At 41.9% G+C, this 288,358-nt stretch overlaps 1 protein-coding gene and 1 non-coding gene across 5 annotated transcripts; both read left to right on the top strand.

Annotated features, from left to right (window-relative positions):
• The first annotated feature begins 75,653 nt into the window (after positions 1 to 75,653).
• Positions 75,654 to 284,081, top strand: LOC126237022 (cytohesin-1). Of its 4 annotated transcripts, XM_049946763.1 has the most exons (11): positions 75,654 to 75,811; positions 85,088 to 85,161; positions 256,897 to 256,961; positions 262,056 to 262,322; positions 263,404 to 263,516; positions 267,032 to 267,180; positions 267,303 to 267,414; positions 268,626 to 268,853; positions 270,193 to 270,262; positions 270,526 to 270,645; positions 282,681 to 284,081. In XM_049946763.1, the coding sequence occupies exons 1-11, from the start codon at positions 75,742 to 75,744 to the stop codon at positions 282,772 to 282,774; spliced, it is 1,362 nt and encodes a 453-aa protein (XP_049802720.1). In that variant the 5' UTR covers positions 75,654 to 75,741; the 3' UTR covers positions 282,775 to 284,081. The 4 variants fall into 4 exon arrangements, with proteins under 4 accessions (XP_049802720.1, XP_049802719.1, XP_049802722.1 ...); XM_049946762.1 differs by lacking the exons at positions 75,654 to 75,811; positions 85,088 to 85,161 and adding an exon at positions 222,653 to 222,946; XM_049946765.1 differs by lacking the exons at positions 75,654 to 75,811; positions 85,088 to 85,161; positions 270,526 to 270,645 and adding an exon at positions 222,654 to 222,946 and having other exon boundaries at positions 282,612 to 284,081.
• On the top strand, positions 128,061 to 128,135 carry Trnat-agu (transfer RNA threonine (anticodon AGU)). Its single transcript has one exon. It is a non-coding gene; the product is annotated as a tRNA-Thr (tRNA).
• Positions 284,082 to 288,358: the final 4,277 nt, after the last annotated feature.

The raw sequence follows: 288,358 nt of genomic DNA, 5'->3' as shown, positions 1-288,358 counted from the left end.
TGGACTGCTACATTTATGGATGCAGTGAATATTATCGAGAGGTTTGTTACTGTTTATGTTTATGAGCAGTCAACTTCATTGTATACGAAGATAAACAGGTACTGCAAAGATGTAACAACTACCAAAGGAAATAAATTACTCCTAACCTTTCCTATCCTACCGGACACTTTGTCCAAAGATTAAAAAATAAAGTCACCTCTTGTAACAGGAATTTCTTTGACCAAGACAATTTGACACTTAACCAACTGTCATTCAGTCAAGATGGTGTACTCAGTAATGAAACAAAGCGGTAGGCTCTGCCAGAAATATCAACTCTTAGACAATGTGTCTAATAGTCTATTTTAATACGACAGTATGCCATCTTAGGCGATTTGTAACACTTGTAAGTAAGCATTACGAAAATGGATTCTTATATGGTTACTTCACTTGTTATGTATTTCACTGTTATTGTCTAATCTGCTTTCAGAAAACACTTGATAATGGCACTTTGAAGCCGAAATCGTGATTGCGTAAGTGTAAATGTAGCACTGTAAATAAACAGTAGTCTAATGGTGGTACTGACTTTAAAGAAATATATTATGAGTGTGGCCCCGCATTATGAAAAAAATATTAAATAATTTTGGTTGCTAATGGCAACAGTGGGCGGACTGGAGGTATCTAATGGTGAGCACACCATGAGGCTGCGGATCGTAGTTGAGCTGCTTTGTCAACGAGCATGTCACAACAACAGTGCTACAGTGCTAGTGGTGTTGATGCAAAGCAGAGCGGTGGGAACGATAACCAAAGTAACATTGCATTATGTCTACAACAACAATTGCCGAAACTGACATTTCGTCAGAAAGGAAGCCAAGGAACTTCGCAGAGTGAGAAAGAAGTGGCAGATGAAATATTAGTGTTTCTGCAAGATGGGTCTGTGTAATGTGTGGTGTTGAAAACGCTCGACTATGCGAACAAGTACATGAGGAGTGCAATGATGACGACACATGCTTAATAAGTGAAAGTAATATTGAAACAGGTATCGAGTTATGTAGTTCATCATCCTCGTCGGACAGGGAGTCACAAATCCTGTCTCCAGTGCAAAGTACTAAAGAACAATCCTTCGCCAAGGAGCGGGTTCTAAAGATAATTACGTACATAGAGGATCATCCGCATTATAGTAAAAAAATAGTTATGAACAGATTTCTAATATGTCCGCAGCAGTACGACCATGTAGTGCATAAGAAAAACTACGGATATTCAAGGGAGGACAAGGTCCATTTGGAAATACTGGTGTTAGGGCGTTTCGAGGATGCTCGACACAATTTGCAGCATGTGAATGATAGTAAGCTACGTTATGGATATCAAACTGCGCGCTAAACAGATTACACTGACTTCAAAGGAAGCCGTAGATGGCTGCCTAACTTCAAACAGTGCTACAAAATTGAAAGACGTAAGATAACGAAATTTCAAACAAAGCATCAACTTGACGATGTGCAGCAAACTGCGGTATCGGACAAAAAATTTGTAAATAAGATTTTAAAAAACTTTCCTCGTCTTTTAGTAAGGAATTTAGTTTTAACTCCGACCAATCTGGATTTGAAAAGGAAATGCATAGGAAAGGAACCCTCGAAATTGAGGTAGCAAGAGAGTTGTATGAAGATCATCTAACGTCAATGCCTTAACGATTTCGTATACAATTAGGCCGCCTGTTAATCTGGATGGTTAATTTGCTGGAAAGTTATTTATTGTGCTGCGAGAAGTTTGAGGCGCTCTACCACTTACGATTGTTTGTGCATGATCTTCCAAGGGCAGTAGGGAATATTTACGTCACAGCAAGCGAAAATTGGAAAATGGGCGTAGGAGAAGTACAATTATCGTATAAGCACTGATTTTGGCCAATAGCTGATCAAAACAACTTGCTTTTGCTTAGTTCCTGTTCTGTGTATAAAAATCGTACTCTTGTAGAGAAAAACTATCCCTCCTGAAAAGTGTGTGACATTGCAATTCATACCAACTGGGACCAGCCTCTTGATGTTTGTTTTTCTTCCGTGCCTATAAAACATATTACCGCACTATATGCAACTACGCCTTAAAGAACAGTCAGTTTCACTAAAAGTTCCGCGACTGTTTCGCATTCGGTTGCATGTCGTCAAATTCCATCAGTTCTCATCACCCCGTCACACCACCCTTCTTTAAGAGTGGATACCTAGCCGAAGGTCCTGCACGATTTGTAACTACCAAGGAGTTCGCCTTTTATCTTGATGGTGCGCACTTTGTGATCACTGTGGTGCGCCACTTTTCATTTTGTGTTTATGGTGCAAGTTAATGGCTTGTTTTGAACATTTCTTGAATGTCGACGATATCCCATAGAAGGTTGATATTTGCACCTCCTGATGCACATGGTGAGTCGTTACCAGCTAATATTTTTCCTGACATAATTGTTAGCATACCTCTTTCAACTGAGCCCCACTAAAGATTAAACTTGTGAGATCACACTCACGGGGTTCGATATTACTTTACAATGAAATAAAAAGTACACATTACAAAGTGTCTCTCTGGTGGGCAGACGTATGGGAGCCTCTAATCAAACTCTGCCTCTCAATAACTCTAAGACACAGAGCCACTACTTGAGTGACACTACTATGAAAACTATGCACTAGCGATATGTACGCAAATGGCTATAAAAGGTGGCCCTGTGTAGTGTCACTGAAGAGGAAACATTGTATTTCTCCACTACAAGACTCCTTCTCCCTCTCAAATATATAAAATTATTAAACGTGAGCAAGGGACCTTGTAAACTTCAGTGAAATAAATACTGAAGTATCACGATAGATTTTTTCATGAAACACATGTAAAATATGGAACGTGGGTCGACACAACAAAAAAGAATGGCTCTGAGCACCATGGGACCTAAAATCTAAGGTCATCAGTAAATCTTACGCAGTGACAGTTTTTGATAGCGCATCTCACGGTGTGTGGAAGATGTCCTTCAATAAAAGGGAAAGGTAGGTTCTATGGAATTTTTGTTCGTTGCAGAATGTCACACTTACTGAAATATTCCAGGCTGTTATACCGTGGTCGTCTCCTCTGCAGAGAACATTTCGAAGCGGGGTTGTAGCTTTTTAGAAGATCCGATGTTCACCCTGGCACTGAAGTAAATTTCGTTTCTGCATGATCCAGCGCATAGGCGCAACGTCACATGTTTTGAATACTCTAGCTATTGTATCAGTCTTCCACCATGGGGTGACAGCAATAGCGTATAGCAGCAACTGACAACGGCCAGCTGTGCTCGAGCGTCCAACGTGTGCGCGGGAGCACGCGGAAACGGATTTTTACTTCAGTTAGTAGCGAGTCATACTGAGCACCAGATTTTCGAAAAAGCTACAATCTCACTTGAAGATGTCCTCCGTTGAACGGGACGAAACGTTGGGTTTCAACGAGAAATTCATCCGACTACAGTATAATATCACGGAATATTTTAATAAGAGGGAATTTTTGGCAACACAGTTCGGTCGGAATTTCCTCATGATTAGTTTTCATACAACTCCGCCCTCTTCCCATTATAAAGGTCACCACTTCTTTTGTTGTAGGAATGAATTTGCACTCTGCGGCGGAATGTGTGCTGATTTGAAACTCACTGGCAGTTTAAACTACGGGATGCGAAACCAGAACCTCTGCTTTAGCGGGCACTCGCTCTACTGACAGTACTATCCAGGTACAGATAAAGACCCCTCTCGTAGCCCTCCTTGCTGCCTTACTCCCGCCGGTAGCTCAGACGGTACAACGACTGCCCGTGAAAGACGAGCGTCCCAGGTCGAAGTTTCATATCAGTGCACACTCCGCTACAGAGTGAAAATTCATTCTGCAAACAATGCCCTCGACTGTGTCTAAGCCATTCTTCCGCAATATCATTTCTTCCACGAGTGCTAGTCTCGCAAGGTATGCAGGAGAACTTTTGTGAAGTGTGGGACATAGTATATGAGGTTCGGCGGAAGTAAGGCCGTGCGGTCAGGTTGCGATTCTACATCTACATCTACATCCATACCCCGCAAGCCACCTGACGGTGTGTGGCGGAGGGTACCTTGAGTACCTCTATCGGTTCTCCCTTCTATTCCAGTCTCGTATTGTTCGTGGAAAGAAGGATTGTCGGTATGCTTCTGTGTGGGCTCTAATCTCTCTGATTTTATCCTCATGGTCTCTTCGCGAGATACACGTAGGAGGAAGCAATATACTGCTTGAGTCTTCGGTGAAGGTATGTTCCCGAAACTTTAACAAAAGCCCGTACCGAGCTACTGAGCGTCTCTCCTGCAGAGTCTTCCACTGGAGTTTATCTATCATCTCCGTAACGCTTTCGCGATTACTAAATGATCCTGTAACGAAGCGCGCTGCTCTCCGTTGGATCTTCTCTGTCTCTTCTATCAACCCTATCTGGTACGGATCCCACACTGCTGAGCAGTATTCAAGCAGTGGGCGAACAAGCGTACTGTAACCTACTTCCTTTGTTTTCGGATTACATTTCCTTAGGATTCTTCCAATGAATCTCAGTCTGGCATCTGCTTTACCAAGGATCAACTTTATATGATCATTCCATTTTAAATCACTCCTAATGCCTACTCCCAGATAATTTATGGAATTAACTGCTTCCAGTTGCTGACCTGCTATTTTGTAGCTAAATAATAAGGGATCTATCTTTCTATGAATTCGCAGCACATTACACTTGTCTACATTTAGATTCAACTGCCATTCCCTGCACCATGCGTCAATTCGTTGCAAATCCTCCTGCATTTCAGAACAATTTTCCATTGTTACAACCTCTCGATATACCACAGCATCATCCGCAAAAAGCCTCAGTGAACTTCCGATGTCATCCACAAGGTCATTTATGTATATTGTGAATAGCAACGGTCCTACGACACTCCCCTGCGGCACACCTGAAATCACTCTTACTTCGGAAGACTTCTCTCCATTGAGAATGACATGCTGCGTTCTGTTTCTACATCTACATTTATACTCCGCAAGCCACCCAACGGAGTGTGGCGGAGGGCACTTTACGTGCCACTGTCATTACCTCCCTTTCCTGTTCCAGTCGCGTATGGTTCGCGGGAAGAACGACTGTCTGAAAGCCTCCGTGCGCGCTCTAATCTCTCTAATTTTACATTCGTGATCTCCTCGGGAGGTATAAGTAGGGGGAAGCATTATATTCGATACCTTATCCAGAAACGCACCCTCTCGAAACCTGGCGAGCAGGCTACACCGCGATGCAGAGCGCCTCTCTTGCAGAGTCTGCCACTTGAGTTTATTAAACATCTCCGTAACGCTATCACGGTTACCAAATAACCCTGTGACGAAACGCGCCGCTCTTCTTTGGATCTTCTCTATCTCCTCCGTCAACCCGATCTGGTACGGATCCCACACTGATGAGCAATACTCAAGTATAGGTCGAACGAGTGTTTTGTAAGCCACCTCCTTTGTTGATGGACAACATTTTCTAAGCACTCTCCCAATTAATCTCAACCTGGAACCCGCCTTACCAACAATTAATTTTATATGATCATTCCACTTTAAATCGTTCCGCACGCATACTCCCAGATATTTCACAGAAGCAACTGCTACCAGTGTTTGTTCCGCTATCATATAATCATACAATAAAGGATCCTTCTTTCTATGTATTCGCAATACATTACATTTGTCTATGTTAAGGGACAGTTGCCACTCCCTGCACCAAGTGCCTATCCGCTGCAGATCTTCCTGCATTTCGCTACAATTTTCTAATGCTGCAACTTCTCTGTATACTACAGCATCATCCGCGAAAAGCTGCATGGAACTTCCGACACTATCTACTAGGTCATTTATATATATTGTGAAAAGCAATGGTCCCATAACACTCCCCTGTGGCACGCCAGAGGTTACTTTAACGTCTGTAGACGTCTCTCCATTGATAACAACATGCTGTGTTCTGTTTTCTAAAAACTCTTCAATCCAGCCACACAGCTGGTCTGATATTCCGTAGGCTCTTACTTTGTTTATCAGGCGACAGTGCGGAACTGTATCGAACGCCTTCCGGAAGTCAAGAAAAATAGCATCTACCTGGGAGCCTGTATCTAATATTTTCTGGGTCTCATGAACAAATAAAGCGAGTTGGGTCTCACACGATCGCTGTTTCCGGAATCTATGTTGATTCCTACTGAGTAGATTCTGGGTTTCCAAAAACGACATGATACTCGAGCAAAAAACATGTTCTAAAATTCTACAACAGATCGACGTCAGAGATATAGGTCTATAGTTTTGCGCATCTGCTCCACGACCCTTCTTGAAGACTCGGACTACCTGTGCTCTTTTCCAATCATTTGGAACCCTCCGTTCCTCTAGAGACTTGCGGTACACGGCTGTTAGAAGGGGGGCAAGTTCTTTCGCGTACTCTGTGTAGAGTCGAGTTGGTATCCCGTCAGGTCCAGTGGACTTTCCTCTGTTGAGTGATTCCAGTTGCTTTTCTATTCCTTGGACACTTATTTCGATGTCAGCCATTTTTTCGTTTGTGCGAGGAGTTAGAGGAGGAACTGCAGTGCGGTCTTCCTCTGTGAAACAGCTTTGGAAAAAGGTGTTTAGTATTTCAGCTTTACGCGTGTCATCCTCTGTTTCAATGCCATCATCATCCCGGAGTGTCTGGATATGCTGTTTCGAGCCACTTACTGATTTAACGTAAGACCAGAACTTCCTAGGATTTTCTGTCAAGTCGGTACATAGAATTTTACTTTCGAATTCACTGAACGCTTCACGCATAGCCCTCCTTACGCTAACTTTGACATCGTTTAGCTTCTGTTTGTCTGAGAGGTTTTGGCTGCGTTTAAACTTGGAGTGAAGCTCTCTTTGCTTTCGCAGTAGTTTCCTAACTTTGTTGTTGTACCACGGTGGGTTTGTCCCGTCCCTCACAGTTTTACTCGGCACGTACCTGTCTAAAACGCATTTTACGATTGCCTTGAACTTTTTCCACAAACACTCAACATTGTCAGTGTCGGAACAGAAATTTTCGCTTTGATCTGTTAGGTAGTCTGAAATCTGCCTTCTATTACTCTTGCTAAACAGATAAACCTTTCTCCCTTTTTTTGTATTCCTATTAACTTCCATATTCAGGGATGCTGCAACGGCCTTATGATCACTGATTCCCTGTTCTGCACGTACAGAGTCGAAAAGTTCGGGTCTGTTTGTTATCAGTAGGTCCAAGATGTTATCTCCACGAGTCGGTTCTCTGTTTAATTGCTCGAGGTAATTTTCGGATAGTGCACTCAGTATAATGTCACTCGATGCTCTGTCCCTACCACCCGTCCTAAACATCTGAGTGTCCCAGTCTATATCTGGTAAATTGAAATCTCCACCTAAGACTATAACATGCTGAGAAAATTTAAGTGAAATGTATTCCAAATTTTCTCTCAGTTGTTCTGCCACTAATGCTGCTGAGTCGGAGGTCGATAAAAGGAGCCAATTATTAACCTAGCTCGGTTGTTGAGTGTAACCTCCACCCATAATAATTCACGGGAACTATCCACTTCTACTTCACTACAGGATAAACTACTACTAACAGCGACGAACACTCCACCACCGGTTGCATGCAATCTATCCTTTCTAAATACCGTCTGTACCTTTGTAAAAATTTCGGCAGAATTTATCTCTGGCTTCAGCCAGCTTTCTGTACCTATAACGATTTCAGCTTCGGTGCTTTCTATCAGCGCTTGAAGTTCCGGTACTTTACCAACGCAGCTTCGACAGTTGACAATTACAATACCGATTGCTGCTTGGTCCCCGCATGTCCTCACTTTGCCCCGCACCCGTTGAGGCTGTTGCAAGTCGAGGAATCTGCAGCCCACATGGTCGCAGAACCGTCTCAGCCTCTGATTCAGACCCTCCACTCGGCTCTGTACCAAAGGTCCGCAGTCAGTCCTGTCGACGATGCTGCAGATGGTGAGCTCTGCTTTCATCCCGCTAGCGAGACTGGCAGTCTTCACCACATCAGATAGCCGCCGGAAGCCAGAGAGGATTTTCTCCGATCCATAGCGACACACATCATTGGTGCCGACATGAGCGACCACCTGCAGATGGGTGCACCCTGTTATCTAGGAACTCTTCAATCCAATCACACAATTGGTCTGATAGTCCATATGCTCTTACTTGTATCGAACGCCTTGCGGAAGTCAAGAAACACGGCATCTACCTGTCAACCCGTGTCTATGGCCCTCTGAGTCTCGTGGACGAATAGCGCGAGCTGGGTTTCACACGATCGTCTTTTTCGAAACCCATGCTGATTCCTACAGAGTAGATTTCTAGTCTCCAGAAAAATCATTATACTCCAACATAATAAGTGTTCCAAAATTCTACAACTTGCTTGAACATCGTGGGTGGGAGAGCAATTGCCCTCTGCGTTCGAGTCGCACTCTGGCACACAGTTTCAATCTACCTTCTTTTTCTTATTCATCTTCTTCTTCTTCCTGTCCCTCCAGCTTCGGCCTCTTTTCTCCCATTTCCTTCATCCTTCCTCGTGTTTTTTGCCCATCATACTACTTCACTCACCATGATACGGAGCCAAGGGCATGCACTCCGGCTGCCATTTCCTAGTGAGACGACTGTTCCTTGAACCCAACTTATACACTACTGGCCATTAAAATTGCTACACCACGAAGTTGACGTGCTACAGACGCGAAATTTAACCGACAGGAAGAAGATGCTGTGATATGCAAATGATCAGCTTTTCAGAGCATTCACACAAGGATGGCGCCGTTGGCGATACCTACAACGTGCTGAAGTGAGGAAAGTTTCCAACCGATTTCTCATACACAAACAGCAGTTGACCGGCGTTGCCTGGTGAAACGTTTTTGTGATGCCTCGTGTAAGAAGGACTTTGATAAAGGTCGGATTGTAGCCTATCGCCATTGCGTTTTATCGTTTCGCGACATTGCTGCTCGCGTTGGTCGAGATCCAATGACTGTTAGCAGAATATGGAATCGGTGTGTTCAGGAGGGTAATACGGAACGCCGTGTTGGATCCCAACGGCCTCATATCACTAGCAGTCGAGATGACAGGCATCTTATCCGCATGGTGCAGCCACGTCTCGATCCCTGAGTCAACAGATAGGGACGTTTGCAAGACAACAACCATCTGCACGATCATTTCGACGACGTTTGCAGCAGCATGGACTATCAGCTCGGAGACCATGGCTGCGGTTACCCTTGACGCTGCATCACAGACAGGAGCGCCTGCGATTGTGTACTCAACGACGAACCTGGCTGCACGAATGGCAAAACGTCATTATTTCGGATGAATCCAGATTCTGTTTACAGCATCATGATGGTCGCATCCGTGTTTGGCGACATCGCGGTGAACGCACATTGGAAGCGTGTATGCGTCATCGCCATACTGGCGTATCACCCGGCGTGATGGTATGGGATGCCATTGATTACACTTCTCGGTCACCTCTTGTTCGCATTGACGGCACTTTGAACAGTGGACATTACATTTCAGATGTGTTACGACCCGTGGCTCTACCCATCATTCGATCGCTGCGAAACCCTACATTTCAGCAGGATAATGTACGACCGCATGTTGCAGGTCCTGTACGGGGCTTTCTGGATACAGAAAATGTTTGACTGCTGCCCTGGCCAGCACATTCTCCAGATCTCTCACCAATTGAAAACGTGTGGTCAATGCTGGCCGAGCAACTGGCTTGTCACAATACGCCAGTCACTACTCTTGATGAACTGTGGTATCGTGTTGAAGCTGCATGGGCAGCTGTACCTGTACACACCATCCAAGCTCTGTTTGACTCAATGCCCAGGCGTATCAAGGCCGTTATTACGGCTACATGTGGTTGTTCTGGGTACTGATTTCTCAGGTTCTATCCACCCAAATTGCGTGAAAATGTAATCACATGTCAGTTCTAGTATAATATATTTGTCCAATGAATACCCGTTTATCATCTGCATTTCTTCTTGGTGTAGCAGTTTTAATAGCCAGTAGTGTAGATGTTGCAGTGGTCGACAAACGTCTCCATGCTCGTGAATCTTCAGGTTTTGGCGGCGCAAAGACTTTTCCATTAAGTTTCGGGTGTGCAGCCGCAAGAAATCTCCTTCTTCTTCTAATATTTCGGCTGCATAACGTTCAGCCATCTTCAGAGTGAGCCGCAAGACTGCCGCTCCAGTGCTCGCTTCGTCCCTTTATACTTGTGTACCGCGCGACTGCGCATGCGGCCACAGATGCAAATACGCCAGAGATGTTGGTCGGCTGCAGAGACGTGCATAATGCGCGAGTTGTATCTATGACTCCGCAGTTGATCTGTGTTGGCATATCGATATATCATTGTGAGCTGCACTGTGGCGACGTCTTTGCGAGTTTATTACAGCAAGTGCCGGATTCCATGATTTATCAAGATTGAAACCACTATCTCTGTTAATCAAATTCGTCGTCAAGCGAATTTCAATTGCCTCCTTCTCTATCGAGTCCCAAAAGGATGATGTAGTTGCCAAAATTTCGACGTTGTCATACAATATACTGTGACCATTTTCAATAGAGTGCTCTGCCACTGCCGACTTGTTAGGTTGTAAAAGTCGTGTGTACCTCCGATGTTCGCCGGCCGAAGTGGCCGTGCGGTTAAAGGCGCTGCAGTCTGGAACCGCAAGACCGCTACGGTCGCAGGTTCGAATCCTGCCTCGGGCATGGATGTTTGTGATGTCCTTAGGTTAGTTAGGTTTAACTAGTTCTAAGTTCTAGGGGACTAATGACCTCAGCAGTTGAGTCCCATAGTGCTCAGAGCCATTTGAACCTCCGATGTTCTGTACATCTTTCTTGGACAGTACGAGTTGTTTGTCCGATGTAAGAAAGGCCACATTCATATGGAATTTTGTAAACTCCAGATTTTCGGAGCAGCAAATCATCTTTGACGGAGCCCACGAGTGCAGCTGTCTTGGGTGGAGGACGAAAAATCACTTTTACTTTGTGTCTGCCGAGAATGCGTCCTATTTTTGATGAGAGGCTACCCACATATGGCAGGAAGGCCATCGATGCTTATTTTGTTGTGGAGATGACAGTTGCGCATTTCTTCCAGTAAACAAGTTTACATACACACTTAAGAGCCAAAGGAACTGGTACATCTGCCCCCGCGAGCACACAGAGGTGCCGCAACACGATGTGGCATAGACTCGACTAATATCTTAAGTAGTGTTGGAGGGAATTGACACAATAAATCCTGCAGGGCTGTCCTTAAATCCGTAAGAGTTCGAGGGGGTGGAGATCTCTTTGGAACAGCACGTTACAAGACATCCCAGGCATGTTCAATAAGGTTCACGTCTGGGGAGTCTGGTGGCCAGCGGAAGTGTTTAAACTCAGAAGAGTGTTCCTGGAGCCACTCTGTAGCAATTCAGGACGTGTGAGGTGTCGCATTGTCCTGCTGGAATTGCTCAAGTCCGTCGGAATGCACAATGGAGATGAATGGATGCAGGTGATCACACAGGATGCTTACGTACGTGTCACCTGTCACAGTCGTATCTAGACATATCAGGGGTCCCATATCACTCCGATTACACATGCCTCACACAATTACAGAGCCTCCATCAGCTTGAACAGTCCCCTGCTGAGATGCAGGGTCCATGGTTTCATAAGGTTGTCTCCATATCCGTACACGCCCATCCACTCGATTCAATTTGAATCGAGACTCGTCCGACCAGGCATCATGTTTCGCGTCATCAACAGTCCAATGTTGGTGTTGACGTTCCCAGGCGAGGCGTGAAGCTTTGTATCGCGCAGTGATCAAGGGTACACGAGTGGGCCTTCGGTTCCGAAAGCCCATATCGATGATGTTTCGTTGAATGGTTCGCACGCTGACGCTTGTTGGTGGCCCAACATGAAATATGCAGCAATTTGCGGGAAGATTGCACTTCTGTCACGTTGAAAGATTTTCTTCGTTGGTCCCGTTCTTGCAGGATCTTTTTCCGGCCGCAGTGATGTCGGGGACTTGATGTTTTGCCGGATTCCTGATATTCACAGGACACTCGTGAAATGGTCGTACGGGAAAATCCCCACTTCGTCGCTACCTCGGAGATGCTATGTCTCATCGCTCATGCACCGACTATAACACCACGTTCAAACTTACTTAAATCTTGATAACCTGCCATTGTAGCAACAGTAACCGATCAAACAACTGCGCCAGACACTTGTCTTATATAGGTGCTACCGACCGCTGGGCCGTATTTTGCCTGTTTACATATCTCTGTATTTGGTTACGCTTGCCTATACCAGTTTCTTTGGCGCTTCAGTGTATATGTCGTATCTTCTTCTACTCGTTCTATCTATAGTATATACATTAAAGTTCCCTGCCATAGTTTGTGTCTGTACATAAAGATTTTAGTATTGTTTTCGCTAATAGGCAGATTGGCAACGGCCTTGCCGCAGTGGCTACACCGGTTCGCGTCAGATCACCGAAGTTAAGTGCTGTCGGGTGTGGCCGGCACTTGGATGGGTGACCATTCGGGCTGCCATGCGGTGTTGCCATTTTTCGGGGTGCACTGGGTGCACACAGCCTCGTGATGCCAATTGAGGAGCTAATCGACCGAATAGTAGCGACTCCGGTCACAGAAAACCATCATACGACCGGGAGAGCGGTGTGCTGACCACGCGCCCCTCCTATCAGCATCCTCAACTGAGGATGACACGGCGGTCGGATGGCCCCGATGGGCCACTTGTGGCCCGAAGACGGAGTGCTTTAATAGGCAGATTGCTTCATGGGAAGGTTTGTGTATTAGTAATATTTCGTTCATATTGGTTGAACTACGATGTATTCAAATCCCCTGCCGCTGTGAAAGAAGTCGTTGCCATCTAGCAGCGCTAGGCGTAAAACCGCCTGACCCGCGTAACGCCGGTGCGAGCTACCGCTACCGAGAAGCTGCTGCGAGTTGCCGCGAACTTCCTAAACGAGTTAGTGTTTAAGGAGCTGAACGGAAATGTGGAAAAAGTGACCAACGAACAAAGGAATAAAGAATGGTTACCAGACTGAACTCACTACTTCGTTCGCTACAGGCTGACAGTGAGAATCAGTAGTGGCATCAAGTACATCGAAAGAATGTATGAGGCGACGATTAGCACTCACTGCCCATAAACACAGGATGTTATGTGATGATGGCATAAACAAATGTATGAATTTGAGACGGGGAGCCCTGGTCTGATAAGGACTGAGTGGAAACCTGTAAGCGAAATTTTACTGTTGGTCTTCAGAGGGCGACAAAAATGTAAACAGACGCAATTTTGTAACGATGCATGCATGTCCAAAGGAACTTTGCATCGTAAGCAGATTAAGGCAGGCAATGCAATATCGTATTTCTCTGACGATACCGGGCAAGCGACTTTCAAGCACAACGTCTGACCTGTACGGGAATACACATAATGGATGTACGAGTCCATGTCGTAGACGCATGGTTGACGATATATCGTCAACCATGAGTCTACGACACTTGTCTTATATAGGTGCTGGCTGTGAGTCGTGCATAGACAGCCAAATGGTTGCCGGCACTGTAGCTCAGCGTGTTCGGTCAGAGGGCTGCTCGCCCTCTGTAATAAAAAAAAAAAAAACTGAGTGAAGGAGTCAACGATCAACTTGAAGGGATGTCTTGTGACGTCCACCCAGACCAAACGCAGCGAACAATGCCGAACAAAATGGAAAAAAAGAAAACAAAAAAAAGAAGAAATGTGGTAAGGCTACCGCTTGCTATAAGAGGGAAATCCGGGTTCGAGTCCTGGTCCGGCACAAATTTTGATTGTCGTCATTTCATTCTACACCTGATAGGTGGCATTATTCCCAATTGCGAATACATTTAATCTCGTTCAAAGAGGCACCCCCGTCTTCTATGCAGGCATCGCATCATTACATAAAGCTGTACTCTACCCATTTGAATAGTGTCACAGGCAGCAAGAATTCTTCAAAGGAGATATGCTTCATCTCCTATAACTTATACATCAAACTTGAATGTAAAAGCAGACTTTGATGGAAGAATCAGCTTCAGATTCTGCGTAGTAAGACTTTCATTATAGTGAGAGTCTTGGCCGGCCGAAGTGGCCGTGCGGTTAAAGGCGCTGCAGTCTGGAACCGCGAGACCGCTACGGTCGCAGGTTCGAATCCTGCCTCGGGCATGGATGTTTGTGATGTCCTTAGGTTAGTTAGGTTTAACTAGTTCTAAGTTCTAGGGGACTAATGACCTCAGCAGTTGAGTCCCATAGTGCTCAGAGCCATTTGAACCATTTTTTTGAGAGTCTTGCTTTCGATTGTAAACAGCGACAAATAGCGAACTGCGAGCTGGCGCGCTGCTACGATTATGATTACAGTAGCTGCGTATGTTGCTCGCGCCACGTAGGACAGGCAAATTGGTCAACGTCAAGCAGGGCAGCACATCGTAGATCAGGATCGTATATACCACAACCCATGCTGACTTAATGGAAGTGTACGGTAATAAAGCACCATTATATGACAGAGCAGAAGACACGGTGGTTAGGACTGGAGTATCATAATCGAGGAATGGTTGAAAAACTGAAAATTACTCATGGATCAGTTTTCAACATCTTACACGGTTTTTGGCAAGGCTCGCCATCCGCTATGTTCCACGAGTACTCATGCCCATTCAAAAACACCGCCGAACCGAGACCCCACTGGAACTTTTGCAGCTGAGTCAGGCCAATCCGGATGGTTTCCATAGCCATCTATCTAATCATCACAGGTGAGTGCACCTGTATCAATATCATCCCGAGACGAGGGAGCAAGGCAAGCAACGGAAACATGTGGCTTCACCATCGTCGACAAAGATGAAGACGAACCACTGTCAGGCATGGTGATGCTGAGTGTCCTTTGGGACTGCCATGGTGTGGAGCTAACAGATGTGTTCGAAAGGGTCGAAGAAGGGTAAACTGTCATGGTCGTCGAATTTTAGCGAGAAGTCGCATGGCTGCGTGGAAAGGAGGGCAGACCGACATTAGAATGTGGGCCGGTGCTTCCTATGAAGTCGGACTTGTTGACAGCCTACTGAAGAAGCGGCACTGCTATAATGGCTAGGCGAGGACAACACCGTCGGTCATGAAGGCGACGAGCAGACTCTGGCATACAGCCAGAATGCTAGAGAACCTTCTGGAAATTTCTGGAAGAATTTTTAGGAAGAGTTTCTGAAGGGTCAGCTAAAACATATGTACAGGAGAAACCTAACAGAAGTCCAGTATATAATGGCCAGTTCAGGGAACCAAGACAATGATTACTAGGAAGCAGTTGGGAGCAATACAACAGCCGAGTCGTTGGGAGCAATCACTACAGAAAGGCAGTTTGATGCCGATACAGTGCGAAACCCATACATATTATAAAAATGGATGTGTGTGTGTGTGTGTGTGTGTGGTGGGTATAGAGAAAGACCTGAAAGCAAACAACGTCCACAAAGTATGTGATAGCGTAAATAACATCAGGATGGGGTATCAATCGCGTACAGCCGCTCTTTATAACATCAGTGATCAAATTATCGATACAGTGTAAGCTTCGGAACGATTTTTTGACGACTTACCGGATTATCAAAATGGTTCAAATGGCTCTGAGCACTATGAGACTTAACATCTGAGGTCATCATTCCCCTAGAGCTTAGAACTACTTAAACCTAACTAACCTAAGGACATCGCACACATCCATGCCCGAGGCAGGATTCGAACCTGCGACCGTAGCAGTCGTACGGCTCCGGACTGAAGCGCCTAGAACCGCTCTGGAGGAGTTACAGAGGAATTTTCCTTCTAATCACAGCATGCAAAGTACTGTCGCATATAATTCTGCAAAGACTCGTCCACTACACAGAGGAGATAGTAGGACTACCAAAACGCTTGTCAGAAAAATGGATCAGAATCTTTTACATTGACTTTCAAAAGGTCTCGACTTAGTGCGCAGTGAAATGGCATGGGAAACCTCTGCAAAATACGGAGTCCCTAAGAATCTCATCAGCCACGTCAAAATGTGTGTGGACAGGGCGATTAGCCGAGTGACATACTGCGGATCGTTATCGTACTGGCTTGAGAATAAAACCGGACTGAAGCAATGTGATGCTCTATCCCCACTTAGCTTGAACCTTGTCATGGAGAAAGCATTAAGAAAAACCAAACAAGCAGGAAATGGAAACATCACAGATAATCAACCAAATATACTCGCCAATGTAGATGACATAGTTTTAATAGGAAATAATAGTGGTGAAACTGAAACGCTGTTCAAGAAACTAAATTAAATTACCTCGAAAACAGGTATAAAAATTAACGAAGAAAAGACAGAATAGGTTATCATGCAAAAGTAAAACATGACTATAGAACAATGTGATGATCTTCATACAGCAAACTACGCTTTCAGTTACACCCCCTACTTCAAATACCTTTGCCTAATATAAATAATCGGAGTACAAGACATGACGATACTAAATTAGACTACGTGACGCAAACAAAGTTTACTTTTCCCTCTAAAAACTTCTCTCCTCCAAACTCTCGACCAGAAAAACCAAGCTGAAACACTTTCCAATGCTGCTATAGGGAGACAAGCATGGAGCATGAGCAAAAGAGAAGAGCACCAACTCTCAGCCTTCGAAAATCAAGTGTACAGAAAGTTTTTGGGCCAACGATTGACCAGGCAAGATACAGGTGCGTTGGAAGATCCAGTGAAGAACAAGCTAAGCTAGCCGACCAACCCTCGGAAGCGAACATTCCAAAGCGAGACGTTTACAATGGGCAGCTTATGCTGTCAGAATGGACGCTGACAGAATAGTCAGTCAGGTACATGACAGAAGATGGAACTCAAGACAAGTACATGACAAGGTGAGGTGACCTCAGACTGCAGAGAGGTGGGTGTCACTGAATGGAAGGAAGTCGCGTGGGTCAGGAATAATTTCAGGCAGATGTTGAAGCTGCACGAGGCCGCCAAGACCCAAAGATGCCAACGAAGTGACTGAGTGAATGGAAGTGTATAAGACTCATCATGTACTAGAAGTACATTGTAAAAACCAATAGGAGAAAACGAGGAGCACATAACAATGTCCTCAAAATTTCCAAATTACATGTATGGTGAAAATGTTTTGCCCCTGCTGAGATGGGAACTTGCGTGAGTCCCTGACGTCACTTTACTGTTTAGTTCAACTTAAACTATGTCGCACCAGACAAAATGCTTTCCCTGGAAGCCCTAATATTTCATCATGTTCAAAACTCATAATACTGCATCCGCCAATCAGAGGTGTAGTGAGCGCAAATGTCTCGCAACTTATCTTTAATCACTGCAGCATTAAGAATGCAATCTCCGTTGGTTCTGATGTGCGCATTATTTGGTATAAGTTTGTGGTGGGCGTCATATCAGAGGTTGTAGGGTTTCGCACGTCACACACGGTACCAAGTTCCAAGCACGTCAAAAGTGAGTAAAACTTTGCACTGGTGATTTTATTCGATACTCGCATTTCCATTGTTAGTGAACTACGATAATATTCTCAGTTTGCTAATGTCATTTTAAAATTACCTTTCGCTATTAGAAAGGCATATACAGCTGTTAAGCCATATTTAAGTAAGATGTGTTAAGAGAATATCATACGACAACCTGATATTTTATTGTAGTTCAATTTCCATGTTACTTTTTTAAATTAATTACGTAGATAGCACCTATCAAATGTTTACATTTTCGGCCCTCTTAGAGTATATTTCAGCTGAAAGAGAAGCATTAAACTGCACTAAATATCGTCATTAACAAACTCCTACTTCAAAGGCCTACAGTACAGGTACTGAAAAACACAGAGACATTACAAGAAAAAGAAACAAAAGAAGCGGCGGAATAGATGAACAAGTCCAGTTAACTGCCAGTTTGCATGCTCAGTCAAGGTCTGAAATGTTATTAAAGCATCTGCCGTCAGTTGCATGTTTAAAGTTCGTGACTGAAGGGAAAACACGAAATAATCTAAAATATACACTGTTTATCAAACAATACGATGGCTGATATCTTCTACATCATGTTCAAAATGTTCAAATGTGTGTGTGTAATCCTAACAAGGGAACCTCCCCATCGCACCCCTTTCAGATTTAGTTATAAGTTGGCACAGTGGATAGGCCTTGAAAAACTGAACACAGATCAATCGAGAAAACAGGAAGAAGTTGTGTGGAACTATGAAAAACATAAGCAAAATATACAAACTGCGTAGTCCATGCGTAAGATATGCAACATCAAGTACAGCATGAGCCTAGGAGCGCCGTGGTCCCGTGGTTAGCGTGAGCAGCTGCGGAACGAGAGGACCTTGGTTCAAATCGTCCCTCGAGCGAAAAGTTTAATTTTATATTTTCAGACAATTATCAATGTTTAGGCACTCACACATAATCAACTTCGCTCTCCAAAATTCCAGGACATGTTCAGATTTGCTTGGACATATGCGGGATCTGACGGTCTACACACGGAAAAATTTGAAAACGTTAAAAACAGATGTTTTGACAGAGCACAGGGAAAACTGTGCGACTGTGAAACTGTTGCATTCATTTGTTGCAGTTTATGTGACAAACTCTTATGTTTTCATCACTTTTTTGGGAGTGATTATCACATCCACAAGAAAACCTAAATCGGGCAAGGTAGAAGAATCTTTTTACACATTCGCCAAGTGTACAAGTTAGGTGGGTCGACAATATATTCCTGTCATGTGATGCACATGCCGTCACCAGTGTCGTATAGAATATATATCAGACTTGTTTTCCTGTGGAGGAATCGGTTGACCTATGACCTTGCGATCAAATGTTTTCGGTTCCCATTGGAGAGGCACGTTCTTTCGTCTACTAATCGCACGGTTTTGCGGTGCGGTCGCAAAACACAGACACTAAACTTATTACAATGAACAGAGACGTCAGTGAACGAACGGACAGATCATAACTTTGCGAAAATAAAGAAAGTAAACTTTTCACTTTTTTTTTTTTTTAATCTAATTTTGTTCGCTTTCGTTCGTTGCATCTGCTCGGGGCGGACGTCGTAAGACAACCGTTTAAGTTCGTTGTTGACCGATTAACTCAGTTTTTTATTACAGAGGGCAACTAACCCTCTCACCGAACAGGCTGAGCTACCGTGCCGGCATTTCACTCGAGGGAAGACTTGAACCAAGGACCTCTCGTTCCGCAACTGCTCACGCTAACCGTGGGACCACTGCGCTCCTGAGCTCAGACTGTCCTTGATGTTGCCTATCTTGCGCATGGACTACTCACTTTGTATATTTTGCTTATATTTTTCATAGTTCCACACAACTTCTTCCTGTTTTCTCGATTGACCTGTGTTCAGTTTTTCAAGGCCTATCCACTGTACCTATTTATAACTAAATCTGAAGGGGGTGCAATGGGGAGGTTCCCTTGTAAGAGACCAAACTTCTGAGGTCATCGGTCCCTAGACCTACACACTACTTAAACGAACTTATGCTAAGAACAACACACACACTCATGCCCAAGGGAGGACTCGAACCTCCGGCGGGAGGGACCTTCTGCCTCACGTGTCAGATATCTACATCATAACTTCAATCATGACACAAAAAATGTCGGTGTGCCCGCACCCAGAGAGCGATAATCCAATTATTTCAATTCCTAATATAGGGTGTTCTCGATCTATCCTCTTCAACGTTTATCTAAGTTTCAGATTTTCTGCTTGTGCTATAAGATCACATTTTAAAATAATGCAGTTGTTTTAATTCAGTCCCACACCTATAATTATACACTAATACGAACTGCTATAGCTTTAATACAAGGGTAGGTGTATAATAAGTCAACATCAGTTCTAAATAAGTCAACAAAGATGTATGATTACCGTACATTGAGTAGCAAGTAAGGCAAGTAAAAAGGAAGAAAACTTAGGATTTTCTGATGTTGTGTCTGAAATGGACACCGAGGCTTGAATTTCTCAGACAAATCGTATGGGGATAATTTATGTTAAAGGAGTATAGTTAATTCATTGATCTGGGGGTCAGGCTAATCGCTGGGTACTATAAGCCAATTAATGCGTGCTACATTGTTCATTCAACAAACAAAGAAACATTAATGTTTGCAAGTACACATTGAGCGTTTGTAAAAACGTACAAACACATGACAAAAACTTTACAAAGCAGCTGTTGTTCTCCCACAGTGTTAGCCTGGATTACACTAGAGATGTATGTTATACGGGATTGCAAGTTCTTGTCCACAAACTGACAAGGTCGAGATCTAACTAACTACATTCTGGCATATAAATGAACCCTCATCAGTACACATCCAGATCCACATGCCATACGGATATGCATAATTGATGTATCTTCTTCGATGGTTGCAGGTCCACTGTTTCGTGTGATGTCTCATGTGATATCGAGATTTGAATAACAAACCAAAATTTTATGTAATGTTCCTTTATTATCAGCATCCAGCACAAGTAAAAACCATGTCAGCTGCAGTCAATGGGACCGTCACCAGTGTTACTACCATATCATCATTCAGAAACAAACATAGAGTGTCATCTGAACTATTACACAGCTGTAGCTATCAAACCAAGCATCACCTATCAAGCCCACCACTCTGGTAGTTACGGCCTACCACAGCTGATGCAACTTCTTTTATAATGATGGCTTATGACGTCATTGTTATGGTTCCAACTGAGCCATACGTCAGAATTACAAAATGGCTTCTGAATCAAATAGCTTTTATGCAATTATTGCAAACAAGGGAAACTTCAGCACTGATCACTTCCATATTGAGCGTATACATTTGAAATGATATCACAGTGTGATCATTTTCAGCGCAAGACTAAGTCCAGTGTCCTCATATACTCATGCACAGAATATAATTTCAAACACAGATGTTCATCGTGAAGAACTTACCAACAGGTAAGATTTCAGTTACACTAAAGACTAATTTTATGGAAGATTAAGTGCATCAAAATTAAAAATCAGAGCTCCTCGGAGGCTGCCAGATCAGTTGGCATGCCAATCATGTTTCGAACATATTCACTGAATCGAGGTGACATTTGCATAGAAGGGGTAAAACAAATATCATCATAAAAATGTCAAAATAAAAATTTGTCGCCTTTTAGGTGAAACAAGTTATCAGAACCTATATCTAGGTATTTTTTGTTGTAATCACAACCAACAGCGGGAACGCCTTGGGCTGCGGATTGGAGCCGCCAGGCGGGGAAGCCGCCGGCGGTGGAGCACGCACCACCGGGTAAACACAAGGACGAGTCGGACGACAGACCAACGACAACTGACAACAACCGACCACGACCGACTATGAGTGACACAACAAGGAAGAGATAAACAACGGAGGCTTGTGGAAGCCACAACACCAAACACCAAACGTAAATCCACTCGGAACCAGAGCCAGGCAAATGTCAACAACGAGCAATGACCAGAACGCAGTACCGCCGAGATAGAAACTAAATCCAGAGCGAGTAACAGACTGACTGGACTAGGTTTTCTTTTTTTTTCTTTTTCTTTATTGTGATTTCATTCCCCTGCCCCATATGGGCAGGAGAGGGCTGTCAGCGGCACAATCCGCCGCTCTTCAGCCGAGAGACACGACAACTAAAACAAGAATAAAATGATACATACATAAGGAGATAAAAAAGGGGAACATACAACAGAGTAAGGGGAGAAAATGGAGGTAAAAAGACATGGACATGTAGACGTTCACTGGATTAGGGCAGAGCGGGTTCCTATATACGAAACCAGAGGGAGCGGCTATTGGCCGCTGTCTGCACGTGGCTTAGCAGTGGCGCCCTCGCTGCGCGAGAGCCGCTGCACGGAATAGCCGCCGCGGAGGCGGAGCCCTCTATGGGCTAACCATGTCCATTTGTTCTGCCGCGTGTTTGACTTCAGCAGTGGAAGGCACTAGATTTTTGACCTCATACTTTGAATGAGATACTTCAGTTGCTTGAAAATGCTATATAAAGAAGGTGTCAAGAAATAAGTTGAGCTGTGCTTTCGTATCAGGTTTGGGGTAACTAGTTCCTGGAAGCATGCCCCACAAAACCTATTATTCCATTGTGAATAAAAGGTGATTCTAACTTTCGATAAATGATCTCCGGCGGTAATTCAGTTGAATACCGCCCTTCGATTTGTGCTATTCCAGTACCAATCGAAGCGATAGGTGTTGCAGGTTCCAGCCAGCCAGCCAGCTAGCCAGCTAGCTAGCCAGCCAGCCAGCCAGCCAGCCAGCCCGCCAGCCAGCCCGTCAGCGTTCAGCAGTCCAGCCAGCAGCTAGCAGCTAGGAGCCAGCAGCCAGCAGCCAGCAGCGGTCCCTGCCAGCGGCGGTCCCCGCCAGCAGCCAGCAGCGGTCCCCGCCAGCAGCGGTCTACGCCAGCAGCCAGCAGCATCCCCGCCAGCAGTACGCAGCGGTCCTCGACTGCGCCGGCCCCAGCCAGCAGCCAGCTGCCAGCAGCCAGCGACCAGCAGCAGTCCCCACCACCAGCAGTCGCAGCCAGCGGCCAGGGGTGGTCCTAGCTGCCCCCACCATCCGCCGCCAGCAGCAGCAGCAGCAGCAGCAGCAGAGGCGTCCCCACCAGCCAGCCAGCCAGCCGGGTCACCCTCGCCCCCCCCCCCCAGCAGCAGCAGAGTGGGGCTTAGGCCCCAGTCTCCTTCGTCATTCTCCGTCCCTTTCTCCTCTGTGTCTCTCGTCGCCCTGCCCATCTCTTCTCTCGTTTGCTCCTTTGTTTAGTACTGTGTTTTTTTCCCCCTTATCATAATGTCAACCCCCACCACCTCTTCTACAGCCACCACCACTGCCATTATATACACCTCCCCCTCCGCTGCTGCCACCACTATCACGTGGTGTGCCGCTTCACTCCCCCCTCTGTCCATCCCCCCACTCCTCACTCTCTCATCTCCCTCCCTATTTGTCGCCCCGTCCCCGGCTCCTCCCTCCCGCGCCTCCTCTGATCCCTTCCCTCCACCCCCTCCCTCTGCTCCTCCCGTTTCTGCGGCCCCTGCCAGGGTGGTCGCACGGCGGGCTACGGCCCACGCTCCACTCTCCCCTTCACCTTCACCTTCATCGTCCTCATCATTGCCTTCGCCATCGCCCTCACCATCTCCGGCGCCGACTCCAGCCCCGGGACCTGCCACTCCCCTCCACATTCCAGTTGTTCCCATCCCCCACACCTCCTCCACCGCCGTCAAGCGCCACAGTGGCACCCCTGCCTCCTCTGCTCCCAAAAAGGCTCCTCCTCGTCCCCCTTCCCCCACCCCTGATGCCATGGATGTCTCCCCTCCCGTCCCTGCCCCCTCCTCCTCCTCCTCTACCCCCTTCTCCTACCGCTACGTCCTCTCCCGTCCTGATCCCTCCCTCCTTGAAGCCCGGAACCTCACCCTCTTCCTTCGCCAGAATTGTCCTGGTGCCCCCATCTCCCTCCTCACTCCTCGCCGTGATTCGGTACTCATCTCCTCCCCCAGCCCTACCCTCCACACAGACCTCCTTTCCCGCATCCCTGTCACCCGCTTTGGCCCTCATGCCTCCCTCACCCCTGGTCCTTCCCCACCTCCTTCCCGCCAACCCCAACCCCCGCGTCGCCCGCCGACCCTCACTGCCGTGATCACTCGGCTCAGTCCAGTGATCACGGAGGAGGAGGTGTTGGCGGAGCTTCAGGCCCATCCCCATCTGGAGGTGCGTGCGCTTCGCCGCATCCACAACGCTGCCGGCCCCACCCGCCTTATGCGGGTTTTTTCTGAGCACGCCCCCTCCATAGACCGTCTCCTGAAGGAGGGTGCCCTCCTTTTTAACCAGCGTTATAAAGTTGACCCCTCCCGTTCCCCTCCTCAATCCCTCCACTGCCAAAGGTGCTTGCGGTATAATGTGCACCCAACATCTGAGTGCCGCGAGGCCCCCACCTGCCCGCACTGTAGGCAAGCCCACTTTTTACGGCAGTGCCCCAATCTCCAGTCCCCCCCCCTCCTGTAATACCTGTAACCTCCCTCATCCTACCTACTCCCAGAAGTGTAAGGCCCGACCCCCTCTTACCACTCCTGAACTCACCGTTCCTGTCCGCCCTCTGGACGCCCCCACCCCTCCCGGCAACTCCCTTCGCCCACCCCCTACCGCTGAGGACATCATCAGATTCCTCATCATTGTCCTTCAGAATGTTCATCCTTTTCAGCGCCCGCACACCCTCCAACAGATCTCCCTCGCCGCCCGTTCCGTTTTCCAACTCAAAATGTACGCCACCTACTCCAACAACCAGGCCCATTTCACCTTCTCCCATCTTGACACCCTCGTTTAAATCCCTGTCATGGCGCAGCAGCACCGTATCCTTTTCAACAACATCCGCTCCCTTCCCGCCAACAAGAACCTCTTCCTGCACACCCTTGCCACCCACCGCGTGGATGCCTTCCTCCTCAATGAAACATTCCTGCAACCCCACCACACCATCCACACTTCGCCCTACCTCCTCCACCGCTCTGATACTCCCCTCCCGATTGCGCGTGGCGGAGTTGCCATTGGGCACCACCGCCAGATCCCCGTTCGGCGCCAACCTCTCCTTCCCAACCCCACCGAACACCTGATCCTTAGTCTCTTCTTCCCCGGCCTTACCGTTACCTGCGCCACCATCTATGTCCGCCCCAACGCCCCTATTCCCTTTGACTTTCTCTCCCACATCGACCGTACCTTTTCCTCCTACGTGATCGCCGCCAACCTCAACATCCATAGTCGTTCCGCTGCCCAGTTATGGCGGTGGCATCAGTTCCTCTCCTCCCTTCAAGGCGACCTCATTTCCATCCCCCAGCACACCCGTCCAGAATCCAACTCCACTCCCGATGTTATCCTCTCCTCCCCTAACCTCCTTGGCCACATAACGGTGGATGTCCTGGAGCCTATTGGTAGCGACCATCTCCCTGTCCTCCTCACCGTCTCAGACGGTCGTCGCCCCCGCCCTGACCCTCGTCATGACCCTCCCCCTAAGTACGTCCATGACTATTCCTGTGCCAACTGGAATGCCTACCAGGATACCCTCTCCACCCAGGTCGATAGCCAACCTTTCACCTACCACCACCCCGATGATGTCACCCATGCCGCCTCCTTTCTCCAGCAGACCTTGTCTGAGGCCGTGGATGCCCACGTCCCTACTGTCGCCATCCACCCCCACCGTCCTACCTTACCCCCACAGGCCATCCTCCTCCTCCGTGAATCCCGCCGTCTCTACCATGCTTTCCTCCGCACGCGTGACCCGGACACATTACGACGCCACCGGCAACTCCAGCGACACATTCGTAATTTGCTCGCAGCTAATAAACGCCGGGACTGGCAACAGACATGCACCCGTTTAACTGCTACCCTACCTATCAACTCGTCAAGTTCTGGTCAGCCTTCCGTCGCCTTACCGGAACTAAACCCTCCCCCTACTATCCTCTTCTCCATGATGATCACCCTTTCCCTGACACCCTTAGTAAGGCCAATCACTTTGCCTCCTACCTCTCCGATGTATTTTCCATCCCCAATGATCCCCAGTTCGATTACTCCCTCTTCCCGGATATCCGCGATCGAACTGACACCTCTGTCCCTCCCCTCGCTCCTGGTTTCCAGTACTTGGACAACATTGCACACACAGAACTCAATGCCCCTATCACTACACAGGATCTCATTGCTACACTCCGCACAAAACGCAACACCGCTCCTGGTCACGATCGTGTCACCTACCGTCACCTTCGTGAAGCTCCTGTCTCTTTCCTCTCCACCCTGGCCAGGCTCTACAATGTAGTCCCGTCCACCGGTTACTACCCCGACCTGTGGAAAACCTCCCGTATCCTCATGTTCCTTAAACCTGACAAACCGCCGTCTGCCGTCTCCTCCTACCGTCCCATCAGCCTTACCTCGGTCTTCAGCAAGGTCCTGGAATCTATCCTCACCCGATGCATCCACCAGCATCTCCGCCAGCACCGCCTCCTTCCCGTTACCCAGTGTGGCTTTCGGCCGTCCTTCTCTTCCGACGACCTTCTCCTTCACCTCACTCATCTCCTTTCCGAACAGCTTAATTCTCGTCGCTCCGCAATCTTCCTCTCCCTGGACCTCGAACGTGCTTATGACCGCGTATGGCATTCCGGTCTCCTCTTCAAGCTCCAAACCTTCGTCCTTCCCATTAACTACGTCCGTCTGATCGGCTCCTTTCTCTCCCGCCGTCCTTCCCATGTCACCATCCATAACATAGATTCCTACACCTTTTTCCCCTCCGCCGGTGTGCCCCAAGGCTCCGTCCTCTCCCCCCTTCTGTACCTTTTGTACACGGCGGACATGCCGCCGCCGTCACCCCCTATCCACCTTCTCCAGTTTGTTGCCGATGACACCGCCTTCCTTGCCCTTGCCCCCACCCTGCAGCGCTCCCAACACCTTCTCCAATCCCATCTTGACCGGTTCACCGCTTGGTGTAACCAGTGGTTGCTCAAGGTCAATCCCTCCAAAACCCAGACGATCATTGTAGGCAAAACCACCCCTTCCTTCCGCCTCCTTGATTTCTATCTCACCATCTATGGCCGTCCTATCGCCCTCACTCCCACCCTTAAGTACCTTGGCGTCACCCTCGACCGTCGCCTCTCCTGGACTCCCCACCTCCGGACAATCCAAGCTAAGGCATGCTCCCGACTCAGTCTCCTCAAGCTCCTCTCCGGCCGTACGTGGGGTCTGGACCCCTCCACCATCCTCCACACCTATAAATCCCTCATCCGCCCTATCCTTTGTTATGCCCATCCGGCTTGGATCTCCGCCCCCCCTACCTTTTATAAATCCCTCCAAATCCTTGAACGCCATGCTCTCCGCCTCGCCTATCACATCCGTCTCCCCTCCCCCACGCAGATCCTGTACGATCTCATCCCCTTCCCCCACCTCCTCCTTTTCCTTGAAAGGATATGGATCCTGTACACCTCGCGTAAACTCGATCCTCCTCACCCGCTCATCTCCCCGATCCTCTCCCACCCCCGCCTGCTGCCCCGCCTGTATTCCCACGTCCCACGTGGTCTCCATCTCTCAACCCTCCTTACCCTCTCCCAAGGTGGCTTCCGCCAGCTCCCCCTCCCTGATGATGTCCTCCACCCCTCCATCTACCCCTCCTATCAACTTTGGTCCTCCCCCCCCTCACTTCCTGTGTCCTTTACTTTAGGCAACCTCCCACCCTTCTCTTTCCCTTCTCTTTCCTTTTCCCCCGTACCCTCCCTCCACCCCTCTTCCTCCGGGCTTCCCCTCCCCCCTTCCTCCCTTCCCCCTATCTCCCCTGCCCATAGCGTCTACTCTCCCCTCTCCATCTTCCACCACCCCCCCTCCTCCTCTCTTGGCAGGTCCCTGGACTCTCACACGCTCAGTGAACATTCGCACGCCGGAGATCATCGCCATCAGTGTCTCGTGTGTGTGCCTTCGTCTGTGGTTAGTTCTCTTTCGTCGTCACACCTCCACTGTTCACGTGTGCCCGTCGCAGTCGTCCGTCTTCTGTGCTCCGTGTCAACAAGTGTTAGTGTTTTTTTTTTTTTTTTCGTCCAGCGTGAACGGGCTTCATGTTTATTGTTTTTGTATCTACATTTTTTTGCCCGCTGTTTTTATTGTATTGTTTGTGTCACCTATATGTCATATTATTGTACCCCTTAAGGCTGAAGAGCGGCGTAATATGCTGCTGACAGCCGGCCTTGTATGAGGTGCTTAAAATTACAATAAAGAAAAAAAAAATTCGATAAATGTTCCCATGTCCCACCCGGTCTCCATCTCTCCACCCTCCTTACCCTCTCCCAAGGTGGCTTCCGCCAGCTCCCCCTCCCTGATGATGTCCTCCTCCCCTCCATCTACCCCTCCTATCAACTTTGATCCTCCCCCCCCCCTCTTCCTATGTCCTTTCCTTTAGGCACCCTCCCTCCCTTCTCTCTCCTTGTCCCCCCATCCCCCTTCCTCCACCCCTCTTCCCCCGGACTTCCCCTCCCCCTTCCTCCCTTCCCACTATCTCCCCTGCCCGTGGCATCTCTGCTCTGCCCTCTCCCTCTCCCCCCCCCCCCTCCTCCTCTCTTGGCAGGTCCCCGGACTCGTACACGCTCAGTGGACTTTCGCGCGCCGGAGATCATCGCCATCAGTGTCTCGTGTGTGTGCCTTCGTTTTGTGTTTAGTGTTCTTTCGCCGTCACGCCACCACTGTTCACATGTGCCGTCGCAGTCATCCGTGTTATTTGCGCCGTGTCAACAGGTGTTAGTGTTTTTTCTCGTCCAGCGTGAACGGCATCATGTTTATTGTTTTTGTATCTACATTTTTTTGCCCGCCGTTTTTATTGTATTATCTGTGCCACCTATATGTCACATTATTGTACCACTCACGGCTGAAGAGCAGCGTAATATGCTGCTGACAACCCGCCTTGTATGAGGTGATTAAAATTACAATCAAGAAAAAAAGAAATTTCGATAAACGTTATCAATGTTGTATATAATTTCTAGCAAGAAAACAAAAGCGAAAACTTGAATTACAAATGAGAGCTGACAGGGTAAATACGAGTATATAAAAAAAAGACCGATATGAAAAACAAGTGAGTTCAAGTGGTTTTATGCTGTAGTCGAAAATGTCTGTTATATTACAGGTCGTCTGACAACCGTGTTGAAGTGTACTCAGCCCGCAGGAGTCCGCCTGAGTCCGAAAATGGTTTCTTCGCCACTCAGAAAGTAAAAATCATGGGATACCTACCCAGAGAACTCCTGAAATGAGTTTTAAGAAATATCTCCAGTTGTCCTTAAGAGGGCGATAACATCATCTCCAGTCCTGGTATTGTATGGCAAGAGTTCGGAGACAGAACTTTATACGTACGCTAGCAGTTATAAGTGCAGTTCCAGTGCAAATTCAGAAACGTGCCGAAAAGGTGAAAGTTTGTGCTTGAGGAGTACTTTCCAAGTCTATGAGGAACTACTCTACAACGGAGAAAGAGTTATTTGCAGTTGCTTGCGCCATCAAGAAGTTTCTTGCCAAACCATTCACTGATGTGAAGGACTATCATTGTCTATGCTGGCTGCGTAGCCTGAAGGAACTATTGGGACAACTGGCGAGATGGGCACTGAGGCTTCAAGAGGATGACGTCACAGTGGTATACAAAAGAGGACGCAAACACAAGGACGCTGATTGTCTTCCAAGAAATCCTTTGGCGCAGCGCTTCAGGGCGTAAGAAATCTCATTCATCGCTGCACTAAATGATATAACTACTTAACAGAGAGAGGATCCAGAATTACTGAAAACAATAGAAGCCGGAAGAAGAAGGAAACGCCTAAAGGAGAACTCCAGTTAATAAACGGAACATTGTATAAGAGAAACAATGATCTAATGGAATGCAAATGGTTGCCTGTCACTCTACTTCATTTACAGCCAGCGATCTCAACCAAAATAGAAGAACATAGTGCAACAGCAAATGATAATTTATTTCTAAATCCATATATATTGAATAAAATATATGTGAGCCTCATAATAAATGGTTTATCTGACCATGATGACAACAATAAAGCATCCCCATCAGATTTGTTTAACTAAGAAGGAAAAAGTAAAATTTCATATATTTGTAAATGGTGCTCAGTTAGACTATTCAGAGATAATTTGTAGCATGAAAAGTGATGAGAAGTATACCAGGAGACACAACAGTTGAGAAATGTAATTATTGCCTAAGAACACTCATAGAACGTTTGTCTTTACAACAGGTTGGAAATATGAGGGTCATCCAGAAAGTAAAATGAGTTTTGCATAACTAAACAAAAACAAAAGATATCAACACAGAACTTTATTTACGAAGTTATTTTTACAAAGATATTTTGAGTGTAGCCACCATAGCTGTTAAGGCACTTATTGCAATGGGGAACCAATTATTCAAATACCATGTTATACTCTTCTACTGCCAAAAATTTTAGTCAGGATGTCACTGCTTGCTTGAGGTCTGTTTTCCATTAAAAAATTCCTTTAGTTTTGGAAATAAGTGAAAATCACTTGTTGCCAGCTCAGGACCATAAAGAGTGGTCCAAAAATATACCGCTTCAGACATTGAAGTTCTCGCTGTGTTTGTGCTGATGCGATGTTGGACAATGAAATGAATCAAAAACACCTTTGCCGACATTTCTCATCTCTTGTTTTGAATGGCATGCTGAAGTCATTGAAGAGTTTCACAATAGCATCTGAACTGATTGTTTCTCCTCTTGACATGAACTACACATAGATCAAAAGAATGACACTGCACACTTAGCATTGGCAGCATTTTATGTGGGTACCGCCATTTCAAAAATTTAAAAAGTAAATAGGCATGACCACTTGGCAACAAAACTCAGATCACATTGATGCTGGGTAAGGAGATAACTGGCGTGCTTGTGATTACAGTGGTAGGGGTTGGTGCTGGGGATAGTGTGCAATCACTCTTTACTTTTATGATGACTGCCTTATTTACACTGGAAGTCAAGAAAAGTGGGCTAACATCTGAGATTGAAATATAGTGTGTTAGGACTAACTTCAATCAAGATTTAAAAATACAGTATATGAGATTGAAAAATTCTTCAGCCTGCTATCAAAAAGGCAAAAACGACGTACTATGCATAAAAATTTCAAAATTCCATAAAAAACCAATGACAGAGACTGTCAGAGAAATCACAAAAATAATTAGTTCACTAAAAAGTAGTAGCTATTCTGGCTCTGATGATGTCTCACCAAAGCACTAAAAGTTTGTGCTAACTTGGTAGGGCACCCACCCCCACCACTCTCACCGTGAGTTACCATACTTTTGTAGTCAGTTGATGAATCAAGGAATATCTTGTGACAGAATGAGTAAGCACTAGGAGCACCAATATACACAAGTGTAGATAAACAACTGATCTCCAATTACTGACCAATCTCACTCCTTCCTGTATTTTCAAAAAATTTCAAGAAAGTAACTTATAACAGAATACAGATCTATCTGTCTGAAAATAACCTGTTAACAATAGCCCAGTTCAGCTCTCATAAATGCTTCTTTACTGAGAATGCAATATGTGATCTCACAAAATAAAGTAACCAACAAAATATACCCTGTTGCCATTTTCTGTAATCTTTCCAAAGCCTTTACTGTGCAGAATATTAAAATTATACTTAGAAAACTAGAATGGTGTGTAACTCTTCAGGCTTTGCCGGCGATCTAATGACATCTTGGGTTGTCGGGTGTTCTGCCGGATATCAGCATCGTACTTGCACGATATTTCGGTCACGTAGCTCGTAACCTTCATCAGGTGCGACCTGAGACTGCTCCTCGAGTGGACCTGGTCCAGTATTGTGTAGTGTGGTATTAAAGGCCTTCCCCTTGCACAGGGGGTGTTGTATCGTAACAAGAGAAAACAGAGCATCAGAGTAGCCAATGGTAAATCAGGAAAAAGATTACATTCAGAATGAGGAAATATTAAGTATGGTGTGCCAGAAAGTTCAGTGTCTGGTTCTCTCCTAATTCTGATTCACATAAATGATTTTTGTAGGGACACTGAAGGACATCTCAAAAACTACATTGACAGGAAAAAAATTGCGACACCATGAAATAATCAATGTAGAGTAATAAAATTTTGGAAATATTCTTGTCTAGGTAACACATTTAAGTGATTAACATTGCCAAATCAAAGGTAAATGTAACTGCGAGAGAAGCCATTGCAAATGTGAAATATTGATAGATTAATAACGAGTGTAACTACCGCATGCAAACATGCTTACATGTTGTCATAAAGGTGTTGGATGTCAGTTTGTGGAATGGAGTTCCATGCCCGTTGCACTTAGTCACTCAATGTAGGGACAGTTAATGCTGATCATTGATGACACTGGAGTTGTCGTCAGATGATGCCCCATACATGTTTGAGTGGGGACAGATCTGGTGACTGAGCAGGGGAAGGCAACATGTCGAAACTCTGTAGAGCATGCTGGATTACAACAGCAGTATGTTGGCAAATGTTACCCTGTTGGGAAACATTGCCTGGAATGTTATTCTTGAATGGCAGCACAACAGATTGAATCATCAGAATGACATTCAGATTTGCAGTCATGGTGCATGGGATAACTCATGGTGCATGGGATAATCTCAAAAGTGGTCTTACTGTCATACAGAATCTCATCCCATGCCACACACAACTTAAGGTGTAGGTCCAGTGTGACTAGCCGCAGATAGGTTGGTTGCAGCCACTCACTTGATCTCCTCTTAATCAACACAATGTTGTACCCTATTAGCTTATATCTGTGTCTACACCCGTATCTATAGATGACAGTAAGCCTTGATTTAACAATAAATTAGGTCATCTTTACAACTATTCTGATATTCTTCTATACTATAAAAGGTATTTTCCTTCATCCACACTTTGGTTTTAGTTTTGAAAATATCCAGTGAAACCAATTGAGCCTGTACAGGTAAAGTGTTGAATAATTTTATGCCTATGTATTCATAGCTACACTGGGTTTTCTTAAGCCTGGTTGTGGGTATATATTTATTTGTCGAGTGTTGTGTTGACAAACAGATTTCCTTATAGTGTAGTGGTTTAAGTTTTCTTTTATGTTTAATAGGCAACAACATATGTAAAGAGATGGGACTGCAAGAATTTTTAAGTCTTTAAAATAAGGTCTACATGAGGTCTTGTTGTCAGTGATTCCATAAAGACGTCTAATTGCTTTTTTCTGCCAAGTGAAAATTTTTTTGGCTCCTGGGGAGTTACCCCATAAAAGAATGCCATATTGTAGAGGGCAGTAAAAGAAGGCATAGTATGAATGAAGTAATAAATCTTGTGTACCACATGTGTGTAGTTTGGCTAGTAGGTAGATAACTCGTGATAACTTTCAACTACATAATCTGTATGTGTGTCCCACATTTATTTCAAGTCAACGTGTATTCCTAGTAGTTTAACAGATGATAACTCAGTGTTACTGTTTGACAGACTGAAGAATATCTTGACAGTCTTTTCATGGTTCATACTTAACTTATTAGCTTTAAACCAGATATTAGATATTTTGAGACATTCTTCACTTTCCTCCTTCAATTTTTTTATATCCTTTCCGGAATTAGCTAATGTCATGTCATCAGCATAGAGGATAGATTTACAGGGTAAGTTACTCAGAAAGTCATTCACAAATAACATAAATAGTAAAGGGCCGAGCAATGAGCCCTGAGGAACACTTCGTTTTATACTTAGAGTCTGTGACTTTTGGCCATTATGCTTTACAATTTGTTTTCTATTGTTGAGGTATGAATCAATTAGTGAGAGTTCCAAGTGTTTGATTCCATAACAACACAGTTTATCTAATAATAATTTGCGGTTAACTGAGTCAAAAGCCTTACTCGTGTCAATTAAAATGGCTTCAGCAGATAATTCTCACTCGAACGAGAAATCTGCCCTTCAGTGATCTGTCGCTTGAAACAACTTAAGTCTTAAACAGCAGTGGTTTGGGGTCAATGGACTGCACACTACAGGGTATCTGGCTCAGAGTTTTCCTTGAAATAACCATTTTGTATCGTCACTGTGGAGCCAACTGCTGCTCAGATTGCTGCTGCAGACTCAATTTGATGCACAACAGCCATATGCCAGAAATGATGGTCTTCCCACTCAGTAGTGGCATATGGCAGCCCAGTCTTCTTGCAGTCATCCCTTCCTGTGGTCATTGTAGCTCACATTTGTGTTCAGTGGCTACATTCCTGCCAAGTCTGTCTGCAATACCTTAGGAGGAACACTAAGCTTCTCATAGCCCTATTACACAACCTTGTTCAAATTCAGTGAGCTGTTGAAAATGGCATCTTCTTTATCAGGCATTCTTGACTAACATCAACTCACTATGTTTAATCTCAATGGTAACTAATAATCATGACAATTACTGTACATACTTAAAACAAACCTGATTTGCATGCTCATAGTGGCGCTACTAGCAGCACTTTTAAGCTACAGGCGTGAAATCTGAACAGATGTCATTTTTCAGATGTAGAAACACATTACGAACTTTCATCTATCTTGCACAACTCTTTCTTGGTGTTATTTTTTTTCCATCAGTGTATAATGTTTGTTGATGACACAAGTATATTGACAAAAGGTCCAAACACATTCATAGCAAACAGCCAGGAGAATAATGCACAGGCTGATTCTCATAGTGTCTCCTGGGTAGCACCAGTGTTGATCACTTTTCAAGTTAAAAGTCTATATAAGTGAGCCATGGTGTTTTTTGAACATTTATATTTCACTAACACAAATTTTTATTCTTCGCATCATTTGAATAATAGGAACAGTGGCCACCTCATTTACTATAAATGTGATCAGATTAGCACCCACAATTTTCTGCCAAGGAATAAAACTGTATGGTACAATGAATTCCCAAAGGAGATTAAAGAAATTGCTAAAACAAACTTATTAGAAAAGTCAGTTAAAAAGTACTTGTTAAACCAAACATCCTATAAATTGAAGGATAACTTAGATAACACAGAATATTGGTTTGATGAAAATGTAACATAAGCAATAATAATGATAATAAAACATCTAACAGTTCACGTAACATTTTCACTCTATCTTTTTTTCCTTTTCTTATTATGTTTTGCTGCATGATACACTAAATCAAGTTCACACATGGACCTTTTACCATTCTCTTCTTCACTGTTTAAGCTTTCAAAGTAACTCAATACTTTATCTGAACTTCTAGAATTACAATTCCCTTAATTTGATGTCCATCATACTGCACATCTTGCATCAGGTTGGTCTATCCACCATGCAAAATACTAAAATGCTTCCTACACAAAGTACAAAATGCTTGGCTTACATCTGGTCCTGGCTTAACCCTCAAAAATGTATCTTCCCATTTCCTGAGATATATTTGGTTATGTTTGCCTCGAAATTTAGTTTTTTTCATTGAAGAGTCTTTAATTAATCATCTTCCCCCTCAAACATTTTTAAAGTGAAATTAATTTTGTCACAGAGGCTAGTGGATTAAGAACACATTATAAACCATGTTTGGATCAGACTGGAGACACTGGAGAAAGCCATGTAAATTAGTATCAGTTTTTGCTTCAATATGGAAGCTGAAGCATTGCCAATGTTCATGAAGTTCAACATAACAAAAGAAACTATAATAAAGTCATTTTTCAAGAAGCTTAGTTTTAAGATTATATTTCTTCCACAAAATATAGTTCATCATAGACTTAAATACAAAAAGGGAGAATTATTCACTCCAGAATAAGAAATTTTGGATGAAAAAACAGAGGGACCAATTAACAACAGAGCATCTGGAATCCCAAATGGACAGTGTGTGTAGTGTGTGCAGTGACTGGGAATGAAAAATGAATGAACAATGTAGCATTAGCCTTTTATCATTATTAAATAACTTATTTTTAGAACAGTGTTGTATAACACGGATAAACTGAATGATGTATTACTGTTTTAAATAGCTGGTCTTGTATTTCAGTGTGCTGAAGCTCCAATCTTCATCCAGAAATCCTGATTTATGTTCTCTGTGGTTTCCCTAAATTATTTTAGACAAATGCCAGGACAGCTCCCTCTATAAAGCCACCATGACTTCCTGTCCAATCTGTGTCATTCTAGACCTGTAAGTCTGTAAATGTCTGTAGAAGTGAATTACTTTATTTTTGCTCTTAAACTGTAATACCAAGACATGTCAAATACCACTATAAAAGACCTCTATGAATAAATAAAACTAGTACCACTACTACAACAGTGGTGATGTTAATTCTGCTATTGGGTTGTGGCATATAATAATTAGTTCAGATTCACAGGGTTACAATGTCATCTTGAACGTCAAACTTATCATTTTCCTGTAGTAATTTGTTAAAGAAGATTTGACTTCAATAAATCATTTAAGTAAGTCAGTCACATAAGTCATTAAGTCAAATAATAGCTCATTCATTTGAAAATGATATTCCTAGTTTTGCTAATTATTGCAGAGTTAAGTTCAAATGTTCATTAATTTAGGTCACAAAGATCACTTGAAAATAACTAAAAATTAAAGTTCTTGAGTTTTATGGTGACCGATGCAGGTATTTCCACGCACAGAAGAAACATAATGGTGAAGTGAGTCAACAACAAGAGCGTGTCTGACATACATGTAACTCGTAAGCTTTCAAACCCCTTCCAATTTTGGGTGACATCTGACTACTTATAGATAAACATAAGTACAGACTGTCATTCTGAAAACTATATAATGCTTTGAAAATTGGCTAGATTGGATTTTAATGTTTGTGATGAACTATATGAACTTCTGTGATTTTGACTCATAAACAATGATTCAGGTCAGAAAACTGGAAAAGTATATGATCACTATTTTCCTTACTCAATGTGGTTCCCTTTTTTCATATGAATGAGTGCCATATTATGACTTAGAGTGACTTACATGAAATTATTAATTACTCAGTTAATCAATCAATGCTCTATGTCATTTTGTACAGATAAATTACAGTAACAAAAAGTATGCAGTCAAAGTTCATAATCTAACACCAGACAAAATAAGCAGTGAAAAATGGGGCTGCTTATGAAATTCAAGAATTCAAGTTTTATTATTGAGGAATACTACCAGTTTTGGTTAATTTGAAATACAATACTGGAGAGTAGAAATGCTTAATTTTCGAATGGTGGGGGCCACTATATGGAATTATGCTGATTAGCTTATATGTTTTTGCATGTATTGAACCGTAGTACTGACATCAGTTAATTACATTTTCCAATTATGGATGACCTAATGAAAATTAGTTTCACCAATGGAATCATATAATCAAAATAATAATCTGAACAATGGAATTTAGTGAATCCCAGTCTGATTAAGAATTTGAGATTTTCATGTTTTCAAAATAAGATAAAAATTAGCAAAAAAATGGTTTTTATAAGAGAAGAAAAAACATAACAGATGGGAAGAATCTACCTGCTATGTTATAGGACCTACAACTGGATTGCAGCCAACATCTTGATCCATAATCATGAAAAATCTCATATTATGCAACTCCAGACTAATAAAAATGACTTAAGGTTCAAGAAGTAGAGGTTCCATGTGTGAAGTTCCTCGCCATTGTGATGGATGATAAACTGAGGTGGCACCAGTATGTGGATTAGCTGACCAAAAACCTCAGTTCCTTACATGATGAAATAGCTAAAAAAAAAAAAAATTCATCCCGTATATATATCCCCTTAGGAGTGGAATTTTGAACAATCCCTTCTTAAATGATGACTTCAGTATAAGGCCCGCTGTCTTGAAATTATAAGTTTCTGTCCTTCCCATTATAGTTCGAATTTCCAAAAACAGTTAAATGCATATTTTTTATTTCTAACCAAGAAACAAAATTCAAATTTTCGTATATTTAGCTCCAAAAATCCTTACATAGTGAAATATTTTCATAAAACATTTCGTCTCCTATTTCACCCCCTTAAGGGGTCGAATTTCCAAAAATACTGAAACACTTTTTTTTTTTTTTTATTTCCAAGCAAGGAGTCAAATACCAATTTTCAGAGATGAAACTTTACGAATAATTTAGTAGTTCTTTAAGAATGACTTTTTTTTTAAAAAAAAAATTCACCCCCTTTCTCACCTTCCAAGATGTCAAATTTCGAAAAATGTTGAAACACACATTTCTTTATTTCTGACAGAGAAACCAAATAACAGTTTTTGTAGGTCTAGCTTCATTACTGTATTAATAGTGAGATTTCTCAAAAAAGCTTTTCATCCCCTTAGGGGTAGAATTTCAAAGAACCACCTCTTGAACAATGGCTATAGTATGGCTCAGCACTCTCTACAAATTTCAAGTTCTTTTTTAGCAGTCTGCACTGGGCAATGATGAGTCAGTGAGATAGTCAATCAGTTGAGACATTGCCTTTTACATACAGAGATAGATCCTGATTTTATCAGCACACAGGCAGCTAATAGACATCTGTGTAGAGTTAAAATGCTTTGTTCGAAGTATCAGATAACAGCAGCTGCATGCTATAGCAGGAGGAGCCATGGCTTTTCTCAAATTAGCTGTTTTCCTCCTTTTGTACATATATACACTAAATTAATCTAGATGTAATTACCATAATTATCAGAAAGAGTAGACTAAAACTAATCATAATTTGTTGGTAGTGTATTTTACAGATGCAAGCAGCAGTGGTTGCTTTTACCTATTAATGCTTAACTTGACTCATTGTACATCCCTAAAGGCTTTCTTTCTGGATGTTCATAAAAAATGATGTGTTAATGGATTAATCAGTGCCATGCCACAGAACTAGTGCTAACTTCTTGTACATCAAACGGGTAGCTTCTGTACTCGAATTTCTCTTTTTGTTCTTGTTTCATGCACTAATCTAAATAAGCATTCCTATCTCATTATTGGCTGATGAATTTTTGACAGTACCCCTGTAATTTCAATATGTTGATGTTCTTTTCAGCACTTAGAACCACACTAAAACTGAACTGCAGCATTGCTTGGAACATTACAATTCATTTTCACATATGGCATGCACATGGTCATCATCTGATTTTTGTATCATATTCTTTGATGTTGAAAACTTCTATCAAAGCCCATTCCATACTCTTACAACACCTCCAACAACAAACAAAAGTATGTGACTCTTGAAATTTGCTGCTTTTTTTCTGTATGAAACACCAAAGTGAAAAATGTATCTGTTTGGACACTTATTTCCTAGACAAATCCACAGACTTCACTTCTCAAAATTACTTCACCAACTGCACTCAAAATAATTCTCCGTGGTGTAAAATCTTTGCTTACAGACGTCCTGGAATGCTTTAAAAGCCATTCTTTTATCTGTGCTATCCTTCTCATTCTGAGCAATGAATTCGACACTATATCGCATAAATTTGAAAAATATAGAATCAAGGATAATGAGTTGTCATTAATCAAATCATATCTCGTAGACAGGAAAAAAATTGTCACTGTAAATAAGTGTAGATCAAATGCCCTACCTCTTACTATAAGTGTGCCACATGGTTCTATCTTGGGTCTTTTCTTTTTCTTACATACATGAATGATCTACATAGTTCTTTGCCCTGTAAGACAGTAAAATATGCTGGTGATACAACCCTCATAATGACTGACCCTTAGATAGATGAAATGAAAATGAAAATGCTGACAATGGTTGATATGTCTACACAGTGGCTATAGAAAATGAACTAACACTAAATAACAACAAAATTGAAACAATGTACTTCTATCTCCATAAATTAAGTGAAATGATAAATAAGTGTGAAATGGTCAGACCAATTGTGCAGCAAGCTATCATGGGTGATTTACTTAGTGCGCAAATTAAAACCTTGTTTCAGTAAGGAACAGCTACAGTATTTGTATTAAGCTTTCTTACACTCTCACCTAACTTATGGAAATGACCTATGGAGCAACTCTTCAGTGTGAAAACAGAGTTTATTTGGTTAAAAAAGCAGTGAGAACAACTACAGGCATTCCAAACTGATCTCTCTCTCTCTCTCTCTCTCTCTCTCTCTCTCTCACACACACACACACACACACACAAAAATCACAAATCTGCAGTCTCAGACCTATCGCGACTCAGCATCTCCGCTGTATGGTGAGTAACAACTTTCCTTCTCTAATATTGTTACATTCCATCCTGGATTTTCCATTGTTTGGAACAGAAATAATATAGACTAAGATATAATAGTCCCAGAATAGTCTCAAATATACTGGCAAAAAGCTGTTTAATAAACTACACCTGGCACTGAGAGACCTACCATACAATTCCTTTGAGAGATATATACATAAAATACTAATCGATAGCAATGTTAATGAAGTATATTAATTCTGTAATAGTGTGGCATAATAAACCAAAAAAATTAATTTTTTGTGTAAAATATAACTCTAATCAGGGCCACTTTGAGAAAATTTTTCCTTACAAGTGACATCATTTGACACCCTCTGCTCCCCCCCCCCCTCCCCCCTTTCACCCTCCACCCCCTTCTTTTCCCTTGCACTCTTTCACCCATGTCACTTCTCGCTACTAATTGTGACATGGACTGTATACAATTTTTAATTTGGGTACTCAGAGGTGGCTCCCTCCACTTGAAGTCCTAAGTGGCTGCTACTATTGTGATATGTATGATGTAGAAATCTCACAGTTATGTCACTTCTGGCACCACATTCAGCTTGACACACAAAGCTGCAGCTTGTGTCACTTGGGTCTTAAACTGGCCCTGCCTGTAATGTCCAATTTTTTACGTAAAATATTATGAAAACAAAAGTTGCCACTCACCATATAGTGGAGATGCTGAGTTGCAGATAGTCACAACAAAAAGACTCTCACAAATTGTATGACTCACTGAAGTAGTGCCTGTGACTTGGAGTCTTTGCTATATGATGAATGGCTACTTAACTGTTCGTAATATTGTTACATTCCACCCTGGGTTTTCCATTGTTTGATTTTAATGTAAAATTTTATTAATGTACACAAGTACATAATTATCACAACACATATCATGTACATAATCAGTAATTGATGTATAAATATGAAAAAATTTCCTATACTAATATACAGCTTTCTCTGTAATTAAAAACAAGTCATTAAATTAATTTTGCACACTGATGTTAATTGCTGGTTTGCTGCCTCTCTTCAGGTACCACAGGCTTGTCTGGTCTCTCCACAGATACCCCTCCATTGTGATAGCACCTCCAGTACAGCTATCTGTATCACTGAGGCAAACAAGGCACCCAACCTTGGCATGGTTCATGGTTTGTGTGGAAAAGTATAGCTATCTATCTTTATTCTTGTTTCCCCTCTCTTACCGCTCACAACTGTAACCATTCACTATGTGGATAGCATTACCTATAAGCTGCTGAATACGTACTTCATTAGTACCCATCTAGTGAGGCTTGATGGTTCAGCATCACTGCAAATCCAAAGGACTGTTGTTCAACCACTTGTTTGTACTACAAATTTTTCTGTCATTTCTTGCTTCTTCAGGCCTGGTAATGAATTTGAATGTGTGACAAATGCTAAGTGTCACTGCGGTTCAGAGTCCATATTAGATTGTGTATTTACCCATAACTACCTTGGCAAGTCAGTTCAGTGCTTGGACAAAGGCAATGGACTAAGCCAATAGAACCTGGTTTCAGAAAGCACTGTGCAGTTCAAAGCAAATGTCAAGTTGAAGACAGCATTACCTTCATGCCCATCTAAAAGCAAACTTGCAATTTTCTTCCTTGTCATACAACTCACCCATAACTACTCGCCTTTGAGGAACACATTAAAACAATGCCTTGGTACAAATGGGGAACCCAAGATATGCCACTCTTTTTGTACAAGTTGATAAATGAGAGCTTTCCTGGATTTCAGGGATTATCAGGTCATTGTATGACTCATTGAAGTAGTGCCTCAGTTAAAACACTGCACATGTTGTCAGGGTTAAGTGGGTGAGTAACAAATTATTTACAGACAATCACCAAAATATGATGGTGATGGCCACTGACTTATCTCAAACGAGTGTACCTCTTGCCACACCAACAAATCAATTCATGTCCTGAAATGCAGCAAATTCAACTTCTCCCTACAAAGCACCAAATAGATTTTCATTACCCATCCAGCCCATATTGTTCTCACTCAGATGCTATTCTCACCTTCAGTTAATTTTCTTATCTTTATTTACTGAATCAAATGGAGGGTTACTTAAGATTATGCAAGCCACATAGCAGCTGTTGTTCAACCACCATTCAGTTTTTCATGTCAATGTGACAAGTACCAGTACTGAGTTAAGAATGAGAGTGGCTATGTAGTCAGAAACATCGAGATCATAAAACGTCTTGTTGGCAAACTGGCTCTGCAGTTCAGTAGCTCTAACATTGGTGATAGTTGCATCACATGAGCAATTTGGATCCTTCCTCCAAATACCAGTACCTCAGAAAGTCACAGACGAGAAATTGTTCTGCAGCATGTTCTCAGTTACTGCCAGCCACCTGCCTGTAGCTTGTGTGAATCACTCCTCTTTTTGTTTGCTTCATATTCATTTACTTCCCTTTCCCCCTATTTAGACTTTTTGTGTCTTCCCATTTTATGTTCTGCAATTTCTTCTCCTTCTTCTCTCTCTCTCTCTCTCTCTCTCTCTCTCTCTCTCTCTCTCTTTTTCTCTTTCTTTTTCTTTTTAGTTTCATTGACCATATCTTTGGAAAAATATAAAGTCAGAAGTCACCACTGTACAAAGGTTTACTTCATTATTCAAGCCATATCTGCTCTAAGGCAGTGATCTTCATATCACTGCATTCACGTATGCACTGCACATTTACACCATGTTGTCTGCTGATGGGTTGCATGAGGAATAACTATTTTGCCCTAAGGGAACATTTTTACATTGAATCTATGAATGTAGTTATAATACAGATACAAAAAATCTACTCACCAAGTGGCAGCATGAGAAAAGACATATAAAAGATATGGAAATGTACATTCTTTTGGAGCTAGTGGCTCCTTCTTCTGAGATAGGATTGAAGTGAAAGGAAGGATTAAAGGGAAAGGAAGAGGGATTAAGGAAAAGGACTGACAAGATTTGGGAAAATGGAAGGGTTACAGAAAAGTCATCCAGAACACCAGATAAGGAAAGATTCTTTCTTTCTCATTCCATCCAGTAAGTCTCTGCTGACCCAGGATTCTGGGCAACCTTTCTGTAACCATCCCCATTTACTAAACATTGCCAGACATTTTCCTTCATCCCTCTTTTTTTCCTTTCAACCATTCCTTTCCCTTCAACACTTCTACCAGAGGAAGGAGCCACTGGCTTTGAAAGCTTGTGCATTTCCATATCTTTTATATATGCTTCCCTGAAGCTGCATGTTGAGCAGATTTTTTTCATCTATCCATATTATATTGTCAAACATTGATTATTTCCTTTGATATATGAATTTAGTTAGAAAGGTAAATGCATGCTCCACTTAAAGAAAATAATTAAAAAGAGAATGGTAGCAGGGAGGAGAAGTTAATGATGAACACCAACTTACCTGACCTCATAGTGTTGCATGATATTTAATGTGAAGAATTGTCTTATGATAAACTAGCTTATAATGACTCATCAAACAATGGGAAATCCAGGATGGAATGTAACAATATTATGAAAAGGAAAGTTGCTACTCACCATATAGCATAGATGTTGAGTCACAGATAGAGACAACAAAATGGCTGTCACAAACAAAGCTTTTGGCCAGTGAGGCCTTCATCAAAAATAGATGACAGACATACACAAACACGCATGCATGCAAATGCAGCTCACACACACAATTTTCAACATAACTTCAACACAAAAGTTCATAACATTTTTATAATGATTCGTTTCACATAAGATGGTGTTATTACTTGATGAAACTACAAGTGTCCAGTAATAACTGTGGGTTTTTTTATTGCTCTGGGAAATGGTTGAGCAGAACCACATTTGAAACATTAGTTCACTTTAGTACAAGAATGATGAAAAGACCTACTTAAATTTGTACAATCCATAGCCACAGGAATGTGCCGAATATTTACAAGTGTCTTTGAATGTTAAAGCATCATTTGATGCTCACATTTACAAAAAGCTTCTCTTGACATACAAAGTTCACAAGGTTCATAATGACAGTACATTCAACAACATGAGTCACTATTGTGTCCTAACTAGCTGATGTCTGCTTGATTGGAGGTCATGCACTGGGCTGACTGATTCCATGCTTGGCTGTATAATGACCTCGGTGCAGTAGTGCTGCGAAGCTGAGAAAGGGGGGGGGGGGGGGGGTTGCTTCCACCAGCACTTCCTATTTGTCAGTGCATATTGCAGTGAAATATCACTAACTTCTGTGGTGTCAATGCGAGTTGCTGATTCTGGTATGGTACTGTGATCTTTGAATAATACCAGACAAAGTTTGTGTGTTTCCCACCTGCTATCAATAATTTTTGCAAGTAAATGAAACATTTGTTCTTTCTATCTGCCCAACAACTACTCATCTGACCGCATTTTATTGCATAATATTTGATGTGAAGAATTGTTTGACAATCAAACAGTATATAATGATTCACTTCACATGCAAAGTTCATGTGTTTCCTACCTGCTATCAATAATTTTTCCAAGTAAATCAGACATGTGATCTTTCAAATTAAACAAACAGGCTTTTGAAGATGAAATAATGATTTTTCACATAGTGTGGCAGCAGACAACATGGTGTTAACAATGTGAATGCAGCCATATTAAGATGGATGCACATACTTGAAACTGGTCATAGGTTCAATAAAAAACTATGCTTTTATAAAAAAAAAGTGACAGCAGACTTTTAATTTTCCTTCTGTTTTCTCAGTTGCTCCTCATTTTAGTCTCGTCTGTGTGCATATTTTTCATCTGTTCTTTATACCTGATTTCTCAAAAGCCATGTTTGCTGATTTGAGCTGCTCCAGTTCCATCTCTAACTAACATTTCACTGCTGATTTTCCTCTTGTCCCCATCAAGCTGTGTCTTCCTTGATCAATGTTCTTATAATTTTTTTCTACTTACTATTGAAAGAACCTCATCTCCTAAGATCCTTTCAATCTTGTATCATATAACGCAATTATTGTTTGCCAAAGTGTGTCTCAATGGTTAGATAAGTAAGCGCCAAACTAATAAGCCAATAGTTCTGTGTTCAGTGCTCAGTCAGCCTAGTGTTTTTGTACCAGATATTATTTCTGACTGAGAGAAGTCTTTTCTGACCAAGAGAAGTCTGTTAATATAAAATCTAGGCCTTAAACTGTTGGAAAACTGGAACAGAAGAGAATCAAAGCATTTGAGATGTGGTGCTTCAGAAGAATGTTGAAAATTATGTGAACTAATAGTGTAAGGAATGATGAGGTTCTTCACAGAATCAGTGAGGAAAGGAATATATAGAAAACACTGACAAGAAGAAGGGACAGGAAGAAAGGACATCTGTTAAGACATCAAGGAATAGCTTACATGGTACTAGAAGTAGCTACTGAAGACAAATGTTCAAGCCTACTTTCAAGACATGTTCCAGAAAAGAAATTCTTAGGCTACATATGAAGACTATGCATTGCATTATACTCAATCCATCTTGTAGGTAAAGTCAGACTGAGGAATGAAACCTTGAAACTGTATAATAACATAGCACCCACCCTGTAAGACGAAGTGGTCTTCAAAATCTGATATAGCCTGAGGTTGAAGCATGCAAAAACTTGAAGGATATAAGCAATTTTCTGATCTGTTAAGTGTGTAAAATGCACAACCTGTCCTTCGTTTGCAAGTGACAAGGTGAATTTCATCAGATCATAATACACTTCCTGATCAAAAGTATCTAGACAGCTCTATGTAATGTGGAATTGACCACTAGATATTATGAGAGGCTACTATTATAAAATGAATTGGGGAGTATTGTGTTAGCAGTAGAAAAGCAGTACAGCAGAGAGGGTCAGTCAGAAGAGCTCAGAGACTTTGAACGTGAACTAGTCATCAGATGTCACCTGAGTAACAAATTTGCCACGGACATTTCAACCCTTCTAAGGCTGCCCTAGTCTACTGTATGTGATGTGACTGTGAAAAGGAAACATGTAGGAATAACCTAAGCTAAACCATGACCAGGCTGACTACATGATAGACAAGGAATGTTGAGCAGTGCAGCTGGTGTTTGTAAACAATCACAAGAAATAAATGGAAGGAATTACTCATCAGTTTCTAAGAGCCAGCAGCAGTCCAGCAAGCACAACAACTGCATGTACTGAGTTAAAAAGGATGGGCTACAGTAGTCAAGCAGCTCCTCATAAGCCACTCAGTTATGTAGTCAATGTTGAGCAACTTCTCTGGATAGTGGACATCCAGACACTTCACAAAAAGCGTCCCCAACAGAGTTCAAGCCATCATAAAGATGAAAGGTGTACACACCCCATATTAATGTCCACTAATATGCGTCCATATACTTTTGATCAGATGGTGGAATTAATACTTTGACACAGCTTATGATTCCTTGTTTGATTACAGATATGTTCAATAGTGACCATTGTTATCACTATTTGAATGCTGGTGAGTAATTCATGTATTGCTTTTTAGTATAAATCTGAAGCAGAAAGTAGGGAAACTTCAATACCATATGGAAAACATATCAGAAAGATAGATTAGAATTCTGTGGAAGCTATACAGGGAGGCAGGGACCAGAGAGAGCACAGGTCTTGACTCCCACTGAGAGTGAAACTGAGCCATTACAACACATTTAATTTGTTGGGAAGCCTGATGCATTCTTTGTCAAGGGGGAAGCAAATTCAAAGCATTCGCAAGAGATAAGAAAGTCACCTTCTGTGCACAGTGTATATGACTAAGGCCTCATTCAATATGTTGATGACGCTGTTCTTGCAACCACTGAGGGAACAGTGGACAGCCAGCTGCAGACTGTGACCTACATTGAAACAAATTATGTCTGTCATCTGGGACCCGAGGTCATACACCTAATTGAGTCATCCCAAAAAATGGCAGAGCACGCTGAGAAGAGTGGCCTTGCTCATGAAATTTGAATGAAACTTATAATCCGCAGCATTGAGCATTGTTCCCAAAACTAATCATGTTTGCCTGGTTATAAGTCAAATAGAAGGCTTCAATCAGAGACTTCAAATGTTCTATGAAAAGATAAGCTATGATTTCCTAGATTTATGCCATAAGGTTGAGAACTGTAGGCTTCCCCTACATGGCTCAGGAGTGCACTGTACATCAGGGGGACTACCTATGTAACTAACTGTATGAGGTGCACAAATGGTGTTTTTTTTTATACATGTAGATGTGCAGATTAGGCAACTCACCATGCAGTCCAGAAAAATGTAACAGTAAGAACACCAATGCACTAAAATAAGATCCAGATTAAGAAATGTCCCCCATGGATGAGACTATTAAAATCCTAATTATGACCTGCCAAAGCAGTTGCAACAAAGTGCCACAGTTTGAAGTGCTCCTAAAAAGCAGTTGAGCTCAGTTAATATGAGGTACAATAAGCTGGCTAAAACCTGAAACTGACGACAGTGAGTTTTATGGGTTGAATCTAAGTGCACATGGAAAGGATAGACTATTGGTAAATTGAGGTGGTGAATTTGATGCAACCAGAACTTTCGTGCACTGACTACAAAATGAAGTTGCATGCCAAATTATCTGGGCAACTCTGGATCAATGGTTGATGAAAGCTTACAACTGGGTGCTTCTATCAGCCACCAGACTCATTCTCAGATTAAACCAGAAACTTCAGGGAGAACTTCAGCTCACATGTTCTCCAATCAGGCTGTATCATTGGAAGAGAAATTAATCATCCAACAATCAATTGAAATAATTACTGTTTTGCAAGTGGTGGGTGTAACAAGCCATACTGCAAACCAAAATCAAATTTGTTCTCTGAAACCCACTTAGAATAGATAGTTTGGAAGACAACTCCTGATGGAAATACATAAGATCTACTGGCAATGAAAAAACCTGACATCTTGGAGGATGTTCACATCCAGTATCAGTGACCATAAGGCAACTGTAGAACAATGTTTGCCAAAACACAAAGGGTAACTAAAATAAATACAAAGATCCACATTTTCAGTAATCTATAGAAACAGGAAGTAGTGTCATATCTCAAAGAGGAACTTGAAACAGTTAGCTTATGTGATTAGACATTTATGGATCCAGTAGCATGCAGAAACAGAAAGCAGGACCTTTAAGAACCACAAGAAAACCAGAAAACACTGAGAAAAAAAGGCTGGCAATGTTGAATTTCCCAAGTGATCTGCAAGCAAACATACAGCTGTGCTCACACAGTGAGACAAATTCTTCATGAAGACTTGAAATTTCATCCATATAAACTAGCACTACTGATTTTGTTTCATGAAAAAAATCCATGTGAAACTTTGATAAAGAAAAACCTGCCTCATGACACTCTTATGTTCTTCAACAATGAGCCACATTTTCATTTGTATGGATGTGTGAATAAACAAAACTTGCAATGATGGAGTACATGAATCCCCAAGAACTTTATAAGCAACCCGTGCATACAGACCATGTGACTGTTATCCAACATTGGCCCACAATTTTTCAAAGAGAATAATAGGGCACTTCTGAGTGTTATATCCAGTTGATTGAAGATTTTTTCTTTCTGAACTTAAAGAAATGGATGTGGGGTACGTCTGGTTCCAACAACACAGTGCCATGGCTCACACATCACGAACGTCAATGATTCTCTTGCATGAACACTTCTCTAACCATCTCATGTATTTGAGGAGTGATCTTCAGCAGCCAGCAAGCTTGCCAGATTCATTTGGCAAGAACTGGCCAGAGATGGTGGTCATGTGTGCCCTAGGTGTACTCAGATGTGAGAATGTGTACGTGTTTTGTTTTCTGAAGAGGGCTTAGCTGAAAGCTCAATGTGTAAGAATATTTTCATTGTGCCTGTCTGCAACTCAACTCGTAATATTCCAAATGGGATGCTCAAGTAGGCTTAAATGCAGGTAAACAGGTCTTGTTGGTAGGATGCTGGGAAAATGCAGTGAGTCTACCAAGGTGATTCCTTACAATACACTCATGTGATCCCGTCTTACAATGCTGCATAAATGTATGCAATCTTATCAGATAGGACTAATTGGGGATATAGAATGTGTAGAAACAAGTCCTGTATGTATGGACACAAGGTTCATTTTACTCATGGCAGAGTGACACAGAAATTCTGAGAAACCAAAAATGGCAGATGCTTGAAGAAAGACACTGACTGTCCCGCAAAAGCTTATTTACACTCAGAACCAACATTAAGTGTGTAATCTAGGAATATACAGGGTGATCACAATTAAAGTTAAACTTTCAAACCGCTGTAGAAATAACACCACTAGTCTGAATGATGTCAAATTGCAACAGAACATTATCAGAGAAGGGAGAAAACGTATTGCAGAAGAAAAATAAATATTTACAAAATGTAGCAATAGATGGCACTGTAGTGGTTATCTACAAGTAACAAATGAATCATACAACAATGCCAAAGGTGTATGTTTGACGTTAAACAAACTGTACTACTCAGTGCACATGAGTGTACATGTGTGATACTGTTACCTAAGCCCATCCACCACAGCTAGATCATATCACATTGGATGGGAAAAATCGGTTTTAATTGTCCTGAGGCCAGAAACAGCATAAAAAGTATCACTCACATTGGTTTTTAATTGTTCTGAGGCCAAAAATCCCATAAAAAGCACCACTCACATCGGTTTTCAACTGTCATGAGGCCAAAAACTGCATAAAAAGCAACAATCACATCAGTTTTTAATTGTCTAAGGCCAAAAACCGCATAAAAAGCATCAGTCAAAATCAAATCGGATTAATAATTTCCATATGACTGGCACAAAATGTGGTTAATATGCTGTCCACAGTTCTCTGCAACAAGTTGAAATCGAGAAACATCATGTTCCACAATGGATTGGAGTGTTTCCGGGGTCACGTTCAGAATGTGTTGTGCAACATGTGCCTTCAATGCAGCTAAGTTTGCAACCGGAACCCTGGACACAACATCTTTCAGATGGCCCCACAGCTAGAAGTCACAAGGATTAAGTTCAAGTGATTGGGACGGCCAGGTTGTAGGGAAATGATAATTCTAGCATTTCCGAAATGGTGCTTCAGCAGCTGCTTAACTGGATTTGCAATGTACGGAGGTATGCCATCTTGCATAAAAATGATCCCATCCACACTGATGGAGAGCTGGAATGGTGTGGTTTCACAAAAGACACTCATAGCCCTTACCAGTGACGGTACAGGTAACAGGACCGGAAGCACCCGTCCCTTCGAAAAAATATGGCCCTATGATAAATGATGCCATAAACCCACACCACACAGTGACCTTTTCAGGATGAAGTGGTACTCGTTGATTTGTGTGTGGATTTTCCATTGTTCTGTCTATTGACATATCCTGTCAGATCTTCCACAAACTCTTCCATGGCCAATCATTGCCCACTTCCATGCAAGCAAGAAATACTAAAGCAAAGGTCTCTCTTGCTGGCAAGTAGCAGGAAGCAACTCGTGCACATGCATAATTTTGAATTGATAGCAAAGAAGGATGTTTCATAGGATTTTAGACACTGTGCTCATGGGTGTGTAATGTTCGGGCAATTCTCCATGCACTACACATTTGCACACCACCACTCGTCTCCTCCTGCATTGCTGTGGCCACTGCTTTCACTAATGTTGAATCAATTTGTTTCCTCCCTCTACCAGGCTGCACACCAAAAGAACCCGTCTTTTCGAATTTCTGAATCATTTTCTCCAGACTCACGGCAGTCATCAGACCAATGCCTTTTTTTCAAATCATTCAGTGTCTGGAACTTGTGTAGAGCAACGTGTGCACAGTCATCATTCTTGTAATACAACTTTACAAGCATAATGCGATCCTAAATTGAGACAGTCATTGCGAACGTCACAGACATGAAAAGAGGAAAAGCCGTGTACCCGGCATGTTTATACCAACTTCAATGGGTCGTGCGCATGACAGAAGTTTTCATTTACATATTTTCACAGTATTTTTTTTCTTTTGCCATACATTTTCCCCCTTCTCCGATAATATTCCGTTACAATTCGATGTCCTTCTGATGAGTGGTGTTATTTCCACAGTGTTTTGAAAGTGTAACTTTTGAGGATGATTACCGGGTTGGTTGCACCAATAATCACACCCATTTAGCAATAGTTCATTTATTAACCTTAACACATACAAGGATCACAAAGAACTGAACTGAACATGGTGGAACAGCCAAAGATAATGCTTAGAGTCCAAAGATGAATGCATGTTGATGTTAGTCTCGATTTCATTGGTGCCACATAGCTCCCCCCCCTCCCCCCCCAGACGGAGTACTCATGAGAGGCAAGGGGGGGGGGGTGACTATGGCATCAGCAGGGGTGGTCCGCAGGAGCCAGAATACGGTCAGCTCGACAGCGTCGTCGGGGAGCTGTGTGGGTAGATGTCGTGACGGAAAATTCGGCCACCGAACCTGGAAGTCATTGAAGCGAGCTGAGTGTCGTAATGGGCATGCTGGTCGTGCAGCGACAGGTAGGCTGGCGGTTTGCGGATGGAATGGAGAGACGACAACGATGTCTCCGGTGGGTGTGGCAAACACACAAAGCATATCCAGGTCGACATCAGGCGAGAGGGGAACACATTTCACCAGCTGGCATGGAATGGCAGAGGTTGTGTCATGAGCACTGGATGAAGAGAAACACACGACAAACAGTGTATAATCGCGCAGTATTATTGAGATGTCGTGGATTATGTACGGGGGAACAGGCACAAACACCTCGAGCGAGGGCACGTTCAAGATGGGGGGGCGTGAGAAACCTCGACAGAGTGAGCCAGGAGACGGTGGAGAGGTAGCAGGGACCGGCGAAGGGCCCAGTGGCAAGGGCGTGATTGTAGGTAAGCTCGACACGGGGAGCATGTGGTCACTTGACGGAGTGCGTGAGACCGGAGTAGAGGGCGAGGTCAGAGGAGAGCTCAACGAATGGAGCTGGAAATCACTCGATCGAATGTGTAAGTCCGATGTGGAGGAGTGGTTGGAGCATGATGAGCAACGACAGTGAGTGGCATGATTGTGGTGCTCAGAGCCACTCTGCAGATCCGACAGGATCCGAGGTGGCGAAGTGTACCAGGAGTCAACGCAACAAGATGGCCGCTGCCCGAAGCAGTGGCACTGAGGTCGGGTGAGATCGGTAGAGCACGTGAGCCGTTAGTGAGTCCATTTTCCGAGGGCGCGGCCTGTGGCAGCACGGGCGCGAGTGAAACGCTTGGCGCGAGTGCACTGTTTGTGTTGTCAGTGGTGGTCGCACAGCAGCACACAGGAGCTGAAGTTGCATAGTTTGAGGTGCTGTCCACGAGGGGTAGGGTAGGAGCCGTCAGTTCAGGAATACGTGATGTTCATCACGCATGCGCACTTGTGTCCAGCCGAGTGTCAAACACTGCCATGTTAGGAGGGTGTGGTCCTGCGGAACTGTCAGTACACGTTATGGCAGTCTTGATAGCACAGTTGCGAGGGGTAGTGGGAGGTAAATACACAGGGGCTCGATTGCTGGAATTGCAAGCAGGTTCGGCACACTTACTGACCTTGCTTTGTCCTTGCTGTAGTGTCTGTAATTCCTTTGCTGCATCGGAGAGCTGGAGCTGTGTTTCGTTGAGCCGGAGGGAAAGCTCGAAGTTTTCCTTGCGTAGGCGAGAGACGTGTTCAAGCTCGACAAGGCACTTGTGCTTGGTTTCTTGTAACATTGTCGACAGAGACCAGAGACGAGCATGTTCGGACCAATGTGTCACGGGGGAGGGGGAAGGGGGGGTTGCTCGATGGAGCACAGGGGAAGTGAGTCTTGGACGGATGATGAAACACGGTGTTTCACACTAGGTCCGGTGAAAGTTTGTGGTGTCAAAGAAGTCAATGCCTAGTATAGGTTCGTGAATTTTGCACACTAAAAAGGTACACTCGAATTTGCAGTTTGCGGAGAGTGAGACGACGTGGGAAGTTGAACCCGAGCATTGTAGTTTAGTTGAATTCACGGCTTGCACTGAAGTATGATGAAGGCGAATGTTCGACGACACTAAGGATGTAGGCAGCAGCGAAACATCGGCGCCTGTGTCCACTAGGAAAAGGTATCCCAACAATATGTCTTTAATGTAAAGTCGTCCACAATTATCCGGTCGTTCCCAGACAGAATGGAGCACTGGGGGGTGCCTGTCATGTTGTGCGCAGGAGGTGGCACCTGGACCTACCTGCGATTGGCGTTTGGGAATTAGCAGGGTGGTCTGCAGTTCCATGCCGCCTCACCAAACAGTGTGTGGATGTAATAGTACTTGTAGTGCGGTTGCATTTCCTTTGGATGGTTCATTACCAGTGGTGGTGGCCGAGGTTTGGTGGCCGCAGCAGGTTCCATCGCAGGAGGGGCGTGACCGTGGGTGGAGCCGGTGACGTCCCAGTTGCTTGTTTACTGCTTCCCGGAGCGAGCGGAACAGTCGGCACAGTATGGTCTCGGCTACGTCCGGACACAGGGCGATGAGCCTGAACCTGAGACTTGTCAGGTAGGCGGTGGCTGGCGAAATAGAGCAGTGATGCATCGTGTAGCTTGTCAGCAATTGTCATTCTTTGCTCGACAGGTTCAGGAGACCTTTGAGCCAGAGCAAAGCGGATGTGAGGAGATAGTTTATCTGACCAGATGGCGAGGAGAGCTGTGTCAGAGAGTATATCGCCACTGACCAGGGCACATAGCCGTCTCCAGAGCTGGGAAGATTTGTCATCACCTAGTTGCTCGACGTGGAGCACTTGCCATATAGCTGCCTCAGTTGAGCGTGCAAGCCGACGTAGAACTGTCTTTTTGGCTAGAGTGTGCCGGGCAGATGAGTCCGGGGCGTCGACCAGGTCAGCAACCAAGTCATCCTGGTTGTGCAGGTGGGTGATGAGGCACAGAAACCTGGTTCACTCGTCGAGTTTGTAATGGTTGAACACTTCGTCCACAATTTTGAACCAGATTGTTGCTCTGTCGGGATTAAATGGCGGCAGCGTCGGTAAGCATTGTAGAATGTTCGGAAGAACAGGTTGAGTTGAGTTCGTTGGGACACTGCCTGAATCGAGCTGTTGTTGCTGTAGTATTCCAGGAGAGTGTGCCTCCAGGGGATGTGGCAACGACGGCTGTTCAGGTGGCAGTGTGAAGGTGACACATTGTGGTTGAGCACTGTCTGTCGCAACACGGATGAGACACTGTAATGTGTCAATTGCAGTTGCGGAAGCTCAACATGTTGCGGCTGTGTTCGGATTGACGTGATGCGGAAGACCGACGTGGATGAGGCATCAAGATGTGAAGAGAATGGTAGCGGGAGCTCGACTGTAGTGACTGGTGAGAAAAAGTTCAAAGTTTGAGAATGCATGTTAGCCACAGAAAGCTCAACGTATGATCAGAGCCGGGGCCACCTGTGTTGCAGAGAGGCTGCGGAGGTGCGGGCTGTCCAGAAGCACAGTGTGGGAAATGATGTCGAACGTGGGATGGAATGTGTGAATGTTCACTGTTCATAGTCACTCCACTCAAAACAGTGTGCGGATAAGGTGAATGTCATTGCACAAAACACTGAGGCGTAGCAGTGGGATGGAAGTGGAGGTCAGGCACAGATAACAAGTTATTGTTCCTGTTGCAGGTCGAGGTATCGAAGTAGGAAGGCATGTGCTGATGCTGAACTGAGGCAGGTGTGGACGTGGTCTGATGCTGAGGAGGTAGACCAGTGAGCGAAGCAGTTCCGGCCATGTGGCAGGTATCCGTGTGGTACTGCATGGATTGCGGCATGGAAAATCGTTGTCCTGGTGGTAGTAGGTTGTCCAACGAACCATTTGCAGAAATCGGCATTGGTCCCGAACTGCACAGAGATCTGTAAGAGGTAACTGCACAGTTGATGAGGGAGGGCACATGTGGCGGGAACAAAGGCATTTGATAGCCGGAGTCATGCGTGCTCTTAACCTCACTTATTGTTGCAGGCTCGAAAACGCCCGGCGAAATCGGCGGAATCATTGAGTGAGAGGCATCGTGTTGCAGTCCTGGTGGGTGTACATCGCCCGCAACATGATGCATGTCAATCACAAAATCCAGCGTTAGGTGCTGGGCTGAAGTCATTGTTCGAATGCTGTGTCGATGTAATACACATGAAAATAATCAACACGGAGGTCGCGGACACAGTAAAACGGCAAAAATGGAAGATGTTACAACTCGGGGTCACCAGTGAGGAGGATTACTGGGTTGGTTGCACCAATAATCACACCCATTTAGCAATAGTTCATTTATTAACCTTAACACATACAAGGATCACAAAGAACTGAACTGAACATGGCGGAACAGCCAAAGATAATGCTCAGAGTCCAAAGATGAATGCATGTCGATATTGGTGTCGATTTCATTGGAGCCACACTTTAATTATAATCACCCTGTACTACAGTAACCTATGCATCACTCCTACAGGGACCAGAAAGACAAGATTAGACCAATTCACCAGGGTTAAAGAGTCATTCTTTTCACACTCCATACTGGAATGTAACTGTCTCGACAAGGGTTGAGTGCAATATCTCATCTATAAGTTTAATGAAGCAATCAATTACTTGTGTATTTTGTAATCTTATGGCTTGACTCATTGGGAGTTTGGCATCTTAATACACAACTGAATAGTGAGATAATATATTGGTGTATTATAAGAGGTTAATTTGTTCATTTTAGATTATAAAATACACTCCTGGAAATTGAAATAAGAACACCGTGAATTCATTGTCCCAGGAAGGGGAAACTTTATTGACACATTCCTGGGGTCAGATACATCACATGATCACACTGACAGAACCACAGGCACATAGACACAGGCAACAGAGCATGCACAATGTCGGCACTAGTACAGTGTATATCCACCTTTCGCAGCAATGCAGGCTGCTATTCTCCCATGGAGACGATCGTAGAGATGCTGGATGTAGTCCTGTGGAACAGCTTGCCATGCCATTTCCACCTGGCGCCTCAGTTGGACCAGCGTTCGTGCTGGACATGCAGACCGCGTGAGACGACGCTTCATCCAGTCCCAAACATGCTCAATGGGGGACAGATCCGGAGATCTTGCTGGCCAGGGTAGTTGACTTACACCTTCTAGAGCACGTTGGGTGGCACGGGATACATGCGGACGTGCATTGTCCTGTTGGAACAGAAAGTTCCCTTGCCGGTCTAGGAATGGTAGAACGATGGGTTCGATGACAGTTTGGATGTACCGTGCACTATTCAGTGTCCCCTCGACGATCACCAGTGGTGTACGGCCAGTGTAGGAGATCGCTCCCCACACCATGATGCCGGGTGTTGGCCCTGTGTGCCTCGGTCGTATGCAGTCCTGATTGTGGCGCTCACCTGCACGGCGCCAAACACGCATACGACCATCATTGGCACCAAGGCAGAAACGACTCTCATTGCTGAAGACGACACGTCTCCATTCGTCCCTCCATTCACGCCTGTCGCGACACCACTGGAGGCGGGCTGCACGATGTTGGGGCGTGAGCGGAAGACGGCCTAACGGTGTGCGGGACCGTAGCCCAGCTTCATGGAGACGGTTGCGAATGGTCCTCGCCGATACCCCAGGAGCAACAGTGTCCCTAATTTGCTGGGAAGTGGCGGTGCGGTCCCCTACGGCACTGCGTAGGATCCTACGGTCTTGGCGTGCATCCGTGCGTCGCTGCGGTCCGGTCCCAGGTCGACGGGCATGTGCACCTTCCGCTGACCACTGGCGACAACATCGATGTACTGTGGAGACCTCACGCCCCATGTGTTGAGCAATTCGGCGGTACGTCCACCCGGCCTCCCGCATGCCCACTATACGCCCTCGCTCAAAGTCCGTCAACTGCACATACGGTTCACGTCCACGCTGTCGCGGCATGCTACCAGTGTTAAAGACTGCGATGGAGCTCCATATGCCACGGCAAACTGGCTGACACTGACGGCGGCGGTGCACAAATGCTGCGCAGCTAGCGCCATTCGACGGCCAACACCGCGGTTCCTGGTGTGTCCGCTGTGCCGTGCGTGTGATCATTGCTTGTACAGCCCTCTCGCAGTGTCCGGAGCAAGTATGGTGGGTCTGACACACTGGTGTCAATGTGTTCTTTTTTCCATTTCCAGGAGTGTATATTTTTTCAGTTAATAATGACACAGCAGTAGTGTGTACTTCATTGTCTAACATGATTAAATCAAATAGTTTTACGTTTTGATAATGATGTATAGGAAAAAATCAAATTATATTCAATTAGAGATTGATTAACAATGATTGTGTAAGCAAAGAAAAACACTGATAGCCAAAACTGCTAATGTAATCAGTAATGTAGGCTACATATTTATCAAGCAGAGAAATTGTAATTTGTAATACAGAAACGCAAAATTTATAAAATATCAAGATTTGTTTGAGCTGGCAGAGAAATAGAAAAATATTAAAACATAAAAAACTTTGTAAAACAACTTAAAGGATGAACAAGTAATTGTAACTAAACTAATCAACAACATACTATTGCTTTATAAACCAGAGAGAGAGAGAGAGAGAGAGAGAGAGAGAGAGAGAGAGAGAGAGAGAGAGAGTATTTGAGTTTGTTTCTGTCACAATCTGTCTGTCTGACTTGCACCTAAAGAGAACAAAAAGTCAAAAGTTTCAATGATATGGTATCTAGCAGTTAGCAGCAATCAACCAGGATAAGATAATCTTGCACAAAGTAGAGTATTTATGTGCATTCGAAGTGTATTTTTTTAACACATCTGACTCCATCACTGGCATGTGGTGATGAGATATGTTTTTTAAGCTGTATTTACCTGATAAATACAGTTTTAAAAATTGTTATAATGTTCGTGATATTAACAGTAATATTCTTTTTTGAGTGGTGTGGCTGGATGTAGTGAAGTGCTCTCCTTGAAATAGTGACCTGTTTATTACAAGAATCAAACCAAATACAACTTCTGATAATAATGTCTGCACAACTGGCGAACAGCAATGACTTGTGGAGCAGGAAAGGTTAATGATGACACAGTACTATGAGGCCAGGAGATTGTAGTCAATCGCTTGATGAGCAAACATAGTCCTACAATGCTGAGAGCTTATAGGGAGTCTACTGGTAATGACACAGTTCTATAAGGCTGGGGGCGTATAGGCAGTCAATTGATGAGCACAAGATGCCGTAACAACATGGTCTCATGAATCAGTTAACCTGTAGGCAGTCACAATGAATACTGTGAAGCAGTGCCCTCAAAGCAACTGACATAAGTGCAGCGTCAGACATGGCTCAAGATGAGAGTGGCACCTTGGCGGACAATGGAGCAGCAGTGGCAGGTGGGATCCTTAGCAGAGATTCACAGTAGAGACTTGAGGCAGCTACTGAGTGCATAACTGGCTCTCCAAGTGTGAAGGTCTGATGTAAGCACACGCATCTGAAAGGATACATGCATGGTATGATGTGAGCATGTGCCTGAAACTGCAGTGTTGTGAGATGCCACTTGCATGCCACAAATGGTGAAGGTGGAACTCCCAGATGCTATGGCAGCTGCTGGTGGATTGACTGTACACAGTACCCTTACCCCTTCCATTTACAAAACTCCTAGGTGAGGCAGGGGCTGTACCTGCCCTCCAAAACATACGTATAAGTGTGGTGACCAATATGTACAAGGGGTAGACCAACAACCAACATAAACCACTTTCTCCCCCCCCCCCCCCTGCTCCCCCTTAAAAAAGAGACAAACATTGCATTATAGGTTCCAAAAGCTCAGCTCCAGGCATATGAATTTAGTGAACTAAATTACTAAACAACCAAAGAATGTGACACTAATACAAAAAACACGCCACATCATCATAGGAGAATGACGAGTGGCCTCCACATGCAATGGCAGAGGTGGCTGATCGTCAGCAGATCTTGCTCTGAAACACCCATGATGGTGTTACCCAGGGCCTGGAAGAACACACAATGGGTTTAGTTGGAACAGTGGGCAACCTCAGTGATGTCAGCAGGGATGACTGGCGTGGCCACAGGAATGGCAGCAGCAGTGAGAAGACCGGCTGTAACAAGAGTGGTGAGGAACACACTGACAAGACAGCTGGCACTGGTGTTGACAGGGCAGAAGATGGAGGTAGGGCTGAATGAAACAGGGTTAGTAGTGATAAAACTGATGAATGGACTGACGTCATTGATGACATGCTTGACAACAACAGCAGGGATAGCCAGGATGTAGCCAGCGATGGCAGGACATACGAGACAGCAGTCAGCATCATAACAAGAATGATGATGACGCAAGGGGTGATTGGGACAGGGCCAGTGACATATGGAGTGATGACAGGACTGTCAGCATTGCAGATGGATTTGGTGCCAGCACAGACAGGAGTGACACTGACGATGAGAGAGTTAGTGTCTGATAACGTCACAAGCAAGGGCTGGGCTAAGAACAGTCGGACTGCTGCCATAGAACTCTGTGGACACAAAAGTGGAGGCCACACCATATGTCAACACTGCAAACAACCTGAATGAAGGTGGCCCAGCTTACCACATAAAAATTTCTAGGCACCCAGTCTGACACTTTTCATGAACGAGTTCATTCAAAAACTGTGGCAAAGACTGTCCGATACTTACCAAGTACTTGGCATGTACACTGCTCAGCTGGCAGTGACTATCACAACAAAAAATATACATCTAACCATTCCTCTAAGAAGTCATAGTCTATGTCCTCTGGATGAGAGCCTGGGAAAAGCTGACAACACAACAAAAAATTTGTGCATGCACTCTGGCAAGAACATGAGCACCTGGTGTGCCATATGCCATAAAGTGGAATTCCAACTGTTGATGGTACAACTCCCAGTCCTCTTTCTGACCAACGAACACACAAAAAGTCAGCACAGATTTGGAATTGGTGCACCAAGATGCAGCTGTAGAAGCATAAACCTGAGTGAGCTGAGTTACACCCTGCAGCTGTTTCTGAATTTGCTGCTCTTGTAACTAAATCACTTGAGACAAAGACAGCTCCACTGATGGGGCAGACATGATAATTGAAAAAGTCACTCAAATATTATGCAAAAATACACCACCAGCAAACTGAAAACTGAAACTTTAATTACTGAATTGTCACAAAAGTCTGAAAATATGCCAACTAACCACCAAAAACAATAAACACTAAGACATACTTGAGGAATACAAAAACACAAAGCATTTTACATCATTGTCAATGTAATATGGTGGACAAGACGAGTAGAAAACAACCAGAGACCTGTAAACATGAAAGCACTATAACATGTGTGAGCAACATACTCTTGCCCAATGTAATATCCTTTACTGATTGGTGTGGTTGGATATAGAGAAATGTACTCCTTGAAGTAATAACTATTTATCGCAAGAACCAAAATGAATACAACTTCTGAGAATAATATTTACATAACTTGAGAAGAGCAATGACTTGAGGAGCAGGGAAGCAATGACTTGAGGAGCAGGGAAGATTAATGACAACATAGTGCTACAAGGCCGGGAGCTCATAGGTAGTCACCTGATGAGCAAATATTGTCCTAAGAAGCTAAGACCTTGTAGGGAGTCTACTGGAAATGACATAGTATGAGACTGGGGGCTTGTAGGCAGTGAACTGGTGAACAGAAAGGTAGCATAACAACACAGTCCCACTGGGCAATGAGCTCATACACAGTCACAATGATATACAGGGTGGTCCATCTGACGTTTTGAATGAGATTATCTCGAAAACTATACATCAGGTAAAAATAGTGGGTAAGACAAGTTCGTAAGCTCAAAGGGGGACATCAAATGATACAACACGTGACCTCCAGCCCGCGCCCCCTTGGGTGGGGCGGGGAGCAACTTTTAAATCTTAAATGGAAACACCCGTTTTTTGTTGCAGATTCGGATTCTCCATTAAAAAGTAATCATGTTTTGTCTGAAACATTATTTTAAACCATTGACAGATGGCGCTGAAATCGAGAAAAAAGTAAAAGTGTGGAAGAACTCTGATTTATTTTGAATTATCCGAGAAAGACACATCAAGTCGATAAAAAATGTGCACCAATTATTTCATTACATGAAATTAAGCTATTTTTTTTAATAAAATGTATCCTACCCACCACAGTTTTTGATGGAGGGAGGCAAAATGGTATTAAAATCTCATCATTGAGTTCATTCAGTAATTCCTGAGTGATATCTACATGATGTTGTTTTTGGCTGAAATTCAACAATTTCGGAACAAACTTTGCTGCTACATGTTTCATGCCCACAACATCAAAAAAAATTGCTTCGCATGAACGAAAGGATATGCTAACATCATCAGCAACCTTTCTGGTGGTGATTTGACAATTTTCAAGAACCGCTTTCTTTTCTTCTTCCACATTGTCATCAGTAATTAATGTACTAGGGCGACCAGGGAGGGTGCCATCTTCAACTTTTACTCAACTCTCTTTGAAATGTTTATACGACTCATAAACTCTTGTCTTATTCATACTAGATGTGCCAAAAGCCACAGTCAACATTTTGAATTATTCCATTTTTCAAGCAAAATTTAATGTGAATTCTTTTTTGAAAGCAAAAATTCATGGAGCACTCAAAAACAAGTGTAACATTTTCGACTGTCAACAATTAACTAAACATAAACACACATCAGGAATATGTGTATTAACAAGATTTAACTTTTTTTTCTTTTTTCTTTTTTTTTATCGTATTTATAAAGCCCACGAAAGTAAAAAAATTCCCGTTACTTTTTGATCACATCTGATAGATATTCATTAGCCCATAGACACCTACTAAACTGAATAAGGCACTGTTAATGGTTATATACATATAATATGAAGTAATATCACACACAAATAAGAATGTGTGCAAAGCTCTAACCATTTTAATGTGAACACCGTTCAATATTCCATACAAGTCCAGAGTACAAACAAGGTCAAGCCCAAGGTACAATTTACAGTTCATCCCGAGACTGGAGTCCAATTTATTGTGAAGAAGTGCAAGAGTGAAATGAGAGAATGTGCTCTCCACTCATGGGTTTTATGAAGTCAGATTGTTGACTGGTGTGTCAAGGTGGGCTGATCATCAGCAGTGCATGCAGACCCCGATGCGATGCTGTCTTCTGATATTTGATTGTTCTGCTGCCTGGCAGCTGGCATCACGTTCCCTGGCACCAGTGTGAGTGGACTGAATAGCAAGGGCTTGCATCATTGCCCCACAAAATGTTGTGGCAGCCACAGTGGCAGTGCCAGTATCAGTACAAGAGAAGTGGTAACATAGTGGTTACTGCATAATATATTGTCCCTCTTTAAATGTAAGCTGTCCCATTTCATAACAGGAGAGGATGAGGAGTTTCATATGGCAGAAGTAAGTGATCCAGTAAAGTGGTGAGAATTTGACAAACTGCTGAATGATTTGAGCTCTTGCAAGTCAACAAGAAGTACTCAAATTGTCTGTTATCATTGTGGGTCAGGTGGTGAAATAAAGAATACTATAGCAGTTCCATTTTTTACTACTTTAGCACAGAAGGAGTAAACTTATGCAGCAATTAAGATACTGGACTCACAGTTGTGATAAGCAGAGTTCAGAGCCTTGTCCAGTCATCTTATCTGTGTTTGCAAGGTTTCATTCACACATTTCACGTGTATACTTGAAAGGTTCTCTCTCTCTCTCTCTCTCTCTCTCTCTCTCTCTCTCTCTCTCTCTCTCTCTCACACACACACACACACACACACACACACACACACACGTTTCCTGAATTTTAGTTTTATAATAAAATATGTGATAAATACAGCAAAGTGCATTAGATATAGCATGAATGTAGACGTCAAGATATGCTGCAGATCAATCTGTTATTCAATGTATAATTTGTATTTTACATTGCAGTGGAATCCTTATTTTACATTTTTGTTTGGTCCAGACTTGAGAAATTCAAAACTGAAGAAAATGAAGAATCGAGGAAAACCTTAAAACCCCCAAAATACAAGCAAACCCATTTGCAAATGGAATACATGATTAAAAATCATAATCCTCTCCAGTGCACTGTTTAAAATTTGTATAAGTGAAGGAAATATAAATGTACAACACAATGGTTATAAGCTAATTTGTGGCAATGAATTTCATCAGTTCTTGAAAAATCACAGATGTGTAACAGCAACTGAAAACTCATCAAAAAATTGAAATTGCTATCTGTGTACAAGGAAATTGAGCTATTTTCTGACATGCTATGACCGCAAGTTGTAAACCAAAACACGTGTTTTTGAGAGATCTTTCGTTTGTGCTCACATAGAAAAAAAGCAAAAATTGGTGAGCATGGTGAATTAAACCAGAAACTGTGAAGTATGGTGAAAGGCATCAGAGGTGTGTGTTTTCCTTCACTCAGTGAGAGAATCATAGATGTGCAAAAATGAGTTTACTTCCCCAATTGACATTACAAGCTTATTAGAAGTCAGCTCAGCAAATTTCTGTACACTGAGTAAAATGTAAATTAAAAGAAAGCTCAGGCTCTGCAGTTTCCTTTGCGCCTTCTACCACTGCTGCCGATCTTTATGATCTACAGTGGGTGGTGCAAGTATACACATGAGTAGAGTATGTAGTTGCAATTGTATTGTGTCATATTTGAACACAAAAGTCTTTAAAATCTGTTATTGCAGAACCCTTGTTCTGTTTCTGTGTGACATCACTACCATAGCACATGGTCTGCATGAATAATATATTTTCAGCACTTCCCAAAATGTTTTCACCCCTACCTGCACTCTTGTCATCGAAGGGCCACTCCCCTCTTCACATCCAGCAGTCGAGCTCATTGTATGTGTGTTAGTGTGCTGTGAAGGCTACACTTGCTGTTGGGTGACACAACAATCACCAGCCAATAAGAGCACACTAGCCAGAAGTGACCAACATTTTTTGATTCTGACTGAACATATTCATCAAGACTCAGTGTTTGAGTTTGAAGGTTGATGATCAATATTTTTGCTGAATACAGTACATCGAAAATACATGTGAAAAGATGAGACTAAGTTGTAAGTGGCACAAAAAAGGTGGTGGCTGGGCCCTTTTGTCAGAGACAGAGACGGAAGAGGAAGGGGGGAGCCCTTATGTGTAATGGGATAGGCACAGAAGATGTACAGTTGATAGAACAGATTAAAATCGGAGCAGATTTCATCATCTGTGAGAGGGTGTTAGTTGAAGTTGTGTTGGGATAGGATATGGAGTTGGTGTAGATGGTGGGATATGTTTGTAAACACACAGTAGCATACCAGGTTTGGTGATAACAAGGAATACAATGGGTTTACTGGAATCTGGTTTGTGGATAGCATACAATATGCTGAAGTGTTCAATGTGTGTGAGTCAGTGCTTTGTAGGCATGGAATACAATGGGTGGTTGCAATCCATGTGTTCAGCCAGTTAATAGTTTCTGGTATTAGTAACTAGGCAGAATGGCTGTAAATGGTAAGGTTGCAGTTCATTCTTTCTATAATTACAGGGTTTGTCTGGAAAGTAATACACTGGTTTTTTTTTTCTTTTTTTTTTCAGACAGTTTCAACTACTTAAAATTCTTTGAAGTATGACCTTCTGCATCAATATATTTTTGTCAGCACAATTTCCATGCATTATAAGCTTTTCTGGAACTCCTCAATTGGGATCCTCTTCAGGGAAGCCATCAAATGTAGCTTGCATGTTCGCCACAGACAAGAGATATTTCCCTCTAAGATCCCTTTCCAGCCAAAAAAAAAAAAAAAAAAAAAAAAAATTATACGGGGGGGGGGGGGGGGGGCCAGATGGGACTGTAGGACAGCTGTTGCACCATTGTCACACATTATGGACCAGGTAGGCAGTGACAACAAAGGCAGTGTGAGCTGGCACATAGTCGTGCAGTTTCCATGATGTGCAGCACTCTTTTCATACATGGGTGACTCTGTGATTCAGTCTCTGAAGCATTGCCTTGTAAAACTGAGCAAGTCCAATATTTATGACATCAAGCAAACACTCATTTGATGGTATGAATTCAGTAACTGGTGCACATGAGTCACACGGTGATGCTTTTGTGATATTGTCAGGCGTCTCAGCAGGCCTTGTTGGCAACCTGCTCCCAACGTTCTCTAAACATCTTGAGCCACCTGTCTGACTGTAATTTGGAAAGGCTATCATCCCTGAAGACTTCCTTAAGCATTCCAAAAGTTTGCAGCAAAGTTTTGTTCAGCTTCACACAAAACTTTATTGCACAGTGTTGCTCTAAAGATTCCCCCAGTGTAAATTCAACATGACCACTGCATAGATCTTCACAGAACAAGCCATTCTAGCCCTCCAAGAGTGAGGAGGCAATTGAGCAACCTACTGCTGAAAAGCTAAGATTCCCATCATACCCAACTGGTCTGATCGCTCTGCGACATAAGGCAGCATCAAAAAACATTGTGACACATTACTTTCTGGACACATCCTGTATTGCATGGATTTTGGAATTGTTGATCTTGAGCAGTCATTGGTTGCATCAGCACCTCAAATGGTTGAGGTAGAGTTGGGGGTATCATTGGGATTTCTATAGTGCAGGGTAGATGGCAAGGAAGGCAGTGTCTTCAGCATTCTGAACAAGGTGGATTGATGGAGGTAGTTTCGTCATATTGGCAGTTTAGAGGAGGTAAAGTAGAGGAGGGAGGACAGAGCCTTGGGGCACACCTGGAATAGGATGAAAGATATGGGAACTGAATTGTTAATAGTGACAAAGGATGAGTGATTAGGTAGGATGGATGCAATAAGGTGGACATAGTTAAGTGGATGTGTACAACTCTGGAGTCTGAAAAAGAGACTGGAATGATATACATGGTCATAGGCTTTCTCCATGTTGAGTAAAACAAAAATATTGGATTTTTGGCTGTCTGGCTGGTGGGACAGAAGGTGACTGAGGAACAGGAGTTGATCATCAGAAGAGAAGTTGGGACAGAAGACATGCTGGTTAATAGGAAAAAGTTTGTGTTCGTTCAGGTCTTGATGGATGCATTAGGAGAGAATGGATTCAAGCTCGTGGTCTTGCAGTAGCGTTCTTGCTTCCCACACACACAGTCCCGGGTTCGATTCCCGGCCGGGTCCAGGATTTTTCCTGCCTCGAGATGACTGGGTGTTGTTGTGTCATCTTCATCATCATCATTCATCCCCATTACGGTTGGAGGATGGCAATGGCAAACCACCTCCACTAGGACCTTGCCTAGTACGGTGGGGCAAGTCTCCCTCATCTTCCCCTACACTCCTCGGAGTATGAGACTTCATCATCATCATCATCATCATCATCATCATCATCATCATCATCGGATTCAAAGACCTTATTCAACACTGAGGTGAGACTGATGGAGCAGTAAGAGGAAGTGTCAGTAGAGGGTTTGTGCGACTTGAGGAAAAGTAGGATTTTGGAGTTGTTCTACACTTCGAGACAGTAACCTGTAGAGAGGATCATCTTATAAAGGGTTACAAGAGCGACAAGAAAGGAGAGGGGACATTCTTTTAGGTATCGATAGATGAAGTGGTTCTCCTAACTGTTGTGTTTTCTGTGAAGTATTTGTTTTGCTGTGATTGGTGTATTTAATTCAATTTGTGGTATGAGGCTGGATGTCAGGGGTGGAACAGTGGAATTTGTTTGTTCATAGATTGTAGGAAAGATGGGTTGTAGGAAAGATGGAGTATTCAAAATGAGGGTCTTCAAGAACTGTGAGGATGTCAGAAAGATAGGATACAAAGTGATCAGCTTTGCTTCGGTTGTCAGTAGAGGATGATTGTTGTGTAGGAATGAATAGATGGGGATGGAATTACTGTCAGTGAATCAATGAAATGCTTTCCAGTACTTGGAAGAGTTAATTGTAGTATAGCACTGAACCTGGTGCATTTCTGGCAACATTCCCAGTGTGTTTTAGCATTTAGTAATTTCCTAGTTATATTTGTGTTTGCCAGAGGCATGTGAGCTTATCCTGGTAATAAGTCCATAGGAAGGAGCAGTATAAATAGCTAAATGACATGATTCTTGAAGGAGGAGTAGAGCTTGGGAAAGGGGTCGGGGGGGTAGGGGGGGGTCGGGCAAAGAGGATATACAGCCTTGGTAGAGACGTGGGTGGATATAGTGTCTGACAAGGTATGGAGTAGAAAATACATGGCATGAGGGACATCAAGTTGCTGGGAGGTGAGTGACTGGCTTCCATTCTAAGTATGTATAGATTCTCTGCAAGCATTCCAGTTGGTCCGTGAATAGTCTTGGATAACTTTTGGATGGATATTGGGTTGCAGTGCTTGGGAATAAAGTAGTATGTAGGCAGTGCTGAGTAGAACAGGTAGGTGAACATTTAAGTTTGAATAAAGGACTGCTGCTGTGAGGTGTCCAAGGAGGTTGGGAGATACTAAGATGACATCTGGAGAGGTGTTAATATCAGGAGATGTGCTGCGGGATAGGTACAATGTCACTGCGGAGGGAGTCTGTAAACTGACACCGCTGCTGGAATTCTGCAGGGGACTTGCTGCAGATGTCAAAATAAGCAGCAATAATGTAGATGGGTAGTTGTGAAGTTATGGTCTACATGGATGAGGAAGTCATACAGGATAGGTTCATTAGGTCATATGTGTAAAGTAACACAAATAAGGGTTAAGGTGTTTGGTGGGAGTGTTGTATAAGGTATGTGGCTGAAAAGGTGACCATTGCAACTCCATCACTGGCCAAGGGAAAGGGATTATCCATGTGGTGTAGGATATAGGAAGAGGTTCAAATGGTGTAATAGGATTGGACAAAGGTCTCATTAAAAATGAAGGCAAGTACATTGTGTTGGGAAAGGGCATGCATAAATAAGGGTTTATTTGTAGGGAGGAAACAGATGTTTTGGAACAGGACATTATAATGCTGTTTTGCCATATAAGGGTCTATGAATGGTTTGTGTAGGTGAGTGTGAAAGAGGGATTAGACTAGGATGTCAAGGCAGGTGATCCTGGTTGTGGGAACAGGTGGCTTGGATGTTTAGATGGAATATGGGGTAGGTGGTGAGGGAGTGTTTTTGGAGGGTCTGTAGTCATTGAAATGGATGGATGTTTTGAAGTACCACCTTTATGAATTTCATATCATCTTCAGCAGTGGGAATTTGATGGAACTGGTGGGATGAATAGGATTATCAATGGGACAAATTGGGATAGTTATTTCATGTTTGGTATGCTGAGGCTTGGCTTTGCATTTGATGAAACAGACGGGGTGAGAGTCATTGTAGGTGCTGCAGGTAGGAGTGGAAGCAAGGGTGGTGTATTGTTTAATAAGACAAGAGGCTTTACAGTGTGGAAAAGAGGGATTTATTGCTGTAATCAGCTGTGAAGAGACCATTGGAATGGACACATTTTTGACAGAAGTAGGACTCAGGGTGATATTAGAAAGGATCTACTTTAGGTGGCAATGGAATATCAGAGCTCCCTCTTTGAGGGGATGATCTATTGTGGAGGCAGATTCTGTAGAAACATGGACAAGGTAAGTGTGGCCAAGGTCATTGTTAACGTGGAGGACTTACTGGATTTCTACATGATTTGCATACTTTATTAAGAAGTTATTTAGCACCTCAGGTGAGACTGGAGTCACTTGCATGGTTCTGTGACTCTCTGAAATAGACTTTACTACCTTCCAGGCAACTTTGCATTTGTTGGGAGACTTTTTGATGAAGATAGCATTGACTCTCCTCTTTGCTACTTGCATTTTCACCATATATACAGAGTGAATCACCTAAAAATTACACTGAAAACATTGTGTAAATGGAAAGTGCTATAGATGTGAAGTTATCACAGAATGGATTGATAGTCTGGGGCCCATATTATTATCCAATCAACAGATTTTTATAATACTTAGAAAGTGTATTTTTTGTGCAGACATACACATTTTTAAATCGAACAACATCTACTGACATTAACAGACTAAAAGTAGGATAAATTCAGTGATGTTTGTTGCAGGATTCTAGAGTGGGCCATTTATGAGTTATCGTATTTTGAAAAATTCCCTCACTAAAGCTTCTTCAGTAGCTCTGGTTGCACACACTAATGAACGGCACAAGTACATACACTAGTTATGTGGATTCTGACTAGCAAGGAGACAACTGACTGTAACAGGTTGCATTCAAAATTACCACTGGTAGCAGCAATACATGCTTCCAGTATGGTATGGAATAACTGCTGCACATGTGCTAGCATTTCAGTGGAGATGCCCGAGCAGGCAGCAGTAATACGCCATTGCATATTATTGGATGTAATTGGCATGTCCTTGTAGACAGCATATTTCAGCTTTCCCCACAGAAAAAAGTCTAAAGGTGTCAACTCTTAGAAATGGGCCAGACAAGATACAGGTCCTCTGCACCCAGTCCAATGATTTGGAAACAATTCACGAAGACATGCTGTAGTACTTTGTGCACTATGGGCTGGACAGCAATCATGTTGGTATCATAGGTTCCTCCTAGTCTGCAAAGGAACATCTTTTAGCATCCATGGAAGATGGTCTGTTAGGAGGCTGTGATACTTGTGCATGTTCAGTGTTCCATCTATGAAAAAAGGGCCTCCACCTGACAAAACCAGCAGAGATTGTCAACAGACAAATAGTGCACGATTTCATGGTTTACCTGGCCAGGATTGGTAAATGCGCATTTCATTACTAAATAAGATATGTGATGCATGTGGAAATTTTGGTCTTATGTCAAATCGGTAGTGGGTCAAAACAAAATGTCCAGACACTCTGTAACCAAAATTGTACTGAAACAGAGGATGACAGACTAAAGGCCAAAATACTAAATGTCTTTTTCCAAAGCTGTTTCACAGAGGAAGACTGCACTGTAGTTCCTTCTCTAGACTGTCGCACAGATGACAAAATAGTAGATATCAAAGTAGATGACAGAGGAATAGAAAAACAATTAAAATCGCTCAAAAGAGGAAAGGCCGCTGGACCTGATGGGATACAAGTTCGATTTTACACAGAGTACGCGAAGGAACTTGCCCCCCTTCTTACAGCGGTGTACCGTAGGTCTCTAGAAGAGTGTAGCATTCCAAAGGATTGGAAAAGGGCACAGGTCATCCCCGTTTCCAAGAAGGGACATTGAACAGATGTGCAGAACTATAGACCTATATCTCCAACGTCAATCAGTTGTAGAATTTTGGAACACATTATGTTCGAGTATAATGACTTTTCTGGAGACTAGAAATCTAATCTGTAGGAATCAGCATGGGTTTCGAAAAAGACGATCGAGTGGAACCCAGCTCGTACTATTCATCCAAGAGACTCAGAGGGCCATAGACACGGGTTCCCAGGTAGATGCAGTGTTTCTTGACTTCTGCAAGGTGTTTGATACAGTTCTCCACAGTCGTTTAATGAAAAAAGTAAGAGCATATAGACTATCAGACCAATTGTGTGATTGGATAGAAGAGTTCCTAGATAACAGAATGCAGCATGTCATTCTCAATGGAGAGAAGTCTTCCGCAGTGAGAGTGATTTCAGGTGTGCCGTAGGGGAGTGTTGTAGGACAGTTGCTATTCACAGTATACATAAATGACCTTGCGGATAACATCGGAAGTTCACTGAGGCTTTTTGCGGATGATGCTGTAGTATATTGAGAAATGGAAAATTGTACTGAAATGCAGGAGGATCTGCAATGAATTGATGCATGGTGCATGGTGCATGGTGGCAATTGAATCTCAATGTATACAAGTGTAATGTGCTGCGAATACATAGAAAGAAAGATCCTTTATCATTTAGCTACAATATAGCAGGTCAGCAACTGGAAGCAGTTAATTCCATAAATTATCTGGGAGTAGGCATTAGGAGTGATTTAAAATGGAATGACCATATAAAATTAATCGTCAGTAAAGCAGATGCCAGACTGAGATTCATTGGAAGAATCCTAAGGAAATTCAATCTGAAAACAAAGGAAGTAGGTTACAGTACACCTGTTCACCCACTGCTTGAATACTGCTCACCGGTGTGGGATCCGTACCAAATAGTGTTGATAGAAGAGATAGAGAAGATCCAATGGAGAGCAGCACGCTTCATTACAGGATCATTTAGTAATATTGAAAGTGTTATGGAGATGATAGATAAACTCCAGTGGAAGACTCTGCAAGAGAGATGCTCAGTAGCTTGGTACGGGCTTTTGTTGAACTTTCAAGAACATACCTTCACCGAGGAGTCAAGCAGTATATTGCTCCCTCCTATGTATATCTCGCGAAGAGACCATGAGGATAAAATCAGAGAGATTAGAGCTCACACACAGGCATACCGACAATCTTTCTTTCCACGAACAATATGAGACTGGAACAGAAGGGAGAACCAATAGAGGTACTCAAAGTACCCTCCGCCACACACCATCAGGTGGCTTGCAGAGTATGGATTTAGATGTAGATCCTGTCATAACACCCATGTACAGAAGTTAACATGATTCTAATAATTGTTTATATGCAGCTCTTGATGGAAAGAAATATGGTAGGGATGGAATCTATGTCAAAGGAGAATGCATAGGACACTTGCCTGACTCATACCGCTTCCTCGTGTGATTGCAAGGGAGCTAACATGCGGATCAACTGTAACAGCAGCAAGACCACTAATTTCCCCATCTTCTGTTGCCACTTGTTTCTTTTTGTTACATGTCGAGGTTTTACCATAATTGGTTGAACCTGCTGATAAATAATTGTTGAGATGGTTGACTTCTGTTGAGATATATTGCCACATACACTGTTACATGAATGAACTGCATTCTTCCTACACTCTCCCTACAGCTTGAGCATGATGACAGCTATTTCTGCATTAGTAAATCCCAACTTACCGCTTGTATGTCACACACCAACAAAGCACTCAAGGAGCACCCAAGTTCACTGTAAGTAAACATAACAGGGTGGACAGCAATCTGTGGCTGTTTGTCGATAATGCTGTGGTGTATGGTAAGGCGTCAAAGTTGAGTGACTGTAGGAGGATACAAGATGACTGAGACAAAATTTCTAGTTGGTGTGATGAAAGGCAGCTAGCTCTAAATGTAGGAAAATGTAAGGTAACGTGAATTAGTAGGAAAAACAAACCAATAATGTTCAGATACAATGTTAGCAGTGTACTGCTCAACACAGTTATGTCATTTCAACATCTGGGCATAACGCTACAAAGCGATATGAAATAGAAAGAGAATGTGAGAACTATGGTAGGGATGGTGAATGGTCAACTTCAGTTTATTGGTTGAATTTCAGGAAAATGTGGTTCATCTGTAATGAAGACCCCATATATGACACTAGTGTGACTTATTCTTGAGTGTATGAGATCTGTGCTAGGTTCGGATTAAAGACAGACACCAAAGCAATTCAGAGGTGGGCTGCTAGGTTTGTTACTCGTATATTCAAACAACATTCAGATGGGCAGAGATGCTTTTGGAACTAAGATTGGAATCCCTGAAGGGTAAACAACTTTCTTTTCAAGAAACACTATGGAAAAAATTTAGAGAACTGGCTTTTGCAGCTGGTTGTGGAACTGTTTTACTGTAGCTAACATACATTGCTTGTAAGGACTACAAAGATAAAATATGAGAATTCAGGGCTCATACAGAGCCATATAGACAGTCGTTATTTCCTCTCTCTATTTGTGAGAGGAACAGGAAAGGAAATGACTAGTAGTGGTTCTGGGTACCCTGCACCATGCACCGTAATGTGACTTGCTGAGTATCTATGTAGATGTAGACTGACATTTGGGATTTTTACTTTGTTTTTGCTAATGAGAAAAGTGATTCTATTGTATACCTGTTTCTTCACTTCTCCCTTTAAGAAGAAACTTTGTAAAGTAAATTTATTTTGATTTAATCTTTCCATTTCAAATTAACAGCCATTTGAGCTGTGGCTGGCTCATGCTCTGTGTTGGATTAAACCTTGGTTGCTATTCTGTGTCTAGTCTCCCACAGTTATCACGATTATGCTGTTATCCTCTCTTTTTGTGGATGGCAGCAATGGTGCGTATCAATATCTGCACCTTGGACTATCTTTGGCTTGGCGCTTATAGTTTCCAGTTGGGCTGTGTGCGGACAGTTGGTCGGTTGGCGTTGAGTAGTGAGGAAATCTCCGCAGCGCATGATTTGGCCGGGCCCACTGGCGGCCTCTATGTGGTGTCGGAGTGTTTGGTGCTATTCCCATTGCTATGGGGTTCGTGGCTCACCAATCCTGGACATGAAAGTTGAGTTTTGACTTAATCTACCAGCAAGTCATGACTGTTCACATTGTGTCATTTGGAGTATGTTGTCGGCTGTTGGGATATTCCTGCCAGCAGCAACATGTGTTTTCAAGTTGGCAAATTTTAGCCACCCCCCAGTGGAGTTTAACTGTACTTGGTTATTTGAATTGAAGTGCACCAGTGGAATCTTCTGCCTTGTGGCCATTAACATTCCGGTTACCTGTCCTGGCCGTTGATGTAAATTCATGCAGCGAGTTTTCCTTATTGTATTGTCACTGTCCAGCATGGTGTGTAGTTTGACAGCTCAATGTATAATTGGTTGTGGGTGCCAATACCTTCTACGTTGTTCCATTGAACTCCCTGTTGTATGCTGGTCGGGTGAAGCAGAGGTTACCCTGTCAGTGGGTCTGCTGACTGTTTGTAGGTTGGGTTGTCGTCGCATCGACAATGGTTGGGCCGACTGCCTGTCTCACCTAAGCAAGCGTTAGTGTTTGAATTCCAGGCCGACCCCCGGAACTTCTGAGCGTCCTTGAGTGTACTGCCTTTTCTTGTTTGTTCTTGTTGTTTGTATTTGTATGGCTTCTAGCTGATTTTTAGATTAAGGTTGTTTTGTCCTTAAGGCATCAGATGGTCTGGGCCTTCAGCCTAATTAAGAAACTGTTTTAAGATAAGGCTTTCCCTTTTAAATTCCTGATTTTGGTTGAGCTTTAAGTTATTGGCTTTCAGCTGCTTTTAAATTAAAGTGGTCTTGCCCTTAAGGCATGAGATTATATGCCGCATTCAGCAGCTAATTAAGTTCCAAAACTAAAGCAGTGTTTAAAAAAAAAATAAAAAAAAAATCTTGGCTCTTGTAATGTTTGATCAAATAAAAGGTTGTATGTTCGAGTGTAACTGACAGCCACTTATTTTGGCCCCTTTCCACAACTTAAACTACCTGTCCTGTCCTGCGGGTTTAGCAGGGCGTCTCATCATTCTTCTTTTGTTTGCATTTCTTAATTCATTGATTGTCTGTGTCGTATAGTGATTCATCGCTTTAGCTTTTTAGTTTAGCTGTTGTGCACATCTTTTTGTTATAAAGTGGGTTGTTATATTCATTTTATGGCTAAGCTTCAGTGCAGTTGCTAATGTTTTGTGCACATGTACAGTATATTGCTTAGGATTTTTTTCATTCCTTTGAGTTCTCTTCACAGTTATTACTGATGCTTGTTGTGTTATATATTATGTTCACTTGTCGCTAATGTATGTGCTTGAATGGTTGTAATTAAAGACCAGCTACTCACAAACATCCAGTGTGGACTTAATTATTGTATGACTGTGAAACTTGGTAGATATTCTAATGCATTATCCTGGAAAATCAATTAGCTCCGATTTTGCTCGCCAGGTGCAAATCTGATGCCATGATTGCAAGAAAGACTTATAGAAATGTTTCCTTATGTGTGGGTTAGGAACGACCCATGGGCAGAGAAGCTCTAAGAATTCAGAAAGGCATGGTATTGATTTTATTATTAACTGCAGCTTACACTATTTGTTCAATATGAGTTTGAGAGATGCTGCATCCGTAAAACAACGTGATCAACAGTTGTTCAAAGCACTTCTGGTGGCTTGTGAGCAATGGGTTCCCGTATACTAGCGTTTAGATCAGGTATAGATTGAACATGACTCTGCTAAACACGTTCTTTTAGAAATCACCGGACCTAAAAGTCACCCATGGGTTCAGACCTGATGATCTTGCAGGCCATGCATTTGGAAAACTTCTGGAGAGTACATGTGCTTGGAAGGTTGCATTATGAAGACCTTTCATTGGTGAGCGACATTAGGTGTTGCCCCATCTTGTGTGAAAACAATAGTTTCCATACAGTTGCGCCAAAGCAGGAATGCTGTACAATGTGCTGTCAACGTGCAGACCTCACGATACACCTGAGAGGTTCTCTCGGTGTAGTCTCTTCAAAGAAGAAATGTCTGAGCATAAAGGTGCTTGTGAATCCACTTCATGCAGATATACCTGATTAAAGCTGTATCTTGTGCATGATCAGAAGTAGCTAAAAAAAATGACGAAAACTGTATCCTGTGCATGATCAGAGGTAGCTAAATAAATCTGAATATTAGTGGTGTGGGCGGCAGCCGAAGCGGCGGGGAGGACGACGGTACCGTGCAGAGGCGGAGTTGCGAGAGATTAGCAAGCGGCAGGCGACAAAGTGTCGCCACGGTGGCAGGGGTGACAGCAGAGATGTCCGGGACGATGGGGCGGTGATGACAGCGACGGAAGACGACGGCGGTGACAACGTGAGAAGGCGGTTGCAGGAACACGGGGACTAAACAATGTGACGAAGGCAAGAAACTGCGAGGAACGCAGTAAATTACGACAAGCAAGGTCGCAACTATCACAATGATACTACAGGGTGCCTCTGCCAGTCCAGCTGACATGAGCAACGAATGGGTGGAAGACAACAGGGAACAGCTGTCAATCTAGAACTAGACAGTTACTCTAGCCATTGTATTTGATGATGTGAAAGTGTGCGATTCCAACCACGGAATACCATTTTTTGGAGTTAACATGCATATATTTACTGTAGCTCTACTAGTGTGGGAGTATGAGATTTCGACCACGGATGACATTCTCGTCGTTAAAACAGAGATATTAAACTTTCTGGCAGATTAAAACTGTATGTTGGCCCGAGACTCGAACTCGGCACCTGTGCCTTTTGCGAGCAAGTTCGAGTCTCCGTTCAGCACACAGTTTTAATCTGCCAGAAAGTTTGATGTCAGTTTACACTCCGGTGCAGAGTGAAAATTTCATTCTAGAGACATACAAAAATTTATTGTTGTTCTACTAGCGTAGGAGAGTGGGATTTGAACCCGCGGATCATCATTTCGCTAGTTAACACACAAATATTTACTGTGGCTCTTCTTGCTTTTATGCCACACACACACTACGTCACTGACTGACTGCACTGCATGTGTTTGAAAATCCTGCCATGCGGCATGCAGCTTATTAGTTGCAGAGAACGCCACACGGCGCGCTAAAGACGCCCACAGATAGTACTATGTATTTGGTGTAAGCAATTTTTTTACAATTCCCGTTGCAACATCTTTGGTGTGGAAGAAAGCTAATGGTTACGTAAAATTATTTCAGTTTTTTATGCGTTTGTTTTTCTGATGTGGAAGGAATTTGATTCCTTAAAAATGAGTACTTCGTCGCATGTTCCCGATACGTTTAATTTAACAGGTGAGCTGTAATGAGAAGTCTAGTGACATAATGTTCACGCTAATGGCATAAAAGCTATTGATCAACCCCTTTAAACCTTGTTGTTCTATTTTAAACACTTTGTTGTCAAATCTAGCACCCTTTATAAACTTAAAACGCCAATACATTGTTGTGTATTACGTCTACACCAAATATTGAAATTTGTCCGTGACATACAGCTGATACTTGTCACGCACTCTGCAACTCGTTCTTGGAAGTCATCTGTCAAAATTGCGGAGCGTGTAGTCTGTTCAAAAATTGTTCTAAGCATTTGTTTTTGGATACGAACTGAACATTTGATGATCGTATTGTGACCCCCAAGTTCGTTATTAATGTACAATAAAGAACGTGCTGAATTTATTAGCTGTCATAATTTGAGACAAATGCAATGTTTGCATTAAACTCTTGAATAATATTTCATATATCCTTTGCAGTTCATCTGTAAGCGAATCGTAAAATATATATATAGAGTTTTGAAACTTCTGATTGTATTATTGTCTTTGTGATTGAGATAATACAAATACTTTACATTTTTTGGTCATGAGCTATTATTATATAGAACTTTCGATCCTAAATAGTAACTCATCACACTGTATTTTACTGTAATAGAGAACTGTGATGATTTTTCGTACATCTAATCCACAACTTGCTCATCCACATGTTTGTGCAGTTGTTTCAAAAGTAGTAGGTATCCATGAAAAAGACATATTGGTATGCACCATTTTAAGTATTACGCCAGTGTACTAGATGACATAAAACTAAAAGTATGGGTGTTATTTTGATGACATCCTTATCAAATTTGTCTTTAATGCCTGGTGTCTTTTGACGCATGAAACTAATCACACCGGTTAATAAAACAAAAACAAGATCCCATATGTCAGCAAGTTATCTGAATCAAAAATTGTCCATTGTGCTACATGTAGAGGCATGTTATAAGATTGGGTCAAAGTGACAGAGAATCGGGCCCTGTATTTTTTGACAGAGTGCTGTTTGTTTTCTTATAAAAAAGACTGACAGTCTTGTATTTAAAACTATGTAGCTCTTTTCCATTTATAATTATATTAAAACCGAAAAACACATATGAATTGAAGTAGAAACCTGTAACTTACATATATGTTTAAATAAGATAGGCTATTAGATATTATTGTCACTGCTTGAAAATTAATTTATTGATGTTGAGGTGAAGGACATGGAACTATTCAATGTTCTTTCTCCAACAAGATGTGTATTGCTTCTGAGTAGAAAAGAGTGAGTATTAATGCATAGAAATCTAGACTAAATGTGTCATCCAACAAGAAAGAAGACACAGATACATGTATTACATTAACATGTTAACTGCTGGCAGTCACAGTATTACCTGGCACATTGTGACCACAGCTGGACATGCAGAGCCTCAAACTAATGCTGTGTGCCTGGCCTGGCCGTGAAACTTCATCAATAAGTGTGCAGCAGTCAGTGTGTTACACATCTCCATCATAATTAAGTCACTGCTATTCAAAAATGGCCAGTCTCTCTGTATTTTTTCCTTTTGTAAAATGAGTTGCTAAACCGGATATGTGTAAGAGATATATAGCTATAGATGATGAATAACAGAACCATGTCCAATTAAACTGAACTTCAGGCAATTCCACTAAATATTATATTGTATGTTCATTTAATATATTTTTTAAATATAACTATTTTTGTCTGTAGGCTGATCCATGGCCGTTTACTACAACTGATAATTCAGGACCATTAGAAAACTGTAACCACTCACTGTTTATAATTTTTAACTTCTGAAATCTTTTACAAAGCTGTTGCTTCACCTTCATGTGATACGTCATACATCACAATTCATTTTTATAGTCCGTCAGCTTCAGTCTTTTGCTACTAAAACCTATATGGCAACAGTTACTGTCACTGTGATCTTAGAAAAGGTTTAAGTTAAAGGTACTCTTTTGTTAACTATCTGAATGGCTTAGCAACAGGAAAGAGGAACAGATATAATGTCTCTACTGTTGAGACACCTTATGCTACTGACATCTTTATCAAATTGTCTTTTAAGCTTTGTTTTGCCAGTCTACACCCAAAAATACTTTTAAAAGTATAAACAGGTCCTCGACAAAATCCTATCAAAATCAAACCAGACCTCAAACTATAGGTATATTGCAAACTCAGGTAGTATGAGTGTGGCCTTTTCTGAATTTGATGCTGGTACCATAGGAACCAAAGCAAAATGGACGCACCTGAATACCTGCAGCTAACTGAAACAAATTTCAGATGGAGATCAGATGTTTGAGTGATTTAACCAGCATTTTTCAAAGATCGTTGATAATCTGTTTGGAGGAATCATGCAAAACTGTTGTTCCCAATGTCACACAGATTATTTTTTCTGACCTCAGTAACTGGGAAAAAAAAGTATTGACATTGCAAGAACCACAAAATCTTATTCGTGTGGAGTTGATGATGTTCCAGATTATTTATTGAAAAAGAATAGTTCTGTGTCAATGTTAGTCCCTATGAAATGTGTAAAATGTTGCAACATTTATAAAGAAACAACATTTTTCACATAAATAATGTTTTCGGTGGCATACTGTATTCGAAAACATATTGACAGAACATAATTATGTTGCGACATTGCTACAGTATAGGAATTTACCTGGCTTTAAATGTTCAGCTGATGCCAACGTATCTATCCAGTTTATCAAAGACCGTGTAATCCCCCCCCCCCCCCCCCCCCCTCCCAGGAGAGGATTTTGTATCTGAACAGTTGTTGCAGCATATATTTCAGGTGGTGTAACTGCTAGTACAACCAATAGAGATGCTTAAAAATAAATCACAGCATTTCTAGCTTTTGGAACTTTTTCATGGAAGAAAGAGGTTTTGACTGGAGACAAATGATCAGTTTTGTGTTTGTTTGTGTGTGGGAGGGGGGAATTAGGTCACTCAAACCTCACACTAGGAGTAATCCACTTGGGTTTTGCTGAACCCGTCCAGGGCATTATATATATCAGAATGAGAAGAAAAATCAACTGGATTAGTAATGATCAGACTGGATTGGGGGGGGGGGGGCAAAAGAAAAATGAAACTGAAAGAAGCTTCTCCTGTTGTGATGAACCAGATAATCATGTGAAACATTTCAAAACAGAAAATCAATCCTTTGTTTCCGTAAAAATGTTGTAGAATGCAGTGACCACTGGATTTTAACGTAATACTAGAACTGCATTTGAATATATTCAAGTTGGAGTTCTCTTGCCATATCAGAAGGAAAATTTATTCCTATCTTCACGGAAGGAAGATATATGAATGTGTCAAAAGAAAAGCACTTTTTTAAAAAGATTGATAAACTTTTTTGTCGTACATCTTGTTTCATCCGTAATTGTTTGATTATGCAAGGTTCTAAATAGTTTAATTTTTGCTGTTGGTTGTTACCCCAGATCACATATATATCATTCAATGAGTTACAATTAATGATGTTGAATAGTTAATGTTTTTCTGTATGTTATTACATTTTGTTGTTTGTACCAAAGAAGTTCTGTGTTTCTTTGGCCTTCTTGTGTATTACCTGATAGTTGACTCTCTTTGTCCACAAAATTTTAAGTGTTTGGTTAATTCCAAAGCTGACATGTTTTTAATATTGTTAAGTTTCATTATTTAAATGCTAACATTTTAGGTTAGGCTTTGCCATGACTGTTATTCATATCAAATGACACAACAAGTCTACCGATACCAGTCACTGTTTATTTATCTCCATGACACGTTTTGAAGGTATAAACCTCCATCATCTGGTGAATAAATACATGTTAGTATGAAGTGTGTGTTGTGTTATGATTTTGAGTTAACTTGTGGCACTGTCTCCATATTAAATGTAAACTTATGATGGGGAAAGGAACCTGTGACCACTGGGGACAGAGCCACAAGTTAGCCCAAAATCGTAATGCAATACACACATCATACTAATACATGTAAATTCACGTGATGATGGAGGTTTAAAACTTCGCAATTTGTCTTGGCGACAAATAAACAGAGACTGGTAACAGTAACTTGAAGTTTCATACTATCTAGCATTTTTCAACTGAAAATCTATTACTTAAAAAAAAATGAAATAAAAAGATGAAAACATTTAAATATCTTTGCATGCCTTTTTCTTTGTCTTTGTCTGTTTTTCAGCATCCTCCCACAACAGACAATTTAGCTCATCATTAGTCTTCTAGATATTCTTATTAGCTTTTTAATTAGATACCATTGTGAAAAATACTAGAGGTAGAGCGTATCTGTCTTGCATATCCCTCTTTAATGCCAAAAAATGTTGATTTGCCATTTGCTCTCCATATACATTTACAATTTCTAGTGAATTTTAATTTTGTTAGCAATTTTTTACTATTCAGGCAGTTTAGGATATACCTTCAACTTAATCCAAATTCTTTCAAAACTCAAAAAGGGTTCTCAACATTTCTTCATATGCACTGTTACTGGTAATGAAAGATCTGTAGGCCTCTCTGTATCCACTTTGTCATTGTGCAGTTGTGATTCAGTTATAAATCAGCATCACAGAGAACAGTTAATATGGGAATAGAACAGAAATCATAAAAGACGAGGAAACTGGATAATATTGGTGGTTATAATCAAAAGTGCAGCTACTCACAGAGATCCAGTGTGGGGTATAATTATCAAATGGCAGTGAAACTTGGTAGATATTCTAATGCGTTAATGCAGAACCCATTTACACTGGAAAAACAATTAATTCCAGTTTTGGCCACCTGTCCGCAGCTCATGGTCGTGCGGTAGTGTTCTCGCTTCCCGCGCCCGGGTTCCCGGGTTCGATTCCCGGCGGGGTCAGGGATTTTCTCTGCCTCGTGATGACTGGGTGTTGTGTGATGTCCTTAGGTTAGTTAGGTTTAAGTAGTTCTAAGTTCTAGGGGACTGATGACCATAGATGTTAAGTCCCATAGTGCTCAGAGCCATTTTGGCCACCATGTGCTAGTGTGGCACTGTGCATGCAAGAAAGGTGTATAGAAATGTTTCCATATATAATATCTTTGGAACAAGATGCAGACAGAGGAGGTCAAATGATGATTTTATTATTAAGTGCCACTTACACAATTTATTTAATATGAGCACTGGAGACGGTGATAAGCTGCTACATCCATAAACTGACATGAACAACAGTTGCTTGCAGCAATTACAGTAGAATCTGAATAACATGTTCCTGTATATTGGCCTTCAGATCAGGTAGAGGCTGAACATGACCCTGCTAAATGTATTCTTTTATGTATGCCAAGAGCCAAAAGTCAGTTGGATTCAAATCTGGTGATTTTGCTGCCATGCATATCTGGAGATAACATGCCTGTGGAAGGTTGCATTAAGCAGATTGTTCATGAATGACTGACATTTAATGTTGCCCCATCTAGTATGTAAAAAGTGGTTTCCACACAGTTGCACTCTTCTAAAGGAAGAATTGCCTGCTATGCAGGGAAGACACCATAATGTGCAGACATCAGGGTACACCTTACAGGTCCTCTGGGTATGTTCTTTTCAAAGAACAACAGATTGGGAATAAAGGTGCTTGTGAATCGACACCATACAGTCAAATACGGTGAGTGTAGTGGCTCTTTGTGCACAACACACGGTTTAACAGTACCCCAAATTCGACAGTTCTGTATATTCGCTGCATCCTGTAGTGCAAAATGTGCCTTGTCATTCCATGGAATATTGCCCAGCCACATGTCATCAACTTTGATCCAAGCCAGAAACTGAAGACCAAATTCAGAACCTTGCTGTGGATTATGAGGTTTCAGTTGCTGCACTGTCTGGATCTTGTACAGATACCAATGTAAAATAAGCTGCAAAACTTTCTGTATTGTTGACTATGGGATGGACAATCCTCATGACACTGCACAAACACTAGCACTACCCAGGGCATCTGCTGTATGGTCACTTATAGCAACAGCAACCGTGTCAATCACTTCCACCAGGATAAGATGCCTTTCTCTTTCAGGTTCCACACCAAGCCCACCCATGTGTTTGAATTTCATTATCATCTTCTTTAAACCATTTAATGAACCCTCCTCATTTGCTTTAAATGGTGATACTCTCTCAGTACAGAACTAATTGCTGCCGTTCACATAAAACAGTTTCGCTAACTGCACATGGTCACTCTCCTCGATAGCCGTACTGTCACATTATGGCTTGTCAAATGACAGTGTGGGTGTCATGCCATCATATAATCAGTGTACACGTGGTGGTCACAATTGGAACTAATATTTTCTCCACCATATTTTGGTTCCACAGTAACGCATTAGTATGTATGTCAATTTTTTATGCCATGTGATAATTACAGCCCATATAGGACCTCCATGAGTAGCTTCGCTTTGATTACAACCATTCAGTACTACATAGAGATCAGCTTCATGCAAAAAATATGAATAAATAAGGGAATGAAAATCTGGATGTAGTATAATGACCAGAAATTGCTTATTGACAGGACAGATTGACAAACGTTTTGTGCTACGTGTAGCATAAGGTAAATGATGATGGATAAAAAGTCCTTGATTCACTTGTCATGTCAGATTCATATAAAATCCTGTGTTTTCGATTATTACGTACATCATCATCATCATCATTGTCGTCATCAGTGGCTATATCTGACTGTTGTGATACTGATTAGGCTTCCACTTTTATAGCCAGAGGGCAGCATCTGATTGGTTGGATTACATTGTGATGATATCATGGAAACTGCTCACATATCAAGGTGGCCGTAATAATGTTTGCAGGCTCTGTCTAGTGTCGTTTGTAGTGCCACACTTGCATTGATCGGTAAAGTGTTCCTCTGTACTCCTTGTTTACCAAGTGCATGCACCCTTGCCTTTTTAGGTGCATAACTGGTGTGTGTACTAAAGTTGGTTGCTCTTAAAAGTGTAATTTCAACTGCTTCCTTGATAAGAATGTCCCAGTATAAGAGTGGGTAAGAATTTTCCTGTGTTCAAACAAAATCTTCTGTTTATTTAACAGCTGTGCTTGACCACTGCTGATTTTTTGAGATTCCTGTATTTAAGGTTACACAAATGCTTAACACCATAATTGGCAACAGTTTGTATAAACTGGTCAGCATAACTTTTGCCACACTTGCAAGGGATGTTACAAACCCCTGGTACTCTCAGGCTGAGATTATTATTAATTGGTTGCAACATTTCTTTAATTTTCATGGGTAGTCGGAAGTCTGGCCTGATTCCTTGCATATTTAGGACTCTACGTATTGTACTAGCTGCTGCATTGCAGAATGAAAGCAATGCTGCAAGTTGGTCCACCTGGCTTGGTTGAACAGTGTCACATCCTTGTTTCCTTGACAGCATTGACCTGATATCACAGACAGAATACCTGTTCAGAAGGAACATGATCATCAGATGCTTAACCTAAGAGCCGAGGTGCTACTTGTCCAAAATAGTTTTGGCTCTAGAGTGCTCAGCATAGCTTGTTCTTAGCTGGATGGTGAAAGCTACACCCATTGAATTAGAACACTGTGTATGTCGGTTTTCTACACACAGAGTGCCTAAGTTGTCCATTTGATTTCCATTCAACCAATACTTCTAAGAAAGGAAACTTCCTTCTCCACCCCTATTGTCAGTCTTATGTATGGATGTGTATCATTCATGTGCTCGATGAACTGCTGCATTGTCTCACTCCCATGCAGCTAGAATAAAAATGTATCGTCAGCATATCTGAAGAAGTGGGATGTCTGTAATGGGGCGCTGTTCAGCACTTATTCATCAAAATCCTCCATGAAAAGATTAGCTCTGGCTGGTCGCGGTGGTGAACCTATGGCTGTTCCATCAGTCATGTCATAATAATGTCCACCGTATAAAAAGTGACTGATTGACAAGAAGTGTCAAAATGATTTTAACATTTCATTGAAGCGACAAGTGACCAATAGCTAACAGTGTCTGTTCTGCAGGACCATTGTACAAAGGGAGACCACGTTGAAACTGATCTTCACGTGACTTACGTATATGCTTATCTCCTTTATCACATTAATAAACATTTGTGAGTTCTTGGTATGATGTCCACAGTGGTCAACTGTAGTTGCCAATAATTTAGTTAAATATGTTGCCAACCTATATGTAGGAGAGCTGAGTGGCCTAGGTGCTCTTGATTTAAATCTTCATGGATATGTCATAGAGGCCAGTGTTCTTTAGTAGCTCCCCTGGCTTACTGCTAAGTGCCAAAGTCGAATCCCATTTGAGGATCCAGTATGCGCAGTCTTCCAATACCAGATCCACTTTCATACAATAATCTGTAGCATTGAGGATAAGCGTAAGCTTTCCCCTTCTCGCCCGATAAGACAGTCAACTCTTCATCCTTCCCCACTGATTTCAGTCCATGTTTTTCCACCCTGCTAATATTGGACTTACATAGCTTGAGTGTCACTAAAATCTGGTTTGTAGCAAGCCATACCCCATCTGCCACTTCTTGTGGAATATGTCATATTGCTTGTTCTACTGCACTTATAATCTTGGCCACATTTGTGGAGCTGGAGCAAAGTTAAAAGATAATGGCGGTGAGGAACTTGAGAAATCCACAGGATGTCTTTGGTGGCAGAGCTGAAGAATTCAGAGGCAACATGATGTCAAGAATGGGGCAACATGATGTCAAGAATGGAGAGAGGGTAGGCTTGAGATAGGAAAAGTTGGAGGACACAAGATGCATAATGACATGAAAGAATCTGGTAATCAGAAAAACTGTTTGACATTTCTGTTGACCTCATTCAGTATTAATCTGTGTAATTTATTTCTCACTATTTGTGACCTCCATTTGTGGAATAGTATGCCCCTTTATAAAATGTTTCTGTTGCTTTTGGGATTGTAATGCGTTTTGATATGAAGTAATCTATTGTAACATGAGATACTATCTTCCTGTTGGAGTTACTTTTTATTTATTGAGTTTCTGTGTATCACATTGCTCGTATATGTGATTTTATGATTTTTGTGTAAAATATTTCTTTCTTTAGATTATGGTAGCTGAAATGGAGAAATATTATACTATTCATACATGTGATAAGACTAACAGGTATTTCTTTTTTAAATTTGTATTGAAACAATTGACTGTCTCATTTAGTGAGAATTGAAACGAGCTACCTAAATAGCAATCAGCTTGGATAGCTGCGGTCACTGATATGAAACATGGAGACAAATGATTATTTTCTCCAACATTGCTTTCAAACAAATAGTAATGTTTCACCAAGTGAAAAAAGTTAATCTTAGTATTGTTTTCATATTTTTGTAGAACTCACACCTGAACAGCAGAAGATGCTCATTGACATCAGAAGACGCAAGACTGAATTGCTGCTAGAAATACAAGTAAGTGTTTACATTAATTCAGAGACTATTTTATGTTTCTAATTCATAATTTCATATCTTCTGAAAAGTAACTGAATAAACTCAGGTCAGGATAAAATAATTCTGGGAAAGACTTAAATATGAAACATCCAAAATTCCTTGAGAAAATGTTAAAATTTTGGTTGGAAACTTTAATGCATGGATATACAAAAACATTGTTGAAGAGTATCCAGCTGATACGAAAACAATCAGAAATCGAAAGAGATTAACTGCCTTTTGCAAGCAGTGCAATCTAAAAGTTATGCCTACTCGTTTCAGAGCCGTCCCAAGGAAGAAAAATAGTTGGGACATGACCTACTGCCTAGACCATGTTACAATAACAACAACAAAATAGAAGGAAGATCTCAAATACTAAAGTGTGAAAAATCTATCAAACAAAACAAGAACATCTACCAAGATTATTTTTCAAAGCTGAAGATTAACAACTGAGTGGAAATGGAGGAATTGTTAACAAAAGCGACTGAAAAGGAAGTATGAAACGGAAGCACAACTATGTGATGATGCCCTTGATAACAGGCTAAGGACTTGCAAGAGACTTTGACGAAACTGAGGAAAACTGGAATGAATTCAGCAAACAAAAGAAAATTACTGCAAAGTTTATTAAAGAGGAAAAAAGAAAGTATGATGGAACTGGTGTAGAAAATCTGAAGAAAGGCTTAAAACAATATAATTCTAGGGGATTTTACAGAAGCTTCAAAAGAGCTACAGTGGGATCACAAACTCGAGTATCTGTTCCAAAAGGCAGGATTGTAACAAGGAGAATTGCCGAATGACTAAACTTCGAGACAGTCAAATGTAAATCCACAGTCAAACCCACCAAGGATCACGGAAATAAAAAATTGTCAAAGAACTGAAAACAGTAAGTGCCTGGGGAGGGTGTAATAACAGCTGACATGTTTAAATTTTGAGGGATCAGACAGCAGAAAACTTACATCGCGTAATTTCTGACATCTGGGGAAAAAAATACATGTTGACTGGAAATATATGCTTATACACCCACTCCACAATAAGGGAGACTGCACTGACTCAAACAACTACCAAGGAATTTGGTTAATACCAGTTTCTTACAAAGAACTTTCCAAAGCCTTATTAAACATAATAGAAGAAGTGGATCATCAAATAGGTGACTACCAAGGAGGTTTCAGAAGAGGAAGGTCTTGTATGGAATAGATTTTCTGTCTGAAAAGCATCTCCAGAGTAAGAGCAATAAGAAGTAGAAATACTATAGTTGTGTTCATTGACTTTAAAAAAAGCATGTGACTCAGCTGACCAGCAGATTTTCTTGAGTGTTTTGGAACTATTCAGAACAGATGTAAAAACTAGGGCAATTATATATCAAATGCTAATGGAAACCATCACCAAAGGGAAATTTCAGAGCCCATTGGATTTAGACAGGAGTTGGTCAAGGAGATGGACTATTACCCAACTTGTTTATCACTGTGCTGGCAAAGCTAATGAGAACATGGAAGCAAGTCATAAAAGAAGGAGTAGAAGAATCTGTTTGGGTTCAAAGATGTATGGTGTGGAGGTGGAGTGTTTAGTTTTCACAGATGATGCGATAAGGAAAATGGTTCAAATGGCTCTGAGCACTATGCGACTTAACTTCTGAGGTCATCAGTCGCCTAGAACTTAGAACTAATTAAACCTAATTAACCTAAGGACATCACACACATCCATGCCCGAGGCAGGACTCAAACCTGCGACCGTAGCGGCCGCTCGGCTCCAGACTGTAGCGCCTAGAACCGCACGGCCACTCTGGCCGGCGATGCGATAAGGAAGCAGCTATAATAATGCTCAAAAAAGCTATACAAGATAGCATAAGAAACAGGTCTCATGATCTCTATTAAAAATAAAATACGGGGTATACAAACATGAAGGTGATACTCATCTGAATACTGAGTTTAGAACAATCCAGAGAGCAAATAAATTCAAGTATCTTGTTAAATGAATCCCAACTGAATGGGCGTAATAAAGAATCAAACAAAGGATGAGCTAGAAAGATAGAACTAGCATTTAGTACAGAATAAATATAACAAAATAACAGTCTTGTACAGTTCAAAGGCAGTACGCCTCGATTAATAAACCAGTAGTACTTTACAGTTAGTTCACTGTGCCTGAAACTGAATAAGAGAGGAGATACAGAAGAACTAGAGAAAAAGGAAAGAACAATTTTAAGGAAGATCTTAAGACTGCAAAAAAGAAACGATGATACATGGAAGAAGAGGAAGAATGAAGATATGTATAAACAGGTGAAGGAGGTTGAAGACAATATACACAAGAGAAGGCTGAAGTTTTATGGGCAACTCTCTAAAGAATGAGCGAACGCAGATTGACAAAGAAAATCTTCATCTACATTACATATCAAATGAGTTGAGGATGTAAGAAAGGACACGGAAGAAGTTGGGATCAGTCATTAGTCAGAGAGATATTTAGGGTAAAGGGGTATTTCAAATGAAGGTTGACAATTTCAGTGTACAACAACGAAGATCATCCAGAAAGAGGAAAGAAAAAGGAGCCTCGGCGAAAGAATGAAGAGATTTGGGAGGAGAAGAAAAGAGTAACCAGCAAACCATTTGCTTCGCTGGTCAATCGTAGCCCGAAGTTGAAAACGAGATTAACAGTTATCTGTCCATTAGTATTTTCATGTGACTCCATTTCATAAATACTTATGCCTCATTGATTCTGACAACTTAGATTGAATTAATAGACTGTAGACAGTTGTATTCATGTGGCATATGGTCATACCCTATCATTGAATAGCTCACATTCTCGAAGTAAATGTGTTATTGATTTTTCTCGTTTGTGTTTGGAAACGAAAAGCCCGTATGCAGTGCGTTTGTTATTTTGCATCCCAGTCTTACGCGTAACGGCAATGCCCTCTAAATAATGGGAACATTCCTCGCAAAAGCCGTTAAAACGTGGTAATGAGCTGTCCCGGTAGAGAGGCGGCGTTCCGCGCGTGACTAACAACTGTGCCACTCTGCCGTGTCGGGGTTATTCCCGACTTGTGACGTCACAAGGACGCGCATAGGCAAGGACGCGAGAACGGCTGCGTTGCTACCCGCCGCATCTGCCGCGGGGTTGCAGCTGCCATGTTGTTGTCGGTTAGCGCGAGTGTCATCCGCGCAATCTGAGGCGCAAACCGTTATTTCGCAACTGTGTTTGAGGAAGTGTGTTAAATGCCATTCACGATTGAAAAGTGCCCAAAACCACATAAATTATTTTAGAAAATTTATTGGTACCAAAAAACGTAAATAATTCACAAAAGTTAAAATAAATTTGCAACTTTTTACCGCAGATTTTTCCGTTTTGTTCGCAAAATTGTGTGTGTCTTCCTAAGACGTCTTGGTGCGTTCAGAAAAATAGTACTGTTCATAACGCTGGTGATTAATTCTGACAGAATTTTTTAATCTCATAGACTTAGTGTCTGGCGACGTTTCTGGCAATTGAACGTGTATACAAGAAAAGTCGGTCAGGCAACATAAAGTGTTACATATAGATGTGCTATCTGAGGCGCTCATTATTCAGGTAGGGATTCCGTTCTTTGTTAAAAATGTTTTTCTAGAACAGTATGTTGATTTTCGTCGCAAGACGGATGACAGTTTTGAGTGCTGTCATTAGTAAACAACATGAATCGAAGTAAGATAGTGCCAAGGTTCTAAGGGTAGATAGTTCCTGTTACTTTAACGGTGAGTGACGAAATAGTTTTCAGATTTCATGACGAAGAACTCTGGCTGCACTAGCTGCTTGTGGGAATCCATTCCACGATCTGACTTTTTTTTCCAAATTGGTAATGAATTAATACGTCTGTTTGGCAGGGAAGGATGCGAGTTTGCTTAGCAAATGTTGTTGTTGTTTTTTTTTTTTTTTTTTTTTTTTTTTTTTTTTTTTTTAAATCGAATCCAATGACAGAATCGCAACAGTCGCTTCATCACGGCTTTTGTAATATAACGGAAAGGTCTCAAACATTGTTGTAATATTCGCTGTATTTAGAAATTACTTACCGTAGGACTGCTTTCTGTGAACTCAAGAATAACTTGTGCGTCATCCACATGTTGTTCCATTCATTGCACGCTACGGTCTACGAGCCAGATGGGCGTAGCAGAGTGGTAGCAACTCGGCATAAAAGTGACACGTATTGGTGCTTCTTGACTTGCAGAGTGATTTTAGTTTCTCTGGCTTTCTGTCAAAAGTTTGACGCGTGCTGTTATATTGAATTAGGTAACGTTCTATAAGGGTAAAGATCTCTTTTTGAAACATTGTTTCATCTGAAAATAGGCACTTTTTCAGACAGTCATGTCAGCATCTATGGAGGTCAGATGGAACACGCGAATCCCTATCGCAGAGTCGATCGTTTGGGTGCAGTGCTTGGACCATGTGCACTTCGTACGGGAAAAGATGCAACCACTTATATAACACTTTCTGGACAGCTGGTCTTGGATCCTGCAATTCGCTTGATGCACTGCGAATTGACTTCTGGGGCTGCTTTTAAATTCAGCGTGCACTTTGTCAATAGATGCGTGAGAAACAAGAGAACGTTCACTTCATCGAAGGTCTTTGACAGTGTCTGTTTTGTAATCACCTCATTATGCTCGTTTTGCCGATGCTGCGCTCGTATACTGGTAGTGAAATGTCTATCGTACTGTTATCACGAATCTGAATTTTGTGTACCGTATGACACCTCGCACCTTCTCCTGGTCTGTCGCCACTTGGAGGCACTTCAAGTCAAATCTGCAACAAAGGATAATGGAAGAAAAATTTTGAGAAATGCTGTAAGTTTTACAGTAGACTAATATTCACTTTTTGTAATAGTTTCAGTGTTATGAGTTTTTGAAATGATAGCATGACTTCGTGAACACCCTGTACGTCCTGCATTCGTACTCTCGATTAAGGAAGTATCGACCCATCGTACATTTTTGGCTCTATTTTTATCCAGCTCCTACTTGGTATCAACTGTACGAGGATGTTGTATCTTATCAGACAAGCCAAATAGACGATAATGAGAGGATTCAAATAAGAGCGGCGGATTTCTCTATGCGGTCGCTTATCCAACTTCAATGACAGATTCTGTAAGAGATGCGTTTGAAACACAGAGACGTTCGCCGTGAAAGTTCTGAAAGCGTACGGCAAGAAAAGTCAGGCAACACATTTCTTCCTCTTATATAATATACATCTCTCCGGAAGATCAACATGTAAAAATCAGAGAAACTCAAGCCGAATTTCACCATCAAATCTCTCATCCCGTGCACTATTCGCAAATGGAAAAAAAGGAGAACTGTTAATGTTCGTGAAATCCCCCCTGTCACGCACCTTGCGAAGTATGGACGTAGATTTTTGTTTATAGATGCTGTTTCTGCTCAGTTCGGCCTGCTTCTTACAGCCCAGTTCTTTTTTGTCAGTATTCCCAGTATTATTTTTTGTTTATTTCTTTTAGTTCTTGGATGCAGTTTGTACACCGTGCAAGACGAGATATCTCTTCACCAGATTTATGCCGCCTGTATGAAAAATGTTTAGTAAAATTTAAACTTTAGACCTCTCTTTCAGATGGCCGGAAAAAGTCAATGCAAAGCAATTTATTTTTGTAACGCTCTGATAAAATTGTGCCCCAGAGGATGATCCCGTCGTAAGCTGGGTATTATTCTGTCTGTTTATTGAACAAATTCCTCGCCGTCATATTCTCTGTAATTCCCGGAATTTAAGAAAAGAGGACTGTGCTGTAAAAGTTTATTGTCTCTTTTATGACTGCAATCATTACGGCCAGAATGGAAAGTTGCATTCGGAATGTGCGTTACTGTCGACGCCTTAAAATAGGGAACGAACTAGAGCAATCATGTATACACGGTGCCAGATACAATCTGAAAAGCGTGTAAGGATGTTAACAGGGTAGGTTGTGTTGAGAAACAGTTGTTAAGAAAAAACTTTGATTTGTTGGGCCGTTTCCGAATTAATAAGCATTGAAGTTAACCAATCAAGCCGTTACGCGCTCAGATTCAAGCGGACCGCCAGACACTATTACTGTCAGTTGTTCTCGTAGCGTAGATGATAGCGCACGAGACTGGCCAGCTTGTGGCTTGGATTCGATCCTTATTACTGTCCCATGTCCAATTTTTGTATCTTGTCTTAATCGGTTCTAGGAAACCAAAAGAACACGTTCGGCGACACCGTCCTTGGCGGGCAACGGCGTGATAGGCTAACTTGAATGCTAATTAACATGGAAATGGCGCAACGTATCGAATTTTTTTTCTGAACAATTATTTGTCAGCACAATCTACCCTGCAACATCCTTACATGCTTTTGGAACTGTTTTTGACCACCTTGTACAAGCACATGGAACAGAAATACATATGTCTCGCTATTTAACGCACTATATCAAATGGCTCAAATGGCTCTGAGCACTATGGGACTCAACTGCTGAGGTTATTAGTCCCCTAGAACTTAGAACTAGTTAAACCTAACTAACCTAAGGACATCACAAACATCCATGCCCGAGGCAGGATTCGAACCTGCGACCGTAGCGGTCTTGCGGTTCCAGACTGCAGTGCCTTTAACCGCACGGCCACTTCGGCCGGCACGCACTATATCTTGACGTGTTTGGCTATTACGTCAGGTGGATACAGACATGCCTGTGTTGAACCGTTGGACGTTAACAGTGCTTCGTTTAGAAGGTCGTCTTCGTTTTGCTGGCCTGCGAAACAAAGATTTTGAAAATATGCGTGTGAAGTAAGTTTAACCACAGAGGAACTTGCGTCGTTGCAAATGTCAGTGCTGACAAACTGTGCAGAATCGTAACGGACTATGCGAAATAGCCATTGACGCAGTTTCAACTAATTACCAGCGGACAGAGCGGCGACTGCTCGTTTGCCGTCAGCGATGAGTCAATGTTTTTCCCAACTGTGTATGCGGCTTTGGTGTCAGACCTGTGCTCTTGGAGAGCAACTTGCATCATACTTAAGAACGCAAAATTATAACAAACGCGAGAAATGTTTAGCGATGAGAAGCAGAAGGAAACCCGTGTCCGAATCTGTCATCAACCAACGCAACGAAGTATCGCATTCGTAGGAGACGAGGGCTGTCTATGCAGCGATTGAGTCCATATTTCCACCGGCAATCGGTCGCGATCACGGAATAACAAACAACAGTGCGAAACGTTTCGCCTACGGTCCGTCAGTGTACAAAGTCACGTTTGCTACCGAAGGGTGGCCTAGTGGCAAGCGTTGGCGTCTTTAACTTCGATGCTCTATAGCGTCGTTGGATGACGTTTCCAGACACGGTTCCTATCCTCAGTTTGTTTCTCGAGACACCCTCTTCTGCGACACCCTGTGTAAATGGATTCACAAAAAATATTTACGATAAAATGCACATGCATTACAATACCGCAATGAAACCAGAGTGTCTCTACATAAGCAAATGTCTAGCACTAAATTATAAATTATTTAACGAGAAATACTAATAATATTATGAGAAGGAAAGCTGCTGCTCGCCATATAGCGGAGATGCTGAGTCGCAAATAGGCACAACAAAAAGACTCTGCCGCGCGGGATTAGCCGAGCGGTTTAGGCGCTGCAGTCATGGACTGTGCGGCTGATCCCGGCGGAGGTTCGAGTCCTCCCTCGGGCATGGGTGTGTGTGTTTATCCTTAGGATAATTTAGGTTAAGTAGTGTGTAAGCTTAGGGACTGATGACCTTAGCAGTTAAGTCCCATAAGATTTCACACACATTTGAACAAAAAGACTCTCACAATTGTAGCTTACGGCCGTTTTAGTTGCCTGAGACTGCAGTCGTGTGTGTGAGTTGCATTTCCATGAGTGTGCTGTTTTATTAAAAGAACAACAATAGTGCTGCATCTCTTCGCGAGCATCGACGCATTAGAGGAATACAGAGAGGTCTTTCCGCACCAGGGTTGAAGAACATGATTCGGAAGTTAAAATTAACTGGATATTTAGGAACTGCTCCAGGGAGAGACCGGCGGCCAGTTGCGCCATAAATTGTTGGAGAAGTTACTGTTACCATGGCTGAGGATGCTGGACGCAATGTGCGATCTTCAAGGAGTGCACGAGCGATGTTACGATAGCTGAACACCTCATGGTCCACCTTTGAAAAGTGCCGTCAACAGTTGCGAACTGGTATCACTAGTGCGGTTCCAGGCCGTCTTGGATGTAGATGGTCGTCACATTGAGCAACATTTGTAACCTAGAACGAAAACATGGAACTCAATTTACAAATGTTGCCCTCTCATGTAGAAATGAAAATGTGTTTCTTTCGGTCGTTTTTTCTTCATTTCTCTTCCGCATGCCCTTACAAATGTTTCCCAAAGTTTAATTGTCCTACGATCGTTCGTTTTTCATGAGGATAGTCAAGTAGCGAAAGGTCAATTATAACCAACTTGTATTCCTTAACGAATTGAGTAGCTCGCTCTGTACAAAATTCTGCCGCCTCAGAGTTCTTTTAACTCAACAAGAACAGAACTTTGGTACCTCAGTCACTATTACATACAGAAAACTTCGAGAAATTTGCTGACAGTTATTCGACAGTTGAGTTATCGTGATTGGTGAAACTCCGGTTTTCAAATTCATTTTAAGTTTTTTTTTTCATATTTGTCAGTTTTCTGAACCAGTTCGTTGGTGATTATAGACACGTGGCGTCAGAAGTCAGCTCATTCCACTTAACCAACAGAATAGCAAACGCAACAAAAAATTACGACATTGTCGACACCCCAGATATTTGGGTTTGAATCGCGACAGATCCCTGACGTTTAGGAGACAACTAGAAATTTTTACTTACATCAACATAATTGTATGTACTTTTAAAATATAATTCTGGAAGCCTTACGTTAAATAAGACGCACAACCACGTCTGTCATGGTCATGAACATCTGTCTTACAAAAGACGCTGTTGATGCACAACCTCTTTTCTCATCATATTCCGTCCATATGTAGTACAAATTTCGCAATGAGAGTTGCCAACTTGAGATTTTTTTGACACTAAGAAAAGAGAATTCAGATTTTTTGCGATTTTCAGTTTGACACTAAGTCGTCAGACTTCGCGCTAGAATAGCAACAAAATACGTAATACATAAGTATGGACTATGTTCAGTGATCTTACAACACCAGATGCCTGAGCAGTTCATCGGATGACCAGTGGCTGACCACACTTTTTAACCTGGGTTCAACTTACATGAACAGTGCATAGCTGTCTATTCGCAGAACGACTAACAACTTCCATAATATTATTAATCAGTCACAGAAGGCTCATTCGTTAATTCTTTTTCATTTGTATAGCAGATAGTACTAATCGAAATTTTGGAGAAGGAAAAGTACTGGCCTTGAGGGACAAGTCCGCTCCAATCCTGTTCGCAGAAGTCTTCAAAACCTTCGGGCAAACAACAGCATTTTTGTTTCAGCACCCTGTCACTTGTCTTTAAGATGCTACAATACCGAAGCGAACTAGCAGACGTGTCAAGTTGAAATTCATGGTATATATTAAGGAATACGGTCCCTTGGCGATGTAAAAAAAATGAATTTTCAAGTCAGTGGCAATCAAAACATACGGCCATTTATGTCACATATTTTGGTCCTCGCAAACTCACTCACGAAAACCTACGGGGTACTTCCTGTTGACCTAAGCAGCAGGGTTTCACAGAACCAAAGGAAAAAATCCGAAAATTGTTGATTTGTAATTATATCACACGAAAAAAATTGTCGTGTGTTATCAGCCAACTGTGTCCGTCCATGTGTTACGACCCCTTTTTCTCACGAACGGGTAGACGTATCAAGTTGAAATATTTGCCACGTACCAAGGTCTATGGTCCCTTGGCGGAATAACAAACGTTAGCTTCTTAATGGAGTCAAAAGATACGGCCATTTAGTCACATATTTTGACACTCGCAAACTTAACTCATAGAAACTTCTAAGGCACTATCCGTTGCTGTGGAGTCATGAAATTTGGCGAGAAGAAAGATTTTACACTACAAAAGTGTCAAAAAATTGTTGACTTGTAATTATATCACACGAAGTAATATTTATTATTTTCATTCGTTATCTGACTTCAAACTTGAAATTAAAACATTCTCGAAAGTCTTGGAATCCCTGGGACCGATATCGCGTCAGTATCGATGTCGATAAGAGGTAAAATTCGTGGAGATCCTCGATTTCCGGAGTGGATGAACTGTCTGTACACATAATTAAGTTTGTACGAAACCCTAAGTGCGCGAGTCGTACTAGCACGTGGCCAGTTTTTCTCTCCCCCTTCGCCCCTCTGTGCTTATGCCCTTGGCGAACACCCCTTTGGTACGACCCTGTTTCCATCTAGAAGCCCAGGAGTGAGTGTGTAACAGTTTCATATGTTGCACAGGCTGTGTTTGGATAGAGAAGGTCGGCAGGTGCCTCTCGCTGTTGCGTGAGCTCCGCCGTAAGCATGCGAAACTGAAGAAGCAGTGTTGCCTCGCCTACTGTGTTTCCTTCCTTCTACATTCGCCCTATCTGCGACTCGTCAGCAGTCGTATTGCACTGTTGCTGTCATAAATGTTGAAAGTGCCCGTTCCCAGACCATGGAATATCACGTTTCACGACATATTGAAAACAAAAGAAGATAAGAATATGTCTCTCGGTTGTAGCGTAGTAAGTGAGACGTTTCGGTTTCCACATTAAACTGTCAGCTTCTAAAACTTGCTGGACGAATTGGTTCGCCATTCGTTGGAGGACAGTGTCTCACGACATCACATACATTCTTACGTAATGAAATAATGTTGTGATTAATATAGTTGATGATTTTTTCAGAGGAGGGATACAGCAAAATATAATGTTAAATACAAATTAGAAGGAGTGTCGCGAGGAATGAGAGGCAGTGGGACTCACTCAGCGATTAATAAATTAATAATCTACCTTTTCTTAGTGTATGATCTTCTTGCAAATGTCAAAATATTTACACGCTGTGATGTATTTATTTTTGCGAGTAAAAATGTTAATTAAAACTTAACGTTGTAATCATTCTTCGCTCTTTCCAATTCCGGCGTCATAAATAGGGGTTTCCATGCAACAAAACTCAGTCTTCGAATGACTTTCGGTAATTACCTTGAAGATCATGGTTATTGGTAATAACTGCCCCTTATGCCCCTCCCAGTTAGTATCAAACAGTGTAATTCTTTGTACCCCTTCTCTATTCCGAGTTAATCCGTACTAGAACTAAAAACATATTTGCTTACTTGATCTTCATTGAACTTTGCCATGACCTTAACTAAGTATCATTGTATACGTAAAATTTGGCGCTCTTTTCAACTCTTAAATCAGGTATTGGGTTTCTTATCTAAAGAAATCACTCCCAAATTCCCTTGAAAATCACATTCAAGGTCACGGCCGTTAGTAGCAAAGCGTGACCCACTTTGCCACTTTCAACTTTTATCAAAAAATTTGTGCTGTATCGTATTTCCAACGAGAGTTGTTCCCCAGTGTGGATTAAAATGGCTCACCCTGTGTATATATGATGTAGGATTTCTCGCAGCATCGCCAACAGTGCCATTAGCGACGGTGTAAAATCTCGTATTACTCGAGCACCAGACGAAGTGGCGCAGAGGTTAAGACAACGGGCTCGCTCCCGGCAGGAGCGGGGTTCAAAACCAGCCCACTGTCCTGATTTAAGACATTCGTCGTATCCCTGAATCACGATGGTTCCTTCAATTGGCCATTGTAGATCCTTTCATCCCTACTTGTACCGCTCTGTTAGGGCTCTGTTCCAGTAACATTCCCGTCGACGGTAAGTTAACCCCTATCATTCTCTTATCCTTGCTCTCTAGCGAGAAATAGACCTTGGGGGGTGGAAACTGTCACTCCCTGTAGAGGCTGTCAGCCAAATTGGATGTAAAATTGCGATTTTTCGTTTTGTCGCTTTCGAAATTCGTGTTGTTGCATGGTGCAAGCATATTATTATAATTTTGTATTTTCAAAATTATTTTAAATATCATTTAAATGTTACGGCTCTTCAGGGGAGAAGCCCAGATATCTCTATCTGCTTCTGTGTATTCGTGGCGCAGTATAGTGTTGGAGGATTCCCTCTTCAGTCGGTAAACGAGATGATGAGCTTCATAGCGTGATTGAGATTGAGTGCTATCCACGAGAAACAATTGAAATATTGGTATTGTGTCGGTTGTCTTGGAAAATGAGTTTTTTTGCGGGGGCATCCTTGATAACAGTCGAGGGAAACAAAGAAACTGGAGGATGGACATGAAATAACAGGCCACAAAATACCTCCTGACAGAGAGAGAGCCTACAAGTATGTTAGCAGCTAACACTTCAGAACATCGAAGGAAATTGAGATACAACGAAGACATATTAGGGGCATACTTTTTTCCATAAAATGTTGACCAATGAGGAACAACATTATGAGCTCAGTATTTTAGATGCAGAAACACAGATCAATTTCAACTGATTTATTTAATACTGGAAAGTAGTACACACACGACAGTCTTTCTGCTTAGGTAGTAAAAGCAAACTTCGTTACAGGAGTGTAGACTAACTCATAACTGCGAAAGGGCTTACATTGCTGGACACGAGTCTTTTAACAATTTAATATTACTGGATACGCTTGAGGAACTGATAAACAGTTTGTCATACGAAATGTTTTGGCACGTTCTTGATGGAGATTTTTTTGTAGCCTGCCAATAGTTTGTATAAGTAATTGTTTCCCGCACAATAGAACGTACAGCAACAAATCTTTTTTAGTGGGACTGGCGCCAGTTGCTTCGCTCGTCTGCGGCTAATCTGATAAAACGATTTTGTTTACGTTTCTGTGGTAACGTAGAGCAGTTAGTTGCGCGTCGCAGTTGAAAATTGACTTAAGCGCAGCTAACCGTCAGAGATCTTTCGCCATTCGGAACATAATTCCAGTAAACGTATGAAAAGCGAAAAAGGCTATCTTAAACTAAACGGTTGTTCGTACAGCTCAGTAATGAAGCTGGCGTCGTCCTATTGGAGATTGGTTGCCATTGTCCTCCTTGACATATACACCAGCTTCATGAGTCAGTTTTCTGGGACCTACAGTTTGAAATGGAATTCAAACTGTTTTGCTTATAAATAGCTGGAAGTGAGGTTAGCGTTTGCGTGTTAGATAAAAAGACCAAGGTAAGTAGCATGTTGAACAGTATTACATTGGTTTCCTGTCTTGGTATTTATTTGACTTGGTTATTAATAAATACGACGGTCATTCAGTAATTAAAGAGACAAATTGGTCTGGAGAAAAAAGCGTTATTTTTACGAAACAATACTTTTTCTACTGTTCAACATAATCCCCTTGAACATTTATGCACTTGTTCCACCGGGCTACTAGCTTTTTTATTCCTGCTGCAAAGAACTCTTGACTTGATGTTTGAACCACTTTCCCACGATTTTTTTCACGTTGTCCTGGAACCTCTTCCCACGTAATGTCTCCTTCAGTGCACGAAACAAATGGAAATCACTAGGTGCTAGATCAGGATTGTAAGGGGATATGAGGTAGTATTTCCCGTCCCATTTTGTCGATGATTTCACGGGTTAGTTAAGCAATATGAAGACTTGCGTTATCTTGCTGGAGAATCACACCTCTCCTCTGAGATCCACGATGTCTCTCTCTCATAGCCTTGTTTAAAGGGAAATCCGAGTAGTATTGGCTGTTCATTGTACGCTGCTCTTCGAGATAATCGCAAAAAACTGGACCTTCAGCATCCCAAAACACCGTCGATATGACTTTTTCTGCTGATGCTTGGGTTTTGAATTTTTTCTGATGATTCTGGCTCATGATAGTGAGCCCAAGTTTCATCACAAGCTAACATTTTGGTGAGGAAGTGTTCATCTTTTCTTTAATAACGTTCCTTTAGCTCTGTGCACACTCTTAACCTTGTTTCCTTGTGTAGCCGTGTCAACCCATTTGGGGCCCATCTTGCACATGTTTTGCGGTATTTCAGATTGTCACATATAATGTTAAGAACTGTAACAGTACTAACTTGAACCTTATCAACTATCATTTCCACAGTCACACGGCGGTCGGCACAAATAATGTCATCAGTTCAAATTTCCAGTGAGGTAGTTGAAACTGCAACTGGTCCGCCAAAACGGTGTTCATCAGTCACTGAGTCGCGACCATTTTTGAAATGCTCTACCCACTTGTAAAAATTTGCACGATTCATACAGCCTTAACCATAAAATTTAGACCTTCCACAGTATATATTGACTGGTATCTCGCCTTCGGCAAGTAAAAAACGGATAACAGAACGTTGTTCAACTAATGTGGACGTTTCAAGCGGACTCGCCATCTTGAAATGTATTTTTGAAGTTATATACAAAACAATGTTGATACATCAACTGATCAGGGCTCATCTCAGTGATACCAACTGAAAGCCATAAAAGTACCAAACTTGCCCTGCTAACAGTTTTTCCCCCAGACAAATTTGTCTCTTTTTTATTATTGAATGATCCTCGTATTAATAATTCGACGGCGGGTCGCCACAATCGAGGATTGAAGTAATTCAGTGGCGAAAGTTGGAAATTTGTGCCGGATTGGGGCTCGAATCCGGATTTCCGGCTTTACGCGAGCTGTCACCTTTAGTGCTTCGGCTATCCGAGCACGCTCCCCATCCGACCGAAATTCTCAACTCACCGCTCACTGCGAGGTAGTGTTCCTGCCCGTTAACGTCATTTGCTCGCAGCGTTTCCTGTATTCCCGCAAGTGGTTTCGCCATTGAGTTATTTCAGTGTCCTGTTGGGTACCTCCCACGAAATATTATTATTTACGGTCGCTGTATCAACAATATTTCCTGTTGGACACATCCGACAGAACTGATACGACCCATATATAATAATACATATTAGTACAAATCCTCATTAAACAGTATGAACTAACGTCAAACGCAGTTTCAAAAGAGAAAAATACTCGAGCGTGTCCTTCGTGCCGTTGTTTATATTCTTTTTCCTGACGCGCAAGCAGACCGCCGTATCTCGCTTTACGACCTTCGTGGCCGAGGCGCTATAGATTTTTTACTGAGAAATTCCTTTCGATAATGATATTGTATCTGAGTGTCTGCCGAAACGAGTGGCGCAGTTTGTCAAACACGGAGGAGACGACTATGACTGTCGGCTCTAGAAAGTGATTAGCTATCAGTATGGAATGTTGTTGGTGGTTCCGGTTTCAACTTCTCGACGTATAGCACCGCCAGAATGTCTCCGAATGTATACAGCGGAAAACGTGAAATAGCCGAAGAAAAACAGGGCTGTCATTAGGAATCCTGTTGTCGCCCATGTACTATATCCGGCAGCTACCAAAATACATTCGTTTCTGCTTAACTGTAAGAAATGTACCGACAATTTAAGTAAAGGAAGTGGTTTTGCTGAAACTGCTAGCAATGTCGTACAGCACCATGTATGAAACGCTAGTTTCGAGGAGAAGGGATGCCATTCTTAAGAGCCCGCATCTCGTGGTCGTGCGGTAGCGTTCTCGCTTTCCACGTCCGGGTTCCCGGGTTCGATTCCCGGCGGGGTCAGGGATTTTCTCTGCCTCGTGATGGCTGGGTGTTGTGTGCTGTCCTTAGGTTAGTTAGGTTTAAGTAGTTCTAAGTTCTAGGGGACTTATGACCACAGCAGTTGAGTCCCATAGTGCTCAGAGCCATTTTTGAACCATTCTTAAGAATTGTCGCAAATCTAGGATTATTATAACTCTAGCGTTATGGTTTTCTGTTAACTCTCACTGAAACCAACCACGTAAGTGCAGTACCTCGATAGTTGGTTTAGCGTGGCGACACTAGCGATACGCAGATTGTGTTAACGAGAAATGTGGCATCAGTGGTGGGTGCAGATCAGCTGAGCACACATCTCGCGTGCTGTGATAATTCGTGTTTTTCGGCGGCAGAAGCCGTCCCTATCTTTCCGCACCCATTCCTTCCATTGCGACGCACTCTACTTCACAGAGAAACAAGTATTAGCAAAGTCTTGAATGCACAGTTGAGAGAACTCATGTTAACGTGTACAGGTTAAACTCTTCTTATAGGTTAAACTCTTCTCTTCTCCTTCTTTTTCTTCTTAATAAAAAGAAGAAGGAAAAAATAGCCATGCTAATCACAAAGCTAACAGGCTTTCTCGCATGTAAGAAGACGCAAAAAAAGGAAAAGCAGTAGTTATTGTCTACGGTGCGTCTATTAATAGCTTCTCGTTCACAACATCTGACGTGAATGATGATTTAATTTTTGGGAGTATAGCACAATCCTTTTAGGCGCGTTTAAAATATAACAGAGATCTTCTGTTTCTGAATATATGATGATCAAACAACTGGCTCCATTAAAAAATGGCTCTGAGCACTATGGGACTTGACTTCTAAGGTCATCAGTCCCCTAGAACTTAGAACTACTTAAACCTAACTAACCTAAGGACATCACACACATCCATGCCCGAGGCAGGATTCGAACTGCGACTGTAGCAGACGCTCGGTTCCAGACTGTAAGCGCCTAGAACCGCTCGGCCACCTCGGCCGGCACTGGCTCCATTACATTAGCCTTTAACATGATAATTTCGCCGTATCTAAAGGTCTACATACACTACAGAACGATTCAAGCGGAAATGAAGCGCGAGTTTAAAGAACACGTGAAAGGCAAATTGTTTGCGCAGTAATTGTAGGCTGTACAGAACGGACGCTGTTTCCACCAGTAACGTACCAGAATTTATAGGACGGTAATAGATAGGTATATTCAATATCAGGTTAATCAGAATCCAGTATACTTCCCCCCCCCCCTTCCAAAATTAGAAAGCTATGCAGCTTGTTAGTGTGTCATAATTATCACGAAACGTTTCGATGCGATTTCAGAATATGACGCTGTCTGCTTATGGCGAGTTCATTCGCTTTTATCTGTGTTTCTTGTCTACATGCCCCTGTGTATGGCCTTTTTTCTACCATCTGCGCGATGCCTTATTTTCTGCACATTTGTCATAGTAAGGTAAGAGTCTTTAGACCCATCTTAGAGGAGTAACTTTATATTTCGAAATTAGACATGTATGTTTTCCTTTTTGAAACAGCAGGTGAAAACTCAATTTAAACTCAGTGTATTATCATAAAAATGGTAATAGTTAATTCCTAACGATGCTATGCCATGGAAATAATAACGCTGTGTATGCAGTGAAATTAGGGCAAATGGATGTGTATAATGTGTTTTTTTTTTCACAGTGTAAACCCATGGAACACGTGTAGGGCGCAAGATGGAAAATGGTTTCAATAAGAACCCGTATCCGTAGGCGAACTATTTCTGTGCCACAGGAACAAGTATTACAACTGTGTGGTTCATTTTCTATTGTCTAATTGGTGAAAATAGTAATTCAGTGTTATTCTTAAGCATTTGTGATTAGCTAGCTAATGTGGTAACAGTGTTCAGTGCTAAGTTACGCGCGATATGTACAGCATCCCCATCCCACAGTACTCACTCGTTGTGTCTTCTTCCATTGAGGTTAAAAGGGTAGATCAGAAGCAAGAAACCAAAATGAAATGAATGTATGTAAAAGAAGGAAATCGACCTTTGACAAGTTGCATTTAGTTTGAAAATAGTATGCTGATAAATAATGAGCATGTGGAGTAGAATTACTGACGCTCAGTTACTCATTAAAGACTTGCTGGAAAGCGTACAATTCTTATTGAAAACATTCAGCCGATATATATGAAAATATTTTGGCTGCTATGTTGTCGGATTTCACTTCTAAACCCTCCCCTCTCTCCCCCCGCCCCGTGATAGTCATGATCGAGTGAGTTTCTTCAGAGCATTAGAACAAGATACGTATGCTGTAATATACAGCATGATAAGTCCTACCAAGTATTTACCGAAATTGATTTTTCTTGTTGTGTTCTGTGTAAAGATACTCACCAGTGTTACACGTCCTTGTAGTAAACCTGTGTCTGATGGGGAGTACATTGTAACACCGAAAAATGTTTCGGTTTGCTTTTAGAGATCGTGATATCAGTTAGTCGATGTTACGTGACAGATTACTCGGTATGAGGCCCTAGGAGCTTACAGAAACGAACGTGTTGCTGGGAACTATTTTAGTACGCATGGATCAAATATCTAGTGAACACTGTAGGCGCAGTAATTCTATGCTTGGAAGTAGATATGTCGGAACGTGTGGTTTGGAGAAACGATGAAGTAAGCATCGTGTGTGGAAATATGCCGGGTTCTGCGTGTCCAGGAGCAGTTTTGTGTTGGCAGAGTGAACATGTCCCTAGAGCTGGCACTGGATGCTATGCTCTGGCTCGCGATACAGAAGACGAACGCTTTAGGGAACAGAGCACTTCTACAAATATATATTTCGGTGTGGAAATATGCCGGGTTCTGCGTGTCCAGGAGCAGTTTTGTGTTGGCAGAGTGAACATGTCCCTAGAGCTGGCACTGGATGCTATGCTCTGGCTCGCGATACAGAAGAGGAACGCTTTAGGGAACAGAGCACTTCTACAAATATATATTTCGGTTAATCTGCGTATCTATAGTGAGTCTGTCTGTCTGCGTCTTCCTCATATTTTTGTGAGTAACTCCTTAATTAATTATGATCTAACGCACACATTCTCTGAAAGGATGAGGTAGCAAACAATCACCTGAACTTTTCAATGAAAACTAGTTTCAGTTTTGCGTAAGTTTTGCTGTAGGCTGCACCAGTAACATGTCTTCCATCCATTTCCATTCAGAGGTGCACCCCATATACGAGAGTTAGCGCTCGTCAAAGAGAGGTAAGATAAAGCTTTGTAATGCTCGACTTTCTTGTAGTATCTTCTATTGCATTTTATCGAGAATTACAGCAGCGATTTCACGTTCAATAAATAAACAGATCAAGAATTATGGACCTCGTCTTTTAACATTCTTATGTGTTCCATCAATGGCGTTCAAATGAAACCTTCTCAATAATTAATTAAAAACCATAATCTAAGCTTATTGTGTTGTATATGAGCTGTCGCTCCTAAGAAATGAAGAGGTCAGCGGAAGAAAGTGGTCACCAACAAGAGCGTGTTTTGAAATTTTGCATCTTATAATTTTGATTAGTTTTTATAGTACAGCGGTGCATGCGAAACTACTTGTTACCAGGTTATGGTGTATTCGAAAATACAAAAGATTACGTAATCAGACTAATGCTTAAAAACTGAGGGTTAACACAATTCTTCCGCCGACCCCTTCAGTTGTAAGCATACCCTCGACACTTGCATCGACCACAAGTGTCACGTGCCCGTTACTTTGTACATCTCACTGAACAGTATGAGCTGTTTACACACCAACATTTGTAGTCTGCAACTCTTCCCGGTGTGTGCCGGAACGTACTTAATCACTATTATGATCGGTTCTTCATATTTCAATTACAAATCGTGTGCGAGGAATCCGACTGTCTGTCTAACTCTGTATCAGGTCTAAGTTCTCTGAATTTATGCATGTACATTAATACTCTACAGTCCGCTTTCCAGTATGCAGAGGAGGATATTTGAGGAACTACTATTATTTACCCTTTCTCATTTTCCATTTGCGAATGGTGCGCGAGTTGGCTATCGGTAAGCGTCCATATGCACTAAAGTTTCTCTACTCATCGTGGCCATTTCGCGAGATATATGTGAGAGGACGTAGTATGGTGGTTCACATTTCTTGGAACGGGCGCACACGAAAATTTAACAGTAAACCTCTTCGTGATGCATAAAGCCTCTCTTGAAGCGCCTGCCACTGGTGTTCGATGAACACCCCAGTGACAGTCTTGCGCGTTCCGATCGAATCCGTGACGAAACTTCTCTATTAATCCTGCTTGATAAGGATCCCAGGCTGGCAAGTAAGAATTGACGGAACGAGAATTTTTTCAACCTTTACCGTGGATTAATGTTTGGATCAGACCGCCGGACACGTATTGTTGTTGTGGTCTTCAGTCCTGAGACTGGTTTGATGCAGCTCTCCATGCTACTCTATCCTGTGCAAGCTTCTTCATCTCCCAGTACCTACTCAACCTACATCCTTCTGAATCTGCTTAGTGTATTCATCTCTTGGTCTCCCTCTACGATTTTTACCCTCCACGCTGCCCTCCAATGCTAAATTTGTGATCCCTTGATGCCTCAAAACATGTCCTACCAACCGATCCCTTCTTCTAGTCAAGTTGTGCCACAAACTTCTCTTCTCCCCAATCCTATTCAATACCTCCTCATTAGTTACGTGATCTACCCACCTTATCTTCAGCATTCTTCTGTAGCACCACATTTCGAAAGCTTCTATTCTCTTCTTGTCCAACGTATTAGTGGATATTAATAGGGATGCTTTCCGCCTTTCGCCTGTATAACGATTTGCACTCTGCTGGGGACACTTACAATGAGGTCAGAATGAAATTTCGTGGCAGATAAGAAGTGTGTGCTGGACCGAGACTCGATCTCGGGATATTTGCCTTTCGTGGGCAAGTGCTCTATCAACTGGGCTACCCGCCCTCACAGCTTTACTTCCGCCAGTAACTAATCTCCTATCTTGCGCACACTCCGCTACAGATTGAAAAATTCATTCAGATATCTGAATGTCTGTGGAGTGCTTCCTCAAGAGCCGAAAGCAGAGAACGTAGTAAGGAGCAAAGTCGACCATATAACTTAGCACAGTGGTATTCCACTCGGTTCAGGACGGGACTCTGGGCAGGCCAGTCCACTTCAGGAATTTTATTGTCCACAAACCATAGGCTCACAGAAGCTGCTTTATGTCAGGGTACATTGTCATATTGATACAATCCATCATCGTCGCCGAACTGTTCAACTGTATGCAATGAACGATGCCGTAAGATGTGTTCGTGTCCTTACTCATTTAGCGTTTGCTTAAGTGCAATAAGAGGACCACACCTTAACCACGAAAAACACCTCAATACCGTAACATTATATCGTCCGTACTTCACTGTTGGCACTGTATATGTCGGCAGATAACATTCTCCAGGCATTCGCGAAAGCCAAACCCTTCCGTGGGACTCCCACAGGGTATAGCGAGAATCATCACTTCAAATTGCTCGTATATATTCATCCACTGTTCAGCCGGGTCGCTCTTTACACCACGATATGCGCCGCCCAGCACCGAATACAGAAACATGTGGCTTATCGAGGAGCTGTTCGATCATTGTACACCATTCCTTTTAACTCCCTAAGCACAGTCATTGTGATAGTTGGACCGCTGATACCATTTTGGAATTCACGAGTGGTTCCTTCCGCTGATTGCTTTCGATTTTTTACAATCCTCCTCCTCAATGCTCGACGGTCCACGTCCGTGAGTGCGCGAGGTCTCCCTGGTCCTGCTATAGCTGCGGTTGTTTCTTCGTGTTTCCGCTTCACAGTCATATCAATTTATTATACACAGACTGATGGCATATAACCATCATCAGAATGTGATCGTCGTACTTTCCGTGCTTGGTTAGAAAATCTGGAGAGAAATTCCGCCTTACGAGAGGCACCATGTGATTGTTTTTGTTTTATGCAAAACTAAATAAAGCACTCCGTCTTCAGGCCACGAGTGGCCTACCGGGACCATCCGACCGCCGTGTCATCCTTAGAGGAGGATGCGGATAGGAGGGGCATGGGGTCAGCACACCGCTCTCCCGGTAGTTATGATGATATTCTTGACCGAAGCCGCTACTGTTAGATCGAGTAGCTCAATTATCATCACGAGGCTGAGTGCACCCCGAAAAAATGGCAACAGCGCATGGCGGCTGGATGGTCACCCATCCAAGTGCCGGCCACCCCCAACAGCTCTTAACTTCGGTGATCTCACGGGAACCGGTGTATCCACTGCGGCAAGGCCGTTGCCTCAAAACTAAATACATCAGATGATATCTTTCATAAGAATTCTCTTCATTTTCATTAAATAATACCATAACTTGACAACGATGAGATAGGGACGTTGTCTTAGTCTTCTGATTCAGCTGCAAGATCGTAAGAAAAAAAAAAAAATACCTGAATCAGTATAGCGAGACAGCAGCTTACCGATTACGATTCTGGACTTCTTCGTTTCGTCGCTAGATCATAGCATTCTGTTTTGCTGAATCTCATCTGTTGATCTAAGTACCTTTTTTCTTAATAGTAAACGGTGGAAATCTGACATTTAATTCACAGCAGCTGTTTACAAAAATCTTTTCGCCTTCAACTTAGCCATCTTTTGTAATAATCAGACGCAATATGATTTCGCACTGCAGAAGTACTACATTAAAAAGTTAATATCTATTACATCCATAAATGATTCACGTATTCTCTTCTCAGATTGTACTTTCTGTTACTTGTAGTTGCCAATCTTGTCTTGAAAAACAAAGCGAATGTATGACAGAAGTGTTTTATACACTATGCAAATAGTTCGTTACTGCGATGATTTCAGAAACAGCTCAGTTTTGTAGTAACAGTTAACAATTTTGCATATTAGTAGCTCCGTCAAGTTTCATTAAAACATATTAGGCTCTTATAGTGTTACGTCAATGTGTCTAATATGCCAGCTTATTTATTTGCTTCAGGTGCCATACATCAAAATATTTTTACTCGCATCTGCATGAAACAGTGATGATAAAAGAAATTATAGCACGATGGCCTGCCATCACAGCTATGCGGAGTAGCCGTGCGGTCTTGGGCGCCTTGCCACGGTTCGCGCCGCTTCCCCCCCCCCCCCCTCCTCCCCCTGACCCCGTCGGATGTCTGAGTCCTCCCTCGCGCATGGGTGTGTGCGTTATCCTTAGCGTAAATTAGTTGAAGTAGTGCGTAAGTCTAGTGACGTCAGCAGTTGGTCCCATGGGAACTTACCACAAATTTCCAAATTTACTGCCATCACACTGTCAACAATCATTTGTACGAAAAGTCTATAAAACATTTCTGCTGGCAGAGGCGTTAAGTTTCAAATCAGTAACGGTCCTGTTTAACTGAAGTACCGGGTGATCAAAAAGTCTGTATAAATTTGAAAACTTAATAAACCACGGAATAATGTAGATAGAGAGGTAAGAATTGGCACACATGCTTGGAATGACGTGGGGTTTTATTAGAACCACCCCATATTGCTAGACACGTGAAAGATCTCTTGCGCACGTCGTTTGGTGATGATCGTGTGCTCAGCCGCCACTTTCGTCATGCTTGGCCTCCCTGGTCCCCAGACCTGAGTCCGTGCGATTATTGGTTTTGGGGTTACCTGAAGTCGCAAGTGTATCGTGATCGACCGACATCTCTAGGGATGCTGAAAGACAACATCCGACGCCAATGCCTCATCATAACTCCGGACGCGATTTACAGTGCTGTTCACAACATTATTCCTCGACTACAGCTATTGTTGAGGAATGATGGTGGACATATTGAGCGTTTCCTGTAAAGTACATCACCTTTGCTTTGTCTTACGTTGTTATCCTAATTATTACTATTCTGATCAGATGAAGTGCCATCTGTCGGACATTTTTTGAACTTATGTATTTTTTGGTTCTAACAAAACCCCATGTCATTCCAAGCATGTGTGCCAATTTGTACCTCTCTATCTACATTATTCCGTGATTTATTCAGTTTTCAAATTTATACTGACTTTTTGATCACCCTGTAAATAGCGTACATACACTTTTCATCGACTGCTATCTTCCTTTCAACAAGAAACTACTTGTTCTTGCACAGTCTGACAGTGCCAATTCCTGAGCAAACAGAAAGAGCAGATAATCAGTTGTTAGCACCCCACTTAGAAAACGAATGGATATAACTTAGTTCCAGTGTGATGAAGGTAGAGGAATTATGGGCAAAGTTTAAACGGATTGTAAAACGTGCCCTGGAGAAGTTTGTGTTGAGCAAGTGGATTAAGAACCGAAAAGATTCACCGAGGTTTAATAACAAAATTCGGAAAATGTTGCGGAATCAGAGACTGTCGCACTCTTGCTTCAAAAAAGAACGCGCAAATGATGACAGGCAAAAATTGTAGAAATTGCTGCGTCTTTAAAAAGATAGAGCAACTACCACCGTCACATCTTAGAAAAAGATCTTGCAAGAACCAGAGCAAATTTAGCTCCTATGTGAAATCGCTAAGCGCGTCGTAGGATTCTATCCAGTCACTCGTTATGTGGCAAGGGAAGGTAGCATTTAAGAAATCATTCTCGCTGGAGGATCGTAATAAACATACCGTCGTATAGACTCCCGTATGGAGGACAATGTGATATGCATCCCTGGTGTAGAGAAGCAGCTGAAGGAAATGAAAATAAATAAGCCGTCAGGTCCGGATGGAATCCCAATTCGGTCCTACGGAACCTACGGTACCCTTCTGCATTGACCACTAATTTAACTTGCATATGTCGCCCAGCGCTATGATCCAAGCGACTGAAAAGCTCAGTTGACTCGCATGTGTATAAGTACTCTAGAGGAACGGTCCCGCAAAATTACAGACCGATATCCTTAACATCCGTTTGCTGCAGAATTATTATATATATATTCTCAGTTCGAATACAAGAAACTTCATAGAGACGGAAAGTTTCTATCCACAAATTATTATGGATTTAGAAAGCATAACGGTAACGAAACTCAGGTCGCCCTTTTCTGACATGAGACCCCGCTAACCATGGATGAAGGGCAATAGACAGGCCAAAATTCCTAGATTTTTGGAAAGCGTTTGACACGGTACCCCACTGCAGACTCTTAACGGAGGTCCCAGTATAAGGATTAGGTTCTCTGATATGCGAGTGGCTAGAAGAGTTCGTAAGTAATAGAACCCAGTACGGCAGGTCTGCCACAGGGAAGTGTGGTAGGAGCGCTCTTATTCTCTGTATACGTAAATTATCTGCTGGGCAGGGTGGGCAGCAACCTGCGGCTGCTTGCTGATGGTACTCTAGTGTACGGGAAGTGTCGTCATTGAGTGCATGTTGGACGATACAAGATTATTTTGACAAATTTTCTAATTGGTGTGATGGATGGTAGCTTGCAGATGCGTTAATGCAGATGCGTAGAAAAACAATCCCTTAATGTTGGAACACAGCATTAGTAGTGTACAGCTTTATCACGTCGTTTAATTATCTGGGCGTAACGTTGCAAAGCGACATGAAATGGAACGACCACGTAAGTACGGTATTGGGGAAGGCGAGTGGTCGACTTCGGAGTACTGGGAGAATTTTAGGAAAGTGCAGTTCACCTCTAAAGGAGGCCGCGTGTAGGGCACTAATGCAACCCATTATTGAATACTGCTCGATATCCCCACCTTGTCGGGCTGCTAAATTCGTTACCGGTAGATTCGATCAACACGTGTTACGGAGTGCTTCATGAAATTGGAATCCCTTGAAGGGAAGAAGACATTCTTTTTCCAGAGCACTGTTGAGAATATCTAGAGGGCCGACATTTGAAGCCGACTGCAGAACGATTCTACTGCCACCAAACGTACATTTCGCGTAGAGACCACGAAGATAGGATACGAGAAATCAGGACTCGTACGGAGGCGTATAGCTAGTCGTTTTTTCCCCGCGCTACTTGTATTGAGTTCCGTAAATCACTGCCACTCAAAGGGTCATCTAGCGGCATCTTGCAAACTGGGCTAGTCAGTTAGTCAAGTATAATCTTCCCCCTCTCGGGAAATGTAATTTTGGGTCCGGCTAACGGTGACTGCAGTTAGCAGGTGTACGTCTCGACGAAACAAGAGCCGAGGCTCTCGGGCACCTTGTGCGCCTTGTAAGTTTTTACGGAATGAAGTATTTTTATATTACATGTTGTGTTCCGTCCAGTCATTGTGTAGTAGAATAGGGGAGGGGAGGGGGGGGGGAGGCAGTGAGTTCTCTCGCACTCTGCGCCCAAAACTTATATGTGCCATTGCAGGACCAGATGCCTGCCAGCGAACTGCGTACAGTTTACGAGTGGAACAGGAAATAAAGTGACTAGTAGTGGTGCAATGTACCATACAGTGGCTTGAGGAGTATCTATGTAGCTGTAGATGAACGTAGGATAATTCTGCAAGTATTTTTATGTCCCCGCCCCTCTACTAAAATATGTAGTTTAGTTCAGTGACGACCTTGTCATCACGGGCGAATCTGTTCGGTTTCCCGGGAATAGTTTAGCGGTACATCTGGCTGTGAGGAGCTCGACGCTACCACAGGCAGCGACGGATACACGTGTAGCTGTGCCGGACAGGGTAATTGGCTGTCGCAATGCCTGCAGCACGCCTGGTTAGGACGCCGTGAGTAGCGCAGCGCATACGCCGTCAGTCCACCCGCTTCCCTCTGATGTCTCTGCTCTGTTCTGGCCTCTGTTACTCACAGGGCCAGCAGCGCGGTAGCTATTTACACAGTCTGCCAGCGGGATTTCTGTACTGCGTGACGCCCTGTCAGAAAATAAACATCTGCATCGCGCCTTGGCGGCGCCGGATTTATCGTTGAGATGTATCACCACGGAACGGCCTTCCGCTCCTGAGGATCTCACCACTCACAGAGCTCCTCATCAGTTCCCGCGTGCATTAGTCTACGTCTACTCCGTGCAGCCTTTTCTTGTTCTGTACTTGTGTTGCTGTGGCTCGCCAAAGAGGCAGCCTAAAGGTTCACAAAGATCTGCTCAACCTGTGTTGACACTTCGGCAGCTTTACACATACTCTCTGGGAACACTTAGGTATTAATTTTGTCCATCTGTCCTTTGTGTTAACACCGCATAGAACGACTGAAACGGCTGTAAGCAATGCCTCAGCGCTTTTGGCGGTCGATGTATCATGAAAGCGCTAGGATAATTCCAGGTCTCTTCTTTTGTTTGCGTGGTCTTCAGTCCGAAGACTGGTACGATGTAGTTCTCCACTCTAGTATCTGCTGTGCAGGCCCCTTCATTTCTGCGTAACTACCGAAACTTACATCCATTGAAACCTTCTGTATGGCCGGCTGGAGTGGCCGTGCGGTTCTAGGCGCTACAGTGTGGAACCGAGCGACCGCTACGGTTCGAATCCTGCCTCGGGCATGGATGTGTGTGATGCCCTTAGGTTAGTTAGGTTTAATTAGTTCTAAGTTCTAGCGGACTGATGACCTCAGATGTTAAGTCCCATAGTGCTCAGAGCCATTTGAACCATTTGAGTGTGCGCGTGTTCCCGCTTCCCGCGATGCAGTTTGTGTATGTGTGTGTTTTGTAATAACACATAGTAAACAGTGAAATGTATTAGAAAATGTTTTTTCTTAAATTAGCTGTTTTAATACCATGTGTTCAGCAGTATCTCATAAAAAATAACGACAACGTAATGTAATGCATGAACTTTACAAGTGACAAACTTTGCCTGTAGCCGTCCTGCCACGGGACGATGCAGCTACCGTTGACACTGTCGCAGGCGGGACATCCAACCTGACGGGAGTGAGTGCCGTCGGCACGCGGGACGAGCTGTTTAACACGATTTGCACTCTCAGCGCTCTCGTGCGGCCGTAATCGACTTTATTTGGCTCGCGTTGCGTGATACTGTTCAGCGATCTGAGATACGTATTTGTAGAAGTTATTCGTTAACTCATCTGCATTTTCATCCCATTTTCGGTTTCAAACTGAATATAGTTAAGGTACAGTGTCTAATGACGGTTAATGCATAATATCCATATTCTAGATGTTGCATTGACTACCAACACTCTCAGGTAACGTACATCATCACGTAGATTTAAAGCTCGAGATTAGTTTCGTTATTTCATTTGAACGGAAGAGAGGAGATTTTTTTCGAAGCTGTTCACCATCACTGGAAACGTGCTGACAAGATACAAACATGATGCAGTCCATAGATACAGAGATAGATGTATACAGGGTGTTATAAAAAGGTACGGCCAAACTTTCAGGAAACATTCCTCACACACAAAGAAAGAAAATATGTTGTGTGGACATGTGACGGGAAATGCTTACTTTCCATGTTAGAGCTCATTTTATTACTTCTCTTCAAATCACATTAATCATGGAATGGAAACAGCAACAGAACGTACCAGCGTGACTTCAAATACTTTGTTACAGGTAACGTTCAAAATGTCCTCCGCGAGCGTGGATACATGCATCCACCCTCCGTGGCATGGAATCCCTGATGCGCTGATGCAGCCCTGGAGAATGGCGTATTGTATCACAGCCGTCCACAATACGAGCACGAAGTGTCTCTACATTTGGTACTGGGGTTGCGTAGACAAGAGCTTTCAAATGCCCCCATAAATGAAAGTCAAGAGGGTTGAGGTCAGGAGAGCGTGGAGGCCATGGAATTGGTCCGCCTCTACCAATCCATCCATCGGTCACCGAATCTGTTGTTGAGAAGCGTACGAACACTTCGACTGAAATGTGCAGGAGCTCCATCGTGCATGAACCACATGTTGTGTCGTACTTGTAAAGGCACATGTTCTAGCAGCACAGGTAGAGTATCCAATATGAAATCATGATAACGTGCTCCATTGAGCGTAGGTGGAAGAACATGGGTCCCAATCAAGACATCACCAACAATGCCTGCCCAAACGTCCACAGAAAATCTGTGTTGATGACGTGATTGCACAATTGCGAGCGGATTCTCGTCAGCCCACACATGTTGATTGTGAAAATTTACGATTTGATCACGTTGGAATGAAGCCTCATCCGTAAAGAGAACATTTGCACTGAAATGGGGATTGACACATTGTTGGATGAACCATTCGCAGAAGTGTACCCGTGGAGGCCAATCAGCTGCTGATAGTGCCTGCACACGCTGTACATGGTACGGAAACAACTGGTTCTCCCGTAGCACTCTCCATACAGTGACGTGGTCAACGTTACCTTGTAGAGCAGCAACTTCTCTGACGCTGACATTAGGGTTATCGCCAACTGCACGAAGAATTGCCTCGTCCATTGCAGGTGTCCTCGTCGTTCTAGGTCTTCCCCAGTCGCGAGTCATAGGCTGGAATGTTCCGTGCTCCCTAAAACGCCGATCAATTGCTTCGAACGTCTTCCTGTCGGGACACCTTCGTTCTGGAAATCTGTCTCGATACAAGCGTACCGCGCCACGGCTATTGCCCCGTGCTAATCCATACATCAAATGGGCATCTGCCAACTCCGCATTTGTAAACATTGCACTGACTGCACAACCACGTTCGTGATGAACACTAACCTGTTGATGCTACGTACTGATGTGCTTGATGCTAGTACTGTAGAGCAACGAGTCGCTTGTCAACACAAGCACCGAAGTCAACATTACCTTCCTTCAATTGGGCCAACTGGCGGTGAATCGAGGAAGTACAGTACATACTGACGAAACTAATATGAGCTCTAACATGGAAATTAAGCGTTTCCGGACACACGTCCACATAACATCTTTTCTTTATTTGTGTGTGAGGAATGTTTCCTGAAAGTTTGGCCGTACCTTTTTGTAACACCCTGTATATTTTACAGAAAGTTTCATAATGGCAAAAACTTAACATTTCGGAACTTGTGTTTACTTTACGGCCTATTTAGACTGGCAGTTACGTTAAGATTTCTGGCTTCTAGGGAAACATTTCAGCCTATGCAACAAGAATAGCAGCAAATGCGTTATTTATAATGAACAACATGGACAATTGTAGATAATACTTCTTTTAATAAGAAAGGCCTAAAATCTTTTAGAAAACAAAAGGTGAAAAACATATACGTGGAAGGTGGTGGACGGGAACCTTCAGCCTTACACTTCTCAGCCTATAACTCGCGACACTGTCGAGAGCGCTGCAGTGTCGACGTTAAGTACCGGGCCTCCTAATGTGACATTCACTGCCTAAACGCCGTATCTCCAAATTTCATTATATGATATTTTATATGCAAGTTACAACTCTGAAAATATCAAATGCAGGAAGCCGTTACCTACCGATATATAGTTTCCTGTTGTTTTATTATAACAAATCGTAGCTAAAACGACTCATTTTCGAGATACCCTCAATTTGCTGATGCTTTGAAACAGATTACATTCGTACCATGTACTCTATGAGAAACAAAACCCACCAAATACGTGTTTAACGCCATACAATATGGCCTCTCCTAAGTTCTGCTTGTGACGTAAAATGACGTCGCATCTCATTGGCCACGCTCCTCTCAACGATGCAAAAATTTAACAAGCTTGATTCTTTCTTCACGCTCCACAGTGTAATGTAACGTGGAAATCCATGCTGTAACGTCACCAGGTTCTCGTCCACTTGCGTTTTCACGTCCCGTGAGAGGAGGGCTTGAACGTCAACGTAACATGCAGAACACAGTTCACCGAGCCAGAATGAATCTTAGTTCTTTGCAGTAGTCGGCTGCGAGGAACAGCCTCGGACCTTAAGCAACTGTTTTTTTTATGGATAAGTTCAATTAGTGTATTCATGGGCTACTTGTCGTTGTCAGACATTAACAATTTAGTGCGTAGTAAGAGTAACAAGTTCTGCATCAGTATCATTATTCTTCTTCACGTTTGTCTCCGTACATTTTTTTCTATTAATGACGGAAGAATGAACGTCAGTTCCATGTCTCATAAGGCAGCTTTTACTTCGAAGGGAAATGACATATTATGGAATATTCACATCAACAAAATGTTTTGTTTCGTAGAATACTACAAATTCAGCGAAGTACAGTACATTGTAAGAGAATGCCAGAACGTTGTTACCTTAAAGCGAGGCTAGATTCCTGTCTATAGTGCTTCGTTTCTGTCCGCTTCAGGATGGCGAGTCACCATGACATAAAAATTTCTTACACCGCGAACAAGCGAAGTCTGATCTTGGCGATGAAGGCAACATTGTGGCATGTTGTGTTTTGGAAGCAAACGATTACAGCTGCCCTTGTATCCAGGGATTACAAGTACGTTTGTAGTGCAAAAAATTTGCTTCGTTATACTATAATGTTTGCACCTTTTTCTTGCCGCGCGTCGTAGCCGTGTGATAGATTAATGCGCCTCGATAAAATTTATGCAGCGAAGTGAGTAAGTGATTAGTCGCACTGCTAAACTTTCTAATTTTGTCTAGGCGATGTTTTCTGAAAAAAAAAACTGTGCCTGAATGGTGCCATGTAGTGAATCAAACAGCTTGTTGGACTTCGCTTTGCGTCCCATTGAACTTGGAACTAGCATTGATAGGAACTGTCTCGACTCTTTAACGACATTTGATTTATAGCTTCTGAAAAGCAATCGTTCCACTGTATTTTGTATCATGCAGAGCCTGATGAGAAAGGGTTAGCGCTTATCAGCATGCAGCCTGTCCATTTACATTTATCTGTATCGTCGTTTACACTCTTGACAACGGCTTTGACTTCGTGTGCCTGGATAACCTACGATGTTTGATAATAAATTCAGCAAATAAGAGGAATTTTCTTACGTTTGCTGCGTAGTTGCCGTTAATATGATTTACAGGGGAGAGGTTTTTTGCACTCTTTTCGTGCTGAATCACTTATAATTTTCTGTTTCATTCAAAAGAACGAAGGGCAATCTCATACCTTAACTGATGGCATGTGGAAAAGGAGGAACCTATTGTATAATATTTCTTGGTTTATAGAAAATTATTGTTCCTAGCAGTTACTTACCACGACCCCGAACATTTGATGATGGGATATACTGTATCTGTTACATGCGTAGCTAATATTACAAACGCTGCGCCATAATAATGCTTCTCCGCAAAACATCCTCAATTTTGCTTAGGAGTATCGTTGACGATACAGAAAGGTATTAGATCCTTAACGATTTAGTTTTTACGTAATTCCAACATTGTGTTGGTATCAAGATCAGCAGCTCAATACATTTGTAATTTATTAATTAAGGGTTCCACCAGAATTCTACGTAATATTTTTAATAGTGAATAGTTTGGAACATTTTCGTTCATTCTCAAACCATTACCTACATTAGATGTGCAGTGTTGGTAACAGAATATAAAATATAAAATTTTCAAACATTTTGTCCACAGATTAGTGCAATATTATTCTGTTTTCACATGCTTTGTCTCTCTTAAGATCATAATGTTCAAACTGAATACATAGATACTGAATTGACAAAGGTCTCGCGCGTTGTCATATTATTTTATACATTACTGATTGTCATCAAAAATGGTTCAAATGGCTCTGAGCACTATGGGACTTAACATCTATGGTCATCAGTCCCCTAGGACTTAGAACTACTTAAACCTAACTAACTAATGACATCACACAACACCCAGTCATCACGAGGCGATGTGTCATCAGTTACAAGCTTTACTGAAGTATGAATCGTTTTGAAACAGAGCAAAAAGTTATTGTATTTCAATTCATACTGTTCGTGCGTCAGATTGTCTGCCCACTCTATCTTCCGTTAGTGTGTTTGCCATTCTTCAAGTATTTGCAAGAGAGAACAGGACTTCCTGTAGTGAGATATGTCACTTCAGCAGCACTGCGTGGCGCAGCAATTACAAAAGCATCGTTGCATTTGTGCTTCGTTTTGTAATTGACGTCTAGAATGTTGTTTCATTGCTAGTCCTGTGGCACCTCCTTCTCACAACTTCTGCGCCTTTTTTCCGTGTTTGTGCCAAGGCAAGTGACAATTTACGAGACTGATTTTATCCGCAGCGTAATCTGTGTAGAGATCACACTGTTATCAAACGCAGCGAGACCAGTCATCGAGACGACCATTTTGATGCATCTTTGGCCGTATTTCCAAGACAAAGCCCGAGGGCACTGAAACGGATGAGGCCCGAACAAGAAGCTAGAACGCTATTTCAGCGTAATTTTATAGTTTATGAAAGTAAAAATGTAATTGTATTAGCAGTTCCGATGCAAAATTAATATAATGACCATTGATAGAAACCAATGTGCAGGGTTGCAAATGTATTTTATTCTGCAAGTACTATCAAATTTTTGTCTTGTTCTTAATGCTTCATTCAGGTAAAAGAATTTTTTTAAAAAGAAACAGTTTTATATCATTTCATACGTATTTGGACCTATGTCTCGCATGGTGTGATCCTCGTATTTTAATTTCATCCATCATAAGCGAAGTTTTTCGTAAAGGCATTTTAACCCTTGAACGTGATATTTACCCTAGACGCAGAGAGATGGGGTACACAGATCCCGTCCCATGGAGGAGAGTGGCGCTGTCAGCAAGGATATGCGGCAACCAACATGTCACTAACATTGCCAGAACCCGTATAATAATGCAGACATCATAGAAACAGGAAAACACAAGGAAGAACAAGCGAAGTTTTTTTCGAAAACTGAACCACTTTTTATACTGCAGTAGTGAAACATAAATCTCGGAATTTCTGCGTGATGAAGGAGAGACAGTACCTGTAAGCAGGTACACAAAAGATACTATTTTGTAGGATTAACTTCTGAAACGGTAAAAATATTTCCCGATTGCAGTAAGGCCTTAAAAAGACGACTGCAGGATAAGAGAAGCAATTGTGCATAAAATGGAAGCGACAACTCAACTAAACACTCGGACGTACAATGTGAATCAGTCACGCCCAGAAAACCTGAGAAATCACCCAATACCTGTGTAAACTGTCACTGCACTGGAAAATGAAACTGTTGTTGTTGTGGTCTTCAGTCCTGAGACTGGTTTGATGCAGCTCTCCATGCTACTCTATCCTGTGCAAGCTTCTTCATCTCCCAGTACCTACTGCAACCTACATCCTTCTGAATCTGCTTAGTGTATTCATCTCTTGGTCTCCCCCTACGATTTTTACCCTCCACGCTGCCCTCCAATACTAAATTGGTGATCCCTTGATGCCTCAGAACATGTCCTACCAACCGATCCCTTCTTCTGGTCAAGTTGTGCCACAAACTCCTCTTCTCCCCAATCCTATTCAGTACCTCCTCATTAGTTATGTGATCTACCCATCTAATCTTCAGCATTCTTCTGTAGCACCACATTTCGAAAGCTTCTATTCTCTTCTTGTCCAAACTATTTACCGTCCATGTTTCACTTCCATACATGGCTACACTCCATACAAATACTTTCAGAAATGACTTCCTGACACTTAAATCTATACTCGATGTTAACAAATTTCTCTTCTTCAGAAACGCTTTCCTTGCCATTGCCAGTCTACATTTTATATCCTTTCTACTTCGACCATCATCAGTTATTTTGCTCCCCAAATAGCAAAACTCCTTTACTACTTTAAGTGTCTCATTTCCTAATCTAATACCCTCAACATCACTCGACTTAATTCGACTACATTCCATTATCCTCGTTTTGCTTTTGTTCATGTTCATCTTATATCCTCCCTTCAAGACACCATCCATTCCGTTCAACTGCTCTTCCAAGTCCTTTGCTGTCTCTGACAGAATTACAATGTCATCGGCGAACCTCAAAGTTTTTATTTCTTCTCCATGGATTTTAATACCTACTCCGAATTTTTCTTTTGTTTCCTTTACTGCTTGCTCAATATACAGATTGAATAACATCGGGGAGAGGCTACAACCCTGTCTTACTCCCTTCCCAACCACTGCTTCCCTTTCATGTCCCTCGACTCTTATAACTGCCATCTCGTTTCTGTACAAATTGTAAGTAGCCTTTCGCTCCCTGTATTTTACCCCTGCCACCTTCAGAATTTGAAAGAGAGTATTCCAGTCAACATTGTCAAAAGCTTTCTCTAAGTCTACAAATGCTAGAAACGTAGGTTTGCCTTTCCTTAATCTTTCTTCTAAGATAAGTCGTAAGGTCAGTATTGCCTCACGTGTTCCAGTATTTCTACGGAATCCAAACTGATCTTCCCCGAGATCGGCTTCTACTAGTTTTTCCATTCGTCTGTAAAGAATTCGTGTTAGTATTTTGCAGCTGTGGCTTATTAAACTGATTGTTCGGTAATTCTCACATCTGTCAACACCTGCTTTCTTTGGGATTGGAATTATTATATTCTTCTTGAAGTCTGAGGGTATTTCGCCTGTTTCATACATCTTGCTCACCAGATGGTAGAGTTTTGTCAGGGCTGGCTCTCCCAAGGCCGTCAGTAGTTCCAATGGAATGTTGTCTACTCCGGGGGCCTTGTTTCGACTCAGGTCTTTCAGTGCTCTGTCACACTATTCACGCAGTATCGTATCTCCCATTTCATCTTCATCTACATCCTCTTCCATTTCCATAATATTGTCCTCAAGTACATCGCCCTTGTATAGACCCTCTATATACTCCTTCCACCTTTCTGCTTTCCCTTCTTTGCTTAGAACTGGGTTGCCATCTGAGCTCTTGATGTTCATACAAGTGGTTCTCTTATCTCCAAAGGTCTCTTTAATTTTCCTGTAGGCAGTATCTATCTTACCCCTAGTGAGATAAGCCTCTACATCCTTACATTTGTCCTCTAGCCATCCCTGCTTAGCCATTTTGCACTTCCTGTCGATCTCATTTTTGAGACGTTTGTATTCCTTTTTGCCTGCTTCATTTACTGCATTTTTATATTTTCTCCTTTCATCAATTAAATTCAATATTTCTTCTGTTACCCAAGGATTTCTACTAGCCCTCGTCTTTTTACCTACTTGATCCTTTGCTGCCTTCACTACTTCATCCCTCAAAGCTACCCATTCTTCTTCTACTGTATTTCTTTCCCCCATTCCTGTCAATTGTTCCCTTATGCTCTCCCTGAAATTCTCTACAACCTCTGGTTCTTTCAGTTTATCCAGGTCCCATCTCCTTAAATTCCCACCTTTTTGCAGTTTCTTCAGTTTTAATCTACAGGTCATAACCAATAGATTGTGGTCAGAGTCCACATCTGCCCCTGGAAATGTCTTACAATTTAAAACCTGGTTCCTAAATCTCTGTCTTACCATTATATAATCTATCTGATACCTTTTAGTATCTCCAGGGTTCTTCCATGTATACAACCTTCTATCATGATTCTTAAACCAAGTGTTAGCTATGATTAAGTTGTGCTCTGTGCAAAATTCTACCAGGCGGCTTCCTCTTTCATTTCTTAGCCCCAATCCATATTCACCTACTACGTTTCCTTCTCTCCCTTTTCCTACACTCGAATTCCAGTCACCCATGACTATTAAATTTTCGTCTCCCTTCACTATCTGAATAATTTCTTTTATTTCATCATACATTTCTTCAATTTCTTCGTCGTCTGCAGAGCTAGTTGGCATATAAACTTGTACTACTGTAGTAGGTGTGGGCTTCGTATCTATCTTGGCCACAATAATGCGTTCACTAAGCTGTTTGTAGTAGCTTACCCGCGTTCCTATTTTCCTATTCATTATTAAACCTACTCCTGCATTACCCCTATTTGACTTTGTGTTTATAACCCTGTAGTCACCTGACCAGAAGTCTTGTTCCTCCTGCCACCGAACTTCACTAATTCCCACTATATCTAACTTTAACCTATCCATTTCCCTTTCCAAATTTTCTAACCTACCTGCCCGATTAAGGGACCTGACATTCCACGCTCCGATCCGTAGAAGGCCAGTTTTCTTTCTCCTGATAACGACATCCTCTTGAGTAGTCCCCGCCCGGAGATCCGAATGGGGGACTATTTTACCTCCGGAATATTTTACCCAAGAGGACCCCATCATCATTTAATCATACAGTAAAGCTGCATGCCCTCGGGAAAAATTACGGCCGTAGTTTCCCCTTGCTTTCAGCCGTTCGCAGTACCAGTACAGCAAGGCCGTTTTGGTTTTTGTTACAAGGCCAGATCAGTCAATCATCCAGACTGTTGCCCTTGCAACTACTGAAAAGGCTGCTGCCCCTCTTCAGGAACCACACGTTTGTCTGGCCTCTCAACAGAAACCCCTCCGTTGTGGTTGTACCTACGGTACGGCTATATGTATCAATGAGGCACGCAAGCCTCCCCACCAACGGCAAGGTCCATGGTTCATGGGAAACTAAATTACTCAAGCATGTCGTACTGACGACGAGAAAAAAGTAATTGGTGCTGTGTCTTATTATTTAAATCACCATTCTGGTATGCTATAACACATCTTGTTATTGCATACAGCAGTTTAGTCGTGCGCTCTCGGAGTCACACAACAATGATCTACGTTTGACGTTGATAGTACGCGGTGCATGACGTAAACTGCGCGGGGGACCTGATACGGTGAGCACACAGAGCGTTAAACGTGACGTAGACACCTCCAATATTTCGTAAAAGGTTCAAGATAGCGGAACAAGTTTTTCGGTTTCGAGAGGTGTCCAAAGGGGCGGTACCAATTCGTTGACTGAGATACTGAAGAAAGGAGGGATTAAATCGAATTGTATTAACGATATTCGATACATTTTGGAATGCTCGTTACTGATGACAGTGAATCTTTCAGCCAGATATGTCGAGAAGGTGGTAAATATATTGCCTGAAAAGAGAGAGAGAGAGAGAGAGAGGGAGAAGCCCCCAAACGGAGAAGAGGAAAAGTAATGAAACTTCACTGAATGGGAGGGTGCCTTATATTTTTGAAGTGATTAGAAAACTGAGTCATATTTACAAAGAACTGGACAGTACAAGTCCATGTGTTGTAAGTGGTCCGAGGTATCCTAGATACCGACACTGGGACGGAGCTGCTTCCACACGTGTTCTATCGGAGACAGATCAGGGGACCTTGCTAGCACAAGAACACCACATCACGCAGAAAGTTCAAAGAGACACGTCATCCTGTTGAAAAACGGCGCCACGATACTGTCACATGAGAGGTAACACATGAGGAAGGTTGTGTCATCAGAGTTCCTTCAATGACTTTCAGCTGTGACCTGAAATCAGACCCGATAGCACCCCAAACTGTGACGCCAGAAGTAACACCGCTGTGCCTCTCCGAAACATTGGAAGAATGGGACCACTCCCCAGGTCGCCGTGATTCGTCGCTGAACACAGTGCGACCCGACTCATCAGCAGTTTATGCTTCCCGGTCACGGCACTTCTCCAAACACAGCTGTTAGTAATGTGACGTTAAAGACAGTCTACGCATGGAACGCTAATTCCCTAGTCCAGACCAGTGGCGTGGGATGATATAGACTGTTGCAGCGAATCGTTCACTTGCCCTCGGATGACTTGATTTGAAGAGCCTGCATTTTGCTAGGCGCACAGTACGGTGATTCAGATATGGTTCCCGGAATCTTGACGATGAGTATGCCTGTCCTCACCTTCTCATGCATTCCAACATCGGGCCACTACTACGTCCGAGTGCCCCACAAATGTGGATATTGCACGATTCGACCAGTGGACCGAATGGAAACCCACAATGAGATCCCTTTGAAACTCTCCCAGTTGCCGATAACGCTGTCTCATACGAGTACGCAACATCTCTATGTCAAATGACTCTGAGCACTATGCGACTTAACTTCTGAGGTCATCAGTCGCCTAGAACTTAGAACTAATTAAACCTAACTAACCTAAGGACATCACACACATCCATGCCCGAGACAGGATTCGAACCTGCGACCGTAGCGGTCGCTCGGCTCCAGACTGTAGCGCCTAGAACCGCACGGCCACTCCGGCCGGCTATTTCTGTGTCCTTCGTAGTAACCCTCAACATCTGACGCTGTTCACGCCCCTCTCCCCCCTACGATACCTGTAACAATATTGCTGCATCTGGCGTTTATTCTATCTGTGACAGGTAATTTCAACTATAAATCATTTACGTACCCGCCGATGATGATGATGATGTGTGTGTGTTTACGAACTTACAGTACATTGAATCCTACCATGTCTTCGAGTGCTTCACACTTTGTCCGGCAGTGCTTGATGATCAAGGCCGCTGACTCCCCGTTATGCCGTGTCTTCGTGGTGACAGAGGTGGAACTCCGATGTCGTGATAGTCTGGGCTGTCGCATTAAAAGACATTTCCCGCACTGCTCTTCGAAAAGTATCACAGAAAAGTATAATTTAGCCGCCGACATTGCGGTCGTTGAGGAGGTGTACTAGCTCAGTTAGGCAACTACGGTGAAGAAAGTGCCTTACAGCGTTGTCAAATGAAACATTCGCTGAAGTGATTGAAGGAAAAACCTAAATCATACCTACAGTGCGAGGAATTTAACCTCTCGTCTTCAGCATACAAGTCTATTGGCGTGACCATTGCGCTACATCACGCGAATATCCTCTGTGCAGAAGCTCGCAGTCAGTTTTAACATGCACCCATACTGATCCCTTTCGACATACTCCCCGCATTACACTACGTCGCATCCCATTGATCCCACGGTTATCTGGAATGTAGATAGAGCAAGTGTAGAGTAGTACTTCAACCGAGTAAAAGGAGTTGCTTGTAACACCACCACACTATCTACACGACAATTAACGTGCTCTTGTAAATTGTTGATTACATGTGCATCTGTGTATCTTACTCCTTTGTGTGCTAATATCAGTCACTCAGTGTCTTTGTAGTAGTTGTTTTTGGTCCTCATGATATATTCATTTTTTCTCTAGTTTTTTGACAAGATAAATATTGATAATGACAAAAGATGTTAATGAATATTTATATTTTTAAGTATTTGTCAAAAATACCAAGTTTTTAAATAGATTTTTGCAGGATATTGTGAAATTTGCACTGGGTGTAATACTTACATCACTCTTTCGTAGTCAGTAAATACTGTCCCTGTCAGCTGAGTTTCCCCAGAAAATGATATCGTATCTTACCAATGAATGGATACAGAATAAACTATTTTATTCCGCCGTAAATCGCCTACAGCAGTAATCATTCGTGCAGCAAAAATAGCTAAACTAAGGCACTTCATTAATTCCGGACAGTGGGTTTTCCATTTAAGGTTGTAACCTCCCTATAGTCCCAAAAACTTAACACTTTCTACTTCTTGTATTTCATCTTTCGAGAAACCTATTTGTAAAGGATTTGGAGTTCTGGCAGAAGTACTGAACTGTATGTGCTAAGTATTAAAGTTCAATGGTTATGCATTGTCCTGGAATCACTGTTCGAATATTCATTAGCTGTCTTTTCAACAAGGCAACTAGTACTGCTTTTTATTCCTGTACTTGTACCGTCTGCAAAAATGATAGAATTGACCTTCCACAGGTGGACAGAATCTTTCAGGAAGACAATGCCCCTCGTCGCAGGTCTGGAAATGCCCTGTAGTGATTAAGAATCCAACTGAAATGTCCTCCTTGGGACCAGCTTCATAGTTTTGTTCTGTTACTCGGGAATATGCCTTGCATCTTCCTACCGTGCTACGCTCTGCAAACATCTTGGTACCACGACGCCTATTATAATCTATCGGTAATTTATCGAGATACTTCCGACTAATGAAACTGCTCTCAATAGAATTTGATTGTTACACTAACGCGATCCGACTGCGTTGAATTTATGTATGCGCAAGAAAAGTGTGTCTGGATTTACTGCGAGACTTGGCCGGTGCGGTGGAGGTTACCTCGGGCGCAAGATGCAAAAACTCCAAAACGCCACCGGATGTCCTCATATGTCGCCGGCACGACACGCATCGTATTTGAATAGCGCGGGAAGGGCAAGGAGTAAGGGCGTCAGCGGACGCGAGACTCGATTCCTCGATTGCCGTAGGACGTGCTGGCCATTCGTATCTGTCAGATGGCTGCCCGCGATTGCGAGCCTTTACACAGTTTCTCGCTTTAATGCGTCTCCAAGGGCGGAATCGGGAAAGGCGAGAGCGGGGCCTGCATCCGTCATCGCGACGTGGGTGACGGCGCGGGCAGGCGTCGCCGCGAAAGCACTAAGCGGCTCGCCGAGGTCGCCCCGCCGGTGCCAGCAAGTGGTCCAGATTGCTCCACTGCGCACCGCCTCGTCCCTGGCCTTGGCAGCACTGCCTGCACTCTAAATCTTCGCTGTACAGGAAGTGGCTCTGTTTTAAGCAAGGCCGCCATCGTGCCCGGGAGTCTCGTCCTTACCGTTCTAGGAACTGGGACGAATGAGTGATGATGGAGCACAGTATTGGCAGCCAAGGCGTGGAAAAGTTCATGATGCAGCAGAGGATATCGGATCATGACAGAAGCGCAGGGAGCCCTTGTACGTTGGTCTTCGTCAATTGATCTTTGCTCTGCTGTCACTGCATGAAGACCAGCGAGACCACCTGTGAAAAGACTGAATAACCACCTCTTACAGTGTGGACTGCTGGGAGACGCACAAGAAGAGTTTCAGTGAGTTTCTGAAAGATACGGACAGGATGGGGAGCCAGGCCGACTCCAGTGACGGGGCCAAGGTCTCTCGCTTGAGGATTAGTGGTGCGAACAGCCCGATGGAGGTGATCCCACAGATTCTCGACTGTGCTTAAATCCGAGGAGTGTGGTGGCCACAGGAGTGCAGTGAACTCATCCTGGTGCACGTCGAACCATGCAGGTACATTGTGAGCTGTGTGACCCATTGCATTGTCCTACTGATAGATTCCATCGTGTCAAGGGAAAACAAGATGCTGTAGGGGTGGACACGGTCCCCAAGGATAGATGCGTACTTGTGCGGATACGTTGTCCGTTTCGGAATGACTAGATCACTCAGGGAATGCACTCCTGCCTGGACCGTTCAGACACTGGTTGCAGGATGTTTACTATCAGACGTTTCAGGCCGTTCATGGCAATGGCCATGTGGCCGATGGAGCATAACACGTGATTCATCTGGAAAGCACCGAGCGAGGTGGCACAGTGAGCACACTGGACTCGCATTCGGGAGGACGACAGTTCAATCGCGCGTCCGGCCATCCTGATTTAGGTTTTCCGCGATTTCCCTAAATCTTTTCAGGCAAATTCCGGGATGGTTCCTTTGAAAGGGCACGGCCGACTTCCTTCCCGAATCGGATGAGACTGATGACCTCGCAGTTTGGTCTCCTCCCCCAAATCAACCCAACCCAACCCAACTCATCTGGAAAGCCACCCGTCAGTGGACGGACGTCCAGTTGTCGTAATGGCCCGCGTCGTTGAGGAGACCCTGTTTCTAGCCTCTTGGTTCATGTGGGCGGTCAGTTTCTCATCACTTGCACGTCTATTTACCCGTAGATATCACCGCCGCCATCATTCAACCCGTCATCTACCCGTGGTGCACCACAGTGGCCTCGGTGGGAATTTTGAACAGCACCATTTTGCCATGCTCGGTATACTTTACCCTCGGCGGCATGCGAACAGTTTACAAACTTCGCCGTTTCGGAGGAAATGCTTCCAACCTTGGTCCTAAAGCCAATAATCATGCGCATTTGAACGTCAGGGAAATTTCTCCGTTTCCGCATTACGACAACGAGTGCACTGTTAAACATGTCAGCCCCCCCCCCCCCCCCCCCGACGTGCTTTATATACCCTCCACTGCTAGTGCTGCTACTTGCCGCCTGTGAGTGGTCATTGACACTGACGTCGAACATAGGCCGTGATCACACTAATGTCATTGGACCGTGTATTTTGTGTGGCTGAAGAGTTTCTTTCAACAATAATTTAGTTTTTAATTAGTTTTGCAGCACAAGCCTTTTGTCGTCTGCAGTTTGTATTACACATTTAACTGGTGAATTACACGGATCAATACTCTTCTGTCTTGTGTTTGAGACTCGCATACTAGCCCAGCTACTTCGTTGCGAATAGTTTGCCAGATTAGTGGCGCACCTGACAGGAAACGCCTGAATCACTAATAAGGAATGCATACAGCGAACGTGCTACCGATTTTTCGCAACCTTCACACGACTGTAGTTCATATTTAGAGGTAATAACCGCTGCTGTAGTAGAAACCGAGATTCAAAGTTCTACGAGCCTGTTGAATACCACATTACAGCGCCAGTCGTCGAGGAGCGGCGTTTGTGCACAGGTTAAGGCGGCATACGAGAGGTTTGTCATAATTCTTTTCCCTAATTTTCCACCAAGCAGTCACACGATGTCTTTTCACTCGCCTTGAAGACTCAATTTTTGGACATGTCCGAAAGAACAGATACCACATGTACAATTAAGACGAGGATGGCCAATGATCAATTCAGTACAGATGCACCCCACGCTCGAATTCTTACGGCAGTAGGCGAAATGCCGGAAGTAACTAGGAAAAAAACAAGGGGCGCTACATCAGTAGTGTCTGGATGAATTGAGAATTTGGATCTGACGGGAAGCGTGCTAGGGTGGTCCCTGCTGTTGGCGATGAGCACTGTGTCCGGTTGGCGCAGTGGTCAGCGCATCTGCCTAGTAAGCAGGAGACCCTGGTTCGAATCCCAGTCCGGCACAAATTTTCAACTTTCTCAATTGATTTAAAGCAATGTGTACTGGCAGTGTCATTAATTCCTGTGTGTGTTGATTCATAGTGACTGCAGGATGAAAATGGTGTCTGTCGATGCGGTCATGTTCGAAAGAACAGACACCGCATACATTTATTCCGAAACAGTTGCACAAATCAGGCATTAAACATAAAACTAAAAACCGCATTAAAACAAGTTTGTGAAAACTGGAAACAAGACAGTGTCAGGTCAGTGCTGGTGCGTTACATGCTTGTGCTTCTCCCACTGCTAGGTCACTAATTGAGCATGACGGTCCTAAGGGACATTCTGGGAGATGAACTGTAGTTTGATATTAGCCAATGTCGCTCACATTGTTACTGTCGGTTGGAATGAATCCGCATTTTATTGATACTCTTTACTTCTCGCTGCGCCCGATCTGTGACCCGATTGATCGACTTCCATGTCTTCCGTCAGTCCTCCGCGCCACATGGTTGCTTTTCTTGGAATAGGATTAGTTTCTGGTTATAATTCAAGGAGTAACCCATTCTTTGCTCATTTACTAGTTTGGGTGTGGTGGTGGTTTCCGAGGCGGTACAATGAACTCGCTTTCTAGATCGAAGCCACTGCCTAGCTGTTGCTGACGTGCATGTGTGATGTGTTATCAGAAATTATGTGCTCTTTATATCCTTACACAAGTACTTCAACAATCAGATGTATCATGTGTGTAATAAAATGCCGCACAGTCCATGACTGCAGCGCCTTATCCGTACTCTGATAGTAAATTTGTTTTAACTTGTTTAAGCTTAGGGACTGATGACGTTAGCAGTTAAGTCCCATAGGATTTCACTCATACACACACACACACACACACACACACACACACACACACACACACACGAGTACGGATAAAAAAACACTCGACGTGATACTCATATTTATTGGTACCAGCAGTTTAAAAACTTTGTCGGTTACTCTCCTCTAGTGGTGTTGACAACACTTTATGCTTGTAAGATCTGTTTTAAAATTCGCTAAAAATGAGTACCTAGTGATCTTTACTAATCGGTATGAAATAATTATGATTTTGCTCATATCCGTCTCACCAAACACAGTTGGGAAAAAAGCACATCATTGCAGGAAAGCCGTATGTGAGCGATTAATTTATAAAATGAACAGGAAGGACAGTAATGTCCAAACGCGTGGCAAACTATATGTAGCAGCTACCTTTTTTTCGTACTTCAACGTACCAAGAAAGCGAGGGCGATGCAAACTTAACAGCAGCATGGACAGGATGAAGTGTATCATTCACAGACGGTCATACAAAATCAAGTTTAATTTCACTTATATCATTCTGTGGTTTGTTTGATTTACACACTGTCATACAGGCCATTGCAAGATTTAAGTGCATTTATGTTAATAATTTTGTTCAGAAACGACAATTCGCCATCTAACTGGAGCATTGAGCTGAATAAACGTATTGGAAATGAGTGTTTACCACACAAAACAATGTAATGATAGCATGTGGGCTGCTGAAGGTGACACTGTGTTACCAAAACACGTCGTGCCTACCTAATGCCGGCCGTTGTAGCCGAGTGGTTCCAGGCGCTTCAGTCCGGAACCGCGCTGCTGCTACGGTCGCAGGTTCGAATCCTGCCTCGGTCAAGGAGGTGTGTGATATCCTTAGGTTAGTTAGGTTTAATTAGTTCTAAATCTAGGGCACTGGTGACCTCATATGTTAAGTCCCATAGTGATTAGAGCCATTTGAACCATTTGGGCCTACCTAGTATTGGAAACCCAAAAGTGGATGAAGCAAAAGTGTGAAGTTCTGCAAATTTCGTGGGACCAACACTTGCCGGAACCATTTCCGATTTAATACAGGTGGTTGAAGTGATATAAGTAATTATTGCACATGTGCTGTAGCGAACTATGGACGATAAATACCTTCTGTAAGTATTGTAAAATACTGACAAGACTGTTTTTGTGCTAAGACTCGCAGCATTAACATTGTTTACGTCTCACAGAATGTAAATTTTTACTTTATCTTTGTTTTTAATTTTATTTGATTAGGTTTCAAGCAGAGCCCATTACATCAGACACATTTATTTCACATAATGGTGCAAACGAGACGTTGGTCTAACTTCATAACAAAATATAAAACGTAAGTGAGCAAATAAATAATGAACAAAGTTAGTCTGAGTGCAACATTACAATAAAAGCAACGAAATTTTAACATAAAATCCAATTGTATATATACAAAAGGAAACGTCGTCAAATTTTAAAGTTCACTTTTACAAAGAGGGATGAAACTGCAGATACATCTGGACGTGGACCATGTAATTTCTACGGCGCAAAGAAATACTTTTTCTTAAACGAGGTTTCAGCACTATATCTCAGAAATGTTCCTGAAAGAAAACCGTTTTAAACATATGTGTTCTGAAGTTTTCTAGTTTTTTAACGTAATGAATGCTTTCAGTTGAACTGAAAGTGCCGATTCGTCGCGGAGAAATTTTGCAGGTGAAATACACTCCTGGAAATTGAAATAAGAACACCGTGAATTCATTGTCCCAGGAAGGGGAAACTTTATTGACACTTTCCTGGGGTCAGATATATCACATGATCACACTGACAGAACCACAGGCACATAGACACAGGCAACAGAGCATGCACAATGTCGGCACTAGTACAGTGTATATCCACCTTTCGCAGCAATGCAGGCTGCTATTCTCCCATGGAGACGATCGTAGAGATGCTGGATGTAGTCCTGTGGAACGGCTTGCCATGCCATTTCCACCTGGCGCCTCAGTTGGACCAGCGTTCGTGCTGGACGTGCAGACCGCGTGAGACGACGCTTCATCCAGTCCCAAACATGCTCAATGGGGGACAGATCCGGAGATCTTGCTGGCCAGGGTAGTTGACTTACACCTTCTAGAGCACGTTGGGTGGCACGGGATACATGCGGACGTGCATTGTCCTGTTGGAACAGCAAGTTCCCTTGCCGGTCTAGGAATGGTAGAACGATGGGTTCGATGACGGTTTGGATGTACCGTGCACTATTCAGTGTCCCCTCGACGATCACCAGTGGTGTACGGCCAGTGTAGGAGATCGCTCCCCACACCATGATGCCGGGTGTTGGCCCTGTGTGCCTCGGTCGTATGCAGTCCTGATTGTGGCGCTCACCTGCACGGCGCCAAACACGCATACGACCATCATTGGCACCAAGGCAGAAGCGACTCTCATCGCTGAAGACGACACGTCTCCATTCGTCCCTCCATTCACGCCTGTCGCGACACCACTGGAGGCGGGCTGCACGATGTTGGGGCGTGAGCGGAAGACGGCCTAACGGTGTGCGGGACCGTAGCCCAGCTTCATGGAGACGGTTGCGAATGGTCCTCGCCGGTACCCCAGGAGCAACAGTGTCCCTAATTTGCTGGGAAGTGGCGGTGCGGTCCCCTACGGCACTGCGTAGGATCCTACGGTCTTGGCGTGCATCCGTGCGTCACTGCGGTCCGGTCCCAGGTCGACGGGCACGTGCACCTTCCGCCGACCACTGGCGACAACATCGATGTACTGTGGAGACCTCACGCCCCACGTGTTGAGCAATTCGGCAGTACGTCCACCCGGCCTCCCGCATGCCCACTATACGCCCTCGCTCAAAGTCCGTCAACTGCACATACGGTTCACGTCCACGCTGTCGCGGCATGCTACCAGTGTTAAAGACTGCGATGGAGCTCCGTATGCTACGGCAAACTGGCTGACACTGACGGCGGCGGTGCACAAATGCTGCGCAGCTAGCGCCATTCGACGGCCAACACCGCGGTTCCTGGTGTGTCCGCTGTGCCGTGCGTGTGATCATTGCTTGTACAGCCCTCTCGCAGTGTCCGGAGCAAGTATGGTGGGTCTGACACACCGGTGTCAATGTGTTCTTTTTTCCATTTCCAGGAGTGTATTATACACCGCATGCCGCATCATAGCTTTTCAAGACAGCTTATGTTCCACACGGTGAGCGTAACACAAATGCTCTCTCATTCCTTTCTTCCAGTTTCGAGAAATCGTTGGTATTTACAAATCATCCGCAAAGAGTAAATAGGCATTACCGCAGATGTGTGCTAGCATAGAAAGGCTATTTTGGAGTGAGTGCACTTCTATGGACGTCGCTGCTGTGTAGTGTGACAGGCGCATTGGAGCGCACGAATGACGAGCCACACTGCCATGACGTCACCACCACGCTAGACTACGCGCGCTCGATGACGCCACTTCGTGGAAACCGAGGCCATGATGGATAAATTGCTGCCTCCACCCCGCTCTACGGCTTCATGTTTGTGCTCGCAGCCGCTGTATTAATTCTAGCTGCACACGTCAAGTTGCGTTTAAGGACATACACGTAAATAAACTCATCTTTAAATGTCAGCACTTCGGGAGCTGACCTTTATACACCGTGAAGCAGCGTTGACTATTTGTCGCTGATAAAACTGTCTCCTCATTAATTCTGAAAGAAGAAATGAGTGATTTAAACTTCATCTATTAATTTCGTGTCCAGCTGTGTTAAGGTTTTTTCCGTGATTCAGAATTTATTTGTGATTAAGAATTTATTTGTTGCCGTAAATAAACAGAGTTGAAATTGTATATTTAACGGATATCAGAAAAACATACAAGTAAGTTTGTAAGTGAACAGTACTGGCAGCATATTCGCACTTAGTACTCACGTAGCTATAAAATTTCTCGCAAATCAGTACTAATTCCTGTATTCTTCAACTTGGGTTACCACAACGTAATGCCCTTGACATCGGCGACATTTTCCCATAAGCTACCAAAACAAGATAGTCGTTGTACCAAAACAAGATAATCGTTGGTCATATTTTGACACTGCATCAATACGGTTCAGTCCAGATCGCAAAGAATTTTTTAATTACTTGCGAGGTGTAAACAAAATCTAAAATTAGCAATGTAATGCAATTTTCATCCGTTACCTTACTTTTATTGTGGGATTTTGTTGTTGGCCTGATCGATTATGCCAGTCATGCAATGAGTTATTCCTTGATTTGTGAAAATTTCTACTTTCCTAGACAGTCCAACTTTTATATGGACGATGTTATTTGCTAATACCGTTACACCAAATTCGTGTATGTCGTAGACATTGCGTATATAATAAAACAAATATTTTTCGAAGTTATTTCTTTAATTAGGAAAAATGTAATCTTAGACAGAAGATTTTACACTCTGTATCGTTAATCTTCTCGGCTGAGAAATAACCAGCTGAGACCCTAACCATGCCGCAAGTCAAATGGTTTCCGCATGCATCGTCACTGTTCGAAGCAAGCCCTTCACTTTGCCCATCTACGCAAGACTTATAGAGAAAGTAGTGCCTACCATTTTTCTCTTCGTAAAGGGGAAGTCTTGGACGAGGATGTCCCGTCAGGCTGAGTCTCAGACCATGGAAACAAATGTTAAATCAGACGAAGAGAATAAAATTCTACTCCAGCACATGCCATTATGTGCTTTGTACCTAAAAAAAAAGCCGGCCGCGGTGGTCTAGCGGTTCTGGCGCTGCAGTCCGGAACCGCGGGACTGCTACGGTCGCAGGTTCGAATCCTGCCTCGGGCATGGGTGTGTGTGATGTCCTTAGGTTAGTTAGGTTTAAGTAGTTCTAAGTTCTAGGGGACTGATGACCTAAGATGTTGAGTCCCATAGTGCTCAGAGCCATTTGAACCATTTGAACCTAAAAAAAAAATTTCGATTTCTGTAACTTTGACTAAATTTCGTTGATCGCTATAGTGGTAAATATTGTTGACGTTTGTTCTGTTTCAGTCAACTCCGTCACGTGAAGTCATTCGGATTTTTTTGTTGATACAGGTTACACTCTGTGGCTAACAGAGCGTTCTTAATCGTAAATAGGGCATCATTTTGTAAAGAGAAAATGATAATCCGTTAGTTTCTTGTAAATTCCAAAAACTATTTAGAATCACTGACAAGTGCACTTGTAATTAATCCTTCCAGATACGACTTTCAGTCATTTTAAATGTACTTTACCGGGACCGAACGCTGTAACGGAGTAGTCGTTCCGATTTTGTACTTCGAACAATGCATTTACAAATTTCATTATGTACTTCCACATTTCTACAAGTCGTTGTTATGGGAGAAATAAACTTATGAAGAATGATCGTATTAAACTTATATTTTTCGTATTCATTTGATAAGGCAGAGATTTTCAACTTTTAAATGCTTTTCAAGAATTATGTTTATTTCGCTTCTTTCAGAATATAGACTGGATTATGTGATATTTTCTTATCCAGGCATGCACTTGAACTTTGCGAAACTTCCCTCGAGACATTTTTGCACAAGGCAACAATATTTTTGAGGCTGATACATTAGGAATGGGGACTGGAACACGCTCATAGCTTCTGAACAGTCTAATTAGGTAATAAAATTTCTCAAGTGTTTTGCTTTGCGCATTGTCGCCCCAGATTCGATATCAGTTTCATATTCGTTTCCAAAGAAACATCACAAGCTAACAGTGTTAGCTTTGTGCTCTGTCAGATTTACAGGATGTTCAAATTGGTAATATAGTACCCGCTGAAAGGAACAAGAAATATTTTTCCGCACTTTTACTGTCCAGTCACAAACGACAGTACACACGATACTGCGGTACATTTGTTATTGTTACTTGATGACGGTATTCGAAGTAGAATTACAGCTACTCTTTATCTTCAAAAGATTCATTTCATTCAGACAATTTTTAGTTTGGCCGGCATTTTTTTTTTTTTTTTTTTTTTTTTTTTTTTTTTAACACTGAGTTGACGAAAGTCATGGAATACCTCCTAATATCTTGTCGAACCTCCTTTTTCCCGGAGTTGTACAATAGCTACCGTGGCTTTGACTCAACAGCCGTTGGAAGTCGCTGCAGAAATATTGAACCATGCTAACTCTATAGCTATCCACAATTGCGAAAGTGTAACCAGTGCAGGATGTTGAACACGAACTGACGTCGCGATTTTGTCCTATAAAAGTTCGATTGGATTCATGTCGGGCGATTTGGTTGGCCGAATCAAAAAAATGGTTCAAATGACTCTGAGCACTATGGGACTCAACATCTGTGGTCATCAGTGCCCTAGAACTTAGAACTACTTAAACCTAACGAACCTAAGGACATCACACACATCCATGCCAGAGGCAGGATTCGAACCTGCGACCGTAGCGGTCACGCGGTTCCAAACTGACGCGCCTAGAACCGCACGGCCACAACGGCCGGCTTGGCCGAATCATTCGCTGGTATTGTCCAGAATGTTCTTCAAACCAATCGCGAGCAACTGTGGTCTTGTGACATTACATCGTTGCTTTGGGAACATGAAGTCCATGAATGGATGCAAATGGTTCAAATGGCTCTGAGCACTATGGGACTTAGCTTCTGAGGTCATCAGTCCCCTAGAACTTAGAACTACTTAAACCTAACTAACCTAAGGCCATCACACACACCCATGCCCGAGGCAGGATTCGAACGTGCGACCGTAGCGGTCACGCGGTTCCAGACAGAAGCGCCTAGAACCGCACGGCCACACCGGCCGGCCGATGCAAATGATCTCCATGTGACCGAACATAACCATTTACAGTCAATGATCAGTTCGTTTGGGCCAGAAGGCCCACTCCATTCCATGTAAACACAGCCCCCACCACCATACAACCACTATCAGCTTTTACAGTGCCTCGTTGACAACTTGAGTCCATGGTTTCGTGGGGTCTGGGCTACAGTAGAACAGTACCATCAGCTCTTGCCAACTGAAATCGGTACTCATCTAACCAGTCCACGGTTTCCCAGTCGTCTAGTTAGTGCCCAACCGATTTGATAACAAGCCCAGGAGAGGCGCTGTGGGAGATGTGCTGTTGGCAAAGGCACACGGGTGGGTCGTCTGCTGCTCTAGCCCGTTAATGCCATCATTCCACGCAGTGTTGCTTGTCTGTTAGCATTGACAACTCTACGCAAACGCCGCTGCTGTTTGTCGTAAATTGAAGGCTGTCGGCCACTGCGTTCCCCATGGTGAGAGGTAATGCCTGGAATTTAGTATTCTTGGCGCACTCTTGGCACTGTGGACTCGGAGTACTGAATTCCGTAACTATTTCTGGAAAGGAATGTCCCATGCGTTTAGCTCCAACTACCATTCCACGTTCAAAGTCTGTTAATTCCCGAAGTGCGGCCCTAAACACGTCGGAAACCTGTTCGCTTGATTCACTCGAGTACAAATGACAGCTCCGCCTACGCACTGCCCTCTTATACCTTCTGTACGCGATACTACCACCATTTGTGTATGTGCATATCGCTATCCCATGACTTTTGTCAACTCATTGTACTGTAAACACAGAGACGGAAAACTTAAGTCTGTGAACAGAACAGTCACACCTTTGTTTGAGAGTGGAGAGCGTGATCTATAAATTGAGGACTAGCTAACCATTGACCCAGACGATTTGGAAAACAGCGTATAAGTGCCGTTCATTTATATCGTCGTGGCCAAAGTTGGCCTTCTCTGAAACAACAAATTCCAGCCAAGTCCGGTTTGAATAACCGATTTGCAGAAAACATCTGAGGATGTTGGGCAGTCGCAGCGATCCACATAAACGTGCTGACCACGAAATACTAAAAAGTATTATTTTTGTAGCTTGTCCTAGAAAAAATCCTGGTTTTCAGTATTGGTTTTGCGAACTCTACCTTCTCAAAAATTTTGCATTTGATTTGGCAAAATCATTTTTAACTCCCAAAAGGTGCTGTTGTTTTCTATATACAGTGTTACGTCAAATACAGCATTTATTGGACAGTTCGTCAGAATTAATTTTCGAATTGTGTGAGTTTAGCTTTAAACGACATCGGCATTACACATACCATTACGATTGTCCAGCAGACAGTAACGTCGAGAATAGCGGCTGGGTATCGTAAAATCATTGTCATATTTTTCACCCTTCTACAACCCAAGATTTCCTCCTGGTAGCTTTATTGTTTTCTACTCGCATAGGTATTGTGCTGTGTCCTGTACGCTTTAACGTAGCTTCCCCCATTGCGCTTGCCTCACACGTTTAGGCATGACTAACCACTGTTGATGCCATCTGCTTTACGTAACGCGACAGGTTTTGTGATTCAACAAGTAGAAGGTAGCACAATACGCACTTCTCTACTCTTCCATTGCCTTTAACCTAATGTTCACATGTGTTAGATTGTCAATACTGCTTAACCGGCCGGTGTGGCCGAGCGGTTCTAGGCGCTACAGTCTGGAACCGCGCGACCGCTACGGTCGCAGGTTCGAATCCTGCCTCGGGCATGGATGTGTGTGATGTCCTTAGGTTAGTTAGGTTTAAGTAGTTCTAAGTTCTAGGGGACTTACGACCACAGCAGTTGAGTCCCATAGTGCTCAGAGCCATTTGAACCATTTGTTTTTGTGGAAGTATCAGCGATATCATCAAACCTGTCTTGCCATATTACCATTCCGTTGTACTTCTTGTTGCTCCAGAACCCAAAGACGTTGCGCTTATATTAAAGAAGACGACAGCTTGAAGTGTAGCAATGTGTTCCACGATTAGGTCGCTGTTCACAACAGCTTCATTACTTTCGTGACACTTTAAAATTTCCCTTCACGAAAGTCTTTGAAAGATTTAAACTATCAAAATGTTCGTTTCTTTCATCATCAGTGGCTGTTACTCCCAAAAAATTTTTGAGGATGAGGAACGACTGTAGAGCAAGGTATTCTGAATCTCACAAAGAGTGCTACATAAGTTAGTTGTTTCATTTGTTGCGATAAAGCCTTGTTACTGTAGTGACAACTTATTTTGCAGAAATCTATTTTACATTTTGCCAATATGGGGTTTTTGTTTTCACTATGTGATTTGTGCCTACTTGTTCTTTTACAAGCTTGCAGTGATATTCGACAATGTTACATCTTAGTTGGCCTGTGATTTTTCATATTCCTCAAACAACTGTGAAAGACCTCTCTCTCAACAGCCCAAGTGACACGATAATAAAACGGCAGGCTTGTTATCTTGAGAACCGTGTGGCGTTGCCCTTCTAGTTGAGATCGCCTTTGTATACCATGACTGGCTTCAGGTGAGAGCTTAGACGGGCTTCTTTATACTTGTAATGTTGAATTGTTTCCGAAAACAATTAAAAATGGTGTAGCTACATTTAAACCAAGTAACTGATTTCATTAATATTATAATGAAAATTGCTGTTTCTGCTGACGAGCTGAGGGAATTTGTGTAATGAGCAAACCTTCAGCGTTGAGCTTTTTCTAATACAATAAAGCTTTTCTAAATACCTTTATGTCTGCTAAAAACTCTGATCTGTCGTTGATTCACATATCTTCATTTGGTCGCAAAAGTTTAGTACAAAATGCCGGCAAGGGGTCCATCGTCGATAGTAAGTTTTTTTTTTGGGGGGGGGGGCTATGAAGTATGACCGTTTCTTACCTTTCTGGTCCATGGCGTTATCGTTCTGAGACTTGTATTGGACGAGTGATTTTGTAATAAAAAGCTCGGTTAGTTCTTCGACCGCGTTTGATACTGAGGAATAATATTATTAGAAATTCTTACATATCGATAGCTGCCACAAGAGTGACACCTGTGTGTCATTTTTTTGTACTCACCATATATGCTATTTACTTATCACAGGGAACTTAGATATTTTTTATTAATCTTCTTATTTTTTATTACTCTTCCAAATGTTAAATGTAGTTGACAGCGTACATTGGTTATTCACATGTATGCACCGGACAAAAAGCGATGACTCATGTATAACCCATGGATAGGCTCGAACAAACGAAATCCACGGTATCTTCATGCCATGAAGAGAGACAGAGAGAGAGAATTGATTTTGATGCAACGAAGTGACAAGTGGAAATTGTTGGAGTGTCGTCTGAGAACCGTTCTGCTGTTTACTGCAGGGCATGTATTATGCTGTTGCGATGCTCAGATCCTGCGCTACTTGCGGCTCCCGCTCCCCTTAGGCTGTTGTAATACTGAAAAATTAAGTCTCTGCAGCGTCCCAGCTTTGTACAAAGCTTGAACTAAGAGACAAAAATCGATATGGTTTATTTGTAGTAAGTACCACACGGTGTCTTACGTGTGACTTGCATGCCAAAGATGCTACACCGCGACATTTGTGTCACTTCAGGCGTAGATTAATGGAAAGTGTTACAGTCAAAGGATGTGCTACCCGGCGCCTGACGAAGTATGGTTATAGGGGGGGATTTGCGCCGAAAGAGCTCGGCCAAAGCCCTACGATGACAGGCGACATATGAGAGCCATCTGTTGCGCAACCTGTTGCTGTGGCATGCGGTGTTGTGAGGAGAGCCGCTGGCCTTATGGCATTGAAGCCCACCAAGCACCTGCGGCGCGCTCAGCACGTGGCAGCCACATGCTACCTCGGCCACACAGATTCCCTCCTCGTCCACGTGGATCCATTACCTTTCGTAGCTGCCAATTTTGCTGTTCGAGAGAAACAACTCCTTTCTGTATATGTGAGTGTGTGTTTTGTTTCCTTTTCTGCCTCGTACCTGTAGGTATAGCAGTGCTGAAATTTGGACAGAAGGAATCAACGTAAAACATCACATTTTTGTCCGATTCGCATCACTGTATGCAGCAATATTATTTCCAGCCACCTCACCCCTCCTTGGCACTTGGTTCAAATGGCTCTGAGCACTATGGGACTCAACTGCTGCGGTCATAAGTCCCCTAGAACTTAGAACTACTTAAACCTAACTAACCTAAGGACAGCACACAACACCCAGCCATCACGAGGCAGAGAAAATCCCTGACCCCGCCGGGAATCGAACCCTGGAACCCGGCGTGGGAAGCGAGAACGCTACCGCACGACCACGAGATGCGGGCTCCTTGGCACTTGTCAGGCGCAGATTTCTCGTCATGGTGTCGTTACAAAATCGATTTTTATCGACCGTAGAGTGGAAAAACTAATCCAGTGTACATGATTAAACCTTCAAACAATCCAGATGCTCGTAAAAGAGCGCCAAGTATCTCGGTGAAATCCTCTCAAGAAATTTCGAGATCAGTTATCCATTACCGTTAAATCCCCGGTTCTTTAAAGAATCCAACTCTCATGTATAAAGCAGCTTCAAACGATAAACATTTGATTTTAAGCCTGTGACCGAGATAAAGTTTAGGGAAGGTTTGAAATTATGCTTAAAACTTTTTGGAAGCCGCTAAGTACTCTCATTCTCAAATACCGAATTTGCCTGCTGTCAGTTACCGATCCTCTGTAATACTTGTCTTATTGACATAAGATTACATCTCTCAATAACTAAGTTAGGACAGCATTTTGAATTTTTTAAATTCTGTCAATAATTACGTGAAATATTGAAAATAACAGTTTTGTGCACCCTGGATGCCATTAGGTAGGCACCTACAAGTGGTACCGGATAGGATTTTATCAGTGTAGATGTTGAACATAAAGGTAGATTTTGACCTATGCAGATAATATGGTTAGTTAGATCTGCACTCAGTTAACGCACAATATATTATAGATATATCTACTGCTACACACTTTATTCTGGTTTTGGGGAATATAAGCAGGTTCAAGTGGATGTTGATTTTAGTAGTTACGCAGATTGGATAGTCTGACATGGAGAGCTACACAAAACCAGTCTTCGGACCGAAGACCACAAGTGACACTCGTCTTTATTTGTATAAGGTGGAAACTCAATAAACGTTTGTAATTTCTTCATTCCAGTTATCACATTTTGGAAATTGCAATGAGTTTTACTAACCACACACACTTTTGATAATAAATGAACGTGTTTTCTGAATTGTATATGTTCATGTGACGAACAATATACAATATTTCGTCTTTCCAAATTGACTTTAACATTAAAGACGGCACGTAGAAGATACGTAGCGAGACCTACTAAGAGTATTAATGAAGACGAAACATGCTTAAAAATTTTATGAATTGCAAAAAAGGAGGAGGTTTGTGAAGAAAAATAGAAGAAAACGTTTTTAATTTTATTGGTTTCTTCGGTATGAACAAAAACTCTCTCATCGGTATGAACAAAAAATATTCCTAAAACATAAATTAATCAATTGCTTCTGGAGATTAATTTAGGTCACATGCTGTATCAGCCCAAAATAGGTAAAGTGCGGTATAGCTATATGACGTACACTAAAATAGTTTTTATCATGAAAAACAATCTTTTCAAAGTGAACAGGAAGCAAAATTAGTAGTTTCCCGGATGTGTCAACATGTACACTCAGTATTAGTGCAAAGCCGTTGTGGTTTTGTTCATTTCTGTGGAAGGTTGCCCAGTTTTCAGCTAAGAAACTAGCAGTATTTGTTACGTGACGCATTTAATCTGAATACTGCTAGGAATACTGCTAGTTTCTGGGTACGCAGCGGCCTTCGGTATTATCTTTGAGGAAGAAAACTGCACGAGGTCAAACGCGCACCGTTTTTGCTGTCTGGGAAGTGTCTGCAGAAAACTTGTGTTTACACAGTGCGACTAGTTGCTTGAGGCAATAAAAACGGATACTTGTTCCCTCACTCAAGTCACAATTAAGAAATCTTGGCAATATCCGTAAATACAATACACATATTTTTCTGTGATACTAATTAATTATTGCATTGACACGAGAACAGCTGTTGCTGCCCGCTCCGAAAAAGTTCTGAGTTTGAAGTAACATTTGGAAATTTGTATTGAGATTATATCATTTACCAAATGGCATTACTTAATTCTTGGCGATAAAAGATTTTTTTAAGAAACGACTTCTTAAGACAAACATGCTGTATATTACCTACCAAAAGATGAATTTTAAGTCATTAATGGAGATTACTAATAAAACAAGTAGTATGGAGGAATTCGTACCATACAATCGAAATTAAACCATGATAATGTTGAACTTAGGAACCATGGTACTTATTTGTAGTGATACCAGCATAAGGTTTAAATTTTTAGCAGTAATCTCAGATAAAAATGTAATGAGGGAATCTTATGTTTCTTCATTTGCTAACTTTGTTGTTATATGGAAAACTGAAGTTTCTGACTCAGATGACCTATCTTTACCTGAATATTCTTAAATTACTTGAGATAAGATATTTGTAAGCAGTTTCAGAATTGCAAATAATCACCCTCTAGTGACCTCGCAGTCAAGGAAACTTTAGACGTCAAGCAACACAAGTTGCTACAAGCAGAAGCGACTTTGTATTCGATGAACCGCGTTATCAGAGATACGACTTTTGTCGTCATGACACTGAGACGCAACATATATGGTCGAAACAGCGTATCGATATCACGAGAACCAAACATGTCCCATGTCGAGGTCAAAGGAGAGTGGCGTGTTGCGTCTGTTGACGCGTTCGCGTGTTATTACCCAAAAGTTTGAACATCCGGCATTGGCGATACATCTAGTGCAGAAAAATTCTTGACAGTCTGTTATTCCAAGATTAGTAGCAACCACATTATTCCCATGTAGTACCGTCGTAAGAGACTGTTGTGTGTTACTGTTGGCTCCCCAGCCATTTAGGTTTTGTAACTTGAGCTTTTATTAACTGGCAAAATATAGTTCGATACGATCCAAGGGTAATACGGACATAATTATTGTTGGAAACTGAAATACATTAATGGAGAAAGTTGAAAACTTGTACCGTATCGGGAGCCCGAGTTTTTCCGTTTCTCGTGAACGGTCGCCTTGACCATCTCGGCCATTCGCGCACGGTCCCTGACGAACCCATGTTTTCAACTTATCCACACACTACTGACGTAGTGCCCTGCCCATTTCGCTCTTTACTCGCAGCGATTCATTGATTCCCTTAAGAGTTCGAGCGTTTTGTACATCTGGATTGAAGGAATCATTGTGCTGTCTCGCCCGAGTTATATATATGATGCCGGTTCTTTCGGATATGTCAGAAAGAACAGCCACTACTTTTGATCCTGCAGCCACATATGAACATTATACGAAAAAAAATGAAGACATTAGCTGCTGTCGGGCATAGAAATACATCAGTGGGGAACATGAAGATGCACAACACGCTCGAACTCACGAGAATCAGCGAAACTCTGCAAGTAAAGAGGGTACTGGGCAGGGTCGCTAAATCTGTAGTGTGTGGATAAGTTGGAAATTTGAATCGGTTAGGGACCGCATCCGGATGTCCGAAATAGTCAGGGCGATCGTTTGGGGAAAACGGAAAAATTCGCGTTCGACTCCCGCCCGGCTCAAAAATGGCTCTGAGTGCTATGGGACTTAATATCTGAGGTCATCAGCCCACTAGAACTTAGAACTACTTAAACCTAACTAACCTAAGGACATCACACACATCCATGCCCGAGGCAGGTTTCGAACCTGCGACCGTAGCGGTCGCGCGGTTCCAGTCTGAAGCGTCTAGAACCGCTCGGCCACTCAGGCCGGCCGCCCGGCTCAAGTTTTCAACGTCTCACATTAATGTATTTCATTGCCTAATAGCATCTAATGTCTATATTTTCTTTGGATGATAATCATATATGGCTTCGGGATAAAAAACGGTGTCTATTCCTTCCGAAAGAACAGCCACCACATAAATACTTCAATTAATTTGACAATGCCCACTTCCTGTAAAGAAGCTTCATCGTAGTACCAACAGGCTGAGTAAACGGCGTTTTGAGGAGTGTAGCAAGTGATTCCAGTATATAGATTCGACGATACGTTTACATAACCAACAAACATTTCTTAGATATGCGCTGTTCGAAGATAAGAGGAATCCGTTATCAATACATTGTCAGGTGCTGCATGTTAAAGGTAATCCGTAGGATCAAACGGAATTTTTATAGTAACAGCCTCCGCTTCGGGTCTGCCTTTTCGGCGCTGGTGTTTCGTAGTTTTGCCCCAGACTAGCTAGGAAGTTTTTGGGTGTGCGTAGTCCTCATGTGCCGGATCCCTGGCAACGTCAGGCAAACCCAAGTCTACCATGGAGGAGTCCGCACATCAACCTTCGCGGGCAATTTCATAGTAATAGTCTCGGCTTCGTGCACGACAAAACAGTACACGCTAATTTCAGCAAGACTTTTGAAGACTTGTGACCGAGATGGAGCATTGGTCGCAGTCGGGAGGACGGTGGTTCAAGTCTCCATCCGCCTATCCATATTTTGATTTCCATGATTTCCTTAAAACGCTTAAGGAAAATGCTATTATGGTTCTTTTGAAATGGACACGGACGATTTCCTTCTCAATCTTTCGCCAGTCCTCTTTTGAAATGGACACGGACGATTTCCTTCTCAATCTTTCACCAGTCCACACTTAGGCTCCGTCCCTAAATGATCCCGTCTACAGGGCGTTTAACCGTAATCTTTCTTCCCTCGTTTTTGCACCGAGCGGGATGGCGCAGTGGTTCAAACCCGTCGTTCTCATGGGTCCATATAACCATAATGGGAATACAGCTCAGAAATCTGAATAGAGTCCATAATATTCATAACATAATTTTAAAAACTTCAAACAAGTACTTTAGCACTTTTTTATTCGCTAATGGGAAAAAATGATGATAACCAATACACGGGAAGGAAGTTACAATACTCACTTAATCTGAAATTTTACAAAAGTGTTATTTTCATGTAGATACAATGCCACGTCACATGTTACACATCTAATGCGTGATTTCTCCAGTATATACAGTTTGTATCTTTCTTTGTTACTGTTATGCACAGGCCATTGTCCAGTTTGATTGCACCTAACATCATTGATAGTTGCGGGATGAACAGCACGTTTCCTTGGATGTTGCACAGTCCCTTCTTCAGTTGATGGGCGAATCTCTTGTGCCAATAATTTAGACATCTGCAAAGGAAAATAAAATTGGTTTATTCACACAGTAATGTTTTCTTATGCTACCTCACTTGTAGACCAACCTCTAGATGCTAAAGTTCCACTGGGTCCATGTGATCTCATTTATTTATAACCTTTTAATACGGAAAGTAATATAATAAATAGAAATATTATAAAGCATTTCATACACACTAATTACATTTTCTTAAATAAAATAAATAAATATTACCTGAAAAAATAATTCAACTTCATTTGCATAACTGCTGATATAAAAACTCCATGCATTTACTTGATTACAAGATGGAATAAATGTCCTGTATGCTCATGATTCTGTTGGAGCTGCAATCTAGTGATGTAGTTTACACACTAAAACGCAATGGCGCTGTGTGAAACCAATGGGCTTTCGAATGTTACTGAAATATCTAAAAACTGTAATGGATCCATATGGACCCATTGGGCTGGAAAGGGTTAAGTGAAATGTGTCCTTTCAAACCAAACAGCAGCCAATGTCTTCATTTTTTCGTATAATTTTCATATGTGGCTGCAGGATAAAAAATAGTGGCTGTTCTTTCTGAGATAGCCGAAAGAACAGACACCACATATATATAACTCGGGCGAGACAGCACAATGATTCCTTCAATGCAACAGATCTACTGTAAAAGTAGCCATCGCCTAGTGTTACGGTTTCGAAATTTAAGATATGCATGAACACCTTACAAAAGATTGTTCCATTATACACATTTCGCATTTGCATATATTGGGTGTTAGATCTGTAAGTGTGGATGTTTTTACTGTTGGCTGAGGATAGCGCGCTGAACAATATAACATCATCGTTTACTCCAGTTGCAGACTAATAATTATAACTGTTAGGAGTAGTATGTTTTTAAGTTGGTTAGTACCTCAAAATACACGTGACAAGAGCAAGCGATTAATGTTTACTTTCTCCTTGGCAGCAGGTCAGATGATGCAGTGTGGACGCATAGGTGCAAAACGATTAATGTACACTGACAGACATAGTCCTCTTCGCGGTGCGGTTACGACCGATCATCATCAAGTAGTACATTATGTGACGTGTTTGCAGGAAGACAGACACAGAGAAAGAACTATTAACACACTGAAGCTTGTACATATTAAGATACCAATGATCACAATATCTACACTTGTATCACTAACTCCCTGTATATTAGTGAACAATAAAAGAACTACATGAGTTTACATTCAAAAGGATACTTAGAATTTTTTGAAGCATTTCGTGGAATCCTTAGAACCAACTATTCTACAAGAAATTGATTGTGTAGTGATTATAATTCAATAAATGTGGTGTGGTAAACGGTGCCGTCATCTTTGGGAAATTACTAACTTCGAATCCATAGTAAAGGCCAGAAGAAACGGGATTATGACGACCAGATTAGGTGGAATCTTCAAATCAACTTAACTGGCTAAGCAGGTATTGAAATTCATAAGAGGTCCTACCACACTTTGCCGTTGATATTAGAGAACAGTTAGACAATGTTTTTCCCAATTATTGGGTTGGGAGGAATGGGCCAGTACCGTGGCCACCCGTTGTCCCTACGCCACTACTCTAGATTTCCTTTTTTGAGAGAAAATGAAGCGTTTCGTGCACGAGACTCCGATAAACGCTGAGTAAGAGCTAGTTACCCCTTTGGCTAAAGCAGAGCCATTACTGGTAAAACATCTGGTTGTTTTGAGCTTGTTAGACAGTCATTACCACGCATATGCCAGATGTGGATTAATATAATTGGACGACATTTTCAGCAACAAAATTTTCTTCACACGGTAGCAGTTAGAACACCGTCTCTGAACACTAATATGAAAGCCTTCACCGACCCCTAGCGGGGAAATAGTGTTTCTATAGCGTCTTTGTTACATACGAAAGTGTTCTTGTTGTTGTTGTTGTTGTTGTTGTTGTTGTGGTCTTCAGTCCTGACACTGGTTTGATGCAGCTCTCCATGCTACTCTATCCTGTGCAAGCTTCTTCATCTCCCAGTACCTACTGCAGCCTACATCCTTCTGAATCTGCTTAGTGTATTCATCTCTTGGTCTCCCTCTACGATTTTTACCCTCCACGCTGCCCTCCAATACTAAATTGGTGATCCCTTGATGCCTCTGAACATGTCCTACCAACCGATCCCTTCTTCTGGTCAAGTTGTGCCACAAACTTCTCTTCTCCCCAATCCTATTCAATACTTCCTCATTAGTTATGTGATCTACCTATCTAATCTTCAGCATTCTTCTGTAGCACCACATTTCGAAAGCTTCTATTCTCTTCTTGTCCAAACTATTTATCGTCCATGTTTCACTTCCATACATGGCTACACTCCATACAAATACTTTCAGAAACGACTTCCTGACACTTAAGTCTATACTCGATGTTAACAAATTTCTCTTCTTCAGAAACGCTTTCCTTGCCATTGCCAGTCTACATTTTATATCCTCTCTACTTCGACCTTCATCAGTTATTTTGCTCCCCAAATAGCAAAACTCCTTTACTACTTTAAGTGTCTCATTTCCTAATCTAATTCCCTCAGCATCACCCGACTTAAATCTACTACATTCCATTATCCTCGTTTTGCTTTTGTTGATGTTGCATCTTATATCCTCCTTTCAAGACGCTATCCATTCCATTCAACTGCTCTTCCAAGTCCTTTGCTGTCTCTGACAGAATTACAATTCCATCGGCGAACCTCAAAGTTTTTATTTCTTCTCCATGGATTTTAATACCTACTCCGAATTTTTCTTTTGTTTCCTTTACTGCTTGCTCAATATACAGATTGAATAACATCGGGGAGAGGCTACAACCCTGTCTTACTCCCTTCCCAACAACTGCTTCCCTTTCATGTCCCTCGACTCTTATAACTGCCATCTGGTTTCTGTACAAATTGTAAATAGCCTTTCGCTCCATGTATTTTACCCCTGTCACCTTTAGAATTTGAAAGAGAGTATTCCAGTCAACATTGTCAAAAGCTTTCTCTAAGTCTACAAATGCTAGAAACGTAGGTTTGCCTTTCCTTAATCTTTCTTTAAGATAAGTCGTAAGGTCAGTATTGCCTCACGTGTTCCAGTATTTCTACGGAATCCAAACTGATCTTCCCCGAGATCGGCTTGTACTAGTTTTTCCATTCGTCTGTAAAGAATTCGTGTTAGTATTTTGCAGCTGTGGCTTATTAAACTGATTGTTCGGTAATTTTCACATCTGTCAACACCCGCTTTCTTTGGGATTGGAATTATTATATTCTTCTTGAAGTCTGAGGGTATTTTGCCTGTTTCATACATCTTGCTCACCAAATGGTAGAGTATTGTCAGGACTGGCTCTCCCAAGGCCGTCAGTAGTTCCAATGGAATGTTGTCTACTCCTGGGGCCTTGTTTCGACTCAGGTCTTTCAGTGCTCTGTCAAACTCTTCACGCAGTATCGTATCTCCCATTTCATCTTCATCTACATCCTCTTCCATTTCCATAATATTGTCCTCAAGTACATCGCCCTTGTATAGACCCTCTATATACTCCTTCCACCTTTCTGCTTTCCCTTCTTTGCTTAGAACTGGGGTGTTCTTCTTATGCCCTCTTAAAGCACTAAAATTTTATAGATAAATGTAGTTTTTTTACACCCTGTATTTCTTAACTACGAACGCCATGTTAAGTTTTTTTTTCCTACTGGGTAATAAGAGATCTGTTTAAGGAGGTCTCACTGCACTTAACATAAGTGAATTTGGCATGCCGCAGGAAGTAAAATTAATAGTGGTCTGACCTACATTTGATCCCGTTCCTCCCACGATTGATGCGTCCAACAGCAATTATTGTGGCAGTTCCATGTTCCCTGAACAGTTGAATACACAGTGGTAACATAATTACTGTTCTTCCTTCCTGCAGAGAAGAAGTGTTTGGGAGAAAGTCGGTAAGAGGGCTTGAAATGGCTTTGATATTTTGAGTCTATTCGTGAGGCGTACTTGGGTGGCTATGCTGAAGAGAGAAGACGAATGCCGCAACACTATTGCCGCTTCGGCGCACAGCAGGAGTTAGTCTCAGATGATAAACGCAGCCTGAATTCTGCCATCTGAAAGCCGAAATCAGTCACTTTCCTTTGCAGTGACGACGCGTAATGTGAGACCAACGCACGGTTGTGTGCTGTGCTAGAATAAGCGTTTTTTTACTGACTTCAGACAACAGAGTCCGTCATGTTGTTACAGTGATTACTTGTGTTACATCTACATCTACGTGACTACTCTGCAGTTCACAATTATGTGCCTGCCTGACAGAGGGCTTGAGATGCCATTTACTATGTCAACAGAGTACTTGCTCTTTAACTTATAGCCGGCCGAAGTGGCCGTGCGGTTAAAGGCGCTGCAGTCTGGAACCGCAAGACCGCTACGGTCGCAGGTTCGAATCCTGCCTCGGGCATGGATGTTTGTGATGTCCTTAGGTTAGTTAGGTTTAACTAGTTCTAAGTTCTAGGGGACTAATGACCTCAGCAGTTGAGTCCCATAGTGCTCAGAGCCATTTGAACCATCTTTAACTTATAAAGTAATAGTCCTTTCCGTTCAGTTTAGTATTTTTTGGACGAGATTTAAGAACTTGGCTTCAGGAAACAGATTGAAAGTTACAAGGAACTGAGAGAAAAGCGTTTGCATAGACACTTTAAATGACACACTATTTCAGAAACAACAGACGCGACGGTTACTCAATACAGGAAAGGTAAACCTGAGTCGAAGCCTTATAACCAGTGAATTTACTATTCTTCTACACATCTTCAAATAATAGCTCCACATACTTAACCGTTTGTTAATTGCCCCGTAAGAAGCAGTACGATAAGAGAAAAATCTCATGTGACGCATATGTAGTTCGGCTGGCGGAATGGACGAAGATTTGATACTGTTTAAGGGAAGTTAGTCATGTGAAATGCAATCTCCTCCAGCGTCCTCACACGAAACTCTTACGAACTTTCCGGCATGTATTCAGTACGTCGAAAAAAATACGATTACATTGACATTCAAAATAAGGTCTGATGCGTTTCTTATGAGGACCCTTGAGGGTTGATTACTGTGTCTGCTCCATGTAGCAGTTTTCCCGAGGGACATTGGTTGGTGACACGAACACCTCGCAGGATGAATTTCTGGTTTGAGACCAGCAGCAATTAACTCCGTAGTATGAGTTATACGGGTAGCAGTTGTGCAGCCACGAGGATGCAGGGAGGTAGTATTGATAACGGTGGCCGCAGCTGGCCCCACAGAAGCCAGCGTTCCACGTTAACTGCTTCAGCGCGCCATCCACCTGCCTGCTCGGCGACCTTCACCTCGGGCTTTTCTTCAGGCGGCGGTCTCAGCCGTCGCAGCTGCGCCCGTCAGCGTCCAGGAGGCAGCGACGAGGTTGCGACAAAGGGTCTTGCCGAATGACTCACTCGGCGATAATAGCCGTACTCGTTATCAGGCGTATTCTGAGCAACTACTGCGTGACTTGGTGAAGAAAGCAGCATAAGTAACTCCCAAGTGTTGACTCATGTGCGTTTAGTTACTGTTGCGATTCCTTTCACCTCTAGCAGTGCTTTGTTTAAAATCAGGTTTTAATTTCGGAGGAAGACGATGCCACAAAATGTCCTCCCCCCCCCCCCCTCCCTCTCAAAAGGGTTCAGCTGGACTCGTACGCGGGGAAGCGGGATTCAGATCGCTTTAAAGCATCATAAAAGAGGCCCCATGTCTTATAAACACCACACAGACCATTCTCTTGTTTATTGTAAATACAGAATACAGAGCAGTAAATTACTATTATTATGAAAAACAACGTACTGGACATTCAATAGGTCAGTGTTCACAGGAGGTGCTGACAACGTTCACCATCACCTCCGATGCACAACTCAATACGGCTCAACATGTTTCTAGAAACTTTTGCTAATTCATTTGGTGTTATTTTTCGTAATCGCATTGCAAATGTTTGTTTTCAACTCTTCAGTTGTATGCGGGTTGTTCCTGTAAACTTTATCCTTTAAATTATCCCACAACAAAAAATGGTAGGAAGACAGACAGGGCGATCTGGGCGGCCATAAACCTGTGAAAACTGTACGTTCTTCTCCGAAAGCTTCATGGACAGTGAAAACCGTGAAGTATGCCCCGTAGCCCCATCTTGTTGGAAAAACGAGTACAGTCGTATATCCTCCGTTAGCTACGCTATGAATGGTTGCAACTATTCCGTTACATACACTTGAGAGTTCACGATTTTGGTAAAGAACATAGGGCCTACAGTCCGTTGGCCTGAAACTGCACACAAAACGCGTACTCTTCTGCTGCCCAATAGCGTGTTTTTTGAGAGTTCATGTAACCGCTAAGGTGAAACCATGCTTTTTCTCAGTTGACGTAAGGATTTGGGTCCAGATGCTTGCATCACACTTACTTTGTGTGCTCGCACATATAACAGGTTCAGTATGTTCTGTCATGATGTTCGTTTCATGTTTAGTCGGGAGGACAGAAGCCTATTTAAACGATATACACCCAAAAAAGTTTAAACGATAAACACTTTTTGTTTGATCGAAAAAGGCATTATGCAAACCTGTATTCACAAGACGCTTCAAGCTGATTTCTGACAATGCAGTGCTGATCACGAAATCGCCTCTCGAATTCAGGTGACATCACGTGATCCCACTCCAGTGCACCGAGCGAGGTGGCACTGGACTCACATTCGGGAGAACGACGGTTCAATCCCGCGTCCGGCCATCCTGATTTAGGTTTTCCGTGATTTCCCTAAATCTCTCCAGGCAAATGCCGGGATGGTTCCTTTCAAAGGGCACGGCCGACTTCCTTCCCCGCCCTTCCCTAATCCGATGAGACCGATGACCTCGCTGTCTGGTCTCCTTCCCCCAAAACAACCAACCCACTCCAGTGCGCCCTAGCCTCAAGAAGTAACAACACTGAGGTAGCTTCAAATATCACGTGCAGTTTAACGCGGGGCCTCTTTTTATCTCGGTCACCCCTTAGCTCAACATCTACAATACACCCGACGTCTGGGAGCTATACGTTTGAATTAAGGTTAGAGATAATCGTGCTCACTTAGTGCTGTTTTGTGAGGGTATTTTAAGCTTCTATGTTTGAATCCCGACGCTGTGTTTTCAGTCTATCCCAGGCATGTTCGATAGGGTTCATTTCTGGAGAACATCCTGGCCACTCTAGTCGATCGATGTCGTTATCCTGAAGGAAGTCATTCATAAGATGTGCACGATGGGGGCGCGAATTGTCGTCCATGAAGACGAATGCCACACCAATATGCTGCCGATATGGTTGCACTATCGGTCGGAGGATGGCATTCACGTATCGTACAGCCATTACGTCGCCTTCCTGACACAAAGTAACGATGCGGACGCGATCGAACCGCGGTATTGACCATCTAGGCATGGTTGAACTATAGACAACACGAGTCGTGTACCTCCTTCCTGGTGGAATGACGAACTGATCGGCTGTCAGACCCCTCCGTGTAATAGGCGCTGCTCATACATGGTTGTTTACGTCTTTGGGCGGGTTTAGTGACATCTCTGAACAGTCAAAGGGACTATGTCTGTGATACAATATCCTCAGTCAACGTCTGTCTTCAGGAGTTCTGGGAACCGGGGTGTGGTTCTAGGCGCTTTAGTCCGGAACCACGCGACTGCTACGGTCGCAGGTTCGAATCCTGCCTCGGACATGGATATGTGTTATGCCCTTAGGTTAGTTAGGTTTAAGTAGCTCCAAGTTCCATAGTCCCATAGTGCTCAAAGCCAATTTTGGAACCGGGGTGATGCAAAACCTTTTTTTTATGTGTGCAGTATGCTTATCTGTAAGAGTGGGTTACCTTTCTCTTTCATTTAGTGAAAAACATTATAAGTAAGATTACACTCAACGTTCGGTCAGTTTGAGTGTATACACAGCCATAGTAGGTACTGGCCCAAAAAAATTATTTCAGTTTTATGGTGGAGAGACTTATGATTCGTCAGCAGCGATTTTTCATACTTATGTGAATGGAGTTAATAAGAGAGAAGTGGTGGGTATTTTGTCTTGAATAATGGTGATTATGTTGTTAAGAAAATGGTTCAGTTACTAAGGTGCAAGGAGGGGGGCTCCGCAGTAGATCAATGCTACAGGCGCTGCGTAAACTTAAACCGCCCCTGGTTAAATCCATGACTGTAAGCTACTATACAACTTTTTCAAACTCAAACCATTACAGTTATAGCCAGTTTCGACGTTTAACTCGCCATAGGATGGACCTTTACAGAGGACATACCCGCCTCGAAGAATACGGTTGGTGACTGGCTATCTGATGATGGTCTCAGTTACATAACATCTACACAAAGTCTGACGGAGTAGTGATGTGTAAACCTTATTTGATGTTGGTGGCTCGCTTGATACTGTTCAAGAGGATTAGCCCATGTGCCTGTATGGGATATGGTCAACTACGGAAATAACGACCGCACATGCCACACGCATGCATCACACTCAGCTGAACTAAACTGTTGAGGCACCGACACGTAAGCCGCCGAAGCAGCGCCGAGTCGAAAGGGCTCGCTCCAGGCCTTGCACCACACTGCAGGACATTTCGTTTCGTCGAAGTGGATTCTGTAAACATAACAGAAGAATTACAGGGAAGTAATGTATAAGATTTAAGATGTTTGACAGTGGTGCCAAACAGCATAAGGTCAAAAAGAGCAGGCTAAAGGTTGGTTGTCTTACATTTACGTGAAACTACACTTTTGTCGTTAAATTGTTCCATAGTACGCACCTAACCCATTTCCTGCGTGCAGCTTCGGTCTTAATAACGAAAGTGTGCGTTGGGAGGGTAGATACGGGCCATTGTCTAGGGATTTGCGTGTGCCGGCAGCGGTGTTCCTCGCGATACGGCTACGGACTTTGTCAGAGCAGTTCTCGCACTTGCTGGTGCACAGCACAAAGTCAAAAATGGCTCTGAGCACTATGGGACTCAACTGCTGAGGTCATTAGTCCCCTAGAACTTAGAACTAGTTAAACCTAACTAACCTAAGGACACCACAAACATCCATGCCCGAGGCAGGATTCGAACCTGCGACCGCAGCGGTCTCGCGGTTCCAGACTGCAGCGCCTTTAACCGCGCGGCCACTTCGGCCGGCAGCACAAAGTCATCTCTTAATAGCATACGACGAATGCCCCTATCTACCACTCTGTTTCATTACTTACATGTGCAGCCACTTATTCTGCGGAAATAATATCACGCTGACTTTCATCATGTTCGGGCGTATTGTTTGTTCATTCACACATCTCTGCCAGAGAAAAAGTCGTGGAATAGTGAATGGCAACTCAGGTATGATACTGGCGTGTAGGGAAAGAGAAAGTAAATGGAAAATATCTGCTTGATATTTTTTATTGAATTAGTTGGTGAGTGAAATGATGAACTGTAGCATGCGTGAAGTAAAACACTTTCAATGAAAGTTAGAGATTTCTGCAAATTTCCAGTTTACAACAAGAACTGCGTGGGTTTTATTTTGCGGAGTAATTGTTCTCAAAAACAAGAACCATATTTTCTGTCATTACGATATTGCAGTGCCTGTGTTGTTAAGAAGAACGAAGCAATGTTCCTTCGGACATTCATGCATGTTCGAAAGGCCAGGCGCTCCGGCTTACTACAGCCGTTATGAAGTACACGAAATGTATTCGCAATTGCGAATACGAACAACCACCAGCTGAATGCATGTACGAAGGAACACTGCATCGTTCTTATTAACAACACAGGCACTGCAATATCGTATTTATCCGCCGATACCAGACAGTGACTCTAAAAAGCCCTCTCCTGTGCGGTAATTGTATAATATGTGTACAACGACAGGGTGTGACCAGGAACGATAACATTTCGAAGTTTGGGTCTGGCCGTGAGTCGTGCACGCATAGCCAGAGCGGTTAAAAGGAAAGAAGGAAGGAAGATAGGGTTTAACGTCTCGTCGACATTGAGATTATTAGAGACTGAACACAAGCTTGGATCGTGTCAAGGATGGGGAAAGAAATCGGCCGTGCCCATTCAAAGGAACCAGCCCGGCATTTGCCTTGAGCTATTTCGGTAAATCGCAGAAAACCTAAATCTGGATGGCCAGACGTGGATTTGAACCGTCGTCCTCTCGTCCAGTGTGCTAGCCACTGCGCCACCTACCTCAGTCCAGAGCGGTTAAGGTGACCGCTCGCCTAATGATACAATTCCGGCCTCGAGTCTCAGACCGAAACAAATTTTCATTGTCGTCATTCCTTTATACAGCTGACGGTTATTTATATTCGCAACTGCGAATACATTTCATGTATTCTGTCATTACTTTTCAAATAGGGAGCAACAGCTCAGTGTCGAATTATTGTGATTTACGTATTATTCTTTCCCTAAATGTTTAGCTAAGCGACTTGGAAAAAGTTCTTTTATTTGATTCGTAGAACATCTTGTGAGTCGAAGTAATTACTAATTAATTTCTATTAAATGTCACCAAACACGTATCTCTCCTCTCTTAACACATTTACTGTGTGCTTGAAGATAGAAGAGGGAAGGAGGACATGCTACAAGTGGAAGGATGTCGACAGATTCGTCTTCAGAGATGGATGTTCATTTTCTTGTTGATCTTTACTCGTTTGGTTTTCAGGACGAATTTTCACTCGGACTTCATCAGAAAAATGCGAGAATGTGTAAAAAACAAGAATGTGTCGTCTCTAGTTATTCTAACTGTGCAGATGTGTTGACTACTGGTGGCAAAAGCTGAAGACATGAATAAGGAAATAAAATAAGACGTTTCATTAACATTAGCCTAGCGGTCTAAGGCGCTGCAGTCACGGACTGTGAGGCTGGTCCCGGCAGAGGTTCGAGTCCTCCCTCGGGCATGGGTGTGTGTGTTTGTCCTTACCATAATTTAGGTTAAGTAGTGTGTAAGCTTAGGGACTTATGACCTTAGCAGTTAAGTCCCATAAGATTTCACACACATTTGAACATTTTGTTTCATTAACGGAGTTCTAGGCTAATGTCTTGGAGCGTTGCAACAAGCGACAGTTGGATTCTAATACGCTTTGCTCACGAATTGTTCGGCTAAGCAGTCGGTCTTCGTTTATTGCGGGTGTCGTAGATAAAATTGTGGTATGACGTAAGTCCTTTCACCGCTGTCATCATATTTTTTGTGAGCGACATCCCGGAAGCTTCTCGTTGGTTTCCTGTCTGAAAAAGAGAGATAAGTAGTGGCGCGTCATCTTCTGGGCCTACAGTTCTGTAATATTTTTGAAGTTCTGCGTAGAAACACATGTACATTTATTGAAAAGCATTTATCTACGGCCACACAGACACTTGCGACCAGTGAAAACGTTGGAAAAACCCTTTGTCATTCTGTTCATAAAGAACAGTGATCGGATAAATCTGCACGACGGGTTCCAATTATTATAACCGTATTGGGTGCGTATACCATACAGGGAATAAAAGTGCGTTTCTCATATTTTTGTGGAACTCAGTACTGCATATTTATCCTATCATTTTTTCATTTACTTCAGCAGTTTTTCCATTCTGCGCAGGAGACAGTGTAAACACACCTATGTGACGTTCGTGTACGCAGACCGTTGTGCTGTTTGTTTTTTTGTGTACAGTCCATCCGCGGAGAACAATGCTTTCGCAGCCGTTGTCATTTCAGCAGGTGTAAACACGGCGAGGTTATTGGCAGGACTTCCGCAGTTATTTATATCGCAGGTGCACCGCTATTCAGCATTGTCGTTGTGTGTCCTGTTCCGAGATTGTCTACACACACACACACACACACACACACACACACACACACACACACACGACGCTTGTTACTTCAATGTACACACAGGACGAGAAGATGGATAATGTTTTAATACGCGCATTCTCAATCGTAAAACAGTGATTGTTATGTCTGCTTTTAATTTTTAAACGTGTCTTGTCGTACTTCAGTAAACGAATTACCTAAAAGCGTAAAATCTGTCCAAATCGTATTCTTCCCCCTCCCATTCTAACAAAAAATGTTTAGAAACGTTTTTTCTAGATTATTTTTCTGTGACTTTTTTGACGACGTTGTTTGGCGAAACCATCAATAATAGCGCTAGTAGGACGAAATCGACAGATGTAAAATAATGTCGGGAGTACCCCAAGGCAGTGTAAAGCACAGTCACTGTTTACAGTTTGTGTTAAAGAATGTAGTTGGATAACTTCAGAAACTCCATGAAACAGTCCGCAGACTGTACTGTTGTCTACAGGAAGACTGAAACGCCAAAAAAACTGCAGAGAAACGAAGGAAAACTTGCAGAGGATCGATGATTCGTGCAGAGATTGGCAGTTGACCCTGAATGTAAACTTATATTTCTCGATTACGCTATTGGCGATAAATGACTGGGAACAGTAACAATCGCAAAATACATAGAAGTAACCATCCGGAGCGACCTAACGTGAAACGGCCACATGAAACTAATGCTAGGAAAGGCGTATGCCATGCTGAGATTCATTGGAAGAGTCCTGAGGAAATACAATTCACCCACGAGCTTACAAAATGCTTATATGAACTATTTTGGAGTGTTACTCAGCAGTCTGGGACCACTACCAGATTATATTAATAGGAAATATAGAGAAGGGCGAAACGTTTTGTCGCAGAATCGTTTAATAAGTGTGACAGCGGGACGGGGGTGTTCAACAAACTCCGGTGACAGACGCTACGAGAGAGGTAATGTGTGTCACGGACAGGTCTACTGTTGAAATTTCGAAAATGTACGTTCGAAGATGAGTTACATCCTTCCACATATTTCTCACAAAATGGCAACAGCGATAAAATCATAGAAATTAGAGCTCGTACGGATGTGTATAGCCAGTGTTTTTCCTGCGCACCAGTCGAAAAATGAATAGGGAAGACGGAAATAGTGGGTTTACCAGAAATACCCTTCGCCACACATCGTGAAGTTGCTTGCAGATTATTGATGTAGATGTAGACTTTTTCGGAACATATCATATGTGACACATATTGATCAGAAATGATAATTTTTGTGGTTTTTATATGAGGTGGTTATCATAAGAAAAGGAGAGTGGCGAACACCAGAGAAACTGCTCCCACTTCAGGTTTGTTGGCTTTGAAAGCTCATGCGTCCAAGGTGATCTCCGTCCACAGACTTCAGTGGGTGCTAAGTAGTAGGCTCTAAGGTCAGATTATTGCTTTTAGCCAGCTGCTCTAAACAGAGAAGCTTTTTATCTGCTGAAGAACGGCATCTTTGAACCCGTGGTGGCTATTTGACTGGTTGTGATCTCTGTCACAGAAGAAGTATGTTTATTAATCTTCACTTTCTTCGTTACTTGTTCAGATACTTAGCCACCACTTAACACACTAGCAAATGATGGTTCTACGATATCACAATAAACCCCACCCAGCATTTGAGCCCACGAAGTTGGTACTGGTCGTGAGTTTCGTACTTCTTGCTTGCCCTGTGCCCCTGGTGCGGAAGGGTGTGTCACTCAAAGGGAACCGGATGACTGTAGTTCAGTGGCTTTAGGCGTGGGGTCGGAACACTTGTACCGAGTGACACTTTTGCAGAGAGGCATTTCTGCGGAGCCCGAGATCAAGCTTAAGTTGGAATGTGATACTTTGGTTGTGAGTAGTAGAAGCCAACCAATGTGAAAGCAAGAAACTACCTGAAGTACCTTGGGTTCCGTATAAATGTCGAGACATTCCATTTCTGCGCGGGTGCAGCTCCGTACAACTGTCACAAGCTCTTTATGCATAATCTCAGAGAGACTTAACGACCGACGTGAAGTGCAGAGCAACGTGTAGTACGTACGAATGAGCGCGAACACTGTGCATCTGTAACTATTTTCGTCGAGCGAGATGGTCAGCGGTTAAGAATCTGGACTTTATTCAGCAAGACGCGTTTCAAATTGTCATTTAGCCATTCTAATATGGCTTTATTACTAATGACGTACATTATTTGCTTTTATGCATATTGTATAAGGACGATGCTATTTTTGAAGCTTTATTCAAGTGTCTTACAGTTAGGCGATAAGCTTACTTCGACCAGCGCCGTTTTCAAGTGATCTACAGGTATATAGCGCTGTTAGTATACACAGTTTTTACGTTAGGTATCTAATTGGTTTTGTAACAGTGTGTCGAGTACAGGACTTACTTCCATATCTCATTGCTCACGTTGTAGCTTCTATGCGTATTTTATTTTTAGCACCGATTTTATTTTGGTTTATAAGAAAAACCTCGCAGTTCCATTTTGCTAAACTTTACAGGAGAAGCAAAAACTTTTTCTTAAAAAATATATAAAGTGATACAGATAAAGTTGCTACATGTGTAGCTATATAATAGAGGCCTAGTTATTGACAGATTAGAGTTACCACGTCAACGATGAGTAAATGGAAGTTTCTATCCGACACACTGGTAGGAAACCAGATATATAACGGAAAAATTGGGTATGCTAATAATGCCATATAACCGCAGATCGCTTGAAAATGGCACGTGCCGAAATAAGCTTATCGCCTAACTGTACAACTCTTGAATAAAGCTTCAAGAAATGACAGCGTCCTGGTATAATACACATAAAGTATCTAACAAGATATCTACTACGCTGCAGGCCCTGAGGAATACAAAATACACTATTTCAGATAAATGTCTGGATAGCCGCGGCTGGTGCTGAGTCCGGAAAGGCCAGGATATCGTCTTCAAAAAGGCCGATATCCTTACATACCGTTGCCAAAAAAAATGGTTTAAATGGCTCTGAGCACTATGGGACTTAACTTCTAAGGTCATCAGTCCCCTAGAACTTAGAACTACTTAAACCTAACTAACCTTCGTGATGACTGGGTGTTGTGTGCTGTCCTTAGGTTAGTTAGGTTTAAGTAGTTTTAAGTTCTAGGGGACTGATAACCATATATGTTGAGTCCCATAGTGCTCAGAGCCATTTGAACCATTTTAACTAACCTAAGGACATCACACACATCCATGCCCGAGGCAGGATTCGAACCTGCGACCGTAGCGGTCGCGCGCTTCCAGGCTGTAGCACCTAGAACCGCTCGGCCACCTCGGCCGGCTTACCGTTGTCCAATCCGATCTTGTGCTACGTCACTAATGACCTCGACCTTGAAGAGACGTTTATGAAAAATGGCTCGAAGAAAGTGAAACTTAAGATATGTAGAACAGCATATTAGAAAGAGATTATTAAGATCTCGGCGACTATTCAGGCTCAGAGCACGACATGATATTGGATGATCGTTTGTAAATGAAATGTGGGCTTATAACTTAATATGACAGAAACGAAGTAGGCATCAAAGGAATGTGTCGCAAAGCTAACGGACCAGATCTGTAAAAGTAAAGTCGAAGTCATATACGGACAAGGCGCTATTTGGAATGCAAAAGGAATTTTCTCTATTGATTACATTTCAAAGTCTTAAAAAGTAAACGGCTGAAATTTTGTGGAGGAACTGGATGAAAAACTACTTGAGAACATGTCTGTATTGCAAAAGAAAAAATATTATTAACACGTCAGTGCATTTGCCTGCAAATGTGCTTTGGCAATTGAAAACCGACTTTTTGAAGGCTGAGTACGGACTGCTAAGAACATTCTCTCTGTTAATCAGATTTGGTAGTTTCTGGGGTCATGTCACCGTAAGCAAATAAATTTGTAGCGTTCAGTGGAGAGATTACGTAGAGCTTCCAGGGTCGCAATTCGGTGGTGGAACTTGCCTAACGGGAATAAAATGGTTGGACGAAATGTATTGGCGAAATAGGGCACCACAAAAATTTTTCGGGTCAGCTGCATGGAAAAGTGCGTTTTATCTTAAAAATAAAGTCGTTCACTGCAAAACTGATGCAGTTTCTCTACACCCTCGTAGTAGGAATTTAGATGCCGTTGTTCGGCGGTGAGGGGGGCGGGATTGGTTGGTTTGCAGTGAAATCAGCCCGTTTCGGATGTCTCGATGTATGTTCAGCCTTGTATGCATGTGCTCATTGATCCTGGCTTTTGAACGATACAGTAGTTGTTCAGCCGCGGCTGGTGCTGAGTCCGGAAAAGGCTGGGCAACGGCAGGTGTGCGACCGGAAGCAGGCCGGGTGATCAACCTCTGAGCACGCGACGTGCACCCGAAATCTGCTAGCGGCAGACGAGACGGTGACCTGCTCGTCAGTCCGCAGGGGGAAAGCGGACCGCTGCCCGCTGGCCTCAAACTTACCAGCCAGTCTCTCGCAAGCCGACAAGTCCATCTCCGCTTAGACTCATGATGGATTGTTTGTCTCCCGAAACTGAAAATGATGCATCAAAACAACGGCATTGTTTTGACGAGAAAATGTGTATTTTGTAACTCGCCTTGTAGGTTTTACCACAGCATTGAGTACTCGTCTTAACAGTGTGTCCTCTTTATGCAAGTACGTTGTCGACAAATTTAGTGAGGCCCAATTTGGGACGCTAGCACTACTGTTCCATTTCTGCAACGGGAACCCCCGCTGTTCCGTCCTTGTTAACAGCGACTTGTTATCTGCATCTGTACGCCGCAAGCCATCTTACGGTATGTGGTGGAGGGTAGTTTGTGCACCACTATCATTTTCCCTCTTTGCTGTTCCAATCGCAAATGCTGGGCAGATGGAACGATTTCTAGTAACCCTGCGTGTGGGGTCGAATCTCTCTAATCTTGCCTTTATTGGCTTTTCGTCAAATATACGACGGAGGAATCAGTATATTGGTTGACTTCTCTAGCAATGTACGCTTTTTGAATTTTAACAGGGAACCACATCGCAATGCACAACGCCTCTCTTTTAGCATTTGGCATTGGAGTTGTGTGAGCATGTCTGTGACAAATGCGCGCTCACTAAATGAACGTGTGACGAAACCTGTTGATCGTCTTGGTATCCTATATATTTCTCGCCTTTAAATCTGTTCGAGTAAGGAGAATAACCTGCCTAAATTTACTATTATGCTATCACTCGTAGACGTCTATGAGGTAGATATAGTCCGCTAATAATTTTTGTCTAAGCACCCCCTTAGGTGGAGGTGGGGATGCTTGGCTAACTTTCAGCTTCGGCAGATCCAGCGTGTCAAACGTGAGAGGATGACGCTCTTCCAGCATTCACATTATTTTCAAGAACAATCGAATACGTGCTGGTTCCGTCGTAAAACAGAGCTAGATGTTGCCAGTCACTCTGCATATAATCATGAGCAGCGATAGAAATAGTGTGTCAATCAACCGTCAATCCTCTCGGTATTAAATGCGTAAAAAGTGTTTGAGTGCTTGGTCCGAGCGATCACGGATTTTACGCACGATGAGGCCCCTTTTACGCTACCAATGTTTGAATTTGTGAATTGTAGAGTTGTGCTAATCTATCTGTTCCGATTAAGATGTAAATAACTGAACGTTATTCAAGGTTTTTGAATAACTAAATATTTTAGCAGTGACTTTATAACTGATGAGTAACGTAATTAGTCATGATGGCAAAAACTCTACAGGAAGGAACCTGCTGATTGTTTAATGACTGGTGCATCATTCGAAACTCGAACCGAGTGAGGTTGCGCAGTGGTACAACAAAGGACTTGTAGTCGAAAGGACGACGGTTCAGGACTCTGTCCAGCTATCCAGATTTAAGTTTTCGGTGATTTCGCCGAAGGGGTGGTACATTCAAAGGACACGGCTGATTTGCTTACACATCCTCCCCCAGTCCAAGCTGGTTCTCCGTATCTAATGATCTCGTTGTCGACGAGACGAAGGTTACCTTCCTTCCTTTCTTAGAAACTCATTATTCGCCGGAAGGCACTGTTCAAATGGTTCAAATGGCTCTGAGCACTATGGGACTTAACTTCTAAGGTCATCAGTCCCCGAGAACTTAGAACTACTTAAAACTAACCAACCTAAGGACATCACACACATCCATGCCCGAGGCAGGATTCGAACCTGCGACCGTAGCGCTCGCGCGGTTCCAGACTGTAGCGCCTAGAACTGCTCGGCCATCCCAGCCGGCGAAGGCACTGTGCTTTGCATCGTAGAACTCACAGTTACTGGCGTGCAAAGCCATCTGAGTTGATGATCAGTAAGTAAATGCGCTTGTAAAGGGAAAAAAGAGAAGTCGAGACGCCCCTTACCGATTGTTTGATAAACATCTGACAAAAATGGCTCTAAGCACTATGGGACTTAACATCTGAGGTCCTCAGTTCCCTAGACTTAGAACTACTTAAACTTAACCAACCTAAGGACATCACACACATCCATGCCGGAGGCAGGAATCGAACCTGCGACCGTAGCAGCAGCAGCGCGGTTCCGGACTGAAGCGCCTAGAACCGCTCGGTCACATCGGCCGGCTGACAAACATCGGAATTCCACTTTGTCAACTGAGTAGTACCAGACTAATTTTATACAAAACTAAACATAAATGAAAAATTATGACCTCTGCAAACAGATTGCAAGAAGAACATTTAATCCAAATTGTCCGATTACCCCGGTGGGCTGTATAGTATTTGAACTTCCATTCTTGTGACGCAACTGTGGCGCAGTTGTAGCTGTGATAGCGGGTCATGAATCGTGCTAGGCGAGCGCAGTTGGTAAGTGCATTCCCCGCGAAAGGCAAGGTTCTGGGTTCGAATCCTGCTCCAGCACGCAGTCGTAGTCTGAAAGGGAGTTTTAAAACAGCGCGCATTCCGCTGCAGAATGATAGCCACCTTAAAAACTTTCGTACTTCACAAACATTTTGCATGCGAATTTAATTATTGTCTACTATTATCAGAGAGCATAAATGCTCACATGCCGAAAAAGTAGAACAGTTATGCAAACTTGGGTAATAATACTTTGGCATCTGGCGCTATAGAATCACAGAACGCATTGCGTACTCCTATGTAGTAACGTTTGCGATAAACCTTCTGTGTAAAATTAAGTATTGTTTTCGATCACGTAGCCTTTGTCAAACAAGACTTTCACATATTTAATCAAATTTATTTCATGTCATATATAGTAGGTCTTTTAATTTTCTTCGTGAGCCGTGGTAACTGAAAAAGCTCAACACATTACTGGGAGGTTGACTGTTAAGAACACATTTATATTGCATGCACCTTCAAACATAATGTTTTATGAAATATTACTCCTCAGGAGAACACAATGATTTGTCTTCGACGGGGGTTTGTAATAGAAACTCGTGTAGCGCTCGATGTGAACTAGAAAATCGTAGCACGACTGATGATGCAAAGAGTGTATAAAACGAACAGGCAGAGGGGAGCCCTCCGGGTACGTGTCGAATATGTTGTTTATAGTGAAACATCAAAAATAAAACTTCAACGATTGATATAAAAAACAGTTGATGAATTGTACGCGCAATGATGTTAAAAATATGGCGTAATCGCAAGATCCTGCTCATAGTTGTGTTTCAGATATCCTGTTTTATCGATTTACAGTATTGCTCGAATGGGGACCGAACCGTGCCAAAGATATTCAAATTCTGTGGTTTGTGACACATCGGGAAGCACTCATCTTGCATAGCTATTTGGTTGCCTAAAGTAATATATTTATTTGGTAAAATTACAGCTTAAGTATTCTGTCAGTATAACTGTAGCCTTGTCAAAAACCACGCGAATTGCTCCTGCGGGGCCAGCCGCTGTGGCCGAGCGAGTTCTAGTCGCTTCAGTCCGGAACCGCGCTGCTGCTACGGTCGCAGGTTCGAATCCTGCCTCCAGCATGGATGTGTGTGATGTCCTTAGGTTAGTTAGGTTTAGGTAGTTCTAAGTCTAGGAGACTGATGACCTGAGATGTTAAGCTCCATAGTGCTTAGAGCCATTTGAACCATTTGAAGCTCCTGCGGGTATCCTGTTTAACCAATTTACAGTATTGTAAATACTATACTTCTGAACGGGAACTTCGATTGGTAAATCTCTTGTATGTCATCTCAGGTTTGAGAATGTTGTTGTGGAACTCCAGATGACGCGGCAGAAGAAGGTATATGTTGACATAGAACCATGCTCTTACCTCGAACTCCTATTATCCTGGATAAAATAAAGAAAACGTACGTGGTACGGGACGTAACGTGCGAAGAACCAGCGTTATTGTAAGCCGAAGTAATGACATGTAATCGGGAGACTTCTGTAGGTGTACTACGTCGTGGGGGTCGTTCAGATAGGAAGTAAGAGCGTCGCTGCCGCAGATGCCGTATCATTTCCCGTGCTGGGAAGGCCGCGAGTGCTTCCCTGTTCATTGGGGTCACCGGCCGGCGGGCCCGTATGGGAACGCCTTCGGCCTTCACCTGGCGCGGCCGCGACGTCACTTGGCACGTAACGAGTGTCCCTCGCAGCTCGACGTTGAGAAACTGTCTCTCGCCCTTCAGTAGTAGTGGTGTTCGTATGAGCGGACCTCGGAGCATATTCAAGTGGCATTGGCAGAGACTTACGGACGTGACTAAGGACACCAGGACCTGCGTGTCATGTCCTAATGCAGCCCACGGCGCCCTTGCTACAATTATCTGCGTCCGTTCCGGTATCTGTTTACTCAGAGCGAAGTAGTCAGAGGTGCAATGTATGCTGTTTGGTGTTTAGAAACTCTAGATTATTTGCGTAAAGCGTTTTGAATGGCAGAAATCAATGGTTCACACTCTGTCACCTCCAATACATTCAATTTCCTCTACATAGAGACGACAGTCCGTTTTCCCGCAACAGTGAAACGTTGCGTGTCTGACTTTAATCCCAATATATACAGTGTGTCCGAAAACCTCCGTGTCGTTAGGTCCAAACAGTGTATTGGTTATCGTCTTCTGGAGTAGTTACACGTAAAGCAATGTATCCAGCGGATCAGTATATGCATCATCGAGCCTTACACGAGATTTGTAAGTCTCCATGTCCTTTGCATCTTGTGGAGCATCTCAGGAGTTACGTTTCGAAAGGCTTCTTCGACACTTTTACGCAATTATTCATTTGTCGACTAGAACTATCATTTCCCATAATGAGATGTCTGGCATGACGAATTCCGGGCTTCTTGGTGCCTATCTCAGCAGGTCTTGAGATGTTGCTGAACGAGGCGGAAACCAGCGATCTCTAAATGCCATTAAAGACCTCAGGCACCTGAACAAAGAAGTGTGCTGGAGCGCCGTCCTGCTGTAACCACATTATGATCCATGATCCCCTTTTCTTCAATCTGCAGTATTAACAACATTTGTAACAACTCCAGGTAAGAATTTTCATTCACATAACGCGAAAAAAATATGGTCCGAATGGGTACCGTAATGACATCCCGGCTCATAACATGAAGCGGGTTCCTTTCCAGCTCTTGCACATAATGGGATTTTCCCTAGAGCAAAATACCACATTACTCCTGTGTGAATTGCGATGTATCTCACATACACCAGAAAATAACAGTGTTACGCGAGACACGGCGTGTGAAAATTGTATGGACAAAGTACGACAGGCTGCAACTTGCTGCTCCATGTCATCAGATAGTTCATTCGCCGACACTGGCGTAATCTTTTCATTTTCAATACTTTTTTTAACGTGGCCGTGCATTGTTGACCACTGTACTTGCAATTCAGCTGTTGTTTTACAAGTAGATGTCGTTGGAGACTACTGAATTGATTGAGCGACGTCGCCACACGTTTCTTAAGGGTTGCGGGTACTTGTCGGTCATCTTGTAGATGGGAAGCTCCTATTGAAGGCATGTACTTACCATGTGTCGAAATTGAACTCAGCCACCTTTACGGCAAAAAAATTGTCCATTGTCAGCGCCAGTGATAAAGTCAACGTAGAAAGAATGCAAACACATGTGCATTCCAATTGTAAGTCGCGTATCTCGTGTAGGCCAGATTTAAGTAAGATGATGGTTCATATGCTGACATCACAGGTAATCAGAACTCCACTGTATTTATTGTTGACAGTATGTACTTGTTTAAAAGGAAATGCTGCAATCATTCACTGATTACAATACAGATAAACTAACGGTATGTAGAGAGCGCGTCCTCCTTATCGTTCAGCAAAATGAGATGCTCTGTGAGCATGTATTTTTCAAAGGTTTCTGCAATAATATTTAGTGATTAGGGATAACTGTGTAATTTTCAAGTACAAGTTGATGACTTCTTTCTTAAACAAGTCCTTTTACATGTGCTACTAAAATAAATTGAATTTGGGAAATATTGTTCATGTAATGAGCACTCTAGTCTGTTAATTGATCCAGCTATCCTGATTTGGAATTTACACAGTTTTCCCAAATCAATCCAGTCTTTTAAAAGTAGACGTGATCTTAACCTTGTGCATTCCTGCCTGCTACTAGTAATCTGAAATTAACATTTTAAAGGTACAGTTTACATCGTACTGACTTATTATTATTATTATTATTATTTAATATGGTCAAATATTTCCTGTTAATACGGAACTGTTACAAAGGTTCTGTAAAATAAATAAAAATACCTTCCGCTATAGGCACGCGGCTTCTTACAGAAACTGTCCCAGTAATTAGACTGTTCAAGAATAGTATCTGGACTTCAGTGGATCAGGAGAGTGCGTCTGTAGTAAAGACTAACTTAGAGCTATTCGAGGATCAAATTCTGTAAACACAGTATCTCAGGGACTTGAAAATATCTGTTGAAAGCAATTTCATGCCTTTTGCCGGTGTACATGAAGGTTACAAGGTTAAAGTTTCACACCGTAGCGGCACGTGTGCTGAACTATACCATCCTGCGTATCTGTTAGACATTCGAAACCGCATCCTTCGTATCCGACTCTTTAGAAGGAACGAAGTTTTACCGTCGTGTCGACAACGAAATCATTGGAAACATTCATTTCCATAATTTCCACAGGCTTTCCTGCACAAAACTTTTATTCGCCATATTTTTCGTCCAGAAAGTGAGAATATAGCAAAACAGTGTTTGTGGTGTTTGGGAAAGTAGTAGAGATGTTCATTCGGAGTGACAGCTTGAAGTTTCTCATTGACACGAAGTGCAAACACTGGCGTGCGGTTTATTCGGTCAAGAAGCTTGCTGTGAAGGAGTCTCATTCCAGAGCGTAGAATAGCTAGAGTACACGAGGATAAGAAAATGATTCTGTTGTTTATTCAGCAATGTCATCGGAAGAAGATATGGTTGCGACCTTGTATTTTTTGATGAAGGTATATTTTCCGGCCCCTGATTTTACAGTTTTATTTCGAGGTCTTGTTTACTAATTCGAGTATGCGTTTCATCTGGCAAGAAACATTCCTGAAACGATATGTGGTGAAAGAATCAGAAGAAAAGAAAAACTTTAATTATCTTATTCTAGGTTTCTTCATTCGTAATGTACCTGCGTCTCTGTACTTCCCCTTATTTTTTCTTTCGCCTCAGATTTCAATCCGAATAAGCTGCCGGGCAGCGAAGAGATTGTAGAGAAAGCAAATTGTTTACGTATCTCGTAATTTCAATAGTCAAGATCGTAATAATAAGGTCAAAGGGACTTTATATTTCACTAGATACGAGACAAGTGTCTCAGCCGATGCTGTTTAAACGCATTGATCTTTGATGATGGTATTTGTGGATATATTTAGATGTGGCGACTGACTCCGTTTACTCATATACGTGCACGGCAGCGTGCGAGATCTCACTTTGGTCTGTAAACAAAGTCCTATGGGAGATGGTTTGCTATTGGCTTCGTGCGGATGACAGTGCTTTGTGCGGATGACAGTGCTTTGTGCTTCTGCTGTATGGTGCGGCTATAGTTAATTTTGGGAGTGAGATAGAGGGTAGAGTGAAATCAGGTGTTGGCAGAGCGCCTTCTGTGGATCGCAGGAAGGTGAGTGGCGCGCTTAATGCGCTCACGCGCAGTTCTGATCACGATGAACATTGTGAACTGTCCTTTCACTCGGTCAGAACAAACTATGGGTATATTAGGAAATGTACACTCGATACTGGTGTACTGTTCGCTGACGGCCTGTTTTACGTCTCCAGGATTATAGCCAAGCATCTCTGGGTTGAACTCCATTGTACTAGCGCCCGGTAGCTACCTCACGTACAGGTGTGAGATGTTTATGTGCTCCCTGTTTATAAAATGTTGTCGTTGTTATTTCAGATTAATTGCTGAAGAAGTCGCCGTTGGAGCTAGAATAGTTTACGGGCAATATGTGAAAAATTTCCTTTAAAATGTAATGCGTCGTGCATTACTCAAAAGTAACTGTAAATATAGAACGACGAACACCTCTCTGCGTAAATAAACTGCATACACCAATTGTAGTAACGGAGGTAACATCCTGTTGCTTTAGTAACTCAAATTAAAAAGTCTCAGCTACCAGAAAGAGTACTTCTCTGATATTCGCTTGTGAGACAGTGATACAAATGGCAACCTTGAGCAGCATTCCATTAAAGATTCCAGTACCCGGACGCTGTATGATTAGTGATTTCATCTCGATTCTCGGAATGGGTGCAGCAAGAATGCGGTTGCGATAGTCAGCGTGCAGAGGCGTCGACAACCGGTGGCCGTTGTGTCTCGGTGGCAGTGAGGGATACAGAAATCGGGGTTTACGAGGCCGTGGCATTTGTCACGAACGAAACTCGCCTTCATCCTCCCACGCCGGAGCCGCGACTCCCTGACCTCAGCCATGTTTGTCCGGTGGAAGCACTTTCACGAGAAGCCTTCCAGCGGCCCGGCGCAATTTAATCGGGTCACCGGGTCGGTCTGTCTCCCGGGAAGCTCAGTTCTAGCATCCCCTTACATTCGTTTCCATCTCCTGAAATAGTACAGTCATACGTGTCGTTAAGTTTTTATGTCACTTTATTCCTGTTATTAACGTGGAGGTTTATCAAGAAGATACGAAAAATCTTAATCCGGAACTAAACGAACGTACAGACTTCAGCACAAATGCAATATGTACTCAGCAGATAATAACATACGGTATTGTGATATAAAATACATGGCAGTCTTTACGTCTCTGAGAACTGATAACCACGCTTTCCAATTAGTTACGGAGGGGCCAGCGCTCAGTGAGTAGCTCCAACGACAGTGCAGATTAGGAGTTTAGTGCACGCAAAAGTGTCACCAAAGGTGAAAAAGTATTAAAGATGGGGAAAAATATATATGGGATAAGTTCAAATCTCTGCAACTAGCATGCAAGTAACGTAAAACTCTCTGAAATGATACTTTTTTTAATAACAAGAGATAATGTTTTGTCGTACACTGGAGATACGAAATGTATCGCCATGAGAGATAAACAGTTTGAAAGACACACCCAATGCAATTTGATTGTGCTTGTGTTCATAGTGTTGTATTACTGGACAGTGCATTTTGATTGTGCAAAAACACACAGGCAACACCTACAAGAAGCAGTGTATATGGAGAGACCTCTGATGTACACAGCGCTATCATTCCACGTAACACTGGTAAGTTTCTTTTTTGGCTGTTACGTAAACAGTATCGTGTCGTTCACTCGTGCAAGCACCAAGAAGGATTTGATCGTGGGAACAGTAGTTGCTTTTCAATAGATTTTGTACAAGCGATGGAATCCGGCTGGCTTTTGTATGATAACATAATGAATGCAATTCTGTTTCATATCAGAGACTAAAAACATCTTAGTAAAGAACGCCCTTCAGCTAGAACTCCGTGTGAGCATTATGGCCAGAATAGGAGCATTTTGCAAAGCATGCATTCCCGTCCGTGGTGATCACAGACTATTAAGAACCACGTCTCGTCGCTTGCAACGTCCAGTGGACCGCCGCAAATCGCTGTGACCTCGGTGTAATTATTGTCTTTGGGCGAAAGTGTGTATTCTGTTCGACTGATTTCATATTTCTTTCAGTTAGTTTCTGTATTGAACTGTAGCAGTTGTTTCTGTGTATGATCCAAGTTTCATCGAGCTCTGTTTCTTAGCTGCGACACATCATGCGAAAGTTCACACAACTTATGTTATCTGTAACCATTCCTAAGTTACCGAGTTTGGCGACGCGGTGGTTAATAAACTGGATTCCTACTCGAGAGGAGCGGTATGGAAAGCTACGTTCGACCACCATTATTTGGATATTCGTGATTTTCGTAGGTCATACCACACGAATTCCAGTTAATTCCTTCAGAAAGGAGGCCGATTCCTTGCTCCATCCTTTGCTTCGTTTGAACGCTTGCTCCGTCTCTAATGATGTCGACGGAATTCTGAATCATAATAGTTCTTTCATCTTACCAAACAGTATGTTTCTTTTATTACTCAAAAGATAAGCATCGCCAAGACTGGTTGCTTTTTTTGCGACATCTGTTACTCGTTGAGTTATCACAGACGCTTCAGGTTAGCCTTTTGTGTTTACTTGATCTGCAATCAAATGAACAGCAGACGGTTGAAAGTGGAAGTGTATGAGAGATGAAAGCTGAAATAATTTATTAAGTATAAATGTCTTACATGCACATATTACTACAAGCAAAATAATTAATACAGAAACCAAAATTGTTCTTATTACTCTGACAAGCATTCATAGGAATTTAGAGATGTAACTCAGATTAATTTCTTTCACCGACAAAAAATGAATAGAATAAATGCACGTGATACTAGCGAACGTAGGGCCTAATGCCATGAAATGATGATAAATGAAATCAGTTCAGAATTTATGCGTCAGCAAGGGAATGAGAATAAGGAAAAGAATGAATGGTTTCGAATCCTCGTATCTTGTATGTCGCGAGCAATCAGTTTCCTTCGATTTCATTCCTGTAGATTCTATTCATGTCATTTCAGTGTATTTAATCCAGATTATGCATATATCTTTCGCGGAATAAGCCGCTGCCCTCCAACAAATCCGTTCGTCAAGTTTTGCTGTTTCCACACACACACACACACACACACACACACACACACACACACACACACACACCAAAGGCTAAGCCCTGGCTGTAGAGTTCAGAAACAATACAAGACTGTGACACTGATGATTTGAGTCGGTATTGGAGGCGTGTTCGAATGTCCTAATAGGTTAGTTACGTGTTCCACTGATCATTTTATAAATTTAACGTTAAGGACATATTTTTCAGTCCTAGTCTTGCAACGATATTTACAACTTTTTATAGTAACTAACAGTTTTTAAATAAAAAATCTTCTATGGAATGGAAGGAGTCGTCTATAAGAAATGGTTTTACGTTAAACAGATGCTTCACTACCTGTCAGACATTTTGCATTATTGGGCAAGTGATCAGAAGTTTTTGTTCTTGCATATTGACTTCCTTTCTGTGTCATGTTTAATAGTGAGTAACAAATGTCATTTTTTTGATGTGAATATCGCTTGTCTCTTCAAATTACGAAGTATTTGTATATCGTGAAGTTGCAGTTAAAATGCTCAACTCCTTGAAGAGGTATCTACTAGATGACTGCGGGTAAACACCACATATTATTCTTACTACTCGCTTTTGGGCAATTGTGCTTTCGTTGTAAATGATGAGTTACCCGAGGATATTAATCCGTAAGACATTACTGAGTTGAAATATGCAAAATATGTTGGTAGGTTGATTCGTTGGCTTCGAAGACGAGTAATTACGAAGAGAAGTAGTAGCACAACTTGTTTGAGCAGCTTTGTTATATGTTTCTTCAGATTCAACTGTTCATCAACATGTGTAATTTGGAACATTCTACCCTGTTTACGGGCAGCTGGTCATCTACCTAATCAATTGTTGTTATGACTGTTTGTTGTACAGCGCTGAATATAATGTGTGTTCTCAAAATTAAGGGAGAATGAAGTTTCAGAGAACCACATAATATTTTTTTTTAAACATAATTAACAATTTCCTCTGTTGCTTTCTCACTGATTCCATTTATTATTACACACCTACCACTTGCAAGAAATACTCTTTCTGCTTGTTTAATGTTGAGTGGAAGGTCATTCATATGTACAGTGTAAGGAATAGGTGTGGACGCAAAATTGAACCCAGTAGGATTCCGCGATTTCTTTCTAGGCATTAAAGTTTTCTCTCGTTCCAACATTGTTCGAATGATTCAGTACACTTTCAGTATGATTCATGTAAGTTCTTTGTAACCATCAATTCCATAAAAGTTAAAGATTTTCTAGAAGGGAATAACATACGCTACGCAATCAAATAGATATCCTGGTTCGAATGCTGCCCTGACATAATATTTTCATTTGTCGCAGCATGCCCATGTTCTTGACTCCTGTGCTTACTTAGTACATGTTCTTTTTCCAGATGCCGGCATAGAAAGGGATTTTTCAATATGATCGTACCGCTATTGCAACAGGAGATTGGTTTGATGCTAGTTTATCACGTGTAAGTTTCTTCCTCTGCGGATGTATATGTAGACGTTCCTGTAGCCGACTGCTGCGTGGCGCATATAATCAGTTGTCAAATTTATATTACGGCCCACGGTAAAGGCTGTGAAATTTGCTACAGCTTTCTCACATCGCGTAATGAAATCTGCCCAGCGCTTCCCGTGTAGGTTTCTACACAGCGGGAGTCTCACCATCCCACGCTTTCTACACCTACACACCGCATCCTTTTAGGAAACGCGTTTGCTTTCAGTATACCCATACTCCTCATTTCTTAAGATTTTTAAATTCCATTTTTATATGATCACTACAGTGCGGTTTTTTTTTTATCACCGATCCTACTATATGACAGGAGATTTTCGGAAAGAGAAACAAATTATCACTCATTTCAGTGAATCTCAATGACAAGCATTAAAAATTGAAAGTGGTACACTTAACGTGAGTTTAGTGCCGTCCTTACAGCAGCTTACGTCGTAAGGGAAACAAGTAGTGATTCACGAAGTCGGGGACGTGAATCCTTTGAACGTCTTGTCTATTTCTGTTTTGCTTTCGGTCGAAGTCATCTTGTCCACAGTTAAACATTGCAAGACACAAAGCAGTGACGTGACGCAGCGGTAAAATTTAAGATCCTGGTTTAGCAGACCTCGCATTTATTTTCCGCATCTCCAAGTTTAAGGATTCTCCGTTTCTTTGCTTGAGTATACTTCGCATCAGCTCATGAAGGACATTTGTAGCGTCACTGAAATAAAAAGCAAGTTCGTTCAATATCAGGTCACAAGACAGCAGTATGCTTTGTTCGATCAAAATCAGCTAGCTCACTCTTTAATGTGCTGCTTTCCTTTTGTGAACAGTCGGATTAGTTCGGTTGGACATCGGATGGTATACGAAAAGAAATCTGTAGAGAATTTCATGGGACAGCGGCCGAAACGCTGGGCATTGTCCGTGTTACGCCTAAAGCATCGATAACTGCTGTATTCTTACCTCATTCGAATTTCTCTGCTGCTTCAGTATCGTGTAATTTAACGGCATTAAAATTTCATCGCTGTTCTGCGCGTGTGTGAGATACGAAGAAACAACGGGAGTGCAGAGAAATAAATGAAGAAAGGAAAGAAGAACATCTGCTGCAGCAAATCGAACTAATGCTACCAGTGATGTTTGGCCTACTGCTTCAGGCGTATTGCTCTCCTAGAAAAGCGTAGAGTTTCGCGCTTGCTCATATGGCATCAGACACGAGGCCGTGCAACCAGGGTGTTTGTTGTTTAGAAATGCAGCCCTCGCTCTGGAGGCTGGCATCTGGCCCACGCAGAGGCCGGACACATTTGGCGATGGTCGAGTGCAAGTTTCGCCACTGCGCCGGCTTTCGCTCAGCCACGTACTCTGCGCAGGGCGTCAGGGACAGTTGTCAGAAACGGCGTACGTGTCTGGAAAACTCAAGCAGTGATGCATTCGAAAGTTGTGAATATTCCATGTTTCCAATACTAAAGAATACCTCGTCATTTGAGTTGTTGAAAGAACAGTCGCCATTCCAAACAGGGATTGTTATCTTACGAAACTAATATATTCGAAATGAACAAAAATATCGAATTTCCAAGTCATATAGAACCTAGGAGTTCTGAAGGATAATAAATTAATAAATACAGGCTGAATGAATACAACAAATACAATAAAATCAAGTAATAAGGACATGTGTGCAGAGGTACAAGGTAAGGTACTGAGAAATGTGAATACAGCAAACATGTTAGAAACAGGATAAACGCAAGTATTGTGTTGGTGAATAAGTTCGTAGCGGTTTCACATAAGTTCAATAAACACTACAGATACACACAACAGAAACTTTAGTCATCAGTAATGTATTCTCATTCACTGTTTACAACAGTCTGCCAACGTTGGGGTAACTTTTCGATTCCACGACTGTAGAAAACACGTCGAGCCATTTTCGAAGCGCATTTTCATCCGCCAAGGAAGTTCCTCTTGAAGTCTTCGATAGAGCGCTGAAAAGACGAAAATCCGAGGGCGCAAAATCTGCTGGATAAGGTGGATGCGGAATGACTACCCATCCTAGCTACCGTATAGTGTTGTTTGTCAGTCTAGCAGAATGCGGACGGGCGTTATCGTGGACCACCATCACGTTACGTAGGCTGTCTGGTCGTTGTTCTGGGACTGCGTCTGTAAGACGTCTCAGTTGTTGACAATAAACGGGAGCAGTTCTGGGTACACCTCGGGGAAGCAATTCGTAGTGTACCACACCATCGCTGTTCCACCAGTGCATGGCATTATGTTTTGTGAATGCGCGCAGTTCTTTGTACTGCGAGTTACCGCTTTGTTTGCACTCTTCCAATCCTTTCTTTTCCTAAAGTCAGCATCAAGGCACCAGTTTTATTCACCAGTAACGATACAGGATAGGAACGGTCGGCGTTGTTCACGAGCCCACTGGTAACGAGCAAGCAGAGATGTGCATATGACGACCTGCTGAATTTTGTGATTTTAAGTTACATTTTGCGGTACCCATACAACCGATTTTTGAACCTTCCACATTGCTTGCAAATGTCGCACTGTAGTAGTGGAATGATCACAGTTCATCACTTTTGCCAATTCTTGAGTACACTAACGTGGGTAAATGAGTTTATACGGTCTTCATCAAATCCCGGTGGTCTTCCTGAACGTGGAGAGTCACTAATGTCGAAACGGTCGTCTTCAAAAAGAGAAAACCATTTCCTTGCCGTGCTCTGTCCAATGGTATTATCCCCATATATGGTGATGCCACTCCTCTGTTGTACTCAAACAGTAGAATATGTAGGAAATATTGCAATTTCTCCACTTGGCAGACAATTTTCTAGCGTCCATAGTTCCACTCACTATCTCCAAATGGCAATATGAAAACTCAAGTAGCAACAGTGCGCTACAAATAAAATATGACAATCGATAAATAAGCCCGTAGCAACCGGAATACTAACGTACAAAACAAAAACGCTACGGACTTATGCATCAACCTAATAAATGGCTCGTGGAAGCTACGGATCGAGGTGGCAAAATGGTACAACACTGGACTCATATTCAGGAGGGTTTCAGTTCAAATTCGCCTCCGGCCATCCACATTTAGGTTTCCAGACATTTCCATAAATCCCTTGAGGCTAATGCCGGGACGATTCTTTCGAAAGGGTGTGGCGGATATCCTCCTTCATCTTTACGCATTCCAAACTTTAGCTTCGTAGCAAATGACCTTGTCGTCTACGGGATGTCAAGCCCAAATCTCTCTTTTTCCTTCGGTTGAAGCTGAAGCACGATACTCAGGCAGCGAAGATACGGGTTTGCCAAAATAAAACTGTTTTCGTCATTTCGTGACAACGTGACATTTGTGCATCAAGTGGCAGAAGGTGAACGACTGTAGCGTATTTTCAACAAGATGGAACTTCAGCACCCACCGAAACATGCGACCTTAGAACGAGGTACAGCTAAATCTATACTCTGCGAAACACTGTGGAGTGTATGGCATAGGACACGTCCCAATGTACTGTTTATATGACAGTCGATGAATAAACCCGTAGGAACCGGGATAATAACATGCAAAACAAAAACGCTTTTTCCCGTTTCACTCACGTATGGAGCACACGAAGAGTAATTGCTTGAACGGCTCTGTGCGCGCTGTAGTTCATCTGATCTTCTGTTCCCACCCCTATCTGAGTGGTACATAGGGGGTACAGCATATTCCTACTCTCATCCCTAAAAGTTGGTTTTAGAAACTTCCTTAACAGGATTTCATGAGAGAAGTTTTCGTGTATCATCAAGCAGCTGCCAGTTTAGTTCTTTCAGCGTCTTCGTATTACACTCCCATGGGTCAAACAAACCTATGGCCATTCGTGCTGTCCTCCTTTGTTTCCGTTCAATGTCCCCATTTATCGTATTTGTATGGCTTCCATACACTCGAGCAATATTCTAGGATAGTTCGCACGACTGTTTTATGTGCAATGTCCTTTGTAGAATGACTGCATTTTCCTAGTATTCTACCGTATAATCTGTCTCCCTGTAATTTTTATGTGTGCGGTGTGTTGAAATGTGGACTGTACTCAACAACTATAGCCCGCCCCCCCCCCCCCCCCCCCACACACACACACACTGGAGAAGCTGCAGCGGAACTGCTATGCACGGCTTACAGTTTCATAAATCGCACTCAGTGATGTCCATTCCGAGAGCAGAATTCCGCTCATTAAATACTGTAACTAATTTTAAATCAGACATGATAATTTATTTTGTGTGACGTTTATAAATATGTCGCAGGGCAATTTTATTTTTCCCTCCTTGTAGTTACTGCTGGAAACGTGTGGCATTTACCAAATCCCAACATGACGGTAAAGACCTGAACACTAAAAGCTAACTTACAGAGAGCGAACTTTGAGGAGTGGTGTGATGCGGAACACATGATATGGTCGATGTATACGGCAATGGAAGCATTTCTTCCCATTAATGGTGGTTCAGTAAAATGTGACAGATCGGACTAGCTCGGACTCCGTACCATTCACATTTTTCCAATACAGACTCCTGCGGCTTGGTAATATTCAAAACTGTCTACTGTGGAGACCGTGTAAGACAATATGTATTTTTTGCTCATGTTTATCCAATCAAACATCAATTATTTCAATCCCAAAAATCCTGCCTTTATCGTAAGAAATATTCTGCTGGGAAAAATGCTTCTTAAATAAACTTGGTCTCTCAAAATAGTGTAATTATTTTATGTTCTACATTCCATTTGTCGTGACCGTAGGTCACACAAATGAACACATTGCTTTACCAGGCTTCACAGTCGGAAGAATACTATCGGGAATGTACTTTTCCTCTTTGGCTTTGCGTCCTGCTTCACCAAATCATGGACAGACTTGTTAACTATCATTGGTGTTTACAATGCTCGATGAGTCCAGATTTGTGCTCGTTGCACTACCGAGGACTTTACAAGAGGCTCTTCAGTAGCAGCTCTCCATTAATACGTTGTTGTTCAGCTCCGATCCCGCCGTTTTTCTTCCATTATTAGATTTAACTGACAGGGTCCCCCCGTGACCTCTGTATGTTTTCATGACACTATAGTCCAATTTAAAGTAGTTAGCATTTGACAGCTAGCGGACTGGGATGCATCCGCCAGCTGTACTCCGAATGGGAGGCTGACATTGTCGTCTCCATCTGAGTTGCCACTTTGTTGCTCAAACTATGGTGCGTGCCCAAAACTGTGCCTGGCAGTTCTCAAGTAGGAAAGTATGTTAGACGTGAAAATTTTGTACTTACTAAGAAAAAAAGGTACTCCGGCTTTAAAATTAAAAAGAACAAAATGGGTCAAATGGCTCTGAGCACTATGGGACTTAACTGCTGTGGTCATCAGTCCACTAGAACTTAGAACTACTTAAACCTAACTATCCTAAGAACATCACAAACATCCATGCCCGAGGCAGGATTCGAACCTGCGACCGCAGCAGCCGCGCGGTTCCAAACTGAAGCGCCTAGAACCGCTTGGCCACCGCGGCCGGCTTTAGAAGAACAGATTTTTGACATGCCTAGAGACGCCGTAGCGACCCGTACCATAGGCGAATGACAGAATTATTTCATGAGCGTTGTAGGAGATAGAGAAGATGAATTTGATATTTGGTACTAAACTGATGAATATTGACAAAATTGCAAAAAATCGCCGTTTTCCGAAGGTTATACTTAACAAACGCAATGCAGTGCTGAACTTTGGAAAGACCCGTTACCATGCTAGGTGCTTTGGTAATCAGCGGAAAAAAAAACCATTGAGTTCAATAGATTTCGAGATTAGCTTCATAAGCATGCTGTTGGTTTTTTCTCGCACGATCTCCTGCGAACCGTAGATGAAAGGGAACATGGAGATTCCATAATCCTAGTTTTCCAGAAAACGTTTGACGTAGTGCCATACTGCAGACTTTTGACGAAGGTCCGAGAATACGGAATTGGTTTCAGATATGTGAGTGGCTCAAAGACTTTTCAACTAATGGAAACCCGTATGTTGTCCTGGACGGCCAGTATTTATCAGACGCAAAAGTATTGTTAGGAGTGACCGGCTATTCTTCTGCTCTCTATAAATAATCTGACGGATAGCGTGAGCAACAATATAAGAACAGTTCGCTGATGACGCTGTAGTGTACGGGAAAGTGACATCGTCGAATGATTGGAGGAGGATAAAGGATGACGTGGACAGAATTTATATGTGGTGTGATGAATGGTGGTGATGATGATGAGGTCCCATACTCCGAGGAGCGTAGGGGACGATGCGGGAAACCCGCACCGCTGACTAGGCAAGGTCCTAGCGGAGGTGGTTTGCCATTGCCTTCCTCCGACCGTAATGTGGATGAATGATGATGACGAAGACGACACAACAACACCTAGTCATCTCGAGGCAGGGAAAATCCATGACCCCGCCGGGAATCGAACCCGGGACCCCGTGCGCGGGAAGCGAGAACGCTACCACAAGACCACGAGCTGCGGACAATGATGAATGGTAGCTTGCTCCAAAGACTAGAAAAATGTAATCCAATGCAGATGAATAGAAAAAGCAATCCTGTCATATTCGAATACAGTTGTACTGGTGCTTTAATTGACACAATCTTGTCGATTATGCAGTATGTCGCCAATGCCAGTTCTAGGCGTAACACAGAAAAGTGATATGAAATGGAACGAGCACGAAGGGTGGCTGAAGGGAATGTGAATGGTCGATTTCGGTTTATTGGGAGCTTTCTAGGAAAGTGTAGTTTGTCTATAAAGATGACCACGAACAGAACACATGTACGATCCTGTCGTCAGTAGTTCGCGAGTGTTTGGGATCTCCACCAGATACGATTAATGGAAGACATAAATGCAATACAGAAACGGGCTGCCAGATTTGTTACCAGTAGGTTTGTTCAACATGTGCGTATACGACGATGCTCCCTCCATAACTCGACTGGGAATCAGTGGAGGGGAAGAATACGTTCTTTACACGAAACACTATTCAGAAAGCTTAGAGAACCGGTATTTGTGACAGACTACATAATGATTCTACTGCCTCCAATGTACATCTCCGAGACAAGATACGGGAAATCATGCCTCGGACGGAAGCACATAGATAGTCGTTTTTCCCCTCGCTCCATTTACGAGTGGCGCAGGAAAGGATCGGAATGACTAGTATTGGTACAAAATACCCTCGACCATGCGCCCTGTGGTGGCTTGCGGAGTAGACAGCGTAGATATCTATACGATTCGGGGATTTCACACATGTTACGTGATCATTGTAAGAGATAGAGAATTACAGTAACTTTCTGCCCCGAGGAACTGGCTGCAAGCAGAACTTGTCACGTCAGCGTCACAACTTCTTCCCTTTTAAGTAAGCTGCGTTAGAATCTTTGTGACAGTTGTTACGGATGCCCCAAATACACCACTCATTTGACTGGGCTGGAACTCAGACGTGTCCTTACAGCCATCTCAGTAGTGTAATGTCAGTTATGACGATGTGAACGTAGGAACAACATAAAACCCAGTCCCGGGGCTGATAAAATCTCCGACCCGGCCGGGAATCGAACTCGTGCCGCTTTCGTTAGGCAATCCCCCGCGAGGACCGCGCAGCAACGGAAGCGGACGGGTTGGACTTCCGTTGTCAGACATTGGCGTAGTCTGTATAGAACCGTCCACTGCTACTACGACCAAAGACATCCCAGCGGCTCAGAACACGCCCAGAAATGTTAATAGTACGGAAGAAAAGAATGGCAAAAAAATACGTCATGTTAATAAAGGTAATAAATTCCTTGAATGACTCTGCGGTTGGTATGAAATTTTGCCAGTAATGCCGTCTAGTCCACTTATGTATTTTACTTAATACGACGTTTAGGCTAATGCTGTCGTCTGATTCAAAACTTAGAACTCGTCAAAGATAGGTTAGGGCCATTGCCATAAAACCAGTATATAAGCGAGAGAGAGAGAGAGAGAGAGAGAGAGAGAGAGAGAGAGAGAGAGAGAGAGGTAGAGAGAGTGTCTTTAGTTGCTACTTCCCACACTAGATAACAATCAGTAGGCGCATGGATGCTTACAGCAGAGACGTCCATGCGTGGAAGAGCCCTTTATCCAGCAGTGAATGCCAGATTGTGATATTACCTTAAATTTATTCGCATTTGCGAAAGTGAACAACCATCAGCTGTATAATGGAGTGACGATAATGAAAATTTGTGCGGGACCGGGACTTGAGCCCGGATTTCCCGTTTATCGCGAGCGGTCGCCTTACCATTAGGCTATCCGAGCGCGATTCACGGCCAGACCCAAACTTCCGTATGTCGTCAACCATTTATCTGCAACCTGTAGTCGTACATCCATTATGTGTGTTCCCATATAGGCCACACATTTTATATGAAGTCGCTTCGCGGTGTCGGCTGATACATACTATATTGCAGTACCTGTGTTATTCCAAATTAAGATGTAATGATCCTTCGGACATGAATGCATGTCCAAAGGAACACTGCATCGTAATTCGTAATAATAGAGGCAGTGCAATGTCGTATAAATTGTGGTGTTGGTGATAATATTGTTGTTGTTGTTGTTGTTGTTGTTGTTGATGATGATGATGATGATGATTGTATCCGTTGCTAGTTTGGTCCTGGGGCGAACCTTGCACATAGCAGACGTGAGTCACAAAAGCTCGGCGGAAGTCCGGTAGTTTACGTCGTTTCGTTAGAAGTTCTTTCCGAGAAGCAAATCAAAGGAAGCGTCGTCAGCTGCGGCGAAGGCGACGGCAGCGGCAGCGCCCAGCATTGGCGACGGGCAGGCCTGCCTTTACTCCGGAAGTTGCTGCTCCCGTTGTAGCTTTCGCCGCTTTGAAAGCGGCGTTCCCAGCACCAAGCTTTCATATGGCACTGTAGCGGGGAGAACAGCTTCACAACCGCGTCTCGTCTCAGGAATCATGGTTTTCACTGAGTTAGTAGCCTTCACGTCGTACCCGCAAGAAACAGACTCGATTGGTGTCATACATGCACACCCAAAATTCCTTAAATGGTGGTTTAGTACTCTGAGAGGAGAGACTGGTCTTCAGGGCAAAGAGGACGGTCTAATATAGGTCACTGCGCAAAGTAATGTTTAGTATGACAATAATTGTTGTGTTTGGCGACATTTGTGTCGCGCTACCACAGGCTTCACTCAAGTGAGGCTGCAAGTTACCGAAGTTAGTCTTAGGTTACGTCACTCTCTCTCTCTCTCTCTCTCTCTCTCTCTCTCTCCCTCACACACACACACACACACACACACACACACACACACACACACACAACGGAGCTATTGCCACATTTCGAATATGAGCATTAATCTCTGTCCTTCCGACCGGCTTCAGTGATCATTGCTACATTAAGATGAAACCTTAGTCACGACAGATTTTCGCTCATACTTATTCGCTGTTTTTATTAGGGTTATTAGTTCGGGTGAAAAACAGTATTTCATTTATTTTGCTGCATTAATTTCAGGTACACACTAATAACTACAAAGTATTCCCCAGCGAAGCGTCCTGGGACCTCTGCTGTTCCTGATCTATATAAATGGCCTGGGTGACAATCTTAGCAGTTCTCTTAGGTTGTTCGCAGATGATTCTGTAATTTACCATCTAGTAAGGTCATCCGAAGACCAGTATCAGTTGCAAAGCGATTTAGAAAAGATTGCTGTATGGTGTGGCAGGTGGCAGTTGGCGCTAAATAACGAAAAGTGTGAGGTGATCCACATGAGTTCCAAAAGAAATCCGTTGGAATTCGATTACTCGATAAATTGTACAATTCTCAAGGCTGTCAATTCAACTAAGTACCTGGGTGTAAAAATTACGAACAACTTCAGTTGGAAAGACCACATAGATAATATTGTGGGGAAGGCGAGCCAAAGGTTGCGTTTCATTGCCAGGACACTTAGAAGATGCAACAAGTCTACTAAAGAGACAGCTTACACTACACTCGTTCGTCCTCTGTTAGAATATTGCTGCGCGGTGTGGGATTCTTACCAGGTGGGATTGACGGACATCGAAAGGGTGCAAAAAAGGGCAGCTCGTTTTGTATTATCACGTAATATGGGAGAGAGTGTGGCAGATATGATACGCGAATTGGGATGGAAGTCATTACAGCAAGGACGTTTTTCGTCGCGGCGAGATCTATTTACGAAATTTCAGTCACCAACTTCTTCTTCCGAATGCGAAAATATTTTGTTGAGCCCAACCTACATAGGTAGGAATGATCATCAAAATAAAATAAGAGAAATCAGAGCTCGAACAGAAAGGTTTAGGTGTTCGTTTTTCCCGCGCCCTGTTCGGGAGTGGAATGGTAGAGAGATAGTATGATTGTGGTTCGATGAACCCTCTGCCAAGCACTTAAATGTGAATTGCAGAGTGATCATGTAGATGTAGATGTATGTGTATGTGGTGTCTGTTCTTTCGGACACGCCCGAAAAAAAGAGCCACCACTGTGATCCAGCAGTCATTATAAATTCAGACACAAAGAAATTACAGACATTGGGTGCGAGTTGATTGAAATCAATGGGAAAAGTTGAAAATTTGTACTGGACCAGCATTCAAACCTGGGTCTCCTGCGTACTAGGCAGATGCTCTGACGACTAAGCCATCCGAACACAGTGGCCATTGCGTCTGCACGGACTATCTTAGCACACCTCCCGTCAGACACGTTTCTCAACTTATCTACACACTACTAATGTAGTGCCCTTTCCTTACACGCGACATTTCGCCGATTCCCGTAAGAGTGCGAGCCTGGTGTGAATCTGCACTGTCTTTATAAAGGGAAATTGTTAGCATTATCTGTGTTGGTAATTGTGATAACTGTTTCTCGTACTTTTAGTCATCCATGTGGGGTCCTGCCCATTCGTCTCGTATCGGGGACCTAAAGGATGCTGCGTTCTCGAAATGCAAATAGCATCAATAATTTTATTTCAATAAAGCAAATTGACAATACTTGTATTTACAAGTGTCGCAAGCGATGGGCGACATGCAAACAGTAATGTTCTTCGCTACAGACAGTGTCCAAATAAGCAATGGTTGTGGATCACTAATAACTGTTCTGCGAGTGACGGTCTACAACTGTTCGAATACTGAGCCGGTACTGAGCGACCGATGCTGGCAGGAGCGGCGCTTATATTCTCCTCTTGTAGAGCCCGCTCCTGTCGTGGTGCGGGCATAATCAGCGCACCATTGACTGACGTCGTTTCACCGCCTTCTCTTCTCTTGCGTTCTTCATCTTCATTTCGGACCTTGTGGTTACGCCAGAACAATCCAGAATTGAGTAATTTCATTCTCTTACTGACAGCCATTATTTTTCTCTGTTAGCATTTGTGATGGATTCCGACCCAAACGCTAATGTCTCTCCGCTATCCGGCGATGGCGTAACGCATACAATAGTTACGGCATTGCAGTGCTTACATTGTTCTGAATTACGATGCAATATTCCTTTGGACATGCGTACCTGCATGCATTTGCAAAGGAACAGGTACCGTGGCGACTACAGCCGTTATGAAATACATGAAATGTTTCGCAGTTGCCGATATGGACAACAGTCAGCTGTATAATGGAATGACGACGATAAAAAATTTGTGCTGGACGGGAACTCAAAACTGTATTTCCCGCTTATGCGAGCGGTGCCTTGCCATTAGGCTATGCGAGCACGACTCACGTCCAGATCGTAGCTCCCATATGTCGTAAACCATGTGCCAACAACCTATACTAGTACATCCGTTACGTATATTCCCGTACAGGGGAGGCGTCGGCGGATAAATTGCGATATTACAGTGCCTTTGTTGTTCAGAAGTACGATGCTATGTCGTGCGTGTATCGTATTTATTCGGCGACGGCGGGCAACGGACTTCCAGTTAAAAATGTCTTCCCCGTACGGAAACATACATAATGGATGTACGAGTATACATTGTTTAATACATGGTTGACGACTCGCGGAAGTTTGGGTCTGCCTGCTCGGATAGCCTAATGGTAAGACGACCGCTCGCGATAACCAGGAAATCCGGTTTCGAGTTTCGGTCTGATGATTGTCCATATTCGCAACTGCGAATACAGTTCATACATATAATAGCCCTGCTGACTTAAGTACATGTATTTGTAATTAGCCTGAGAGAAAGCTTTCTCTCCATGGTGTTCTTATAATAAGACGCTATTGTTAAGGAGGGTTATTATTAAGGACGGTTGAGTTATCCACTAGTCTGTTTCCAGAATTTGGCGGAAATGGATGAAATAAAATAGGTACCCTACTGTCTAGGAAGCTGAGTAGAAGTCCTCGTTTTTATTGGAAGGGGAAGTGGAGTCGTCTCTTACAACGATGTTGCGCGGTGGCCTTGAAAGTTGCTTGGGAGGTCGGTCGCTCCCACGTGAGCGGAGTCCGAACATAAACCTGCGGTGATCTCATCAGTGCTTTGAGAGTTGAAGTCAACGGCGGGAAGATCTGCGTCGACCCACGACCTCCGTTTACCTGTTGCCTCTTTCAGTCGCATAAGGAACAGAACTCAGTTAACAAATAATCAGAGCAGCAGAATGATCTAGGAACTCATGTACTTCCTCAGAGAAATTGCTTTGGTAAATTTATATTCATTCTGCGCGCCGCTGATATACATCGAAAAAACTTTACATTCTGGTAACTATTTCGCAAGAAAGTGCTTCGTTAAAGCTGTAATTCATATTGATGACTTTTACTGAGGGGAAGTGCCGATATGTATCTGACGATCTGAAGTACTTTTATCAAGAAAAAGCTAATTGCGACAAACAGCTGCTGCAGCACTTAAGATACTGTACTCGTATTCGGGGTGGCCTATGCACAATCAGATTTTGCCCACAACTACTTCACTATAGTTTACTTTTCCACAATTGTTCAGTGGAACAAATGCTTCATTTATGAATAACCCCTTTATAGTTTTGAAACTATAGAAATGTTCGATTTTCGGAAATTTTACTTTCACATCTCCCCACAATACCCCCCTTCAAAGTATGAGGGGCGATCAAAAAAGATTCCGTTCGAAGGCTGTACAGTCCAGAACCGGAATGCCAATCAGGCAAAATCGCCGTGAGCATCTGAGGCAATCATTCCACTGATGCAGGTGGTTGACGATATCTGTTTGGAAAAACACCATATCCTGCTGCATGAAGAAGTCCGTAACTGCCTGCTGCACATCCTCGTCCGACAGGAATCGTCGACCGTTCAAGGCCTTTTCTAAGGGACCGAAGGCGTGATAATCGCATGGGGAGAGAACAGAATTATAGGGCGGGTGCTCGGGAGTCTCCCTGAGGGGTTGGCGGAACTTCTGCGTTACGACATTTGCGATATGAGGACGTGAGAGTTATCATGCAGCAGCAGCACTCCTTGTCGCAGTTTTCCCGGACGTGGTTTTCAACAGACATGCTGCTCCATACACGTTCTTCATTCTCCGATGGATGTCAACCGCTGTCTGTCCTTAAGCAGCCATGAACCGAATAACAGCACTTGGGTCATCCTCTGTGGACGCGTTTCATAATAACGTCGCCATAGTTGGCGTTTTCCCATTTACCGCACGCACGTCGGAAAGACAAGAATGCCTCACTAATCCCTTGCCTAAATGTCGGTGCTTATTTACCCTCAGCGGAATCGCGCTACGTTGCATCTACGCTGTAGCAACGCCCTCAAACTGAAACTTCTTGATCGTCCCATATAGACGGTCCAGTCACATTAATGTGACCACCGCCTGTGGTCGACGTCAACGTGCAATAACCTCTCACAGAAGGCAGGAGGCTGCCCTAGCAATGGAGAGTATATAAACCGTGCTGGGGGCGCGGAAAACATTGCGCTCGTCGGAAACGGAGTGATTTATGTGACGTCCAAAAGAGCTAGTCATTGGCTTTCGTGTCAACGGTGGGAGCATTTCCGAAACGGTCAAGCTTGTGTAAACTGTTCGCGTGCGGGCTTCAGTACAGTGTATCGTACATGGCAAAATCTACATCTACATCTACATGATTACTCTGCAATTCACTTTTAAGTGCTTGGCTGAGGGTTCATCGAACCACAATCATACTATCTCCCTACCATTCCACTCCCGAACAGGGCGCGGGAAAAACGAACACCTAAACCTTTCTGTTCGAGCTCTGATTTCTCTTATTTTATTTTGATGATCATTCCTACCTATGTAGGTTGGGCTCAACAAAATATTTTCGCATTCGGAAGAGAAAGTTGGTGACTGAAATTTCGTAAATAGATCTCGCCGCGACGAAAAACGTTTTTGCTTAAATGACTTCCATCCCAACTCGCTTGTCATATCTGCCACACTCTCTCCCCTATTACGTGATAATACACAACGAGCTGCCCTTTTTTGGCACCCTTTCGATGTCCTCCGTCAACCCCACCTGGTAAGGATCCCACACCGCGCAGCAATATTCTAACAGAGGACGAACGAGTGTAGTGTAAGCTGTCTCTTTAGTAGACTTGCATCTTCTAAGTGTCCTGCCTATGAAACGCAACCTTTGGCTCGCCTTCCCCACAATATTATCTACGTGGTCTTTCCAACTGAAGTTGTTCGTAATTTTTACACCCAGGTACTTAGTTGAATTGACAGCCTTGAGAATTGTACAATTTATCGAGTAATCGAATTCCAACGGATTTCTTTTGGAACTCATGTGGATCACCTCACACTTTTCGTTATTTAGCGCCAACTGCCACCTGCCACACCATACAGCAATCTTTTCTAAATCGCTTTGCAACTGATACTGGTCTTCGGATGACCTTACTAGACGGTAAATTACAGCATCATCTGCGAACAACCTAAGAGAACTGCTCAGATTGTCACCCAGGTCATTTATATAGATCAGGAACAGCAGATGTCCCAGGACGCTTCCCTGGGGAACACCTGATATCACTTCAGTTTTACTCGATGATTTGCCGCCTATTACTACGAACTGCGACCTTCCTGACAGGAAATCACGAATCCAGTCGCACAACTGAGACGATACCCCACAGGCCCGCAGCTTGATTAGAAGTCGCTTGTGAGGAACGGTGTCAGAAGCTTTCCAGAAATCTAGAAATACGGAGTCAACTTGAGATCCCCTGTCGACAGCGCTATTCAAAACCGGTGCCGAGCAACTGTTGAAAAAATGGCCGCCCAGAGGAACCAGGGGCTACCAATAGTGTCCCCTCGACAACGATTCAGCGAACATTGCCGCGTATGGGCCTCCGCAGCAGGCGCCTGGTGCATGCACCCATGCTGACTGCTGTTCTTCTCCGATGAAGGCTGAATTTTGCACGCTATGACCGCAACTGGACGTTCACTGAGTAGCGACAGATGACAGCCTTTTGAGATGAATCACGTTTTATGCCTGTTGGCGTGTACAGTGTGACACGCCTGAAAGCAAACACGCTGCCTGTTTTATGGTCTGGGGAATGTTTTCATGGCATTCCCAGGGTGATGTTATCCTGGAAGGCACATTGGAACAACACAAGTATGCATCTGTCCTTGGGGGTAATGCCCATCCCTACATGGAGTTTGTATTTCCTTGGCATGATGGCATCTATCAGCAGGACAATACAATGTGTCACAGAGCTTGCAAAGTACGTGCGTGGTTTGAAGAGCTCCAGGGTGAGTTTACTGTGCTCACGTGTCCATCGCATTCTTCGGATTAAAACTCATGTCGAGAATGTGCGGAACCACTTCGATCGGGCTCTTCGCGCCACGGATCTTCTTGTACCGAGGAAACTGGCGCAGCTGGCCACGTCACGAGACATGGCTTTTCATCCCCATCGGTACCTTCTGAAACCTTATTGACTCTATTCCTTTACGTCTAGCAGCGGTTCGCTCTGCAAAAGGTGCTTATTCAGGCTTTAGAGTTGTTTACTGTAATGTGACTGGACAGTGTGCATGCAGCAGCACACAAGAAACTCTTTTCTTCGGCACCAGTTGTTACTGGGCCTGTGGTCGAACTTATACAGGGTGTTACAAAAAGGTACGGCCAAACTTTCAGGAAACATTCCTCACACACAAATAAAGAAAAGATGTTATGTGGACATGTGTCCGAAAACGCTTAATTTCCATGTTAGAGCTCATTTTAGTTTCATCCACCTACGCTCAATGGAGCACGTTATCATGATTTCATAAGGGGTACTCTACCTGTGCTGCTAGAGCATGTGCCTTTACAAGTACGACACAACATGTGGTTCATGCGCGATGGAGCACCTGCACATTTCAGTCCAAGTGTTCGTACGCTTCTCAACAACAGATTCGGTGACAGATGGATTAGTAGAGGCGGACCAATTGCATGGCCTCCACGCTCTCCTGACCTCAACCCTCTTGACTTTTATTTAATGGGGCATTTGAAAGCTCTTGTCTACGCAACCCCGGTACCAAATGTAGAGACTCTTCGTGCTCGTATTGTGGACGGCTGTGATACAATACGCCATTCTCCAGGGTGCATCAGCGCATCAGGGGTTCCATGCGACGGAGGGTGGATGCATTTATCCTCGCTAACGGAGGACATTTTGAACATTTCCTGTAACAAAGTGTTTGAAGTCACGCTGGTACGTTCTGTTGCTGTGTGTTTCCATTCCATGATTAATGTGATTTGAAGAGAAGTAATAAAATGAGCTCTGACATGGAAAGTAAGCGTTTCCGGACACATGTCCACATAACATATTTTCTTTCTTTGTGTGTGAGGAACGTTTCCTGAAAGTTTGGCCGTACTTTTTTGTAACACCATGTATATCTAAGAAAGTTTTTCCTTTAACTCGTTGAAATGAGGAAGAATTTAGCGACGAAAGGAGAAATGATACCTAAAACCCAGACATAAATGTGCAAGTAGCAAAAAACTGTAAACATTCCTATCTTGGAAATTGTCCCGTTCCAATTACATAGTTGAACAAATAAACATCGGACACAAAGGAATTACAGACATTGATTTCGAGTGAGCATTGATTTAAATCAGTGGGCAGTGTTGAATATTTGTGCTAGACGGGCATTCGAACCCATGTCTTCAATTACTGGGAAAATGGGCTGAACACTGCGCCATCCTGACACAGTGGTCATTGCTGCTGCACGGACTACCCAGCACTCCTCCTACCAGACCCAAATTCTCAACCTATTCACACACGACTAATGCAGTGCTCCTCACCCATTATTCTCATTACCCGCGGCTTTCCGGTGATTCGCATAAAGAATTCGAGCCTGGTGTGCATCCGCACTGAAGAGATCACTGGCCGTCCTCGCCTTAATTACATATGTGTTGTGTCTGTTCTAGGTCATAAATTGAAACCAGTTCATCGAGGTTTTTATAACAAAATGGAAAAGCATACGGTCAGCGTCTAATTCCCTATTTGAAGCCTAGTGGCTTTCTCTCTGGTGTCAAAATGGTTGAAAGTTAACTATTTTCCTTTTGGTCATTGTTTTCAACTTAATAGCACTTTAACAGCCATTTTCTGTATGTATGGTGTTGACGTAAGTTCTCTCTCTCTCTCTCTCTCTCTCTCTCTCTCTCTCTCTCTCTCTGTGTGTGTGTGTGTGTGTGTGTGTGTGTGTGTGTGTGTGTGTGAGAGAGAGAGAGATTTTTTGTTTTTCGCGTACATCTATGTTCTTGGAAGAGAAATGGGATTTATGATCAACTGTTGGGATTGCTGTCTATTACATGATCACTCATTGTTAAACAGTGAGTAGTTAGTCATATTCACTTGGTAATTTGGTAGCATCTTACTTTCAGCCTTTGTTTTGTATATGTGGTAACTTTCTTGCAAGGTTAGAAGGTGCTTTCATTTAATTCTATTTTCTTGTCTTTCTCTCTTGCAGTATGTTTGTGATTATTTTCTCGTAAACACTCTTGAAACTTGAGTGGTTTGTCCCATATTTCCATGCTGTGACATGTTCTTTGTACTGAGTGTCAAATGATGTGTTGGTTTGTCCCGTGTTACATTGATTGTAGTTGGTATATTCCTGCTTTCTGGTAGACATCTGTGCCTCTTGTTATTTTTGGAATTTACATTAGATCGAACTGCCCGTCTTGATTTCTATGTTTACCCCTCGTCTTCTGAAAATGTTTGTTATTTTATGTGTGTGTTTGTGCTTATAGGTCATCGTGTACCACCTTGAATCTTCTTTCTTGTTTTCATGTGTACTTCGTATCATTGTTATTCTGTTGCCGTGTGTGTGTTTCTATGTGTGGTGTTGTGTTGTGCTGTTGCTTTTGGCTGAGTATGTGTCTTGTTTATTCACTGTATTTGTTGTTTAATTTTTTGTGACTAGAGTACTATTGTTCCACTGTTGCTGTTTGTATGATAATGCCTAGTTCTTCCTGGTAGTTTTCTGTGCTGAGTGGTACTGTGTTGTGTGTCCGGAGCATGTATCGGAGTGCCCGATTACTTCTGTGAGTGTGGGGTGATTTGAAGTCCGACGTTTGATAGAGTCCATTGTTGTAAGTTTATAGTAAATTTCAAAGCTATGCTAATTGTTTTCTTTTTTATGGATCCATCTAAGAATCTTATTTGGTTGTCATCATCTTTTTCATTGTGAACCTTTTTTATGTTGTGTTCGTATCTGCCTGCAACTGATCAATTTTTGCTGGAGGTTCGTCAGTTAAACAAGGGATATCATCTGTGTATCTGATCCAACAAAGTATGTTGTAATTCTTTGTGGTACGATAATGTTTGTAAAATCAGATTTTCTACACGGTTTACGAAAATGTTGGCTAGGGCACATGACACTGGGGATCCCATTGGTAGCCCGTCTTCTTGTAAATGATGCTCATTACTAAACTGAAAGTAGTTCTGTTCAGTTATCAGTTTCAGCATTTTGTGTATTCCTGTGACGTGTTCATCTGGTAGTTAGCTGTTGTCCTTCAGGTTTTGTCCTATGATTTTTATTGTTTCTGCTATAGGTATTTTATAGTACATATTTTCTATGTCAAAAGGGAGAATGGTAGTTGTGTCTAGAATTTTTATATCTTTTATGATTTGTATTAACTGTGAAGTGTTCCTTATAGTTCTGTCTTCTTCTGTTTCATAAGTTTCAGCTAGTAATTTCAATGTGTCTTGCAAGTTTATAAGTGGAAGATTTTTTTAAGTTTACAATCGGACGTAAAGGGATGTTTTTATAGATCTTTTGTTGGCATCAGAGGGTGGGTGCACTGGGGTTACTCTGTATTAATTTTACTTTTTCCCTTTCAACTAGTGTGTAAGCTATGTTACTGAAGATATTTTTTTACCTTAGCATGAAATCTGTTTGTTGGATCAGATTTCAGTTTTGTAATATTATTTTGTGAAATGGACGCTTGTGTTTAGTCAGTGTATTGTTGTTTGTCCATAAGGATAACTGTATTTCCTCTGTCTGCTTTGGAAATAATGATGTTTTCTTTTTGGAGTTGTGGTTTCTGTGTTTTTATTGTTTTTGTCGTTGCGTTATTTCATGTCCGTTATAATTTTATGTATTTTTTAATCAGTTCTCTTGTTAGCCCAGTGTTGACATTGTTATTTTGGCATTTCTCCTCCCATTTCAGAATAGCTTATGACTGCGTTACGAGGTTTTCTGTGTACTCTTCATCTACTTTTGTGATCACATTATATTTCAGTCTTTTTTCTAATAGCTCTTTTTCTTCATTGTTTGATTGTGTGGTTGTGAAAGTCATCAGTCTTGGATAAAATTGCTGTACGTGCTTAGGTTGTTTATGGTTCACGTTTGTGTTTTGTGTTTGTTGTTTCATGTGTAAGATTCAACCTTGTTGACCGGACGAGAGAAAACAACAGTATTGGTAACGTTATTTGCAAGCTGTATATGAGTTTTATATAACTTTCGACATAAAGTCAGTCTCTCTCTTCTTCTTCTTCTTCTTCTTCTTCTTTTTAGCGCAGAGATCTGATTCCGTATTTTAGCCATACTTTTTGTGGCGCTTGCTTGGGTTTTTGAGCTCTAGGCGAACCGTTTTTTAACTTACCATTGATGTACTTAAGTGCAAGGGTATTGAATTGACAAAAATTATCCAACTTTATATGTTCCATGGTTTTACGAATATTGAGATGTAGTCTAATGAATCTGTGGCAGAGGGCAACTGGAAATTCCTAGCATGGCTTATATAACAATTTTCTTGTGCTGGCTATTTTCGCAGCAGCTGTTTATAAAGTAGTTCAAAAGAAAAACGCCTTCTGTATGCTGCACATAATTTTTTTTATTTGTCTTACATACCCAGACGCGTTTCGCAATCTTCGATGGGTCTCCTGAGATATTAGACGATTTTTTCGTTTTCACATACAGGTTATCGATTGTACATGTAGATTATAGATTTAAAGCAGTTAGTTATAAAAACCTCATTGAACTGTTTTAAATCTATGACCTAAGAGTGGAAACGATAACCTGTGTGTGCAAACGAAAAAATCGTGTAATATTTGAGGACGCCCATTGAAGATGCCTTGTAACTAAAGCGAAACGCGTGTGGGTGCGGAAGATAAATGAAAAAAACTTAATGTGCAGCATGCAAAAGACATTTTTCTGTTGAACTGCTGTAATTTAAAGAAATGTCAGATTTGAAACTACGGTTGAGGTCTTTCAGTGCTTCTAGTTTTCGCACATTTTACAGATATGCAACTGCAGTTTAGAATGGTCACTAGTGTGATGTGACTTTCTTGGAAATGAAGTGAAATACAAAAACCCCTCATTCCGAGTAGTTTCAGGGTGGCTCTGAGCTCGACGCCAGATAATAGTTGGATGTAGTTACTCTGAGACGTATTGAGTATTTCTGGAGCATACTGTTGCTAATTTCAGAAGTTACGTCCTTGTTCGTAATACTGTGTTCACATTATTATAGTGTCAATGACAAGTTAGAACTCAACCTTCCCAGCACTTGCTGTTTTAGCCAGTGAGAGCCCTGCTCGGATCGGTACATTCTTGTGCTGCACTGCAAGCGTACGAGAGATAATGTATCACCTTTTAGACGTAACTAGATTAACCAAGACGTTGGAATGTACTGATTGTTCTCGCAGTCCATATCGCTTTTACTGCACATTGGTTATTTGATTGTATGGCACAAGGCGCGCACACAACTTATTGAGTAAAATTTTAAAAGGCTGCAGCTGTCTGTTATTCTGATAGTGTGGGTGGCAATCAAACGGAATATAAACGCCCTGGGAAGTCGAACCAACGTGCAACTTTGCATTTTTCAGATGTATGAATAATTGCCAGAGATGAAAGAAGAAGCAAGTGACAAAAATCCCGGAACTGACTAGCGTCTTTGGATTGTAATATGGCACTTACCCACTGAATCTCCGAGGCAAAACACACAAAAAATAAAAGGCGGCTGAAGAACAAATCCGAAATTTGTTGTTTGTATAAAAGCAAGATGTATAGAACATTCTTGACCCTCAATAAATAATTCAGTAACTTGAAACAGACATTTGACTTTGCAACAAGAATAAATTTACAATAATCACTGCCAGTTTTGAGGAAATAACGCAAACAGCGGAGAGTAGTGGCAGTAGCACAGGCACTGAATTCATATTCGATAGGATCGGGTTCAGAAATTCCCTTCAAACGTAGTAATTTAGTTTTCCCTAAAAACTCCGATTTTAAAGATCTGGTCGTGCGCGGACGAAGAGACTTCAGCATGACTTTTCTCGTAATGCAGATCCCAGATTTTTAGAAATATTTCCGTATCATCTTTTATACGTACTCTTCGTGAAGTGTAGCGGTAGCGGAGTGTCCGCTTCAATGAAGAAAGGCCATTGAGCATTCTTTAGACTGCCGTACTTCGTCTCTTCACTTTTTGTTTTAAATCTTCAGCAAATGTCAGTCTGATACAGCCACGCTTATTCACCAGCTACGACGTGGATTATAGATTTTGGCTTAAATAAACTAAAAGCTTGTAGCATCTCTTGTCAGAACTGTAAATGCAGTGTCTATATGTTGTTAGACTAGATGGTGTGGACTACGCGGTGAAAGCGTTTCCTGACAGAAGGGCTCTTGTATAAGAGCTCACACGGATGTCGGGCTATTACGAATAGTGCACTGAATGTACCAGTTGGTGCAATAGAACTTCCGTCAGGGAACTACGAACAGAAAACGCGGTTTTATTTGTTAGTGCCTGTTTGTTTGCGCCCTAACTCATTTTCACTGAATAAGAATTTTCAGCATCTCGTGTCCGCTGAAAAAAAAAAGGGGGAGAGAGACAGACAGTTGTAACGGAAGGAGAGTAACAGCCAAATACAATCGTTCAGGGCAGTGGTTCATACTCGGATCGCAGAAAAAGAGGAAATGCTGCTTTTTCAACTTCATGGCTGACCATTTGAGTAGGCCGCATTGCATGACAGAGGCGTCTTTTAATAATTTCCCATTGTGTATACTTGAGAAGGTAGCCTGGAGTTTTCAATAACGCTGTTTTTGAAAGTCTGACTGTGAATCACAACTTAGTCATTCAACCTTATTCAGAGTAAACGTCGCAACAAGAACTGAGTGCGCTGGTGTTTGACAGATGGCAGGGGACATGAAGTAACAAGAGGAATGTTGAAAGTGCTGTAATTTGTTGATTCGAACTAGATGAATGGGAACAGTGCAAATACTAAACATTTGTGTATTATTAGAATAGAAAGCGCACTTTTTGTTTAAGTATACATAGATAAAAAGTGTATTTTTTGTGTAATTCTTTGCAGCGTTTTACGAAGAACCCCCAGCCAAGATAGTTGAAATTCATGTATCATAATGTTGGACCGGGAATACAAGAAATCATTTCAGACTTTTTTATTGTTTTGCTGCCCATAAAATGGCATTTTACAGAGCTGATCATTGACTATGTATTGCTCTTCCTTTGAGAGAGTAAAAATTAATAAAATCCATGAAATCATAGTAGTAAGATACGTGCGAAGGTGTATTTAAAAGTCAGATCGTGTAGACTACTGACGCAACCATGGGCGGCCACATAAATGTATCGAGTGGGGAGGGGGCAAAACACTCTAAAATTAGCGTTTTTAACATAAATGATCTGATCAGTTTCGAGACGTATCATGCCACAAGAACTTAAATTTTATAGGGGACACACAACCTGTTTATATCGGAGAGAACGGAAGGTTACCCATTCGCTTCTAGAAGTGTGTGTGAATTCTGTAACGAATAAAAACTCTGTACTCCAGATTCCGTGGGGGGGGAGGGGGGGATGCCCCCTTGCCCCGCCTCCCCTCCCACCTTGCGGATGCCAACGAACGCTAGTAAATTAAAAATGTAGGTGTAAAACAAACTTGAGATCTAAACTGACTGGCAAAAAAAAAAAAACGGATTTTCTTTAATTAAAGGTGCTTAATGTCTGTAGGAGTGTCAATGAATTAAAATACTTAACAGTGACTGTGGTAGTTCAATGACTTATGCGACAATTGTAACTGCTAGTTATCGTGACACTGTACAAATGGACAGTGCACCAGTGTACTGATATAATCCAAAGCTTTGAATTTTTATCAAAAGGAGATTTTATTTGAAAATTCGTGGCAGTATTACGTGAAGCTAAATACTTTGACAGTAGATGAAACCGTTATCAAGGGCAAGTAACCTATCATGTGATAACACTAATGGCTAAATATGTTGTTTTGATAACAGAAGTCATCAATTTCTTCTGATAACAGAAAAAAATATTATCAAGAAAATTTTCCCTCGATGTATGGCAAATTGCGATTACTGGCCACGAGTCAACTTCGCTCATTGGCAGACATTATTAACGTGGAAGGCTTATTATGACAAAACACACTGACACACTGTCATTCTGGCATTATGATAGTGTTATCTAGCAACTCAGGAAATCAAAGAAGTATGCTACGCGGAATGTATAGGTTACAGATGAACACCACATCGACGTCGAAGTCATTAGACACGAAGAACGAGCTCCGGTTGTCTTTGAAGGAGAAGAAAACTGAGGTGCCCTTATTGAGAAATCATTTCAGCGTTCCGCCTGAAGTCCTTCAGTGAGACCATTGGCTTCATCAATCATGCTAGCAGCTTCTCCTGAATATGAGTTGTAACACAAGAGGTGCACCAAAATCATCAGTATCACAGTGAAGACAGATTCGAATACCTTTCAGATTTGTTACAAAGTATATTATTGTGGTAAATGTATCTCTGAAGTCAGGAACTCTAAAAATCAGGACCTTGCAGCGGAGCACTTGCCTCGCGTCTTTAAAATACACTCCTGGAAATGGAAAAAAGAACACATTGACACCGGTGTGTCAGACCCACCATACTTGCTCCGGACACTGCGAGAGGGCTGTACAAGCAATGATCACACGCACGGCACAGCGGACACACCAGGAACCGCGGTGTTGGCCGTCGAATGGCGCTAGCTGCGCAGCATTTGTGCACCGCCGCCGTCAGTGTCAGCCAGTTTGCCGTGGCATACGGAGCTCCATCGCAGTCTTTGGTAGCATGCCGCGACAGCGTGGACGTGAACCGTATGTGCAGTTGACGGACTTTGAGCGAGGGCGTATAGTGGGCATGCGGGAGGCCGGGTGGACGTACCGCCGAATTGCTCAACACGTGGGGCGTGAGGTCTCCACAGTACATCGATGTTGTCGCCAGTGGTCGGCGGAAGGTGCACGTGCCCGTCGACCTGGGACCGGACCGCAGCGACGCACGGATGCACGCCAAGACCGTAGGATCCTACGCAGTGCCGTAGGGGACCGCACCGCCACTTCCCAGCAAATTAGGGACACTGTTGCTCCTGGGGTATCGGCGAGGACCATTCGCAACCGTCTCCATGAAGCTGGGCTACGGTCCCGCACACCGTTAGCCCGTCTTCCGCTCACGCCCCAACATCGTGCAGCCCGCCTCCAGTGGTGTCGCGACAGGCGTGAATGGAGGGACGAATGGAGACGTGTCGTCTTCAGCGATGAGAGTCGCCTTTGCCTTGGTGCCAATGATGGTCGTATGCGTGTTTGGCGCCGTACAAGTGAGCGCCACAATCAGGACTGCATACGACCGAGGCACACAGGGCCAACACCCGGCATCATGGTGTGGGGAGCGATCTCCTACACTGGCCGTACACCACTGGTGATCGTCGAGGGGACACTGAATAGTGCACGGTACATCCAAACCGTCATCGAACCCATCGTTCTACCATTCCTAGACCGGCAAGGGAACTTGCTGTTCCAACAGGACAATGCACGTCCGCATGTATCCCGTGCCACCCAACGTGCTATCGAAGGTGTAAGTCAACTACCCTGGCCAGCAAGATCTCCGGATCTGTCCCCCATTGAGCATGTTTGGGACTGGATGAAGCGTCGTCTCACGCGGTCTGCACGTCCAGCACGAACGCTGGTCCAACTGAGGCGCCAGGTGGAAATGGCATGGCAAGCCGTTCCACAGGACTACATCCAGCATCTCTACGATCGTCTCCATGGGAGAATAGCAGCCTGCATTGCAGCGAAAGGTGGATATACACTGTACTAGTGCCGACATTGTGCATGCTCTGTTGCCTGTGTCTATGTGCCTGTGGTTCTGTCAGTGTGATCATGTGATGTATCTGACCCCAGGAATGTGTCAATAAAGTTTCCCCTTCCTGGGACAATGAATTCACGGTGTTCTTATTTCAATTTCCAGGAGTGTACTTCACAATACAACTGTTAACGAAATTAGAGAAGGGGTTAGTGCAAATATGCTGAGACGGACTGCTCTAAACGGTACCATCTTGAAGTTATTTACTGAATGAGGAACATTTGTATGTACAAAAAAATATCACATTATTTCGGACTGACTGTAAAAAGCCGTTGAACCATTTGCATATATTTGTTTGTCTTACTTTACCAGACATGTTATTGTCCATGACAGATACGTTTGGATAAATTACTTTTTCGGCGTGATGCGCCGCGTTGTTCCGTTACTGAATTTTTTATTTTCTAGTTTGAACGAGAATTTAGTTTACAGTATAAAAATCCCTTATGTGGATAGCATTGTCAGAGGTTTTCGGTGGTTCAGCCTTCTTCTCCTTGTAAAAGTCTCGCACTTATAATTTTCGTGGTAGTAAAGTTATATATTGCGATGTGGCCCACTTGTTTGTTACCTGCACGGTTTGAAACACAAGAGATACGAGACATGCTACCTCGTGATGTACAAACAGCTCACACGATAAGAGTGTGTGAGGAAAACACCTTGTATCCGAGGCGTCTAGCACGTACGTACCTGTCAGTGGGTTAAAAATCTTATCGGCCTCTGCATCCAGGCTAAGAGCTCAAGTGTTCGGACGTTGATGGTGATAGCGAGATAGCTACTGAGCCAACACCTGACGAGCGCAAACTGATGCTTTCCATCGAAACTGACTCATGTTTCGCTTCCTGCGGGCGGGCCTTTCTTGCCACCCATAAAATTTTTATCCGTATATTGAGTGTGCAGTGACCTAGCTTTATATTAACATACATTTGAGTTATATGGCCCCTGAATTTGTTAGTCTTTCCCAAGACTACTTTAGAAATTGACATTCATCATGGTTTGTCTTTTCTTCCATGATAGAGCACATGTTGACCTCACGAAGATGAACGGGAGGTACTGTTATCCATCACAGATTTTAGGATTATGATATTCCCTTAAATGTATTGTACTGTGAAAGTATACAGTAGAATCACCTAGGTGTTTTTTATTATTTATTTATTTTACGATGTCAGTAATTGGCAAACACCACCTTGAAAGCAAAGAAATTTCATCCGCCGCTTAAGCGTGTTGTGGGCGTACAAAGGCTGGCAATTTGACAATGGGAAAGACACTGTGGAACAGACGTATTTTGTGAAGATGTTTCTCTGATAACGTCATCGTTGCGACTTAGCAATCTCTGCAACGTAGGCAGATTTTTCGGGCATTAAAAGTTTATAAATACGAGCAAATCGATAGAATAAATATATGAAATAAGTCGGAAGTACAATATCTATCTGAAATATTTCGTTCATCAAGCGATAGGTAATAATGAGTGTACAGCAGCATTATGAACGCGTAAGTCCTGGGAAAGTGACGTCAGTGTTTATGGACGGGGCACGACCATGTACGTCACGTAGACATACCGTACCCTTCTTTATCTGGCACCATAACCTTTTTCTCCCATGGGGCATGTTCATTTACATGCTTGTTCAAAGGATTTCATTTGAGGTTTTGTACATTGTCATCTACGTTTGTCTTCAAGGGGTGTTAATATCGTTTGGCACATCTTTCTATCAGCACGATTACTGGTGCTCGGCACCATCTCAAATGGCTCAAATGGCTCTGATCACTATGGGACTCAACTGCTGTGGTCATAAGTCCCCTAGAACTTAGAACTACTTAAACCTAACTAACCTAAGGACAGCACACAACACCCAGCCATCACGAGGCAGAGAAAATCCCTGACCCCGCCGGGAATCGAACCCGGGAACCCGGGCGTGGGAAGCGAGAACGCTACCGCACGACCACGAGATGCGGGCTCGGCACCATCTGTACGATTAATTTCGTAACCTAATTTCTTCAGTTTAAACATTTGGTTCATATGCCCACTGTAAATGGGTGATGGAAATATGTTTGCGTCTTGTCTGAATGTGTGTATGTTCTCGCAATTTTGAGAAAAAGTCTTCAACTAGTACGAATCCATTTATTGTAATGTTTCCAATTACATTTCGTTGTACACCTTTCATGAAGTTCTCGTACAGGCTAAATAAACTCACAGTCTAATAGTTAAATATTAATTCAGCCGCAGATCATTTTACAATTGTATTAAACTTCAACTTAATACAACAATAAAATTAAATTAAAAGTACTCACTAAAATACGAGTGCAAATTAATGAATTCGTACAGACTACAGACAAGTATATGAACGTTTACAGTTCTACTTTCTTGTGTGTTTGTACTGTATAGTAAAATGATAATTTATGTAAGTACATACTTGTAAGCAATTATCTGATAATGCCAAAATATGTGTTTCACTATTTATTAGCTCCCATCAGTAATCATTGCACACATTACCAACTCATCATGGTTTCCCACTTCTTTTCTAATGGAGCACATGTTGAGCTCACGAAAATGAACGGAAGGTACTATTATCCATCACAGATTTTGGGATCATGATTTTCCGGTAAATCTATTGTATTGTGAAAATGCATTGTAGACTTACCTATGCGTTTTATTATTTGTCCATACTACCTGTTTTTTTACCAATCCCTACCCAATCCCAACATTTTGGCATCCAGATAATGCTAAAGTACTATGCTTTAACTGTTTCTTAAATGTGTTGGTTTTTTATCTCATTCATTTCCTTGGGGAATTTATCGTACAGTTTGATTTTCTGGAAGAAAATTCAACTCGTTACGGATTCAACAGATATGCAGACATTCTTGAGAATGTTTTCAAATATTTTAAGCGAGTTTCCTCGCAATAGATATGGTTTTCCTCGTAATTCTTCCAGCTACTCACCGTGTAAGGTTTAATTTCCGTACTAATACATGTGCGATGCCCTTCTAGCTTTTATAGCTTCCTACCGACATCCTAAATATCTGACAGTTGAGACTGTTTCCAGTGATTTGTCACCGACGCTTTATTAAACAGTATGTAACTTTTTTCACATGTTTATGCTTATTGCGTTATATTTGCTTAAAGTATGTAACAGCTGAGGGACTCCGCTTCATCGTAGATTAATATTAAGCGTAAACAGTCTCATAGACTCAATAACCTAATTTTCTAAGTTTTTTACCCACTTCATGGGATTAAGCGTTTTATTCCACATTTTTGCCGGAAAACTATCCGCTTGTTATTGAGTACAACTTACGTGTATTAGTAAATCCTTATTCCAGAAGTATATCTGATCTTGTATTATTTTATATACTTATTAGAACAATAAATGGATATCAGTACATGTACGGAACGCTTTAATTAATGCATCAACTGAGAAACACTGTCTTCGGTGTTCTGAATGCAACTAGCTCCCCTGCTGTAGTCGCTAATGAAATTTATCTGTTGTTCCTACCCGCCATTTTGTAATAATACATCCAAACTGAGACGTGATAGCAAGAAAAATGGTTTATAATGTTGGCGTAGATCTGACCTTCACATTGTGTTATCGGCTCGCATTATTGCTATTACTGAAGGTTTCACGTGCTGGACCTCATGCTTCATTGAGTGATAAAAATCTAACCTTAAATCGCTCCTTTCTTGCAAAATATAACTGGATTTTATAAATCGAAACGTCGAAGCACGCCCATTTAAAGAACGCCCAAGAGCAGTAATATCTCTATCGCGCCATGCGGCGAGTGCGGTAATCTACCCGTTCTCTTAAGGAAAGGACGTACGCTTTTAAAAACACCAGCGCATTTTCAATGTGCCTAGACGTTGCTGGGATGTGGAATGTGATTGCCTTTCCCCAGTAACGAGCTCATACTATAGCGTAAGGATGGTATATTCGGAACATCCGCTCGATTGACGCCTGCTATACTTCGTGCAACGCATTGTAAAGCCAGTCCTTCTGTTGACTTGGAAGCATCTGGTGGTGCTCTTATTTGTTGCGGGTGCGTACATGTGATAGTCGTCAGTGCCAAAGTTGTAGTTTCGTTAATTTGCTTTTCTTCGAAAAAAGTCCCTGCGTGGAATACACCACGGTTCTCGGCAGCTGACATTAGGTACTCCGGCAGTACCGCAGAGTTGCGTGCATTTAAGCACCTACAGGTCTCCCTAAGGGTACGAGCAGCGTTAGCCGACGAAAAGAACGTTTCTGAAATAGCAAACAGCGAACTTGCCAGTCAGTTGTACGTAACTCTGGCCTTGGACAAGGGAAAACTTTTGTGATTGATATATATTATGTAATGAGCTTTGTGGTTATGATGAAAGCCACTGAGAACGTAACTCAACTCTCAGTCGGACTGCTTTAGAAAACAACCGAATGCGAGATAAGAAAAAAAAAAAAAGATTACGCTAAAATTTCAGTAAGATGAAAACGGTTTAGGAGTGCTCAAGCAATTGATTGTGAGGGAAAGCGTTCTCAGAGTGAAGACTAGTACAAAATTATCTAACTGCACCAGAGAGAAAGCTTTCCCTCACAGTCAGTTGTATGCTGTGAATCTTTTGATTCTTATGTTTGCAGTTTAAGAGTTACAAGCGTTATTTTATTGTACAGTTATATGTAGCGTCAAACAATCAGAGCGCAGATACAGGGGATGGAGAAAAATATGGGACACCACAAACACAACACGTTAGCGTACGTAATACGGTGTAAGAAAACCGTTCGCACTCAGAATAGCTTCCAGTCGTCTCAGAATCGATAAATAACAAGTCCCGCATGGTTTTCAAGGAAATCTTATACTATGCTTCCTGCAAAAATAGTGTCACGTTGAGGTAACGATGCTGCAGGTAGATACCGATCACGCACCCTTCTCTTCAAATTCGTGTTAATTTGTCCGTTTTCAAGGACCACAAGCAAATAAAGTTATAGTATGTCGAACACAGACAGCAGACCAGCTGCTTTTTATTTTGATCATGAGCTATGAATTGTCAAGTTTTAATATCGCAAAATTATTGTGGTCCTTCCTTTTTTAGTCTTTTAAACCAAATATAGGATTGTACTTCATTGATACCGCACTTCGCAAAATACTGCCAGAGTAGAGATGGTGCCATTCTGTAACACAACTGATGTCCGACGACGACAGCGAGAAAATACCGTCTCGACCAAATGGAGAAAGTCTTGCACATTGGATGTACACGCGTATCCTCTAATAGGCTACGCCACATTTTAGCAGGTATATTAATGTCTCAGCAGCCTTGTACCAATTCGTATGACATATGTTTGTTGCTCGTCTCTGTCGGCATTTTTATTAAATTACCACTGATCGCTTTTCTTATTTTCTTGTATAACGCAATATTTCAAAGCAGTGAGAATTTTACGAATAAAAATTTATCCTTTTTTAAAAAACGGTTTCTTAAAAGTAAAAAAAATTCAGCACTTCTGCTGTGGCTATTGACATTTCGGTTTTTTTTACCTGGTTGTCAGTAAAAAGAAAAAAAAACACCTACTGTAACCGAGGCCAAACAAATGCCGAACTAACTCGGTTTCAACCGGTCGGTTTTTTCCGATCCCTAATACTTTCCGATTCTTCATCTCCTTCAGCGCCTTTTCTTCGATACGGCGCCTCTTGAAACGCCAAAGACTTCAGTCAACTTTATTAGGAAGCACCCACCATAGGAGCACCAACAGTCTGTCCGCATTCGAATTCACTAAGCTGCGACATAGGGCACTCACAACGACAAAGAACACTAATATGAGGACACCTGCCACTTGCAACGTATTGAGAACATTGTACAGATGCTCTTCGTAGTGAATACAACAGCAAACCCTGCAGGCATGGGTAGCGTGCGCATATACAGGGTGATTCAAAAAGAATACCACAACTTTAAAAATGTTTATTTAATGAAAGAAACATAATATAACCTTCTGTTATACATCATTACAAAGAGTATTTAAAAAGGTTTTTTCACTCAAAAACAAGTTCAGAGATGTTCAATATGGCCCCCTCCAGACACTCGAGCAATATCAACCCGATACTCCAACTCGTTCCACACTCTCTGTAGCATATCAAGCGTAACAGTTTGGATAGCTGCTGTTATTTCTCGTTTCAAATCATCAATGGTGGCTGGGAGAGGTGGCCGAAACACCATATCCTTAACATACCCCCATAAGAAAAAATCGCAGGGGGTAAGATCAGGGCTTCTTGGAGGCCAGTGATGAAGTGCTCTGTCACGGGCTGCCTGGCGGCCGATCCATCGCCTCGGGTAGTTGACGTTTAGGTAGTTACGGACAGATAAGTGCCAATGTGGTGGCGCTCCATCCTGCTGAAATATGAATTGTTGTGCTTCTTGTTCGAGCTGAGGGAACAGCCAATTCTCTAACATCTCCAGATACTGTAGTCCAGTTACAGTAGTTACAGTCGCCATCTTAGCATCAACTGACGCTGACGCCTAGTCAACAGCGCCTCAAGCGAACAAATGTACTACTAAATGAAACTTTATAGCTCCCTTAATTCGCCGACAGATAGTGCTTAGCTCTGCCTTTTGTCGTTGCAGAGTTTTAAATTCCTAAAGTTGTGGTATTCTTTTTGAATCACCCTGTATGTTCAAACAAGCATTTCTCACAGTGTTTTTGCATATTTTTATCCAGTCCCTGCATGTTTTAATTGTGAACACCCTTCCGTACCTGTTCAGATGATTGGTTACTGTGGAACGTGTTCAAGTAGTGTAATTATGTAATAGTTTGATTTGTAATTTAGTTTCCTACTATTTCAGTATCCCTGTTTTTCTTTCGTTTCAAAAAAGATCGTTTGATAATGACTTGGTAATAAATGGAAACTGGTAATGATACTATTTGAGTGCCTGAGTCTGAAATGTGTAGTAAAACGTTTTACAAGACGGTAACTGTGATTCCCTAAGACATTACGGCTAGTCTGTGTAAACAGAAAGATTTTTGAAGGTGATTTGTAGGAATTCGAAAAAGTCTGATGTATTCGTGAGTTAGAGCTCACTGCTGTCAAAACATCATCTTAGGGACTCGATTGCGGTGAAGGGCAAAGATAGTCGTTTTCCAGCGCCATTGCGGGTGTTAGGACATTTATTGAGCAGCAGCGCTAAGCTGGAAAAGCGCGCAGCGGCGTGCTGGCAGTGCAGTGAACCTGCCCCGCCAGTGGGCGGCGCGCTCTGTTTCCACGCGTCACGCCCGCATGCGTGCGGACCTGCGCACGCAACCAGGGCGCCGTTGGGACACAGCGCGACGCCGCGCTGTGGACCTTCCCCGGTCCTGTTAGTGGCGACGGGCGTGGCTTCCCGTACTTGGATTTCACAAGCAACTCAGTTCCTCAGAGTAAGACTTGAAAGTTGGTTGAAGCGTGCAAATACGAGGGGGCGCCATGAAGTCGTAATTATCACCTCGAAATAAGTAAGTGCTTGCAGGTACGTGTGTCTGCAGTCTTAGAATACATTGAAATCCCAACGCCACAGTACCGTAGGACGCTGTTAGAGGAGTCAAAACAAAATGGCGCATGGCGCACCCCACTGATAAAGCAGATTATTGCGCAGTAAATCGTTTTTTTTTTTTTTTTTTAAAGGGAACAATCCGCCACAGTGCCTACTGAGTTAAAGGAAATGAACGCCATCTACGCACCTTTACTGACACTGGTTAGAAACTACTAGTGTGGTCAAAGAAGTCATTGGCCAAGAACAAAGTAGTATACCATCTCTCTGTCTGAAAAACCGCGGATCTCAAGAGCAGTAAGTCCAATTAAAATTACTTGATATTTGACATTTCACGCGCTGGAGCTGGTTTCCTCCAGTCACGGCCGGACCGTAGGCCATTGCCAAACTGCCGCAACAATTGGTCAGTTCACTTCCAGTTCCTTGTCTGGCATTCTTTCTTGATGTGTTTGGATTCCGAATTCTGGGTCTGGCACTTTTATTCCGTATTTCATCACACATGATAATCAGATAATCACATCGAACACACAGACACACACAAACAAACAAACTATGCTGACGAGATACACACTTTTCATACATGGCACTAACCAGACATTACCGGATCCTTCCACACAATGTGCGATTCAGCACCATTTATATATTCGTTACAACCTCAGAGATTGCCTTACATTAGATGAGCTAAGCACGACATTATGTGAAGCCGAACTTTTGAAGGCTGTCAATTAATTGTTGTGACTGGAACACCACAGTCAGAATGGCCTAGCGTAGTGGTTAGCGTAAAATCCTCGCGTGTAGAACCTCGAAGGTTCGAATATCGTCAAATGCAGCGATTTTTTATTTTTTTATTTTTCTAAGTCTAATCAAAAGACTTTGAGTATCATTTTTGTTCGATTACTTGGTTTAAATGTAATTTTTTATTTCTAATACTTCGCCATATAATTTTCATCGCCGCATTGACTTTTATAATTGCTCTAATTTTTCTTCCTGTCGTTTTTTCCCTTTGTTTGGAGTCTGATTATTTCGCCAGTAATCTGCAACCAAGTGCCAACCAGGATTGCCTATCGGTTGGTAACGCAGCATCCCGTGTACCCAGTGTGAGGATAGTTTCAGGTAACAAGTGACATCTAGAAATTAACAGTTTGCTCTTACCACTAAAACTGAAACTTTGCAGCGAAAGATGGCTGTGCAGACAAATATATTATGAAATTTTTCAGTCTTGCGTTTGCTCGTAGAGATTATCGTTAAACACCGTGAACAGGGAGATCGTGATTTTAGTTCTGCCGCAGATTGTTAATCGCCATTTTCTCAGATACACTGCACGTCACGAGGTTGTGGTTGGTTAGGACGTGAGTTAAATTCAGGGCCACAAAACCCGTCGTCTGCCGCAGTTCAGTCAATGGTCACATAAAATCAGTTGGCGACAGAGCATCTCCTATTTCCGTCGTATCACGCGACGGCCGCTTCTAACATTGCTCCGCGTCATACATTAACAGCGTTTGTGAAGTGACCCGCCGTGTTTGTCGCCTATAACCGAGCCATAGCCGGCAGAGGATGTGACAACACTGTAGTGGCAAGTGACGGACGTCAACTATCAAGTAATTTTAATCGGACTGTAATGCTGAAGACAGGCGCATAACACTCAAGATGATACTGGAAGAAGTGAACATCAATCAAGGATCAATTTTCAACATCTTGCGAGACATTTTGAACGTGACTATTGTCGCAACCTGCTTTATTGGCTCTGAGCACTATGCGACTTAACTTCTGAGGTCACCAGTCGCCTAGAGCTTAGAACTAATTAAGCCTAACTAACCTAAGGACATCACACACATCCATGCCCGAGGCAGGATTCGAACCTGCGACCGTAGCGGTCACTCGGTTCCAGACTGTAGCGCCTAGAACCGCACGGCCACTCCGGCCGGCCCTGCTTTATTGCGCGACTGCTCACAGCAGTTTAAAAAGCTCTCCTAAGTGAAGCAGCAGCGGAAATATTGCAGCTGTATCAAGCCAAATCAGATTACTTCTTGAGTCGTCTTATCACCATGGACGCGAGATTGATGTATCGATAATACACCCCCCCCCCCCCAGACAAAGGAGCAAAGCAAGTAGTGGAAACATTCATGGATTCACCACCGCCGAAATAGTCGGAGACCCAACCGTCATAGGGGAGGGTAATAGGGCAACACTGAGCGTTTCTTGGAACTTCCATGGTGTGATGGTAACAGGTTGTGTTCGTAAGCGGCAAACCCAGGAGTATGCTGCCGAAATATGATGCGGTTACTGGAGACTGTTGAAACGGAGCGTCGCGGCACACTGTCCGAGGTGATGGTTTTGCTCAACATGAGCCCCCACCTCTTTCTACATAGGACACGCTCACACGTCTTTTAAATTTTACTTCACCCCGTATTTTTCTTACATGGCAGCCAGCGACTTCTTCCTCTTACCTCGAAAAACGACGAGATAATTTTCCAGGTGAAACGTTTCATAAACAACCGAAACTTAAACTGCTGCACCCGAACTCTCCGCCAAATCATCCTTCATTGTAAAAAACGTGTCGCATTAAAGGATGGATATTTAGAAAAGGTCGTAGATCAGCACCAGTTTCCACGGCCACGGACATCGTGCTAAAGATTTCATTATGCACTACAATGAACACAATCTGTACAACCGTTTTGAAGAAAGCGGAAGAGCTTCGTGCAACATCCAATTATTTGTCACGTCACTGTACCAAGAGAAACGGTATCATTTAATGCATAAGAGTCGAGGGAACTGAACCCTCAGTCGTTTATACGCCATCTATTGCTGGAAGTCTGGAACTCAGAATGGTCTGCCCTGATTGCCCCAAGCAAACTGACGACAATTAAGGAGACCACAACCACATGGCAGCCTTCCCTGTGTGCTTCTCGTAGGGAATCCACCGTCCTCTGTCGACTCCACATTGACCCACTTGGCTGATCCATGGCCACATTCTCTGATGTGAGGATTCCCCTCACTGCTGTTGTGTAGCCCTCCTGACGGTGGACCCACTGACTCATAGACTGCCTTAATTTGGTTGCTTTGAGTCGACATCTTAATCTTCCGGACACGCTCCCTCTGGTGCTAGCATACAACGCCACAGCGGCTAACTTGGTGTTACGTTTTGCCCACGAAGGTGGTGTCTATTCATCCATGTAAGGTAGGGCTTTTTGGCCTCATTGACCACCTGATGGATTGGTGGCGCACCCCTCTCCTGCTCCCATCCCCTCCCCCCCTTCCTCTGAGGTTCCTTGGCGGCCCTTGCTCAGTGGCCGAGCCTGGCCTGTACCCTTTCCACCTTTTTATTGTCTTTATTCTTTTTCATTTCTCGGTTGTAATGCCTTGTCTGGACTTATCTTTTAACCACTTGTCTGTGCTGTCTTTTTTCTGGGCTTTTATCTCTTGTTTATTGCGTTAGTTACACTCAGGATTTCCAGGATTTGCCTTTCGCCTCCTTGCTCTGACGACCACTCCTCGTTTTTTACTTAACGGATGAAGGGACCGCCGGCCGGAGTGGCCGAGCAGTTCTAGGCGCTACAGTCTGGAACTGCGCGACCGCTACAGTCGCAAAAAGTTCGAGGGGACTGATGGCCTCAGAAGTTGAGTCCCATAGTGCTCAGAACCATTTGAACCACTTGATGAAGTGACTGATGACCTTGCAGTGTAGTCCCTTTCACTCCAAACCACCAACCATCATTTCATGCATAAAATGGTTTTTAAGGGTCGAGTTAATAAGCACACCGGATCAAAAGTTAGTCACATCCAGAGCCAACGAGATATTCGGGCACTGCAACGAATTGGTGACGTCACACTAGTCGGCTTGTCCGCCACACTTCACGAATGCTCAGCCCCACGGAAAATCAATTTTTAACTGAAAAGGTACCCACTAATGGTCTTAAATTTGTCGTGTGCTGTCGAGAACTTGCATAAATTTGATCACTCAGTCAAGAACTTTTAACTCGTCTGAAATAGTTACTCACTCCTCGCCGGAAACGGCTGTTGGCACTCGTAAGACCTGCAGTGTCACGTGGCATACACGCCACGGCGTGTCTTTCTTGTGAGCATCGCTCACACCTAGGACACATCACGATAATACCGTGTGACACCGAGTCTATCCCATGCAACTGGCTCTCTTAGTCCGGGAAGAGAGTCCATAAATTTCTTCAGATATGCCATATTAGCCAGTCACTGATGATTACACCACGTAGAGGTACCAGACTGTGGAGGTATCGTTTGCTACGCTTCTTCCACTGTTCCAATCCCAGACATTTTCTGTGGAATTAAGATCAACTGATTTAGCGGGCTAGTCGAGGTGCAACATCATGCCTGAGTGTTTGTCAGACCATCCCTGTGAACATGGCTGTTATTCATCTTGGGAGACAAGATTGTTCACCGCATACTCAAAACGAATTTATAGAAGAAAGGGCAACACTTGATCACCGGGAAAGTTGCAATAAGGATCTTGACTCATGCTCACGACAAAACGAATGCGCGGGCCCAAATCATGGTATAAAAACACACCAAAACATCACAGAAGCACCTCCGCCCTAAACAATGGCCTCCACGATCTGCGTGTTAAACGCCTCGTTGCGCCGTCGATTCCGTCGACGCCGTGCTTCACTCGAAAAAGAGGTTAAATCGCAACTCTTCGGCGAACAATTTACACTTCCAGTCAACTAATGTTCAATTTATGAGTCGTTTAGCCCTTTGAAGACTTGCATCTTCATGTGCAGTGTGAGCAAGGCCTTTTGTGAAGTACCCAATGTCAATTGCATGTCGTTCCGTTCAGTGTGTTCGCTCGGGAACTGGTTGAGATAGACCTGTATTCATTCAGAGAAGTAATTCCTATAGTTTATTGTTACCAGTCACTGATTTGTTTATATCCACAACACGTTTTGAAGAATTTAAACCATCATCATGTGGATTTACATGTGTTAGTATGATATATATATGTGCTGTGTTACGATTTGTGGGTAACGTGTGGTAATGTCTCCAGGGGTCATAGGCTCCTTTCTCTATCGTAACACATCACATGTAAACTGTCATATTTTGTAAAAAATTCACAAAGTATGACAGTTTAAATGTGATGTGTTACGATAGGGAAAGGAGCCTGTGACCACTGGAGACAGTACCACGAGTTACCCCCAAATCGTAATACAACACACACGTATGTCAAATGAACAATGGCTCTGAGCACTATGGGACTTTACATCTATGGTCATCAGTCCCCTAGAACTTAGAACTACTTAAACCTAACTAACCTAAGGACATCACACAACACCCAGTCATCACGAGGCAGAGAAAATCCCTGACCCCGCCGGGAATCGAACCCGGGCATGGGAAGCGAGAACGCTATCGCACGACCACGAGCTGCGGACACACGTATGTCACACTAACACATGTAAATCCTGATGATGGAGATTTAAACCTTCTGAACGTGTTGTGGATATAAATAAATCAGGGACGCTAACAGTAAACTTGCTGTTTCATTCGATATCAGTGACAGTCACGGTAAAACCTAACCTAAGATGTTCGCATTTACAGTTAACATTCTCATCGTGTTTGAAGCCAGTTTTCACTGACAAGGCGTGACACTCGTCTCTGGTACCCATCGGTTAGTCTCATTTTATGAACATGTTACGCTGTGTTCATGGCTCCAAGTGGTAAATCATTCCTTATAGACACGCTGAACAATCCGCATTGATAACCAACAAATCCGACAACTTTGTTCACGGCCTGGTGGTGGGCACGTCCAAATACGAGAACCCCTTTCTGCCATTCCGTCGCGTCACAATATCGCTGCACAGTGATCAGTGCGATCTTTAAACCTTTTGAGTTTTGACGTATGTGTCCCACGATAGGTTACCAGAGAACCAGTGGGTAATTGTTTCCTGTCATTGTTATGTAACAGTGTCCGATGGGTAATTGTTTGCAGAATTCTTATAATTACAGATTGCACCTATAGGTAGAACATGTAAACAAATCATCCGCTCCGTAGTGTCCCATCGAATTAGTTTGCGCCTGCAGGTAGGCAACCGAACGAACAGATTTGCTAAGCGACCTGCTGTCGCACCTACCAGGAGTTCGTGTCAATGAATTGCCCGAGCGCACTTATGTTTGCCACGTCACAAACGTTTGCCATATTGAGCAACTGTAATGTGAAGTAAAAGGTTGGAGAGAGGCCCTAGCCAGTGAGGTGTCTCTTTTCTGCACGTCTTTTTAGTTTTTGCGCAATCGTCTTCTGAAACCCCAAGGTATCTAGGTATAACACTATGGGTCTCGCGCTACTCCACAGTGGAAAACGAGACGGCGGGAAATATTTCATATTGTTACTTCAGACTCCGGAATTAACTGAAATAGCCATACATTAATAACTTTCGCCCGACAAAATAATTGTTAATGAAAGGGTTAAGGAGCTGACTAATATTTTGTCCCGTGTTCTAATTATTACCCGTTCCATCTGCAGACGTCTGTAAGAGCACATAGTTGCGCATACGAGGTTTGGAAGTAGCAATACGGAGACAAAATGGAGAAAGGTTCATGGCCTAGGATTGAGAGACAGGGTTTTAGGTCAGAAATTTACATTTCGACGTAGATTGCTATATTCGATGTTTTCTCCAAAACATATCACGCTGTTCAGATACGACTATTTCAGCAGGGCCGCTGTAGTTCTCGTCTCCGCCCCAACTGTGCTATGAATTTGTTTATGGAATACGACATTATAACGTGTGGAGACGCACTTGAAAGTGGTATTTGTTAAAACAGTATGACATCCTTACACTGTCACTTTTATATGTTGGTGTATAAAAGTATAAATGAGATTGTGTGTGAAAATAAAAGTATGTTTTAAGAAATTTACGCAGTGTGACGTAACTGTAGCTGAGCTGTCGACAGTATTTGGAACTGTTTACGTACTAATAAATGGCAAGAAAAGCACTATGACAATGTGATTGCGACCTTATAATACAGGTCAGTTGTGTTTGTTGTCATAATTTTATTATGTTTTTACGTCTTTTGACGGTGACTATATATTGGCTACAAGCTTTATGCTTTAAACCAGTTTAACAATGACAGACATATCTGATGATGATCGTTTGGATTGAACAATGACAGACATATCTGATGATGATCGTTTGGATTGAAAACGGTTTTTAAAAGAAATTTCGATCAAAGACTGTTTTGTATTCTACAAGAATCAATATCGCAATCCATTTTGCAAGGACCAACCATACAAACTCACTTTCATTTAACTTAATGTGATAGAACCACTTTATTGAGGTAACATTACGTGATATACGTTGCTCTACTTTAAAAAAAAAAATGGCCAGCTCTACTTTGCTTAATTACAAATGCAAAGGTCTGTGGAAGAAACTGTGCTATGAGATAAGCAGTTTGTTTGGTAGTTTGTTGGGAAACGTTACTGGAGACGTGACTTTCTATAGCTATCCATCACTAGGATAGAGTGTTACATGGAGTTACACAAGCTGCTTCGGTTTTGATAACAATATTGCTTAATGTAATGGTTGGTCTGAAAACTGTTATGTCAAATGGAGTGAATATTTGCCTTTAAAGAAAACTGAAACGTATCTAAGCTTATTATGCTGTATTGATGATGAACAACCATATCGAACTACATTACTAAAACATGTATATAGCACCGCTGCAAAAGTTTTTACCTTGATCTACTACACATGCCTTCGGTTAACTGGCAAGGTGTGTGAATGTTTCACTTAATTCCAGCGTTCTTGAACAAGCTTTGAGTACTTCTTGAGTGTATGGCATGCCTTATAAAGCGGATTAATGCAGAACTGGAATAAAAAGACACGGAAAATATTCATGTGGCTAATTCATAGATAAGTCAAAACTTATAAGGTAAGTGTGTTTCTGAAAAGAGGCCACAAGTTATTCCACGGGTGACTTTTTATAGTATTAAGCGGAATTTCTTTTAGGAGCTTGAAAATTGATTGTGTGTGTCAGAGGGCCAGTAAGGAAGAGGCTGGCAGAGATGTCCAAATAACTGTGCTCATATAAATACTAATTTTTCGATGTGAAGTACGAACGGCGCGGAGAAATTTAATACGCTTGACATCTTTTGGTATCCGCTTGAAGATTTTTTTTTTTTTAAATCATGAATCAAAAATGGCTCTGAGCCCTATGGGACTTAACATCTGAGGTCATCAGTCCCCTAGACTTCGAACTGCTTAAACCTAACTAACCTAAGGACATCACACACATCCATGCCCAAACCTGTGACCGTAACAAATCATGAATCAGTGTGAATATGTATCTTATCACGTGCTCTATCGCATCATATAACATCTTTGGCTATTCTGAAGTCTCTTTGGATATTGCGATCGCACTTTAACCGTTGAATTGCAACCGTTTTCAATAGCCTTGCTATTTCTTTGCGGATTTTCGCTGCTTTACACGAAATTAAAGTATAAGACCTTGACCGACGATGTAGAACAGTAGATACGACATTGGAACAAAGGAAACGTTTCGTATTCCGGCCCAGCCACTTGGATTTCCAGTGGTTTGTGAAATGTGTTCCAATCGGGTGTCACAACCAAGGACTTACACAAGCCCTTGAAGATCTCGTTGTTGACCAGAAGTTTAACGAAAATAAAAGAAAAACAAAGAAGAGATGCCTATTTGCTACTTCACTCCGAACATAAAATAGCGTAGTACTTGGACGTGAGTGCTTCATGTCCCCGTATATCGTTACGATTTAGGTTTTGTGTAGATTCCGTACATCACCTTATGCGAATGCCCGGGTGATTCCTTAAATAAGGTCGCATCAGTTTTCCTTCCCTGCCCTTGTCCCACTGAGCTAGTACTCAGTCTCTAATAACTTCGTTGTTAACGGGACGTTAAACTACCTAACGCACACTGCAACAGTTTTGCAATGCATGTCGCAAATCGAAATTTATTAACATCATACTATCCGTTGCACCCGTGCTCCTCTGCGTTCAGCCACGCTCAAAGTCTCCGTGCTTTATTCGTGGACGCGCCTGTCTGAGGAATCTAAATGGAAAGTAGATTATTACTTCGCTCGTATCCTTAATAGACGCTGTCCAACAGTTTATTAAACGCGGCTATAGATTATAAGAAGCATCCCGATGACATGTTTAAGTAGTGTCTTCTCACTTTGTGTTAACATTGCAAACGCATAGTCAGAACATTAATTACAACTTCAGTATTGTTTTTCAGCTGTAAGTAGGTACTACGTCGACAAGTAATGGAAAAGTTAATAGCGCGCTCGTGTTGACTAAATTACTCATCTTTGGATATTACGATTTTAAACGATTTGATTTTTTTATTTCGGAGCGCGCATAATTCTGTACTGGTTTCTGTTGTACGGTATTGAGCTATGAAAGTACAGTAGAGAGTCGTTAACAGACGCAGAAGTAACTTCAGGAGTGCTCGGACCCTTGCTCTTCGTGTTCTATATTAACGACATCCAGACAACGTTAATAATAATCTCAAACTTTTTGCAGATGACCCAGTTATCTAATGATGAAATACTGACTGGAAGAAGCTGATCAACTATTCATTCCGATCTCAACCAAAGGGACACAAAGATTGGCAACTTGCTTTAAAACTGTTCAGAAATTTAAAACTCTGCCTCTCACAGAACGAAAAAAATCTTAGTAACCTATTACTACGATATTAATGAGCTCAATTTGAATCAGTCAACTCATACAACAGGCTCAGTCGTCGCTAATAAACGTGATAAACTACAGGTCATTGGCACGATTCTTGGAAATGCAATTACTGTATAAAGCATACTGCTTACGAAAAACTCGGGCTATCCATCTCAGAATATTGCGTAAGTGTGGAGGATCCATACCAAATAGGCACTACATTGAGATGACAAAACTCATGGGTTAGCCATATGCAGCATACACATATGGCGGTAGTATCATGTACACAAGGTATAAAAGGGTAGGAGCCGTCATTTGTATTAAGGTGATTCATGTGAAAATGTTTCCGATGTGATTATGGCCGTACGGCGGGTATTAACAGACTTTGAACGCGGAGTGGTAGTTGGAGGTAGACGCATTAGACATTTCATTGCGGGGGTCGTTAGTGAATTCAGTATCCCGAGATCCACAGTGTCAAGAGTGTGCCGAGAATACAAATTTCAGGCATTAACTCTCGCCACGGACAACGCAGTGGGCGCCTTCCCTTAACGCCCGAGAGCAGCGGCGTTTACTTAGAGTTGTCAGTGCTAACAGACAAGCAACACAGCGTTAAATAATCGCAGAAATCAATGTGGTACGTCCGGCGAACGTATCAGTTAGGACAGTGCGGCGAAATGTGGCGTTAATGGGCTATGGCAGCAAACAACCGACGCGAGTGCTTTTGCTAACAGCACGATATCGCCTGCAGCGCGTCTCCTGGATTCGAGATCATATCGATTGGACTCTAGACGACTGGAAAACCGTGGCCTGGTCAGATGAGTCCCGATTTCAGTCGGTAAGAGCTGATGGTAGGGTTAGAGTGTGGCGCAAACCCCAGGAAGCCATCGACTCAAGCTGTTAACAAGGAACTGTGCAAGCTCGTGACGGCTCCATAATGGTGTAGGCTGTGTTTACGTGGAATGGACTGGGTCCTCTGGTCCAGATGAACGGATCACTGACTGGAAATGGTTATGTTCGGCAACGTGGAGACCATTTCCAGCCACTCATGGACTTTATGCTCCCAAACTACGACGGAATTTTTGTGGATGATAATGTGCCATGTCACCGGGCCACAGTTGTTCTCGACTGGTTTGAGAATTTCTGAATAATGCGGGCGAATTATCTGGCCATCCATATCGCTCGACATGAAGAATCCCATCGAACATTTACGGGACATTGATCAGATCGTGTACAAAACCCTACACTAGCACCACTTCCGCGATTATGGACGGCTGTGGAGGCAGAATTGCTCAATATTTATGCAGGGAACTTCCAACGACTTGTTGAATCCATACAACGTCAAGGTGCTGCAGTATCTGGGAAGAAGGAGGTCCAGCACGATATAGGAGGTATCCCATGACTTGCAGGGGATATTGAACGTATGCAAAGAAGGGCAGCACGAATGGTCACAGGATTGTTCGACTCACAGAAAGCGTTACGGAAATGCTGGAAAACCTGAACTTGCAGACGATTGAAGATAGACGAGAACTATTCTGTGAAAGCCTGCTAAGAAAGTTTCTAGAAGCAACTTTTAGTGATGAATGCAGCAAAATACTGTAAGCCCGTACAAACCGCTCCCGTAGGGTCTGAGAAGACAATAACAGACTAATTACGGTGGGCATAGAGGCATTTTGTAATCATTCCTCCTTCGGGAATAATCATTAATAAGTGGTACAATGGAAAATACCACATGCGACGCATTTCATAGTGGTTTGCTGAGTATAGTTGTAGATATAGACAATCCACTTGCGTGCGTTTCAGATCTCCCAGACAGTACATCATACGAGGGGCGTTTGAAAAGTCCGTGCAAAAATAAAAACTACTTACGTGTTTGGGGTAAATCTTTTTTATTTTTCGACATAGTCTCCTTTTAGACTTGTACACTTCGTCCAACGCTGTTCTGATTTGCTGATCTCTTCCGAATAATAAGAATTGTCCATGTCTGCAAAATAGCTATTAGTTGCTGCAATCACGTCCTCGTTTGGATAAAATCTTTATCCGCCAGCCATTTTTTCAAATTGGGGAACAAATAGTAGTCTGAGGGTGCCAAGCCTGGAGAATGGGGGGGGGGGGGGATGTGAAACGAGTTGGAAAGCTATTTTCATTAATTTTGCGACCACAACTGCTGAGGTGTGTACTGGTGCATTGTCATGATGGAGAAGGACTTTTTTGCGGTCCAATCGCGGGCGTTTTTCTTGCAACTCGGTTTTCAAACGGTCCAATAACGATGAATAATAAGCACCTGTAATAGTTTTACCCTTTTCCAGATAGTCGATGAGGATTATCGCTTGTGAATCCCAAAAGACAGTCGCCATAACCTTTCCGGCCGAAGGAATGGTCTTCGCCTTTTTGAATGCCAAACGCGAAGAAATAGACCAATATGGCTGAAACTTGGTGTGCGTTCTTTCCAAAGATGCTACTAACTAAACATGACCTCGATACGCGCCGGTGGTGCCATCTCTTGGATTTTGCACGGACTTTTCAAACGCCTCTCGTACTTGGGCACCGTTTTTCTGATATTTTTGTCTACCACTCCAGAGCTGCCACTTACAAAATTACCAATCGCTGGAAAAAGTCATCCCCCCCTTCCCCACATGAATAGACATTTCCTAATATTTCATAGTTTTTGGCTAATATCATGTCGGACATAACTACCGACGTAACTGTCGCAGCACTTATGATACTGATCTGGAATTAGGGGGAAACTGGGGTTCAGACCTGTCAACCGTACTGATTTTGGTTTGCTGTGAGCCCCCTAAATCACTTCAAGCAAATACTAAATTTTTCTCAGTAAGTCTTCCGCCGTTTCGTACGTTCGTTTAATGACTACGACGTGGACAAAACGTTAAATCCTAACCGTGCTCCCTTCCTCGTTCCAACTATCTCCCAGGATCTACGACGAAATCAGAACGTACATTTTGCATACGAAGAGCATGCATGTTGTTGGTGTTACCTGTAACAGCATCTTGATCAATGTCTCGATGTACTTCTTGTGTGTCAACTCCAGAAAATAGCTGGTGGGAGCCTTCGAATTTACATGATTTTCACGTTACATCTAGGGATAACTAATCAGAGAGGTATGGGAGATAGGTAATTCTTCAACTTTACCATGTCATCATTTATTTGCTATTTGTAATGATATTATTCAGTTGAACGAATATAAAGGATTGATTTATTTACGTGGCGTTAATATTAAATTTATGTATCAGTGAGCATTAGAATAATTGCCGGAATGTTTTGATCAATTAGTTGTGATGTAACTGGAGTGCTGGGAATGTCAACCAGTAAAACGCTATACTTAATGAGCACAGCTATGTTGCAGTTACAGCACAGATTATCATCCAGGATTGGTTGGAGTCGGATTCTTTCGAGACCACGGAGAGGACAGTGCAGCATGGCGCCAGAGTCCGCTTCCTGTGCACGGTGTCATTAAGTTCGATGGCGTCAGCTCTGGAATGGCAGCATTGTTCCCGTTGCCTCAGTCGCCGCTGACAGCTAGTGCAGGCGGGCGGTCCTCCTGAGCCTTGTCGAGTTCTCCCTCATCCGCTTACAAAAGGGTTAACTGCCGGCGGCTCTCTCTCGGGCTTCATTGTAATGTCGCATACACCGAAGAAACTTGTATCTGACCTACCGTACGTTTGACTCTCGGCTCATTGACAACAAGAAAAAGAAATGAAACCAGATGACCAGTGGTACTAGTGGTCCACCCAGTGAGGGTGCTGTAGTCACGTTTACAGTAATTAAGTGTGCCAAACATATGTTATGTGACTCTCTGTCGTACCACGGAGCGAAGTATCCCAATCGTTAGCACACTGGACTCGCATCCGGAAGGACGACGGTTCAAATCCGTGTCAGGCCATGTTGATCTGGATTTCCCGTGATTTCCCTAAAATCACTCCAAGTAAAAGCCGCGATGATTTCTTTCAAAGAACGCGGCCGATTTCTTTCCCCATCCTTTCTTAATCGGAGCTTGTGCTCCGTCTCTAATGACTCCGTTTGCGAAGGGACATTAAATACTAACCCTTCTTCCTTTTTCTTCTGTGTCGACACGATTTTATCGGACGCACCTCTTTGCGAGAGGAACTATTCCATCTCTGAGAGCCTTTGTGCCATGCTAATGCTTTTCTGGTCTATCTACCAGGCAGACCATATTCGATTCCTTATACTACTGTCTCAGAGATCGCCAGCTCTCAGTAAAATATTTCGCCATCAGCATGCTTGTATTGAATTTAAATACCTAGGTGCGTTTAAAACTGTTACAGTCGTCATGTCGCCAAATATAGTAGCAATTATTTGTGATATAAGATGGATGCTTTTCGTAACGAAGTACTTTGGGAATTTCTGCTTAAGGTTTGCGTGATGTAGTATATTTAAAGAAATAAAATACGGAACTACTGCTAGCGCTCCGAGTGGAACCATTCTCCCTCCTTCGTCATCAGCCATAACGGAACACGGTATATATTAATATTCCCCCTTTTCAGTATTAAATAAGCGCGGTAGTGTAGCGAACGATTTAGGTACTCAATTGCGTGAATGCTTCATCAATATAGCAGAACCTGAAGACGTTTTGACGTAAATACTTATCTGCACAGATAGTCAACGGAAGCGTGAAATATCTCAGTTGAACTGCCCTTCTTGATTTAGTCCTATTGTTTGTTGTTGTTGTGGTCTTCAGTCCTGAGACTGGTTTGATGCAGCTCTCCATGCTACTCTATCCTGTGCAAGCTTCTTCATCTCCCAGTACCTACTGCAACCTACATCCTTCTGAATCTGCTTAGTGTATTCATCTCTTGGTCTCCCTCTACGATTTTTACCCTCCACGCTGCCCTCCAATGCTAAATTTGTGATCCCTTGATGCCTCAAAACATGTCCTACCAACCGATCCCTTCTTCTAGTCAAGTTGTGCCACAAACTTCTCTTCTCCCCAATCCTATTCAATACCTCCTCATTAGTTACGTGATCTACCCACCTTATCTTCAGCATTCTTCTGTAGCACCACATTTCGAAAGCTTCTATTCTCTTCTTGTCCAAACTGGTTATCGTCCATGTTTCACTTCCATACATGGCTACACTCCATACAAATACTTTCAGAAACGACTTTCTGACACTTAAATCTATACTCGATGTTAACAAATTTCTCTTCTTCAGAAACGATTTCCTTGCCATTGCCAGTCTACATTTTATATCCTCTCTACTTCGACCATCATCAGTTATTTTACTCCCTAAATAGCAAAACTCCTTTACTACTTTAAGTGTCTCATTTCCTAATCTAATCCCCTCAGCATCACCCGATTTAATTTGACTACATTCCATTATCCTCGTTTTGCTTTTGTTGATGTTCATCTTAGATCCTCCTTTCAAGACACTGTCCATTCCGTTCAACTGCTCTTAGTCCTATTATTATTACGTTATCTGGAATTCTAATCTACAAATCTAAGGCCAGGAGATAACGTTAATACTTAGAACATTCAGGAGGTAGTTAAAGCGCATATGGGTAACATTTTTCTGTTCTCTAAACGTGCTTGTCGCTTCAGCAGAACTTAACGGTGTACAATCTCTGTTGCAAAATATTTGTTCTTTATGCTGTGTGTAATAAATTAGATAAACTAACGACTAACCGTCTCTCTACATATGGAAGCGTTAAGAAAATACCTCTTTCTTCTTTAAATCTCCACAGTTAACTAGTACTACTTATTAAAACATGAAACACTATTTTTGGATTCAGACCTATTGCCTGATATAGTAATCATTTGGTTCCATATGTAAGTATGTTTTTTTTTGTCAGCAATCTTTTGCAGAACAGTTTACTTTTTCTTCAGTTTCGACATTTTGTTGACAGGGAACCAGCAACTTTATTAAATTTCTTAAAGCATTTGTTAAAGATTCTATCGACAATTGCCGTACTTATATTTGGCGACTAGTTTCAAACCCTACTAGACTATTTTCAAGCCAGACCTACTGAGGCTGCACTGACAGTGCACAGTTGCAGAAGGAAGGTTCCTTTAAACGTTGACCTGAAAGTATTATAAGTTATTGTACGTAGGGCATGTTCCAAATTCACGTCCTGTATTACTCAGGTAGGTGTCGAAGTAGAGCATCGGAGTAAATTGACATTACCTCTTATTTTTTGTGTCTCTAATTTTCGTCGTTATCGATTATTAGCTGTCACTTGCAAATCCATATCAGCCAGTGCCAAAAAATGAGTTCTAGTACAGTAATGGACGACAGTTCGTGATTCCCATTGACCGTCTCCCTGCAGTAGCAAAGAATCGAAGACATTCGTCGTCCAACAGACTGATTAGATTACACAGTATGTTCGGAGGCATTGTTTTAAATCAGACAAAAACTGTACATTCTCACGGCCTCTGAAGCAAAATATCGAGTGATTTGCAGATGTAAATGAAGTTCAAACAACGAAATAATTTAATGTTCTTAGTATAAACAAGGCTTACAACCAAGAATCGTTCCTAAATCAACGTGAATTTGACTTGTCGAATCCTGTACTAACTCATTAAAGGAAAAGTCCTTCGCACAGACGGCAAGTATCTTGATGTGCGATGCTTTCTTGATACCGTAGAACCCAAACATGTTCTGTCAGTTCAGTTTTCTTTCACCATTGTCTCCCAAATGACGTTATCGTCGGGAAATGGAGGCAGATGTATAAAGACAATAGCGACACTCACTGATTTCATATGCTGTGTAATAATCGTCTTAAAAATGCGTTATGCCTTTGCCAAACTTATGATGCATACATTATCTCTGCGTGACATGTAGCCGTTAAAGCATTCTTGTGCGTTACTTGTGTGCCTGCTTACGAGTAAAGGTGATTTCACTGATGAGCAAGTAGAACGTGATTTCGATACCAATGCGAGGAGACAGCAGTAGCTTCGTGAACACTCCGCAAGAGGCAGGCGCTGCGCGCGACGAGGTGCGCCGTGTGGCCGCTAGGGGCGCTGATTTTGCTGTGCCACAGGGCCTGTTGGATAGCAGGGGAAGTACGCGTGAAGCCGGCGGAGCGCTCGGCCGGCTGTGTACAGAGTGTGGTGGTGCTGTTGTGTTTTGGTGGCTGATGATTAAGTGACTTGGAATCATGGTGCTGACTACCGGATCGAGTAGAGCTCAGCCCCCGGGGCCAGTGTCGGCGGGTTGGTTCGCGTCACTCCGGAGGAATCGTAAACAGCACAGGACCGCTTCGGTCTCATCGTCGTCTTCTGCTACCTCAGCGCATGGGAGGCTGCTTGCTCGGTCAGCGTGGGACCTATCAGCGTCGTGCTTGGTAAATACAGTGACTGTATTTATTGCGAGGTAGTTAGCAGTTAAGAACGGGCGACATTCCAGTCCTTCAAGTGTGACACTTGTTGAACGTGATAGTAACCCAGTCGTGCATAACAACGCCTGTCAGACATTGTGCGTCAACAAGTGGAACATAGTGATTTCTGTATACTTCCATTTACAGATGTTGTAATTGGCGAAAAATATTGATGGGACAGAAGAGCCCTAAAATGTTGGAAGTTGCAGCAGATCATGGATCATTGCGTGGAAAGTTGCTTTCGCAGAACCGGAGTCGATGTGTGTCAGGTATACTTGCGCAACCACGCTGCTGGAATGTCAGGGCTGTTTTGTGCGAGAAGCGTAGACGTCTGTGCCCGATCAGTAAGGTGTCACGTACCACTCATTGGCGTAGTTTGTGCAGCGCTTGTTTTCCTGGATCGCATAGCTTGCGCCAAATCTTAGTCGTGTACGTGCCCACAGGGGATGCCGGCGTCATCGCTTAATCTCTGACGTGTGCGGAAAGGTATCAGTTTGACAATATGCGTAAGAACTGATAGCGCTACCGGATGGATGCGAAATATCTCGATCCCAATCATCTCGAAGGAAGTGCAAAGCCTCAGAATTTCTGAATCCGCTCCCTGTGTTACGTCGGGCACAAGTGTCACATTCATTGTTTATATGGCCACTAAAAGCAGCTGTGGATAATAATACAGTTAACGATAATTGTCATTCAGCGGCTTTTTTCTAGCGTGCCTTGGCTATAGTTACTATTTACATTAAGAAGCTATATTGTTCATTGATGTTAAAGAGAGCATGCAGCTACATTAAAAATTTAAGGTATAGGGAGTGATAAGCTTATTACATAATGCTTGGAAATAATCGTGCTGTTGCCGAAAATGTTTTGTTCTATATGCTGCATTCAAACCAGCAAGAATTATAGTTATTACGCAGTCAGTACACTGGAGACACACTAAAGTCTCGCTTGAGAAACACTAAGAGATCGGTTGTATTTAGAAACTACAAATTTCGAAAACCGGTTCGCAGTCATGAAAAGGCTTACAGGCTGCTTTGCTCCCGTAAGGGTCGTTATATATTGTTTATGGCCCGCATGAAAGTGTAGAGACCGGTTTTTTCCTCTTCCTGCTTCCGGAAGGGGACTTCTGAAAGTAAGGATGCATAGAATAGTTCTGTAGAATTGTACATATGAGTACTTATCATTCATAATCAAAACGGAAGAGATGGTGCAGCACTTGGTAGAATTCTGTTATAAAGCTCTTTGAGCTTGCTTCCTGTCACAGTCGAGCGAGGTGGCGCTCTGGTTGATTGAGTTCGTGTTCTCATAGGTTTGGGATTTTAGGCAAATGTTGATTGTCCGTGGAACAAGCATAGCCGAATCCTCTCCTCACCAGCTGCTGACAGTCGGCGGAAATCTAATCTTTTTCTTCCGCTAGCGGATTAAGAAATAAGCGCAATGTCTGAAAGCTACATCGGGCGGTCAAAGCCTGTGACGTACGTGTGGAAGGCCGAGGAGATTAATTAGCGGCTGTTGCCAGCTCTGCCGGGCTGCAACCTTCCGAAGGACGAAAGGCTTCGTTCGCTAGCAAATCCCTTACCGAGGGTAGTCTTTGGAAGTCCGCGCAGTCTCACAGACTTCCCGCTTGGAATTAGACTGCTTCGTGGTATGAAAGCAGTCACGACCGTTGGTCTGCTGAGACTGTCTGCCCAAAAAACTGACATTTATTTCGGAGAATGCATAGCTGCTACCCTCTGAGCTTGTTGGGTACTCTATAAAAGACACTCTTTGAGTACGGTGTATACCAACTGACATTTAAGTTTAAGCGAAGGCACGCGTACATAGGATTTCAGAAGATTCTACCCCGCTCCATCCCTCGCCCCCCCCCCTCCATCTCCCCCCCCCCCACATGCAGAAGAGTAAGTGCGAATGCGGATACTTTTCACTGATGCAGAACGCAAATATTCAGCGACCAAAATATTTTCAAATACTGTAATACTAGTTGTGTTCGATCTGAAGAATGGTTCGATGCAGCTCTCCACGCACCGAGCGAGGTGGAGCAGTGGTCAGCACATTGGACTCGCACTCATGACGACGACGGTTCAAACCCGCGTCTGACCATCCTGATTTAGGTTTTCCGTGATTTCCCGAAATCGCAAATACCGGGATGATCCCTTTGAAAGGACACGGCCGTTTTACTTCCTCGTCGTTCCCTAATCCGACGGGACAGATAACCTCGTCGTGTGGTCTTCTTCCCCAAATCATCCAACCAGCCAGCTTTCCATGCTAGTCCAGCTGGAGCAAGGGCGGCGGTCCTCTCCACCCTCTACACGCGCGCACAAGGATATGCACAATGTTTGACAGGCTTCGTAGTAATTATGTAAAGTTGGCTACTGTCGCATTATAAAAGTTTCATACTGGAAGAACTGAAATGACGCCAGCTATCAAGTCGTGAGTTGATAGAACACACACTGAGCACCAAGCAATCGTCAACGGGCGCGCGCGCACGCTCTCTCTCGCTCTGTTACCTATTCATTTAGTACATCATTAGTTACCGGATCTACCCATCTGATCTTCAGCAATATTCTATAGCACCACATATCAAAAGCCTCTGTTCTCCGTCTGAAATGTTTGTTCCATGTTTCAATTCTGTATTAGGCTACTGCAGTACACATGGTACCAAATCACAAAAGTTCTAGAGATGAGTTTATCTCTGAAATTGGTTGCCCACCGAAAAATAATATAAATTGACTCTTTGGTTACACGTAGTCGTGATGGGCATCATTTCACAGAAGACGTTCAGTTCTCTATTTTTTGTAGTAGTTGCACGGAAGGAATATCAGTTGCGCGGCCGAAGTTTCTGTAGGGCAAACAATTTTTAAATTTGTTTATGCAGTGGCGAGTTTAGGGGCTAATTCCTCCAAATGAGTAGCGTTTCTTTTGAAAGTTTGACCTGGGTTGTAGCCTAGATCTTTCATTTGATCAGGTGGAGAAAACACTTAAATGTTTAGGTTATCTAAGGTCTTTAGTGTTTGCTTCAGAAAGTCTTTTCTTAAAAACGCTGGTCTTGTACAGCTGCCCTTATTGTTGGTGTTTGTTATCGACAGATGCTGTAAGGCCCGTTTTGCACAAGAGGCCTTCTGGTGAAAATTGACCAGTCGAATGCTTGCGCCTTTTGTTTTTGGGTGTAAATCAGCAACCAACCACGTCCTGAGCGTCTCTGATTTCAATGATCTGGGATTACGCGGAGTGTGGAGTTCTAAATTTCTGAGTATGCTGCACACTGCGCGTGCGCAGGCAAGGAGTTGGCAGCGTCTGCCAACATCGGAAATTATAACCAATTCTGATCGAAGTCAGATATTACAGAAACTGATCTAGTGCTTAATCGTAGATTGCTTTGTTTTTATGGCAATCGGAAAATTACACAAGATCCTGGTATTTTTTTCCCTACTAGTGTCCTAGTCTACAAGAGACGAAATATCTGAAAGCAAGAAGTATTCACGTTTTACAGAGAAAGAAACCGCACTTCACATAAATAAGAGCGTGAATAAATCTCCTTAATGAAAATTGTCAACAGTGAAAATAAATATTATTGGACGAGAAAAACAAATTTCGTTGTTACTTGGCAACTTACAAGAAAATCAAAATACAAAAGATACAGCAAAAAGGCGCTATTTACTGCGTGCTACATATTGTCTGATATATTTGGATAACTCTTTTCCTGTTCTTTCTACTCTCAGGAGCATGAAACAATTTACCACACGATCTTTGAGAACTTCCACTATGAATTCTACTTTAGTCGTTAATGTAAATTTTGTTACTATATTTCGATTTTTCGAAAAGAATCGACCCTCAACCTCACTTTCACCATTCAGATGCCAAACTGCACAGCAGACAGCTGTCACAAAACCGGCAATTTTGGCGCCGACGTGTAAACGAAAATGACTCAAAACATAAGAGAGCCGGTACTGGAATAAAATACCAAGGGCGCTGCAGTAGACGCACTAGTATAGTCAGCAGGGACAAGAAAAGTCGATCGTGTAAAAGCAGCTTAAAACTACAAGCGTGGGTTTGGAAGGACTGTTTCGTTACGCAAGGCAGCCACTCATTTGACTTTGGCAGAGGCGGTGGCCATGCTATTTTTTCACTCTGTCTGCAGACTCGACTAGACTGGGTGCAGTTATTTTAGTTCACGCTGTGCACGAACGCAGCCGATATGTTGAGTTCAAGGTGCAGCAACAAGTTGGGCGCGCTGCGCTTGTTTACCTGCGCTAGGTGGGTGCCTCGGCTCAGCAAGGCTGCCGATCTGCGCGGCTGGTTTGCCTGCCAGCCGGAAGCGGTGGCCGCCGGTTTGCGTCACCGGCGCGGCGCCTGTGCTGTGCCTGTGGAATGTGCCTCCTGCTGCGCCGCCCAGTCCTCACGGCCTTTGACTTATGCCCGTTCTACACGGGACGTGTGAGCTTGCGAGATTACCCGTGACGCACCGGTTCCGCCGGCCTTTACCATTTAGTCGGGGACACCTGCATCGCTTTTGGAAGGAACAGGGAGAATCCTATTTTCACGCGTATGAAGGAACTTCGTTAGTGCGCTGGTGACCGAGCGGTAAGCACAACTGACAAACAGCGCGAAGCTCCTTGTGTATTGTATCCTGCTCAGCGAAATGTTCGTTCGTCTCCCAATAGTTAATGGATGAAGCATCTGCTGTAAGCACCCATTGGAATTTAAACGATAAGATGGCCGTGCATGGAAATGAACGAAATTCAGTGATTTGGATGTATTTGTATCCGGAAGTAGTCTTAAAAAAGGTTGTTCACTTGTAAATTCATTCACAAGTTAACCTGTCTTTGGCACAGAAAGGGGGAAGATATGTTGCTGTAACTTTTCGATAAATTACCAGATGAAATAAAATGTCTGGCAGACAGCAGTAATAGTTTTAAAAATAAATTGAAATTATATCTCCTTGACAACTCCTATACAGTAGACGAATTCTTAAAAAGGAATAAATATATAGTTGAATATATTGGAACAGTTCCCCACAGTCGTTTAATGAACTAAGTAAGAGCATGTGGATTATCAGACCAATTGTGTGATTGGATTTAAGAGTTCCTAGATAACAGAACGCAGCGAGAGTGATTTCAGGTGTGCCGCAGGGAGTGTCGTAGGACCGTTGCTACTCACAACATATATAAATGACCTTGTGGATAACATCGGAAGTTCACTGAGGCTGTTTCGGATGATGCTGTAGTATATCGAGAGGTTGTAACAATGGAAAATTGTACTGAAATGCAGGAGGATCTGCAAGGAACTGATGCATGGTGCAGGGAATGGCAATGAATCCCAATGTAGACAAGTGTAATGTGCTGTGAATCCACAGAAAGAAAGATCCTTTATCATTGAGCTACAATATAGCAGGTCAGCAACTGGAAGCGGTTAATTCCATAAATTATCTGGGAGTAGGCATTAGGAGTGATTTAAAATGGAATGACCATATAAAATTAATCGTCGGTAAAGCAGATGCCAGACTGAAGAATCCTAATGAAATTCAGTCCGAAACAAAGGAAGTAGGTTACAATACACTTGTTCGCCCACTGATTGAGAACTGCTCACCGGTGTGGAATCCGTACCAGATAAGGTTGATAGAAGAGATAGAGAAGATCCAATGGAGAGCAGCGCGCTTCGTTACAAGATCATTTAGTAATCGCGAAAGCGTTACGGTGATGACAGATAAACTCCAGTGGAAGACACTGCAAGGGAGACGCTCAGTAGCTCGGTACGGGCTTTTGTTTAAGTTTCGAAAACATACCTTCACCGAGGAGTCAAGCAGTATATTGCTACCTCCTACGTATATCTCGCGAAGAGACCATGAGGATAAAATCAGATAGAGCCCACATAGTGGCATACCGACAATCTTTCTTTCCACGACCAATACGAGACTGGAATAGAAGGGAGAACAGATAGAGGTACTCAGGGTACCCTCCGCCACACACCGTCAGGTGGCTTGCGGAGTATGGATGTAGATGTAGAATATATGCATTTTGTGCCATTTAAGGGAATGGGGTACGTAATAAAAATATTAACCATAACAAATAATCATGAGTGCATTTCTTGTGCTCTCGACACGTTCCACATCATAACTGTTATCGTGAGATTGATCAGTGGAACACGTAACTAGAGCGAGCAGACAACTAGACAGGCATAAACAGTGTAGACACTTTTTTTGTAGCTGGACAATCTGTCGCGTGGAGCACTGCAGTAGGCGACTTCCTTGTTAGTCGCACGCCCCATGTAAAACGGGTCTTTGCGAATTACCTGCCTAGAGGCGCAATAGTCCCGTCTTAAAACGCCACACGCTTATCGTGGAGGAGAGAACGGTCACCTAGCAGCACAACTATTCTGATCTCACTTATTAAAAGTTTCCCCAATTAATGCCGGATATCAGAGCTGTTAGAATCATACTCACATGCAAGAGGTAACGAGTAAGACGTTGTTCAGCAAAAAGGTACTGGTACATAAAATGGTAGGTGTACTGCTGTAAGATGCCCTTCTGACATAACAAAAGTTCATACAAAGAAAAGCCCTCTCAGTAGCCACAAAACTGAAACATTACTAACCACACTACCAGATATATATGCAAGTGAAACAATTTTCAAAATTGAACGCTGCAAAAATAAACAAACAGGATGGAAAAAAGAATCAGTACGTTTATAAACAAACACTACCAGTAATATGCACGCTTTAGACTAACTCGTTAGGAGTTTACAGCAAAACGGATGGGTGGAATTAGGAAAACTCATATCCTCCTTCCAACATCGTTGCGATGAAATATCAGAGGGCTAGTAGCGAAATTATGCAACAGTAAGACCAACATTAGTTGCATAATGGGAACCAAGAAACATGCGAGAGGACTAAAATTACAATAAAATATTTTAAAAATGGCAAACTGGGAGGTAAACCAGATAACAGACCAAGATCAACAAACATTGGGGCGATTTGATACGGAGAAAGTTGAGATCCGAGAGAATGAAGTCGTACTGCAACAACAGGTAATTGAACCTGTTTTTACAAAATTGACTGCATTGGCCCAGTAAAGGACGTGCCCTTGAACAGGGTAGGTTACTTCTCGAATTACGAGGTTCGATGACATTCATTCTTATCCGTATTACATTATTACTGGGTCGGTGCAGAAGTTCTGGCGGCGTTTTTCCACAAGTTAAATAAACACAACAGATACACATAAGCGAGTTCAGTCATCAATAAAATATTCTCCATTACTATTTACAACAGTATACCAACGATGGGCAGCTTTTCGACTCGACGGCTGCAGAAATCACGTGATGATTGGGACGAACTCGAGCATGTTCAGAGAGCATTTTCATCCGGAAAGGAAGTTCCTTGAAGGTTGCTCGATAGCGCGCGGAAAAGGGTGAAAATCTGAGGGCACAAGGTCAGGTGAATAAGGTGGGTGAGGAGTGACTCCCCAACAAACACCTGTATAGTGTTTGTCAGTCTAGGAGAATGCGGGCGGGCGTTATCGCGGAGTAGAATCACTTTGCGCTGTCGTCCTAATAGTTCTTGGATTGCGTCTCTAAGACATCTCACTTGTTAAGAAGTTATGGTTACACCTCGAAGAAGCAGGGACTGGCTGTTTGTGTTATCATTTCATCATTCGGGGAAATGGCGAGACTGGACAGTGAAAAGATGGGGAATTGCGTTGAGCGCTCCACAAACCAATCATCGAAGAAGCAATTCCTAGTACTCTTCCGTCTCTGTTCCACGAGATGCATAACGCCTTTTGTGGATGCACGCAGATCTTTGTGCGGAGAGTTGCTGCTTGTTTGGGCTCAATCATCCATTTCTTTTATGTTAGCAGAGAGAGATCATTTCTAGTCACCAATAACGAGACGGGAATGGTCTGTGTTGTTGAAGAGCAAGCAGATATGCACATATGACACCCGCTGATTTTTGGCTTGGAGCATGGTGTGCTAATACAATTTTTGAACCCTTCCCCATTACATGCAAATGTCACGATGGGGAATGATCACAGTTCATTACATTTGCCACTTCTCGAGTACACTAACGTGGATCGTTCTGGATTAATGCGTTTAAACGATAATCAAACCCCAAAGTTCTTCCTGAAGTCGCTAATGACAAAATGATCCTCCTTAATACGAGAAAACCATTTTCTTGTCTCAACCATTTTCTTGTCTCTATCCAAAGGCATTATCCACATACGCGGCGCAAACGTTTCTGGTTGCCTCCGCTGCTGTCATCTCTCTCTATTGAACTCTAAACAGAAGAGTATGTCGGAAATGTTCCGACTTCTCCACTTGGCACTGTCTCCAAATGACAATATGTAAACTCAAATAGCAACAGTGAACTTCAAATAAATAACAATCGATAATTAAATCCATAGCAACCGGAATACCAACATGCAAAACAGAAACGCTACGAACTTACGCACGAACCTGATGTATTTACAAAAACCTGCTTATAGAACATCGGAACAGGAATGCGAGTGATGTGCTTTTAAACGAAACTCGCTATAGTGTTTGTATTAGGTATGTGTTAGGAGTAGAAGCGAAATTAGTGTCCGGCGTCAGAGAACTTACAAATACCATAACTTCGTACTGTGGCACGTACGAACTAATCAGTTTTGGTGTATTGTTCGTCGATCTGGTATTTTCGCAAAGCAGCATTAAAAGCCAGTGACGATTAAAAGCTGTTAGGCCCGTCACACGTTTTAGTAAACGCTTGACAATCACCTAAATCCCCTGCACTCTGCAATTCAAGACGCGTTGCTCGTCAAACTACCTCACTCTTGACGTTTCACGAGCCCGCGTTACAGTAACTCAAGAAACGTTCATCTTTCTCCATGCATAATAAAATTACGAGGAGCGAGTAGGACTCGCGCTCTGAGGCTTGTGTGTGTTACTTCATGCATGCCGGGACTAGGTTTAGAGTATTTTTGCTGTCTCGACATTGATATTGCTAAGAAGTCGCTCCAAGTGTTCAGATATTTTCTAGAATTTTTAATTACAAGTTTGAAGACTGATAACAAATGAGTCTTTTCTTGTGATATTAGTTTCACAATTTAGGTTTTTTCTTTACGTATGCTGTGAAACCTTTATTCTTGCCAGATTTTATGATTCTCGACCGACGGGAAGTACATCTGTAGATTTTGATGAGTAAGTTTGCGAGTATCAAATGTTACATAAATAACCGTATCTTTTGACTGCTTTGACTTAAGTAGCTGCTATTTATTACGCCGCCAAGTTACTATAGACTTATGGAACCGCGCGACCGCTACAGTCTCAGGTTCGAATCCTGCCTCGGGCATGAATGTGTGTGATGTGCTTAGGTTAGTTAGGTTTAAGTAGTTCTAAGTTCTAGGGGACTGGTGACCTCAGATGTTAAGTCCCATAGTGCTCAGAGCCATTTGAACCATTTCAGCAGTTGAAGTTTCGGATATAGCTTTGGAATGTTGTGGACAGACACAAATCATCAGTTTTCGTGTCTACGGCAAAACGAAGGATGTGTTCCGTGTTTGGTCTCGTCGGAAATGAACCTCTTCGCGGCTCAGTACAGCACAAGAAGTGTGTTACCTGCGGTTCGTGTCCACTGATGCAACATGCAGATGTTTGGGGTCAGTTCTAGGTGACTGGGCCGTTGTTGGCGCAGCAAGGAGAAACGGTTTTTGCGACCTCCCGGTCTCAGTTGGCAATGGCGGTAGCGCTTTGTGTGCCAGACCAGAGAGAACTGCGTATGAGTGACGTGACGTGATGCTGCCGACAGCGGGCTGGCGGCTCAAGTCCAAGGCCCAGACAGCTAGTAGGCGCATTCCGCGCACAGGCATAGCTGGCGAAAATGCGATCTGCCTGGAGTCTCAAACAAACAAGACACACAGAGAACCGGATGAGCCGAAGACTAGCAAGTTTGGTGTTGCGTTTTTTCTCCCTGTACTGAGCGAAACAGCACCGTCGATTAAAACTTTGGAACATTTTTCCAAGCATTTACTTTTCTTTGTCATTTCAAGCCGCGATGATTTCCTCATTGTCATTGTTGATTTCTCCTGTTTGCTCATCTAACGTAGTACTATTGTCAAAAGGGCCTGTTTTTTATTGTATCTATGCGAATCTATCAATTTTCCACTAGAAACAATATTTAGTTTAAAAATGGGAATCACAAAGGACTACCATTGTATAGAAACTACAAATGTAAAAAACCTAAGTAGGTACATATAAAATTAAAAAACTTCAAAGAATAGAACCCAGTAAATGGAGTCACACCATTAGGTCCGAATTCGTTTACTCACACGCCGATGAGAAACGGCTCTTCCGTTAGAATTTTGCTATAGCACCACATTTCAAAATTACCTGCCCTCTCCTTGTCTGCACTGTTTATCGTAGACCCTTTACTTCCGTATAACGGTATACCATAATTATTGGATTCTCGCCTAATACCTCTTAATATAGATTTTTATATGCTCGGCTGATGCCCTGTCTGGCAAATAAATCTTCAAGAACGACCTCAGATTTTTTAACATGTTACCGCAAGAAGTACCACTTGTCGTGCTGGGCTATGGCGCGAGTCGAGGGACACTGATGTCTGTCACCTACCTAGCTGAGGAATTTGTGAACGGGCACGACCTGTTTCGAAGATAAACCAGGTAACATCACTATTTTGTACATCACTCCCACTACCGCTATTGTCACCTCCACAATTAGTATTAGCATACCAAGTGACGGGTCGCCTGGCGACTGGAGGAAAAACTGTGTACATAGGTCTTCCGTAGTCTCATGCGCTAAGTTGACGGTTCCGAAGAGTTCGGTCGGTATAAGGCCTAAGCGCTCATGAACATTCAACCTGTTTTGGTAGGGTGAAACATGACTAAATAGTAACCAAAACACTAAAACTACCATAAACAGCACTTTGTAAAATATGTTGTAGCATACGATTGTTGGCAGGAAAAAATCTTCCTGCCACATTTTTCAGCGAATGAAGTACGCCAAAACCATTAAGATTAATATTATCAGCACTTAACGTTTACTTATGCAGAACGTCACATGTGAAGCGAAATAAATGCAAATAATGAAACAAATATTGCGAACCTAGATGTTTTACTCCCGCTGCTTACCATAGTGATTTGTAACTAAACGGTCCAGCTTAAACAATTGCGTTCAGAACCATCTTATTGACAGCCACCGTAACAACGCGACTGTCAAGTACTACAGTATTCACATTTGGCCACAAAAATAAAGCCGCTGAATTACTAAACATCTTCGTGAGGTGGTAACGCTGATCGTTCGCGTGCTGTGACTATGGTGTATGAAGATAAGTTAGTCAGCATTACTCTAAGCTCATTCGTATACATACATGCAACTCAACAGAACCCACCTGGACTTTCCATTAAGCGTGAAGATCGTGAGGGTTTTGGGAGAAACACTGCAAGTGGTGGCGATGGCGTACGTAGACTGGAATCACTTCTCAGTGTTCGGTTGAACATAGTACATGCGACATTTATGAAACCAGAACGCCCTGAACATGCTGTTATTGCAAAATGACTCATCGTAACATGTCGTTGCAACAGTAGTTTTTTTCCTACACTGCGGCTACACAAGAAACTTTATTCGGGTGACTCACTGTTCTTAGCAAGGAAAAATTAACATTTTGCTTGGTGAATATTCACGTTTTCTTGCGCATTTTCATTATGCTTACGTATATATAGAGGAAATGCATTCAATCAAACTGGGTGTGAAATTTTAAGTTGACTACTACACATGTGTAATCGAGGAAACTGTTCCCTACCTTGAAAAACATTGCTACCGTTGTTTGATTCAAGGAATACGGTAGGCAGACTTACGACGCGTATCTTATCAGGATTGCATAATTAGCTTCTAAACCTCGTGACTCATACCGAAACAGACTACGCAACTAGAACACGAAAGCTGTGTGCGCATAGTGTAGGACGGTTGTTGAAAATTTTTGTCGCCTCCATCAGGCTTTACGATTTTCATTGTCTGTGCTGTTGGTTTTAAAACTACACGTAACGAACACCTTCTAGTAGATGAGCGTAGGCCCATTGCGGACAAACTTGCAGAATTTAGTGACGAAAGCCATCGCCTAGGTCAGGTAAGATTATTCGTGCAGCTAATATCCTGTTTCCAGAGAATGGACGCGGCATTTTTTTTTTCGGTCATATTCGAAGTCATAGCGATTCGGAATGAGAAATATTCTAGATTAGGGTAAAGGTAAAGAAACATCCGAAAATACACATTAATACCAAAAAGTTAAAACGGCTGAAATAAACGTTCAAAAGTATGTTGCATTAATTTTCCTATCTTCCTGCAGTAATAGATTTGTTTGCCATTCATTGATAAAAATATTCTTGCGAGTGGACTAACTTTATCGGAAGTCGGCAGTTAGACAAGCCCTCTGAGATGGCGCGAACATGTTAGGGGGTTTACAACAAATAAATTCGAACTCTTAGACTCAATTAGAAATGCTAAACAGTTTCAAATAGAGCAGATGATTAAGGGAGCAGCATTCTGTGGAGTTTAAAGAAGTTTCGCATTCCTAACAGTCACCACCAGTCGTTTTTGCAAACTTAATTGTCTCAGTTGCCTTAATTGTCCATTTGGCTATGTAGATGTCGAACAGCAGAGGATACAAGGTAAAATAATGAATTTTATCTTTCGAAAAGCTTCTGCAGAAGACTAGAGAATACCCAACAGTAATAAGAATAATAAAATTACATTCGTACGTTTTATGGTGGTAGGGTATTAGTTCCTTCTCACATTAATTTACAGTTTGTTGTAATGCGATGAAGTCGTCTTACAATTTGTTTTTGCAGATTCCGCGAATTTTCATGCTTTCATGGATCCAAAGCTCTAAGAAAGCCCTCATTAGTAGCATGCTATCGCAGCCTGTTTAAATATCTATTGGCAGCCGTACTGTCGGCCAGTAAGATTGTCTAAATTGGCAGCTGAAATCCATACTGTTGCTAGCAGATATTTCGTTGCTTTGAAGTCAGTGGTATCTTAGGTCATGCCAAGTGGCTGAAAAGAAAAGCAGGCGTAGCACACTGTCTTAATGTGCTCGTTAGTGTCTCTGGCTTCTTCGTTCCTGCTACCTAACAAGAATAAGCTACCGGTAATGTTCAGATACTCATTTGCTTTCAAAGAATTGCCCAGATACGTCAGTGCTGTTGTTCTTGAAGTGAAATGAAGAATCTTATTTGCTTGGTTACAAATGTGCTAATTTGAGTTTATAAGAATGTTAAAACATACATGAATCAATTTGAGTCGGAGTCCAGTGCGAAGCAAAGAAGTTTCAGGAACGTTAAGATTAAAACTGGGCACTATAATAGATCGTTTGCTCTATAGGAAACGAGGATACGTTTGTCCATCTTTGGAATCGGCTCTCAAGATTTAAAAAGAAATGTCGCTCACGTAATGTGTCGGACGTCTAGTAACATGGCACTGGCGAGGACAATGAACTATGTCTGATTCCCAATAAAAAATACTAGTAAAGTGGCCATTGCGAATGCATAAAACACACTATTCTGAACACACAAGAGAAGCTGTATCACAAATGCAGTTCCTTTTCAGAAAACGGCTTATGCGTTGCGGCGTACCTGTCTAGGCATTTTTCAGTTTTTGTGTAGGAGCGTATATTCTGAAGTATTTTTGACATCCCAAGAGCGAAGACATTCATTACAAGTTCTTTCAATTAATTACAAATGATATAAAGTTATAGGTGCCGATGAAAGTAATCAGCACACGCTTGCTGCTCGCGGGCAAAACTGCTTTAATCCTTCATCTTCCCACTCCTGTCTCCAAAATTCACTTCTCACTGTTTCTCAGACTAAAATACATAATTTCGCCAATAGTACAATCTCACTGCTTCTGATGAGAGTCCAACATACGGTGTACACACGGAAAGAACTAGGCACTATGCCGATGACTTTGAGTTGCAGAGAGTATACATCACTACCGGTACACCCCATAACCTACGTGTGTTGCACTTCTATTTTCTCATTGTTTAGAAATGTGGTAGTACAGGAATCTGCAATGGCGCGAATGGCGAAGAAATATGATCGGTTCATTTATCAGTGCTGTACTGCAAGTTACAGCGAACAACTTGCACACTTCCTAAAAGTCGATATGTCAGTTAATAACGAACTGCAAAAACTTCTGATATCGTAAAAAGTATGTAATACCATAATGCGCATTCGACAAGGTTGCTCTTATGGGCGTCGGTCCCAACTGAAACGCAAAGTCTTTTGACACAAAGAAAACTGCACTGTAATGAGCAGCTCGTACGGCGGGCTGTCACCTTTGTAAGTAACGTAACTGTTTACAGCGGAAGTCAGGCCACTTACCACGTAGTTAACAGCAGTGGGGCAATGAATCACGTCGCCGGGCGGGCACGCAGCCGCCAAAAATCTGAGAGCAGCACAGCAGACAACGTTAATTAGGTGAAATTAGGTCGCGGCTGTCTCGTATGTTTTCTCCAGCTATCATCATGGTTAAAGAGAGATCCTCCCTGGAGATGTAATGAAGTGAGTAATCTAGATATCCACTAAAAATAGCAGATCCGTTAAAACGTTTCATGGTTAGTAGGAAATGAAGTGATCGAATGACATTATTGGTCGGGGAAAGCTTCGTCTTGGGTTGTTCGGGAACCTGTGCAGGTATATTTCACGCCACTTACGCAACTTGCACGTCTTTGTGATGAGATGTAAATGATTGACAAAACAAAAAACCCAGTACCTGTGCCAAGAAAACTGACCCGGTCGGGTATCGAACCCAGGACCTCGCGATCTATGGCAACGCCTCTCACCAGGTCACGAGCTGCGGACAGTTAGGAGGAAGGGGACTGATGACTACAGCAGTTCAGTCCCATAGTGCTCAGAGCCAGAGTTAGGAGGAAAGATATTTTCAGATTTTGTACGTAGTCCAATAAAATTCGCTTTGACTATCTTCATGTTGTCCAAATAAAAATTCGATGTTTCCTAATGGTGATAAAGATTCTACAAAATCTTTACACAATTCAGCCTGCAAATTATAGGTCTGTCAAACATCTTAGACGACTTTATATAGATATTTACCGATGCAGGAGGATAGAACAACCAGCAGCTAAATTTTCAGCGCTCCAGCGAAGAAAATAGCAAATGATTAAGAATAGCTCAAGGGAACATAATTATTTTGTTCACCAACTCAAACTAGCTCACATTAACAGTACAGGGTGTCCAAAATGTTTAGGTACAGGTAGTTGGGAGTAAATGTTAAGGAGAAAGGCATGGTTACTGATTCACCATAAACGTAGACGAACACCACATCCCGAGAGCAGGCTGGTCACTTCGCAGGATCTTTTCACACGCCGCATATTCCAGTCATCCGTTACGTTGACAGTTTCGTCATCCGTACCAAGAGTATCTTTATTCCAACGTAAGCGTACTGCATAGTATAATGGGACTTCGTTGTGATGCTCTGCCTGTGTCGATTGATTGGTTAACTTCGTCTTAGCAGAAATTCCTGTGTTAAAGTAGTGTCAAGAGTCTTACATGCTATCACTTGTCTGCGCGGACGTTAGTCACTGGCCCATAATAATTGTTAGTAACTTCATTATGTTATCGAGTCACAGGTTTCGCCTCTAGTAACTATGTTGTAGAAATCTGGGAGCTATGGGGGAATAATTGTCGCAATGAACTGCCGACTTATTCACGTTAGTAAATTCTCCAGAAGTCGCCATCCAATGCATGAGTGCCCAATGTAACTAGTTAGCAAGCAGAAAAACCTTCCTTCTCCTCTATATGCAAAAGGCAAAATGTCTTCCACACGCCCTACACTGTTTCACTGGTACACACAGTGTATAGCTTAGTCCGTTGGGCGAGTCAAAGGAGATGAGAATACCACTTAGCGTTTTGGCTGATCTCTCCTAATATAGTTTACGAAATTGTAAAAAAGTTACCACGTTCAGTCATGACTTCAAAATATCTGAAACTAATACTGTATTGTGAGAAAAGAAAGTCACGTACTACCACCACACAAACTGAAGGCTGCTGTTCTGGAAGAAATAGTTCGACCACATGATCGTGTTCACATGAATGAAAGAAATTGTAGATAATGGACGTAAAGAGGAATTTAACACGTGTTCCGGTAACTGTAACTCACAAAAATGAATTGAAAAGTACGAAAAATTATCCATCTGCAATCTTTGTTTACTTGGTCCAGCCACTCGAATTTGGATTTCTGAATGATCCCCCAAACCATTAGAGGCGAGCATCGCGATTATTCCTACTAATCGGGCTCGACCAAGGATTTGCCCTTTGCTCGAACAGTATTACAGTTTACAAAACAAAGTAAAATAGTGTTACTGTATTTTTCAGGGTTCTGTCCGCACACCATATTGCAGTAAGATAATCAATTTTTGGTTCTAATTTTCCGATCAGTGGGTAATTACAGCTGTCCCGAAAAGATATTACCGGTGGGCCATTTGTGCGTTGGCTTAACGCAGGCAGAAGAGCGACCGGCGGGGCGGTAGCACGTGTGCAAAAAGCAGCCTCCCGCGCGCCGCGCGTTTTTTTGCGGCGCTGTCCGGAGATAGCGAGCGGCTGCAGCCGCGCAAAGCAAATGTCGCCAGGCCGCCGAGCGTTGTGATTCACCCGCCTCATTCCGCCGCCCTTGCCTATGGTAACGGTCACATAAGCCTTACTCATGGACCACCACTTTATCACAGTGGTTCCAATGGAGGCAAGAGCGCCCACCATACCCCTGGGAGGGGTGCAAAGGGAGGGGAGTCTGCAAACCCATCTCCCCCCCCTCCAACCCCCGCAAGCTTCCCAGGCAAGGGAAAAACTATAGTGTAGTCTGGTGTTATTCTGTCAAGAAATTAATTTAAAAGTGAGCATTAGGCAGGTTTAAAGTTTCGGGATTTGATTCCTTGTGTGCTTGTATCCGTATACCAGAAGACCCCGTTCCTTGCATGTCATAGCATCCGTGATATCCGTACCCTAGTTGAATCTGTTCAGTGGCGTAACAAATATATTCTGTGCGTTTTTCCTTCTCGACACACATTATCCGAGTGTACGTTGCAGTTCTGGTAACATTACTCGCACTACTAGGAAGAGCTTGGAGATCCACACACATGACGACCAGGCATGTCAAAGAATGTTATTTCTTTCTTTTATATGAATACGAAACATTAGTGGTGGAATCGTTTTAATCTCCTCGAACTCCGTATCTCATGTTAACTCATCAGCCTTTGGCGAGGGGCAGATTCTTATAAAGATTCTTATGTCTCTTGACAAAAATGTCACTTTCCTGCCGGTCGAGCGGGGTTGTTACGGTCTTACAAACACGCTAAATTCCTTCTACATCATTTAAACATCTCAAACATGGAATACAGCTGACGCGCAAGAACACTTACCTGTGCCTCGTTAGTTCTGTCATTTGTTTATACGTAACGTCTCCATAGAATTCCCCTGACAAACTGAAGTTCTGCATTTGTCGTTTCTATATTTCTCGTTTTTAAAGGTGAAAGGCGCACAGACTGGGTTTCATGTATTTATTTATTTATTCATTCATTCATTCATTACATACCAGTTTTCAACTAATTATGGTAGAAAACCTTGCGAGTTAGATATTAGCCAAGGACACATTCTCAAGCAGGAAAAATAAAGATCTCTTAACCAGTGTTACCTTAACTTACAAATGTTTATTTACTGAGACTGTAGATGTTTGGTACTGATACAAATGTAACTAGTTAGCCCTGACATACTGTGTGTGACGTATTTCTAACAAAGTGTTAGACAAGATATGTAAATGGCACTTGCTACCTTTAATACGAGGAAAGACACTGTGCAGTTGCCTGATATCGTGGTTTGTGTTTTTGTTTGCTTACTAGTATGCCTGTCATTTTAGAATTATGCTAGTTCTTTACAATAAGTTAGACCAAAGATAAACAGCAGTGGTAAAAATTGTTGGTTTTGTGCCGTTCCACCCATAAAATGAGATGTCCTACAGCGAAAATGAATGCATTCAACCTTGTTCCATTTTAAATTATCACAACTTCTAAATATTCTGTAGATACACACAGGGTTTGGTTACACACACACACACACTGGATGAGTCAGGACTTCCCAATTAAGTGGTATGTTTTCTGTACCACCATGCATTTAGGCAAAGGGAATGGTAGTACACACATTGTACTCCCTACCCTAAAACAATTACTCCTCAAATGGAGTAGAGTTTTTTGTATCGTATCCGAAAGGATACCGCTTTGTTTTAGTCATGGAAAATAATGCATTTTACTTTAACCACGAATATGTATTCATAATTTTCATATTTGCATACGCTGAAATACCAGACATCAGTTTAATCCAAAAAGCACCAAATAAATCGCAAAGGGAGAACTTGTTTATGTAACCCTGCATAACAGCAGGTACAGTATCGGTTGGTCTTTTTCTCGCTGGCATGCGGGCGTAGTTTCTTCTTTCAATCCAGAATGTGTGTTCGTGCTTTTTGGGAGAAGTTTCATCGAAACTCAGGAGATTGTTGTTCTAGACCAGAAAATTTGATTCAATCACTGACATACATGAGAGCTAGAAGCCCGTAGTAACACTGGAAATGAAAAAAGTCAAATTGTTTTGTTGATAATTAAACTTTGACCAAACAGAAAACAGGAACACTTACTGTCGTGGGTCAATAATGGCAGAACCCAGATTTTACAGGTGAACTCTGAAAAAGCGGGAGACTAGACAGTGGTTCTGGTTTATGTGCCGCAAGGTATGTGGAACCGCCAACAATGGAATGACCAACAGAGGAAATGTCAGGGCGTAAAGTTCCACAGGTATCGGAAAAGGACACCCACAACTCCGTTTGAGGGTTGAGGTGGTGGAAGCGGACTGGGCTATTGCGGTGCGTATCGGGGACGGGCCGAGCTGGCGGCCGTCCCGCGTGTCGGAATGCCGACCATTGTGTGCGTCGCGTGCGCAGGCATGTGGCGCCGCCGCCACCATCACACCACAAGCAGACAGAAAGAAGCCCTGGCTGGCTGGCTGGCTGGCTGGCTGGCTGGCCACTGACTCACGCGCGACTGCGAGGCGCAATATCTGCCGTCCGCCGAGAGCCGCCGCGACGCGCCGTCTCAACCGCTCCTCGCTTTCGTCATGCGTCCACAGAGTCGCTCAGAACACGCTGGTGTCATCTCGTTCGGATGCCGTCGTCGCCTTCTCTTTTGGATACGAGCTGCTGCTCCCCTTTTTTTTATACTGTCTTCTCTCTCCTTAGGATAGTCTTTTGAGGGCAGCTATCATTAATGTTCTTTCCATTTTCCATCAATTCTAATCAGGGCTGAAGTGTCTATGATATTGACTCTGTCGTAGATTATGCGACCCTGAAAACCTTGCTTCGTCTAGGTCCATGTTTCCACAGACTCTCCTTATGCCTGAAGCAGTATTTCTCACTTCGAAAGGTGTGACCAAAATATTTAAAAAAAGTTGGTCTAACCGAATTAAAAATTACCCCTCTGGAGAGACTTAAGTGGTCAGGTTCCCTTATTGACGTTTCCAACACGTTCGTGGATAAAGACCGCTTCTTACATACTGCAGTAGTAAGAGGACATCAAACGGGCCGACTTGGAGCAGGAGAGGCAACACAGGATATTTTAATTTCCATCGTTTATACTTTTACAAATAAATTAATAAAACTTTGCCAGCATGACCATGAAGGATTCAGGATTCACATTCACATCAATGGAAGTTCAAAAACATAAAATTGCGTGTGAAATTTAATCATTTTTTCACTATTGGCGGCGTTTGTTGCTATAGGCACACTTGTCTTTATAAGTAAGAGAGATTCTTCGATGAGTTTTGCGCAGCATGCAAACTATACTTACAGTTGTATGAAACTCTAGCATTAATTTATGAAAAATGAATGAGCTGCTATATTTTAAACGTCACATTTAGAAAAAAACTCATTTTATAGTTAATTATCTCAATTTTTACCACAGTTTCTAATAGTTGGAAAATTCTAGAGTTTCATACACCTGTAAGTGTGGTTTGTATACTGTGCAAAATTCATAGAATCTTTCTAGCTAAAAGTGAGGTGTTTCTTCTTGGTAAAAATTTCGCGCCTGTAATCCCATTAGGATTTCTCCCTTCAAAGCGTAGATGTACATTGGTATAAAAGTAATTTTTTGAGTTTGCACTTTTACCAGCAGACGTCCTTTTCTCTCCTTGCCATAAAATATTTGTAGAAGTTTCCTGAGCCGCCAGTACATCCACAATGTGATTTCCCTAAATCTCTTCAGGCAAATGCCGGGATGGTTGCTTTGAAAGCGCACGGTAGACTTCCTTCCCCATCCTCCCTAACCCGCTGATCTCGCTGTTTGGTCCTCTCACCCAAATCAACCAACCAACATCCATAATCGTTGTGGTGTTGTTCCACGGGCATGTTAGAGCGTAAGCATCCGTTGGCATCAGTCGGTCACTGTCAACCCCTAGTTAACCTGTGACAACAGCTGCAAATCTAACAATATTTATAGCTTCAGTATCTAGTGTCACGACAGCGTACAAGTTTGTTGAGATACTTTGTTTGCTAGGCATAAATTTAGAAGAAAAATTCGGATGACAGACAGATATAGAACAACATTAAAGAGGTATTCCAAATAATTAGCTGAATGCGGATTTAATGACATCAGCTGCAGAGGGTATCAGTGTATTACCCAAACGTGGCATGTGAATATATGTGCCGGACTGGGACTCGAACCCAAATTTCCCGCTTGTCGCGAGCTGTCATCGTAACAGCTTAGACTGTCAGTGCACGTTTCTCAGCCCGACCCAAACCTCCAAATATCACAGTCCACGTCCTCATTTCGTAGTCTTACGTACGTCTCCCTTTAAGCTCATAAAATTCCTGAAATATTATTTCACACAGCTGTTATCGTCTAATCATATGTAAGCATTAACCCTTTGATTCCCGCCAATATGAAAATATGTAATTTTAAAATTTTTCATATAATCAACCTTTCTCATTGTAAGCAACGAATGTAATTTGAAACTGGCAAATTTGTAACCACTAGGACCTACACTTCTCAACCACTTATAATCGCATGTGATAGATTAAAGAATTCGCATTTTCCGTAGACACAATCCCACATCTCCAAACTTACATGAACTCATAATTCCAAAGACATATTAGTACTAAATAACAAGCAATAATGGGCCGAAAATTTAATAAATTCTTTTTCAAAACTTATATTGTCCCAGTGGTTCCATTTCGGAACCACCCATAAAAACAGTAATACAAGCTCCAATTTACGTCACAGTAAATTTATACATATTTACTTTCACTGTGAATTATTTCCTCAATATGACCACTATGAAAACAAACGCATGTCACAAACTCCTACAAGCAAGTTACAAAATCGCCGCTCCGATTGTTTTGAATGCTATAGATGGCTGTTACAATGCACAACATTCGTGGAAGTATGTGTGTTCCATTAGGTGTCTTGCAACAGTATCAATGGTTACGCTAAAGATACTGGTTCAAAAAAAAAAGTTTTAGGTACAAATCACTAGCACTCAAAGGGTTAAAGAAGGTTCTTACCTTAAATAAGACCGTCATTACAACGAAAGTAACTCTTCTCATTGTGCAATCAGAGAACAGTGTTAACGAAAACGATGACAGGCCTGTCTTAATGGTGGATACGCTTGAGCCAAACCATTTGTGAGCTACATTAATGCAACAAATGTTGGTTTAGCGAGCAAAGGAAATACGTAAAGTGCTCCAGTGATAGTTGTAATTACGTGACCTATTGCCATATGTTTTCGTATGGAGAACATCAGGGAGAATGTGTAATCCAGTACGGTACTACGAAACGCGGTAGACGTTACGTAACTGTTTAAGAGAAGCGTGGTTTTCATTGCTGCATTTTATAGTCAAATTGAAAGAATGGATAACTGTTAAGACGTATTCAACTTTATGCGGCAATATTTACTCAGTAAACTAGACACACTTCTCATGAGGGTATTGCGCCTTTAAAGAGGATTGCCTCACTCGCGTACATTTTTCGTGAAAGGCAAGTTTCCGGCTTCTGATCCCGGACCGGTAAACAGTTTGTCTGGCAGGAAGTATAAAAAACAGTCCACACTCGCATACAGCTGCAGAATGAATGGTTCATTCAGCCGGCAGCTTAAAGGCTAACTCATGCATATATTACGTAGTGCAAATTACCACATTCGACGTTAGATACAGTGTAGGACATTTACTACACCGTACTCTGATCATTGCAAAGCAGTGTGACCTAAGAGAAATAGCACAGTAGTTAAAGACTTTTCAAACTCCTTTATTTTTAGAACATTCACCGCTTAAATTATTACCTTTAGCGGCGATGCAAATACTTTCGAATGTCGTTCAGTTAATCTGTAACAGGATTGTTAATTTCATTGAGCCCGTTGTTCAGAAAGTCATTCTAATTTAGAAAATGATTACGGTGCAGAAATCAAAGACGTCTGTAGAAATGAAGATTAAGGTACGAGGTAGGTCTGTTGCGTGTAGAGGACGTGCTAAATTAAGTAATTACAATCATAAATCACAAAATTAATGTGAGTTGCATGTGTGGTTGCAGTCTCGTGAAGCAAGATAATTTCGAAAGTTCTTGTTGTCCGGCTACTTTGTCATTACACAGCTCTTCACATGGTTTACATAATGTTTCCTCCTAGTGTCACACAGTTCGATGATCAGCTACTGACTACACTTAAGATACATACAACTCATTGATTATGTATAATGCGCGTTTCCTCATATTTGTTTCGTGATCGTCTTTGGTTAATTAACGAGCATAAAAGTGTTTTCTGTTCAGACTTCGCTTACCTCTCGACTTATTCGTCTGACTAAAGGAAAACTGGCCTGTCTCATTATGGAGTTTTAGATGTATCATGTACATAAAAATTTGTATGTGAATGTAAACAGTAAAGTTTATAACTGGAGGCCTCTGAAAAGACAAGAGTCCATGTCTTGTGACTCGTTTAAACCAGGAGTTCTAAGATTATCTAGCTACCTCTGCTTCTCAGCTTTAGATATTTGCCTTGCAGTCATGTTAGGCAGGACACTTCCTTTCAAGAAGCGCTCGACACGAGCATCTGCCGAGCTCAGAAGCAGAAATAAAATCCTCCATAAGCTCTCTGTTACTTGAATACCAGAAGACTCCTTCCTATTTTGAACTACGTATTCCCTACGGAGCAAAAAAGATGACATCTCACTCTTATCACATCCATGATTGTTACTGAAATTGAAATCAATGACATCGATGAATGAAAACGCCGTTGGCAACAAAACTGTCCTCCATGATGCCAGGGATTGCCGTGCATCCGGGGGAAACCATCTGGACTTGACTAGCACTTTGGACTATCCTGGACCACATCCGAACGGACCGTGGAAAATAGCCACATTCTCTTTACAAGCAGGGCAAATTTTCGTCTTCATCTTGTGACTACTGCGAAACGACAGACAATTGCTGATGTATCATGTCCCGTAAGTGCGTGCAAGTCTCGTTTAGAATATTACCTGACAGTGACGAGTGTGCGGTAAACTATCAAAACGTTGATATTCGCCTATAGTTACTTTTGTTGTACCATGCTGGAGAACTTTGTTTAAATATTTATATGTAGCAGTTCAGTAATATTTGTGTAGCTATCTTCTGATTCAGAAGCTCTTAATGTATGCCATACGATAAGTAAATAAAATATATCCAACGAGAGTATGGTAATTTAATGAAACGCCACCACCTAGAACTTTCTTCCTATTCTGTACAACATTTATGCGTACTCGTAGATAATTTCTTAGAGGTGATTTCACGCTCTGATATAACCCCCAATTAAGGGTGCTAGCATTTACACTTGCCAAATACTTATGCAAAGATCCCTTTAATATGTGGACTAATGTAATATTTGCCTGTGACTTAAGTGCGAAGATGTTTCCACAGTAGTTCAAGATCTGGCAGTAGTTTCTTCAACCTCTGTGTGGTCTTCCGTTCCTGTGCTGTTGGTTGCGATCCGTCCTTACAACAAAATATTAAAAATAGGTGTGTCTAGATTTACATTTATATCATAGAATTTTTAAACAGTGCTCAGCCACTTGTCACTTGAACACATGGATTTTTCATATCCAGAGGCTAACTTGGCAGCTTAGTTAGCAAGTGATGGAGCTGCAAGAAACTAATAGTTTGCAAAGTATCGTCACAGTCAAGTGTAGACAGGTTTTTAGTGAATGCTTTGCCAGTCTGTAGTTCCTACTGATTACCTAAGTGACATCACGTAAGTTGGTACCGAGTAGTGTTGACTGTTCAGAGCCCGTCCGGTACAGACCTTGCATGGTTCAAATGTAGTGACGTTACATCAGTCGCATTGTATTACTTGCTCTTGGTGGTTCATAGGGAGTGGAGCCTGTATTACACTGTAAAAATTGTGAAATATTTTTGGAAGACGTTTTGTAAAATACTTGACCGTATGCTGGGGTACTTAATCGTAAGTTAGTGTGGTCCCGGCTTTTATAAGAGATTTGTCAGTACCTTTGATAGTCTAATACGGGCGTCAGAGAAAAGTTGGCTCCGGTCTGATGTAGTAGCTCGCCTCGGCTATGGAAGCGCTGCGTGTTTAGTAACAAATTGACATAGGATACCTCACCTGAATAAGCGCATCGGAATTCGTACCTTGTTCGGCCCAGCTGCCTGCGTCGCTTTCAAGGATTTCGTTCGTCTGTGGCCAAAATTGACTATCGCAGGAGCTAATAGAACCAGCGACTATAGTGCTTTGAAAATCTGCCATTGTCGTTTCCTCTGAGTCCGTATGTACTGGGAGGATGATATTATGCATGTTACTAAGTTAGGCGTAATTGGTGTGGAAGACTGTTCTGAAGTGTTCCTCGGGCCCGTGCCCTCGCCCCTGCCTTGTGGTCCTGCCGGACGTTACACAACAGGCTGGAACACACGCGATGGGAACATCGCGTTGTTTGTTACATAAACCCGGTAGTTCTCACCAAGAACCTGAATGGAAATCGATCCTGCTGCCTTATCGATTGGAAGCATTCCCGAGAAACTGACACGAATGGCGGTGCCTGTGGACTGTAAAGCTGCAGGCTAGGAACAAAGGACTGACATACGTAGGAGTACTGTTTACTCAAGATTTTTCTGTATATTTTTATTACTCTAATTGTTTTGCGGAAGACCTTTTCAAGAACTTTGAACAGGTTGCATATTCTACTGTAGAACACATTTCCCCACATACTGAAGTTTCACTGGCCAGATTTTCCTCTTCGCACACAATTGCTGTTGGAACCATGTGTTGCTGAACGTTAATGAAGATACCTTTGCCTGCAACCTTCGTGATTTACGTAGTCATTGCATTGTCTTCGTGTATTTCATAGTTAAAACTGCACGTAATTAGCAAGAGTGGTCTATTCACGTTGATGGTTTTCACTCTTATGACAGCAAAGTTCAGCCACACTTGCTGCTCTATGAAGCCAGTTTTAGCTCCAGTCGGCACGATAGTTATGTTCACACATGTAAAATTAAATATGATTATTGTGTTGGAACGCAAAATAAATTCGTAATCCTTATTTGATATTGCCCATGTTTACTGTTACTGAGTGCGTCCTAGTAATTTTCTCCAGAGGCTTATTAACCAACGTACGAGCACAATCTGTCTGAACGGATTTTTTTTTCCTGACGTCTTTTGGATTTTGGAAATGAGGTTGAATATTTTAAGTGTCACCCTCGTGGCTGTTGCTTTAGAATCGATAGTGCATACACTATTTGCTGAAGATAAAATATGCAGTAGGTCCGTTATACTTGGCTACATGACCCGGTTAAGGCTCATAAGTACGAAAGGAATTACGGCTGCGGTCTTGAGTGTGATGAATACATACACCAGTGTGGTGTCCTTGGAACTCTTTAGGCTCCCGGTCAGTAATACAGCGCAACCATTTCCCGTTGTTATAGGTCATTCTAAGGCAGGTATTTCAGTAAGAGGTGTGTGGCCTAGAGCCACTTCATTTCGAAAGCAATTATCTTCTTTCCATTCGGAAATATCATTGGTTACGGAAACATTAATACGTACCTGCTTCAGTTTCGCCATTTCGCTCTTCATTCCTTTCACATCCACGGCGTATTTGCACTACGTTCCTGAACATTAGTAAAGATTTTATTAGTGACTTAAGAGCTGTCACGTTGGGCGATGATGTAAGAATATAGTTAAAGCTGTAGAATGCAATGGAAATAATTGAACGAAGAGGAGAAGTTGCAGAAATGTTGATGTTGTTCGTAAATGCATTGTGATGCACTTGTGAAAGTATAGCCAGGTACTTGTGCAGTGTAACGGTAGTTTCATATTGAATTACAAGCGCAGCGGACATACAGATTTTCTTTTATAAGACTGAGTGCGATGTACGAACTTCACACCATTCTGGTCAGCTTAACCTGTGCTGCTGATAATGAACGAATAGCTGATTTTGAATCTTCTGAGCTCAACACCGGTGGAGTTCACTTGAATGCATTCTGACTGAGCCATTGGGTTACGAAAGGACAGTAAACAAATCGTTTTGTGTTTTCATGCCCCTAGACGGATTCCGATTCCGCGACTGTAGAAACCATGTGGTTTTGAGGTGAAGAACTCGTTGAGCCATGTTCATAGCGCATTTTTATGCGGAAAGGAAGTTCCTTGGAGTTGTTAGAGGGCGGAACAGATGAAAATTTGAGGCCGCAAGATAGGTGAAAAAGATGAGTGCGGAATAACTAACCTACCCAACACCTGTATAGTGTTTTTTGTTAACCTAGCAAAATGCGGGCGGGCGTTATCGTGGTGTAGCATCACTTAACGCAGTCTTTCTGATCGTTGATCTTGGATTGCCTCTGCAAGACGTCCCAGTTGTTGACAATGTCAGCAGTGATGGTTACACCATGGGGAAACAATTCGTAGTGCACCGCACCCTTGCTGTTCCACCAGACGCATAACATTATCTTCTGTGGATGCGCCCAAGTCTGTACGGGGAGCTGCTGTTTTGTTTGAGCTCTGCCGTTCCTTATTTTCCTTACGTTATCACAGACTCCTCTTTTCGTCACCAGTAACGATACAAGATAGGATTGGTCGGGGTGTTGCTCACAAGCAGCAGATGTACATATGCTGCCGCTGATTTTTATACTTTGGCTTAGAGCATGTGGTACCCATACACCGGATTTTTTAGCTCACCCGACTGCATACAAATGTCGCACGATGGCGGAATGCTCAGTTAATGACATTTGCCAGTTCTCAAGTACACTGAATTGTGAATTAATGCGTTTAAACGCTCTTGATCAAACACCGAAGATCTTCCTGACCGTGTCAAAACAATCCTCATCGAATGGAACTACAATTTCCGTGCCGTGCTCTGCCCAGAGGCATTATCCCCATAAACGGCCCAAATGGTTCTGGCTGCCTTCGCTGCTGTCATCCCTCTATTGTACTCAAACAGAAGAATATGTCGGAAATATTCAGACTTCTCCACTTGGCACTCCATTTACTAGCGTCCACAGCTCCACTTAGTATCTCCAAATAACAAAATGAAAACTCAGATAGCAACAGAGAATTCCAAATAAAAAATTACTCGATAAACAAACACATAGCAACCGGAATACCAACATGCAAAACAAAAACGCTACGAACTAGTGCACCAACCTGATGGAAAGCGTCCGTGGAGATTTTAGTGTCTTAATCGGTATCTTTTGAATTTCCTTCTAGGGAAGAGTCTGCTGCTTTTCTGCAGGTTCGTCAATAATTTAAAATATCTGGAGGGACCTTCACCTCCCAAATCATCAACTTAGCATTATTGATCAGCCGATTGCAGTTAACTAATAGATGCAGATGATATAACCTAGCAGTAGCCTAGGTTCATGCCTCAGTTATTTGCTTCCTTAACTAACGATTACGGCCGATTTTCATGTAAAGATATCGGTCATATCAGTCCCTGCCTATTGATAGATACTTGACTGTGGACTGGTCTCCTTATAGTGAACATAATAGCTTTCTCGGATTTGTTTTTATTTTCTGACGTTGCATCCTTATGTGGTTTCCTTTCGTGCTTTGAATGTTAATGACTTTAACTGAAATTATCAATCTATAAATGAAGATCCATGTAATGGACAAAAATGTGGCTAGCATAGACAAATGTCACTTTCAGATTAACAGCTGAAATTTGTCACGTTTGCACATTTAAAACTACAGTCATCTTCCGGATATTGTAACTCTTGATTTCCAGCTTCCATGAACAATTTGGAATCTAGATTCTGCGTGATGCAACACACTATTGATTCATTGTTCTTTCGCCCAAAAATCGGGTGTATGGGTACCACTTAGCTATCTTCAGTTGATTTCAATTTTTTTTGTACGTTACATAAAGTTAGCTATTGCCTTGCCGATCGTGCTACAGAATATAGGGAAAAATATGCGTCCACTGAAGCTAACACGTACTGGGATTGTGCTGCACGTATGAGTGAAAGAAAAATGGTGCCTTGGATAAGGCAGTTACGAGACCAGTTTCTCAAGTTTTCTCTACCGCGCCGCCTGAGCTGTCCTACCTTCGCTTTTGGAGCGGCGGATCGGCTATTATGCTGCTGCTTTCTTATACAGTGGACAACGCTGGAGGTCCCTGCAGGTGGGATGCTGACTCGCCATTTCCTGCGCTTGTTGATCTCACCAAGTACCCTCGCCTTACAGAACTCAACCTCATGAAAGCTGCACCTAGAAAACGTCACGCGGTGTCTCAACACCACGAAACCAGTACGACGTTCGGACATTAAGGAATTTTTTTGTAGATTAATGCTTGAGTGTAGATCGGTGGGTAAGTGGCAAAATGCAATTAAAGAGGACCAGGATTCAACTCCAAATCGGATCTCTGTCAGTAGTTTGTTAACGTACAAATTCTAATTTGCACAGTGGTTCGGAGTCCACGTTAAATTCAGCGTCCCTTTACAACTGGTTGGTAAATTCAAAATCTGAGGAAGACAGCGGGATTTTTAAAATTTTGTCCATTGCTGTCAGTGTTAAACCAGGCTTTGAATTTAGTATTCAGATGTCTTTACAATTGCATAGACGCTTAAAAATTACAATCACATGCTATAAAATACCTCACGGCACAATCAGTTGCCGGCCGCTGTGACCGAGCAGTTCTAGGTGCTTCAGTCTGGAACAGCGCGACTGCTATGGTTGCAGGTTCGAATCCTGCCTCGGGCATGGATGTGTGTGATGTCCTTAGGTTGATTAGGTTTAATTAGTTCTAAGTTCTGGGGGACTGATGACCTCAGATGTTAAGTCCCATAGTGCTCAGAGCCATTTGAACCACAACCAGTCAAAACAAAAAACCAGGAAGTTGATAGAGAGTTCACCATGAAGTCTCTAGATTTCCTTCCCTTTGCTGGCATTGTTTTGTTAGAGGTGGTCAGAATCCTCTGAATTTTAAAGTGCTGTTTCTCCGTCCACCTGAGGTTGCAGAACTTCAGGGATCAATGAAGCCTCATTTGTTACTACAGAAAAGTGAAATGTTAGAAATGCCTTGCCAGTTTGGTGTTCCTTATACGGGCCGAACATGGGCTCCATGGAAGAATGCCACAAAAAACATAAATGTTGCACCTGCCTTTTACAGCTAACAGTCTGTTATTGCTAAAGACTGTATGCCCACTGAGAGTGGAGTATGTTAAAACAAAAGTCTTGCTACAGCAACATCTTTCTGGGATTGCAGTACTGAAGAATCCTTGGAAATGTGGATGGCAGAGAATCTGATGAACTGTGATAGTGGGTAGCCGCTAGATATTGTGAGCAACCCATCATTTCCACAATTCAGTCCATCATCACAATCTTAATGCGTGTGTGGAATACTCTGAGTGGGGGAAATCTTAGTCCCAGCACACAATACCCTCTCCAATAATCACAAAGCTGGTACTCTGCCGCACCACTACGTCCATATGCCACCTTCCGTGCACATTTGGGCTTTTACCCACCCTTTCCCAGTAGAACTTTAACCAACTTCAGTTAACCAGCGATGAAATCTGTTCTTTCCAGCTCTAATCACAATGCCCCACCTCACACCGTCCTTCCAGTTTCCTTCCTCTCCCTCAGTGACTTAGCCGTTACTTGTTGTACCACAAGACGCTAAAGTCAGTACTGATCATTCCACCTCATAAACATTTATCATTTTCATGTGCCACCAGCATCACTGTTATACTATAGGAGGATTATCATCAGTGATAGTTTTAACTGTAATGTAAAACCATCTAAAGTTTCGAATTATCATAAAATTTGTCCACTGAAGATTATTTAAAAAATCATTTATTTTCATCTGTTTTTTATGTATTTTAAAACTTCTATTAAATTTGTGAAACCTTTTTGCTGAAGAGCCGTTTTGTCCACTGCCACCTCATCCCTGCATGGGGAATCAAAATAATGATAAACGAAAAGGTCTTCGCCGGCTTGCCTGAAGGTGCCCAGTTGAAATATCGTTTAATGCAGTAAACGAAGACCGGCTGCAAGACCGATATATCTTTGAACATTTAATTCACTGGGAAATTTTTGAAATTTACGTACTGCAGCCTGAAAAATTAGCAAAAAAAAAGGTGTTCAAAGTAAGAGAGATGAGTTTTTGAAACAGTATATACATAGTAGGAGCAGAAAATAGTAATTCGCAAAATGTGTATGAAAGATTTAAAGTTTTCACTCGATCACATCATCAAATCAGCAGTGAGTGCACAGTTTGTGATATTGCTTAAGTCATATCTTGCAGTTCATCTGTGCGAGCTGTTGGAGAATGTACACCTGCCATGCATCGGGCATCATGTGGCTGTTCACATGGAGCTGATAGATTATCTTTGTTCTGCACAGTACAGCGGAACACTGTTGACTTGCCAGCAGTGCGAAAACAAATCCAGCTGATGCTTAGGTAGCTGGGTAGCCTGCCATTGCAGTTGCAAAATGTTTCTCCGAGGCTTTAGGTATAAAATCTGATTCTAAGTAAAGAATGCTCGTGTAAAACAAGTTTTTCATTAGAGAGAAAATTGCTAGAGCAGAGGCAAGACACATGTAGGATAAAAAAGAAAGTTTAAACCAGTAAGAATGTTTTAAAGTCCTTGATAAAACACAATTTGTGCTATAGGTTGATAAATATTGTTAATCTCTGAAAGTCAAGAAAAATAATACCTGAAGAATATTGGATAAGACTTTTTTGTTCGAAGCTGTAAATCCACATTGCAGTGGCACTTCCTATGTTGTTGTACGTATTAGTAAAGAAAGACCTTCATTGTCCATCTTTTGCTCCAGAAAAGATCTTTGGTTGTATGCCACTGTCTAATATCGAACAAGATTATAAGACAAATTTGATGGCGAAGGGAAGGAGTGGGAGGGGGCCTGGCCTGAGCGAAATGTGATTATACGGAATAATGAGTGGTCAAAGTGTAGAGGTAGTTTTGTGCATTTGCTGTAGTAGTAGTTAGTATGGTGATTTTTGACAGGTGCTAGTGAATAGTTTGACAAAAGGTGATGACCATGGATTCCCGTGTTTTGTTCATAACACTATGAAAATGAACCTTACAGGTGAGTCAATAATACTTAATGACCATGAATGAATCTTTTACTAATTGTAATCTTTGGCCATGTGATAAAACTCAGACATTGAAATAAACCATAAAGTGCAACATCTGTATACATAAAGTGAATCAATACTTAGGTGTTGTAGTAAACGAAACAATATTCCTTCAGTAGAAATGTAATGTGGCCTCAGAATGAATCTTTCGTTCTAAGCAGTGTGTGTGCTATTTTGAAACTTCTTAGCTAACAAAAACTGTGTACTGCACAAGCACTTAAACTTAAGCTGAATGGAAGTTGGCGAAGTAGTAGAAGGGTACTATACTCACAGAATTGAAGCCGTGAGAGTAGGTCAGTGAGTTTCAAATGAAAGGTAAGGTTCTAGACCAAGTTCCGATATGGCACACTTTCAAATTTGTCATGAACTTTACTAGATGACTTTCACAGACATACTTCTGTGAAGAAATTGGGACATATGACTGCGAATGGAGAAGTTGCAAGGAAGTAACTGTTGCTGCTGTTCTTTCCCAAATCTAACCACTCCCTCTCCCCCCCCCCCCCCCTTTTTGTACGAGAATTATTTTTTGTAGCAGAACAGTGCAGCACCATACTAACATTTAATCACCTTTGAATAATGTGTTAAAGAGGGAATAGAGTTTTGAGCATTAGTTGCAGATTAAATAAGTTTTCCATTAAATCACAGTGAAGGATAAGAGAGATCTTCATAGATACAGTTGATTTTATGAGTCGGTTTCCAGGGAAATAACTATTTTTGTTCATTTTTTACAGCTTCCTGGATGGTGTATTCTTACCAATCTGAAACAATTTCTTTTGACTTCAGTGTGATACGTACAAAAAAAAAAGTTGATGACATTGACATTGTTATATCCAGAAAACTTCCACAAAATGCCTTATGAAATGCAAGCTGTAGTCACATGCATAATTGAAGTTAAGCCTCAGTATAGTCAAATTTAATGTGCATGAGCCAATGAAAAGAAATGTGATTTGGTGAACCAATGAGTATTCATTGAAAGAAGAGAAAGGTTGAAAGAAGAGCTGAGCAGTTCATCACCAGGTGGCATAATGAGGCTATCACAGATATTTTCAGCAAACAACTGAGTAGGTGCTAAAATAGACATCATGATTTCCCCCTCAGAAATTGTAGTATATTTACACTTCATCCAAAATATTTTGTAATAACCTAAAGCGTGAAATTAGATAAGCTTAGATAATTTGGAGTTGAATGGGCCATCTTCACATAAAGCCTTAGTGTGCGATACTGGCTAGTGGTGAGAGGGTCCACAGTAGCTTACTATGTACCCTTTACCACACTCAAAACAATGTTGATTGGATGTATAATGAGGATTTATTTTAGTAAAGACAGAGTTGTGTAACTGAATCCACTGGTGCTCCTCTGCAGTTCTTCCTGCCGGAAGATGATTTCCGGGAAGTGAGATAACTTATCAAGCTTGCTGTGAGTCATTTTTGAGAACTATGTAACACATTGGGCATACTTGTAAGTGTGTGCTTATAATGTATTTTTATTTTAGGTTTTATTTTGTTCCAGTAATTCTCTGGATTTTGACAGTGTGTTAGGTAGTGTTGGATCTCGTTCAGAGTGCACTGTAGCTATAGTTAACTGTGACATTAGACAGGTCAATTGTTGTTTGACCACGGGTAGAGGATGGATCTACATACAGATCATGCTGTTTTTGTAGATTTTAATATGGTGATGAACATTGTATTACACCTGAGATGTGCAATTAATCACTGTTTCTCATAATGGTATATAAAAACACCTCGAAATGTGGACACACAGCCTGGAAAATCCTGTGTGGGGTTGGAAAGACATCCATGAATCAGTGTAATACATAAACAGTAAAATTTTCTGTAACTATAAAGTATGTCCAGTACCATCTGCATATCTTCTACAGCAAATATTGATATCATTGGTTTTTTCTGTTCATGTCATCCTCGAAATGGATGTCGTGCTTCATTATTTGATAAGAACTTTTATAGTGTCTGGTGTAAATGATAAATGCCAGCAGTTACTGACGTAGCAAATAATGAATCTCTCTCTTTCCTTCTGTTACAAAGCTTACTGCTAATTTTTTCAGTTAATACATCTGCCAATGCACACTTTTTTAAGAATGTAGTAGGCCTAATTTCAGCTGTAAGAAAGAGCTAACAAAGTCAATGGGTATGCTTTTTTTGTGTTCGAGCATAGGTGGCTGCAGTCGAAGAGAAAGGATGTGATAATCAGTCCACATATTTTATAAACACAGTTTGTGAATAACCTGCTCAGTGGCTTTTATTGTGTTGCTTTGTGTTTCAGCAACTGAAGGATGCCTTGGGTGAGGTTGTTGCAGAGATGGAAAACATGGATACTGCTGATGAGAGGTAAAGTAAAGTTTCACATTTACTTCTAAAACTTGTGTATAAAATTTATTGCAAAAGAATCGCCAAAAAATTATTGTAAGACTTTAAATTGGTTGAGGTGTCTTTTTTGACACATGAGGCACCACACCAAAATATTGATCTTCTTGGTTCCAACACCATGTGTGTAAAAAAAAGTTAGAACACCTTGGTGACACACATTTATTTGGCCTAGTGACAAATATATGCATTCATCTGAGGTTAACAGTTTATATAACCTTACAGTTTGAGAATGCTGTGGAGATTAGTCTTTGTATTTATGAAAGTATAATATGCTAACACAGAACAGATGCCATTTTTCCTATTTTGTTAGAATGATTATGTAAAACAATGCTCCCAAACTTCTGGATTTTCTGAAGTGGAATCTGAAGCCCTTCATGTGTACTTTAAGTTGAGGGAAGAGAAAATTATCTGGAGATGACAAATGTGGCAAATAAGGTAAAACATTGGCATTTCCATTTGATAATCTGGCAATCCATTGCTGCCCAGCAAGTAATTGGACATCATTTGTCTGTACTGGTGTGAAAAGTAGAAAACAAGCCTGCATTCTATGATGAGAAATGAAATAACAAGAACCTTCAGAAATGTATTTTTAGGTGAGACTATTGAAGAACAAATTGAGTAAAGAACAAAGATATCCTGCAGTGTATCAACAAGAACAACGTAAGAACCTAATGAATCCCAGAAAATGGTTGGACACACGTTGATATCACTTGTTGCTCAAAACAGCAGATGGAAGGTGTGGTGGAAGCAATTGGTCATAGATGTTAAGCCTGCTTATGATGGTATAAAGGCAGATTTCTGACAGATGATGCAGCAGTTAGGCAGAAATGGAAGATGGCTGGCAAGCAAGAGAACTGCATGAAACTAACCTAAAGATTTATGGTGTAAATAACTACTGGAAGCATGGTTTCACCCCTTGTCTAAAAAATGTTTGTGACTTTTAAACTGTTAAAACTTTTCTTGAAAATTCTCATTGTGTTCTATTAAAAATAGCAAGCCTTGACAAGAGTGAACTAAACAGTCAGTTTGGTCCTGTATGAAGGTATTTGGAACATGAAGCATTCACTTATTCAGCTTTTTACAAGAGATTTGCACAGCCATTGTTCTGTCTTTCCAATTCTTCATCAGTTGTAGTGTTATTGTTGGTCAGAGTTGTCAGCCAACAACTGCAGTCAGTTGCCTTCTGTATCCTCTGACTACTATATGAAGCCATTTGCCACTCTAAAACATTTCTGTAACTCAGTACCAACTCACCCTGTGCTTTTTGAATTGGTTCAAATGTCCGGTCCTTAAGAAAAAGCATCATAGGAAATTTAATTTTCTCCTCCCTCCTCCTCTCCAAAAATCTACAGGCATAAGAGCAACTGCTTGACTGCTACATTGTAACATTGCTGCTCAAAAATCTTTTTCAAAAGATGTTCATGGGACGTCTGCAGAAAATGCATGGGAATTTACACACTGCACTTCATGCCTTCCTTCAAAGGATCTGTAGAGAGATAAAGTTGTCCTGCAGTACTTCTTGAACCAATAAACAAACAAAACCATTGGATAAAATGCTTGTAAACTTAAAAAGGTATTTAACTATGTCACCATGCAAACCAATCTGGTAATTTCTAGGCACCTCAGTGGCTGAACTGGAATATTGTAGCACACTTAAATTCTGAACATTAAATTTATGTTCAGTAGTTTGAGTGGAGATCTACAGCAGATCACACAAAGAAGCTTGTTCTAAGCTGAAATAATGCTTTCCATTCTTAATAAATACAATGCTGATGAGAAACTCATTCATGGAATGATTGCTATGGACAGTTTTGACTTTGACGGTGCATCACAAAAACTCTGTGCTGTTTCTACCTCCCAAAACACTCGAAGTAGAAAATTCCCACAAGATAGCCATTTTTCTGTAACTTGATTCATATGTACGTGATGATGTAAACGTAAATTGTTATGAATGAGATCTCGTGAAAGAAATATTGGAGATGGCTGTTCACTGTGCTATGTACAAAGGTGAATCCACATTAATGTGAAGCTCTACAAAACAGCTGTTCACTCTATCGAAGTTAATGGTGCTGAGTGCTGAGTAATATCACTGGACAAATCTTTAACATATTGCAGCGTGTCAGCAACTGTGAAATGTACAACAATTAAACAATTTTTTCAGCCTTCAGTTGCAAGGTATTCCTGCAAACGAATAAAATTACCTTGCAACTGAAGGCTGAAAAAATTGTTTAATTGTTGTAATATCACTGGATACAACATGTTCTTTGGGTATAAATGCGTGTACTCCACTGGATGATCATCATTTACTTGTGTTAAAAACTACAGTGTTAGATGTATTTTATATATCTGCAGTGACAGGACATGCGAGCATACTGGTTTTGTTGGTATGGACACAACTTCTGTACAAAACACTGTATGACCTGGAAATTGCTCATTTCCAGCATGATGGATGGCAATAGGCAGCAACTATGATTCAATGAAATTACAAAAGTCCTACCATAACATCATAATGTGTGTACACTGGCCACATTGCTTGTAGGAGTGGCTTAGTCGAAGATACATGTGTATGACAGTCCAGTGTGAGTAATGTGTCCAGTGTACACACATTATGGTATTATGGTAGTAATTATGTAAATGGCTTGGTAGTAAGTCCAAAATAGGTTGCCATTTAAATAAAAACAAACTTCTGTAAAACTTTGATTGTGTTATAATTTAATTGAATTCCTGGAAGTTAATTCCTTGTGGCCACATAGATCTCCACTGAGAGAGAGAGAGAGAGAGAGAGAGAGAGAGAGAGAGAGAGAGAGAGAGAGAGAGAGATCTACTAAGGAGACTGCCTACACTACGCTTGTCCGTCCTCTTTTAGAATACTGCTGCGCGGTGTGGGATCCTTACCAGATAGGACTGATGGAGTACATCGAAAAAGTTCAAAGAAGGGCGGCATGTTCTGTATTATTGTGAAGTATGGGAGTGAGTGTCACAGAAATGATACAGGATTTGGGCTGGACATCATTAAAAGAAAGACGTTTATCATTGTGATGGGATCTTCTCATGAAATTCCATTCACCAACTTTCTCCTCCAAATACAAAAATCTTTTGTTGATACTCACCTACATAGGGAGAAACGATCACCACGATAAAATAAGGGAAATCGGAGCTCATACGGAAAGATATTTGTGTTCGTTCTTTCCGCGCGCTATAAGAGATTGGAATAATAGAGAATTGTGATGGTGGTTCGATGAACACTCTGCCAGGCACTTAAATGTGATTTGCAGAGTATCCATGTAGAAGTAGATGACATGGCTTTTTCGTATTGGTGAATAATATTTGATAGAAAGTGCAAAATATCGTAAGACCCGTGAGGCAGAGCTTGTTAAAGAGAGAGAACACTGCCATAGAGGAATTGGTAAATATGGGGCAGTGTTAAATGGTACACCAGTTTATTTATTGTGGCAATTTGTATTGGTAGCACTTAAATGGTGAATTCTAAGACTTCGCATACGGTCATGGTTGATGAGATTGTATATAAATGGATACAATAGTGATTTCACGTTGTGCTCTTGCAGACATTATTTTGTGAAATAAATGGAGTACCTTAGTAAGTTACATTAGGAAGTCTTCTTTATATACTGATGGTGACTAATTTTGGACTTGGATCCAGGTTCAGACCATCTGTATCTGTAAGTTACTGAGTACAGTTATGTATGCATGCTTGGAACAACCACAGCAAATAATCCAAATACTAATGCTGTATTAAAGCATACAGTATACCAGTTACAATGAGAACTTAGTGCTGCTCATTATAACTGGTCCATTGTACGCTCAAGTATCTGCATTTTATGTATTTGCAATTACAGGTAACGTGAAATAACGCTGGCTTTATTGGTATGAACACAGAACTATATTTGTTATAGAGATGCTTTGGGAACTCAAATGGGAATCACTGGAAGAAAGGCGACATTTTTTTCGAGGAGTGCTCTTGATAAAACTTAGAGAACTGGCATTTAAAGCTGGCTGCAGAAAAATTCTACTACTGCCAACGAAAATTTCCCATAAGGACCATGAAAATAAGATTAGAGAGACTGGGGCTCATATGAAGACACATACACTTCAGTTTTCCCTTGCTCTATTTGCGAGTGGAACAGGAAAGAAACATGACTAGAAGTGGTACAGGGTAGCCTCCGTCGTGTGCCATAGGGTGGTTTGTGGAGTGTGTGTCTAAATGTAGAAGGTAGATCTGTATTATTTGCTGTGGTTGGCCACCGATCATGATATGTAACTGAATTCCCCCACTAACAGTCGGGCATCCTGGAGATAAAAAGACATCATTTTGCAATGAACAGCATGCAGGTTTCACTGTAAATTTCATAATGTTGTGACACATACTCTTAACTCTTTTTGTTGGAGTAATGTTAGGTAGCATCAGAAAGTCTACAGTTACTACTGTGATGTCCAGACATTGCACTGTAGCCTTAGTATCAGTGTTGTTTCCACTTCACTACATGAATTGTGTGTGTACCACAGATGTCTACCTGTTTGACTAGGCATTTATGTGAGTAAATGGGGTAATCTCACCATCTCTCCCAAACCTCTCCATTCTGTTCTTGATGGTTTCCATAATGTATGGCCAAAAATGTTTTCATTTTTGTTTCATAGTAATTAAATTAAAAGAATCTAAAGCTGTCAGCAACTAAATAGATGGTTTTCACACTACAGTGCTTTGGTTGACATGATCCCCTGACCTTGAAGCTGACTACAGTTGTCAGGTATTGGGAGACATTTAGTTTAATGTAAATGCAGATGCATTTTTCACATACACAAGTCATTCCCACAATGGTAAGAAGCTATAAGTAACAGAACTGTTTTCAGTTAATGATTCCTAATGACTAGGCCAGAGTGATCGTACAAAAATGAGAAATGCTTGTTCATTATACAAATGTTGCTCCGATAAATCTCTTCATTATAGTTCCCTCTTTGTTTGTCTGAAATATAATTGGTATTCCAGAAATTTTACTGCATTTTTTCCACATAATGAGTAGCTTGTCTGTCTTTCAGTAAAAACAACACTAAAGCAAAGCAGATGTCCATTGGTCGCAAAAAGTTTAATATGGATCCTAAAAAGGGCATTGAGTACCTGATTGAACATGGCTTGCTTCGAAGCACACCAGAAGATGTTGCCCAATTTTTGTATAAAGGTGAAGGTTTAAATAAGACAGCAATTGGAGATTACTTAGGTGAACGTGCAGATTTCAATGAACAAGTGCTGAGGGCCTTCGTGGAACTACATGACTTCACTGACTTAATACTGGTCCAGGCACTCAGGTACGTTTCTTTGGCTCATAATGAGATATATGGAACTCTTTTATGTATCAATGAAAATAATAAATTTTTTAAAATATAAGTGGATGGAACACACACATAGGTTAAAGAAATGTGCAAAATGTAGGAGCCAGTGGCTCGCTCAGCAAAAGATTTGTTCAGAAATATAACACTCTGCCCTCTCTTTCGTGTGTACCTCTTGACGACTCAACACCTCTACCATGTTGTTAGACTAACCATTACAGATAAAACTTGAACGGGTATAATAATGGAAATCAGTGGAACCCTTAAAGGATAGTGCTTCACAATTTAATTTCTGCAGAGATCTGTATGTTTTGTGGAACTGAGTAGCCTATTCCCCTTTCCTTGTTTTAAAAGTTTTATCACAGAGACAATATTATGAGAAGGAACGTTGCTGCTCACCATATGGTGGAGATTCTGAGTCTAGGACACAACAAAAAGATTTTCACACTTAAAGCTTTCGGCCAATGGCCCACACACACACACACACACACACACACACACACACACACACACACACACACACACACACACACACACACACACACACACACGTGTGTGTGTGTGTGTGTGTGTGTGTGTGTGTGTGTGTGTGTGTGTGTGTGTGTGTGTAGGCCATTGGCATTATGGTCTCAATTGCCTTTGACTATGGTCGTGTGTGTGAGTTGCGGGTGTGCATGCGCGAGTGTGCGCGTGTATGTGTATTGTTGACAAAGGCCATTGGCCAAAAGCTTTAAGTGTGAAAATCTTTTTGTTGTGCCTATCTGTGACTCAGTATCTCCGCTATATGGTGAGTAGCAACTTTCCTTCTCATAATATTGTTACATTCCATCCTGGATTTTCCATTGTTTAATCAGAGACATCCTTCAAAAATATGCTTATTGTAAACCAAGCATTTGTTAGTTAACTGGTTCAGTTACTATGTAAAATGTGAAGATAACTTTGAAATGGTCCAATAATCCTCATAAAACTGCAAAAAAATCTTGTTCCAACTTACTTCGAAAAAGCATTTGTTCTCTGTTACTGCTTAGTTCACAGCTCAACATAACTGCATTTATTACAGGCAATTTTTGTGGAGCTTCAGGTTGCCAGGAGAAGCTCAGAAAATAGATCGGATGATGGAATGTTTTGCACAGCGATATTGTCAACTGAATCCTAACATTTTCACAAATACAGGTAAAGCTATCAACATAACATTTCCTTCCTTCTTGAAACTGTAAAGCAGGATAGCATGTATTCAATTTGGATAGAATCACACAGAATTACGTGTACTACTTCAAACCTTTTATGAAGACCATTTTCCAATTAAAACACAATGAGAATGGCATGAAAGGTTTATTTGAATGCTGTAGAAGGATCTTAATATGTTAGAGATCAAATAGTTTATTGGATTTGACATAGTACTAAATATATTTCAAACCTTTAGTATGTTTTGAAGGAGGTCATATTTTTCATCAAAATTTATTATAAAAATTGGTGTTCTTGACTGAGTTACTTCAAAATTTTGCCCAATGATCCAGTAAACATTTAAATGGCCATAGGGTATATATTTTTGTAAACAGTATACAGGTTTTTCATGAAAGTTAACTGTGAGGGAAAACTGCTGTGTTGCGGGAATGTACAGTTTGGTTTTCTTCCTTGCAGTTGGTATTACAGGAAAACATACATATTAAGAAAATTATTGTGTTTAAGACTTAAGGTTAGAAAACTAATAAGCACTCTGAATCATCTGAAACTGTTTACTGCCTGTTCAGATTTAAACAGTGTGAAATAATGTAATTACAGTTATTATCCTCGCAGATCCAGCAGCTGGACAGGTCTCTCTCACCCTGTGTATCAGTGATCCCATCTGATTTACCTATTCAGTTTAAGCGAATCAGGTTTCATGTGCAGTAACAACGAAGAAGGCTCAAATATGTCAAAATTGATTTATGATCAGTGCTTCTTTGCAAGATCAGCTGTGTGTGTTGTTTTGCTACTTCTTACTAGTCAATATCCCACAAATTTAAAACTATAATCTCTTCTATTAGGGCATAGGCTATATCTTTTTAAATAACAATTGTATACACAGTAATACTGTGGAACCTCGATTTTACATTCTCACAATTCTACACCATAAATTCATAGCCCCAGTGAAAAACCAATAAGATCAATGCTAAAAATTCCCCGATTTTACATTTCTTCATAGTAAGGTTTGCCTCAATACCAAGTACTCGTGTCTCACTTCGTCCTGTTTTCTTCTTGTATGTGGCTGAATATGTTAAGTGGTTCAAAAGACATGGTTCACACTGGTGGTGGTGGTGGTGGGGGGGGGGGATTAAGGGAATATTTTAGGCCATTATGGAGTGGGGAGATGTGAGAGAGGAAATGATGACATAATCCAGGATTGGTGTTGGCAACACAACCTGCAACATTTAGCTTCACCGCACAGTTGTGATAAAACTACTGCTAGGTTGCTGCAGTAACGGAGAAACAAGAAAGTCAACACAAAGGGTTCCGGACCGAGCCAATACGTGACAAAGGGCCCCAGCCCCCACCTTTTCTTGTGCCACTTGTAACTGTCTCATCTTTTTGCGTGTATTTCCGATGTACTGTAACCAGCAACAGAATCAATTGTCAACCTTTTAAATTCAAACACTGAATCTTGAAGAATATGCTCGGTCATAATCGAGGAAATGTCGCCCATTTCCAGCTAGTGAGCTCATATTGGCTGGCAACTTGGTAAGTCACCAGATAACCAGCACAGCCACCACACCACAATAACACATGTAAAAGAGCTCACCTGGATGTGTGGTGAGGGGAAGTGGCCCTTCAGTGACAGGAGTGCAGGTAGGATGAAAGCACTTTAAGTGTTGAAAATATACTTTTAGTGCAGATGATTAGCTATGACAGAGGTGTCAAACAGAAATAGAACAAGGGTTTTGTGCTAGCACATTTTAAAGGCTTTAGTGTTCAAATCTGTCAAGATACAGTTCCAACAACTGCACACACTACTAATGTATATACTTTGGACCTCACACACCGCACATTGTAGATCGTAAAGATTGGTAGCAGTAGTAGAGGGCTTGAAGCGAAACTGTAGCAACTACGCTTTCTTTCAAATTTGAATTGAATACGTTTTACAGTGTACAGAAATTCACTGACATGGCTTGTATTGATCTTGTAATGTCAGTTGGGGAAGTAAAATCATTTTTTCACATCTATTCCTTTCATCAGTCCTAAAATAACACTTTAACGGTAGTTAGCATATGAAGTGCTGCTCATAAGAAAAGCATTAAACAATAACAGCAGTGGTGACAAAGTATGTCATTAAGCAGATGTCTGCATTTATGCATTTTGTTTAACCAGTTAGCTGCTGTGATGATTTTGGTGTAATTCAACATGTTCATCAATTTTTGCTTTTTCTCTGGGTGAGCACAAAGGATGATCTCTCAAAAATGTGTGATTTAGAAACGTATAATTTGTAGTTGTAGCATGTCGGAAAACAGCTCAATTACCTTTTACCCACATACCAATTTCAATGTTTGATGATTTTTTGCTTGCTGCTACATATATGATTTTTTTTAAGACCTGATGAAATTCATTATCACAAATTATTGTATATGTATTGTATTGTTCATTTAATTTCCTTCACTTGGACAGAGTTTATACAAAGTATTGTAGAGAATTGAGATTTTTATTCATATGTACCATTTAAGGGTGTTTTTGCTCATATTTTGGGGGTTTCAAAATTTTCCTCAATTTTGCATTATTTAAATCTTTACAGCCGAAAAACATAGAGTTTCACTGTATATGTAAAACGGTGTAGATGCGCTGTGGAAATGTGGAGCTCAGTTTTCTTCCTCGCAGTTGGCTTTAGTTATAACTATTCAACAAATTGTTTTCCCATGTTATTAAAATAAAAACTCTGCCAATCCTTTTATCTGACACAATTCTATATATTTACATCAACAATAAACTGAACTCAAGGTCATACATTAAAATATGTTAGAATCCATCAATGTTTTTCGCATGAGTAGTTATATGTTGCCCTTTAACAATTTGGTAGTTCAGAAAACCAGTTCTCGTACAACACATTATTGAAAAATGATGTATGTTTTGAAGTTCCATAATTGTGTTGTGTACAAATTAAAGAAAAAACTTACAACCAATAAAAACAAAATATTCTTTTCTGTTAATGTTCTGTGGTTTATTATAATTTAGAGTTATTTACTTTTAAAGTGGGTGAAACTGCAATGAAAAGCCAAAAATTGTATCGTGACGTAATTCCCAGGGATACGACACATTAGAACATATATCCAACTCCCATACAAATTTAGCAGTTGCAAAGTATTGCCTAGTCCACTAGTATTGCATTAAGGAGACATGATTTAGTATCGTGACTACTTAGACTTAATTTACATGGAAAACTGAGGAATAAAAACTCCCATACATAATTTTGAATTGAGAATCATTTACAAGAGGTTATGACAAATTTGTTTCGTTGTAAAATTCCTTCAAAATGAAAGTATTTAAATTTGTTGCCATTTGTCACTCATGTGTTTCTCAGTTTGATTCTTATGATTTACTTTAAATTATACAGTATGTGTGGATCTAACAGAAGATCAGTTGTATAGTATCTAGTAATGTTTGGATTTGGGGCTCCAGTGCAAAATACTTGAATCAAAACTTGTTAATTTCTTATTTTTCAGATACGTGCTATGTATTGTCATTTGCCATTATTATGCTCAATACTAGTTTACATAATCCAAGTGTGAAGGAAAAACCTACAGTTGAACAGTTCATATCCATGAATAGAGGCATAAACAATGGTGGTGATCTGCCTCAGGAATTGCTCATGGTACTGTTTTCAAAATTTTACAAATTTAGTTTACTAGAAACTAAGTAGTCCACATACAGCTTAATTAAATGAATTAGTCTGGAAAGAAACCTAAGCTTAGCATCTTTACATGCTTTTTGCAGAGCCTTTATGAGAGTATAAAGACTGAACCATTCAAAATCCCAGAGGATGATGGGAATGACTTGATGCACACCTTTTTCAATCCAGATAAAGAAGGTTGGCTGTGGAAGCAAGGTAAGAAAAGCAAATACTTCTACATTTCACTAATTTTTATAGACATTTGTATTTAGATATGTTTGAATCTTGTTGTGTGTGTGTGTGTGTGTGTGTGTGTGTGTGTGTCACACGAACTTCAAGGGAAAGATCACTGTCTACATAAGATTCAGATGAAACAATGAAGAGAATTAATGGACAAGTTAAATGCCTAACAAACAAAATATATTGTGGTTAACTGACTGTGATTCCAATAACGAGAATAAATCACAGCAGGTAGTATCGTCAAATACCACTAGATCATAGGACGAGCAAAAGCTCAAGAATTTGACAAACATGATTGAAAACTCTTATTTCTTGATTAGTTGCCATTGTTGCATTTGCAATGGATCAAGGCTGGCTGTGGAGAACCTTTCACCAAACGTAACAGAGGCCACCATCAAGGAATATACTGCAGGTGAAGATATATTCATTCTTTTAATTCCGTTGATAACCAGTAATTTAAATATGCCCTTCAGTATAAAGCGATTGCAGTTTCCCATCTGGCTTGTATTTGTTATGGGTGTCCAAAAGGCACAGGGCCAATCACTTTGTCTCACATAAATAAATATGCTGGGCACTGCAGCTACTTTAGAATATGATGAAGTAAAGGACCAAGGTATTGTTACAGTAATATTTTACGCCAGTAATTTGTGGTTAAGCACTAGTCATTTCAGATTTTTAATCACGATATACAACAACCAGTCTCCTCTGTGAACAAAGTTTCAAGAGTAGTGCTATAGTCACCTCTGTAAAAAGACTAAAATGGCAGGGCACAGCATTCAGCAATGTATTAGTAGCATTATGTGAAGTGAAACAATAGGTGATAGCTTTTTAAGTGTTCATCGTAAAATGTTGACTGAATGTGAAAAATGAAGCTAAGATAAACCATGTGGGAATAACTTACTAATAATAACCACCACCACCAGTAGTATGAATATTTGTCATTCCCCTAGAGACACTAAGAATTAACACTGACAAATATCTTGTGCTGTATATTTGTTAATGCTGGGTGTTAATCTATTAAGAACAATTCTGAAAGAGAGTGATGTAAACTCTAAAGAGTGTGATTTTTACACTATTCACAAAACACCTGTATGCTTCATTCAAACACATTTTAATTGCAGGGTATGTATGCAACACAGCCCCATTCAGCTAATTTTTAAAATTTTCTGCTAAATTTTAATTTGCAGGTGGCCGATACAAAAGCTGGAAGCGACGTTGGTTCATACTAAATGACAACTGTCTGTACTATTTTGAGTACACAACTGACAAAGAACCTCGTGGTATTATTCCTCTTGAAAATATTCAAGTTCGTGAAGTGACAGATCGCCATAAGCATCATTGTTTTGAACTGTATGCTAGTGGTTCTGATTTCATCAAGGCATGTAAGACAGACAGTGAAGGAAAAGTTGTTGAAGGTAAGATGAGATAATCTGAAATAATTTCCACTACTTTTGATAGAAATGCATAGGAACATGTATTCTATATGCTACTGTCTCTTACTTGTAATGTTGCTACATTATTGATAGTAAGGAAACCAACAATGTCTGTGGGAGAGAGATAATGTACCAGACTTGTTCCTGTTGGGAAGGGACATTATGTGCAGAGTGACTCTTTGTGCAATAATAATAATAATAATAATAATAATAATAATAATAATAATATGGAGAAACTACAGTGTTATTCACAAGTACAACTGCACAGAAGCTATACAATACACAGTATAAGCACATTGGTGGATAAAGCAGCTCTCAAAGTTTCGAGTTCACATTACAGTTACTTAGAGTGACAGTCATGATGTGGCGAAATTAAGTATGCCCAGGAGGCATGATAGCAGTTTGCTTTGGAAATAGGGTAAGTGGGTTGCCTGTCGGCAGGTGTGATATCACTTCTGTATGTTTCATACTTTTCACACAGTTTTTGCCTGAAACCCTGAAGGAACTTTTAAGAATGAGCCTATATTCCCTTCAGATATTTTTATACAAAGACTGAACCGTCCTTAAATATTTCATAAATGTGAAATGAGGGGATGGTATTAGTTGCCAACTTAACGAAATATGTTGGAAGTTAAGATGTATTTTCAGAGTGCTTTTTTGTCAAGAGATAAAATCATTATTTCAAATACAGTAACATATGTATAGTCATCATTTTCTTTCATGTACAGAAAACTAATATTTCAAAATTCCAGGTGGATACCTGGTGTTAATGTGGCATGTGTAAGAAAAATTAAGTGTTGAAAGGCATAAAACTCTTTCCAGACTAATCCTTCAGTTAAACCACCTTATTTCTTATCTGCTCTTATTACAAGATTTCAAATGGTTTGCAAGCATTTTGTTTGAATTTTATGTCACTGTGCACAACATTAAGAGTGCTGTAGTCACTTTGACGTCTTTAAGATGATACGATTGATAGTAAAAATGTGTACACGGTGTGATCACGATGTTTGCAAACATTATGCACAATGACGTCACGCAAAGACCAACCACATGATACTTCAGTGTGTCTATTCCATTTGTTGTTCAATTACAACCAGTGGGTGAAATGCTGATGCTCTTTAATGATGACAGTGCTGTTTGTAATTTTTATTTTTGAAACTTTTGTTGGCCTTCTCGTAAAAGCAGATATATTAAGAATTCCACTCTGGAGAATAGAGTTTATTTATATCTTTCATGCCGAAATATATCTTGTTCCCAGTTCTCCTCTTATGCAATCTATCTAAACAAAAAGGTTGCAAATAACCATTAATTTTTATTACAGGCAAACACACTGTATATAGAATGTCAGCTGCCACACCTGAGGAGAAGGACGAGTGGATCAAATGTGTAAGGTAAGTCATGACTGTGTGTACATACATACTAAGAGATACTGGTGTAGTTTGGACAGCACAGGCAAAATTTTCAGGAACAAACATTCTCACGTGCAGTGATTATATGGTACTGACGTGCACTGAAACTATCAACTAACCTATATTCTGTTAAAACTGTAACTATAACTGTCACTGTCATTGAACTCACAGTTGGTGACTTATTTTCAATATTTATAATGAAATTTAATTCCAATCAAAAACTCTGTGGTGATTGCCGCTCATAGGAGAGCCACACTGACTTTTCATCCTTGGGAGAAGCAGCTGTCTCAGCCAAACCAAGAGCTGTCATTGGAACCTCGTGTTACGGCCGCAAAGCTTATCAAGCACCAATGGAAGGCCATGAAGTCAGTAAATATATTACGATGGACATGCTTGCTTCATGTGTTGTCCTTATTTTGTGCTGGTACAACTTTTAAATTGTGAGAAACTGTTTTGTAATTATGCTGTGGTCTCTCTCTCTCTCTCTCTCTCTCTCTCTCTCTCTCTCTCTCTCTGTGTGTGTGTGTGTGTGTGTGTGTGTGTGTGTGTGTGTGTGTGTGTGTGTCTGTCTTTTGGTGGGGTGGGGGTGGGGATTGTTGTTTAAAGTTCTGAATGCATATGGTTTCTCTGATCCTTTAGTCGTCCTACAATGTCAGATTATGAAGTCTTTTAAATAATTAAATCGGAGACAACTCAAAAGTTCTTTCTGTAAGGAAAGTGCCTTTAGTGCACTATGTACTTCCCATGTCCAGACAGCCAGATACAATATCTAAAATTGGAAAATGCCATGTCCTAAAGCAGTCAAACAAATATATTGTTTAATGTGAACAGACTATAACATACAAAAGTTAGAGGTATCACTGTTGGCTAGTTTATTCTTTCTGTTGTCATATTGCTAGAGCCATTGTTCCCAAAGCCATTCAGTATAAGTCTGTAGTTTTTGTTTGGTGTTGGACTGTCAGGATTGTAATAACTGGATATTAGGCACATAGCCAGAACACATTATGTTCTAAGACATTTTTCCTCTAAAGTTTGAAGCTCAAAGACAATAAAGAATTTTGTGGCCTGTTTCTCCCATTAGTATTGCAATGCCTTTAACATTTGATACATTTGTATCAATGAAGTAGTAAAATGCCTGAACAGTTGTTGGACACACATACTTTAGCAGTATACGCTCTCTTCAATGCAGTCAAATCATCTTAAAATACATTGGAGTTGCTTCCCTATGCAAGAGGTGAATGTATTGTTAATGTAAGGAGCCATCTATTGAGCCATGATGGAAATTTGTATAATTTGTCATTAGGTCATTGCTATATGCAATAATGACCCCCACCATGTATTTGCCAATGTGTTTTGCCAGTGTGAAATTTCTAAAGACTGACAGTGATTTTTGGAGAGTTTATCTTTAGTGAAGCAAAAACTAGATAGGTGAATAGCAAACATGTGTAGTTATGTTGAGATTGGTTGAAATGGTTTAACAACTTGTGCATCAAGATAGAATTCATTTTTCTATTTCCTTACTGTAAAATTTAATTTGAAATTGATAGTGCTAAAATGATTTGCCAGAAATCTCTTGTTTTGCCATGACAGACTTACTTTAAACAATATACACAGTTGTTGTTGCCAGATGAGTGAAGCTGCCATATGTAGCACACTTTCACTACCTGTAGCCAATGTGTACATAAATCCATGGAATCAAGCTCTTAAGAGCTGAAGATATTTATTTTGCTGCAGTGGCATATTCATTATGTGACCCAAGTCATATAAAATCTAGACTTCTTCCTTGCACAATGCTTTTCAATATACCAAGTATCTTCTTCACTATGGCAGTTGTGAAGGGGATGTGGACTTCCCCTCATCTCTTCATGAGGAGAGCAGATGGCCACAGTATGTACTGGAAAAAATATCATACATAGTTTAATCACACATTCACAATGCTATCATGTGACCAAGAAGAGAGTGTTTGGAGCTGACACCCTCTCATACAGTCTTTCACAAAGGAATGGTAACATCTAAAGCCTAATTAGAAGTGTTAATCAAATGGCAAAAAACTTCTTAAAATCTTGTTAAAGAAAAAGAGAAGCGGGAAGTCCATTGTACAGATAATATAGACAATAAATATGAAGCTTTACTCAACACACTTCTCATGCTCTTTGAAAGTCACTCTTCATTATAATAATTAAAGTGCTGTCACTAACAGACTGATTAATGGGATAAGGCTATCATCTATACTAATTACGTAACAGTAAAACTATTGTCTGCGTGAACATGCTAATACTAGAGAGAGCTTTTGGTAGTGTTCACAGGAATAATCTGATATTCTGAAGGTAGCAAAGTTAAAATATAAGGAGCAAAATACTATTTACAACTAGTAAAGAAACGAGGGACACACAAAGGAAGCAGTGGTTGAGAAGAAAGTGAGACAGGCTTTTAGTCTGTTTCAGATATTATTCAGTCTGGACATTGAGCAAGCAGTAAAGGAAACAAAAAAAATATTGACATAGGATTTAGTCCAGGGAGGAGAAATAAAAACTGAGGTTTGACTATGATATTGTAATTGTCAGAACAGCAAGAGACTTGTGAAAGCATTGGAGTGGAATGTGCTGTGTCTTGAAAGGAGGATATAAGATGAACATCAACAAAAGCAAAAATTGGATAATGGAATATAGTCAAATTAATTTGGGTGATACTGAAGAATTACATTAGCAATAAGGCTTATTCAGGCATGCAGGGCTCTGAGTGGACCCTTATTTCCAAAGCTGCTCATGGGACCAAAAGGTTTTCTCCAAAATTCCCAGAGTAGTCAAGGCAGGTTTTCATTGCCTAAACTTACATCCATACAACCCAGACTCAATGCACTGTTTCAAAAGAGTGTTTCGAGCATAAAACACTAGGGTGCAGGGGAGACGTGACATGTGGCAGCTGCAGTAAGGCTTCTCATGAAGGAGTTGGTTCTTGTCTCCTGCCAAATGTATGAACTGCTCAGGAAACCATCCTGTTTAGAGTATGGACTGCAGAATCTTTCTAGAGGAATGCATCTTGGTGGAGAGATGGGATGAAGGTTATGCCCCTGTGATCAGTGGCTCCCATACTTCAATGGAACCTGCAGGGATTCAGGATGAATGTAGAACAACTTCATCTACTATCTCAGGGTAAACCAGGAGATTAATTTCACTCATTTGTACACCCCTGAGTTAAAAGGCCATGCACTCCACAAAAAAAGTGACCTGAGTGGAGAGAGAGCTAGAGGAGGAGTGGTAGGTATTTTTGTCAGTACCAACTACCACTCCATCCATGCCTCTCACTTACAATGAATTTACAAGCAGTTGCAATACAGTGCGCATGCATCATCCATTGACAGTACATTCCTTTACTTGCTGCCACAAGATGCGCTCGACGAAGAGGTTCTAAATGACCACCCTACACAGCTCCCCCCCCCCCCACCACCACCACCACCCCACCGCACCCCACCCCTTTATCCTTTGTGGTGATTTTAAAGCACACAGTGTGCTTTGGGGCTCTGCAACTACCTGCTCCAGGGGCAGAGCAATTGAGAGGCTTCTCATATCATCATGTGCACATTTGCTAAATACGGGACAGGGAAGCACTTCTGCACTGCAACTGGGTCGTTCTCTGCCATCGCCCTCTCTTTGCTATCCAGCCCTTGCTCACATTGCTCAATGGGAAATGATTGACTTATACGGAAGTGATCGCTTCACTATCTGATTTCACCTCCCAGATGGAGTGGAACCCGAAAGGAAACTGCCGAGATGGGTGCTCAGTAGAGCAGACTGGACCCAGTTTGAACATCATGTCAATGTTGAGGAATGGATCATATTAGCAAAAAGATTCACCCTGCCGCTGAAGTATCGTCCAGTCCACACAACTGAAGAGCAGCCTGTTCCTTCGTGGAGTTATGAATGCCACTCTGCAATCAGGACTAGGCTTGCAGCTCTGCGTAGGTTAGAGTGCCAGCCAATTGCAGAGAACCTTGCAGCCTTTCAGGTGGCGATGGCCGCTTTAATGGGGAATGGCACTCTCCAAACCAATCTGCAAGACATTGCCCAGATTATGATGGCCTAATTTGCCACAATTACAGCAACCACCAGTCAAGATCCAGGTTTCCAGTGACATAGTGCGGTTGCTGAGAGACGTTTGGATTTCTGGTCCACCACTGATGAAGACTACAACTGCCTATTTTCTGTGTGGGTGCTGGATTGTGCATTGTCTGCGACTTGCCACACATTCCCTGGTCAAGACAGAATCCATTAAAACATGCTGTGACACCTCACAAGGCAAAAAGATATCTTGCTCACACTTTTTAATGCCATTTTGGTGCCATGTTATTTTCAGACTCGTGCTGTGATGTAGTTTTAATTCCTCTTGTAAAAACTGAGAAACACTGTACATTCACTAGAAGTTACCTTAGTGTTGCCGTCACTAGCTGCGTGGGAAAGATCTTGGATTTGTGCTACTTTGTCTGGATCATAGAATCCAGGCAACTCCTTAGTCACTTTCAGTGTGGGTTCAGGAGGTACCAATCCACCTTTGATAACCTGGACCTCCAGGAAGTGGCTATACAACAGATTTACCTGCACTGGCATTATCCTATAGGTACAGTTTTTGACATCGAGAAGGCCTATGATACTACTTGGAGGCATCTTACCCTTCAGCAGATTCACGAATGGGGATTTTGTGGATGTCTTCCCATTTTCATTCAGTCCTTTCTCTAGCCACTGTATTTTTGATATTGAGTCGGTGTCATCCTGTCTGTTCGCTTTGAGCAGGAGAACGGTGTCCCTCATGGTAGTGTTTTAAGTGACTGTTTTTGCCATAGCTATTAATAGCATTAAAGTCAGTAGTGAAAAGTCCTGGCCCATATTCTTTGTGGATGACTTCTGTGTTTTGCTCTTCTTAAAGCCTTGCAGTGACAACACATCAGTTACATCTAACTCTTAGACATTTGAATGAATGGGTGCAGGAGAGTGGTTTTAAGTTTTCAACCGAGAAGTCTGTGTGTGTTCTTTTTAACCATTCTCTTCCCATTTTAAATTTTCTTGAGTTAAGGATGTTCTTAATTTTAGTGTGTCAGTGAGGCCTGGACCTTATATTTGACTGCAAACTTAAATGGTTGCACATCTGAAGGACATGTAAAAAAAGTCTTTCGAGGCTATAAGTATTTTAAAATGTCTTAGCTGCAGTACTTGTACAGGACTTGTTTGGTCCGGTTGTACAGAACATTTGTCTCATCTCAACTACATTATGGGCACTTGGTGTATGGGTCTGCGGGACTCTTATGTAAAGGTGTTGAATGTGTTGCACCATGAAGGGATTCGGTTGGCCATTGTGGCATTCAGACAAAGCCTCTGTGCAGAGGCTGGTGAACCACCATGTCACATCAGGCGATGGCTACTTAGGTGCACCACACATGTAAAACACTGTCCGCACCATGCTTTCTCGTAACCAGCAATGGACAACGAGGCCTTATGGCATTCGTGCACAAGATTTGCTTTTAGAGATGGTTGTGGCTGGTCTTAATGTTTTACATTGTAGTTGGAGCAGATTTCCACCTTGGCTCCTCCGGAGACTTGGACTTACTTTAGATATGCATCATGGTTTCACAGTAAGTGTTCACTAATGGCTCCAAACAGTGGAATTTCCTTGGCTGCTGTCATTTACCCTGACCATGTCAAAGATTCGCCTTCGGAATGAGTATAAATTTTCTTTGTGGTGATCCTGAAGGCACTGGAGCAGATGCGATGTATTCAGGGCAAATAGTTTCTCATCTGTTTCAATTCCTTTAGTACCTCACAATCGTTACAGAATCTGTACACAGCTGAGAAGTTGGCCTAGCTGATATATGACCAACTACACTTGCTCCAATGGCAAGGAAAGCAGGTGTCACCCTGCTGGGTGCCAGAGCATGTAGGAATATGGGAAATGGACAGGCTGATATGGCTACCAGGAAGGCCTGTATGCAGAGGACAGTGTCCTATTCCCTTGCAGGCTGTCTTTCGTGCACTGCATAGGCTGGAGGTTTGTGTGTGTTGCAGAGTGCCTGGCTCATCCTCTTCTATGCTCTTGCGATCAGCCTGCCATATCCACCTGCAGTATTGTTTTAACTCCTCATATCACTTTCTTCCTGTTTAGCTAATGTTTTAATATTGGTGCAGTACTTCATTCCATGATTCTGTGTGGGTACACACACAGTTTTCCAACTTTTGTTACCTTCATTTTCCATGCTGTTTTATTCTCCTGACACTCATCTCAAACACAGGTGCTAAAGGATTTACTGTCATGTGCCAAGACCAACATATCCATCAATCATTCTTAGATTGGGAAATGAGACACTAAGTTGTAATGAGTTTTGCTTTCTGGGCAGCAAAATCACTGAAGACTAAGAACATCCATGAAGATGATGGCATATATAGCAGGATACTAAGCCACTTGGCTGCATAGGTTAGCACAGTACTTAGCCACATTTGTAATTTTTACTTTGTGAATGGTCAGTTTCTGGAATGATTGCAGTAACCACTAGTAAAATTGATTTATAAAAAAAGAGAAGGGGATAATTTAGACCATTTTGGACCAATGTATGTATAACTGATTGTAATTGATTATTCTCGTTTGCATAATTTTCTGTCAAATGTAAAGTTTGGTTTCAGCAAGTGTTTAACAATTGAAAACACTATATTCTCTCTTCTCTATGAGGCATTGGATGGATCAAAGAGAAAGCTGTGCACACTAGGTGTATTCTTTGATTTAACTGACTCATGTGGTAATGTTTATCACAAAACGTTACTGCAGAAATTGAACCATTATGGAATAAGAATAGCAGCTCCCAAGTGGTTCCTGTCATATTTTCAGAACAGACAGCAAAAAGTCATTCTCGACAGTAATGAGAGCAGCTATGAGGTGGTGTGTGATTAGGACATGGATGAGTTGGTGATATCTTGGGTCAGTGCTTGGGCTGCTACTGTTATTTGTCTAATATAATGGGGATTCTAAAAATTTGTTTGTTGGTGAGACTGGTAGTGAATGAAGTTAAGTGCAACATGGGCATTGTATAAAATAGTGCACTTAAAAACATAAGTTTGTTAGTTGAAGAAAATAAATGGATGTTAAATATGGATCACTGTTCAATTGTTCGTTCAGACATGACTGATATTACCATATTAATAGGCGATAAATAGGAAACTAGCTTATAGCTTCCAGAAATATGAGAAAACTATTTATGTCCAGGAAAACAGATTATATGTGCCCACCAAATGTTTCCATAGGTTCCAGTATTTAGTCTTGCAAGGGCTATAACTCTTGGATATGTACCACCCCAAAATAATGTCTGTATTTAATTGCATAATACTGGCTAAACCTATTATTTTCTCTTGGTAATGCAACTACCTCCATAACCAAATGGTTGACATTGCTGTCTTTGGTGCAGAAGGGCTCTATTTTGAATCCCAGTACCTCTTTGGATTTTTTCTGTGGTAGGGAGGTCTGAAATGCTGCCCACTGTCTCAGGAGGTCAAATGAGGATCTGCTCAAATAAAGCAGCAGTGACATAACCACGATTCATCTACTGGCAATAACAACTGGAGGGAATGGCAGCATGTACCACAATGATACAATGCTCCTTGTACTGCCTTTTTGTCAGCCAGACAATATGAAATAAAAATGCTTGATTGAAACAGTTCCACAGCAAAGCAAGCTATATTTTGTTCCATTCAGACTAAATCAGCATATCTTGTTGCAGGAAAAATTGCACAGTACTTACTGAGGCTCTCGAATATGTCGTGTTTCTGAAGTGTCGCTATTTTTGTATTTTCCTCCATCCCATTCTTTGCAGTTTCCTGTAGTGCAAAATTGACTTTTTATAGATGCATTAGCAGACACCTCAGTGACCTCTTTCTCTTCCTGGTATGGTTTTATCAACAGCTTCTCTTCTTGGTCATCTTCTGCAGTACCTATCTTTGTGCTACAGGTGCATTTAATGTTTGATATTCTTCAGTAACTGCATGAACTGATTGGCAGCCCAAATCATCATACTCACTACAGAGTGCTCTTACATTGTGTTCACACAGTATTTATTATGAAGGTTCTAGAGGATGTAGTTGATCACCACCTTTCTCCAACACACGAATGATAGATCCTGCTTGTAATTTAATAGTATGGACAATTGTGATAAATGATTGTAGCAAACAGAATAGTTTCTTATGGGTGGTGATCTAAATCAATTGGTTTGTTATGGGTGATGTAAATCAAAGGATGTAGGATGATAGTTCTTGGGCATGGGTCTTTACTGTGGAGTAGAACCATTGGAACTGAGGATGTTGCCACACAACATGATTAATATTTTTTCACTACCCCATTTAAAGACCCTAACTATGGAGACTAATATATTAATATAAAAATACATTATTTTCCCAAAGGGTGCACATTTTTTGTAATGAGGCACGTATAGCATAATGCCAACTAGTTTTTTGTGTAAGAATTTGTGTGATAATTTTTTGTTTCACTGATTAGTTGAGAGAAATTATAAATTTGTATGGAGGTCTTGAATATATGCAGTTCTCAAATGAGGTATTTCACCATTATATTTAATTACATGTTGCACAAGGCTTAAATAGGAGTCATAACTGTAACATCATTCCAGTGTGAAACTTTTTGTTTTAATTTTCTGTGCCCTTGGAGTTCTTTTAACAGTAGCTCACTCTCTTTATAGTCACAGTGCACACTGCTTACAGTTTTGCTGTAACATTTAGACCATGTTTCATTTGGAAATTCCTCCTGTGCTGTCCAAGTTTTGTGTGTTTTTGTTGTGATAATGATGAATTTGTGTAATTAAAGAATAATAATACTGCTCAGATATGACAAATTCCTTATTTCTTTCCTTTTTGTTATTGCCTGTTGCTTTTTCTGTTTGTTGAGGATGTTGACTGTCACAATTTAATGTAATTGTAGTTGCATCAGAGTGTGTGAATTTTTTGTACATTTGTTGCTTTGTACATATTAAGCTGCACATGACATTGTAGATATTAATGTGTAAATTATTAGTTTGCATTAATAGTGATAGCTGCCACACAAGTGGTTATGGTAGCAGTAGAGAAGTTGCGCTTGGACTCTCTCTCTCTCTCTCTCTCTCTCTCTCTCTCTCTCTAAAACACATTTGCAGGTGGAAGTGCTCTCATACATACAGGTATAAATATCATATTACACTCAAAAGGCAAGTGGTGCTATTCAGAATAGAAGTGCATCTCAGAGTTTGTACAGATGGAGATCACTGAAGACTTGATCCAATATTAGTGAAATGTTGCAGCAGACCCTATAGGAATGTATTCCTCTGAGAACAAAGCTTGTATATTTCATACAATTGTTGTTAGTTATGGGTAATTCTACTGCAAATGGAGATTCCTAATGTACGAGGATTTTGTTTAAGGTTTTCGTCTATGGGTCTGTTTCTTCCTAAAGTGAAATTGTCCTCCCATGGAGTAAAGGGTAGGTGATTAGTTTTTGGAATAATAAAAAAAATCTGTCACCTGCATTTATCATGCTGTCACAGGCAATAGCATGTTCAGCAGAACATATAACAAATTGTGTGAACTTTCCTCCTTATTAGTCCAAGCCCCCCCCCCTCTTTCTCTCAACACTGTTTTATATTTTAAGTAACGGATAAATTTTATTAGGCATTCCACAAAGTTTAATTTTGATTAAATTGTCCTTCTAGTGAGTGCTGGAGCCATAAATTTTTTGAATGAAGGTGACATTTTAGCGTTTAGGCTGTAAGATCTATTTATTTATTTATTTATTTATTTTTTACCCAGAAAAAGATGCCATACTATTTGTCTATTATGGTATACAAAGTCCAGTAGAAACGTTACTGGTTCGCAAACAGTTAGTGGCTCTGATGTTTAGCATGGGTATTGTGCTAATTAAGTCCTTAATTTAGAAAAGCATGTGCCCTTAATGTAATCTTTTTTTGTAATTACGAATTGAAGTCTTACGGAAGGAACATAAAATTAGTCTCCAAAAACTTTTTTTTTTTTTGCAGAACATTGCACAGCGGTGTTCCTTTGTAACTTGTTGTACATCAGCTAGTATTTTACTCACTGACATTGTCACAGATATACAAGAACCAAAATTTTTGTGAGGTGATTAGTGCAGTTTACTTGTGTAAAGCAGTCATTCAGCATTACTGCAAACTTTTGTTTCTAAAACAGTGTAATATTACCTATCACAATGTTGGGAGTATAGAGAGAGAATTATTGCACAATGGAGATGGTTGTGGAGAATACTTCAAAGTGCACTACCAATTATTTAGGCTCAATTTAGCGTTTTTGTAGGGAGGATATCCATGCTGTTAGATGAATCACATTTAAGAAATGGCAGGTGATGTTTCTACATATGAGAGTAGGGGGTTAGGATTACTTTAGCAACACCTAATAGCTGCAGCCAGTGAATTTACTTTGTTACAGGCTATGTTCACATAGAGAGAGCATTACTGACCTCTATACTTAAAAATAATGTATTGTCCAGTTTCTGAACATTTAAACAACTTTTGTTTAGCAGAAATGTTAGTTTGTCATTGTAAGGATGAAAGCCACTTCTTTAAGATTTAGTAGTCATAATTTTCAGTACTCAATGATCTTACCAGTAAATATCCAAAGATGTTGTGTGTGTTACTTAAATTTTAGTGAGTGGAAACAAACCTAAGCAGTTGCTTAAATTTTTGTTAGTGAGGTGCAACACTTATGAAAAGAATATTCTTTTTTAAGTTATTAAGTTTCAAAAAGTGAAGGTAACTAACTTTTTGTTCTTCCAGAGTGTATTAACTAACTTGAAATTTCCTACACTACAAACCCTTTTATTAGCATAAAAGCAATGTTTAGTTTTTGGCAGTATCAGATCAGAATTCTGTAAACAATACTTGGATTTTTTGGAATGTGACATAGTTCATTATTAGCACAGTTATTCAGCTGGGTATGGATAGGAAAATTTTTAATTGCAAATTAGCCACACTACAAAAGGGAGTTGCCCTGGCAATATGCATATTATGATCATTTAATGTAATGAAGACAACATGAAACTAGAAGATTAAAACATGTTTTGTGTATGTTTGCTCCAAATTATAGGCTAAATAAAGGTTTCTGTTCTTAGAATACAGGTATGTAAAGATGTTGGCAGGGGAGGGGGCAGATTTACCTCACAATTTGCTAGAACATTGTAAAATGGTAAATGGAAAAAATAATATGTGGGTATACTAAATCAGAAGTATCCAATATAATAAGCAGAACAGTATTGATGAGACTGAAATACTAGAAAAACAATGAGTTGTATGTTGTCTTCAGTATCATTTAAATCTGCTCTTTGCATATTTTGAATAAACATAACTCTCATTTATCTACAGTCTTTTGTTTGGTTCCTTCTTAGGAAAGGGATATAGTGAGGAGGGTTGTTGTTGTTGTTGTTGTTGTTGTTGTTGTTGGGCATCATGTTGACTGGTGTATGTTGTTCTCACTGAAGGTGGTTGTGCACATTATTGCTGTTCTGTCTTTTGAGATTATTCATGAAATCAATACTGTTGTAGGCTTAATGCATAATTTCATTCATATGTTTCATCTGCAGTGGCTTTTACTAATGTAGTATAATTAAGTGGGAACAGTAGTATTATGTAAAATATAATGTAGTTTACCAAGCACAGTAAAATATAACACATTTCCAACTGCAGTGTTAACTAAATAGCAACATTTTATAGTGTTTGTAGAGATTTTTCAGATTTGTTTAGTCTAAATTTAAATTCTGTGTAGTTAATGATTTCAGTATTTTTCATTTGAAGTCTCCTAAAAGTTCTATTAATTCTTTTTTTATCCTGAGTGTATAAAGTATTGTGTGAAGATGCATGTTCGCATGTTGGCCTCATGGTTATGCTTATTTATTTAAATTTTTTTGTTTTGATCATTCTTAAGTACATTTCACTTTCCTATAATAAATGGGAATTTGAATTTGATGTTTGTAAGGTGCATGCTTACCAGGCACATGCATGCCTCTGTAAATATTTTCGGAAAGTTCATATTATGTCTGCATCACAGATGTCTTTTCAGGTAATTTTATTAATATTAAAACTGTGTGGTAGGTCCCTGCATGAAATCATATTCTCTAGATAGGCAAATACTTCAGTCCTCTGGAGGACATGATTTTAACAGCAAGACACACCACCAGTCTTAATAAAATAACTCACTTGAAAATAAACATCTGTGATTGATTCACAAAATCTGTAAAACAAATAAAACAAAAAAATTTGAATAAATAAAGCAAAACCTTATTCCCAACATAGGAAAAGCATCAGCCACAATACATGAAGTGGCGGCCAGCAGTGAGTCACGAGTGTTTGTTTCTGCTATAGGCAAAGCATCAGCCATAATCCGTTCTACGATATGTTGGCAGCTCGCAAGAAGAAAGCGCAGAAGACAAGTGCTCACCACCACTTGAAGAGCTAAGACATTTATAGTGTAACATATATTATGGTATTACTCTCGAGCTGTCGCAGCTCCAAGTGTGTTACAGCACTGCACCATACTGGTGCAAGCTGTACATTATGTATAGGGCTTGTACTGGAGGTGCAGTTTGAAACATAGCATACAACCAAAGAAATGTGATTTAAAGTGCACTTGACTGTTGTATCTTCTGAGCAGCTCTATCCTAATTTCTTTTGCTTTTTCTCTCCTTAATAATCCATCTAGGATTTTCACCCAAGGAAATGGCAGCCTTGAACTAATGTTCAAAAAGAGTGGTAATGTTAAATACTGAACGTACTGTTTAAATATGTTTTCCCAAAAAATGGTCAAAGCATGACTGAATGATAAATTGTATTTTTTATATAGTTGTTAAAGCTTCAACTGTTCAAACATTGCAGCAGCTTAAGATAGAAAACTGGAAGGGTGATAGAAATAAACAATGCAGTGAATGTGCTATACCAGTCATTGTTTGTAATATCTGAAAATTTGATTTGAGAGCTCTGAAATGCTGGACAATATTACAAAAACATTTTATGGCACTGGAAGTACTAATGGTCAAAGTGGCTGGTGCTAAGAATCTCAGCAGAAGGAAGACTCGTGCATTCGACATACTCAAATAAGTTTGTATTTTGTCCTGTGCTGCATGAAAGTGTGATATATATGTATTATGTGCTTTCCATATCTTGAATGGTTCCAACTGAAATTTCTCTCAGTAAACCAAAGAAACTGTCATCTGACCAATATTTGAGACAGTGAAAGCTGGAAGTATTTTATAGAATGGGAGAACTTCAGTTATTTTTGCATCAGTCTCTCTTCGTAAATGTGATTTTTTTATAAAAGTGTTTGTAAATGTTATTGCTACTTCATTTCGTGTTAGTATAGACAGTTTCAAATGGTATGTAATTTATAATGTTCACTCATCTCATTGTAATTCACCATTTTTATAAAAAAAGTTAGATTTTTATACTAGAAGTGTGCTGGGATGTTGTAACCAGGATGGAGTAAAGTGTATGGAAATAACGAAGTATTAATATTGCAGTGTGTGTGACTTTATTTTTGTACATTATGTTTATTTCTTTGATATATTTATGATACAGTTGCTTTTGTCAGTTCCCTCATGTTGACCAGAATTATTTTTATTTGTAATATATTGTGTATATGTATTTAAGGATTTGTACAAGTAGTTAATGCAGTCATGTTCATTATTTATCTGTTAAAATAATAAAGTTTGACCTGATTTGACTGGAAATTATGTAAATACATTTTCACAGCCACTGTGAAATTCTGTTATCTCCAGTATTTATTTTATTGAAATAAGATTGTAACAAAAATAAACATTTTGTACATTTAAGTACAAATTGTTCTGATTTATGGAGCTAATTCCTGAGTGTTCCTTTCCTGTCTGTGAATACAGTGGTGGTCTTGATTATGAATTATTCATGCTGTGTACGTCTAAGGTTGCTGGCATTGGAGGCATTTGCCTATATGGAAATCACAGTTCATGTTTAATTTAATAGAAAGTTCAGGAGCATGACAGAAAATTGTTTTGTAAAAATTACTGTCATGCCATAATTAGTGTAGTTTCATGCAGTCTCAATACTAGTTGATCCTTTACAAGTCCCCATCATCTCAGTATAAATCCTTGTAACCTACCTCCACTTGAACCTGATTACTATGGTGAAGCATTTGTCTCCTCCTAGAATTTTTACCATTCACACTTTCCTTTGTTATCAAACTGACGATACTGTGATGTCTTAGGATGTGTCTTATCAACCAATGTCAGATTGTGCCATAAATTTCTTTTCTTCCCCATTTAAGTACATCATTAGCTATTCAATCCTTCATTCCATACTTCTAAAGCTTAAAATCTCCTTGTCTGAATTTTTTATGGACTAAATTTCATAACGCTTAAACATACGTTAAATGTTAACAAAGTACTCTTGTTCAGAAAATATTTTTCTTGCTCCTGAAGGTTTGCATTTTATGCCCTCCCTACTTCATATTCAGTTACCTTACTTTCCAAATAGCAAAACTTATCTACCATTTTTAGTATATCATTTGCTACTCTAATTCCTTCCATGTTGTCAGATTTATTATAAGTATATTTCGTTGTCCTTTCTTTACTTTTGTTGATGTTAATTTTAAATCATCTTTCTAAGACAATATCCATTCTATTGAAGTGATCTTCCTAATCCTTTCTCATATCTAACATAAGTACTATGTCTCTGACAAAATTCAATTTCTATTTCTTCTCCTTAAGCTTTCTCATTCTGAAGTTCTCTTCAATTTACATTACTACTTGCTCAATAAAAAGATTAAGAGGGTTATTTTATACAACCCTTTCTCACTCCCTTCTCAGCTACTGCCTCTTTTTCATGTGCTTCAACTCTTAAAATTGTAAAAGTTGATAACCTCTCATCACCTGGAATCCATCCCTGCTGCATTCAAAGTTTCAAACATTATATTCCAGTTGATAGTGTCAAAAGCTTTCTCAAAATTTAAAAATTTTACAAATTTAGCAGAACTCAATTTAATTTTACAGTGAAATATTAGTTTTACAGTTTTACCATTCTTGACAAATGCCCTGGGTACTAGTATCCATTACATGTTCTTCCTTTCTGCAATCTGATAGAGATTTAATACACCTGTCTGTCTGGTAGGAGAGAATGAGTGTGTGGTTAGTGGAGATTTTTTCTTTCCTCTATCCTGCCCATTGTCTTTGTATGCAGTTGGTCAAATATAATTTTTTTTGTTGTGAATGATGGATACAATGACTAAAGTTAATAGTGTAGGTCACCCAATGTGATGACAGTTGTTTAAAAACTATTAATTGCCAGTCTTGACTGTGGGATGTTTGTTTCCCAAAATAGAAACAAATTTAAAGGGTAAATACTTTAGGCTGTTACTGAGAGATTAAAAAAAGGTGCAGTGTTCCAGCATTTACAGCTGGTGTAAATGTATGTTTTTAAAGAAACTGCTTTGAATATAGTGGTGATGAATAAAGGCCCCTTACACAGGGACACTGAATACATTTTGAAACAAGGGCCAGCAATTGGCTACTACAAAAGTGGAGAGGCATAAACTGTGCACCAGACAATTCTATACAGTGTGATACATAATATTCAACTTTGATAGTTATGTTGGCCTGTTCTTTTCTGACCAGACTTAAATTTTGATAAGACTTACTGTGTTCATTTTTCAGTGAAAAAGAGAGAATGTTCCCAGAATGTTACGTCTGTTTGTAACCATTGACTTGTAGATGTAGACTGCAGACCTGAAAGCTTTAAATTAGTTTTGCTTACGAAGGAGATAAAAAAGATCATTGTGGAGTGTAAAAGTTTTCTTTTTTTTAAGAATGAGGGTACCACAGATTTGATTGAATAGTTTCATGTGAATACTGTATACTGCATCAGACATTAATCATACCATGCAGTTGTAGTGCAGAAGCATTTCCACCTGTGGCAATGATGGTGGCACACACATCTACATCTACTCTTTGGTAAGCCAACTAAGACTGAACTGACAATTTCTAGTAGTGCAGTCATTTCCTCCTCTCCTGTTTCTTGAATAACATACTGGAAGACTGACAGTCATGTGTCAGTAATCATCAATATCAGCTGAAATTTCTTCGAATTTTACTATGGCAATTTTGCAGCTTATTTTCTTCTCTCTTTTTGAAACATGCGCTTAGAATTTTAACAGTAGGTATCATCTGTGACAAGAGTTGGACAGGCTCTGTGATGCACACACAACTATTAAATGGTGCGCTGTTTCTCTGAGTATATTTTCTTCTCTTTAATCCTAGTAGGTAAGTCACACTGCAAAGTAATGTTAAAGAATAGGATGAATGAGGGTTTTTAAAATGTGTCCATATTGGATGAATTAAGCTTCCTTAGGAGTCTCAAAATTGATCTACCCAGTATCTACCTTTACTGTAACTGGTTTCAAGTTGTTGGTTACTTTAAATCATTCAGGGCACTTGTTGCTAGGTATTTGAAGACTGTGATTATTTCCAGTGATTGGTTGCCCATAGTGTAATTAAACAATAATGGGCCCATCCTTCTTATGCAAAATACTTCGTCATGGTTCCAACAAGAAGTTGCTCCTCTACAGCTCTTCCCACATTTTTTGCAATGTATTGGCATACTTACCTCCCTATATTTGTCCATCATCCACAACCAATCTTGTGGAGCTTCTGGCATTAGGCACCAGTTCATTCACGAGTTACTTGAAATACTGTAATAAATTTTAGGAATATGTCCCTCCCACACCAAAATAAGAAAGTCCAGATATTTGTATGTAAAAAAATATGCATCGTTTTTTAGTTGTAAAAGTGTACATTCAACATCTTTTACATGTACAGGCCAACAGCATAAGTTTGTAACCTATAATGGAAATTAATTTTGTTGGATAATTGGGTGGTGGTATAGATAACTGAATAGGCTCATGCATTCAACATATTCTTGATGGCAATGTGTTGTTCAACGCATTGAAATTTGAGGTTAATGCTTCTTGATCATATCAAGTATGCAGTAATATTAGTAAGTTACCTGATATGTGCCCTGTTTAACCATGGCAGGATTTAGTTTTGAGAACAATGTGATAGATTTTTATATATGGTTGTACGAATGGTGTTAGCTGGAGGTTGGATAGCCATATCAGAATGCATTTCCTGACAGAAAACAGCAATCATCCAGCCTTCATTGCTATTTATTAATGGGTTACTGAGACATGATTTGTAGCTCCACAAATAGATGAGGTATCTAAGATTCACAAAGTACATCTGACCAGTGAGAAAATGTTTGGCAGGTTTTCTGAAGAGATATAGGTTCTGGCATATGGCACTTCTCTGTAGCAAATAATACATCGCAATGTATCACCTGGTGGTTACTTCATGGGCAGTTTAGGTATCCATTCAATTTGTTTGTATGGTCTTTTTGCCTGCCAATCACTGACCCCTATGGTTTGTTGCAGAAATTGCTGACCTGTTTTCATCTTTCTCATTCACACACGAGGCAATATTTGGATGAGATGGAGTAGCAAGTCTTCACAACACACATAACTATTAAGAAAACACTGCATATAACAAGCACATGCATGCTGAAGCTCCAGCACAGTTTAGTTGCACAGTTACAGATGCACTGGATGACCTCTGCCATAGCAGATAAGTAGGAAAGGACCAGTTCCAAGGCGAGGAGGAGGAGAAAAAAACTGAACAAACTGATTGTTTTAACTAGAAAGTGCTCCAAAACATTATATGGAAGTCTGTAAAGCCATTTGATACTAATGGGGGGAGGGGGGGAGGGAGGGAGTTGATGCAACAATCAATTATCCATCTTTTGACTTCAGAACTTAGTAAAATATTATTTCACTATTAATTAGAAATGTTTGTACCGAACTTTTTTCGTGTGAGGAATCTTCCTCGGTTTCAAAAGCATTTTTGATAAATCTTCCATCCTCTTGTCATGAATAGTAACAGCAGCTCTTTGGGGGTGTGTCTGAAGTTTTTTTTTCAATAACACCTATCAATCATATTTATTCTGATGAGTCACTTTCCTTGCCAATG

This window comes from Schistocerca nitens, chromosome 2 (assembly GCF_023898315.1).
Source record: "Schistocerca nitens isolate TAMUIC-IGC-003100 chromosome 2, iqSchNite1.1, whole genome shotgun sequence".
Lineage (NCBI taxonomy): Eukaryota > Metazoa > Arthropoda > Insecta > Orthoptera > Acrididae > Schistocerca > Schistocerca nitens.
The sequence above is the reverse complement of the archived record's forward strand: the minus strand, read 5'-3'. Positions and strand labels throughout refer to the sequence as shown.

What these genes read in the sequence shown, in the direction of transcription:
- LOC126237022 (XM_049946762.1), top strand. Translation starts at nt 222,761, where the DNA reads ATGGTGCTGACTACCGGATCGAGTAGAGCTCAGCCCCCGGGGCCAGTG. An exon ending in ATGGATACTGCTGATGAGAG is followed by an intron (nt 256,962 to 262,055) that starts GTAAAGTAAAGT and finishes TCTGTCTTTCAG; the next exon opens with TAAAAACAACACTAAAGCAA. An exon ending in AGGTTGGCTGTGGAAGCAAG is followed by an intron (nt 267,415 to 268,625) that starts GTAAGAAAAGCA and finishes TTTAATTTGCAG; the next exon opens with GTGGCCGATACAAAAGCTGG.